Here is a 287,200-nt window from a genome sequence, read left to right as displayed (position 1 = left end):
ATGAAAGTAACACATAGACAGATGACTCTCTTCCATCATACCTGGATGGACCGAGTTAGATGAAAAGTTGCTAGCCAGGAAAACAAACAGGGGAAAGAAAAGAAAATGTAGGGATAGAAAAGAAAGTGCCAAGTCACCAAGGGCTTAGAAAAAGAAAATAGTCATCAGCTCACCAAAAACAAATGAAGGGCATGAACTCAAGATGCCAACAGAGTAGGGACAGTGGAGGCAGCAAACAAGAAAGAAAAATGGCCAAAGGAGGGTAATGAAGACCCAAAAAGCAAGGGAAAAAAAGAGGGCCATCCACGTTGGGTTCCAGTTGTAGTTGTTATGGGCTTGTTGCTGCTGCCTGTTGTGTGATCCCTGTTTTCCAGGGGCAAGGGGGTGAGAAGACTCAGAGGCAATGGCACAGGCTCTGAGAGATTCCAGTACAGAAGAAGAAGCTCTTTATTGTAAAAAGATCAGTGGGTTTTATGTGGTTAGGGAAATTAAGCTGCCACAGGAACATTTTTGGTTGGTTCTTTTGAAACTGTCAGTCAACTGTTGAAGTGTTGTGATTGGCTAGAAGTACGAGTCATTAGTTACCATGCTTTTGGTCCTCTAAGAGGTTGTTTGGGCCAATTTTGCTTATTCATTGTGAGTTTGCACGTGCTTGCTTGTGCTTGTGCTATTGCCCTGCCTCAGACAATGGCACTCATTATACTTTAATAGCATATTTAGATATTTTGGTAGTTTTTTGTTGTTGTTGTTGTTTTTTTTTTTTTTTTTTTTTTTTTTTTTTTTTTTTTTTTTTTTTTTGGTTTTTCGAGACAGGGTTTCTCTGTGGTTTTGGAGCCTGTCCTGGAACTAGCTCTTGTAGACCAGGCTGGTCTCGAACTCACAGAGATCCGCCTGCCTCTGCCTCCCAAGTGGATATTTTGGTAGTTATAAATTCCCAAGGTTATGGTACAAAAGTGGTATCATCTCCAAAGTTGCTTGCAGAGTGACTTTATCTCTAAGTATAAGTATGAAAAAGATATATATTACAGTATTAGAAAGATACTACAAACTTGTATGAAACATTATATACATGGATGTAGATAGACAAATAGAGATAGAGAGAGATAAATGATAAAGATACACAGATATATGCAAATATATTTATATGCCAGCCAAAAAAGAAAATGAAAGAAAGATAAAAACATTTAAAATGAGGTACAGAACTAAACAAAAACTCTCTAAAAAAAGATAAAACACAAATGCCTAACCAAAATTTAAGCAATCAATACCTTTAGTCATCTGAGAAAGGGAAATTAAAACTGCTTTAAGATTTCATCTAGAACCAGTCAGAATGACCAAGATCAACAAAAAAATGACAGTTCATGCTGGCAAGAATGTGGGAGAGGGGGAGCACTCATCCACTGCTACTAGGAATGCAAGCTTTTATAGCAACTATGGGAGTTCCTCAGGAAGATGGAAAGCAATACCTTAAGATTCAAATATACTCATTTTGGGCATGTATTGAAAGGATTCTATAACCTACCAGGGAAACATTGGCTCATCTATGGTATTGTTACTCTAATCATAATAGCCAGAAATTGAAAACTCCCTATCAACAGATGATTAGATAATAAAATTGTGGTGTAGTTACATAATGGAATATTATCCAGCCTTGAAAAAAAAACTAAATTATGAAATTCATAAATAGATAGAGCTAGAAAGTCATGTTGAGAGAGGTAACCCAGTCCCCAAAAAAGAAATATACTGTATTGTTTGCTTTTAAACCGGCTACATGTAGACCTGCCACTATATGTAAAACTACAGAGGTTTTGTATAGAGTAAGGGGTTGGGGGAGGAGCAGATCTCCGAAGGAAGAGGAAATACAATATATAGTTATGGAGAGTCAGTCGGAAGACTGAAGCAGAAATGAATGAGGAAGAGGTTGTGGAAAGAGGGAAATAAGTGATAGAATACAGGGAGAAACAAATCCAAGGGTCATTTGACTGGTTGTATGGAAACCCTCTATTATAGAAGTTTTTATTTTTATATGAAATAAATATAAGTGGAATTACCAAATGATTAAGGAGACTAAGCATCTTTTAGAACAAAGAGATGCTTCTCATGCCATGAACAAAGTACATCTAATTGAATTGTTCATCTAAGGGCCCAATGTAATCTCCCAAAACTCGGACTATTGCCAAGGCTATTGACTGTTACTCAATAAACAATGGTAAGCCCCTATTGCTGAAGACCACACTTATTTAACTTACTGAAAATGGAGAAGATGAGTGAGGGCCTACCCAGAGCCTTCACCCCTACTGACTAATATTCACCCTACTGACTGGTATTTAAAGGTACTTTAGAACCTATCAGAGGAGAAATATAACCACCACCTCAGCTATGCACTCTTAAACCTAGAGAGGTGACCTGCCTATGTGATACAGTGGAGCAACAGTAGCCCATATGTAGTAGCAACCAACCACTCTGATTGCATTTACAGCCACTTCCATACCTGACAGTGCTCAGCTAATCAAAAACCTAAAACTAGATAGGCCATGGGCCTAGGGAAAAATTAAATACTAAAGTTCTGCTAAAGGAACACAAGAATAAAATGACTCCTAATAACATTTTGCTATACCCCAAAGATCAATGTCTTGTTCACCCATCATCAGGAAAGCATTCTCTTGTAGTGGATGAAAACTAATACAGAGACCCAAAACAGGATACTGTGCAGAGAGAAAAGGACTTTGGAACACTCAGTCCTAAGTATGATAGGACTGAGAGACATCAAGGAACAGTGTCTGAGACACAACAGGAAGTTTGTATATATGAAGTTACAGACACTGTGGCAGCATGCACAGGGCTTAGGTTCAAGACACAGAATCTCAGTATGGAGAGAGGGAAGTTGGTTTGAGCTCCCATCCCTAACTGTAAAGCTATTTCCAACTAACAATTGCTCTCAAAGAAAAAAATTAGTGTTCTTCATTAGAATCTCACTGGATACATAAATCACAGTTAAGGGTGGGTTCCAATTGGGCTCAACTCCCAAAGTCCAGTCTAAGAGTGGGAGGAGTGAGAAGATGAACTAAGAGATCAACACCATAATGATGATACCCACTGAAACAGCTTACCTAAGCTAATGAAAGTCTTCCAACTTTGGCCTGACAGCAAGTGAGTAAAGTACTGGACCAAACTAGGCCCTCTTTATGTGGGTGACAGTTGTATGGCTGGGGCAGACTGTGGGGTCACTGGCAGTGAAAGCAGAATTTATCCCTACTTCCTGCTCTGGTTTTTTTTTTTTTTTAAACAAATTCTCTCTGGAGGGATACCTTGCTTGGCCTACATATAGGACAGCCTTGGTCCTTCCTCAAAACAATGGGCTAGACTTTGTTGACTCCCCATGGGAAGCCTTAGGCACTCTAAAAAGAGGATAGAGAGATGTTCTGATTCCTCTTCAGGAAGACCCACAACACTTTCTGAGATGATGGGGAAGGCAGATATATGGCTCATTCGAACCTACTGGGATTTGGAATTTCCTCACCCTGTCTTACCAAACTTTGATTATGTTGGAGGACTCCACTGCCGACCTGCCAAACCTCTGCCAAGGGTAAATATTGTCCCATTTGTTTGCTTCTGTTTTCCTTGAATTGTCAGCAAGGATGATTATTTTTTATTCCTTCAGAATGCTCATCAAACTCAGAGAGTCATAGGAATTTAGATAAAGAAAGCTGTCTATAGAAACACCTGTATAACACCATAACAAGAGTGTGACTATCAGTTGGACTAAATTAATTCAGCAAGATTTTGTTTTAAAAATACTTTCTTATATTTGAGTGTAGAAAACACACAAATACTAAATGCAGAGAGAGTTCCAGAAGATGAGATGTATACAAAGCAATTAGAGAGAAAGTAGATGGAGTGTGAACGAAGAAAAACAGGTCACAATGGCTCTATTTACTTTCTTGATCAATCACACAAGTGAAAGCACACTCCTGCACATACATACATATACAGACATTTGCAGTAATGTATATAATAAAAAAATAACAGCATATAGTAAATTTCTTTCCAATAAAACTAACATCTGATAGAAAGAACACAAATGAAAAGATAATGGACAGTCTTAATGAAATTAGAAATAGATTTGTGGTCCATGAATTCTACTACTGAGTATACATGTAAAAGAAGTGAATGAAGGACCTTTATGAGATAGTAACGCAGGGATGCTCATAGCAGCACTATTCCTCTCTGAACATGGCGGACAGTGAAGGCTGATGAGAGGCCAAGGACAATGGCACTAGGTTTCGATCCTAATACATGAACTGGCTTTGTGGGAGCTTAGCCTGTTTGGATGCTCACCTTCCTGGACCTGGATGGAAGTGGGAGGACCTTGGTCTTCCTGTAGGGCAGGGAATTTGGACTGCTCTTCAGTATCGAGAGGGAGGGGGAATGGACTGGGGGGAGGAGAAGAGGAGTGGGGATAGGGGGAGGGGAGCGGGGGAGGGGGCAATATGTGGGAGGAGGGGGAGGGAAATGGGAAACGGGGAGCAGTTGGAAATTTTAATTAAAAAAGAATAAAAAAATAAAATAAAATAAAATAAAAAAGAATACATGGTGGTTTGAATAAGAATGACCCCATAAACTCATATTCTTGAATTTTTGGTTCTCAATTGGTGAATTGTTAAGGAAGGATTAGGAAGTGTGGCTTAGTTGGATGAAATATGTCACTGGAGGTAGGCTTTGAGATTTCAAAAGCACAAGCTATGCTTGACCTCTTTCTATCTGTCTGCTACTTATGGTACAGGTTTAGTTGTGGGTTACAATTCCAGTGCTGTGCCTGCCTGCCATGGTGTTCTCCACTATGATGGTCATAGACAAACCATCTGAAACTTTAAGCAAGCCCCCAATTAAATGCTTTCACTTAGAAATCGCCTTAATCCTGGTGTGTCTTCACAATAGAACAGTAATTATGACATAGAGAAGTTATGTGGGTATCACTGGAATGGTTAGTAAAAATCATATACAATAATTTTTGAATTTGTATTTTTCAAATACAAACAAAAATCACTAAAACTTAAAATACTAGGATATAGAGATACACGGTGTGAACTTAGTGTCAGTACACTTAATAAACTAGCCAATGAACAAGACAGAAATAAAATAAGACCTTATGAGAACTCCCTAAACTGGTCCAAATAATAGAAACAGAAAGCAGATATTTGGTGGCCAAGGGACTGGAAAAAGAAAAAAAGATTGAATTTAATATCAACTAATCTTGCCTTTCAAGATGAAAATGTTCCAGAACTGTTGTATGAGTGTGAATATGTGTAACACAAAGAGCTGTAACCTTACACTACTAAAACTTACATCTCATATGTGGATATAAATAGTTTTAAAGCACCCACTATTCTGATCATTTCTAATGCTGCTCAGTTTCTTCCTGCCAATGTTGGTATCAATTTTATGTAGGTTGATATCACCTTGGTGTTGCTGCTGTTTGCAATGGGCTGATATTTCATCAACAGGAAATAGAAGACTTCGTCCAGTCTTCTGGAGAACATGGTGTGGTGGTGTTTTCCCTGGGGTCCATGGTGGGTACCCTAACAGAAGAAAGGGCCAATGTGATTGCAGCAGGCCTTGCCCAGATTCCACAGAAGGTGAGAAACAGTGCCTCAGTGTGGCATCCTCACTGACATGGTCACATCCTGTTCAGGTGTGACTGTAGAAATCTCATGTGAAATTGAAGCTGTCATGCTAGATCTAGCTTGTCCCTGCCAAATATTGGGTGGTCGTTTTGAATAATAACTTTGTTATTAACATTGTGTTTAAAAAGAAAAACATTTAACAAGTGTTTGCACACTTGATGGTAGGAAGGTAGTATATGCACAAAACTGTGGCTTGTTACTTCCTCCATTTTCCTGGAGAATATCTGAAGATCATGCACACACTAAAGTATAACTATACAACACTTAAATTATAACCAGTAAGTGCATTGGCCCTGTAACAACAAAGAAGCACTCAAAATTTGCAGTTGTATGACTGGAGAAGTGCCTCATCCTTGAAGAACAAGCATTGCTCTCCCAGATGATATGAACTTATTTTGAGACGCCATATTTATCACCTCAAAACTGCCTATAATTGTATCTCCTTGAGATTCAATGCCCTTATCCAGCCTGTCATGACAGCCACACATATTTCCATGCATATGTACATACACACTTTCATAGGGCTTTTATTGCTATGAGGAGACACCATGACCACAGCAATGCTTATAGTTATATATAATTGAAAATTTCAAATATTTAATTGGGGCTACCTTGCCATTTCAGAGGTTTAGTTTCTTATCCTCATGGCCAGGGGCATGCAGGAAGACATGGTGCTGAAAAAGAAGCAGATTTCTACATTTTTATCCACAGGCAGCAGAAGGAGACTGGGTGCCACATTGGGCACAGGTTGAATATGTTAGTATACTAAGCCTGCCCCCACTGTGACACAATTCCTCTAACAAGGCTACGCTTCCTCTAAGAAGACCACACCTCCAAATAGTGCCGCTCCCTATAGGTCAAACATTGAAACACATGAATCCACAGGACCCATAACTATTCAAACCACCACACATGCACACACACATATACAGACACTCTAGTTTACACATGACTTAAAAGAAATCCTTCTCTTCAAAATGGAGTTGGTGCTACTCTGGTTTATTAATCTTTTATATCATTTTGTTTTTATTATTTAGATATTTGTCTTCTTTTTTCTATCTTTGATTTTTGGGGGGATTTTAGCAATTCTGAGACTCTGTTAAGTTGATACATGATAAGGTAGTAATGGCCTAATAAGCATCTCATTTCCAAAGACAGTACTTGAAAAAGAGAATGACTTACCAAGGTTGAAGAATTAAAACTAAACTCATAAAATACATGACATATAAAAAAAGAGACAGCTGTAAAGTATATTTCAGATTATCTTATTCTAGATGCTTTGCTAGAGTACCCACAGACATTATGCTCTTGATCCCATGTTGGGGGATTAATGGCAGGTCACGCCACATTGTTATAAAAATATTTTGATATTTAACCCTCATTTAGTGGGCAAGCAAAGGTAGATTCTCAGGATCCACAAATTGTTAGGTTACTTATAATCATGTGGTCTGGAAATAAACACAGGCTTACACAGTGTCATGCTACAAGGACCTAATCTAAAAAAGAATACCTATTATAAAATGATTTTAAGTAAATAACATGAATATCATTGACAAAGATTTATATTGAATTTCAAAAATAAAAATGCTGTAAATATATTGGAAAAAAATCAAGGTACATATTACTAACATTGGTGTATTATTGAACTGGAATTATAAGAACACATTTCTTATTTTTTTTTTAGTGTACATTGGTGTTTGGACTGAATATTTGTTTGTGTGAGGGTGTCTGGTCTTCTGTAACTGGAGTTACAGGAGACAGTCTTGAGCTACCACGTGGGTGCAGGGAATTGAATCTAGGTTCTCCGGAAGACCACTCAGTGCTCTTAACCACTGAACCATCTCTCCAGCCCTGACACACTTCTTAACTCCTGATTGATATTACGGGACATAACTTTGCCTAAGCTGCTGTTGACCAAACATTAAGGTGCCAGGTTGAAACTCGGATAAACATGAGACTAACTGCAGAACAGTGAGGAGAACTTACATCCTTGCTGTAGCAGTTCTTCACGGTTCCCATCATCCATCCTCACTGCCTGGCCATTAGGGACAGGCATTTATCTCTACTGATTCTTAATCTCTCCAAAAAAATAGCAGGAGTAACTTGACATTTGACCAAAGTAATAAGAGGCTAGCTTCATCTTAATAGGTTCTTTGGCGATTTGAAGGCAAGAAGCCAGACACCTTGGGCTCCAACACTCGGCTGTACAAATGGATCCCCCAGAATGACCTTCTCGGTAAGCATAGGGAGATGCCTGAGACATAGGAATGGCTGCTCAGGAGAGGGGTATGTCAACACTGATATCTTTATGACAACTATGATCTAGTCCTGGAAAAATAAATAAAGAACTTATGTGAATATGATGTACAGTAACATTGGAGATGGGAGAATCCATTATTATCTCTTCTGTAGTTTTCATTCAGATAAACTTAAGCCACTTCTTCATGTTTGTGTGTTCACCTCCTATTTCTAAACCTTTACATCTGCCCTTTCCTCTAGGGTAGCACAATTTCAAATGCCAGTGAAGATGGTATTCTTTCATTACTGACCCTTCATTTTTTTTTTTTTTTTTTTTTTTTTTTGGTTTTTCGAGACAGGGTTTCTCTGTGGTTTTGGAGCCTGTCCTGGAACTAGCTCTTGTAGACCAGGCTGGTCTCGAACTCACAGAGATCCGCCTGCCTCTGCCTCCCGAGTGCTGGGATTAAAGGCGTGCGCCACCATCGCCCGGCCTGACCCTTCATTTTGTAGCTCCCCAAAAACTCCACATTATGAGGCAGTCTTATATTGGATGAAGTATTGCTTGTCCAAAGCCTCATCCCATCAGTATGAGCAACAACGCCCTACCACATGGAAGGAACCATCACAAGCAGTGGCTTCACTGTCTCTTTAGGAGAACATTCTCTCCTGTGCTCGCACTTGCTGTTTACTCCACTTGGAAGGTGCACTTCCTTTTTGCCCATTGCAAAAATTATTTGACTTTCACACCCTACCTCCTCTATGTGGTTGGCCTTCAATAATCATCCATAGACTTGTGATGCTCCATATCTAAGCCATGAGAGGACTTCAGTTCCATTCCATGGGTATGATAATATTATTGAGAGAATATTTGCCTTTTCTGTGGCTTTTTTCCTCTCTCATTTTTCTTTCTCAGATTTATATTTAATGTTTGCCTTTTATTTCTCCCCTTGCTAGGTCATCCTAAAACCAGAGCTTTTATAACTCATGGTGGCACCAATGGCATTCATGAGGCAATCTACCACGGAATCCCTGTAATTGGCATTCCTTTGTTTGGAGACCAATTTGATAATGTTGTTCACATGAAGACCAAAGGAGCAGGTGTGAGACTGGACATTCTCACAATATCCAGTACAGATTTGCTCCATGCTGTGAAGACAGTCATTAACGACCCTTCGTGAGTACAGTGATTTTATTCAAGTTCGTACTAGTTGAGATAAATTCTTTCCAAAGGGACAGTAGAAGTCATCTGATCATTAGTCTCAGTTTAAAAACAACAACATCAATGAAACTCATTTAAGCACTGTATAATGAGCTTTTACTGTCAATCAAGACTGTTAAATATCCCTACAGACTTACTGTATTAGAAGTTAGTTTAGAATAATTTGATGATGGAAATAATTTCTAAGCAAGTTATCAATGACCTGTATCCCAGCCCTGAAGTCAGCTTGTGCAAAGTATACTCTATCCTCAAGAGTAGTCATTTTTAATTACTAATAGTGTTTTTATTGAAGTTTCAAAGAATTTTGACGGTTTCTTCTCAAGAGCATCAGTGTGATCAGTGTCCAACTATAAACCATCTCATTTACAGGGCTTGAAAGGGCTTATGGACATTTCCTCTGCTGGAAAGATTTCCTTCCCACAATGATTTCTCATTTCAGTTTTGGAAAGAATTTCACAGAAAATAGAAACTTCCAGGCAAACCTCCCAACATGTCCCAGTCAAAACCACACCGTACCTAGTGCTCCTCTGTGACATTTATTGAGTCTCGTGATGCTTTTCCTGAACCTTTCATAGGCTTGAAGAAAGTAAACTAATTGGCTTTTGATGTTGATGTCTTTAGCTATAAGGAGAATGCCATGCAGCTATCAAGAATCCACCACGACCAGCCAGTGAAGCCCCTGGACAGAGCTGTCTTCTGGATTGAGTACGTCATGCGCCACAAGGGAGCCAAGCACCTTCGTGTGGCAGCTCATGACCTCACCTGGTACCAGTACCACTCTCTGGACGTGCTTGGATTCCTACTTGCCTGTGTCGTGACTGTGATGTTCATCATCACAAAGTGTTGCCTCCTTTGCTGCCAGATGTTTGCTAAATCTGGAAAGAAGAGAAAAGGGAGTAGCTGAAGTGGGGAGGACTGACACATGGACCTCCTCCAGTGCATCACAGCAAGGGAGGATTTTCTTCATATCCCTTAGCCACAACTGACCTGGATACTGTCACTATTATTTCCTCATTTTGAAGTAGACTTGAGTTGTCAAAAGTTTCATTTACTCTTGCTTATAATGTACACATTCAAGACAAGACCACAATATTTGTAAGTTCCCACATCACTTAACTCATATTGCATTCCAAATCTGAAATGTCCCACACAAGCTCACAATTTGTTTTGTTGATTTTTTCATTCATTCAGAATTTCTTAGCTTGATTTTGTGAAATATTAAATTTATCTCCCATGATCACATTCCTACTTTCCACTGTATTTCTCCCAGTATGTCCCAATTGCAACATTATGTCCCCTTGTTTTATTTTTAATAACCCAATAAATCCAATTAGTGCTGTCTATAAAAGAATGAATGCTTTCCTGAGATAACATTGCTGGATCACGAGCAATATAGCAGTATACACCCAACCTCTGTAATAGAGATTCATCCCCTCCCAGAATCTATGACTCTCAATAGACCTTTATTTTGGTTGGAGTATTAGAAGTTCTTCCTCATTTATTATGGAATTTTGGCTTCCCGATCTATTGGAAGTCCTGTGCAGCTGACAGATTCTTGGAGTTTATGAATGCTATGGCCATGGCATGTCCAGAAAAAAATGCTCGCTAGCACTTCTCATCATTGGGTGCCTACATTCTTTCCTCATACTTCCGTAGTATACCTGGAGTCATGAAGCTGATCATTCTCAGTCCTTTGAGCAATTTTATGACTCTGAATTAATTGGTAAGCATTACAACAATTGCTTCTCAGACAAAGGCTGAGAACAATGCAGATCTCTGGCTATAGCTATTAACATAAAACTTTAGGAAAAAAAAATTGTCAACATGACCATTTAAGAAAATAGCAATAGTAGGTTCCAAGCTAGGATTTTTTTAACCTTTAACCAGGTTTATACTGCCAGGTTTCTTCCAGGAGAATGTGGCTCAAATTCAATTAGAAAATGTCACTCTATTTATCTTAGATTTATCAATCTAGATTTATCAGTCTATTTAGCTTCAGTTGCTAACTTGGCAAAGTCTTGAGTCATATCTGAGGAAAATTTGGCCTATTGGCAAGAATGGATTTTGATTCTTGATTGACACAACAATCCTTGTGGTCCTGTTCACAGCAAATTGAGCCAACCTGTTAAGGGAGGGACCATCCTTGTGATACTTCCCACAACAGGATGGGCCCTCCTTACACCATGATGGTCCAGGATCGAATAAGGAAGAGTCTGGGAGCCATAATGCTCTAACTTTATTTTGAGGTCATATCAGTTACTGCTCTGATATAGCCATGTGTTATCAGACCATCATCAGATATCATTTCTATTCCAGTTAGTAAAAATCCAGGAATCCTAAGTATAAGAAATAAAACAGCAAATGGCTCTCAGGTCATGGCATTGTGACATGTTGTGTCACTCATTTGCACTTTCAATGACAGCTGACACCCACCCTATATTATGTTCATCCTGGACAGAGACCATGTCTTCTTCTTCATATATCCCCACTTCATAGAACAATGTGATACTCAATTCTTTAATGGCTAGTTCTATAAACCAGGTATATACCATAAGGTTATCATGGGTAGGATCAAATTCTAAATTTAAAAACAACTCTGTCCTAATCTGATATCATAGCTGAGTCAGATATAACTTGATAATGTTATTCTAGAAATGGGATGAATGCTTCAAAGTGTAGTGGATTGCATTTATTAAGAAATATCAGGGCTTTCTATATCATGACTCTGATAATAAGACATAGATTACCTTTATGATGTAAAAAAGCTCCTATAATTGGTTCCTGAAGTTTTAATGGAAAAGAGGGAAAGCAATAGTTAGCACTATATAAAGAAGACAGCTGAGTAAACAACAAGAAGCCAAGTCTCCAGATAAGAGCAAGACAAGAGAAAAACTATATCTAGCCCATAATGAGGTTCCATATATTATAGATAAAAATGCTTTGTGTAGTGCAGAATCATGAAAAGAACTAACCTACTGCCACCCTAATCCCTGCAATAAAATATTCACACTTTCTGAAATTGACTCCTGCAGTGGTGAGCACTGGATTTCAAAACAGACAAGAGGACTTCGGTCCCAATGTAAGCTGAAGCTTACTGGAGCACTGGGTGAAATTAATTAGATTTTATCAACAACAAGAAGGAAATCCTTTAGGAGAAGCACATGCACTGAAACTAGGAACAATCTTACTACCAATGCAGAGCTGAGCCCTTCACTCATAAACTGTTCACATAATCAGATTTCAGAAGCAGCAGAAACCCTATTTAGTGAGAATGAGTGAACCCTGCGACAATATTCCTGTCACACCTGTAGAGTATACTGATCCTCAAAAGGGTGGGAAGTTAATTATGATCAGGTTGCCCAGGGAGCATCAGTAGTGGACAAAGACAGAAAAGAAGAGTAACTGCAGCTAATACAAAGTGTCCTACAAAAGAGAGATGAGAAAGCTGATCAATCAAGAGCCCTTGTTCCTTCCACACCCAGGGCAGACTGTGATCCCCTGTGTCTAAATCCCAGGGCAATACAACCAAGCTTATGCTAGGAATAAATGAAATAAGGAAGAGAGCTAAAGCTGCCCAAGCGAGTTCCCCATAGATTTGCAAACAGATTATGCCAAAGTCCCCAAAATCTACAGGCCCAAGCTATGAAGGCAGCACTGGACAAAAGAAATCTTTGCTTATAAGGATTAAAAGAACACTGGTTGTTCACAGGGAGAAAATTATAGGACAACAGAAGCAGACTCTGGCTCCTGCCAACACTTGGATTCAAAATAATCTTGAGTAGAAACCAAAGTTCACTTTGGATGAGATGAAGGGTAGTGTGCTCTTTCCAATGTTCACTTTAAACACCCTCTTTCTGCCTTGATTAGTATGTAATTCCAGTCTCTGTTTACTTGTGTTCTTGAGACAGACTCTCACTCTGTAGTTCTGGTTGTCCTCAAACCCTCTATGTAGGCCTTGCCAGCCTTGAACTTACAGAGATCCTCCTATATCTGCCTCCTGAGTGCCTGGATTAAAGGTGTGTGTCATATTGCCCAAAAATTTTAACTTTTTTTTAGTTATTTTATGTAGCCAAACAGCAGTGGCACACTCCTTTATCCCAGCACTATGGAGGCACATACAGGTGGATCTCTGTGAGCTACACAAGCTTGATCTACAGAGTGAGTTCCATGACAAGCAAGGCTATGCTACACAGAGAAACCCTGTCCGAAAAAAACCAAAAAGAAAAAATATTTTATGCAAAAAAATAAGGACTTTTTTGATTTTCTTTAAGGGATTTTCTTCCAATTTTTTATGTGTCTCTTCCCCAAATCCTTTAAGGGAATTTTTCATTTCTTCTTTAAGTGCCTCTGTCATCTTCATAAAGCAATTTTAAAGTTCATTTTCCTGTGTTTGGGCTGCATTGGAATGTTCAGGTCTTGCTGTTCTGGTGTTACCATAAGGCTGTTTTAGTTGTTGACTGTATTCTTACACCAGCATATACTCATCATCACTTCCAACTGGTATGGCCTGTTTCTGCGCTTGTTCTTCCAACTGTTGTGATTTGCCCCTGTGCCTATGCAGTCTGCTGTTTTTTTAACTGATGTGATTTGTGCCTGTGCCTAATTGTCTTCGGGTTGCAGAGGAGGGCCGGCCAAGGGGAGGTTGTTCAACTGCATGGGATTAGGTGATAGAGTGGATCTTGGAGGGACAGAGTCCAGGGGGATATAGGGAAGGGGGCGCAGCCTAGAGGAATGTCTCTTAGCTACTTGCAGGTTGGTGGAGACTGCATTAGAGCAGTGGAGTTTCACCAGAGGTGGGGGCAGGGCCCAGCTGCCTTGCTGGTGCTGGGATGGGAGCAGGAGAGAGATAGGATATGCCATGGGTGTAGTTGGGGTCTGGTCTTCAGGGCAGTCAAGCTGAGAGACCAATCCCACACCTGTTTTTCTAACTGGTATGGTTTGAGCCAGTACCTATGTAGTCTGCTGTGGTAACTAAGGAGGGTTGGCCATGGGGAGGATGCTCAGGTACATGGGGTTAGGCAGCAGAGTGGGTTTTGAGGAGGCAGAGTCCAGCGGGTGGCAAGGGCCAGGGTGTAGCCTGGAGGCAAAAAAAAAAAAATGTGCTGATATAACTGGATGTTAGCATATAAAAAAATGCAAACAGATCCATACCTATTGCCCTGCACAAAACTCAAGTCCAAGCGAATTAAGACCTCAACATAAATCCATTTACACTGAACCTGATAGACAAGAAAGTGGGAAGTAACCTTGAATGCATGGGCACGCACAATCACTTCCTGATTATAACCAGTAGCAGAGACACTGAGATCAGCATCTATTAAATGAGAACTTCTGAAACTGAAAAGTGTAGTAGGAGGCCACTTGTTTGTTCCCAGCCACCCAGCCCCAAAATAATCACACAGAAGCCATAGTATTTGCAATGCTGTCTGACCGATAGCTTCAGCATATTTCTGGCTAACGCATATCTTAAATTAACCCATCTCCATTTATCTGTATAGTGTCATGATGCTGTGGCTTATGGAGTAAAGTTCTGCCATCTGTCTCTGGTGGGACTACATGGCTTCTCATTGACTCTGCCTTCTTTCTCTCAGCATTCAGTATAGTTTTTACCTCCTAGTTCTACTCTGCCCTATCAACAGGCCAAGACAGTTTCTTTATTCATTAACCAATAAAAGCAACAAATATACAGAAGGACTTCCTATTTCAGAAAAGCTTCTGTAAGGCAAAGGATACTGCCAACAAGACAAAACAGCAGCCTACAGAATGGGAAAAGATTCTCACCAACCCCACATCTGACAGAGGTCTGACCTCCAAAATATATAAAGAACTCAAGAAACTACACATCAAAATAATAAGTAATTCCATTTTAAAATGGGATACAAATTTAAAAAGAATTCTAAACAGAAGAATCTTGAATGGCTGAGATAAAATTAAAGAATTGTTCAATATCCTTAGCTATCAGGGGAAAGCAAATCAAGATGACTCTGAGATACCATCTTATTCCTGTCAGAATAGCTAAAATCAAAAATGCTAATGACAATCTATGTTGGTGAGGACATAGAGTAAGGAACACTCCTTCACTACTGGTGGGAGTTCAAGCTTGTACAACCACTTCGTACTGATTTAGTATAGGGGTTTCTCAGAAAACTGGGAATCAATTTACCTCAAGAACTAGCATTGCCACTCTTGAGTGAGGTAACCCAGACCCAGAAAAACAAATACAGTATGTACTCACTCTTATGTGAATATTAGATATAATGCAAAGGATAATCGTGATAATTCACAGCCCCAGAGAAGCTAGGTAACAAGATGGACACACATGGATCTACCTGGGAAGAGGAAATATATGAGAAGTCCTGGGTAAATTGGGAGCATGGTAGGGGAGGAGTGGTAGAGGGGAGGGAATAGGGAGATGGAAACATGAGCAATCGGATGGTTGAGTTGGTGGTGGGATGGAGGTGGAGAGTAATGAAAAAGGTATGTTGTCAGAGGGGCCATTGTGGGGTTAAGGAGAAATCTGATGCCAGGGAAACTCCAAGGAACCCACAAGGGTGACCTCAACTAAGATTCCTAGAAAAGGTAAAGAGGGTGAATGAACTGGCCTTCTCCTGAAATCAGATGGGCAACTACCCTAATTGTCATCATAGAGCCTTCATCCAGTAACTTATGGGAAGAAGCATATGCAGAGATCCACAGCCAAGCACTGGGCTGGGCTCTGAGAGTTCAGTTGAAGAGAGGGAGAAGGGATTATATGAGCAAGGAGGGTCAAGATCATGGCAGGGAAACCTACGGACACAACAAACCTGAATTTGTTGGAGCTCACAAATTCTGGACCGACAGGTAGGAAGCTGGCATGGACTGATCTAGGCCCTCTGCATGTGGACACAGTTTTAAAGCTTGGTCTTTTATGAAGCACCTAACAGTGGAACCAGAACCTGTCCCTAATGCAGGAGCTATCTCTTTGGAACCTCTTTCCTATGGTGGGATGCCTTGCTTGGTCTTGATGCAAGAGGGATAAGCTTACTCCTGCCTCAACTTGATATGTTATACTTTGTTGACTCCCATAGTCTTACCGCTTCTGAATGGAGACAGGGGAGTAGTGGATTATGGGGTAGAAGGGAGGTGGGAGGTAAGAATGCAAGAAGAGGACAGAGAGGAAATTGTAATTCGTATTTAAAATAAATGAATATATTTTAATTATTTATAAATGAAAAAATAAAGCTGTAGCCAGGAACAGTGGCATATGCCTTTAATCCTAGCACTCTATGGTCAGAGGCAGGTTACTGGCACCCATATGGACAACTGAATCCATGTAAAACCTGAGAGCTTGGGAAGTAATTCTAGACAGAATAGAGTAGAGCATGGCTTCTTGGTAGCAGCAATTTCTCGGATCTGCTCTGCTTGCTAGAGGCAAGCATTCTCATTTAAGAGAGGGTTCCTGACTGAGCTTTAGCTGCAAAACCTTGCAGCTCCTTAAGAGGTCCTGCCATGAAACACTTAAATGGTATTGATAAGAGCTGACTGCATGCTTTTTGGTTTTCAGCGATAGAGGAAAAAAGCTGTGCTGTTTTAAAATGTTGGCTTGTATGCTCTGAGAACTCCTTCAGCCAATAACCTTTAAGATACTGGCCCCACATTGGGCACCAATTTTTGGCATACAAAAGAGTTCCACATTGGAATAGAGTATAACAATGATTCATTTACTTCAGGATAAACTCACAGAAAAGATAGTGAGCCAAAGTTCTCTGCATGCCCTAGAAACTGAAATCAAATCCAACAATCAAGAGGGTCAGTCATGCTTTTCATCTGCATTTACAGTACATGAGACCAAGCCCAAAATCAGCTCACAACTGCCTTCAAGCTCTGTGTTCCTTGATATTCTGTCCAACTCAAACCTTCTCCATATGTGGGCATGCTGCTCTTAAATAATTAAATTTGATAGTTATTCTAAGTCTCAGGTAATTAAGGTACTGATCTAGACCTGTCTTACTGCTACAACTGCAAAACCTGCTGGCCAATCAAGATTATTATACATACAACAATTTTCTTAAAAATTATATTGGAGGTAAGTTAATTTGATTAATAAATAAATAAGTAAATTTGAAAATTGTAAACCAACCCCAAGATAATTGCAGACAATATCACTATCCAGGAATTTAACAACCTTTTGGTTTCTACTATGAATGAAATTCTGTAAGAGATACATACCTACCTGGGACATATATTTTTGTGGTCATGGCAGATATTACTTTTGCTCTTCATATTATATCCTTAAAAAATGGTTTGATAACAGAGTTAAGAATAAGAAAAATTTAGGAATGATATAGTCTTTAGCTGAAAATATTCATACTATTGAAAATGATAACTGTAATTTGACAGGCAAAACTCTACCCATGTGAATTGGTTATGAAATGTTATAAACTGGCACTGAGAGATTATTCAAAAGGAATCATGCTGTTGAAATTGACAATCAAAATCTGTTAAAAAATTATGATAAGCTAGCAGATAGAATGTCCCTCTAGGAAGACAATCTACACACCATCTAAATATCTAAGGAGAAGAAGATATCATTAATGAAAAAAATTTAAACCTTGGAATCACTTATGCAGAATAAGAACCATAAATTAACTGATTTGATGAAATCATTAGAAATATTCACAAGTCAAGAGATCCAGGCTTTATAAATAGTGATAAAAATATTTGACTCAATTGAGGAACTTGTAAGAACTGAAAGCAAGGAAGGGAGGTACAGGCAAAGGAGTTATTAAGGCCAGTACCTCTCAGAGTCAGAGATGACTTACCAAGAGTTTTAGCTACTTATCCTGTTATCACCTCTGAAAAGCCAGCAAATACTTAATACCCAAATGGATATACAGAATGTAAATGGAAATGTTTAGGTATGAAAGATCTAAAAGATATTAAGCAAGCATAATATCTTATGGCATGCACCATTTGTTAGTGAATAGGTAAAGAAATGGGTTTCAAGCACTAGAGCTACTCCACATGATTGGCTTCAATTAGTCTCAGTGGTGATAGAATATAGTGTGGAGCGGTGGGCTGCGTTCCTACCCGGCTCGCAGCTAGCTTACCCAAAATAATTACACGGAAACTGTATTCTTTTAAACACTGCTTGGCCCATTAGCTTCAGCCTCTTACTGGCTAACTTTCAGATCTTAATTAACCCATTTCTATTAATATGTCTAGTACCACAAGGTGGTGGCTTACCAGGAAGGATCTTAACCTGCGTCTATCTTGGAGAGGAGAGCTATAGCATCTGCCTCACTTCCCTTCATCCCAGCATTCTGTTCTGTCTACTCAACCCACCTATGTTCTGACCAATCAGGCAAAGCAGTTTCTTTATTAATTAACCAATGAAAAAACAGATAGATAGAAGACCCACCTACGTCATTTCCCCTTTTTCTGTTTAAACAAAAAAGAAAGGCTTTCACACTTTAACATAGTAAAATTACATATAGCAAAACAGTTATAAAGCAAGAATTACAGTTACAATATTTAGATCTATTTTATCTTTTATCATAACAAAGGAAAAATATAACTATCTCTATATTCTTCAACTCCATCAAAGACTCCAGAAGGATATAATACTACTTAAGTAAACAAGAAATAAGCAACTTCCAAACTCTAGAAATGACAGAGACATCTCGCTGCCTAGACAATCATCCAAAGTTCCTCTGTACCGTTGGGGCATCCATCTTCAGCCTTCAGGCCCATATCCTGCAGACTTTTCCATGAAGCAGGAAATTTCAAAGGCAGTTCAGTCACTTTTTTCTGTGTCCTGCAGAATGTCTCACAGACTCTTTCATGAGTCAGGAACCCCAAAAGACCATCTCATGTAGTGGGAGAAGTGGGCTGTGTTCCTGCCGCCCAGTTCCCGGCCGCCTGACTAGCTTATGGCCCGAAATAACAACACATATATTGTATTCTTTTAAACACTGCCTGGCCCATTAGTTCTAGCCTCTTATTGGCTAATTCTCACATCTTGATTAACCCATTTCTAATAATCTGAGTAGCACCATGAGGTGGTGGCTTACTGGGAGAGATTCAGTATGTCTGACCTGGCAGCTGGCTCCATGAAGATCTGACCTCACTTCCCTTCTTACCAGCATTCTGTTCTGTCTACTCCACCTATCTAAATCCTGCTCTATCAAAAAGCCAAGGCAGTTTCTTTATTAATCAATGAGAGTAACACATAGATAGATCATCATTTCCTCCATCAAAACAGTTTTAAATTTTTCCTGCCTCTAAAAATCATCTGTCAGAGACTCTAGACCTTAGCCAAAGTTGCTTATGCCAACATTGCAAATGAGACTTTGGATAAATGCCAAGTGGGTGGTTGCCTCTATCTTTTCTTGCAATTTATGGAAATTGATTGATTGTGTTATCTTTTTTCATTTTACATATCAATCCCAGTTCCCACTCCCTCTCCTCCTACCATTCCCTCAAACTTTGCCCCACCACACCCTCTACATTCTCCTCAGAGAGGGTAAGGCACATTGCTTTGGGCAAGGTCCAAGGCCCTCCCTACTATATCTAGGCTGAGCAAGGTAGCCATCCAAAGAGATGGGTTCTCAAAAAGTCAGTACAAGCAGTAGGAAAAATCCTGATGCCACAGCATACAGAGAAGAATCCCACATCAGTTCTATGGTGATGTTTAAAATATTCATCAGTCTGACTACAGAGCAAGGCCAGTTTGGGCAACCTCTTCTTTATTGCTTATGGTCTTAGATGGGATAATCCGTGTGCATTCCTGGAAATTTCTGTAGTGCCAGGTTTCTTGCTAGCCCCATAATGGCTCCCTCAATCAAAATATCTCTTTCCTTGCTCTCATCTTTGTCCCTTCTCCATCTTGACCATCCCATTTCCTCAAGTTCTCCTTCCCCCTTCTCCCCTCCTCTTCCCTTATGTTCTCTCTCTCTCTCTGTCTCTCTCTCTCTCTCTCTCTCTCTCTCTCTTGCTCTTGCTCTCTTTCACACACACACACACACACACACACACACACACACACACACACCTATGCTTCCAATTTTGTCAGGTGTATCTTTATATGGTTTTTCCAGGAGGATCTGTATATGTTTTTCTTAGGGTTAACCTTGTTGCTTAGCTTCTCTAGGGTCATGAATTATAGGCTGGTCAACCTTTGTTATACAACTGGCACCCACTTATGAATGAACACATACCATGCTCATCTCTCTGGATATGAGTTACCTCCCTCAGGATGTTTTTTTTTTCTAGTTTCATCCATTTGCATGCAAATTTTAAGATGTCATTGTTTTTTACCACTGTGTAGTACTCTTTTGTGTAAATGTATCACATTTCCTTTCTCCATTGTTTGGTTGAGGGGCATCTAGGTTGTTTCCAGGTACTGGCTATTACAAATAATGCTACTATGAACAGTTGAACAAATATCCTTTTACTATGATTGAGCATCCTTTAGGTATATGCCCAAGAGTGTGTAGGGATATAGCCCCACCCATTGGGGGCATGTTTGTCTTGGGCTAATGTTTACTGATAAATCTGTCAGGCGTGATCCCAGCAGCCCTTTTTTTTTTTTTTTTTTTTTTGCTTTTTTTTGTTCTCCGTGGGAACCTGTGGTCCTGTAAGTCTATTTCCTTATTAAGGCTATATATATCTTTATAATCTGTCTGCATTCATTTACGCCATCGCATTTGGCTTCCAACGTCGGGCTATCTTGCCCCCGCCTCGGCGCAGGGGGGGGCGCAAGCTCCATCAAGAGTGGTATTGCTAGATACCTGAAATAGATTGATTCCCAGTTTTCGGAGAAACTACCATACAGATTTCCAGAGTGGTTGTACAAGTTTGCATTCCCACCAGCAGTAGAGGAGTGTTCCCCTTAATCTCCAGCTTAAACTATCATTGGTGTTTTTTGTTTGTTTGGTTGATTTGGTTTGGTTTGGTTTTGGTTTTTTGAGACAGGGTTTCTCTCTAGCTTTGGTGCCAGTCCTGGAACTAGCTCTTGTAGACCAGACTGGCCTCAAACTCCCAGAGATCTGCCTGCCTCTACCTCCCGAGTGCTGGGATTAAAGACATGCGCCACCACCGCCCGACCTCATTGGTGTTTTTTATCTTAGCCATTCTGACTGTTGTAAGATGGTGTCTGAGAGTCATTTTAATTTGTACTTCCTTGGTGGCTAAAGATGGTCTTCTTTTCCTTAAGTGTCTTTTGACCATTTGAGATTCTTCTGTTAAGAATTCTCTTTTATAGTGCTATACCCAATTATTTAATTGGATCATTTGTAATTTTGATGTCTAATTTTTTAAGTTCTTTATAAACATTAAAAATCAGTCCTCTAATGTGGAGTTGGTGAAGATCTTTTCTCATTCAGTAGGCTGCCTTTTTCTCTTATTGACAGTGTCCTTTGATTTACAGAAGCTTCTCAGTTTCAGGAGGTCATATTGATTTATTGTTGCCCTCAGTATCTGTGCTACTGGTGTTAAATTTAGGAAGCAGTCTCCTGTGCCCATACATTGAAGGCTACTCCCACTTTCTCTTCGATCAGGTTGACTGTGGTCAGATTTATATTGAGGTCTTGGTACTTGTTCTTATTGTACATAGTTTTGTATTACATTTAGAACTGTACTATACTAGCTCACTTTGGGTGTGGTCTCATGCACTATAAATGCAGATGAAAAACTTGTATTGCCCTCTTGACTGCTGGATTTGGTCTAGTTCCCAGTGTATGCAGAAGATTGTGGATAGCTACCCTTTCTCAGAGTTTATCCCCAAATAAATAAACCTTTGTTATACTTTAATCCTGGCTATTGTAAAACTCTTTTGTATGCCAACACCTGGAAATGATCTTCTATGTCAGATTCCTCCTGGGGCCTCTAACGTTATTAGACATTTCTTTTCCCAGCAGAAGGTCACCATGAAAATTCTAATTTTGACATTCATGCTTTCCATACTCTGGTAGTCAAGGAGGGAAGAAAAATTGTCTCATTAGAATATATTCATGCATGCATGCTGACTAGTTACAAGAAAGCAGATTCCTGGTTGGGCAGAGCTGGAACCAATGGAAAGACAAAAAGAAAAGGACTTCTCCCTAAAATAAAATTAGCTCTAAATTTAATTACAATGTTAATAATTTTGAAGTTATACTATGTGCCTCTGAACCATTTATTTAAAATTATTAAATAGTATGGTAAATAATTGCTGTTGCCAACATTTGTATGAAGACACACTGAACTGTGATATTTAAAAAATGTGACTCAACACTTATGTTTTTACTGCAAGTTCTTTATCAAGAGGAGAGAGAGAGGAATGGAGATCTTACTTTTCACTGTTATCCATTATAGATTCAAGTCACTGAGAACCAGGAGTCATTTCACATATACACATCTGCCTCTTGGTTTTTGCACTTTCATCCAGAGCTCTGATTGTCCCCGTGTATTTGCTTTGGTGGGGACAAGTTATACTTTAACTAGTTATTACTCTTTCTGTATCTGCAAGATCTGGAGGATCACCATTTGAGAGACAGCTCTAAATTTGAACAAGATGTCTGTAAAAATGAAGGCAGCATTATTCTTCCTACAGTTGAGTGGCTTCTTTGGATCTGGGAGTGCTGGGAAGGTGCTGGTGTGGCCAATGGAATACAGTCATTGGCTCAACTTAAGGACAATCCTAGATGAACTTGTGAAGAAGGGCCATGAAGTGACGGTTCTGATACCCTCAGTCTCTCTTTCTTATGAGGTTGGTGACACATCTGCTATTGAGTTTGAGACATATCCTGCGTCTTTATCCATGGCTGAATTGGAGGAACTTTACAAGGACTCACTCAATAAATACATTTATGAGCTGCCAAAGCAATCATTTTGGGGATACTTTTTATTATATCAGGAATTGGCTTGGGAAGATTCAAAATATTCTGAAAGTCTCTGCAAAGATGCAGTTTTTAACAAGGAACTCATGGCAAAACTACAAAATTCAAGCTTTGATGTCATAGTAGCAGATCCCTTCATGCCCTGCGGTGACCTGCTGGCTGAGATTCTCAAGATACCACTTGTGTACAGTCTCCGATTCTTCCCTGGCTCCACACAGGAGAAGTACAGTGGAGGACTGCCACTGCCTCCTTCCTATGTGCCTGTTGCTCAATCAGAATTGAGTGATCGAATGACATTCATGGAGAGAGTACAAAATCTGATCTATATGCTTTCTTTTGACTTTTGGTTCCAAATATTTAATGAGAAGAATTGGAATCAGCTTTACAGTGAAGTCTTGGGTAAGTGCCATGGTCAACTGGGATTGTTGCATTCAAAATTTGCTGTGTCATTCAAGGGGAACTTTAAACAACAGGATAGGCAGCAGGAGGATTCATCTCTCCTAAGTAAAATGGTGGAGCTGTGAAATTATCTGCCAAATTCAAACGATTATAGAAAAGCTTATGTCCCAATGTCAACTGCAAAGCCTTTTTTTATCACTTCCGTGGGACTCTTCAGAAAGGCACACACACAAAACAAATCTCCAAGAATTTCTCTAAGAAATAACAGATCAACAAATCATTTTATTTCATGTTTTAAAACAGTAGTTTGACCTGTGTGGTAGCATCATCATCATCATTATCATCATTATCATTACATTGCTGCCATTACTTGTGTCATTGTTAGGGAGCTTATGCTTTGTGTCACATATAATGTCAGATGTAAATAATTAATTTTTACTTCTACCTTTATTTCAATTGTTGTAAACAATTGTGAGACACCTCCAAACTCACTGACCATCAGAAAAGGTAGAAGTAGGCTCACATTTCTGGGTCTTCACAACATTCGTGATTATTACATAATCAATCATGAATCAAGAACAGCATGAGGACAAGGAACTCAGGTATAATCAAAAATTCCCTTTGAGGTTAACATGGGCTATACAGTGAGACCCTTTCTCAAAATGAAGTGCTGAAGAAGTATCTCCACAAATGTTTATACTGGGAGTGGCAGCACATGCCTGTAATCCCAGCAGTTGACATTTAGAGGAAGAGGATCTGGAGTTCAAGGTCAACTATGGCTACATAGTTACATAGGAACCACCATGGGCTCTATCAGAAAACCTCAAAACACAACAAAATAGCCCAAAATTCTCAGTTCACGTAAAGGAGTGCACATCAAGGTTCAGGCAGGACAAACTAGATGGCGAGTGGCAGGCAAAAGTGTTTTCCTGAGTATGACAAACAAGACTTATAAGTAATGGAATTGGTTATATTTAAATGGCATATCTAGATATTTGGTAATCATGAATTTCCAAGGTGTGTTACAGATGTGGGATCTTCTCCCATATCATCTGCACAGTGATTGAATATATGTGTTTGTGTATGTGTGTGTGTATACATATATATGTATAAGTATGAGAATGATATTACAAACTTACGTCAAACATACACTCAGATAGATAGATGATAGATAGATAGATAGATAGATAGATAGATAGATAGATAGATAGATAGATAGATAGATAGATAGATAGGTTTTGTGACCATTTGAGAGATAGATAGACAGATAGATAGATAGATAGATAGATAGATAGATAGATAGATAGATAGATAGATAGATAGATAGATGGATAGATAGTCAAATATGTCTTCTATCTCAATCACACTTATAAACAACTCTGGCTACATTATCAAAGTGCTCTGTTATACCCAAAGTCTGAAACTCTGAAATACCACCATGACACCAAATCTTGTGCAAAAGCAAAGAGTCTTTATTGTGAGTTAACTTGGGTCCCAAAGTCTATCTGGAGTGGTGGCAGCAGCAGTGACAGCAGCAACAGCAGCAAAAAGAGCAGAGCAGGAGAGGACCCTGAGCCAAGTGGGGAGGGGATTTTTATAAGGAGGAAAGCTTGGGGAATTTCAAGTCTACAGGTTTGTGATTGGCTGCCCCTTCCAGACTAAGGCCTTGTAAAGTCATGCCTCTAGACTGAAGATTACTACTTCCCTATTCACAGATTAATTGTTTTTTTCCTGCTCAGCAATTGGTTGATTTTATGACAGGGGCAGAGACGGCTCTGATTTCAGGGCCAAACTTTGTTTCTTTCTCTGATCCTTTTTTGTTTTTAGGCTCCAATTTTAGGGCCAGGGTAAGATTTTTTTTTTTAAGAGGTTCCGATTCTAGGGGCAAAATGTGTTCTTTTGGTTCTGATTTCAGACCTGAGGTGTTTTTCTCCAGTTCTGGGTTCATGGATAAAGTGTTTGTTTCTTTTGCTGACTCGGGTTTCAAATCCAGGGTGTGCTTCTTTTGCTGGCTCTGGGCTCAGAGCTGGGGTGCTCGTGGATTGTGCTAGCACTCTGGATCACAGACAAACTGGGTCCTGGATCTCTCACCTCCTGAAGACTACCTGACATCATCATTTTCACCTGACAATTTTGTTACCTGTCCTACCTTGACTGTTCTGGTTCCTTTACAGGAAGACCCACAACACTCTCTGAGATCATGAGGAAAGCAGATATATGGCTCATTCGAACCTACTGGGATTTGGAATTTCCTCACCCTTTTTTACCAAATTTTGATTATGTTGGAGGACTCCACTGCAAACCTGCCAAGCCTCTGCCAAAGGTAAATATTGTCCCGTCTGTTTGCTGCTGTTGTCTTTCAATTTTCAGAAAGAGTGAATATATTTTATTTCTTCAGAATGTCTATCAACTCAGAGAGTCATGGCAGTTTAGATAAAGAAAGAAGAAGCACCTTTATCTGTTCCATCACAAGAGTGTGACTACCATTAGGATTAAATTAATTTAGCACGATTTTGCTTCATAAAACCTTTTCATATATTTGACTGTAGAAAACACACATTAAATGCAGACAGAGTTCCAAAAGACAAGTCATATACAAAGTGATTTGAGACAAAATAGATGGAGTATGAACAAAGAAAAACTCATGTTCACAAGTCACGATGGCTCTATTTACTTTCTTGATCAATCACAAAAGTGAAAACAATCTCCGGCCAAAACATTCATACACATATATTTGCAGTAACAGACACAGTAACATAAATTGACAGCACATTGTAAATGTCTTTCCAATGAAATCAACATCTGTTAGAAAGAACACAAGTGAAAAGAGAATGGACAGTCTTTACCAAATTAGAAATAGATTTGTGGTCCATGAAGTTTGCTCCTGAGAATGTATATAGAAGAACTGAATGAAAAACCTTCACAAGATCGTAATACGAGGATGATCATAGCGGTGCTAGCCCTGAAGGGAAGGGTGCATGGTGGCTTGAATAAGAATGACGCAATAGGCTCATATACTTGAATGTTTGGTTCCCAATGGGTGAACTGTTTAGGAAGTACTAGGAGGTATGACTTAGTTGAAGAAATGTGTCACTGGAGGTAGGCTTTGAGGTTTCCAAAACCTAAAACATGCATGGCTCTTTCTATCTGTCAGTCATTTATGCTTCAAGATTAGTTCTGGGTTACAATTCCAGTGCCCTGCCTGCCTGCCTGCCTGCCATGGTGCTCCCCACCGTGATGCTCATAAACTAACTATCTGAAACTTTAAGCAAGCCCCCAATTAAATGTTTTCTTTTAGAAACTCTCTTAATCCTCACAACATTAGAACAATAACTAAGAAAGGGGAAAGTAACCTAAATATCACCAGAATTATTGAGCAAAATCATATGCTAGTTTTTGTATTTGAATTTTATAAATAGAAAAAAGAATCACTAAAATGGAAAATCTTAGGGTATAGGACACATGGTATGACCTTAATGACAGTATACTAAGTAAACTACCCAATAAACAGACATAAATAAAATAAGAAAACTTTATGCAAACTCCCTCGACTAATTAAAATAGTAGAAAAAAAGGCAGATGTTTGGTAACCAAGGGACTAGGTAGGGAGAAAGAGAATTTTGAATTTACTATTAACAAATCTTGCTTTTCAATATGAAAATGTTTCAGAACTGTTTGTGTGAATGTCAGTATATATAACACAAAGAGCTGTAACCTTACACTTAACTAAAACTGTAAATCTTATGTCTAGATGTGAATAGTTCTAAAACACTCACCACTGTGATCATTTCTAATGCTGCTCAGTTTCTTCCTTTGGATGTTGGTGTCAGTTTTTATGCAGGTTGTTTAGTGTTGCTGCTGTTTGTGATGGGCTGATATTTCATCAACAGGAAATAGAAGACTTCGTCCAGTCTTCCGGAGAACATGGTGTGGTAGTGTTTTCCCTGGGGTCCATGGTGGGTACCCTAACAGAAGAAAGAGCCAATATGATTGCAACAGGCCTTGCCCAGATTCCCCAGAAGGTGAGAAACAGTGTCTCATGTGGCATCCTCACTGAGATGGTCACATTCTGTTCAAGTGTGACTGCAGAAACCTCGTGTGAAATTGAAGCTGTCACGATAGCTCTAGCTCATCCCTGAGGTCACTTGTGACACAGAAATATAGGGGGGAAATGCCAAATATTAGGTGGTGGTTTTGAATAATAACCTTGTTATTAACATTGTGCTTAAAAAGAAAAACACTAAACAAATGTTTGCAAACTTGATGGTAGGGAAGGTATTATATGCACAAAACTGTGGCTTGTTACTTCCTTTATTTTCCTGGAGAATATCTGAAGATTATGCACACACTAAAGTATAACTATACAACATTTAAATTATAATCAGTAAGTGCACTGGCCCTGTAACAATAAGGAAGCACTCAAAATTTGCAGTTGTAGAACTGGAGAAGTGCCTCATCCTTGAAGAACATGCATTGCTCTCCCAGAGGACATGAACTTACTTTGAGATGCCATATTTATCAGCCCCCAACTGCCTATAACTGTATCTCCATGGGATTCAAGGCCCAGCCTGTCATGATACCCACACACATTTTCCATGCATATGTACATACACACTGTCTTAGTTAGGGTTTTTATTGCTGTGAGGAGACACCATAACCACAACAACTCTTATAGTTATATATCACATATAATTTCAAATATTTAAGTGGAGCTGGCTTACCATTTCAGAGTTCAGTTCATTATCCTCATGGCCAGGAGCATGCAGGAAGACATGATGCTGAAGAAGGAGCAGATTTCTACATTTTTATCCGCAGGTAGCAGAAGGAGACTGTGTGACACTTTGGGTACAGGTTGAGCATAGGAGTACACTAAGCCTTCCTCCACAGTGACACAATTCCTCCAACAAGGCTACAATTCTTCTAACAAGACCACACCTCCAAATAGCGCTACTCACAATAGGCCAAACATTGAAACATATGAATCCATAGGGACCATACCTTTTTAAACCATGACATATACACACTCATGCATAGAGACACACTAGCTTACACATAAATTTAAAAAACATCCTTATTTTTAAAATGACATTTGTGTTATTCTGGTTTATTTATCTTTTATCTCATTTCATTTTTATTAAATGCTTATTTGTTTTCTAAAGAGACAGAAAGAAAGGGTATGATGGATGAAAGGCAAAGGGCTGGGGAGGGAAAATATAATCAGAACTTATTGCTTGAAAAAAATCACCTTAATAAAACAAATTAGAAAAAGAAGTATAAATTTTTAAAGGGGTTTTCATAATAGTGAAATATTCCTTTGTAATCTTAACCAAATGTAACCAAATACAAATTAAACTGGGCTTATGTGTGGTAATGTTTTCCTTACTATTCAAAAGAATAGGTAGGATAGGATTTACCAACCCCAATTCCACCTGGGGACTGAAACTTTTAATGGTGAAATAGGGGGTAACTGGGGACTTGCTCTAGAGTGAGCACATGCTTAGATCAATGTCATGTTATAAGGACCTATTCTAAAATATACCTATGATAAAAGTGATTAAAAGTGAACTAACACAAATATCATTGACAAAGATTTATATTGAATTTGGAAAGTAAAACTGCTATAAATATATATTGGAAAAAAAGTCAAGGTACATATTAGTACCATTGGTAGACTGTTGAACTGGAATGACAATCATACATTCCTTTTTTTTTCTTTTTCTCTTATTTCTTTCTTTTATTCTTTATTATTATTTTTTTAAGAAAACAAACTGTCTTTTTTATTTTACATACCAGTCCCAGTTCCCACTCCCTCTCCTACTCCCATTTCTTCCACTTTCTCCCCACCACCCCAACACCCACTCCTTGGAAACAGTAGGGCACATTGCTTTGGGAAAGGTTCAAGGCCCTGCCTCATATATCTAGTCTGAACAAGATATCCACCCAAAGAGAATGGGTTCCCAAAAAGCAATTACAAACAGTAGGGGTAAATCCTTGTGTCTACTGCCAGTGGCCCCTCAGTTTGCCCCAGCCATGCAACTATTACCCACATTCAGAGGGTCTTGTTTCATTCTATGCTGGTTCGGTTGGTGAGTTCCCATTAGCTCAGGTAGACTGTTTCTATGTGTGTCCCCATCATGGACTTGACCTCTTTGTTCATATTCTCACTCCTCCCTCTCTTCAACTCAACTGGACTTTGGGAGCTCAGCCCAGTGCTCCACTGTGGGTCTCTGCCTCTGTTTCTATCAGTTGCTGGATGAAGGATCTATGGTGACATTTAAGATATTCATCAGTCCGACTACAGGGCATGGGCAGTTTGAGCACCCTCTTCTCTATTGCTACTGATCTTAGCTGGGATCATCCTTGTGGATTTCTGGGAACTTCTACAGTGCCAGGTTTCTTGCTAGCCCCACAATGGCTCCCTCAATCAAAATATCTCTTTCCTTGGTCTCATCTCTGTCCCTTCCTCCATCTCAACTATCCTGTTCCCTCAATTCTCCTCCCCCTCCAACTCCCTATTCATCTTCCTTTTCTTCTCTCCCTTCTTCTGCCACCCCAATTCTCCCAATTTAGACAGGCTATCTTGTCTATTTCTCTTTTCCAGGTGTATCGATATAAATGTTTTTCTTAGGGTTCACCTTGTTACATAGCTTCTCTAGGGTCATGGACTATAGCCTAGTTAACCTTTGCTTTACAGCTAGTATCCACTTATGAGTAAGCATATACCATGTTCATCTTTCTGGGTCTAGGTCACCTTACTCAGGATAGTTTTTCTAGTTCCATCTATTTGCATACAATTTTTTTAGTGAACATTAGTATTTGGCCTGCATGAATGTTTGTGAGAGGGTTTCAGATCCTCTGGAACTGGAGCTACAGAGAGACATCCCTGAGCTGCCATCTGGATGCTGGGAAATGAACATGGGTATTCTGGAAGACATTCTGTAAGTCTTGCTTGACATTACTAGAGAAAAAACTGGTATATAATAGTAACTTTGGTAGATTGTTGAACTAGAATTACATTCACACATTTCTTAACTCTTTATGATTCACATTACTAGACCTAACTTTGCCTAAGTTGTTGTTGACTAAATATTAAGGTGCCATGCTGAAATTTGGATAAGCATGAGACCAAATGAAGGACATTAAAGAGAACTTGCATCCTTGCTGTAGTAGTTCTTCATGGTTCCCATCATTCATCCTCACTGCCTGGCCATTAGGGACTGGGGTTTATCTGCATGATTCTTAATCTCTCCAAAAAACTAGCAGGAGTAACTTGACATTTGACCAAAGTAATAATAGGCTAGTTTCATCTTAACAGGTTCTTTGGCGATTTGAAGGCAAGAAGCCAGACACCTTGGGCTCCAACACACGGCTGTACAAATGGATTCCCCAGAATGACCTTCTCGGTAAGCATAGGGAGATGCCTGAGACATAGGAATGGCTGCTCAGTAAGGGGTATATCAACACTAATGCATTTCTGACAAATGTGAACTAGTCCTGGAGAAAATAAATAAAGAACTTATGTGAAGATGGTGTACAGTAACATTGGAGATGGGAGAATCCATTATTATCGCTTCTGTAGTTTTCATTCAGATAAACTTAAATCACTTCTTCATGTTTGTGTGTTCACCTCCTATTTCTAAACCTTTACATCTGCCCTTCCCTCTAGGGTAGCACAATTTCAAATGCCAGTGAAGATGGTATTCTTTCATTACTAACCCTTCATTTACTAGCTCCCCCAAAACTCCACATTATGAGGCAGTCCTATATTGGATGAAGTATTGCTTGTCCTAAACCTCATCTCATGAGGATTAGCAAAAGCCCCTTACCACATGGAAGGAACCTATCATGAGCAGTGGCTTCACTGTTCCTTTAGGAGAACATTCTCTCCTGAACCACTGCCTATGATTGCACTTGCTGTTTACTCCACTTGAAAGGAGTTCTCCCTTTCTGTTCACTGCAAAAATCATTCTACTTCCACACCTCACTACCTCTATGTGGCCTTCAATAATCATTCATGGACTTGTGATGCTCCATACTATAAGACATGAGAAGACTTCAATTCCATTCCATGGGTATGATGGTGTTGTCTAGCGAATATTTGCCCTTTCTGTGCCTTTTTCCTCTGCCTTTCATTTTCTTTCTCAGACTTATATTTAATATTTGCCCTTAATTTCTCCCCTTGCTAGGTCATCCTAAAACCAAAGCTTTTATAACTCATGGTGGCACAAATGGCATCTATGAGGCAATCTACCATGGGATCCCTGTGGTGGGCATTCCTTTGTTTGGAGACCAATTTGATAATGTTGTTCACATGAAGACCAAAGGAGCAGGGGTTCAAGTGGACTTTCTCACAATGTCCAGCACAGATTTGCTCCATGCTGTGAAGACAGTCATTAATGACCCTTCGTGAGTACAGTGATTTTGTTCAAGTTGGTACTAGTTTAGATAAATTGTATCCAATGGGACAGTAGAAGTTTGAAACAACAACAGTAATAGAAATATCATTCAGGCATTATCCAATGAGGTTTACTGTAAAACAAGACTGTAAACTATCCCTATAGACTTACTATATGTGAAGTTAGTTTAGAAAAATTTGATGATGGAAATAAATTATAAGCAAGTTATCAAAGACCTGCATCCTAGCCCTTAAGTCATCTTGTGCAAGGTATACTCCATTCTCACCAGTTGCCATTTTAACCACTAATAGTATTTTTATTGAGCTTCCGAAGAATATTGATACAATTTCTTCTCAAGAGCATCAATGTGATCATCATCAAACTTTATGAACCACTTACAGAAAAGGCTTGTCAATATTTGCTCTGCTGGAAAGATTTCCTTCCCACAATGATTTCTCATTTCAGTTTTGGAAAGAATTTCACAGAAAATACCAACCTCCAGGCAAACCTACAAACACGTCCCAGTCAAAACCACACTGTACCTAGTGCTTCTCTATGGCGTTTATTGAGTCTTGTGTTGCTTTCCCTGAAACTTTCATAGGCTTCAAGAAAGTAAACTAATCAGTTTTTTATATTGATGTCTTTAGCTATAAGGAGAACGCCATGCGGCTATCAAGAATCCACCATGACCAGCCAGTAAAGCCCCTGGACAGAGCCGTCTTCTGGATTGAGTACGTCATGCGTCACAGGGGAGCCAAGCACCTTCGTGTGGCAGCTCATGACCTCCCCTGGTACCAGTACCACTCTCTGGACGTGCTTGGATTCCTGCTTGCCTGTGTGGTGACTGTGGTGTTCATCATCACAAAGTGTTGCCTCTTTTGCTGCCAGAGATTTACTAAATCTGGAAAGAAGAAGAAAAGGGAGTAGCTGAAGTGGGGAGGACCTCATCCAGTGCATCACAGCAAGGGAGGATTTCCATCATATCCCTTAGTTACAATTGATCTGGACACTGTCACTCTTTTTGAAGTAGACTTGAGCTTTCAAAAATTCCATTTTTTCTCACTTATAGAGCACACATAGATGACAAGAGCACAGTTTTTAAGTCCCAACAACACCTAACTCAAATTATATTCCATATCTGAAATTGTGAGTTACACACTCACAGTTTGTTTGGTAGATTTTGTATATTTATTAATTTAGAATTTCTTACTTTGATTCAGTGAAATATTAAATTCATCTCTCATGATCACATTCCTACTTCCCACTAGTTCTCCTCTAATATGTCCCAATTCCAATTATGTCCTCTTATTTTATTTTTAATAACCCTGTAAGTCCAATTAGTACTGTCTATAGAAGCATGCATGCATTCACAGAGGGACATTGCTGGATCATGGGCAATGTACCATACACCCAACCCTCATAATAGTATTCAGTCCCTTCCAGAATTCATGACTGCCAATAGATCTTTATTTATGGGTGGAGTATTAGGAGCTCCTCCCCATTTATTGTGGAATTTTGCGCTCTTGATCTTATGCAAGTTCTGTTAGCTGACAGATTCATTGAGTTTATAAATGGTCATGGCATGTCCAGAAGAAAGCGTTCCATAGCACTTTTCATAATTGGATTCTTACATTCTTTCCCCATTTTGCTGCACTATTTCTTGAACCTTACCATGGGCCTGTTTATTTTTGGTTCTTTGAGCAATTTTAAGTCTCTGAATTGATTGTTCTCCATTACAAAAAAAAAAAAACTTCTCTGGAAAGTCTGAAAACAATCCAGTTCTCTGGCTATAGCTATTAACATAAACCTTTAGAAGGTAATTTGCTAACATGACCATGTAGAACAATAGCAAAATAGCAATAGTAGGTCCAAGCTATTATTTTTTTGACTTTTAACCAGGTTTATAGTGTCAGGATCCTTCCACTAGAGAAGGGCTCAAATCCAACTGGAAAAATGTAGTAGAAGGCTGTTTGTTTTTTTCTGGATGCTCAGCCCCAAAATAACCACACAGAAACTGTATTAATTAAATCACTGCTTGGCCCATTAGCTCTAGCTTCTTATTGGCTTTTACATCTTAATTTAACCCATTTCTATTAATCTGTGTATCATTCGTGAATTACCAGCAAAGTTTTGGCATGCCTGACTCTGGCGGCAGCTCCATGGCTTCACAATGACTCCATATTCTTTCTCCCATCATTCAGTTTAGTTTTTCCTGCCTACCCAAGTTCTGCTTTGTGCAGGCATAAGACAGTTCTTTATTAACCAACGTTATTCACAGCATACTAGGAGAATCCCACATCAAGAAAATATTTAGTTATCCACCTAGTTAGCTTCAGTGGCTAACTTGACAAAACCTAGAGTCATCTGAGGAAAGTCTGGTCTATTGGTAAGTCTGTTGGAATGGATTTTGATTCTCAATTGAGAGGACAATCCTTGTGGTCCCATCCACAACAGATTGAGCTGACATGATATTGGAGGGATCATCCATGGGCTCTTGTCCACAGTATGTTGAGCCCTCCTACATTATGATGGTCCTGAATCAAATAAGGAAATACTAATTAAGGGAGTCACACAACTCCAACTTTATTTGGAGGTCATACCAGTGTCTGTTCTGATATGACCATCTATTATCATACCACTATCATATTTCATTTGAATTCCAGTTGGTAAAAATCCAGGAATTCTAAACATCAGGAATAAAACAACAAATGGCACTCAGGTCATGGCATTGTGGCCTGTTGTATCACTTATTTGCACTTTCAGTGACAGCTTATACCCACCCTATATTACGTTCATCTTGGACAGAGTTCATGTCTTATTCTTCATATAGCCCCACTTCATAAAACAATGTGATACTCGTGAATAATTTTTTTTTTTTGATTTTTCGAGACAGGGTTTCTCCGTAGCTTTTGGTTCCTGTCCTGGAACTAGCTCTTGTAGACCAGGTTGCGTGAATAATTTTTTAAAGAATCTAAGATTCTAGTTCTTTAATCCAGGTATATACTATAAGGTTCTCATGGGTAGGGTCAAATTCTAAATGTAAAAACAAGACTATCCTAATCTGATATCCTAGCTGACTCAGATATAACTTGATAGTGCTGGTCTAGAAATGGGACAAATGCTTCAAGGTGTACTGTGATTTCTGTGTGCAGATGGCATGTATTTATTAAGAAAAATTTGGGATTTTTATCTCATGCCTCTGACAATAAGACATAGATTTCCTTTATGATGTAAAAGCTCCTATGATTAGCTTCTGACATTTTAATAGCAATACAAGCAAGCTGTTGCTAGGAATCAATGAAATAAGGAAGAGAGCTGAAACTGCCCAAGCGAGTTCCCCATAGATTTACAAACAGATTATGCCAAAATCTCCAAGTTACAAGCCTGGGCTATAAAGGCAGCACTGGCCAAAAGAAATCATTGCTTACAAGGGTTGAAAGAACACTGAATGTTCACAGGAAAAAAATTATAGGACAACAGAAGCAGACTCTGGCGCCTGCCAATACTCCCGATCAGAAACCAAAGTTCACATTAGATGAGATCAATCCAGTTCAGGGTGGTGTTCTCATTCCAAGGTTCACTTTAAACACTCTTTCTGCCTTGCTTATCTCTTAATTCAAGTCTCTGCATAGCTAGAATTTAAAGACATATTGCCCCATTAGTTTCCATACTGTAGTTTTTAATTTTATATATTTTATAGAATTTGCTTTATAATGAAATCCTAATATCTCTCCAAGCCTACTTGCTTGGGATTACGTTTTAGATTCCTATTTTTAAAACTTATTTGTTTACATATGCTGTATGAGTGTTTTCTCAGCATGTATACAAGTGTACCACATGCATGGTTGGTGCATTCAGAAGCTAGAAGATGGCATAGGTAACTCTGTGTCAGGAGTTGCAGATGTCCGTGAGACATGCGGGAGCTGGGAATCTAACTGGGTCCTCTGAAAAAGCAACCAGCCCTCTTAACTGCTGAGCCAATACTTCAGCACCAGTGTTTGATGAGAAAATTATGTTTGTTTATCATTTTATTTATTTTTTTTTAATTTTTTTTTTTTTTTTTTTTTTTTTTTTGATTTTCGAGACAGGGTTTCTCCATAGTTTTTGGTTCCTGTCCTGGAACTAGCTCTTGTAGACCAGGCTGGCCTCGAACTCACAGAGATCTGCCTGCCTCTGCCTCCAGAGTGCTGGGATTAAAGGCGTGCACCACCACCACCCAGCTCATTTTTATTTTTTATTTTCTTTTATCCTTTTCTTCCATTTGTTCTCCTTGTGAATATTATCTGTATTCTTGAGACACACTCTCATTATGCAGCTCCAGGCATTCTCAAATCCTCCAGGTAACCCAGGTTAGTCTTGAACTCATAGAGATCCTCTTGCATCTGCCGCTTGAATGCTGGGATTAAAGTTGTATGCCTTCTTGACTGGGTAACCTAAACTTTTTTTTTATCTTTATTTTCTAATTACTTTATGTAGTCAGACCCTGGTGGCACAACCCTTTAGTCCCAGCACTCTGGAGGCAGATACAAGGGAATCTCTGTAAGCTCAAGACCAGCTAGTAGTACAGAATGAATTCCATAACAGGCAAGGCTATACACATACACACACACACATACACACACAAAAAAAAAATTTTCAAAATTATTTCATGTAAAATTATAAATGAAGACAAAAACAAAAAAAGAAAAAAAAAAACAAAACATGGTGGCACATGCTTTTAACCCCAGCACTCCAGGGCCAAAGGCAAATGGATCTCTGACTTCCAAGCCAGCCTGGTCTACAGAGAGAGAGTTCTAGAACAGCCAGGGCTACATGAGCAACTCTGTCGCAAAGATAGATAGATAGATAGATAGATAGATAGATAGATAGATAGATAGATAGATAGATAATTTATGCACACATAAACATATGTATATATGTATGTATATCAAGGATTCCTATTCATTTTTATTGTTACAATGTTGGGAAATAAGCATTTCCTATTTGTTTCTTGATCTAGGTTTGCTTTTTATCTTTATTAAAAACAAAACTGTTGTATCAGTATATTATGTTCTTTGACACAGGTAATATATACAGTTTTTATGTACACATAATCATATTAAATTATATATTAGCAATAAATTATCCTTAATGTTTGGTGTTTATATTTATTACTTTTATTCTTTGTTATATTTTGTGTGTGAATGTTAAATTTATAGTGTAAGGATATGGAAATCTTTAAGAAACTTTCTTGATGAGGAGCTGGTTAAGGCACTGGGTTCAAGAACTTTGCAGCATAAAGAGTTAGCTGGCAACACGAACCTTTGCAAAAGTGCAAACCAACTGTCTCTAGCAGCTAGCCCCTGTTGACACCCAGTTTTGTGGTCTAGACAAGAGCAGTAAAAAATTGCTTGGGAGTAGGGCGAGGGGCATTCACAGAAGCAGAAGTAACTGCTTAAAGGAAAGAGTGTGCAGAAGGAGTCCAAACCCTGTACTCAGCAAAACTAACCACCTTGACCCTAAGTAAACCTGGCTTGTAGTTTTTGCCTATATATGTCAACCCCAAATGAGAAGCGGGAGCTCTTCCCATTGCACTGTGTCCTGTGTGGAGGCTTTGAGCTCCCAGCTTGCTGGTTTGAATTTTGCCTGCTGAATAAACCTTGCTTTTGCATTCTGGACTTGACTGAATTCCAATGGTGTCCCTCTGAGGGGGGGGGGGTCTCAACTTGGGCACAAATATAGAGCATATAAAAATATACAATTTTGTTGATATTTGACGAGGATAACAAAACTGTTCATGGCAAACTTGCAGTGTTTGTTTTTGTTTGTTTCTTTTACTTTTTCTTTTTTCTTATCAAAGCTCTTTAGAAAAATATGGCATTAAAAATTGAAACTGGACCTCTAACTCTTTTTTGGTATTTTTTATTTTTATTTTAAAAGGTTTTCTTACATAGCAACCACCATTCCATTATGATTAATGTCATTCAGACTCAGCCCAAAAAACAGCGCAAAAGGGCTTCACCTTCTTACCTGGTTATAATCAAGAGAGAGATAATAACAGGCAAGGGGAGACATCAGGAGACTGCTGTAGTGTGCTGTGGATTTCAACCCAAGCAGCTCCTTGGAAACAGCCTGCCACTTCTGCAGACTTTAAAGATCCTGAGCATTGGGCTCCCGTAGTTACATATCAAAAAGAAGTAAAGACAAACCAACACAAACACCTTATAGGCAACCTAGCAGCAGACAGGGCGGATCCCTATTTTCCAGATCCCCGCCCCAGCTTGCAAAACTCCCGCGAGGTCCTGCAAAAAGTTTCCGCCCAAGCTTCCTGCCTGGCCAGCTCCCGGACTCACTGCTGCACCCACTTTCATGCTCACCCAGGACTGGCCACGAGTTCCATCGGTGTCCCATTCTTCACTGCCCACTCAGGAGTGACTCTGTCATCTAGCCCACTTCGGGGCTCCCAGAGAACACAGGTCAGGATAAACTCTGTTCCGCACAAGAGCGTGAACCACTTCCCCTGTTCTTCTTCCAGCTCTCTAATTCCTCTTGGCTTTGATCTCTGAGGCAGAGCTCATAGTTCACCCGAGCTCAAGTTTGGTTTGTGCTGAGTGTAGCACAGCCCTGGAGCTCAAGCAGAGAGGCACTCAGTCTTTTTCTATTGATATCTTGCAAACAAGGGGTTATGCTCGTGGTGATGTCTGTAAAAGATTCGTGGACTCAGAAAAGGGTTCAGATCAAAATGTAGAAAGGAAAAAAAAAAGATGGGGCATGGATGTTAGTAAAAAGTATTGATTAGTTGTAAAAAGTGGGAATAAAGCTAACATCTATCAAATTAGAAATGAGGAAGTGTGGACTCACTGTTACAAAGTAGATTTAATATCACAAAACAGAACCTTCTCTACCTCCTATAACATGGCAGCACTTTAAAGTCTTAGAAGCATCAAAGCCAGTCACAAAGCACCAGGAATTTTATATCAGCTACGTGAAAACCTCAGAATAAGGAAACAAGGGTGTTACATGACTAAGGGGTCACAGCCTTTGTGTCTCAACAAGGCAGTTACATATACACACACACACACAGACACACACCTAAATATGCCAAACAAAGGAGTCAAATTAATTGTGAAATCTAGAAAAAAAAAGCAGACTTATTCATTGTGATCACTTTAGGAGGAGAGACAGCCACCCATAACCAACTCCATCTTTGAGATTCAGACAAGACATAAGTATAGCTAAAGAAGTCCAGCCGTTATGTGGTCTCTTGCCAAGTATTACCTTAGTTCCTAGGCTCTACAAAAGCCTTAGTTTACCTAGCATATAAATGGCCTTTGAAGACAGATTCTTCCTGGGTGCCCCCAAGACATCAGACATTTCTTCTCCCAGCAGAAGGTCACCAGAAAAATTCTAAGTTTGGGCATCCTTTCTTTCTGTACTCTGATAGTCACACAGGGAAGCAGAAGTGTCTCAGATTATATTTACCCCTGCCAGCATGACTAGTTACAAGAAAGCAGATTCCTGGTTGGGCAGAGCTGGAACCAATGGAAAAGCTTAAAGAACAGGATTTCTATGTAGGATAAAATCATCTCTAATTTTAAATACAGTGTTTATAATTATATTGAATAATGTATATTCTGAGGTTATGCTATAGACCTCTGAACCATTTATTTAAAATCATTAAATAATATGATAAATGATTTCTGTTGCCAACATTCATATGGAGACACCCTGAACTGTGATGTTTAAAAACTATAACTCATCAAATATTACTTTATTGCAAGTTCTTATCAAGGACGCTACACTAGAGGGAGAAAGAGGAGAGGGGAGATCTTACTTTCCTCTGTTCTCCAAGTATACTATACATTCAAAGTCACTGATAATCAGGAGTCATTTCAGATCTTCACATCTGCCTCCTGGACTTTGCACTTGTCATCTTGAGACTGTGAATATCTCATGTGTATTAGCTCTAGTCACACTTTAACTAATTATTACTCTTTATATATTTATAAGAGCTATACAATCATCGTTTGAGGAGCAACACTGATCCTAACCAAGATGTCTGTGAAAATGACAGCAGCCCTGCTCCTGCTACAGCTGAGTGTCTTCTTTGAATCTGGGAGTGCTGGGAAGGTGCTGGTGTGGCCAGTGGAATTCAGCCATTGGCTCAACTTAAGGACAATCCTGGATGAACTTGTGAAGAAGGGCCATGAAGTGACGGTTCTGATATCTTCAGCCTCCCTTTCTTATGAGGTTGGAGACACATCTGCTATTGAATTTGAGACATACCCTTCATCCACTTCCCTGGCTGATGTGGCAGCAATTTTCATGGAATCAATCAGGAAAAGTGTTTATGAGCTGCCAAAGCAATCATTTTGGGGATACTTTGTAATGTTGCAAGAAGTGGTTTGGAAAGATTCAAATTATTTTGAAAGTCTCTGCAAAGATGCAGTTTTTAACAAGGAACTCATGACAAAACTACAAAATTCAAGCTTTGATGTCATAGTAGCAGATCCCTTCATACCCTGTGGTGAACTGCTGGCTGAGATTCTCAAGATACCACTTGTGTACAGTCTCCGATTCTTCCCTGGCTCCACACAGGAGAAGTACAGTGGAGGACTGCCACTGCCTCCTTCCTATGTGCCCGTTGCTATGTCAGAATTGAGTGATCGAATGACATTCATGGAGAGGGTACAAAATCTGATCTATACGCTTTCTTTTGACTTTTGGTTCCAAAATTTTAACGAGAAGAGGTGGAACCAGTTTTACAGTGAAGTCTTGGGTAAGTGCCAGAGTCAACTGGGATTGTTGCATTCAGAATTTGCTGTGTCATTGAAGGGGAACTTGAAGCAACAGGATTGACAACAGGATTTCTCTCTCCTAGTAAAATGGTGAAAAGGCTATGAAATTATCTGCCAAAATCAAAGCGTTGTAGAAAACCTTAGGTCCCAATGTCAACTGCAGAGCCTTGTCTATGACTTACAAGGGACTCTTCAGAAAGGCACAAACACAGAAAACAAATCTTTGAGAATTTCTCTAAAAAGTAACAGATCAACAAGTTTTTTAACTTGTGGTTTTTTCTTCTTGCTTTTATTCTTATTTTTTTAATTTTTTATAATCTATGTATTTTTCTCTGCCCACCTCCCCTACTACCCTCTCCCATGATTCCCATGCTCCCAATTTACTCAGAATATCTTGTCTTTTTCTCCTTCCCATATAGATTAGGTCCATGTATGTCTCTCTTAGGGTTCTCTTTGTTGTTTAGTTTCTCCAGGATTGTGATTTATAGGCTGGTTATTCTTTGCTACATGTCTAAAAGCCACTATGGGTGTGTACATATTTATGTTTCTGGATCTCTTACCTTACTCAAGATGATGTTTTCTAGATCCATCTCATCTGCTAATCACTCATCTGCTAATTTCAAGATGTCATTTTTTTCGCTGTGTAGTACTCCATTGTGTAAAGGTACCACACTTTCCTTATCCATTCGTTGGTCGAGGGGCATTTAGGTTATTTCCAGGTTCCGGCTATGACAAATAATACTGCTATGAACATAGCTGAGCACATGTCTTTGTGGTATGATTGAACATCCTTTGGGTATATACCCAAAGTGGTATTGCTGGGTCTTGAGGTAGGTTGTTTCCTAATTTTCTGAGAAATGATCATACTGATATTTATAAGAGGCTGTACCAGCTTGCACTCCCACCAGCAATGGAGGAGTGTTCCCTTTACCCCACATCATCTTCAGCATAAGTTGTCATCATTGTTTCTCATCTTGTCTTTTCTTACAGGTGTAAGATGGAAGCTCAGAGTTATTTTGATGTGCATTTCTCTGATGGCTAAGGATGTTGAGCATTTCATTAATTGTCTTTCAGCCATTTTAGATTCATTTGTTGAAAGTTCTCTGTTTGGGTCTGTACTTTAATTTTTATTGGATTATTTGTTCTTTTGGTGAACAATTTCTTGAGTTCTTTGTATACTTTGGAGATCAGCCCTCTGTTCAACATGGGGTTGGTGAAGATCTTTTCCTATTCTGTGGGCTGCCATTCTGTTTTGTTGACTGTGTCCTTTGCTTTACAGAAGCTTCTCAGTTTCAGGGGGTCCCATTTATTAATTGTTTCAGTGTCTGTGCTGTTGGGGTTATATTTAGGAAGTGGTCTCCTATGCTTATGCATTGAAGTGTGCATCCCACTTTGTCTTTTATGAGGTTCAGTGTGGCTGGTTTTATGTTGAGCGCTTTGATCCATTTGGACTTGAGTTTTGTGCCTGGGGATATATATGAATCTACTTTCATTCTTCTGCATGTTGATATCCAGTTATTCCAGCACCATTTGTTGAATATCTTTCTTTATTCATTTTATATTTTTTTGCTTCTTTGTCAAAACTCGGTGCTGCTAGGTGTGTAGATTGATATCCGGGTCTTCTATTTGGTTCCATTGGTCTTCCTGTCTGTTTTATACCAATACCAGGCTATTTTCAGTAATGTAGCTCTGCAGTAGAGATTGAAGTCAGGGACTGTCATGCCTCCAGAAGTTCCTTTATTGTACAGGATAGTTTTGGCTATCCTGGGTTTTTTGCTTTTCCATATGAAGTTGAGCATTGTTCTTTCAAGATCTGTGAAAAATTTTGCTTGGATTTTGATGGGCATTGCATTGAGTCTGTAGATTGCTTTTGGTAAGATAGGCATTTTTGCAGTGTTAATTCTATCTACCCATGAGCATGGGAGATCTTTCATTTTCTGGTGTTTCTTCAATTTCTTTCTTCAAAGATTTAAAGTTCATGTCATATAGGTCTTCCACTTGTTTGGTTAGAGTTATTCCAAGATCTTTTATATTATTTGTGGCTATTGTGAAGGGTGATGTTTCTCAGTTTCTATCTTAGCTCATTTATCATCTGTGTAAAGGATTGCTACTGGTTTTTTTTCAAGTTAATCTTGTATACTGCTACATTACTGAAGGTGTTTATGATAACTCATGTTTTAAAACCATATGTTGTCTTGTGTGATGATATCATCATCATACCATTGCTAACATTACTATTATTAACATGAGTATGCATTGCACACTTGTCTCATAGGTGAGGAATTTGTGCTCTGTGTGTGTGTGTGTGTGTGTGTGTGTGTCAGATTCAAATTTAATGAGGTTGTCCTTCCAACTTTATTTGGATTGTCAATACCAATTCATGTGTTGAGACATGCATGGAGACTGAACTCAATTCATTGAGCTTTTGTTGTAAACTCTTTTACCGCCTAATTCATTTCACTAGTCACTAAAACAGTAGCTTTTAAAAAATCTCCATGTACTTATGATTTTCACATATACCTAGGGATTACTAAGTATTTCTAGCTTAGGGGTATGCATAGCTTTGAGAACTTTTTCCTCTACATACATTAGTTTTCTCATTTAATATTTGAAATATTTTTATATCACCTGCTAAATTTCTGCACAGCTATGATTATATTGACTATATATGAAGCACAGAAAATATATGAATTTGAGATTTGGAGAATTTATATTTATTTATTTATTTATTTGAAGGTTTGAAATTGTATTTAAAATGTATACCACTGAAGTATAGAAACAATGATTACTAATTACAGTGCTTTAAAATATATCTAATAACCAAACATCTATCTTTTCATGCTTTAAGACTTATTACCCTTATTATCTGCAAACAAACTTATACATGACTGATTATTACATAGTCAATCAAGAATCAAGAGCAGCATGAGGACAAAGAACACAGGAGTAGCTAAAATTTCCCTTTGAGCCAGGCGGTGGTGGCGCACGCCTTTAATCCCAGCACTCAGGAGGCAGAGGCAGGCGGATCTCTGTGAGTTCGAGGCCAGCCCGGTCTACAAGAGCTAGTTCCAGGACAGGAACCAAAAGCTACGGAGAAACCCTGTCTAAAAAAAATCAAAAAAAAAAAAATTCCCTTTAAGATGATCTTGGACAATACTGTGAGACTGTCTTAAAATAAAGTGATAAGCAGAAACCCATGAATTTTTACATTGGGTGTGGCAGCTCATACCTGTAATCCCAGCAGCAGCATTGTGGAGGAAGAGCATTTGGAGTTCAAAATCAACTATGGCTAACTAGTGACACAGGAGCCACCCTGGGCTCCACAAGAAAACCTCAAAACGCAACAAAACAGCCCAAAATTTTCAGTTCACTTAGAAGAGCGCACATTAAGGTTGAGGCAGCTAAACAGGGCAAACACAATGGAGACAAACAGGGAAAAGTGTTTCCCTGAGTATGAAAAACAGGATTCACAGGTGACAGAATTTATTATATTTAAAATGCTTATCTAGGTATTTGAAAATCATGAATTTCCAAAGTGTGTTACAGATGTGGTATCTCCTCCCACATCACTTCCACAATGTATTTGAGTTTATAAAGTATGAGAAACATATTACAAACTTGTATCAAACATTATACACACAAATAAAGATAAATAGATGATAGATATATATGTAATTATATGTTTCCTAGCCCAGCAATACACTTTTAAACAATCCCAGCTACATTATCAAAATAATTTCAGAAGACTACCTGGCATATTCATCTTCTCCTGACATTTTTGTCACCTGTCCTTCCTTGGCTGTCCTGATTCCTGTTCAGGAAAACCCACAACACTCGCTGAGATGATGGGGAAGGCAGACATATGGCTCATTCGAACTTACTGGGATCTAGAATTTCCTCACCCTGTCTTACCAAACTTTGAATTTGTTGGAGGACTCCACTGCAGACCTGCCAAGCCTCTACCAAAGGTAAGTATAGTCCCATTTGTTTGTTTTTTTTTTTTTTTTTTTTTTTGTATTTTCAGCAAGGGTGATTATCATTTATTCCATCAGAATATTCCTCAAACTCAGAGAGTCACCAGAATTAGATATGTAAGTGGCAAATAGAAATGCCTGTATCTATTCCATCACAAGAGTGTGACTATCATTTGGATTAAATTAATTCAGCAAGGTTCTGTTTTACATAAACATTTTCTTATATTTGAGTGTAAAAAGAAGGAACAAATACCTAATATAGAGAAAGGTTCACAAACCAACTCCTTTAGAAAGTGATTTGAGAAAAAATACATAGAGTGTCAGCAAAGAAAAGTTTATGTTCACATCACAATGGCTCTATTCACTTTCTTGACCAATCACACTAGTGAGAACACACCCCTAAACATACATACCTAAACATACGTTTTCAGGAACAGACACAGTAACATAAATTGATAGCACATAGTAAATTTCTTTCCAATGAAACTGACATCCATTAGAAAGAACACAAATAAAAAAATAATGGACAGTCTTAACAAAATTAGCAATAGATTGGTGATCCATGAGTTCTACTCCTGAGAATGTGTGTAAAAGAACTGAACAAAGGACTTCAGTGAGATAGTAATGCGAGGATGCTCTTGGCAGCACTATTCCTGAAGGGAAGCATGCATGGTGGTTTGAATAAGGATGATCCCATAGGCTCATATACTTGAAAGTTTAGTTCCCAATTGGTGAACTGTTTAGGAAGGATTAGGAAGTGTGGCTTAGTTGGAGAATTGTGTCACTGGATGTAGGCTTTGAGGTTTGAAAAGCACAAACTATGCTTGGCCTCTTTCTATCTGTCTGCCTCTTATACTACGGGTTTAGTGCAGAGTTACAGTTCTAGCACCGTGCCTGCCTGCCATGGTACTCCCCACCGTGATGCACACAGAAAACCATCTGAAACTTGAAACAAAACCCAATAAAATGCTTTCTTTTAGAATTTTCCTTAATCATGGCGTGTCCTCACAACATTAGAACAGTAACTAAGAAAGGGATAAACAACCTAGCTATCACTAGAATTATTGATAAAAATTATGTAATGTGCAAATAAAAACAATCACTAACTCATTAAAACCTAGGGTATAGAAACACATGCCATGACCTTAATAACAGTACACTAAGTAAGCTAGCCAATGATGAGACAGAAATAAAATAAGAAGACCTTATTAGAACTCCCTAAATTGGTCAAAATGATAGCAGATATTTGGTGGTCAACAGACTAGGAAGGGAGAAAGAGAACTTTGACTTAAATATCAACAAATCTTGCCTTTCAAGATGAAAAGAGCTGTTTGTGTGAGTGTGAGTATGTGTAACCCAGAGAGTTGTAACTTTACACTTGACTACAACTTACATCTTATATGTGGATGTGAATAGTTTTAAAGCACCCACCCCTCTGATCATTTCTAATGCTGCTCAGTTTCTTCCTGTGGATGTTGCTACAGTTTTATGCAGGTTGTTTAGTGTTGCTGCTGTTTGTGATGGGCTGATATTTCATCAACAGGTAATAGAAGACTTCGTCCAGTCTTCCGGAGAACATGGTGTGGTAGTGTTTTCTCTGGGGTCCATGGTGGGTACCCTAACAGACGAAAGAGCCAATGTGATTGCAGCAGGCCTTGCCCAGATTCCACAAAAGGTGAGAAACAGTTCCTCAGTGTGGCATCCTCACAGAAATGGTCACAGCCTGTTCAGGTGTGACTGTCGAAACCTCCTGTGAAATTGAAGCTGTCACGATAGCTCTAGCACTCTCTGAAGTCACTTGTGACACAGAAATACAGTAGACAAATGATGTTTTTGTTATTAATGCAGTGTTCAGAAAGAAAAACACTTAATAAGTATCTTTAGACTTTGTGGTAGGAAAGTACGATAAGAACAAAATTGTGAGGCCGGGCGGTGGTGGTGCACGCCTTTAATCCCAGCACTCGGGAGGCAGAGGCAAGAGGATCTCTGTGAGTTCGAGGCCAGCCTGGTATAGAAGAGCTAGTTCCAGGACAGGAACCAAAAAGCTACGAAGAAACCCTGTCTCGAAAATCAAAAAAAAAAAAAAGAACAAAATTGTGCCTTGTTATTTTGTCCATTACCTTGGAGGCTATTTGAGGACTTTCACACACCACCCTTTAATCAAGCCTGCTATTATTTTGTAAATAAGCAGGCATTCAAAACTGGCAGTTGCAGGACCTGAGAGGTGAATTATCTTTTAGAGCAGGTGTTGCTCATGCATATGACCTGAACTTAGTTCTGTGTCCCCTCTTCTGGCAGCATACAGCTGCCTATAACAGCATCCCACGGAACCCAAAGCATTCTTCTGTCCTCAGATGACACACAAACATACACACACATCAAACACATATGAACACACAGAAAGAAAGAGAGAGAAAGATTTAGTTACACATACATAAATATAATTCTCTATCTTAAAAATGGAATTATGCTATTGTGGTTTATTCATTTTTCTTTTATCTTATTTTATTATACATATTTCATGTCTATTTGTTTTCTAAGGGTTTCAAAAAGAGGTGTAGGGATGAATGTCTAAGAGCCGTGCAATGGGAATCCATAAATAAAATAAATTTTATGGATGAGAACATCTTTTTTCTATAAATGGAAAGTAGACAAAATAAATAAAATGCAAAATTTTAAAATGGAGTATGTATCATAGATTTACATTCCTGTGTAATCATGAACAAATGTGATCACCTGCATTGAAAATGGGCCTATGCTATATGTTTCCCCTGCTAATCCAAAACCTAGGTAGAACAGGATTTTCCAATGGCCAATTCCACCTTCAGGAACTGAGCTTGTTAATCCTGGTAAAGGGGGTAACTTGAGGACATGCTCTTGAAGTGATCATTTCTGTACACAGTCACTCTTCGGGGCCTAAACTAATTATGATTAACAGATTATATTAGCATACTCAAATATTATTGGCAAATAGTTATAGTGGATTTGAAAAATAAAAACTGATATAAATATATCCTGGAAAAGCAAAACCAGGTATATATTAGTAACTCTGATGGGTTGTTGAACTGGAATTACGTTCACACACTTCTTAACTACTGCTTCAAATGGCCAGACCAAGCTTTCCCAAAGTTGCTGTTGACTAAACCTTTGGTGCCATGCTGAAACTCGGATAAGCATGAGACTAACTGCAGGACCGTGAGGAGAACTTGCATCCTTGCTGTAGCAGTTCTTCACGGTTCCCATCATCCATCCTCACTGCCTGGCCCTTAGCGACTGGCGTTTATCTCCATTGATTCTTAATCTCTCCAAAAATCTAGCAGGAGTAACTTAACATTTGACCAAAGTAATAAGAAGCTAGCTTCATCTTAACAGGTCCTTTGGCGATATGAAGGCAAGAAGCCAGACACCTTGGGCTCCAACACTCGGCTGTACAAATGGATTCCCCAGAATGACCTTCTCGGTAAGCACCGGGAGACACCTGAGACATAGGAATGGCTGCTCAGGAGGGGATGTCCACACTAATGCATTTATGATAACTGTGATCTAGTCCTGAAGAAAAAGGATAAAGAATTGATGTAATTATTCTTCATCCATGAGAGTAACATTCAAGATGAGAGAATCTATTGTCACCACCACGCTAATTACTGTTCAGATACATTTAAGTCACTTCTAATTTCTCTCCACCTCCTATTTCTATGACTTAACATCTTCCTTTTCCCCTACTGTAGGGCAATTTGAAATGCCAGTGGGAATGGTATTCTTTCATTAAGAAGGCCTAATTTACCATGCTTCCCCCCAAAGACCCAACATGAAATGGTCCTAAACATGATGAAATATTGCCTGTCCTCAGTCTGATTCCATCAAAACAAGCACTTACCCCTACTGCTTGGAGCCAACCCATCTAGAGCAGGATTTGCACTGTTTTCTTAGGAGAACATTCTCTCCTGCACTTGCACATGCTGTTTGCTCCACTTGGAAGGAGCTCTGCCCTTCTTTGTCCATTGAACAAAATCTTTCTACTTTCCAAATTCCACATACTTTATGTGACCTGCACGTAATCCCTGTGGTCTTGCTATGCTCTGTGGTCAAAGAAATGGGAGGAATTCAGTTCTGTTCCACGAGTATGATAATGTTGTCTAGAGAATATTTTCCCTTTCTGTGCCTTTTTCCTCTGCCTCTCATTTTCTTTCTCAGACTTATATTTAATATTTGCCCTTAATTTCTCCTCTTGCTAGGTCACCCTAAAACCAGAGCCTTTATTACTCATGGTGGCACAAATGGCATCTATGAGGCGATCTACCATGGGATCCCTGTGGTGGGCATTCCTTTGTTTGGAGACCAGTTTGATAATGTTGTTCACATGAAGACCAAAGGAGCAGGGGTTCGAGTGGACTTTCTCTCAATGTCCAGCACAGATTTGCTCCATGCAGTGAAGACAGTCACTAATGACCCTTCGTGAGTACAGTGAATTTATTCAAGTGGGTACTTACTAGTCCGGATAAGTTCTTTCCAAGGTAACAGTAGCATTCTTCTGATCTTTAGTCTGAGTTTAAAAACAACAACAAAAAACTAACTTAACCACTATGGAATGAGCTTTTACTGTCAATCATAACTGCAAAGCATCCCTATAGACTAAGTATACAAGAAATTAGTTTAGACTAATTTGATTAAATGATGCTAAATGATAGGACACAATTTCCACAAATAGGATAAAATCAACAAACAGAATAATGAACCTAAAAAGTACTAAATATTACAAGTCAATGACTAAAATTTCTGAAGCTCATATTTTATGTTTAAATAATCCTTACTTATTGCCCAAAGTAGAATAATTATGAATATATATGCATATGTATACATATATATGTATAATATGTAGTGACCAAATAACTTATTTACCATTTCCATCTCCTTGAGCATTTATAATTTTGTTTTTGTCCGTGCTGAAAGTCTCCTCTTCCACATTCCACAGCTACAATAAGACATGTGACTTGTAGTTCAGTCACGGACTCACTGTAGAGCACTGTCCTGCTCGCCAGTGGCAGGACGTATATATTAGCTGACCTCTCTCTGTCTCCACTCACTGTCTCCCTTCCTAGACTCCAGTTACCACTTTGCTACTCTCTACTTCCATGAAATCAACTCTGTGGTTCCACACACTGATGAGAATGGACAGTGTTTTCATTTAGGGCTGAGTTTGTACAACTTAGTGTAATATCCTGTGATTACATTCTTATTACTGTAAAAAGAAGATTTCCTTCTTTATAATTGTAAATAATATTCACCTATACTTTTATACCACATTTTATTTATCCATCATTTCACTATGGGCACCTCAGTCAATTCCAGTTCCTAACTATCATGATCAGTGTTGCAAAAACCATGGGCCTTATGTTATAGTTTTGAAATATGTATTATTTAATTAAATAGATTCCCAATAGTAAGGAAGCTAAAACCAGGGTAATTAGTCAGAAAATCCATGCTGATTTAGTAGCTGCTGTTCTGAATTACACTCCAGCATTACTATTAGTAATTCCTCCACAGATTCCTACCATTGATCAATCTGTCGTCCTGACTTCAACAAGAAAATGGCATTATAAAGGCAGAGAATAGACTCACACATGTTTTCCTCTGACCTCCACCCATGTTGCATGGTTCATACCACACCCCCATGGCACACAGAAAAACAATTAGAATACATAACTATAAAAAAATAATTGAAAACTACCACATCCTCTGCATCGTTGTAATTACTATGATCGTGTCTCTACTAAGGAGGGCATTCAGATCCTCAAGCATTCTAGGCAAGCTATCAATGGGCTACATCTTATCTTGACTTGTGCAAAGTATGTCCCTTTTTGCCAGTTTACCCACTTTTCAACATTAGTGGTATTTTTATTGAGTTTTCAAAGACTTTCAAAGACACAATGCCTACACAAAAGCGTCAATGCAATCGTCTTCAGACTGTGTTGAGCCACCTACCTTGCAGTGCCTGAGACAGCTTACAAATATTTACTCTGCTAGAAAGATTTCCTGCCCAAAAGGGTTTCCCATTTCCGTTTTGCAAAGAATTTCTTGGAGAATACCAACTTCCAGGCAAACCTTCAAACGTGCCCCAGTCAAAACCACACTGTACCTAGTGCTCCTCTGTGGCATTTACTGAGTCTCATGATGCTTTCCAGGAATTTTCTTAGGCTTGAAGAACTTAAGTAAACTAGTTGGCTTTTGATACTGATGTCTTTAGATATAAGGAGAACGCCATGCGGCTATCAAGAATCCACCACGACCAGCCATTGAAGCCCCTGGACAGAGCTGTCTTCTGGATTGAGTACGTCATGCGCCACAAGGGAGCCAAGCACCTTCGTGTGGCAGCGCATGACCTCACCTGGTACCAGAACCACTCTCTGGACGTGCTTGGATTCCTGCTTGCCTATGTGGTGACTGTGATGTTCGTCATCACAAAGTGTTGCCTCTTTTGCTGCCAGAGATTTACTAAATCTGGAAAGAAGAAGAAAAGGGAGTAGCTGAAGTGGGGAGGACTGACACATGGACCTCCTCCAGTGCATCACAGCAAGGGAGGATGTGAGGGCAGGGTCCTTCATCCTGTGACGAGACAGCTTTTCAGTCTTATTCGTCAAATCTAGGGATTTTATATCTCCCAGAGAATTAATAAATTTTGCACTATATGTACAACAGGCCTGAAATTAAACTGAAAAATAAACCCAGTAAAATTAAAATATTCAACATGAGAACACATAGGAATTTTAGAAATTCATTTTTACAGTTTAAAAGTTATACCAAAAAAATACAATGGCTGAGGTGACAACTCCGAAAGTAAATCACTGGTCTGTCAAGACTTTCTCCTTTAGCTTGGATCCCGAGAACTCATATCAAAGCTATAACCAGTAGCACCTGTAGGCCCAGTGTAAGCAAGCCAGATGTGTGTCTGAGACAGAGTCGCAAACTTGCATGCCAACTAGCCTTTTGCTCAGCAAAAGATACCCTGCCTCATGAAGTGTGGAAGGTGAAAAATAGCACTGGTGGTTGTGCTCTGACATCCCATATGCCTGCCGTGATAGGTGTGCCCCCATCACAAATGAGCACACACATATAAAAATATACAATTACACACTTCAAACTCACTAACTCCCCCAGAGAATGAAGGTGTCTCAGAGGGTGTTTGTGGATGCAAGATCACCTAGAAGCCCACTATTGATATCAACATGGTTTTGCAAGTATTGAAGAAGTTTTCAATTTGCTTATTGCAGACTTTGTAGTAAAAATTTCTAGACAAAGTGTTCAGGATTGGAGCTGTGTAAAAATCCTGTTCCCACATTTGTCTTTGAGATACCAGTATGGGTGCTGGTCTCATACTGGGCACAAGCCTCTGAATAACCATTTTCTTAAAGGTCTACCAAGACAGTACTTGGAATGGGGAGATGGACTCAGCAGTTAGGAACACTAACTCCTCTTCTACAGGACCATCAGTAACACCAGTTTAATGGAGTTTGTCACCCTCTTCTGGCCTCTGTTGGACCTACATTCACATGGCTGTACATACAGACTCAACATACAGACACAAAAAGTAAAAATTAATATTGAAAAACTACTTGGTTTTGTGAAATGAATTTTGTTTCCACTTAACCCTTTAAAAGAATAATAAAATTGCCTCATTATCATAATTAATCTTTGGGAAATGATATAAGATTCTAAGTTTAGATATTACAATCAAAGCTCAAAAAAGGTATGTTTTCATTGTTGCAGTGTGTAGAAGTGCGTGTGTATATATCTACATCACTTCTAACAAACAATAGAATTTGCCTTTGTTCTTCATACTTATGCTGTGATTTCAATATTTCTATACGAGTTGTTTTGAAATAATGAATATGCACTGGGAAGATTGCTCACTGGTTAAGAGTCCTTGCTGTGCCAGAATTAGGAGTTAGATCAAATTTCCATCATGTGTGGAAACCTAGCATGTTTGTGTGAATGTCCATAAGTTCTAGAAAGGAGGCAGAGAGAGACACTTGGATCCGAGGACTTACTGGCCACCCAACCTAAGAGAAGTGGCAACCTTCATAGTCAATAAAATAGCCTGTCTTTAGTAAATAAGATAGGTAATCAATAAGTGAATGAGAGAGCAGGTAAGACACTGGGCATCCTCTGTCTTTGGCATATACATGAATTAGTGCACAAACATTCACATACACACACTACTCACATGCCTGTTCACATTACACACACACAAACACACAGAGACACGAGAAAGAGAGAGAGAGAGGGAGGGAGAGAGAGAGAGAGAGAGAATGATCAACACCTCATCAACTTTAGTTTTCAAAAGCATGTGTGATGGCCTATCTTTTGTCAACCCGAGTGCATTTGAAATCAACTAAAGCCCAAGCTATAGGACACACTTATGAGGGGTTTTCTTTTTTTTTAATATTTATTTATTTATTATGTATACAATATTCTGTCTGTATGCCTGAAGGCCAGAAGAGGGCGCTAGACCTCTTTACAGATGGTTGTGAGCCACCATGTGGTTGCTGGGAATTGAACTCAGGACCTTTGGAAGAGCAGGCAGTGGTCTTAACCACTGAGCCATCTCTCCAGCCCTGGGGTCTTCTTTTTTTAATTGTTTTTATTGAGCTATATAATTTTCTCCACTCCCTTCCACCTCCTCCACTTCTACCCTCTCCCATAATCACCACGCTCCCAATTTATTAAGAAGTTCTTATTTTTTCCTACTTCCCATGTAGATTAGATCCATGTATGTCTCTCTTAGAGTCTCATTTGTTCTCTAGGTTCTCTGGGGTTATAAATTGTAGGCTGGCTTTTCTTTGCTTTATGTCTAAAATCCACTTATGAGTGAGTACATATGATATTTGTATTTCTGAGTATGGGTTACCTCACTCAATTGGTGTTTTCTAGATTCATCCATTTGCCTGATAATTTTAAGATGTCATTCTTTTTTTTTCACTATGTAGTACTCCATTGTGAAAATATACCACATTTTTCTTAACCATTCTTTGGTCGAGGGGCACTTAGGTTGTTTCCAGTTTCTTTTATGACAAATAATCTGCTATGAGTACCTGTCCTTGTGGTATGATTGAGCATGTTTTGGGTATATACCCAAAAGTGGTATTGCTGGGTCTTGAGGTAGGTTGTTTCCTAATTATCTAAGAAATCACCATACTGATTTCCAAAGCAGCTGCACCAGTTTGCACTCCCACCAGCAATGCAGGAGTGCTCCCTTTACCCTACAACCTCTCTATGATAAGCTGTTATTAGTGTTTTTGATCTTGGCCATTCTGAAAGGTTTTTTTTGTTTTTTTTTAAATTTTTTTATTAATTAATTTATTTAATTATTAAAGATTTCTGCCTCTTCCCCGCCACCACCTCCCATTCCCTCCCCCTCCCCCAATCAAGTCTTCCTTCCTCCTCAGCCCAAAGAGCAAGCAGGTTTCTCTGCCCTGTGGGAGGTCCAAGGACCACCCACCTCCATCCAGGTCTATTAAGGTGAGCATCCAAACTACCTGGGCTCCCACAAAGCCATTACGTGCAATAGGATCAAGAACCCATTGCCATTGTTCTTCAGTTCTCAGTAGTCCTCATTGTCCATTATGTTCAGCGAGACCGGTTTTGTCCCATGCTTTTTCAGTCCCCGGCCAGCTGACCTTGGTGAGTTCCCGATAGAACATCCCCATTGCCTCAGTTTTAAGATGGAATCTCCCTGTTGTTTTGATTTGCATTTCTCTGATGGCTAAGGATGTTGAGTATTTCCTTAAGTGTCCTTTACTCATGTTAGATCATCTCTTGAGAGTTCTCTGTTTAGGTTTGTACCTATTTTTTATTGGATTGTTATTTTGGTGACCAGTTTCTTGAGTTCTTTGTATATTTGGAGATCAGCCCCGTCTGATGTGGGTTTGATGAAGATCTTTTCTCATTCTATAAACTGCTATTTGTTTGACTGTGTGTTTTGCTTTACGGAAGCTTTTCCATTTCAGGAGGTCCATTTATTAATTGCTGCTCTCAGTATTTGTACTTTTGGGGTTATATTTAGAAAGTGATCTCTTATGCCAATGCATTCAATTGTATTTCCTACTTTCTCCTCTATGAAAGTCAGTGTGGTTGGTTTTATGTTGAGGTCTCTGATCTATTTGGGCTTGAGTTTTATGCTTGGTGGTAGATATAAACCTATTTTCATTCTTCTATATGTTGATAGCCATTTATAACAGCACCTTCTGTTGAACATCTTTCTTTTTTCCATTTTATATTTTTTGCTTCTTTGTCAAAAGTCAGATAGTTCTTCATGTGGGGATTGATATCTTGCGCTTCAATTCAGTTCCATTGGCAATCCTGTCTGTTTTTGTGACAATACCAGGTTGTTTGCATTACTGTAACCCTGTAGTAGAGTTTGAAGACAGAGATTGTGATGCCTCCAGAAGTTTCTTTATTGTACATGATTGTTTTGTGTATACTGGGTTTTTTACTTTTCCATACAAAGTTATGCATTATTTTTGTAGGTCTGTGAAGAATTTTGCTTGGATTTTGATGGGTATTGCATTGAATCTCTACATTGCTTTTGGTAAGACAGCTGCTTTTACAATGTCAATTCTATCTACCTAAGAGCATGGGAGATCTTTCCAATTTCTGGTGTCTTCTTCAAATTCTTTTTTCAGAGATTTAAAGTTCTTATCATACAGGTCTTCCATTTATTTGGTCAGAGTTACTCCAAGATCTTTTATATTATTTGTGGCTATTTTGAAGGGTAATGTTAAATTTGTATCCTGCTACATTACTGAAGGTGCTTATAAGTTTAAGAGTTCTTGGTAGAATTTTTGGAATCACTTTTGTAAACTGTCATATCATTAGCAAATAGTGAGAGTTTGACTTCTTCTTTTCTGATTTATATTCCCTTGATCTACTGTTGTTGTCTTATTTCTCTAGCTAGAACCTCAAGTACTATGTTGAATAGATATGGAGATAGTGGACAACCTTGTCTTCTTCTTGATTTCAATGGGATTGCTTTGAGTTTCTCTCTATTTAGTTGGATGTTGAATTGCTGTGTATTGCATTTATTATGTTTAGATATGTTCCTTGTATCACTGTTCTCGCCAAGACCTTTATCGTGAAGGGTTGTAGTATTTTATCAAAGGTTTTTTTCTACGTCTAATGACATGATCATGTGGAGTTTTTTTAAATTTAGGTTGTTTATTTGTTGGATTACAATGACAGAGTTTCATATGTTGAACCATCCTGGCATCTCTAGGATTAATCCTACTTGATCATGATGGATGAATTTTCTGATGTGTTCTTGAATTCGATTTGCCAATATTTTATTGAGTATTTTTGCATCAATCTTCATGAGTAAGATTGGTCAGCAATTCTCATTCTTAGTAATGTCTCTATGTGGTTTGGAAATCAGGAGAATTGTATCCTCATTAAAAGAGTATGGCAATGTTTTTTTCTGTTTCTATTATGTAGACCAATTTGAGGAGTATTGTTGTTAATTCTTCTTTGAAACTCCTGTAGGCTTCAGAGCTGAAACCATTTGGCCCTGAAACCATTTTTTATCTAAGGGTGTCCTGGTGAGTGTGTTCTGGCAGGTGGTCCTACCTATAGTGGTTGGAATGTTAAGCATTTCCTTTGAATGCTCTATTCTTGGGTGGAGGTCAGGTAATATAAGCCTGTGGTTCATCCTGCAACCAGGCATTGCTTCAAGGTAAACTACTGAGACTCAGGCCTCTTAATAAATTTATTGATGGCTGAGTTTTACTCTGCCAGGTGATAATGGTTGCAAGTAAAGAATTTCCTTTGGGTGACCTGCCCATACTTAGCTTATCATGGCTGGCCCCCACAGTTGTAATGAACAACATGACTAAAAGTAACTCAGGGAGGTAAGGTTCTACTTTTCTTTCTAGATCTCTGCATAATCTATCACTGAGGTAAATCAAGGAAGAACCTGCTAGCCAGGAAGTGAAACAGGGGTCATAGAGGAATGCTTCTTACTGGCTTGCTCAGTCTGCTCCACCAGTTGCCCAGGGGTAACAGCACCCTCAGTGATCTGAGTAGTCCAAAATAAATCATCAACCAAGAAAATGCCCCACAGACAGTGCCTAGAGGCCACTCTCATGCAGTCGTTTCCTCAAATTAAGGATTCCTCTTTTCATATTTTCCTGGCCTGGGTGTCAAAGTGACAAAAAGATTCTAAAGGAATAAAAAGCATTTTCTGATAATGTGCCTCATTTGACAGCTAAGCTGTTAGACGTACTTTCTACCAAGCCTAACCACCTGAGATCAATCAACCCCTGGGACCAACATGCAGTAAGAAGTTAATTAAATCTCACATTAGCTTTCCCACCAAAAGAGTGCTATGATACATAACACACACACACACACACACCACTTTAAAAGTTTTTGAGGAGGTGGGCTCACAGTACCCCTAGTTATTCTTGTGGAATCCTTGAGCTATTCCTTCTAATCCATCTCCATTCCTTTGTGAATCCCCAAAATTTTACAGAACTACTCTCTACCTGGTACCCCACACATGCTTGACTGTGACCCAGCAACCTAGCTTTTTCCACCTCAATTCAGGAAGTGTCAGTAGCCTAGTCACTCCTCCTATCCTGTTTCCATCCTTTACAAACTCACTGCAATGCCTGACCTGAACCAGGTACCCTAGTTCTTCCTCTGTTGCTCTTTGTGAAGCCAGATCCCAAGTCCTTATTAAGAGAACTCAATCAGTTCCTTTCACCAATCCTTGCCTATCACTCACTGCAGGGAATCATGGAGTGAGCCGGTCTAGCTGTTTGAACAGCATGAATCATAGGTTTTTTAGGTTAAAATCCATGGCACTTGGGATACTGTGTTCCTTTCAGTTTCTGAAAAGTCAAGGCACTTCCCCATACATTAAAGCAGTCAGGCCACCTTGTGTTTCTCTGTGTTCTTTAGAAGTCAGCAAAGCATATAGAAATTTGACAGGACACAATTGTCCTTAGACATTAACACTGTATACCCTGTATTGTTTGCAAAAATCATTGTATCCTGGCAATGACCATAAAATTGAAATATTCCTATGTCAAATAATATCATTAGATGTACAAAATTAACTGATAAAGCCGCATTTGCAAGTCTTGTGTTGAATAAAGGATTTATACATTGTAAAATGAAATCTCATAGCTCTACATTACAGAAAAAGCACAAAACTAAAGGAAATAGATAAATTTATTGATATATACAATGCACCAAAATTAAATCAAGATCAGATAAGCAATTTAAACCAACCCATAACCCCTAATAAAATAAACATGGTAATTAGCTCTCCCAACCAAAAATCCCAGAGCTATATGGATTCTACTCAGAATTCTACCAGCCCATAGAGAAAGAGTTAATGCTAATACTTCTCAAATTATTACACAAAAGAGAAACTGAAGGAAAACTGCATGATTCATTTTAGTATGAGGCCACAATTACCCTGATACAAAACCACAGAAAGAAAAAAAAGAAAAAAAAAAGAAAAAAAGAAAAAAAAAAAAACCACAGAAAGACCCAAAAATCAGAGAGAATTAGAAAAAAATTTTCTTCTGAACATAGATGCAAAAATTTTCAACAAAAACTTATGAACATAACCCAATAACACATAATATAATAAATGATTAAAAACATACCACAGAAAATAAGAACTTAAATGGGACGGCACTCAAAGCATTTTCCCTAAAATAAGGACAAGGATGCCCTTCCCCCACCCCTCTCTTCATATCTACTACATACACTACTAAAAGTCTAAGCTGGATAACGGGGATACAAATTGGAAAGAAAGAAGTCAAACTAACTTTATTTGTAGATGATATGATTTTTATACTGAAGAGACACTAAAACTTCCACCTGGAACATTCTAGAGCTGATAATCACTTTCAGCAAAGTAGCAGGATAAGATATTAAGTCACAAAATTTAGTAGCCTTCTTATATTCAAATGACAAAGAGATTGAAAAGAATCAGGCTGGGTGGTGGTGGTGCACACCTTTAATCCCAACACTCAGGAGGCAGAGGCAGGTGGATCTCTGGGAGTTTTAGGACAGCCTGGTCTACAAGAGCTAGTTCCGGGACAGGCACCAAAGCTACAGAGAAACCCTGTCTCAAAAAAACCAAAAAAAAAAAAAAAAAAAAAGAAAGAAAGAAAAAAAAAGAAAAAAGAAAGAAAGAAAAGAAAAAGAAAAAAACCAGGAAAACAATGCCTTTCAGAATAGCCTCAAAAACTAAAAATCAAATGTATTATCTTGTGGTAACTAATCAAAAAAGTAAAAAACTTGTGTTTAAAAAAATAACTTTCGGACATCAAAAAAACTGAACATGAAATGATCTCCCATTATTATGGATCAATAGGAATAATATAAAGGAAATAACCATTCTACCAGTTATTCTAAAAATCCCCATCAAAACTCCAACACAATTCTTCACAGAATTTGAAAGAACAACTAATTTTTAACTTCATATGGAAACACAACAAAACAAAGAGAAAGAATATGTATTTGGATAAAAAGGAAGATGACAATCAGGGGAAGGTTTAGAGGAGAAGAAACGATAAACAGAATATATTATGTAAAAAAAAACCTTCTTTAAATAAAGAAAATATAAAATAAGATATAAGTTTAAAAACTGGAATGGGTGTTGTATCATATTCCTTTGTAATTTCAGCCAAATATGATCAAACACTTTTTTATTTAGATAATATTTTTTATGTATTTAAAAAACTCACTGCAGTTTTCATCATCCACATTTCAAAATGGGCCTATGCATGGTACTGCTTGCTCTGCTATTCAAAAAAAAAGAAGAAGAAGTAGGTAGGACAGGATTTACCAACCTCAATTCCAACTGGGGTCTTAGACTATGAATTCTGAAACAAGGGGTAACTTGGGAACTTGCTCTTGAAGTGACCATATGCCACAACACAAGGGTCTACTCTAGTAAAATACTGATGATAGAAGTGATTATATGTGAACTAAATCAAATACCAAGGGCAAGTACTTACAGTGAAATTGGAAAATAGAAACTGTTACAAATATATGTTGAAAAAACTGGTATATATTTGTAACTTTGATGGATTGATGAACTGGAATTACATTCACACTGTTCTTAACTCCTGTTTCACATTACTGCACATAACTTTCCCTAAGCTGCTGTTGACCAAACATTAAGGTGCCAGACTGAAACTCGGATAAGCGTGAGACTAACTGCAGGACCGTGAAGAGAACTTGCATCTTTGTGTAGCAGTTCTTCACGGTTCCCATCATCCATCCTCACTGCCTGGCCCTTAGGGACTGGCATTTATCTCCATTGATTCTTAATCTTTCCAGAAATCTAGCAGGAAGAACTTGACATTTGACCAAAGTAATAAGAAGCTAGCTTCATCTTAACAGGTTATTTGACAATTTGAAGGTGAGAAGCCAGACACCTTGTGCTCCAATACTTGGCTGTACAAATGGATTCCCCAGAATGACCTTCTCGACAAGCATCAAGAGATGCCTGAGACAATAAGGGGTATGTTAACATTAATGCATTTATGACAAATGTAATCTAGTCCTAAAGAAAATGGATAAAAATTGATGTGAATATGATGTACAGTAACATTGGAGATGGGAATATCCATTATTATCTCCTCTGTAATTTTCATTCAGATAAACTTAAGCTACTTCTTCATGTTTGTGTGTTCACCTCCTATTTCTAAACCTTTACACCTGCCCTTTCCTCTAGGGTAGCACAATTTCAAATGCCAGTGAGTGATGGAGGAAGGTCATTGGTTAATTAATAAAGAAACTGCTTGGCCCTCATAGGTTAGAACATAGGTGGGTGGAGTAAACAGAACAGAATGCTGGGAGGAAGAAGAAGTGAGCTCAGATGCAGGGCAGCTCCTCTCAGAGGCACACATGATGAAGCTCTGACCCAGGATGGATGTAGGCTAGAATCTTCCCGGTAAGCACACCTCAGTGCTACACACATTAATAGAAATGGGCCAGGCAGTGTTTAAATGAATACAGTTTGTGTGTTGTTATTTTGGGTCATAAGCTAGCCAGGTGGCTGGGAGCTGGGTGGCAGGAATGCAGCCCACAGCTCCCACAACAAGTGAGGATGGTATTCTTTCATTAATGACCCTTCATTTACTAGCACCTCGAAAACTTCACATCATGACGCAGTCCTATATTGGATGGAGTATTGCTTTTCTTAAGCTTCATCCCATCAGTGTGAGCAACTAGCCACCTACCACATGGAAGGAACCTATCATGTGCAGTGGCTTCACTGTTTCTTTAGGAGAACATTCTCTCCTGAATCATTGCCTGTGTTTGCATTTGGTGATTGCTCCACTTGGAAGGTGCTCTGCCTTTTTGTCCACTGCAAAAATCATTCTACTTCCACACTCCACCTTCTTTATGTGGCCTTCAATAAGCATCCATGGACTTGTGAAGCTCCATATCTAAGACATGAAAGGACTTCAGTTCCATTTCATCGGTATGATGATGTTGTCTAGAGAATAATTGCCCTTTCTGGGCCCTTTTCCTCTGCCTCTTTTCTTTCTCAGACTTATAGTTAATATTTGCCCTTAATTTATCTCCTTGCTAGGTCATACTAAAACCAGAGCTTGTATAACTCATGGTGGCACCAATGGCATCTATGAGGCAATCTACCATGGGATCCCTGTGGTTGGCATTCCTTTCTTTGGTGACCAGTTGCTGCTGGAGCTTTTTCTGCTCCTCAGCCAATAGTCTTTAAGATTCCATCCCACTGGGGCATGGTCTCTTATATTTTAAAAAGCAGCAGGAACTGAACAATCTCTGTCTTGCTTCCTGCTCCCTTTCTAGTGACTGGACTCTCTGTTTCCTGTTTGCTACGAGAGGAATGTTGTTTGGGACAGTAATCTGTAAACTTTTCCCCTCAAATAAATAACCATTTTTATTATTCCTAATTCTTAATTGGCACAGGATTGTTTTGAGGCTTCATCTGGAGCCCCTGGCTCTACTGCCTGCCATCAGCTCAGCTGGGCCTGAGCACTCCCTCAGCAGGCCGTGGCCTGCGCCTGGAGCCAAGTGTTTAATATAGAATCTCGCAGAGAGGCTTTTCTACAGATCAGCCACAATTCTTTTCCCTTTATGCCTTGGATTGGCTTCAAGTACCCAAGCAACCTACCATTTGCCTCCCACCAGGGTGCATTGCAGACATTTTGGTGAAACAAGAGCTTACCCTGTCTGAGCGAGCTGTTTTGTGGCACTCTAATGATTTATTTGCATTTGCCTATTTCATTGCCCTAGACATCCGCAGAGCACACAGTCTGTGATTTATCTTTTAGCATTCTGCTCTAAAATCAGAACTCAGACTGGCCACAGGTGAATTCACATGCACCACTATGCCCTGCTGGATTAGTTTTGTTGGTGGCCTACGCCACCAACCGGTAGGTTATGGTTATTGCACCTAATCCAGCTAATTGAACCACAGGTAAGATTTAATATCCTAAATATAGAGCATAAATTGCTAATTTAAAGGTCCAATATGTCAGACAATTTAACCATCCAAGGTTTCAATGGCCTCTTTACTTACACCATGTGTGAGGTTTTACAAGACTTAAATGATGTCCCTTCTATATCACTATTTTTTATTCTAGGGATTAGTCTTCTACTCAATATTTTTTCTTTAAAAAAAAATGGTTTGACTATCCTGAGTGAGGTAAGCCAGACCCAAAAAGAGGAACACGGGATGTACTCACTCATAATTGGTTTCTAGCCATGAATAAAGGACATTGAGCCTATAATTCGTGATCCTAAAGAAGCTAAATAAGAAGGTGAACCCAAAGAAAAACATATAGTCATCCTCCTGGATATTAACCTTCATCAGGCGATGAAAGGAAAAGGAGACAGAGACAGAGACCCACATTGGAGCACCGGACTGAACTCCCAAGGTCCAAATCAGGAGCAGAAGGAGAGAGAGCACGAGCAAGGAACTCAGGACCATGAGGGGTACACCCACATACTGAGACAATGGGGATGACCTATCAGGAACTCACAAAGGCCAGCTGGACTGGGTCTGAATAAGCATGGGATACAACTGGACTCGCTGAACATAGTGGACAATGAGGACTGCTGAGAAGTCAAGAACAATGGCACAGGGTTTTGATCCTACTGCACGTACTGGCTTTGTGGGAGCCTAGGCAGTTTGGATGCTCACCTTACTAGAGCTGGAATGAGGTGGGAGGTCCTTGGACTTCCCACAGGGCAGGGAACCCTGACTGCTCTTCGGGCTGATGAGGGAGGGGGACTTGATTGGGGGAGGGTGAGGGAAATGGGAGGAGGTGGTGGGGAGGAGGCAGAAATCTTTAATAAATAAAAAAAAGAAAAAAATGGTTTGACAATAGGGCTAGGAATGAGGCATTTTTAGAAATGGTACAGTCTTTTCAGAATGAAACCATATTTCTCAGAAAGAGGTTGGAAATTTGAAGAAGGTTATAGCTAATTGAACTGACAAGATTCAGTCAACTAAGATACTTTTGGAAATGGTACAGATGGATAGAAATTTATTTAAAGGAAAATTTAGCACTATAGAGAAGGAAGCAGCCGATTTGGCACATAAAACCCAATCAATGACAGTGGGTGCTGAAACATTATTTGAGAGAATTCGCACTGTTGAATGTCTTAATTGGACTCTGTCAAAGGGGTATGACAGATTGACTGACAGAATGTCTCTCCAGAAGAAAATACGCATGCTATAAAGATTATGTTCAAGGATGAGACATTATCTCTATTGGACAAACTTCATACCTTGGAATCCTCAATGAGGGCATTAGAGCAGAACACTGGACAGGAGATCAAGACATTACAAAAGCAGTGGTAAACAGATTTGAAAAGATTGAGGAAATTATCAAATTTGAAGACAAGGAACAAAAGGTAAAACTGCAAAATTTAACCTCGTCAGTGCATAAAAATATCTGGGATAGCTTTTCCCCAGAGCTCTGCCTGCCTTTCCAGTAGTAACATCAGAAAAAGCATCTGGGTCCAAGTACCCTCAGGTTGTTGAGGAATATACATGGGAGCCCATACATATGACTGATCTAAGAAAAATGAAATGAGCGATTGTAGCTTATGGACTACATTTGTCTTTGTTTGAGAAAATGTTTAAAATGTGGCAAAGTCATGCCTCAAGATTGGACTCAGTTAACCTTTGAAATGCTATTTAAAAGAGGAAGTGAAAATTTTAGAGCAACAATAAAAAGCAAATGGACTTAAGATTTTCCTAGATAAAATTCTAGGTAAAGGATTTTACTCTGATCCTCAGGATCAAGTTCTTTATGATGACCATAACTTGTCCCTATGTACCACAGGACAGAGAGTCAAATCATATCTTAGGGTTAAGCAGGGTCAGAGAGAACCTTTTAGTGACTTTTTGCAAAGACTAACTAGGGCTGTACAAATAGGAGTAAATGACCCAGAAGCTAGACGTATAATAATTGAATCTTTGTCTTATGAGAATGGCAACATTGAGTGCAAAGAGATCCTTGGGCCTTTAAAGATCAGATTAGCACCCATGGATGAATGGGTCTTGCATACAATGAATGTCGAGACACTTGACTATGGTACTGAAGCATTGGTAGGAGAAGCAATTTCCAGTGGTAAAGGATGACATCAGAATACTAGATGTTTTAATTGTGACATAATGTGACATCTGAAAAGGGATATAGACAATGAATTCCTAGATATAATGCCTCCTCTGGGAATGGCAGAAAAAGGAGGACTCAGCCTCCCGGTATATATAGCAGGTGTAGCAAAGGTCGACATTGGACCAATGAATGTAGGTCAATGACAGCTAGACAAGACAACCCAATAACATCAGGAAACACCGTGGGGGCCTCTGGCAGGCCCCCATGATGAATGTGGTCCAGTCATTCCCAGTTACTGTGGAGAATGTGTCTTGCCAGGAAAATTAAAAAATACAATGCCCTCTCTAAAAAGCAATACTGGTCTAAATGATGGGTTAAATGTGGAGGATGTGTCAAAAACTCCAGTAGAACAGAGGAAATATGGTATTTTGGCAGACTTCTATAAATGATCAAAGAACAAAGCTAAGAGTTTGCATAAATGGCATTTTTATTGAAGGCTTATTAGACACAGATGTGGATATAAGTATCATTACTCCAGAATCTTGGCATCCGAATTGGCCTCTTCAACAGGTAGATGTTCAGTTTCTAGGAATTGGAACCCTATCATGGGTAAAACTAAGCATAAGATGGATTGAATGCAGAGGGCCAGATGGGCAAATAGGAAGACTAAGGCCATTTATAGCCAATATTGCAGTGAATTTGTGGGGTCGTGACCTATTGCAGCAAAGGAATACCCAGATTAACATTCCTGCAGCCCCCAAAACTTATGTTTTAGAGGAAAATATTAGAAGATATTACAGATGATGTACACCAACCGCTTGGGCTGTACAAGAACACAAAGCAATTGATAAACCCTCAGAGATACCAACAACCCTACCTCTAAAATGGTTAGCTGAGAAGCCAATATGGGTTAAGCAGTGACCCCTAGCTGAGGAAAAGTTGCAGACTTTAGAATAGCTGGTACAAGAGCAACTAGATGCTCGACATATAGAATAATCTACCAGCCCTTGGAAATTTCCTGTATTTGTTGTTTTAAAAAATCTGAATAATGGAGAATGGTGATAGATCTTAGGGCTATCAACAAGATTATTCAGCCTATGGGCCCTCTACAATCTGGAATTCCTCTGCCTTCTCTGTTACCAAAGGATGGCCTCTCATAGTTATTGACTTAAAGGATTGTTTCTTCACTATACCTTTACAAGAAAATGATAAAGAAAAGTTTGCCTTTACAGTGCCTACTTATAATTCTCACTACTAGAAGATATCAATCGACCATCCTCCGACAGGGAATGCTCAATAAACCCACACTGTGCCAATACTTAGTCAGTCAGCCATTGGAAATAATACATAAGCAATTTCCTAGGTCTATAAATCTACCATTACATGGATGACATTTTGTTATCTGATTCAAATACAGATACTTAGAAAGAATGTTTGAAGAAGTAAACAAAGTCTTTCCTAAATGGGAATTACAAATTGTTTCTGAAAAGATTCAAAGAGGAGATACTGTTAATTACCTAGGTTACAAAATAAATAGGCTTACAGAAAATTAGAACACAAAAGGCACCAATTAGGAGAGACCAGTTGCAGACTCATAATGACTTTCAAAGATTATTAGGAGACATTTCCAGTCTACGAATGGCTGTTGGGATAACACCTGATCTAATAATTCATTTCAACAAAATTTTAGATGGTAATAAAGACTTGAATAGTCCCAGAGAATTACAAGCTGAAGCAGAAAAGGAATTGGTGATTGTTGGGGAGAAATTACAGGAGGCACATGTGGATAGGGTGAATCGAAATCTTGGTTGTATTTTAGTCATATTTCCTTCCAGAATTTCTCCTACGGGAATTTTAATGCAAAGGGATGATACTATCTTAGAATGGATCTTTTTACCACATAAACTAGGTAAAAAATTAAAAACTTATGTGGAAAAAGTTTCTGGAATTAATTATAAAAGGTAAATTGAGCCGGGTGGTGGTGGCACACGCCTTTAATCCCAGCACTTGGGAGGCAGAGGCAGGCGGATCTCTGTTAGTTCGAGACCAGCCTGGTCTACAGAGCTAGCTCCAGGACAGGCTCCAAAGCCAAAGAGAAACCCCATCTCGAAAAACCAAAGGGGGGGGGAAGGTAAATTGAGACTTTGTCAATTAACAAGTACAGACTTAGCAGAGATTATAGTGCCTTTTACTGCTGATGAAATGAAAAAGTTAAAAGAAGACAATGAACCCTGACAATAACCTTTAAGATACCAGCCTACTGGGACGTGGTCTCTTATCCTTTCAAAAGCTGCAAGAACTGGGAGATCTCTCTCTTGCTTCCGGCTCCCTTTCCCCTCAACGAGACTCTCTGTTTCCTGTATGTGACAAGAAGACTGTTGTTTGGGACAGAAATCTGTAATTTTTCCCCTCAAATAAATAACTCTTTTTATTAGCCCTAATTCTTAACTGGTGTGGAATTGTTTTGCAGCTTCTACCATGTGATAATGTTGTTCACATGAAGACCAAAGGAGCAGGGGTTCGACTGAACTTTCTCACAATATCCAGCACAGATTTGCTCCATGCTGTGAAGACAGTCATAAATGACCCTTCGTGAGTACAGTGATTTGTTCAGTTGGTACTAGTTTAGATAAGTTCTAGCCAAGGTAACAGTCAAATTCATCTAATTTTTGGTCTAAGTTTGAAAACAACAACAACAATATTAAGATCATTCAAACACTGTCCAATGAAATTTATGGTCAAACAAGACTGTAAACTATCCCCATAGACTTACTATATGTGAAGTTAATTTAGAAAAATTTGATGATGGAAATCATTTATAAGCAAGTTATCAAGGACCTGCATCCCAGCCCCAAAGTCATCTTGTGCAATGTATATTCCATTCTTACCCATTTTCATTTTAACCACTAATAGTGTTTTTATTGAGCATTCAAAGAATATTGATACAGTTTCTTCTCAAGAGCATCAGTGTGATCAGTGTCAAACTATATGAACCACCCCAAGTACAGTGGTAGAAAAGGCATATGAATATTTGCTCTGCTGGAAAGATTTCCTAGGTAAAATGGTTTCCCATTTCAGTTCTGGAAAAAATTTCACAGAAAAATACAAACTGCCATGCAAACCTACAAACATGTCCCAGTCAAAACCACACTATACCTAGTGTTCTTCTATTGCATTACTTAGTTTTGTGTTGCTTTCCCTGAACCTTTTCACAGGCTTGAAGCATATAAGACTAATTGGTTTTTTATATTGATGTCTTTAGCTATAAGGAGAATGCCATGCGTCTATCAAGAATACACCACAACTAGTCAGTGAAGCCCCTGGACAGAGCTGTTTTCTGGATTGAGTACGTCTTGCACCAAAAAGGGGCCAAGCACGTTTGTGTGGCAGCGCATGACCTCACCTGGTACCAGTACCACTCTCTGGACGTGCTTGGGTTCCTGCTTGCCTGAGTGGTGACTGTGATGTTAGTAATCACAAAGTGCTGGCTCTTTTGCTGCCAGACATTTGCTAAGTCTTGAAAGAAGCAGAAAAGGGAGTAGCTGAAGTCAGGAGGATTGACACATGGACCTCCTCCAATGTATCACAGCAAAGGAAGATTTCCTTTGTATCCCTTAGTAACAACTGATCTGGACACTGTCACTATTATTTCAGCATTTAGAAGTAGACCTGAGCATATAGAAGGGAATCCCACATCAAGAAAATATTTAGTATTCCATCTAGTTAGCTTCAGTTACTAACTTAACAAAGCCTAGTGTCATCTGAGGAATGTCTGGTTTATTGGTAAGTCTGTGGGAATGGATTTTAATTATTGATTGACAGGACAATCCTTGTGGTCCTGTCCACAGCAGATTGAGCTGACATGATGTAGAAAGAAACATCCTTGGGTTCTTGTCCACAGTACTTGGAGCCCTCTGACATTATGATGTCCCTGAATCAAAAAGAAATACCTGTTAGGAAGATTCTGGGAGTCACACAACTCCAACTTTATTTGGAGGTTATACCAGTGACTGTTCTGATATAACCATGTGTCATCATACCTCATTTCTATTCCAGTTAATAAAAATACAGGAATTCTAAACATCAGGAATAAAACAGCAAATGGCACTCCGATCATGGCATTGTGGGCCTGTTGTATCACTTATTTGCACTTTCAGTGACAGCTGACACCCACCCTATATTACGTTCATCCTGGACAGAGATCGTGTCTTCTTCTTCATATATCTCCACTTCATAGAACAATGTGATACTCAGTGAATAATTTTTTAATGAATATAAGAATCTAGTTCTTTAATCCAGGTATATACTATAAGGGTCTCATGGGTAAGATAAATTCTAAATGTAAAAACAAGACTATCCTAATCTGATATCATAGCTAACTCAGATATAACTTGATAGTGCTATTCTAGAAATGGGACAAATGCTTCAAGGTGTACTGTGATTTCTGTGTGTAGATGACATGCATTTATTAAGAAAAAATTGGGATTTCTATCTCATGACCCTGACAATAGACATAGATTACCTTTGTGATATAAAAGTTCCTATGATTAGCTCCCGACGTTTTTATAGCAATACAAGCAAGCTGATGCTAGGATTAAATGAAATTAGGAAGAGAGCTGAAACTGGCCAAGCAAGTTCCCCATGTATTTGCAAACAGATTATGCCAAAGTAACAAAGTTACAGGCCCAAGCTATAAAGGCAGCACTGGCCAAAAAGAAATCATTGCTTACAATGGTTAAAAGAACACTGATTGTTCACAGGGAGAAAATTATAGGACAACAGAAGCAGACTCTGGCTCCTGCCAACACTCCTGAGCTGAAACCAAAGTTCACATTAGATGAGATCAAGCCATTTTAACTGCAACCAGCCCTCTTAACTGCTGCGCCAATACTTCAGCACCAGTGTTTGATGAGAAAATTACGTTTCTTTGTTTATCATATTTATTTTTTATTTCCTTTTATCCTTTTTCTTTCATTTGTTCTCCTTGTGAATGATTATCTCCATTCTTGAGACACACTTTCATTATGCAGCTCCAGGCATTTGCAATCCCTCCAGATAACACGGGTTAGCTTTGAACTCATAGAGATCCTCTTGCATCTGCCACTTGAGTGCTGGGATTAAAGATGTATGCCTTCTTGCCTGGGTAACCTAAACTTCTTTTTTTATTTTTATTTTCTAATTACTTTGTGTAGCCAGACTGGTGGTACACCCCTTTAGTCCCAGTACTCTGGAGGCAGATACAAGGGAATCTCTGTTAGCTCAAACCAGCTAGCACTACAGAATGAATTCCATAACAGCCAAGGCTACACAGGAAAACCCTGTCTCCAAAAACCAAAAAGAAAAATTTATTTCACGAAAAAAAAATAAATGAAGAAAAAACAGAAAAAGAAAAGCAAAACAGTAGCCAGTCATGGTGGCACATGCTTTTAACCCCAGCACTCCAGGGCCAAAGGCATATGGATCTCTGACTTCCAAGCCAGCCTGGTCTACAGAGAGAGAGTTCTAGGACAGCCAGGGATACATGAGCAACTCTGTCTCAAAAATAGATATATGACAGATAGATAGATAGATAGATAGATAGATAGATAGATAGATAGATAGATAGATAGATAGATAGTAGATAGATAGATGATGGATGGATGGATAGATAATTCATTTTACACATATAATATACATATATACATATATATGTATATGTATGTATGTCTAGGATTCCTAATGTTGCGAAATAAACTCATTCAGGCAATAAGGAAAATTTTTGTTCTCATTGCAGTGGGCATACAGATTGCCCAAGCTGCAGAACTGTCACCCACATTCAGGTGTCTCTACCTCTTAAATGATCATATTCAAATGAATATACACAAATGATCAATTAAAGTGCTTTAAGAAGTAAAGTAAGAATTATAAATATAAGATATTAATAAAGGTGTGAAAATGTATTTGAAATTTGTTTTTCTGTTGACCTCAAATACAGAAGCAGCTAGGGTAAGTTTCATTAATAGGACTCATTAAAACGAAAACTTCTCTCATCAAAAAAAAATCATTAAAAGTACTGAAAAGATAAATCACAAACCTGGAGAATGATTTGAAAGTCATATACCAAAAAGAAAGAAGGAGGAAGAGGAGGAGGAAGAAAAGGAGGAGAAGGAGGAGGAAAAAGAGAAGGAGAGATGATCCAAGGATATGAATAGACATTAGCCATGAAATAACTGCAGGTGGCCAATACACATATAGTATTATGCTTAACGTCATTCAGACTCAGCCCAAAAAAACAAGATAATAACAGGCAAGCGGAGACATCAGGAGACTGCTGTACTGTGTGGTGAATGGCAACCCAAGCAGCTCCTTGGAAACAGTCTGCCACTTCCGCGGACTTTAAAGATACTACAGAGAAACCCTGTCTCGAAAACTCCAAAAAAAAAAAAAAAAAAAAAAAAAAAAAAAAAAAAAAAGATACTGAGCATTCTGCTCCAGGATAAAAGACAAGTAAGAACAAACCCACATAACCCACATGAACCCTTTACACGCAGCCAGGACAGTAACATAGCAGCAGGCAGGGTGGATCCCCATTTTCAGGTCCCCGCCCCAGCTTGTTAAACTCCCGCGAGGTCCTGCAAAAAGTTTCCGCCCAAGCTTCCTGCCTGGCCAGCTCCCGGACTCACTGCTGCACCCACTTTCATGCTCACCCCGGGACTGGCCACGAGTTCCATCGGTGTCCCGTTCTTCGCTGCCCACTCAGGAGCAACTCTGTCATCTAGCCCACTTCGGGGCTCCCAGAGAACACAGGTCAGGATAAACTCTGTTCTGCACAAGAACGTGAACTACTTTGCTTGTTTTTCTCCCATCTCTCTAAGTCCTCTTGCCTTTGATCTCTGAGGCAGAGCTCATAATTCACCGGAGTTCATGTTTTGTTTGTGCTGTGCTTAGCACAGCCCTGGAGCTTAAGCAGAGAGGCACTCAGTCTTTTTCTAATGATATCTTGCAAACAAGGGGTTATGCTTGTGGTGATGTCTGTAAAAGATTCGCGGACTTAGAAAAGGGTTTAGATCAAAATGTAAAAGAGGAAAAAAAGAGATGGGACATTAATATTAGTAAAAAGTATTGATTAGTAGTCAAAAGTGGGAATAAAGCTATCAAATTAGAAATGAGGAAGTGTGGACTCACTGTTACAAAACAGATTTAACATCACATAACAGAACCTTCTCTACCTCCTATAACATGACAGCACTTTAAAGCCTTACAAGCATCAAAGCCAGTCACAAAGCACCAGGAATTTTATATCAGCTACGTGAAAACCTCAGAATAAGAAAGCAAAGGTGCTACATGACTAAGGGGTCACAGCCTTTGTGTCTCAACAAAGCAGTTACACACACACACACACACTCACACACACACCTAAATAAGCCAAACAAAGGAGTCAAATTAATTGTGAAATCCAGAAAAAAAAAAAAAGCAGATTTATTCATTGTGATCACTTTAGGAGGAGAGACAGTCACCCATAACAAACTCCATCATTGAGATTCAGACAACACATAAGCATAGCTAAGCAGTACAGCTGTTATGTGGTCTCTTGCCCAATATTACCCTAGTTCTAGGCTCTACAAAAGCCTTAGATTATATAGCATGTAAATGGCCTTTGAAGACAGATTTCTCCTGGATGCCCCCAAGGCAGCAGACATTTCTTCTCCCAGCAGAAGGTCACCAGAAAAATTCTAAGTTTGGGCATCCTTTCTTTCCGTACTCTGATAGTCACACTGGGAAGCAGAAGTGTCTCAGATTATATTTACTCCTGCCATCATGACTGGTTATAAGAAAGAAGATTCCTGGTTGGCCAGAGCTTGAGCCAATGGAAAAGCTGAAAGAACAGGGTTTCTATCTAGGATAAAATCATCTCTAATTTTAAATACAGTGTTTATAATTATATTGAATAATGTATATTCTGAGGTTATGCTTTAGACCTCTGAACCATTTATTTGAAATCATTAAATAATATGATAAATGATTTCTGTTGCCAACATTCATGTGGAGACACCCTGAACTGTGATATTTAAAAACTGTGACTCAACAAATATTACTTTACTGCAAGTTCCTAGCAAGGATGCAACATTAGAGGGAGAAAGAGGAGAGGTGAGATCTTACTTTCCTCTGTTCTCCAAGTACACTATACAATCAAGGTCACTGAGAATCGGTAGTCATTTCAGATGTTCACATCTGCCTCCTGGATTTTGCACTTGTCATTCTGAGACTGTGACTGTCTCCTGTGTATTAGCTTTAGTGGGCACAAGTTATATTTTAACTATTACTCTTTCTATATTTGTAAGAGCTGCAAATCACCATTTGAAGAGCTACTCTGAGCTTCCCCAAGATGTCTGTGAAAATGACAGCAGCCCTGCTCCTGCTACAGCTGAGTGGCTTCTTTGAATCTGGGAGTGCTGGGAAGGTGCTAGTGTGGCCAATGGAATACAGCCATTGGCTCAACTTAAGGACAATCCTGGATGAACTTGTGAAGAAGGGTCATGAAGTGACGGTTCTGATACCCTCAGCCTCCCTTTCTTATGAGGTTGGAGACACATCTGCTATTGAATTTGAGACATACCCTTCATCCACTTCCCTGGCTGATGTGGCAGCAATTTTCATGGAATCAATCAGGAAATGTGTTTATGAGCTGCCAAAGAAATCATTTTGGGGATACTTTGTATTGTTGCAAGAAGTGGTTTGGGAAGATTCAAATTATTTTGAAAGTCTCTGCAAAGATGTAGTTTTTAACAAGGAACTCATGACAAAACTACAAAATTCAAGCTTTGATGTCATAGTAGCAGATCCCTTCGTGCCCTGCGGTGAACTGCTGGCTGAGATTCTCAAGATACCACTTGTGTACAGTCTCCGATTCTTCCCTGGCTCCACACAGGAGAAGTACAGTGGAGGACTGCCACTGCCTCCTTCCTATGTGCCCGTTGCTATGTCAGAATTGAGTGATCGAATGACATTCATGGAGAGGGTACAAAATCTTATCTATATGCTTTCTTTTGACTTTTGGTTCCAAAATTTTAACGAGAAGAGGTGGAATCAGTTTTACAGTGAAGTCTTGGGTAAGTGCCAGGGTCAACTGGGATTGTCACATTCAGAATTTGCTGTGTCATTGAAGGGGAACTTGAAGCAACAGGATTGACAACAGGATTTCTCTCTCCTAGTAAAATGGTGAAAAGGCTATGAAATTATCTGCCAAAATCAAAGCGTTGTAGAAAACCTTAGGTCCCAATGTCAACTGCAGAGCCTTGTCTATGACTTACAAGGGACTCTTCAGAAAGGCACAAACACAGAAAACAAATCTTTGAGAATTTCTCTAAAAAGTAACTGATCAACAAGTTTAACTCATGTTTTTTTCTTCGTTTTTTATTCTTATATTTCTCAATTTTTTATTGATCTATGTATTTTTCTCTGCTCACTTCCCCTACTACCCTCTCCCATGATTCCCATGCTCCCAATTTACTCAGAATATCTTGTCTTTTTCTCCTTCTCATGTAGATTAGATCCATGTATGTCTCTCTTAGGGTCCTCTGTGTTGTCCCAGAGGACCCTAAGAGAGACATACATGGATCTCTGGGATTGTGATTTATAGGCTGGTTATTCTTTGCTATATGTCTAAAAGCCACTATGAGTGTGTACATATTTATCTTTCTGGATCTCTTACCTTACTCAAGGTGATGTTTTCTAGATCCATTCACTCGTCCGCTAATATCAAGATGTCATTTATTTTTTTCTGCTGTGTAGTACTCCATTGTGTAAATGTACCACACTTTCCTTATCTATTCGTTGATCAAGGGGCATTTAGGTTATTTCCAGGCTCTGGCTATGACAAATAATACTGCTATGAACATAGCTGAGCACATGTCCTTGTGGTATGATTGAGCATCCTTTGGATATACACCCAAAGTGGTATTGCTGGGTCTTGAGGTAGGTTGTTTTCTAATTTTCTGAGAAATTGCCGTACTGATATGTATAAGAGGCTGTACCAGCTTGCACTCCCGTCAGCAATCGAGGAGTGTTCCCTTTACCCCACATGCTCTCCAGCATAAGTTGTCATCATTGTTTCTCATCTTGTCTTTTCTTACAGGTGTAAGATGGAAGCTCAGAGTTATTTTGATGTGCATTTCTCTGATGGCTAAGCATTTCTCTGATGGCTAAGCATTTCATTAATCATCTTTCATCCATTTTAGATTCATCTGTTGAAAGTTCTCTGTTTGGGTCTGTACCCCAATTTTTATTGGATTATTTGTTCTTTTGGTGAACAATTTCTTGAGTTCTTTGTATACTTTGGAGATCAGCTCTCTGTTTAACATGGGTTGGTGAAGATCTTTTCCCATTCTGTAGGCTGCCATTTTGTTTTGTTGACTGTGTCCTTTACAGAAGCTTCTCAGTTTCAGGGGTTCCCATTTATTAATTGTTTCTCTCAGTGTCTGTGCTGTTGGGGTTATATTTAGGAAGTGGTCTATTGTGCCAATGCATTGAAGTGTGCTTCCCAGTTTCTCTTCTGTGTGGTTCTGTGTGGTTGGTTTTTTTGTTAAGGTCTTTGATCCATTTGGACTTGAGTTTTGTGCATGGGGATATATATGGATCTATTTTCATTCTTCTGCATGTTGATATCCAGCTATGCCAGCACCATTTGTTGAATATCTTTCTTTTTTCCGTTTTATATTTTTTGCTTCTTTGTCAAGAGTCAAGTGCTCCTAGGTGTGTAGATTAATATCTGGGTCTTCTATTTGGTTCCATTGGTCCTCCTGTCTGTTTTTATACCAATACCAGGCTATTTTCAGTACTGTACCTCTGTAGTAGAGTTTGAAGTCAGGGATTGTGATGCCTCTAGAAGTTTCTTTATTGTACAGGATAGTTTTGGCTATCCTGGGTTTTTTGCTTTTCCATATGAAGTTGAGCATTGTTCTTTTAAGATCTGTAAAGAATTTTCCTTGGATTTTGATGGACATTGCATTGAATCTCTAGATTGCTTTTGGTAAGATAGCCATTTTTACAGTGTTAATTCTACCTACCCAAGAGCATGGGAGATCTTTCCATTTTCTTCTTCAATTTCTTTCTTCAAAGATTTAAAGTTCTTGTCATACAGGTCTTCCACTTGTTCGGTTAGAGTTACTCCAAGATCTTTTATATTATTTGTGGCTATTGTGAAGGGTGATGTTTCTCTGATTTCTTTCTTAGCCCATTTATCATCTGTGTAAAGGAGGACTACTGATTTTTTCGACTAAATCTCGTATCCTGCTACATTACTGAAGTTGTTCATGATAACTCATGTTTTAAAACCATAAGTTGTCTTGTGTGGTGACATCATCATCATCATTCTATTGATACCATTACTGTTATTAACATGAGTATGTGCATGCACTCTTGTCTCATGAGTGGGAAGTGTGTGCTCTGTGTAAGTGTGTATGTGTGTGTGTGTGAGTGTGTGTGTCACATATGTGGATGTCAGATTTAAATTTGATGAGGTTCTACTTCCACTTTTATTTGCATTTTCAATATCAATGCAGGAGACTTAACTCAATTCGTTGAGCTTTCATTGTAAATACTTTTACCACCTAATTCATTTCACTAGTCACTAAAACAATAGCTTTTAAAAAAAAACTCCATGTCCTCATGATTTGTACATATTGCCTAGGGACTACTAAGTATTTCTAGCTTAGGGGTTTGCATAGCTTTGAGAACTTTTCCCTTTATATACATTAGTTCTCTCATTTAATATTTGAAATATTTTTTTATTTCACCTGCTAAATTTCTGCACAGCTGTGAATACACTGACTATATACTAAGCACAGAAAACATATGAATTTAAGATTTGGAGAATTTATATTAATTTATTTGTTAGAAGGGTTGAAATTGTATTTAAAATGTATACCACTGAAGGGTAGGAACAATGACTACTAATTACAGTGTTTTAAAATATTTTTAATGACCAAACATCTCTCTTTCCATGATTTGACTTGTTACTTTTATTATCTGCAAACAAACTTATACAAGCCTAATTATTACATAGTCAATCACTAATCAAGAGCAGCATGAGGCAAGGAACAAAGGAGTAACTAAAAATTCCCTTTGAGATGATCTTGGACTATACAGTGAGACTCTGTCTTGAAATAAAGTGATAAGCAGAAACCCATGAATTTTTACACTTGGCATGGCAGCTCACACCTGTAATCCCAGCAGCAGCATTGTGGAGGAAGAGCATTTGGAGTTCAAGATCAACTATGGCTAAATAGTGATGCGAGAACCACACTGGGCTACACCAGAAAACCGCAAAACACAACAAAACAGCCCAAAAGTCTCAGTTCACTTAGAGGAGCGCACATCAAGGCTCAAGCTGCTAAACGGGGCAAACAGGATGGAGAGTAGCAGGGAACGGTGTTTCCCTGAGTGTGACAAACAGGATTCACAGGTGACAGAATTTATATACCTTAAATGGCTTATCTAGGTATAATCATGAATTTCCAAATTGTGTTACAGATGTGGGATCCCCACCCACGTCACTTCACAATGACTTTGAGTTTACATATATCTAAGCATAAGTATGAGAAACATATTGCAAGCTTGTATCAAACATTATACACACAGATATAGATAAATAGATGGATAGATAGATATAAAATTATATTTTTCTAGCCCAGCAATACACTTTTAAACAACCTCAGATACATTATCAAAATTATTTCCAGAAGGGCTGGAGAGATGGGTCAGTGGTTAAGAGCACTGCCTGCTCTTCCAGAGGTCCTGCATTCAATTCCCAGCAACCACATGGTGACTCACAACCATCTGTAAGGAGATCTGGTGCCCTCTTCTGGCATGTGGGTGAACATGGAGGCAGAATGTGTATACATAATAAATAAATCTTTTTAAAAAAAATTATTTCCAGAAGACTACCTGGCATACTCATCTTCTCCTGACATTTTTGTCACCTGTCTTACCTTGGCTATCTTGATTCTTCTTCAGGAAAACCCACAACACTCACTGAGATGATGGGGAAGGCAGACATATGGCTCATTCGAACCTACCTCACCCTGTCTTACCAAACTTTGATTTTGTTGGAGGACTCCACTGCAGACCTGCCAAGCCTCTGCCAAAGGTATAGATGCATTTGTTTGCTTCAGTTTTGTTTTGTTTTGTTTTTGCATTTTCAGCATGGGTGATTATCTTTTATTCCTTCAGAATGTTCTTCAAACTCAGAGAGTCACAAGAATTTAGATAAGTAAGTGGCCAGTAGAAATGCCTATATCTATTCCATCACAAGAGTGTGACTATCATTTGGATTAAATTAATTCAGCAAGGTTCTGTTTTAGATAAACAATTTCTTATATTTGAGTGTAAAAAGAGTGAAAAAATACCTAATATAGAGAAAGGTCCACAAACCAACTCCTTTAGAAAGTGATTTGAGAGAAAATACATGGAATGTCAACAAAGAAACATTTATTTTCACAAGTCACAATGGCTCTATTTACTTTCTTGACCAATCACACAAGTGAGAACACACCCCTGACCATATATGCATACCTACACATACATTTTCAGTAACATAAATTGACAATACATAGTAAATTTCTTTCCAATGAAACTGACATCTATTAGAAAGAACACAAATAAAAAGATAATGGACAGTCTTAACAAAATTAGCAATAGATTGGTGATCCATGAGTTCTACTCCTGAGAATGTGTGTAAAAGAACTGAACAAAGGACTTCAGTGAGATAGTAATGCAAGGATGCTCTTGGCAGCACTATTCCTGAAGGGAAGCAGGCATGGTAGTTTGAATAAGGATGATCCCATAGGCTCATATACTTGAAAGTTTAGTTCCCAATTGGTGAACTGTTTAGGAAGGATTAGGAAGTGTGGCTTAGTTGGAGAATTGTGTCACTGGTTGTAGGTTTTGAGGCTTCAAAAGCACAAACTATGCTTGGCCTCTTTCTATCTGTCTGCCTCTTATACTACGGGTTTAGTGCAGAGTTACAGTTCTAGCACCGTGCCTGCCTGCCATGGTACTCCCCACCGTGATGCACACAGAAAACCATCTGAAACTTGAAACAAAACCCAATAAAATGCTTTCTTTTAGAATTTTCCTTAATCATGGTGTGTCCTCACAACATTAGAACAGTAACTAAGAAAGGGATAAACAACCTAGATATCACTAGAATTATTGATAAAAATTATATAGTGTGCAAATAAAAACAATCGCTAACTCATTAAAACCTAGGGTATAGAAACACATGCTATGACCTTAATAACAGTACACTAGGTAAAGTAGCCAATGAGCAAAACAGAAATAAAATAAGAAGACCTTATGAGAACTCCCTAGATTGGTCAAAATAATAGAAACAGGAAGCAGGTATTTGGTGGCCGAAGGACTAGGAAGGGAGAAAGAAAACTTTGAATTAAATATTAACAAATCTTGCCTTTCAAGATGAAAAGAACTGTTTGTGTGAGTGTGAGTATGCATAACACAGAGAGCTGTAACCTTTACAATTGAATACAACTTACATCTTATATGTGGATGTGAATAGTTTTTAAGCACCCACCACTCTGATCATTTCTAATGCTATTCAGTTTCTTCCTGTGGATGTTGCTATCAGTTTTATGCAGGTTGTTTAGTGTTGCTGCTCCTCGTGATGGGCTGATATTTCATCAACAGGAAATAGAAGACTTCGTCCAGTCTTCCGGAGAACATGGTGTGGTGGTGTTTTCCCTGGGGTCCATGGTGGGTACCCTAACAGAAGAAAGGGCCAATGCGATTGCAGCAGGCCTTGCCCAGATTCCACAGAAGGTAAGAAACAGTGCCTCAGTGTGGCACCCCCACTGAGATGGTCACATCCTGTTCAGGTGTGAGAGCAGAAACCTCGTGTGAAATCGAAGCTGTCACGATAGCTTTAGCTACTCTCTGAAGTCACTTGTGACACAGAAATACAGAAGACAAATGATGTCTTTGCTATTAACACAGTGTTCAGAAAGAAAAACACTTAAGTGTCTTTAGACTTGGTGGTAGGAACGTATGATAAGAACACAACTGTGCCTTGTTACTTATTCCATTTCCTTGGAGGCTATTTGTGGATTTTCACACACCACCCTATACTAAAGCCTGCTATTTAATTGTAAATAAGCAGGCATTCAAAACTGGCAGTTGCAGGACCTGAGAGGTGAATTATCTTTTAGAGCACGTGTTGCTCACCCAGATGACCCGAACTTGGTTCTGTGCCTTCACTTCTGGCAGCATACAGCTGCCTATAACAGCATCCCACGGGACCCAAAGCATTCTTCTGTCCTGACACACAAACATACACACACATCCCACACAGAAAAAGAAAGAGAAAGAGAGATTAAGTTACACATAAATAAAATTAAATCTTTATCATAGAATTTGTGCTATTCTGGTTTTTTTTCCTTTTATCTTATTTTATTTTTCTTGTTTTGGTGCCTGTTTGGGTTTTTTTTTGTTTTTTGTTTTTTGGTTTTTTTTGGATCTAAGAAAAATTTTATTGTGTTATGAATTCAGACCAAAATAGACAAATACCACATGTTCTCTCTCACTGGCAGTTCCGAGATCCAAATCTTCAGCTATTAAGTTTCCTTAGCACCCCTCATCAAAGTAGCTTACTTTTGCAGAAAATGGAGAATTTCACAAATAACTACCACTGGGTACAATGCAGAGATCAACAGATCGTAGGGAAACCAGCCCAAGTGTTCCACAGACCTTAGTATCTATGGTTTAGGGAACATCACAAAAGAGGGCACGGAGTACCAGGAAGTCTGACACAGTTTCTCCCAGGAAGGGCTGAATACATCAGATCTGAACAATCAATAGATGTGGTAACACAGAAGGGGGAAATTCTCACAAGGCCACAACCCTGTATAAGGAGCTTCAAGCAACCAATGACTGCTGATTGAGGGAGAGTTAGCCTCTCCCAGGCATGAGTTCCCTAGTTGGTTGACCAATATAAAGTGACTATCTCTGAAAACACGTGAACACAAACACTAAGAACAGATTCAGCAGGTTGTAATTAAATATTTAGGCATACACATCTATATGTTATATATTATTCATAAATAAGTTTTATGTATGTGTGTGTGTGTGTATGTAACAATAATAATCAGGTAGAAGAGGTTATTCATTTGAAAGTAGCAGAAGATGTTAACTGAGTTAGAAGGAGAGACACGGGGGGGCGGGTTGGCTAGAGAAAGGGAAGTTAAGTGGAAAGTAATGCAATCAATTGCTTCCCTCTTCTTTCTACTTAACTAACCTAACTGAGATGGTTTCAATCTGAGCTGAGCAAACTCATGCTTTAGTGAGCCATGTACTATGTCTGCTTTCTAAGGTATTCCCTGATGTACTCTGTGATCTCTGAAATAGACTTCTTGTCTTGAATGGTATATGATTTTCTGAATTATATGCATACGTGTGCTAGAAAGTGATTATATAAATGTTCTGTGTCATTTTATATTTTTTACATAAATAATTTTTACATTTTATATATTTTAATTAAAGCCTGTTTGTTTTCTAAGGAGAGAAAGAAAAGATGAGGATTTCAAAGAGAGGGGTAGGGATGAAAATATGAGAGACGTGCAATGCAAATCCATAAATAGAATATATTTTATGGCTGAGAACGTCTTATTTCAATAAATGGAAACTAGACAAAAAAAATAAAATGTAAAATTTTTAAATGGGGTTTGTATCATAGCATTACATTCCTGGGTAATCATGGCCAAATGTGATCACCTGCATTGAAAATGGGCCTATGCTGTGATGTTTCCCCTGCTAATCCAAAACGTATATAGAACAGGATTTTCCAACTGCCAAGTCCACCTTCAGGAACTGGGCCTGTTAACGCTGGAAAAGGGGGTTAACTCGACGACATGCTCTTGAAGTGATCATGTACACAGTCACTCTTCAGGAGCTAAACTAATAATATACCTATGATTAAGGGATTATAAATGAACAAACTCAAACACTATTGGCAAATAGTTATGGTGAATTTGAAAAATAAAAACTGTTATAAATATATCCTGGAAGAGCAAAACCAGGTACATATGAGTAACTTTGATGAATTGGTTTATTTTTTTGTCCCCATCCCGCCCCTTTGATGAATTGTTGAACTGGAATTGCATTCATACATTTTAACGCCTGCTTCATATGACCAGACATAACATTGTCTAAGCTGCTGTTGAAAAAAATTTAAAGTGCCATGCTGAAACTCGGATAAGCATGAGACTAACTGCAGGACCGTGAGGAGAACTTGCATCCTTGCTGTAGCAGTTCTTCATGGTTCCCATCATCCATCCTCACTGCCTGGCCCTTAGGAACTAGCGTTTATCTCCATTGATTCTTAATCTCTCCAGAAATCTAGCAGGTGTAACTTGACATTTGACCAAATAAGATGCTAGCTTCGTCTTAACAGGTTATTTGGCGATTTGAAGGTAAGAAGCCAGACACCTTGGGCTCCAACACTCGGCTGTACAAATGGATCCCCCAGAATGACCTTCTCGGTAAGTATCAGGAGACACTTGAGACATAGGAATGGCTGCTCAGGAGGGGGATGTCCGCACTAATTCATTTATGACAACTGTGATCTAGTCCTGGGGAAAATGGATAAAGAACTGATGTAACTATTCTGTGTAGTAGCATTCGAGATGAGAGAATCTATTGCCACCGCCACGCTAATTACTGTTCAAATACATTTAAGTCACTTCTAATTTCTCTCCACCTCCTATTTCTATAACTTAACATTTTCCTTTTCCCCTACAGTAGGGCAATTTGAAATGCCAGTGACTATGGTATTCTTTTATTAAGAAGGCCTAATTTACTGTGCTTCCGACAAAGACCCCACAACATGAAATGTTCCTACATGTGATGAAATATTGCCTGTCCTCAGTCTGATTCCATCAAAACTAGCACTTACCCCTACTGCTTGGAGCCAACCCATCTAGAGCAGGAGTTGCACTGTTTTCTTAGGAGAACATTCTCTCCTGAACTTGCACATGATGTTTGCTCCACTTGGAAGGAGCTCTGCCCTTTTTTGTCCATTGAACAAAATCTTTCTACTTTCCAAATTCCATGTACTCTATGTGACCTTCACTTAATCCCTGTGGACTTGCTGTGCTGTGTGGTCAAAGAAATGGGAGGAATTCAGTTCTGTTCCATGAGTATGATAATGTTGTCTAGAGAATATTTTCCCTTTCTGTGCATTTTTCCTCTGCCTCTCATTTTCTTTCTCAGACTTATATTTAATATTTGCCCTTAATTTCTCTCCTTGCTAGGTCACCCTAAAACCAGAGCCTTTATTACTCATGGTGGCACCAATGGCATCTATGAGGCGATCTACCATGGGATCCCTGTGGTGGGCATTCCTTTGTTTGGAGACCAGTTTGATAATGTTGTTCACATGAAGACCAAAGGAGCAGGGGTTCGAGTGGACTTTCTCTCAATGTCCAGTGCAGATTTGTTCCATGCTGTGAAGAAAGTCACTAATGACCCTTCGTGAGTACAGTGAATTTATTCAAGATGGTTTTTGTCCAGATAAGTTTTCTCCAAGGTTACAGTAGCATTTTTCTGATCTTTAGTCTGAGTTTTAGAACAACAACATAAAACTCACTTAACCACTGTAAAATGAGCTTTTACTGTCAATAATAACTGCAAAGTATCCCTATAGACTAACTATACAAGAAATTAGTTTAGAATAACTTGATTATGTAAAACATTTTCTCTTGCTAAATGATAGGACACAATTTCCACAAACAGGATAAAATCAACAAACAGAATAATGAACCTAAAACGTACTAAATATTACAAGTCAATGACTAAAATATCTGAGACTCATATTCTTTGTTTAAATAATTCTCACTCATTTCCCAAAGTAGAATAATTATGAATGTACATATATGTGCATATGTGTATATAAATATACAATATGTAATAACCAGCTGGGCGGTGGTGGCACACGCCTTTAATCCCAGCACTTGGGAGGCAGAGGCAGGCGGATCTCTGTGAGTTCGAGACCAGCCTGGTCTAAAAGAGCTAGTTCCAGGACAGGCTCCAAAGCCACAGAGAAACCCTGTCTTGAAAAACCAAAAAAAAAAAAAAAAAAAAATATGTAATAACCAAATAACTTATTTACCATTTCCATCTCCTTGAGCATTTATAATTTTGTTTTTGTCCATGCTGAAAGTCTCCTCTTCCAAATTCCACAGCTACAATAAGACATGTGACTTGTAGTACAGTCACGGACTCACTGTAGAGCACTGTCCTGCTCGCCAGTGGCAGGACGTATATATTAGCTGACCTCTCTCTGTCTCCACTCACTGTCTCCTTTCCTAGACTCTGCTACTCTCTACTTCCATGAAATCAACTCTGTGGTTCCACACACATTTACGGCTGAGTTTGTATAACTTAGTGTAATATCCTGTGATTTCATCCTTATTACTGTAAAAATAAGATTTCCTTCTTTATAATTGTTAAATAATATTCAACTATGCTTTTATGCCTCATTTTATTTATCCATCATTTCACTATGGGCACTTCAGTCAATTCCAGTTTCTAACTATCATGATCAGTGATGCAAAAACCATGGGCCTTAGGTTATCATTTTGAAATATTATGTATTATTTCATTAAATAGATTCCTAATGGTAAGATAGCTAAAACCAGGGTAATTAGTCTGTAAATTCATGCTCTTTTAGTAGCTGCTGTGCTGAAATACACTCCAGAAATCACTTACATTAGAAATTCCTCCACAGACTCCTACCATTGATCAGTCTGTCGTCCTGAGTTCAACATACAAAAGTGGCATTGTAAAGGCAGAGAATAGACTCACACATGTTTTCCTCTGACCTCCACGCATGCTGCATGGTACATACCACACCTCCATGGCAAATGGAAAAACAATGAGAATACATAACTATAAAAAATAGTTGAAAATTACCACATCGTCTGCATCCTTGTAATTACTATGCTTGTGACTCTCTTAGAAGTACTGGGGGCGGGGGAATTCAGACTCTCAAGCATTCTAGGCAAGCTATCAATGGGCTACATCTTATCTCGTCTTGTGCAAAGTATGTCCCTTTTTGCCAGTTTACCCACTTTTCAACATTAGTGGTATTTTTATTGAGTTTTCAAAGACTTTCAAAGACACAATGCCTACACAAAAGCGTCAATGCAATCGTCTTCAGACTGTGTTGAGCCACCTACCTTGCAGTGCCTGAGACAGCTTATAAATATTTACTCTGCTAGAAAGATTTCCTGCCCAAAAGGGTTTCCCATTTCCGTTTTGCAAAGAATTTCTTGGAGAATACCAACTTCCAGGCAAAGCTTCAAACGTGCCCCAGTCAAAACCACACTGTACCTAGTGCTCCTCTGTGGCATTTACTGAGTCTCATGATGCTTTCCAGGAATTTTCTTAGGCTTGAAGAACTTAAGTAAACTAGTTGGCTTTTGATATTGATGTCTTTAGATATAAGGAGAACGCCATGCGGCTATCAAGAATCCACCACGACCAGCCAGTGAAGCCCCTGGACAGAGCTGTCTTCTGGATTGAGTACGTCATGCGCCACAAGGGAGCCAAGCACCTTCGTGTGGCAGCGCATGACCTCACCTGGTACCAGTACCACTCTCTGGACGTGCTTGGGTTCCTGCTTGCCTGTGTGGTGACTGTGGTGTTCGTCATCACAAAGTGTTGCCTCTTTTGCTGCCAGAGATTTACTAAATCTGGAAAGAAGAAGAAAAGGGAGTAGCTGAAGTGGGAGGACTGACACATGGACCTCCTCCAGTGCATCACAGCAAGGGAGGCTGTGAGGGCAGGGTCCTTCATCCTGTGACGAGACAGCTTTTCAGTTTCTTCATCAAATCTCAGGATTTTTTTTTCCCAGAGAATTAATAATTTTTGCACCATATGTACAACAGGCCTGAAATTAAACTGAAAAATAAACCCAGTAAAATTAAAATATTCAACATGAGAACACATAGGAATTTTAGAAATTCATTTTTACATATTAAAAGTTATGCCAAAAAATACAATTGCTGAGGTGACAACTCCGAAGGTAAATCACTGGTCTGTCAAGACTTTCTCCTTTAGCTTGGATTCCCAGAACCCATATCAAAGCTATAACTGGTAGCACCTGTAGGCCCAGTACAAGCAAGCTAAATGTGAGTCTGAGACAGAGTTTCAGACTTGCAGGCCTCATGAAGTGTGGAAGGTGAAAAATAGCACTGGTGGTTGTGCTCTGACACCCATATGCCTGCCGTGATAGGTGTGCCCTCATCACAAATGAGCACACACATATAAAAATATACAATTATACACTTCAAACTCACTAACTCCCCCAGAGAATGAAGGTGTCTCAGAGGTTGTTTGTGTATGCAAGATCACTAGGAAGCCCACTATTGATATCAACATGGTTTTGCAAGTATTGAAGAAGTTTTCATTTTGCTCATTGCAGACTTTGTAGTAAAATGTAGGCAAAGTGTTCAAGATTGTAAAAATCCTGGCCCCATATTCATCTTTGGGATACCGGTATTGGTGCTGGTCTCACACTGGGCACAAAGCCTCTGAATAACCTTTTCTTAAAGATCAACCAAGACAGTACTTGGAGTGGAGAGATGGGCTCAGCAGTTAGGAACACTAACTCCTCTTCTACAGGACCATCAGTAACACCAGTTTAATGGAGTTTGTCACCCTCTTCTGGACTCTGTTGGACCTACATTCACGTGGTGTGGCTGTACATGCAGACGCAACATACAGACACAAAAAATAAAAATTAATATTGAAAAACTACTTGGTTTTGTGAAATGAATTTTGTTTCCACTTAACCCTTTAAAAGAATAATAAAATTGTCTCATTATCATAATTAATCTTTGGGAACAGATGTAAGATTCTAAGTTTAAGTTTTGATATCACAAACAAAACTCAAAAAGGTATGTTTTCACTGTTGCAGTGTGTAGAAGTGCATGTGTATACGTCTATGTCCTTTTTAACAAACAGTATAATTTACCTTTATTCTTCATACTTATGCTGTGACTTCAATATTTCTATACGAGTTGTTTTGATATAATGAATATGCGCTGGGAAGATTGCTCACTGGTTAAGAGTCCTTGCTGTCCCAGAATTAGGAGTTAGATCAAATTTCCATCATGTGTGATCTTAATGTCTGCCTAACACTTGACCAGGACTTCCTGACTTTTATTGTTTCCACTGACGAGTAAGGTGTAATTCAGATACATATGCCTTTATATGTTACTTGGTGTCCTTCCTTTGCAACTCTTAATATTCTTTCTTTATTGTGTATGTTTAGTGTTTTGATTAGTTTTTGTTAGTTTTAATGTTTTCTTTAATCATAAGACTATTTCCTCTATTGTATCTTCAATACTTGAGATTCTCTCTTTCAGATTTTGTATTCCGCTATTTATGCTTGCTTTTGTGATTCCTGATTGATTTCCCATATTTTCTGTTTCCAGAATTCCCTCAGTTTGTGTTTTCTTTATTGTCTCTATTTAAATTTTCAAGTCTTGAACCTTTTCTTTCACCTGTTTAATTGTTTTTTTCTTGGTTTTCATTAAGGGATTTGTTAATTCTTCCAATTTTTTGTTTGTCTTTTCTTCCATTTCTTTAAGGGAATTTTTAATTTCTTCTTTAAGAATCTCATACATTCTCCTCGAGTTATTTTTAGCTCTTCTGCTTCATTTATATTAAGGTGTTAAAGTCTTGGTATTGATTATTCAAGTCTCCAATTGATAATGCTCTCAAAATAATTAATGTTCTCCATTATAATCTCACTGAATATATAAATCACACTTAAAGGTAGACCCCATGCCCAGAATTAAATGGCCATCCCCAAACAAATTCCATGATATTTTTGTAGAGTATTTTTTTTTTATTTTTAGTCTCAAAGTCTTGTTTGGGCAGTTTTTAAAAATATTATTTGTATTCTCCTTGTATATTATGGTTTCTGTTTTATATTTTTATGTGGAATACGTGCGTAATTTTTTGAGGGTGTTCACAGCAACCTTTCAGGGGGATGTGGTCTATCATACCATATTGGTCTAGAAGCAATCCATAGTTTCTCTTCTTTTGTGAAAACAAAATAAGAACCTTTATTCCCAAGCAACATGTCCTTAGACCCAAATTTGGAAGTCATGATGTGTAACATGAGGTCCTGCTTGCTGAGGTTTCTGTCCTGCTCATTTCCCATAGCCATTTAGCCCCCAAAGAATCATACAGAAGTCTACATTAGATATAAACTGATTGACCCATTAGCTCAGGTTTCATTTTAGCTCTTATAATATATACCAATCCATTATTCTAGTATATACTAGAATAAAAAGGTACACATGGCTGGGTACCTTTTTTGGCAGGGTAGGTCACATCTTGCTTCTTCCGTGGTCTGGGCAGGACTGTGGAAAGAGCTTCCTTCTTTCCAGAATACTCTTGTTCTCATTGTCCCACCTCTACTTCTTGTCTGGTTTTCCTGCCTATACTTTCTGCCTGGCTATTGGACAATCAGCATTTATTTAAAATATAATTGACAGAATATAGATGATTTCCTCACATCACTTGCCCCTTAAAAAAAAGAACATCCATTTTGGGGGAATGTAGGTGTAGTTCTCCAGGCTACTTCCTGCTGGTTGGAGGCACTGATAATCTTATGGGAACCTAAAGAAAATTTAGAATTATGATCAAGTCCTGACTGGAGTATACTGTGAGTCTTGATCATCTCAGGCAGCAGTCTTGAATCTGTTCTGGATGTAGAACTTTGATATCCGGGGCATCTGTTCCTACTGGAGATTTCTCAGGTAGTCTTCCTTGATCAAACCTGATTTTTCTTAACTCAGAATGAATCCATAGCCTCGCATTTCCTGTGGAAACAAAAGCAAAATCTCTTCTCCAAAGTAACATACTTGACTTCAATTTTGAAGTCAAGGTATTTTCAAAATACCTATCTTGGATTAATTCAGCAGCATTTATAAGTAAATATCTTTTAGCAGCTGTTGCTCCTTCCTCAGCATTCAAACAATTCAAAGAAAGCATAACAACATACAGTATCAAGATTCTCTGTGTATTTTTCATCTTTATGTGGCTTTATTTTAACCTCTATTTCTCTTATTTTTACTTTTAACTTTTGGCTTTTTGAGACAGGTTTTCTGTATCTTTGTCCTGGAATTCCCTCTATAGACCAGGCTGTCCTTGACCTCACAGAGATCCACCTGCCTCTGCCTCACAAGTGCTGGGATTAAAGGTGTGTGCTACCACACCTTGAACTCACAGAGATTTGTCTGCCTCCTAAGCTTTGGGATTGAAGGCGTGTACCACCACACCTAACTACTCTCTTTCTTTTTTATTTTAAGGACTTTAACCTTTAGCTTGCATATACTTTTAACACAGTGTAAACCATTTAGAGGTTTGGGGGGGGGGGTTGTTTGTTTTTGAATCTCTCTTTACTGTATATATCTCTCTATTTTTCTGACCACATGAGTCTTTAATTTGCTAAGCAATATGGAGAGGATTAAATCTGTGTCTTTGATGGCTAGATCAAGCCCATTTCTTAGCTTTCTGAGATTTCAGCATTGTGGCTGAGGTACTGGCCATAGCCATGTTTATTGCCACAACTCTAAGGTGTTTCAAGGTCCTTGCCAGCAAGCAAGCTGCAATAGTGTGTCCACAAACAACACTCAAATGTTCTCTCTGTAGCCAGACCTCCTGTCTCAAAAAGTCAGAGTTCGCACTTACAGGGCAGCCCAGAAAGCCAGCATTTTAAAACAGCGCAGCTTTTTACCCGTTACAGCTGAAAGCCAAAAAGCATGCAGTTGGATTTTCACCAATACTATGTAAGAGTTTTGTGGCAGGACCTCTTAAAAGGACTGCAAGGTTTTGCAGCTAAAGCTGAGTGAGGAAGCCTCTCTTAAATGAGAGCACTTGCTTGCCTCTAGCAAGCATAGCAGACCCGAGAAATTGCTGCTACCAAGAAGCCATACTTTACTTTATTCTTTTCTGCCCAGAATTACTTCCCAAGCTCTGTCAGGCTTTACATGGATGCAGCTGGCCATGTGGGTGCCATTTTGTAACATGAGGGCCTGCTTGTTGGGGTTTCTGTCCTGCCCATTTCCCATAGCCATTTAGCATCCAAAGAATCACACAGAAGTCTTCATTAGATATAAACTGATTGGCCCATTAGCTCAGGTTTCATTTTAGCTCTTATAATGTATACCAGCCCATTATTCTAGTATATGTTAGCCACATGGTTGGGTACCTTTTTTGGCAGGGTAGGTCACATCTTGCCTCTTCCGTGGTCTGGGCAGGACTGTGGAAAGAGCTTCCTTCTTTCCAGAATACTCCTGTTCTCACTGTCCCACCTCTACTTCCTGTCTATACTTTCTGCCTGGCTATTGGACAATCAGCATTTATTTAAAATATAATTGACAGAATATAGACAATTGTCCTGCACCAATGATTCCTTTAGTAGATATATTCTGGTTTAGCTTAGCAGCACATACAATAAAATTTCTCTCTGTGCTTAGCTCCTTACAGTCAAAAGATTCAAAGAAAACACAATAATATGCATAATCCAGACTCTCTGTGTATTCTCCATCGTGGCTTATTTTTCTTTACTCATTCTAATCTATGACTATCTGTACTCTGTCTCATTAAAGACTTTACCTTTTTTGAACCATTAACTTTATTTTACGACTCTCTATACTCTTTTCCTTCTCTCTTCCAAGCCTATGTACATTTATCCTACACTGTGACCCATTATTTTATGTCTGAATCTGTCTTATTGTGAATCTGTAATTCTTTACTGTCCAGGAGCACTTCTTAAAATGCTAAGCACTTCTTAAAAACAACTTTTTGCACCATTGGTAGGGGTAATATGGTACTACCTGTTTGCCTGCTCAGTGGAAAACTTAAGCTGTGCTATTAGTATGACATATACAATAGTTCCTGCTACCTCTGCACAGTCTAGTGTAGCAGAGCTGCTGGAATCTCTGAGCTGTGAACACTGCCCCAGTTCCAGGTACACTGCCTGTTCAAGCTGCCATCAAGCAAGCCGCATGCAGCATGCTGCCCACAAACACGATTCAAATGCTCTGTAGCCTGACTTTTGCCCAATATAGTCAGAGGTCGCACTGGCAGCCTGGCCCAGAAAGCCAGCATTTTAAAATGGCGCAGGTTTTTTTCTGCTGCTGCTGCTGAGTCAGAAAATCTCGCCTAATAAAGCTGTGGCACTCCGCCAGCAAACAGCAGAAAGCTATGTTAAACTCTGTATTCTCGTGTCCAGAATTTTTTAAGCTTTTTAAGTTTTATGTGGATATAGTCAACCACATTGGATCAAGGACCAGGCGGGTCAATGAGAACAGGAAAATTCTGGGAAGAAGGAAGACCTAGTCCACAGTCCTGACCCAGCCTTGGAAGAAGCAAAATGTGACTGCCTCACCAAATAAGGTACTGAGCCATGTGGCTAATATAGACAAGAATAATGGGTTAATATAAGTTATAGAGTTAATAAGAAGCCTGAGCTAATAGGTCAATCAGTTTATAACTAATGTAGACCTCTGTGTGACTTCTTTAGGGCTTAACGACTGCAGGGACTGGACAAGACAGAAAACTCAGACAACAAATATCACCATAGAACCTTTGTCTAACAACAGATGGAAACAGAGGCAAAGACCCACATTGGAGCACTGAACTGAGCTTCCAAGATCCAGTTGAAGAGTGGAAGGAGTGAAAATATGAGCAAGGAAGCCAAGACAATGAGGGGTTCATCCACTGAGACAGTTTGCCTGAGCTAATGGTAGCACACCAACACCAACTAGACTGAGAGTGAATGAACATGGAAACAAACTAGCTCCTCTGAGTATGGTTGACAGTTGGGGCAGACTGAGGGGCCACTGATAGTGACACTGGAATTTATCTCTACTGCATGTACTAGCTTCTTGGGATCCTATTCTCGTTGGATGTATACCTTGCCCAACCTAGATGTAGTAGGGAGGGCCTTGGAATTTCCACAGGGTGGGGTGCATTGCCCTCTCTTAGGATTGGAGGGAGTGGAGTGGGAGGGGGATGGAAAAGACTGGAAGGAGGAGAAGGAGTGGGAATTTGGATTGGTATTTTTTATTCAAAAAGTATTAAAGAAAAAGTTTAAAGAAAAAATTTCTATTAGAAATCTGTACCTGAAGGGAAATGGCCATTTTACAAATATTTTATTGCAACTATTCCCTAATAAAATCCATTTTCAAATAATAAAAAAATACTTTGGAAATATAAAAGCCAATCACAAAATATTACCCATATTTTAACACAATTTATATGATATCCTCAAGATAAGAAAACAATAACATAAGGAAGTAGATAAGCAGTTGACAAAGTCTGAATCAAGTGGAAAGGTTAAAATATAGTACATACTTCTGGGATATTGTACTTCTCTAAACTTTATTACAGTGGTTGATTCATACTTCAGAGATTATGCTGTGAACCTCTGGACTATAGATCTAAAATTGATGAGTTATGTGATACATGATTAACACATCATATACATTCACATGGGGAAAAGTCACTGAACTATGAAGAAAGAAAATATACCTCAGCAGTGTGGCTTTTATTTCAGGATTTACATCAACCTATATTTTTTGACAAATTTATTTTGACTTTCTCTGTCTCTGTCTCTCCTTTCTTTTCCTCTCTCTGTGTCTCTCCCTCTCTCTGTCTGTCTCTCTCTCTCTTTCTGTTTTTTTGAAACTAGATTTCAGATTTCTTAGTGTAGCTCTGGATGTCCTGGAACTCCTCTGTAGACCAGGTTGACATTCAACTCAGAAATCTGCCTGCCTCTGCTTCCCTAGTGATGGGATTAAAGGCATGTGCCACCACTGCCAGCACAAGTTTATTTTCACTATTCTAAGAAAAATGTTTTAAAATCTCTAGCATATCAAAGACAAATTACTCATTCAGGGTCACTGAGAATCTGTAGTCATTTCACATGATCACATCTGCCTTCTGGTTTTTGCACTTGGCATCCAGAGACTATGACTATCTCATTTCTATTTGCTTTGGTGGATACAAGTTATACTTTAACTAATGATTACTCTTTTCTTTATCTGTAAGAGTCGAGAAATCACCATTTGAAAGGCAACTCTGAACTTAACCAAGATGTCTATGAAAATGACAGTAGCCCTGCTCCTACTACAGCTGAGTAGCTTCTTTGGGTCTGGAAGTAGTGGGAAGGTGCTGGTGTGGCCAGTGGAATTCAGCCATTGGCTCAACCTAAGGATAATCCTAGAAGAGCTTGTGAAGAAGGGCCATGGAGTGACTGTTCTGAGACCTTCAGTTTACTTTTCTTATGAAGTTGGCAACACATTTGCTATGAATTTGAAACATATCCTGCATCATTTTCCATGACTGATGCTTAAGAATTTTTCAAAGAAGCCTTCAACAAACACATTTATGAGCTGCCAAAGCAATCATTTTTGGGATACGTTTTATGTTGAAAGAACTGTTTTTGTTCGAGTCAGAATATTTTGAGCATTTCTGCAAAGATGCAGTTTTAAACAAGGAACTAATGACAAAACTAAGTAATTCAAGCTTTGATGTCCTAGTAGCAGATCCATTCCTACCCTGTGGTGAACTGCTGGCTGAAATTTTTAAGATACCGATTCTTTCCTGGCTTCGTACAGTGGAGGACTGCCACTACCTCCTTCCTATGTGCCTGTTGCTTTGTCAGAATTGAGTGATCGAATGACATTCATGGAGAGGGTACAAAATCTAATCTATGTGCTTTCTTTTGACTTTTGGCTACAAATGTTTAATGAGAAGAGGTGGAATCAGTTTTACAGTGAAGTATTGGATAAGTGCAATGGTCATCTGGGATTGTTGTATTCAAAATTTGCTGTGTCATTGAAAGTAAACTTGAAACAACAGGATAGACAGTCATCAGTAAAAATGTAAAAAACCTGTGAAATTATCTGCCTAATTCAAAACTGTATAAAAGCCTATGTCCCAATGGTAAATTAGAAAGCCTTGTCTATGACTTGCCAAGACACTTACGAATGATACATACGCACCAAGCAATGCTTTGTGGGCTTTTTAAGCAAGTACATAGGCATTTACTATTTTATCTCATCTTTTTAGAACAGTTTTACCTGGAGTGAAATGTATCCTTATCATCATCACCATCATTAGTATCATTATTATCTATTTGTGCACTGACTGGGGGATTGTGTATCTAGGCACACAAGTGGAATTTGAGGACACCTTGGAGTCTATTCTCTTTACATGCTCACATATATTCTCAGGATGGAAGCATGCTTGCCACCTTGCATAGCAAATGCTTTAACCCTTTGGACCATCTGGCTGACCCCTAAAATAATTATTTTAAACTCATTCAATGTCCTCTCGAGCAACAGACATATAGATTGAAGATTAACAGACATTTCTACCATGGTTACCTATACAGCATGGAGAACTTATCACTTCTAAAATAATTAGTAATTTTATTTAAAATTTGAAAACTTTCTGACTTTACATAATGAGTTTTTTCACATTTGTGACACACACCATCTCTGTCTCAGACACAGCAAGTTTATGAATGAAAGATTATAGAGAATCCAAATTCAGTCACCAGGTGTCTAAAATTCTTCTCTTTTAAACTATTAATGGTGCCAGCAAATGGCTCACCAGGTAAAGGCACATCCTTCCAAAAATCTGAAGATCTTAAACCCATCCATGGGGCATAAGAAATGAAAGGACAAAATGACTTCCTACAAATGTCCTCCGGCCTGTGAGCTCTACACGCATAAACAGTGCATGCACATGCACATAAACACACACACACATTCTATTAAGTAAATACCTTTTTTTTTCTTGATACAAGAATGTCAACTTTATTGTGCTCAGAGGCAGCTTATAGGGCTCTGGCCATGCCCCAGCTCTCAGGACCTTTCAGTTGCGGGCCCACCACAAACCCCTCTCCTGCCATCAGGGTCTCGTGCTCAGAGCAGCTGCATGCACAGGTAAACACTAAAATGTTCAAGTGAGAGCATGGACATTGTTAGTTATAGAGTTTTAAATGTTTTCTTTTTTAAAGGAAAAATAGTAGGGGATAGAGGTCTCATTCCCTAATCTATGACTTACCTTTGCTTATTATTTACAAACGTAGGTATACATGCATTCAGTCATAATTTAAGAGTAGTAACAAGATAAGGGACACAGGGGTAATCAAACTTCTCTTGGAAGTCAACCAGGACAGTCCAGTGAGACTCTGTCTTAAAAAGAAATTCTGAAACAGAATCCCCACAGATGTTTACACTGGGCATGGCAGCACACATCTGTAATCCCAGCAGTTGAGATGTGAAGGAAGAGGATCTGGAGTTCAAGGTCAACTTTGCCTACACAGTGACACTGGAATCACCCTGTGCTCCATCAGAATATGTGTGTTGAAGCAAAACAAAACAGCACAAAATTCTCAATTCCCTTAGAGAACTACACATCAAGGTTCCAGCAGCTAAAATGGGTAAACCAGTTCTAAGGGGGCATTTCCCTGAGTATTATAAATGAGATTCATAGACAATGGCATTAATTATATTGAAACGGCATATCTAGATATCTGGTAATCATGAATTTCCAAGGTTGTTACACATATGTGTTATCTTTTCGAAAATCACACACACACTTGTAAACAACTCTGGCTACATTATCAAAAATATTTTCAGAAGACTACATGGCATGTCCATCTCTACCTGACAATTTTGTTCTACCTTCACTTTTCTGATTCCTCTTCAGGACGACCCACGACCCTCTCTGAGATGATGGGGAAGGCAGATATATGGCTCATTCGAACCTACTGGGATTTAGAATTTCCTCACCCTGTCTTACCAAACTTTGATTTTGTTGGAGGACTCCACTGCAGACCTGCGAAGCCTCTGCCAAAGGTAAAATAAATTCCTGCTTTCTTTCTTCTCTTTTCCTTGCATATTTAGCAAAAGTGACCATCTTTCATTCCTTCAGAATGTTTGTGGCAAACTCAGAGTGTCACAGAAATTTAGATAAAGAAACCTGCCAGTAGAAACACCAGCACTATTCCATCACACGAGTCTGGACTTCCTTTCTGAAGCCTTGTGGGACATCTAAGGACAGGGACAGAGTACTGGTCAACATAGAGACGACCTCAGTGATTCATGCAGAACAAAAGATAAGTGACAAGGCCCCCCACAAGAAAGTGCTGAGTACACAGAGACACAAAGTGTGCACAGACTCACCCAGAAACACCAACAATTCTACTCTGAAGACAGACAGCAAGCAAGCAACAATGTTACAATGAGGAAAGGCCAAGTTGCCCTGCAGTAAAAGTAAAGATGAGAGAGAGCACACAGTTTGGTCTAGTGAAGAAAACTCAGTATCTCTCTGGTCACATAAATCTTCCCTTAATTAGTGACTATAAATAAAATATATAAGTTCACACATTCGTTTAGGAATACTGTTTTAACTAGGCAAAGATGTGAGACTTGTTTATACTGTAGAATATTGTTTTAACTGTGCAAAGGTGTGTTACTTTTGTTTGTGCTGTATTTGTTTAATTATGTAAAGATGTGTTGTGTTTGTTTGACCTTCCCTGCCTGTGGCACCTGATCGGTCTAATAAAAAGCTGGGATGGCCAACAACTAAGCAGAGAAAGAGTAGACAGGGCTGACAGGCAGAGAGAATAAATAGGAGGAGAAGAATGAGAGAAGGAGGAGTTAATAAGGGACACCCACGGGACCAAAAGCCAGGCAGCTGTAGGCCAGCCAGACACAGCAACAGGAAGAAAACAAGAAAAGGTGAAAAATCTCCAAGGCAAGAGCTAGGGGATCACATGCTAGAATGAATTCAGACAATTCTTGACAAACATCCCATAGGAAAAGTAAGGGACAGAGTCAGGGAATAGCTCCTTCCCAGGGTTAAGGGAGGGAACAACTAAGACCTCAAACCAAGAAGGTCCATTTTCATCAAAGAACCTACAACTATAATAAGATTCTGCCCATCCATTAAAACTGAGATATCTAGGAAACTGGTCTTCTTTATCCCCCTGCATTCTAATTAAACTTTAAAAGGAGGGTAAGGTCATTAAAATACAAGACCTATCCTCACTAGCATCAGTAGATGATTCAGTTCACCCTCGCTGAGGAGTGGATGGGGGCGGGGCAGGTAAGTGGAAGGAATAGGAGTAAACTATGTGGGGCGTTTACCTATCTGAGAGACCTGAGTTACATGTGCGTGGCCGTGGTGATATCCAGGCTCAAGCTGCTGATTATGGCCATGTCTGGGTCCGTGATCCTTCCACAGATGGGGTCTGTGTTGATGTCTGCTGCTTGTGTTACCACAGGGACTCACGAGAACCATGTGTGAGCCACGTTGAAGAATGAGGGTCACGCTGAGCCACACTCTCCCTCACGGAGAGCTAATGGTCTCTCTCTTCACCATGGGCGTGACAAAACCTGAGGGGCTGGTCTAGCAGGCTGGTCAGAACAACGCAGCTCCACCCAGAAACATTCAGGGCTTTATGTGGACACCGACCAACATCTAACCCATGTATGATCTGCAGTGTGTGAAGGGACTGGTCCTGCAGGATCTCCATAACTCAATGCAACTGCAGAATACCCTGTTAAACTTAGCCCTTATGTGTCATGTGGAAGGAAAGAGACAACACTTTTAGGCTCCAAAGATTTTAATAAATCACCACATAAGCAGGTCACTGATTCATCAGGGCTGCAGGACAAGAACTCGGAGCCCTGTTTCTCCTGATAGCCCCAAGCAGGGGCAGATGTGATGTTGAAAAGCATAAAATTCACAAACATTTGTTGCCAAATTACGGTTACAATTTTCACCAATCAGGATTTAGAGATTAGGAGCTTCCTTGTTGTCTTCCATCATTGTCAACCGACATTCAATGCAAGTCTTTCAGTCCAACCAATCAGATTCATTTGTTCCGTCTGTGTTTAGGAACAGCCATAATATTTCTAAAGAACTAAAGATGCATACTAGTTCTGTGGTTGGGGGAGACTGGTCAGTCATAGGGGAGTTCTCAGCTCCCCTAGGGCTTGGGAACACAAACCTTATTTAAATCAAAACGGCAGTACTTAGGCCTAGGTACTTTTTGCTTTCTCCCTCCTGTCTGAGAGGAGTTTCAGTGAAGGTCCGATATTGATGGTGAAGCAGAAGCCAGACCATGGACCTGACCAACAACATATTAGACAATGAACATTTGCAGGTAAAGCTGTATGGAGAAAAGGATGTACTGATGATACGCAGACACTCCCAATACCACTACAATTGAAGAGGAGATGTAAAGGCAAAAGAAGAGAGAAGCAAAGTGCTTTTTTTCTTGATTGCATTATTTCGTTTTGTCTTTGTTTTTAATTAATATTCTTATTTGCATTTTTATTTTTATCTTATTTTTATAATTTCTTTGTTAGTTTTCCTTGGGGGGCACTACAAGGATGAAGGATGGATATGGAGGGACTGGGAAGTGAGTGGGATTGAGGTGCATGATGTGAAATTCCCCAAGGATCAATTCAAAAATTATGTTAATGAAAAAATTCAAAAAAAAAAAAGAAAAAAACACAAAAAGCTTCCCTGTTTACTGACATATCATTTCCAACCTTCAGGGATAGAAGTACAGTCTCAATTACAGGTTTGATACTATATATATTTAAGGCATGCAGGCCAGGAAAACAAGTAAGCTAACTGCAGATCTTCACACTTCCTCCTCTCCTCCAAATCCACTCTCCCTGTCTATCTCCAGCTCTGCAACCACCTGCTGCTGCAGCCTCCCCTCCAGCCACACCCCCATCTCCAGTGACTCACAAAGATCCTCTCTTACCTACCTTCCCTCAACTCATTCCTTTATCCCAGGCCCCAACTGCAGCAGGCACTCTGGGGGAACCTGCCAGGCAAGCTTGCCAGAGAAACAGCCCACCAAAAGGCAGGTGGGTGAGCTTCAGATCTTCCCTATCCCTCCTCTTTTTGAGATTTCATCTTAAGACAGTCAGAAAGTACAAGATCAACAAAACAAATTAAAGCTTATACTGAAAAGTGTGTGCAGTAAGGGGAATAATCTATTGCTGGTGGGAGTGAAAACTGGTACACACACTATAAAAATCAATGTGGTGATTCCTCAAGAAGATGGGAATTAATTTACTTTGGGATCCAGCTATACCACTCTTGGGCATATATCCAAATGACACTTTATCCAACCACAGAGACAATTAGTCAACCATGTTAATTGCTGCCCTATTCATAATATCCAAAAAAAATGAAAACAACCTAGATAACCCTCAACAGATAAATGGATAACCAAAATATACATTGGCACAATGGAAGATTACTCGGTTATTAAAAAAAAAAACCTAAATCACGAAATTTGCAGGTAAATGGAAGCTAGAAAAAAATTATTCTGAATGAAGTAACTTAGATCCTATAAGACCCAGTGGAGACAGAAGACCTTATGAAAAGAAAGCATTTTTTTTAAAGATTTCTGCCTCCTCCCCACCACTGCCTCCCATTTCCCTCCCCCTCCCCCAATCAAGTCCCCCTCCCTCATCAGCCCGAAGAGCAGTCAGGGTTCCCTGCCCTGTGGGAAGTCCAAGGACCTCCCACCTCCTTCCAGGTCTAGGATAACAGGATCTATGCACACATGAACTCACAGAGACTCGGGCAGCATACACAGGGCCTGCACAGGTCCAAGCCAATGGGGTCCTAGACCTGAAAGAAGTGAACACATGCCACCATTCCTAACCCAGAAGCAACTTCCAATTGATAACCACTTGCAAAAGAAAAGTTAGATCTCTCCAAGAGTGTTGGCTTCTCTTCCAGAGGACCCAGGTTCAATTTTCCCAACATCTACATGGTACCTCACAACTGTAATTCAAGCTCCAGGAATCAAATACCCTCTTCTGACACTGTGGACACTGCACACACATGGTGCACAGACATACATGTAGGCAAAACACCCATACACATTTTTTAAGAAAAAAAATTTAAAAAAATTCTTTGGATCCAAGCATGGGGGCAAACACCTATAATTCAGGCACTTGGGAGTCTGAGGAAAGAGAATCATGCGTTCATGACCACCTGGGTTATATAGTGAGACCCAATTCAACAGAACACTTCTAATGCAGTGCATAGCTCAGTATCAGAGTGCATGATTAACAAATATAAAGACTTGCATTCAATTTACAAGAACTGGCAAAAAATAACATTTCTTTCAGAAAAAGATAAAACATATAAAGTACAAAAGAAAACATCTGGCAGAATGCACAAATAAATAAATGTTGAATATTTATAGCCATGAAGTGTCTACCCTTTCAAAATAATGCTTAGTAAATTGTTATATGAAAATTCAGTAAAATGAACACATTGATTCCTAATAGCAAACTCAAAGATTTTATATCATATAATCAATTATAGTCCCATTTGCAATGCTTGCATGGACCAGGAATCTGATCTATTATTTGTTCATTTTGAGCTTGATTTAAGGTGCTTATTCCATATTTAACATATTAATAAATGTATTGCAATATATTAATTTCAATAGGTTTAACATATAAATTCTCACAATTTTCATGCTTTTATAATGGATTAGTTCCCTCAGAAGCCTTACTTCAAAATTTTTGTGTGAACATCAAGATATGGGATCAAAATTTTAATGATCCTCCCATCGAGTCATGTTGCCTTCCCTTCAACTTTGGCAAGCATTGCATTATGTCATCAATAAGACTGCAGAATGAATGACATGGCTTAATTTCTACAGATCCGGGATAAAAGGCAGCACAGTCTCTGTGCTCAGGCATCCATGGTTTAGGAATAAGTTGGGGTTGTGACACTTTGGGATTCACAATTCTCAGCATGCTGTGCATTATTCTCCTGTTCTGAAATCTTTTCTGGTGGTAGCATCATTCTTAACTGTGACCTGTATAGCCATAGGGCATAGACACAAGTCATCAACACTCTTGCATGGCCAGTGTTAGGCCATCTGGGGCTACATGGTGAATAAAACCTAGCTTTTTAAAAAAAAAAAGAATAAGAAAAAAAGAAAAAAATGAAATTATTACTAGTGATGGGAAAGGGCTGATGAGGAACAGGGAGACATAGATGACTGTCAAATTTTAGTCACAAACCCTAAATAAGTGTTGATATGTAAAGTATATCATGTGAATAATAGCTAATAATGCTGTGGACATTTAGTGAAATAATCAGCTTTGAGGAGTCTTCCAGGATGGGTTTGAACTCACAGAGGTACTGCTGTATCCTCCTCCAGAGTGCTGGGATTCGAAGCATGTACCGTCATGGCTGGCTGAGACACACACAAGAAAATTGGTCATATAAGATCATAGATATGGCCTGCCAGAAATCCAGGTAGGCTGCCTGCAGACCTTCTCTTCTCTCTCTCTTCCCCCAGATACAATCCCCCAGTCTCACCCCCAGCTCAGCTGCTGAACACCCCTGGCAACCTTCTCTGCCCTACCTCCCATCACCCATGAATCTCACAGATCTCCCCCCTCTAACCTTCCTCTCCCTACTTGTTACTTTGTCACAGACTCCAGCAGGTACCCCCTGATAACCCAAGGGCTGCTTCTCCCAGAGAGTCACAAGTAGGCTGAAAGTGGACCCACACATCTCCTACTGTTCCTAGATCCAACACCCCTGTCTCATCCCTGACTCTGTATCAGGACACCTGCTGTGGTCTCCTTTCCTCTCTGACCTCATCCCCAAGGAATCACAAAAACCTTCTTCAACCTTCCCACCCCCAACTCATCCCCATACCTCAGCCTCCAACACCAGAAAGCATTGTGACCATACCAGCTTAGGCCAGCTGGATGATGGAGCATGTGATCAAACCAGACTCCCTGAACGTGGCTGACAAGGAGGGTTGAGAAACCAAGGACAATGGCACTGGGTTCTGATCCTACCGCATGTACTGACTTTGTGGGAGCCTAGTCTGTTTGGATGCTCATCTTCTTAGTCCTGGATGGAGGGGGGAAGGACCTTGGACTTCCCACAGGGCAGGGAACCCTGACTGCTCTTTGGACTGGAGAGGGAGGGGAAGGAGGATGGGGAGAGTGGGAGGGAAATGGGAGGAGGGGAGGAGGTGGAAATTTTTAAAGAAAAAAAAAAAAGGCCAGGAAGACAGGCAACACACAACCATTCCACTCTCCAAAATTTCAGAGAAGGGACAGACACCAAGGAGCAAACCCTTCCCCAAACAAATCCAGAAATCAGCACATAGACCTGTAATTATGATGTGGGAGTGATTTCTTTATAAACTGTTGCTTTCATTGGTTAATTAATAAAGAAACTGCCTTGGGTGGGCGGAGTAAACAGAACAGAATGCTGGGAGAAAAAAAGCCGAGTCAAGCAGTCGCCATGATTCTCCCACCCGACACAGACGCAGGTTAGGATCTTACCGGTAAACTACCACCTTGTGGTGGTACACAGATTATTAAAAATGGGTTAATCTAGATTTGAGAGCTAACCAATAAGAGGCTAAAACTAATGGGCCAAGCAGTGTTTAAAAGAATACAGATTCCGTGTAATTATTTCGGATAAAGCTAGCCAGGTGGTGGGACGCAGCCCACAGCTCCTTACAACATAATCATCCAAAACCCACGAGCTTAGAAGCCAACATAAAAACACAATCAATAACAGCCTAAACAATATGTCCCAACTAGAGCCCGGCTATTGTGCCGTATCAGGTCCTGAATATTCCAACATAGCTGAAGCGCCGGAAAAGGACCTTAAAACCAACAATATGAAGATAATAGAGGTCATCAAAGAAAATAAATAGGTCCCTTCACAAAATCCAGAAAACAACAAAAAGTTGCACAAAAGGAAACTAATAAAAGTGCTAAAGTCCTAAAAATGGAAATACAATCAATAAAGAAAACACAAATGAAGACAATTCTAAAACCAAAAGAAGCTGCAAAGTCAAATTCCACCCACAGAATACAAGAGATGAAAAAAAGAGTCTGAAGTATTGAAAATACAATCGGAAGAAATGGATATATTGGTCAAAGAAAATGTTAAATCTAAAAAGAAAAAATTCTGAAACAAAACATCCAGGAAATTTGGGACACTATGAAGAGATGAAACCTAAAATAGGAATAAAAGGAGAAGACACCCAACTCAAAAGCCCAGAAAATATTTTCAACAAAATCATAGAAGAAAAATTTTCTAACCTTAAGAAGGAGATTGTCAGTCACACTACAAAAAGCAAACAGAACAAACTGACTAGACCAGAAAAGAAAATTCCCTCTCCACATAATCAAAACACTAAACTACAGAACAAAGAATATTAAAAGCTGCAAGGGGGAAAAAACCAAATAACATATAAAGGGAGACTTATTAGAATTACACTCGACTTCTCAAAAGAGAATCTAAAAGCCAGAAGGGCCTACACAGATCTGCTGCAGATTCTAAGAGACCACAGAAACCAGGCTTGACTATGATATCCAACAAAACTTTCATTCATTATAGGTGGAAAAATAAGACATTCCATGATAAAGTCAAATTTAAACAATATCTATCTACAAATCTAACCCTACAGAAGATGCTAGAAGGAAAACTCCAACCAAAGGAGGTTAACTACACCTATGAAAACATAAGAAATAAACTCACAGTAGCAAAATCAAAAGAAGGGCAGCACACAAACACTACCAACAATAAGAACAACAATAAAAAACAAAATAATGTGATAAAGGTCTTGGAGAAAGCAGGGATACAAGGAACATGCCTAAACACTAATAAAGGCAATATACAACAAGCCAACATCAAACTAAAAGAAACTCCCAGCGATTCCACTAAAATCAGGAACAAGACAAGGTTGTCCACTCTCTCCGTATCTATTCAATGTAGTCCCCATGAGGTCCTAGCTAGAGCAAAAAGACAACAAAAGATCAAGGGAATACAAATTGAAAAAGAAGTCAAACTCTGTTTGCTAATGATATGATAGTTTATATAAGTGATTCCAAAATTTCTATCAAGAAACATGTACGACTCATAAACACTTTCAGTAATGTAGCAGGATCCAAGATTAACAAAAAAAAAAAAAAAAATCAGGGCTGGAGAGATGGCTCAGCGGTTAAGAGCATTGCCTGCTCTTCCAAAGGTCCTGAGTTCAATTCCCAGCAACCACATGGTAGCTCATAGCCATCTGTAATGAAGTCTGGTGCCCTCTTCTGGCCTTCAGGTATACATACAGAAATATCACATACTAAATAAATAAAATCAGCAGCCCTCCTATACATAGATGATAAAAGAGCTGAGAAAGAAATCAGAGAAACAACACCCTTCACAATAGTCACAAATAGCATAAAATATCTTGGAGTAACTCTAACCAAACAAGTGGAAGACTTGTATGACAAGAATTTTAAATCTTTGAAGAAAGACATTGGAGAAGACACCAGAAAGTGGAAAGATCTCCCATGCTCTTGGGTAGGCAGAATTAACATAGTAAAAAATAGCAATCTTACCAAAAGCAATCTACAGATTCAATGCAATGTCCATCAAAATCCCAGCAAAATTCTTCAAAGACCTCAAAAAAACGGTACTCAACTTTATATGGAAAAGCAAAAAACCCAGGATAGCTAAAAGAATTCTGTACAATAAAATAACTTCTGGAGGAATTACAATTCCTGACTTCAAACTCTACTACAGAGCTACAGTACTGAAATACAGTACTGGTATTGGCATAAAAACAGACAGGAGGACCAATGGAAACAAATAGAAGACCCGGATATTAATCCAAACACCTGTTTGAAATTCTTATATATCTGGTCCGGGTCACTCTCCAAATAACTAAATGAGCTCAATGCATTAACTTCAAAAGTCTTGAAAATATTTGAGACACAAAATTTACTGTAATTATGGAATATAACAACTGAAAACGATCATACCTGTGGAGAAGTTACAAAGACTCTGCAGAATATAGATCAATGAACAGAACAGACTCAAAGTGGGCCTGGTTGTATATAGGAAGTGCATTGGGCAACCCCCCCCCCCGGATTGCTTAAATTAATATTGTATAAATATATTTCCACACTAAAATTTTGTAAAAATAGATTACTCTTCTATTGTTGTGACAAAAACACAGTGACCAAGGCAACATATAGTTATTTCAGGCTTATGGCTCCAAAGGGACAAGAAGTCCATCACCACCATGGCATAGGATCATGGCAGCAGACAGGCAGGCTTTGGAGCAGCAAAAGTTCTCATCTTAAGCCATAAGAAGTAGAAACTCAGTAAAATACTTACTCAAGTAAGGCTATACTTTCCAGTCCTCTCCAGTCACTGAATGGGGACCAACTAAGTGATGGAGATTTATGGGAGAACTCTCACTCAAACCACCACAGACAGGGTCGGGTACAGGGAAAGGTATTTAAAATCATTCATCTGGAGCTGGAGAAATGTTTCAGTAGCTAAGAGCACTTGTTCTTGCAGAGGACCTGGGTTTTCTTCACAGAACCTGTAACCTCTTCTTGGGGATTTGGTGCCCTCTTCTGCTGAGAACACTACATGCACATGATGCACATAGAATGGCAGGCAAAGCACTCCAAAAAATCCAAAAAAATTAAAATCACTCACGAGTGTTCAATTACAAATGATTCTGGGACAATTATTCAATGGGACCTCACAAGAACTAACATCAGAGTGAGTTATACCTTTAAATGTTCAAAATAAGTAAAGTCCTAAAAATATGAGCACTTTTTACAATCTTGAGATGAAAATAGTACAAAGCCAAAATTACAAATAATCTCCATTTTAGCTGCACCAAAAATGTAAGATTTTACACAGATTAAAAAAAAAAAAAAGACAGGGCTGGAGAGATGGCTCAGTGGTTAAGAGCATCGCCTGCTCTTCCAAAGGTCCTGAGTTCAATTCCTGGCAACCACATGGTGGCTCACAACCATCTGTAATGAGGTCTGGCACACCTACAGACATACAGACAGATACATAATAAATAAATAAATAAATATTTTAAAAAAAAAGACAAAATAGACTTGGCTATGGTTGTGCATGCTTTTAATCCCAGCACTGGAAAAGCAGAGGCAGATGGATCTTGGTCGACACAGAAAGGTCATGTAGTAAAACTTCACCTCACAAATAAGAAAGACAACCTATACAGAGTAGAAAACACTGACAACATGTATGTATATCCATATAGTAAAAAGATGAAATGATCAAATGGAATCAGAAAAAGAAACATGGTTAATAAACTTCTAAAGGGCAGCAGGGGACCTGGGTTCACTTCCCAGCGCTCAAATGTGACCTCATGATCATCTCCATAATGCACGACTCAGGATTTCTCTGCCTACCTAAGTTCTGCCATACCAGGCCCAAAGCAGTTCATTAACCGATGAAAGCAACACATGAACAGAAAAACCTCCTACTCCATTTTTGTCCCTACTTGCATTTCAGACACTGTTTTGGAAGGTGGTATTATCTTGTCAGAATATGTCATTGAGGCACAGCTCTCAGAGTTTAGAGCCACACCCTGCCGGTTCATTCTGCTTCCTGCTATTGTTATATGCCAGAATTTTCAATTTCTTCTAGTCCCTTACACAGTCAATAGAAATTAGGCATTTTCACTAATTCATAAGCCAACCGCTTGCCAATATATACTTCCATCCAAGGCAAGGACATAATTAACTAAATTCAGTTCACATTACTATTAAATGCCTCTTGAGAACTATTACTAAATGAAGCATCCTGTCTATATAATTTAAAGAAAAAGACAAATACCCCAGAATCCCACTTGGTCAAATTCAAATGAAACTGACCTCCATGATTGGGGTGGGGAGGGTAATAATGGATTCACATTTACAGTTTAAGAACCAAGACTTACGGAGACAATGCACAACAGTGACAATGATGTATATGTAATGTATACTTGAGCAACAGAGACTGCTTTTAAATGTATGTTAAATGTTCTCCCCCAAAAGATGGCAAAATAGAAAACAATGATTATTAACTAGAAGGATTGAACCATTGTACAATGGATAAATGATAAAGCAAATTTTTATCCACTAGAAAAGCTTTTAAGACAGGCAGGCACTCACCTTTAATCCCCAAATTTGAGTCAGAGGCAGGTGGATCTCAGATCTTATAGCCAGCCTGGTCTACAGATGAGTTCCAAGATAGTCAGGGTTACCTGGTTAGACCATGTCTCAGAAATAAAACCAACTTTTAGAATACACAAGGTTTTGTGGAAGTGGGTCTAGACAAGGTTTCAGTTCATAACCCAGGCTGTCTTGGAACTGCTGGCAATCCACTGCCTCAGGATTACTTTGTGTTAGGATTAGAAATGTGAGCCACCAGAAGTTAACACCCAATTACAAAGCATCTTTTAGATGAACTTTTAAGAAAAGCCATGACTAACGAAGCCTGAAGAAGTGTTAAAGCTTAAAATGATCAGGATGGACATCTACTCGTGATCTTAGGGAATGTCTAAATTCTATTTTTTACTATCAATGAAGAAGTAACTTCCGAGAGAACATGAAATGGGTAATTTTACTTTCTGAATCTGCTACCCAATTCTAATTAGAGATCAGAATTATATATAAATGTAGTCAGTCAATATTGAGCAACACAAAAGTGCTTATGTGCAGGGAGTATTCAATGTGATTTACAACCTATTTTAACATCAGGAACTAACTTTAATGTTGCCTACATGCTCTGTTCAACTACTGTAGACATTAGTACAATGTGTAACTTACTGACGGAATACAATACCTGAGTGTGTGTGTGTGGGGGGGGATCACCAAGTAAAAACAAAAAGATGCGAAAGTGAGATGGAGACTTGTGAGGAAAATGAGCAGCTGGACAAAAGGGAAGTGGAGGAATGAGAAAGAACAGAATGCATAGTGTAAACATAAAATTATCAAAGAATTAGTAATTAAAAATGAGTAACAAGACTTAACATCAACTAGTTCATTGAACATAATTCCAGAACTGCATGCAACCTGAGTTTCCTAAGAGTTAAATATTCTTGCAAGTCTATCATCCATGTGTGTATTTAATGAATCCACAGCCTGTACTCTGACATTGGTAACATAGAATTGACTGCACAGGAAGATATTTTAAAGGGGATAAAGTTATACTTTTAAATACTGAAGCTTCTGTGTTCTCTGCAGGCCTACAAGTAGAGACAAAACACAAAACTATGTGCTGATTTGTACAGACTCTTAAGTACAACACTGTCAAAAAGAAAACAGTAAAAATTCATTACCAATGTTTAGATAGTTAATTTCATTCAGGCCAAACTTCAGATTCAAGAAATTAAAATGCAAAAAAAATTTATAAATTTTTTTATGTGGTTTACTATGTTAGAGAACTGTTTGTTACAAAGGATGGACAAGCAATGTATGAAAATGTGAAAACACTAAAGACTAAACTGTAGAAAGCAATTCAACAGCAGCAGATGAAAAAAAAAGCCTAAAATACCAATCCAAAAATATCAGATGTATAAGTAACAAACTAAATTATCTATATAACCCACTCTATGCAATCTTATATACTAGAGAATATATTGTTATGCTTATGCACTATAAAACTAGCAATCAGACAAGGAATACAGCACATAAGTGTCAATCTTTACCAATTTATTTCATACAAAACAGTAGCAATGTAGAATGTGGGGTTATCTCCTGCTGCCACACACGCAAAATTGTGAACATTCCAAGCCGATGTACAGTTTAGAAGGAAGGCTAAACAATAGCATCAACCATGCTACTGAATATGGGAACTTTTTATTTAAAAAGATTAAAAATTAGATAGCAATGTCTTCTTAATATTGCTTTCATCATTGAAGACTAAAAAAAAGTGACTTTACAGGTTTAAAAAAAAGAGGGAAGAGGAGAAACCAAGAGGTTGCTACAACACTGCCATACAGTCAAACCATCATACTTCAATATTTGCATACTTGATAGCAGCATTATTTTTATACTGAACTGTGTGCAGCTACATGTAGAAACACAAAGCAAAATACTATGGCAGTTATTGATCAAGATCAAAAAGAAAGAAAACAAACAAAATAACTCCAGGATGAATACACTGTAAAAAGAACATTTATAGGATGAGTCAATATCTACATTCTCGGACTGTTCCATTCTGCCCCAGTAAAAGTGTCAGCTGTCAAATGTGCATTTTTGGCAGAACTGAGTTTTCCAGTTCTTATTCTACTGCATGCTTGGAATAAAGATGATAATAAATCCTTCTACACAATGAGCTTTAAGTAGACAGCTGAAAATAAATTTACTACTTGTAAACACACAAAAAAAATACAATATTTTTGTTTATCTTCAATCACTGCTTCCAAAAGCGCATTATCTTCGATAACGACCTCTCTCCCCTCGGTCTCTGTCCCGATCACATATTCGTTCCCTCTCTCTTTCTCGATCACGACCTCTGTCTCTCTCTCTGTCTCTTCTGTTATCTCTAGGGCGGTCTCGCTCTCGTTCCCGATCCCTTTCACGGGGTCTACTTCTCCGACCACTGACAACAGCTTGTGTGCGGCGAAGGAAATCATCCACCCTCATATCATAATCATGCTAGGAAAAAGGAGAAAACTGATCAGCAAAGCAAAACTTTGCATGGGATTTATGAGTCCTCACAGTTGTCTGTTAAAGAAGAAATTAGAAAATGTGACCATGATTTCAAAGAACTTAATTTTGACACTTATAGCACTAACTGGAATCCACAAATCTTCCTGTAACTTCCTATTCAACTTAAAAGACTTAGACTATAATGCTCTTACAACTTATTTACTAAAAAAAGTAATTTAAGGGATTTGATGAGATAAATTTTTGAAAAATCTGATGAACTCAAAATTTACTTCTGAACTGTAAGAAAATTTATTTCAGTAATACTGGGAGCCTATCCCACATAAAGCTAACAATGCCTTTTGAAGAATGAAAAGGATATAAAGGCGATAAAGCACAGGCAGAAGACTGTGGGACACTTTCAAAATTCAGTTTCAATGTATAGAAAGCCAGGTTTAGAACACAATTCTTTACTATACACAATGTATAGAAAGCCAGGTTTAGAACACAATTCTTTACTATACACAATGTATAGAAAGCCAGGTTTAGAACACAATTCTTTACTACCTTGCATATATAAGTAAAATGTGAATGTATTATATACAGATTATGTTTTAACTAATCTAATTATTACTAAATGAAGGTCCATAAAACAGAACTTATTTGCAAGAGCTAGTTAACTTCAGAAATCTTGGATTGCCTTTCTAGTCAAAGACTGTTACTGCTTTCCTTTTCATAAAGCTCACTATCAGCATGCACACAAGATTTCAAAATAATTTAGTTTTTACCATATGTAGTCCATGTACTATAACAAAAAAATAAGTCCTGTCAATAGCCTAGCAATATTTATAGAATATTAAAAGATTTAACTTAAAGGACTTTTTTGAATTAAAGAATAATCCATAAAAAAAACTCTCAAAGATAGGATATGAATTTACTGTTCTGACCAAAGTTCTGTAATATATATTCTTTATTTTTAACATTAAACTACCATTCAGTCACCAAACTTACATGTGTATGGAAATATCCTTCCAATCAAGTACCAGAAAACAATTTTCATTAAGTACACACACACACACAGAAAATTGGTTTTAATAAACAGCCCTACTGAGAGAACTACTTAGAATTTGTGTCACGTGGTTATTTTTAAATAAAACCGGGTAAAAAAAATATGATTTAAAAACTACCTTATAATTTATCATCTTACATGTAAATTTAGAAAAATTTATACCAGCAGTTTTGAATTATAAAGTCAGTAATTAAGATCCTAGTTTAGGAAGAATATCATAATTACATTTCTACAATGCTTAGACACACAGTGTTTCAACTCATGAAACAGGAAGCACAAGCCTATCTAAATATTACATAAGGACATGATCAACTGTTTTAATGAAAACAAGTTGCAAATTAATATTCAGATTCTGTACTAAGAATATAAATGGTTGATCATGGAAATCTAGCATACGCCCATATGTAAATTACCTACAGAAATTGTAAGTAGTTCCCTCAGACCTCTGCCTTTTTGTGCACTTACTACTCTTTTATCTCTGTATCTTGCTTCATGTGGTACAGGATGGTGTCCTGAGTAAGGGGGATGGGCTTGAGGAGGTGGAGCATGATGTTGGTAGTAAGGATGATGTGGAGGCTGTTCCATTCCTGGGTAAGGAGGCTAAAAAGAAAAGATCATCTACATAAAAATCTACCAAATACCCTTGTAGATAAACCCATTCAAACTCCGATTCCCAATTCACACCAATCTCAAACAATTAATTTCACCATTATTATTCACGTACATTGAAAAATATTAAGGTTCTCCCAAAACAGCCTTTCTATTTGTTAAAAAAAATAAAGTCCAGGAGCTTTTAAAAATGCCAATAAAAAAACTTTAAAAACCTTTTAAAAATTTTTCTAAGTGCCAATATAGGGGGGGCTAGAAAGACTCAGCAGGTAAAGGAGTAAGACACCTGCTGCCAGGCATGATGATCCGAGTTCAATCAATAGGACACATGTATGTGAATGGAATTCACAAGCCCAAAAGACACAAATAATATAATTTAAGGTGTTATCATAAAATTAATAAAGGGCACATGATAGATTTTAGTGTCAAATTCATCTTGATACTTCAGACTCAAAGAATTTCCAGTTAATCTGTATGTATAAGAAAGTGTAAAACTACCTTAAGTGAAACCAAAGACATATAAGGTCACATAACAGCATTTAAAAATAAAACAAGGAAGAAACACAGAGGTACTTCAGATACAAAGTTTTACTTCTTGGAAACTATTTCCAGGCATTCTTAACATGTTAGAATATACTTTAAGAAAAATATCAAAAAAAAAAAAAAAAAAGAAAAATATCAAAATTTCTTGAAGACAGAAAATTAAAACTCAAAATTTAATTCAGTCCTATTTTAAATGGAGCTAAATTGACTTGTTATCCCATTAGGCATAATAGAAACTTCACATGAATTTAGTGAATTTTATTTTCTGCACAATTCTAAATTGACACTATTTGACTGAAGGTTATTTAAGAGATGGATCTAACTGTTCATTTCACTTATCAACACATATGGCAAAGCAAACAGACATCTGTACACAAACTACTAGTCTATAATGGCCAGTAAATTTTATGAAGTAAACAGATGTTACTATGGAACTTGATCAGAATGTTAGAAAGATGAGAATAAATCTCATCACCTAGTTAAGAGCTTATACTAACCATTACCATGTTTTACATATATCTATAGTAAGCCAATATTAAGCCTATACTTAAGCATAAACAATCTTGTCTTTCATTTTAAGACATTATCACCAAAAACTTGTATGTTAAGTTTCTTAGTAGGTAATAGGAGTTACATTCTAAGTAAGCATTTGAAATTAAACACTGCAAAATGAAGTTAAAATAAAGAGTATTACAAAATAGAGTAATGAAGAAAATAGAGTAATACAAACCATTCCCTGCCAAGGCGGTGGTGGTCCCATGTTATGAAATTCCCTCACATAATCATTGTAGGACTAAAATAAAAGATGATAATGTTAACAATAAATTAAAATAGAGGGAATAGAAATCAAACCCTAGCTTCAAGTATGTAAAATTTAATGCTTACCCCATTTAAAAACACATCTCGGCGAACTCCTGAAAATCGTCTGTTGGGAATAAGATTAGTGAAACTAAATTCAGGTAATTCATAAACTAGTTCCAAGAATGTAATTCAAAGCTCAGCAAGAGTGAACCCAACTTACCTGTCAACTTCCTGGTATCGGGGATCCTTTAAATACCCTGTTCAAACATCAAATTTCATGTTTTTACTACAGCATTATAATTAAACCTTCCTTACCCTTGTTTCAATTCTTCCCATGAAAAAAATATACTTCAAAGGATGTTATTCATTCAACTACTAGAGGTTTTTCCATGTATCATGTGAGCTAAGGGCAGAGGACTACCCTGAGTGTACAGTCTGAACTGGTCTGAGGACATTGCAGCAGGATCTTTTTAAAGAATGTTTACCTTTCACCTTGTGAACTTATGGCTATGAGCTAAAGCATGAAGACTCAAAAAAGGACACAAAATTGCAAAAGCTGCAAAAATGAACATATATACTCCAAGAACCATGTAACAAAACAAAATCTACTCTATCCCCTGCTTCCATTAGGAAGGATGCAACAAACTAATATATAAAAATATCTGACTGGCCCTATTACTGGGGAAAGTATTTGTTTTAATAGAACACAATTACCTTCTTTAGGGAAAAAGCCATTTGTTACAAAATACTCATGTATAATACTAACCAAAATTAGTTTTACAGATGTGTCAGTGACAGTAATTGAAACATAACCCTTCTTTTATCCCAGCGAAGAGTAAACTTAACTGAAAATCGACACTTGGATGACAAGCCAAGTGTTTCCCATCACTCTCAAAAATAGTACCAGGTTCTTTATTTCTTTTTTAAAAAAAGTGTAATTTCTGTTTGATTTCCAATTAATGCTGCATACTATAGGAGAAACTACACATCATATGGAACAGAAAGCACAAAATAGTTCACTTTTTTCTGCATCTTACACATCAATTTCCATTTTGGCAAAGTCAGCAATTTCAGGTAACTAATAAATTATGATTTGCTGTAATAGAACAATCTAAGCATCATGGTAGGGGAAGAATTACTAATTAGAACTAGCAATAATTTCTTAAGGTTTAAAGTAGTCATGCCCTAAATATTTTTTATTTTTAAACCTACTGGAAGTTTTTTGTTGTTTTAATAATTTTAAGTCAAATAATCTTCAGGATTATAAAATATTAACCTGGTCTCTGGTGAAACTCAGGGGGATAGTCAATCCTTGGTTTCTTTCTGCTGTTATGAATATCATAATCTTCTGGTCGACGCCTACACAAATTAGACACATTAGAAATTAAACCAAAAACAGCTGGGAAAACAAACAGCAAAGCAAGAGTTTGACAGAGATGAGTACAAAGAATAGCCCAGGGCCTACTTTAAAAAATAAAAGACTCCATTAATTTTTGGAGAACAATTTACCTTAAAGTTCTTAATTCCTCAAAAGGAAACCTTATACACTGGAGTAGGTATCTCTGTAATCTCATACTATGAGACAACCCCCAAAATTTCCTAATTCAAGCCTGTAAACCGCATTTTAGTAGACTAAACATAGAAGCAATTCTTTAACAAATCAAATAGTTTCCCAAATATCACCATTCAGGTGAAAACAAAAGGAAAATCATACCAGCAATTATGTAACAGCTTATTCTAAAATTTATATAGCTCCAATCTAAACAAAATGAAGAATGCCTTAAATGATGCCTCTGCTTTACACAAAACTACACTTTTCATGATTATACAGAAAGTTTTAAATATAATAAAGCTATGTAACAGAAAAGCTTTGAAAATGTTAGTTATATGAAAAACTAATATCTCAGCAACATTTACTTTCTTTAATAACATTAGTAATTAAGGTATTTTTTCCAGACAATGCCTTATAGTAAAGTGGCTCTCATGAACTGTCATGTAAGAAGTTTTAACAGAGTTCGTAAAACTAGGTCAAAGTTTAACTTTTGAAGGGGCTGTTCTTCACTGTCTTTTATAAACCTTGATGGTTATACAATACATCATAAAAACATTTAATAATTTAGGATTTAATAAAAGCTAAACAAAAATAAAAACAAAAGCTCCAAAACATTTAGAAAATAACATATCCTTTTGCTATTAGTTTCAGATATAGTATAAAATATCTCAGCATCAAGTTTCTTTTAGCTATTTTTCTAAATACTGAATGTTTTCATTAAACTTTTCAACAAGTCACTTAAACTGCAAAGTTAAATCCAACAAATCCAAGTACCCCCCACAACAGAATAAAAACAATTGCATCTACAATAAATAGTACTAAGAAAATTAAAAGCTGGTTTATAAAACAAACATACCGCTTTCTTGTAGTTTGGGGAGTGCATTTACGACCGGTATAAAACATGATAGTAACAGTTCATATAGTAGTCCAACTACTGACTTTAAGTTGTAAGCCACATACATAAATGGAGGACCTGGCAGGCTTGAGAGAAGGTGTAGTGGTGTTTAAGTATAGTTTGCAGTCCATTGCAAAACTGAGGAAAAACTTCACTTGTATACACTGTATTGCACTGGAAACCTCTTAGCTTAAAACTTCAAAAGACATCTTGGTGATCAGTCCTTTTAGGCCAAAAGTAAGGGGCTCTGCCAGGTTTCCTCCTACCTACTCGACAAAGTCCTTTTTAAGCTCAAAGGAATGGGACTCCTGTTGGATTATCTGTACCTACCACAGGTAGTTTCCACCAAAGGAAACTTAATCAAAGGTTTCATCCCATCAACCACACATCCAATAGTCTTTAGCAGAATATTTTAGATTTAGCTGTATGCAAATCTATACAGGGGAAGGTGTTGGGTAGAAGGGCTTAAATCAGTTCTTTTCAAAGACTTCTCTCCAATTCTGTAACAAGTTAAACCCCCTTTTCCTGGAAAATGCTGTTTAGTTCATAAGGTAGTGATCAATAACCATGGCGATCCTCTAAAAAACACTTTAAGTCCACAGGTACTGCCAGCATCTGGAAAAGTTGTAAACAGACACAGCAACAGCCCTTCGTTTTGGTTTGTTGCCGGGTCTCCCAGGGCCACTTGATCCCCTTTGGAAAGAACCTATTGTTTTCAGAAGCTCAGCAGGATGTGTGAATTCACTGGGCACATGTTACAGAATATGTGGCAATGGGGTTAACACATCACGGTGACAAAATTGGAAACAGTCCCAATAATGCTCCTCTTGAGTATGAAATAACTTAAAACATTTTATCCTCTAATTGAGGCGGCATCTTCTCAAAAAATATTAGTGATCCTTTATAAAAGTCCCATATTGTGATAAGGCTTATCCAGAGACACACCTGAAAGAAAAGGCTTTTTATAAAGTATAAACAATTTTTGCAAATAAAGACTTCCTCCTCTTCCTCCTTTCTAACCTGTTCTGAGCAACAAAATGCCTACCTCATTTCACTTGCGTACTGTTTTATCAGAGTACTAGCTAGTCTAAAGTGGTCATCACTTGTTAGTAAATTATTTTTTCTGCATTAGGAAAGATCCCCATTTTCCGCTTGAAAAAAATGACTGAGACCAAGGTGACCATGTGAAATCCTCAATGAAGCCACAAACTAGTCCATGCAGCTTGATTTGAGGATTTTCTCTTTCTTCTTTACCGCAGAACAAACTTTTGACGAATCACATTCCTCCATCATGTTATCCCGATACATGTGCCTATTATCAGTCCAAAGAACGTTTCTAACCTTCCCACATCCCGGACTGGTTCTCGACGGGATGGACGTCCTCTTGATCGAGGCTGAGAGTGCATTCTTCTCTTGTGACGCATTTTATGAATGAGCTGATACAAGTCAATACTTTCATCAGGGGGAAACAGAAGACAAAGCTGGGTTCCACATTCAAGTTCAATTTCCTGGAATGTTAAAAGTAACAATTAACAGTAAAATAGAACCTTTCAAAAGACATATAGTATCCTCATGTACAAAACTGAACACTGACTTCAAAGACTTTTTTCTCAAGGAACTAAACACAAGATTCTAATATACTTAAAGGTTTATTTATATTTATTTATATAAAAACGCTTCCAAAGCCAGGCAGTGGTGGCACATGCTTTTAATCCCATCACTCTGAAGACAGATCTCTGTGAGTTCGAGGGCAGCCTGGTCTATAAGAGCTGGTTCCAGGACAGGCTCCAAAGCTACAGAAAAACCCAGTCTCAAAAAGAAAAACAAAAACAAAAATTACTTCTAAAGTGTTTAATGCATTTGAAGAATAGAAACTACAAGTATACAATCTCACCCACAAGTACAGCTGCTTAAAATTCTACTGCTCTCGATTTCATTCAATCCAAAGAAATATTTGTAAAAAACACAAAAATATAAGTCATTCATCTTAAAGAATACGTCTGAGAAATACCTACAGAGAGGCAGACTAACACGCTTACACAAAATTATTACTTTTAATTACCAACACTGTACTCACAAGGAACTCTAAGCATAAAAGGTTTGGGCTTACTTTTAAATCATTATAACACATGTTTAATTTGAAAACACTTGTGTGCATATGTGTACATATCTGTCTCTTCAGTGGTCATTTTCTATTCAGAAAAAAATTCAGCACATATACTAAAATCAAGAGTAGTATGCACCTTCCAAAAGGATGATGCTAACTCATGAAGCATTCCACATTTAAAAAACTTATAATGAAAACTACAAAAACTGGGTCACTTCTCTCATCACTCTCCCTTCAATTTTATCAAAGTACCATTTACATGAGTTCCAACATTAACAGACCATATTACTAGTCAATCAGAATCACAATACCTTGTTTTTCACAATTCACAGAAAGTTTTAGTGTCCTTCAATAAAGGTCTACAAATGGCTGAATAATGTAGCTTAAAAATTAAACAAACCTGTCCATCACGCCCAATCTTGACTGGCTTATGTTCATTCCAAGGGTTGGTGAGATGAGCTGATTTCGTGAAGGGCAATTCACGCCTAAATATAAAACAGTATGAATTATATTCTTTTGAAGAATATTTTGAAGATGCTGTACTACGGTGGTAGTCAATAATTAATTGAATGTATCAAAAATTTAAAGAATCATTTACACTGGCAGTATATATAATTCTCTACAGAAAGCACCTTCAAAACCTAGTTTTTTCTAAAAAACCTAATACAGATGATCCTTAAGAAGAATTACATCCTTTATGAAACCCAAAACTGTAAATACGTTTACTATGTTTAACCTAATAAACACAGCTTATCAACAAGGCACAATGAAGAGTCTGGGTTATTTATAAAATACAACAAGCATGAATCAGCTACAAAGGAAAAATAAAAGTGGAAAGCACTGAAAAGACCTCTACCACCTGTCTATAATGCGTACTATCAAATTAATGAACCTACAACACAAACCAAATTATTCAAAAGACACCCACAGTTGGTATGCTAAATGGCACACTACTATAAGCCCAACCTTTCTTTCGGATGTAGATGGCTCCATTAATACCTGACTTTGTTCAATACATTTTTTTTAAATTTTTCTTACAAGTTACCAGTCTAAAACATTTATGGGGGTAGGGGGGTGGAGAAGGTATAGAGAGATGGCTTAGCAGTTAGGAGCACTGATTCAATTCCTAGCACCCACATGGCAGCTCACGACTGTCTTTAACTCGGGTTCCAGGAGATTTGGTATCAATGCATAAAAAATAAAGTTTAAAAAAAAAAAAATCACAGACCTGAAAAGTTAACAGCTAACAAAATACAGTTATAGATTATTATTTTTATCACTGGGAGTATAATAGCACAATATATAAAATAAAGGACTCTGCCAAACCAGACGCATCATTTAGGGCTATGACTTTTTGTTACCATCAGTCATAATTAGACTAAAGAAACTGTACAATGCTGGATGATACTAGTTAATCTCAGCCAGGATGTAACAGACAACTGTGATACCACAGAGAAAACGAAATTTAGTTAGTGGATGTGATAAATAACAGCACTCATGATACATGTACCACACTACCTGTTCACAGTTACAGAATAGGCATCTATCTAGTCACTTTTTGAACAGATAAACAATGAAAAATAGTGCAGATATGACTGGTAATATATTATTGCAAAGACCAAGACTCTGTAGGAAACAAATTTAACAAAAGAATATAAAACAGTGAGGCCTTTTATGTGATATAATAGTGGCTTGGCTACTGATGATAGTTTAATTCTGGGTAGATGGCATTCTGAGCTCATTCCAGGTGGCAACATAGTCACTTAAACACGCCTTTCTTCCTTGTATACAAGCATTCACTCTATTCCAACTTTAATATGGCTACAAACTACCTGAATTATTAGGAATTCAAACTCAGAATGGGTTTCAGGACTCTAGAATATTTAGTATTTTTAATTCTCACAAGGTAATATAAATTCCATTTTGTAGAGAAAAGCAAAACTCAGTCTTCAAATGACTTACCTGAAAGATCAATTTAACAAGTATCCATAAAACACTGCGTACTCCAGAATTTTCATGAAATTACACTTTAATAAAATTGAGGTATTAAAAAAGTTTCACCCTAAGAAATTGTACCTAGGTACACCTAATAATTCAAGAAAGTAAAAACCTTTTTATCTTAAACTTTATATTAAGTCTAAGTAAGCTGGATTATTTGAGTATCCTTAAGAATTGCCATGCTAAACACAGTTTAAGTTTAGTTGCAAGTTAGCAAGATAGTAAGATAAAGTCAATGTAAAAAAGAAAATGTTACTATCAAAACAATTTACATCTCTTAAAATTAAGGAATTTACCAATTTGAGAATATAAAAATCAGTAAGTAACAATCTAACAGGATATATTATAAAATATAATTAACTTTGTGTTTTGTTCTCAAAAAATATATCACAATGACAAACTTTCGTATTATAATATTTCCTTTGGTCTTTACAATTATGCACTCGCAAAAAAAAAACAGTTTTTACCTATATCAACTAAAAAACAATCTATCAACAAATTTCATAATAGTGTATGTGTGTGCATAAGGTCAATTCTCTCCTTTCAAACTAGGTCCTCAGACTTCATACCATGTACCTTTGCCTGCAGAGCCATCTCACCAAAATTTAAAAGTTGGTATTATAACTTTACCAAATTATTTTTTTTAAAACTACATACATGTATACCAGGAAAGGAGGAGAAAGAGTCACCAGCATCAGCAATACTCTCATTCCAATGCACTGTAATTATATATTTTAAAATATATTTTTCTACATGTTATTGCATGTACACTTATTTTTGCAAAATGTTGTAATATAAGAAAGAAAACATACTTCACTCAATTTTATATTTATTTAACAAAATTTGATTGCCTTTCAGTTTTATAGTAAGTGATCATAAAATGATTTGTGGGCTGGAGAGATAGCCCAGTGTAAATAGACACTGGCGTTCAAGTTCCCAGCACCCATAGTTGTGGGTTCACTGCTACCTGCAACTCCAGCTTTAGGGGAAGTGATGCTCTTCTAGACTCCGTGTACGCCTACACTCACATGCAAACAGACACACTCATACACATAAAACGAGTAAGAGTCAGGTGTAGTGGTGCACGCTTTAATCCCAGCATTTGTAATGCAGAGGCAGAAGGTCTCTGTGAGTACAAGGATAGCCTGGTTTGGAGTAAGTTCCAGGATAGCTAGGGGTACATAAAAAGAACTATGACCTTAATCTCAAAATAACAAAAAACAAACAAAAAAGAAAAAATCTTTGAAACAAAAACTAAAATCTTAAAAAGAATTTGAATGGCATAATTTTGGGGCTTTGTAGTCAAAGGCAACCTAATACAATATTTCCAATTAGCTTCATGAAGTATTTCCTGGCTGGGCCATATTACTATTCTTATCCTTTTGGCTCTTCTTTTCATATCACTATCTATCTGGTTCTCATACAATCTCTTGAGGTATTTATTTCCCTCCCCATTTTGTTCCTTTTTTTTTTTAAAAAATATTTATTATGTATACAATATTCTTTCTGCGTGTATGCCTGAAGTCCAGAAGAGGGCACCAGACCTCATTACAGATGGTTGTGAGCCATCATGTGGTTGCTGGGAATTGAACTCAGGACCTCTGGAAGAGCAGGCAATGCTCTTAACCGCTAAGCCATCTCTCCAGCCCCCCATTTTGTTTCTTGAGTCTGGCCTTTAACTCAGTAATCCTGCCTCCGCTCACTCCCATGTGTCATAGCTGTTTGCCACCACGCTTAGTTTCATTATTTGTAACACTTCTAATGCCTTTCAATTCCAAAAGTCATCTTGTAAAGATCAGAAATCATCTCGTTCATTTCAGATATTTAATGTTGTGTGTACTAAACATATGAACATGCCATGAAATTCTCCCTTAATCAAACTATTACAGCATTTTAACACTATTCTCAACCAGTTGCCCATTCAAAACATGCCAAGTTCCTCTATACTAGTGTATGCAATTTACCTGCAAATCCAGTCAATTTTAAAGACGCCTCCAAGCATTTTAGCACTCATTCCTGCTGGAAGCACCCAGTGTATAGGAGATCCACCATGATGTGATTCTGAAGACAGTCTGGCAAAACCTAATGAACCACAGTATCACAAAGTAATTTAAGTGTTGATATAACTATTATTGTTGTATGTAAAAAATAAATAACTTTTATTCTTACCTTGAAATTTTCCACTTTCTCTGACAGAAAATATTAAGATAACACTCCTTGCAGATCTGAATGCAAGATTCAATTTCTTCTCATTTACAGGCAATGTGGACCACACACCCTATAAAAATAATAAAAAGGTCACACACTGAAATTAAATGCAAGTCCATTAACTATGAAGCTACTATGTTGTGCTTGAAATTTAAGAAAGCTCTAACAAAAAAGTCTTATTTATTGGACGTAAAAGTAATTGGAAACTACTTATCTGATATATAATATATATCAGATATTTATATTATATAAAAATATAAAATTAACAACTTTACAAAATCTTAACAAAGGGAATTGTCAGGAAAATCTTACAAACTAGAATTCTGTAGTATCAATGACTAGTTATCCTAAAATCAAAGTAATTTATTCTGGTAAGTATATTACTAAAAGCTTAATGGCAACTTCTGTCTTCCTCAACAGTGCAACTAATCACATAAATTTAAAAAAGAAAAAAAGTAAGGTGAAGACAAAGAAGCTCAATTTTCTTTAGCAATCTGTGGTCTTTTTATTCTTTTTTTAGCATGTCATTACCTCAGCTTAAAACAAGTAGGGTCATTCTCTCTGTAATGTTTTGTGTAATCATTGGTACAAGTCAGAAACACTATTAATACTGAAATATGCTTAGAAATGTGAACATTCTGATAATCAATTGAAAATATTATTCAATTTAAGAATTTGAAAATACAGTAACTGGCGTAAAGCATAAATGTAGTGTATTTCTTCAGTATCCTCTAGCAACTGATAATCTTTTTGGTAAAATCTCGGGTAGACCTTTAAAGCTACGTTTTTTTCTAAATCCAGATGATATTATAATGGCTGGATATAGGAATATTAACAGAAACACATCTATTACAGTATAAATGACACACTCTTCAACACTGCACTACGGTTTCTAGGGTGAGAAAAAGGTGAATTCATACCACTACCAGGTGTCCATACTGCCAGAAAGCAGATCTAGAGTGGCGACTGGGAAATTCAAAGCATCTTATGCTACTGGAGGTAGTTTTCATTCATCTTGGCACGTCAACATTTTAGAATTGAGACTGTTTCAATAAGGTTAATGCTAATACCTTGGCTTTGGCAAGAGACACATTCTCATGGTTGTTACTCTTTATGAGGAAAAATCTTGCATCCTGAAGGACATATTTGAGTTTACTGGTTTGATCTGAAAAAAAAAAACAAAAACAAAAAACAGAAATTCAGTTTCATTAACCACGGACTTATACAACTATACTAAACCCAGCTAACCTATAAAAACTCAGTCACCCAATCAGCCTAGAAAGCTCAGGCACAACAGAATAAAGTAAAGTAAAGGAGAGAGAACCAGCACTGTGCAGGGCAGCCTTACCCAGCGATGTTCCGGTATATCAGACCCACACTTAAGTATGACAATGTTTTTAAGTTCTAAACTATTATCAGATTCATCTAAAGATTGATGTAGACTATTACGCTGTTAAACATATGTCCAAATGTTTGGATATATTAATCATTATGTCTAGAAACTAAAATATCCCAAGCTGTTTAAAATTATTGTGAAAGGCAACAAAAAGGAGACACAAAGCACAGAATTTTCTGTTTTAGTTTATAATGCTTTCTCCCTTAACATGATATATCGGAACATGACCACATTAAACCAACTATTGATGGAGAACCAATAAGGTAAAATAATGACTTTATGAAGCATGCAATGAAAACAATTTCAAATTTAAATGATACCTTTTCGGACAGCACGAACGGAAGATGATAATTTCTCATGCTTCTTTTCTGAACCTGTATTTAGCCAAAGTACATTTGTTCAGATTGAGCTTTAATAGATGAAGACAAAATTTCTACAGTCTTGTCACATAAAATTCTCATTAAAGACAAAATTAATTCTTCCTGGCGCACCCACACACACAAAAAAATATTTCTCAATGTGTACGAGTGTTTTGTTTTTTTGGGTTGTTCGAATTTTTTTCTTTTGTTTTTCCTTTTTTTGGTATATTTGAACAGTTTCCCACTCAGAAAACTAGTCACTGAATCATCATCTTCCAAGAGAAAAAAAAAGTGAAAATTGAAAATTCCACTGAAGCAGTAACAGAACAGGATTAAAATAAGAAAAAAGCTTAGTTTCCTCTAGAATTATTACACTGAACATGCCAAAATTCAGTACTAATGGACAGCAACAATTCACACTAAACTACAACCTCCACACTTTCTTAAGCAGGTTATAATTAGTCATCTATAATCCTAAAATTAAATGGGATTACCTGCATATGACTCTGATGCAGAACTGCCACTTCTATCAAAAACAATGGGTGATATACCTCGAGCTCTCTTCCTTTCCTTCTTTTTCTCATCTAAAACAAAAAATCCAGACATGTTTTTAAAATATCACAATACAAAAAAGGCTCCAATAGGCATTTCAAATGAGAAGTTGTCCTCAATCTAGTGTTGTCATTCAACTCTTAAACATTAACCATGTTTCTTCATCTTCTCACTGCTTAACTTCCTCAGTCTCATTTAAAAAAATACTGCTAAGAAGTATGTTTGACCCTGTCATGCATCTCAATAAAAACATGAATATAAAAGAAGTCAGATACTTACTTAACTGCTTTATAAAAAAGTTTTCCGCAAGAGAGGGAAATTTGTAAAGCAAATACAATTTTCTTCAACTAAACTTAGTATTTTGTATGTACCATGAAGTGCTGTATTAAGTCCTGTTGCTTGTTGGAACTACACTAGTACCTTCCTCAGAAGTCTTACTGTGATGTATGCAAACACTAGAACACAAAGCTTTCTCACTGGAAAACACACACACATTAACATAAACAAAAACTGATTCCCCACCACATCGAGCTTAATTTGGAACGTGTGTTTGCTTGCCATTGTAATCATATAATAATAAACCCCTTCAACTGGTAGCTGGGAGACAAGAAATATAAGGATAAATTATCTTTAAAAAAACAACAAAGGTCTCTGTGAGTTCGAGGTTAGACTGGTTTACAACAGCTAGTTCCTGGACAGGCTCCAAAGCTACAGAGAAACCCTGCCTTGAAAAACAAAAACAATGGAAAGTTGAAAATGAAATGCAGTGGTCACACATACATTACCCTACTATATACTGTTACAGTTAACTTAAAAACTAAATTTTCTTCTCTCTGGATTCTTAGAGCATGCTCATTGTGTTTAGATATGGAAGCCTTGACCACACAAACAAAACAAAACAAAACAAACCCGGAACCAAGCAATGCTGAGGTCTCACAGTTCCTCAGTTGCAAGACACAACTTGCCTTCAATCTAAAGAGTACAATATTTATGCTCCATTCTTTCTGAGTAAATGAAGAAGGTATTTTACAGATTTGTTTTGTTGTATATTGAAAGCACTAGTACCCATCAGGATGCTGCAGATTGTCCATGGTACCTTTAATGTATTAAAGCAAGAACATCCTGGTAATTCTTAGGCAATGTTATGTTTATTTTCTTTAAAAATTATTACATTTTTTTCAAAGCTGTGGTATGTTTAAATTTTATTCCCTGAACATTTCAAGGGTAAAAACTTTACAAATTCCGAGTAAGAAAATCTCTTGTGGCTAAAATCCCTCACAGAGATAATAGAGGGAAAATACAAACAGGTACAGAAAATCTTGCCCAGCTGAATTTATAGTATAGCAAACCTGACATTAATAAAGAAATTTCCAGCATTTTATATAAATAACTTGTACTACCTTTAAGTACATGGAAGTTACTACTCTGGTCAAAAGTATAATAAAACTCTCCTAACACCAAAAAAGCTTTGGCCACTGAGTATAAATTAATAAAAATTCTGAGAAAAGGTTCAGCTAGAGAAATTGAAATGCAATCTTGCTAGAAAGCTAGTGATACTAAACTTAAGTGCTTAAAAACTGGCATATTCAAATCAAAAATTTCAAAGTAATATCATTTCTTTCAAGTAATATTTATAAAATTACCTAAGAAAAGTTACCTATGGATAGTGTCTTAAGTAAAAGCCACATAATTTTCAGTTCCAGGTATCTCTTTTATAATAATCTATTATTAAAAATTATGAATTTGTTGTAAAATGATAGGCTACCCTTTAAACTGAAAATATATTCTCCACAAAAATATAACATGAAGTAGTCTACTATACTACTAACAAATTCATGTAAAAACTTATTAAATTAAAAAAAATGTTTCAGGTTCTAAACATTTCCACAAAACCCATTATTTGATTCAATACCCAAAAACATACAATCCTGCAAAAAAAAAAAAAAAAAAAATTCCTCTAGTCCTATGGGTGGTTTCACACATCTCCAAAATTGGTGATTCTTCACAATAGCAACATTTTTGGTTTTGCTTTTGAAACAGTCCAGGATAGATAGACTCAAACCCACCCACAATAATTTCTGCATTACCTTCCCAAGTGCCTAAGATTTCAGGCTTAGAGTACTACACACACCTTGCCAATTGATTTACACTTCCTATCCATTACAGAGTATAAAAAAATCAGCCCATTAGTAAAATAGAACTTCGTCAAACTTTTTACATCAAATCTAACTATTATCTATTCGGTTAAATACTTCTTTAAAGACTTCTCTCAACTGTATAAAAAGAAAGATAAATACTTAAATCCTCGAACCCACTACTCAAGTGAACACAAGGTTAAAAGCACTTCAGTTTCCAACTGCTACAAAGCAACTGGTCGATTACTGTCATTGCAATGACCTACTAATAGTAAAATTCTGTAATACAGATTATTTCAATTAGGTAGCTCATCTGATCTGATGTCATCCTGACAAGAAATACCCATGAAACTCTAAGTACCTCTTTTTGCTGTGACCCCCTGAACCTTCTTCAGCAAAGGGCACCTTGTTCTTGTGAGTAGGCTTATGTTTTATTCCATAGATTAAGTAGCATAAAGGGAGCTCTCTGCCCCATCTAACTTCAGAAGAGGTAGCTAGGGCCTCTTCTCTCCCTCCCCTCCTCCTCTCTCTGTCTCTCTCCCTATATCTCTCCCTCCCTCCCCTTACCCACTGAATAAACCATAGCCAAACCCTCAAAAAAGAAAAGTAGTATTAAAGAGGTAACCTCTTACCCAGTCTTTCTAACAAGATATTTATATTCTTTTTCATCACACATCAGCCTCACACCTCTACAGGCTCTCAGTCAAGTACTGAATAAAAAGAAAATCTTACATTTTGGGGAAAAAGAATGTACTTGTTTCTTTGGCTCTACTGTCACATGATAGAAATGTAGGGGCATTCTACCATGAAAATGCCGTAATAACTAGTGTAAAGATTCTATATGAATATACACCAATTGCATATATATCTGAAAAAGCTACTGTCAGTGATGAAAATATTAAGAACCTATAAAACTAAAGCCTGAAATACTTTCATAGAAACAAACTTGGACTCACACAAATTTATACTAAACTTATAGCCAGGAAATATCTTGAAATCTATAAATTTTACTTGAAATTATTGATGTTCAGGGAAATGTAACTAAAGATAAAAGGTAACAAAACCCCTTATCACCCCAAATCCCTCAAAACGGAAGGACAAGCTGTCGTATTTAAAAAAAAAAAAAAAAAAAAAAAAACCAAAGCACTACCTGAGCCATCCGTTCCTGACCCAGATCTGACAGATCCATCTGTGAAGGAAACAGACTCAGAACCAGAATCACTGGCCTCACTCCGGGTGTCATAATCATTTCCCTCTTCCTTCTGATCTCTCTCGTCCTGTTCATACTCTTCTTCCTCCTCCTCCTCCTCTTCTTCCTCTTCATCCTCCTCTTCCTCCTCCTCTGCATCTTCATCCACTTCCTCATCATCTTCTGCATCTTCGTCTCCCTCTTCATCTTCCTCGACATCTTCCTCCACTCCTTCCTCCTCATTCTCAGTATTGTTGCCCTGTTCATCAGAAGAACCACTGCTCCCCGTCTCATGGTCAGAGCCATATTCTTCAGAGTTTACTTCTTCCTTTGAAGATTGGCTGGATCTGCTTGCACGTCTATCAACTTCAAGTCCAATTCTCTGATGTTTAAAGAAAAAGGGAATCAGCAGTCATTAATAGACAAGGTCAAGACGAGTAAAGTTCTAAAGCCTCAAAAAGAACTGCTTTATTATCTGGAATAACATTTACTACCTCAGAACCATCTGGTGTAGGAGACTTGGCCCTTCTTTCAGAATCCCTTTTCCGTAGACAAGCTTTTTCTGCTTGAGTCTTGTAAGGTTCTCTAGAAGAACTACTTGACAGACGAATTTTCCGATCAGCATCTAGACGCTTGTTCCTTTCAGATCTTTGATATTCCTCATTTTTATATTCTGTAACCGACTTTCCTTTCGTACTAACTATTCTTTTATTATTGCTAACAGATGAGCTCAGTGGTTTAGAAATCAACTGCCTTGAATGGATGGAAGGCTTTTGTCGCTTGCTGTCAGTACATTCCATTCGTTCACTTTTTCTTTTTGATCCTTTAAAATACAATTTAAAAAGATTGATAAAAGTATTAGTGTTACTCTATTAATTTCACTGAGATTTACAAATAAATGTATATCAATCAGTTATAGGGAAAAAGTACAAAAATAAACAGAAAAATATCAATTCTTTAAAATACCTCCTAAAATATCTTAACTCCAGAACGAATTTAAACAAAACAGCTTTCCAACTACCGAACTAAAAGCCCATTATTTGAAAGGCTTTAAGTATTATTTTCTATGTGTTTTGGAACTGCATGTATTTGTGCACCAGTGTGTCTGGTGCCTGCAGACATCAGTAGCAGGTACTGGATCCTCTGTAATTGTGAATTGCCACGGGAGTAATGGAAACTGATCCCTGGTCCTCTGCTAAAGCAAGTGCTTGTAAATACCAAATTATCTTTCCAGACTTTGTTTTTTAAGTGTTTTTATTCATATGATTAGGGTCTGTTATGAAAAAGTTTACTGTGGGCTTTTAGTACTAAAAGCCAAGGAACAAGTACAAAAGCAGAGATTTTTCTTAAGAAACTGAATTGAGCTGGGCGCTGGTGGCACACGCCTTCAATCTCAAACACATGAGAGGCAGACTTGTCCAGATCTCTGAATCCAAGGTCAGCCTGGACAGGCTCCAAAACTACATAGAAACTGTCTGGGGGGGGGTTGAATACCCTACTTAAACTGTGAATTTTGACAAAAATCAGATTCTTACCTTTTTTCTCATTCTTATCCTGTTCACTCTCTGGATTGTAGAGTTCATCATCCTGTTCTGGTACTTCAGTCAAAATATCATCTAAAACATTAAGTTCCCCATCTGCAAACACATTTAAGAAATGGAAAAAAATCAGTATTATTAATCATTTACTTTTTAATACTTATAAAAAATCATTTATTTTGAGTAATTAAGAATGCTCATGGGGACTGGAACAATGGCTCAGAGGTTAAGAGCACTGGCTGCTTCTGCTTAACCTGAGGTCCAGAGTTCATTTCCCAGGCACATGATGGCTCACAAGCATCTATAACGAGATATGGTGGCCTCTTCTGGTGTATAGGCATACATGCCAAAACACTGTGTACATAATAAACAAATCTTTATTTATTAAAGGAAAAAAAAGTCCATAAGGGGTGGGGGAATTGTGGAGAGAGCAGATAGAAGAAAGGGAGAAGAAACTGAGACTGGTATGTAATATAAAAAGGCTGTTTTTAAAATTTTTTAAAAAAAATTGTTCATAACCTCCAAAGAGCTTTTACTTAAGGATCATTCCTATTAAACAATAATGGATATACATATAGTTCTCGTCTCTCGAACCAGAAGCATACCATTTAAGGTATGAAAAGATTGTACACACTAGTTGGCACAAGTAATCAAAGTTAGCATCACCAAAAGGACACAAATCACCATCACAAAAACTCCAAATATGGCTCACTTAGATCAGAATAGTAGTTTTGTGATATTAATATCCAAAGATGCATAATTTGAAGGTGTATTATGAAACACACACACACCAAAAAAAAAACCCACTTCAGCATACAGGAAATGAGACAAACATAGCCGTATCCAAGACTGAGTCTTAATTTTGTGATTATGATAACACGCTTAAGAAAATTAAGTACTTAAGGGTAAAGATACACCACACCCATTGCAAATAGTTCAAGAAAAAGAAAAAAATACAAGTCTGCAAGCATATACCCACAGATTCAATGAAGACAGATCAACCTGAAAGAAGAATGAATGCCAGAGAGAAACACAAATGTGACAAATGGTGAAGTTTACAGAATGCACTTGGAGTACACAGAGTACTACTTCAGTAAAGACTTTATTCATCTGAAATTGTCATTAAAATAGTTTTAAGAATAAAAACTACTGAGACTGTGCAGGGGATATTCAAACTCCAGACCAGCCTGAGCTACAAAGCAAAATTAATGTACTAAAAAACCCTAAATATCTGCAACCTGATAATAAAAGATTCGGTTGCTCAGAAAAGGCAACTCTATCTAAACTGGCATATTCCAGGCCCCAAAACTTAGAACAATTTTGCTGGCCAACCCTCCAACTACTCAGATTCAGAACCAGGGTTTTGACTTGGCCCACCAACATCCACCTGGCCTGGATGGAGCATGTGATGGGGACAGTACTAGTAGGATCGCCATAACACATAACAGGATATTCAAGGAGTCCCACATAGATAGAACCAGAGGCCTCGAAGCAGACCAATGACTTCTTTGCAATCAATACTTGCATGTAAAGACACACAGATAAAAAGATTTACTGTGTGACTTTGTGCCACACTAGTTTCCATGATGAGATTTTTTCCCTTATTTTTCCTCTTACATTTTATTTTACTTAGGGCAGGAGGTTGCTTGGGCAGATACAAAGGGTCAGAAAATGAATGGAATTGAGATTCATGATGTGAAAGACACAAAGAATAAAAAGTTAAAAAAATAACTTTGCAAATTTACAATAAAAAGAAACTATACAGTCATAAAACCTGATGAAACAATTATAGTAAACAACAAAGCCCATTTGAAGCAGTGAGGTTAATAAGAAAAAAAAAGGGCTGAAGATACCTGTAACAGTTAACACAAGCAATAAGAGAAGCAACGTTACACAGAAAACAAAAATGCTTTCCATTTATGAAAGATGAAAAAATTAAATCTGTTATTGGCATGACTGATTTCTCTGGGTGTTATGAATATTTATCTGTACTTCACCACTTTTCTAAAATGAAGAAATATGACTTATTTCTTCATTTACTCTTAGTGAAAATCAAAATATGCTGAATAAAAAGGAATATATCATCTCGATGTGTTTTCACATAAAGATCCTTCAAGATCAGAATGATGATGGCAAGTACTATTTTAGACACTACCTTTTAAAAAATAAATAAATGGGATAGGGGCTGGAGATTATGATTTCGTGGTTAAGAGCACATGTTGTTCTTGCAGGACTTGGATTGTTTCCAGAACCCACAAGGTGGCTCACAATCAATCTTAGCTCCAGTTCCAGGGGTTCCAACACCATCTTCTGGCCTTTGTGAGCATCCTGCACACCATGAGGTACACAGATATACAAAGCACTCATATACATAAAATTAACACAATAGTTTTCTAGAAATAAGCCAAATCTAGAAAGATGCTTAATAATTACCTGCTCAAAGCTCTTTTTTTTTTTTTTTTGGTTTTTCGAGACAGGGTTTCTCTGTGGTTTTGGAGCCCGTCCTGGAACGAGCTCTTGTAGACCAGGCTGGTCTCGAACTCACAGAGATCCGCCTGCCTCTGCCTCCCAAGTGCTGGGATTAAAGGCGTGCGCCACCACCGCCCGGCAAAACTCTTTTATCAGTTAAAAAAAGTGGCATCAACTAGTTTTGAAGGAATGAAATACATTCACAGAAAACAGTGAAAAACTATGAAAAATAGACTATTGAAAATAGACAAATCTTTTCATAAAATTAATTTTAATGAGAAATAACCCCCCAAACAATATAAAACCAAAAAAATACACAATTTAAATTTCAAAGGTACACCCACATCATAATTCCTTATAAAAAGCAATTTTACAGTGTAATGTTTTTAAAAATTTCAAATTCAGGTACTGACTGCTGTTTCAGATAATGTCTACAAATTCCAAGATAAATACTAACTATGCAATGCCTACTTAACATCTTATTGCTAAGATTTCAGCACCTTTACTATATGACCATATGAAATAAAGAAGGCAGAAAGAATTAGAAGCTCAGAGTTACAGTGGTGGCTCAGTGGCTAAAAGCACTTTTTCTTTTTGTTTGTTTTTGTTTTTTGGTTGTTCGAGACAGGGTTTCTCTGTAGCTTTTGGAGCCTGTCCTGGAACTAGCTCTTGTAGACCAGGTTGGCCTCGAACTCACAGAGATCCGCCTGCCTCTGCCTCCTGAGTGCTGGGATTCAAAATGTGAGCCACCACCGCCCAGCAAGCACTTCTTGCGGAAGACCAGCACTTGTTCCCAGAACCTACATGGCAGCTTACAACCATTCTTGACTCCAGTCACAGGGATGGATGTCCTGTTCTGACATCCACAGGCATCATGCAGAGTACATAGATTTCCACACACGCAAAAACACTACTATACATAAAATAAAACTTAAAAAAAAAATTAAAAAAAAGAAGCCAGAGGATTAAAGGCACTGGTGGCCATGTCTTTAATTCCAGCACTCAGGAGGCAGAGGCAGGTGGATCTCTGTGAATTCAAGGCCAGCCAGGTCTACAAAGCAAGTTTCCAAGGCTACCCAGAGAAACCCTATCTTGAAAAACCAAAAAGAAACGCTAGCCAAAAGTACTTACATAGTGCAGGTAAATATGAGTCAGGAGTTCAAGCTTCCAAAATCTACAATTACAAGAAAAGCAGGACACAACACGAATGCAAAGTATTTTTAAAAAGTAGTATGAATTTCAAATTAATTGTGCCCCAAATCTTGGCCTTGTATAGCCAGAAACATTTAAAATTCACTTAATCCAGAAAACCAATCTTCCTAGATAAGTACAGTTTTATTTGTACTATAGTCTGTAACAAGCTAAATACAGGCTTAGCAAAATTTGGCAGATAAGTAATGTAACCAGGAATTGTGATTCACAAAGCTTTTCTAACCCTTAATAAAATGTTTTGCTTTCCCTGATATAAATGACTACATTTTATCTTCTTTATCACTGAAACCACTAATGTATTAACTGAAATAAGACAGGAAACTAGCCGGGCGATGGTGGCGCACGCCTTTAATCCCAGCACTCGGGAGGCAGAGGCAGGCGGATCTCTGTGAGTTCGAGACCAGCCTGGTCTACAAGAGCTAGTTCCAGGACAGGCTCCAAAGCCACAGAGAAACCCTGTCTCGAAAAACCAAAAAAAAAAAAAAAAAAACAGGAAACTAGGAGATGAAGAAATTTAGATTATCTATTCTATGATAACTATGAATTGGGAAATCAAGTCTTTGAAATCTAATTTTCCCTACTTCTAGCCTGACACTATTTTTTTTTTTTTTTTTTGGTTTTTCGAGACAGGGTTTCTCTGTGGTTTGGAGCCTGTCCTGGAACTAGCTCTTGTAGACCAGGCTGGTCTCGAACTCACAGAGATCCGCCTGCCTCTGCCTCCCAAGTGCTGGGATTAAAGGCGTGCGCCACCACCGCCCGGCATAGCCTGACACTATTAACAAACATACAATTCAATTAAAAATTTGAAAGATACATGTGACATGAAAGAGGAAGAGATGGAGGAAGGGCTATGGGAAACAATGAGATAGGGAAGTTTTGAGGGGAGAATCTAACAAAACACACTCTTATTTGAAAATGTCATAATGATATCTAATATCTTGCATGCCGATCAAAAAGAAATACAAGAAAAAATTTTTTTTTCAATAAAAAAAATTGAACTTGAAAAAAAAAAAAGAAATACAAATAATCATTGAAGAAAGGAGACTTAAACATCTAATGAGTGTTTCAATCTACAAAACCTTTCCTTACCACAGTGAGATCTTAAACCTTGTCCCTCAGGCTCTATCATATTTAAAATCTGGTTCAGAGCATAAATCTATTCAGTAAATACACATAGCCCCAACTATCTGAAGATGCTATAAGACAGTAACAATCATTTTCCATTATTGCTCATGTTTTTGAGGCATCACCTGGGATCTACCAGAAATTTAGTCTGATTGACAGCGGAGGCTAGAAGGGTGTTAAGAATGCCTCAAATATTTTTGGCTGAGAAAACCCAAAATATCTAGGGCTTCTTGGGTCTTTTTCTACAGTCACTCTTCTTTATGGCCGCTCCAGCATGGGTTAGACCTCTCAGCATTATGTCCCAACACAGAAAAGTAGACAAAATGTAGCAAAACCATCTCAGTCATTTAGAGACAACCAATAAACGCCTACACAGGTTTGGAGAGATAAACAAAATTCTTTACTGTTGAGACAAATGTGAGTGGAAGATGTTTTCAAAACTAGTAAATACCCTTAATAGTAGGTAGTATATAATAATTCAAGCTGATTCCTCTGCGACTGGTTGTAAAAAGTATACTTTGTATACACTTCATTTTTCAACTTAAAATGAACTAGTTATAAAGGAAACAATGTCATGCTACTGTCCTTAAAGATCCTTGCCCTTAAATAATCATCTCTAATATTTAAGGATAAAAAATAATTATCTTCAATGTAATTAAAAAATTATTTAGGGCTGGAGAGATGGCTCAGAGGTTAAGAGCACTGGCTGCTCTTCCAGAGGACCAAGTTCAATTCGCAGCAACCACATGGTGGCTCAAAACCATCCTCTTCTGGTGTGCACACAGAACACTGCATATATAATAAATAAATTTTTAAAAATAAAGTTTTTTTTTTGGTCTTTCAAGACAAGGTTTCTCTGTAGCTTTGGTGCCTGTCCTGGAACTAGCTCTTGTAAACCAGGCTGGCCTCGAACTCACAGAGATCCTCCTGTCTCTGCCTCCCTGAGTGCTGGGATTAAAGGCATGTACCACCACCGCCCAGCTTAGGACAATTTTCTTTAAATAAACTTTACATCACTTTGCTTAGCATTATTGATATTCTTTACCACAGACTTTGAACTGTGGGTTTCAACCTATGAACCATGTGGGGTGGTGATACCTGACACCAGTAAAGAGTAATGCACAATAATCACAACTTAAAATGAAAATGAACCTCAAGTATTTCTCACAGTACTTACTATGTCACATCAATACTCTACCTTGGTTATGAACATACTACATGCATACTTTGCATTGTGTGTGCCATCCTACAACACAACTGAGGTCTTTTCGTCTGCACTCAAAAATTTACGCTTATAGAAATATATGGTTTTCTTTCTTGGGGAAAATGAAGATGATGTTTTCCTACAGTCATTCCTTAGCATGTAAATATCAAATGTACCTTTGGATTGTATTAGAATATCTGATTTTTAAAGCTGTTTTCTGACTTGCTGATTTGTATATCACAATTGTTAAGGGAAGCTTGGCTTGGGATTAGGATAACAATTTGTGAAATGACCCTAAACACATTTCTGCAGTACAGATTTATGCAAAATGGCATTAAGTGCTCAATCACTTCTAGTATCATTCACTCAGGATTAATTCTTCATGTAAAACTAAAAAGAATATAGCTTATCTGATTAGTATGCAAATTTGCTTGTCTTTAAGAGTAAAATTAAATTATCCATAAATATTTGACATATATCTATTTTGTATGTCTATACAGTCAGGGTCACATAAGAATTTGATCAAGGGTTCACTAGTGATAAAAGTTTAAGCCCCTTTCTACATACATATATAATATGTAAAGATTCAGTTACTTCATAGAACAACAGCCTTACCTAAGAATACTAACAATAAAAGGAACTTAAGTTGGTGAATACCAGCTTAAAAATTGTATGGCCATATAATTCATGTACTGTATAATCCTATTTTGTGTGGGATTAAAATAAACTTTTCAGTTTTTCCTTTGATGGCTACATAAAAAACTAGACCTAAAATCATTTTAAAGCATCTAAATCTGTTTCATAATTAAACTACCACAAAACTAATATTTTATTTCAAAATGTAAGCGATGCAACTAAAATTAGTTCAACAAAACAGATTTCATTCAAGAGTATTTCTATTTAGAACTAAGGTTCAAATCTACTCAAAGGCTGTATATTAAGAGTCAACAGAAGAACTAAGCTATTGGATGCTTTGTCTTTAAAAGGGCCGAATAATTGGATGGTAGTGGTACACCACCTTTAATTCCAGCACTCGGGATGCAGAGACCGGAGGATCTGTCTGAGTTCATGGCCAGCCTGGTCTACTAAAACTAGTTCCAGGAGAAGCTCCAAAGCTATGGAGAAACCCTGTCTCGAAAAAAGAAAAAAAAAAGGAGCCAAATATTTAACCTTAAAACTCATTTTAAAAAAAAGGACTATCGGTCACTGGGGGCCCATATTCTCACCTGAAAACAACCAGCTGTAGCAGTCTTGGCAACCTTCTGTTAAAACAGAGAAGTGACATGTCAAGGCCTTGCATGAGGTGCTCTGGGTTTAAGGTAATGAAACTATTATCTACTACTGTCTAAACACAGGTCATGCTAATTTATCTCTAAAAAGAATAGTGTTCCTTCTGTTAGCAGTACTTTATCTGCCTTATGCCAGTAAGAATATAAGCTGGCAACTTATCATGTATCAAAGAGGTTATATCCTGAGAGATGTGCAGCAATCCCTAGAAAGATTTTGTCATCCTGTAAACAACTTGCCCTCACAGACTAAGCTAACTACACTGTTTGGCAATATAATCTTGTGGGATCAAACCATGCAAACAATTCATTACTGACAGAGGGTATATGACAATACACTGTAAAAATACAGGGGCAAAAACAATTCTAAGCAATCACTGTAGACTGTTAACAAAATCGAAGTATTGTTATCACATCCTGCAAATTTTCATTCATATTGGCAAACCCAAATTTTACTTAGGACAGTGTTACTTTTAAATGCTGCCTCAATTTAAGGAAAAAAAATTTAAAAACAACTTAATTACCCCTCTTAAGGAAGACGATCTGCAAATGTCTTCTATTTACATTACTTTTCATATATGGAATGTTATGTTACTATTAACAAACTGAGTTTGAGGTAAAACTACAGATTTCTAGGTATAGGAGGCAAAACAAAACAGGAATCACTGTTCTTAGAGCCTTGTTTCCATCTCAGAGAGATATTAAATGCAACAAGGGAAGTAATTCTGCTTGTTGTGGGGTTTTACATAGAAATAAGAACAGGATTCTCAAGGTAGACTAGCCTTAGATGGCTATGTTTTGTACAAAGAATTCTGAAATAAAAAGAATTTAAGCGACTTAACTAAAATCTTAACTCTACATAAAAAGGTCATAAACCTTAACTGAGCAATCATCTATCTGAGACACACAACTCGAGCACATTAGACTGTAGGTCAAACAACACATGATACTACTTATTTCAAGGTTCATAATCAGATTAAGAAAATGTTAAATGCACATTTTCAAGCCCAGGCAAGGAAATTCACCTCTCTTTTTTCTTCCGTTCACTTAACAGTTTGGGGGAGGTAAAACAGGATGTCTGGAAATCTCACCTTTTGTTATCATGCAAAGTACATTTCCTTACATTAGGATAATCCCTCAGCTATTTCAGTTATTAAAAACTACCATCCTAAACTGGGTGGTGCTGGTGGTGGCACATGCCTTAATCCCAGCACCCGGAAGGCAGAGGCAGGCGGATCTCTTTGGGTTTGAGACAAGCCTGTTCTACAACAGCTAGTTCCAGGACAGGCACCAAAGCTACACAGAGAAAAACCAACACCACAAAACAAAACAAAAAAACCACCCTTCTGATTGTTTCAGTGTTTTGCCTGTATGTATGTATGTGCACCATGAGGCCTGGTGGAGGTCAGGCATTGGAATCTGGAAATGGACAGTTGTAAACTTATATGTGGGTTCTCGGAACCAAACTAGAGTATTCCCAAGAGCAACCAAGTATACTTAGCTGCTGAGCCATCCTTCCAGCCTGCAAACTATCATTCTTTTAATGATGTCCAGAGACTTGGAGAAACCTCCCCTCAATATTTCCCACCCTCCATACCATCAATTGACACCTAAAGATAGTATATTAATTTTCCACTTACTTCTGCTATGGGTAAACCAAAACAAGACCCAAAATGGGACAGGGGGGTGTATACCAAACACAAACTGTTTTACAAAGCCTTTCCTCAGATAATTAGTTCACAATACTGCTGACCACAACATGTATACAAGTGGATGTATATCTACGTACACAGTTAGTTGTGTGTATGTATGTGTATAGCTAAAAACTCAGCTCTCAACTTTACATTGTTCATGTTCAGTTATTCATGAAGTTCAACCATGTAAATATTTAAGGCACAAGGACACAATTACTTTAAACGACACTTATAAACTTGCCCTCCTTAAAACTGCAGTCTGGAAATGTAGAAAATTACTTGCAAAAATGAAAGCTCATATTCATTTTGGGTTAACTATTTTTTGTAGACTATACTATAGGAGCTCAAATAAAATTCATGCAAAATTTTACTTTAACAGCATGCATTTCTTCATCCTACAGAAAAATAAAGAGCTAGGGATGTGATTCAGTAGTAGAGCACTTGCTTGATACACAGTGGGCACTTTGTTTCCCAGCATCCACAACAAAACAAAACCCCCCACAAAACAGTCAACTCTGATTATTTCAATTTACTGTTTGGACAAACTGTCAACCTGGTAATTTGTCCAGGTAGCAAGGATTTATGATGAATTATGGAATTAATGTGTTTATTACAAAGGCCAATTTTAAGAATTCCTAAGACTCTCTTTAAAATTCATTCTGGGATTAACACACAGGAGTTGCAATTTTCTGCCAACTGAGACTTGTTTTTGATCAAGGGTTTCCAAAACGTAGGGATTTATTAAAAACTTAAGTTTTGGCAAGACAAGACTAGAGGGCACAGTTTTATAACGTACTGTAAAATATGTAACAATATTTAAGTTTTAAGTAACTATTTCCAATAATTCTAAGCACTGATGAAAAGTAATACCACTACTTCTCAATAATACTTTATGTGTTTGGACTGCACCTTCCCTAGTAAGTACATTTCTAAAACCAAATGATCATTACTTTTATTCACTTTGCATTACTGTATATTATTCATTTTTCTAAGGTATGTCCACTTTAAGAGGCAATACACTGACAACTGAATCTTTGTCACTGTTGTGTTTGGTTCACTTTGCCTAACTTGAGAGCTACTGGAACCCCATACTTTTAAGTCAGAAATTTCATCGTGACAACTAAAGTTTGAATGAATCTTTAACTGTTGATAATTGTTGATAAGATGACGTTAAGATCTTTTTTAAACTGACTTCACTATAATTTTAAAAAAAAATTCCTTTATTTGCTAACAGGATTCTTTGTTCACATTCCTTGAGGATGTCGCAGGGGCAATTCTGGGGTGGTAGTTTAAGGTTAGAAAATAAAACTGCAATTTGTAGAAGAATTGCTTAAGCAGGAAGAGCTGCCAGACACCTTTAATCCCAGCACTCAGGGTGCAGAGGCAGGCAAATCTCTGAGTTCAAGGCCAGCCTGGTCTACAGAGCAAGTTCCATAACAGTCTGGTGCTAAGGAGAGACCCTGTCTCAAAAAAAAAAAAAAAAAAAAAAAAAAAGCAAATAACAAAGGCATTATCTCACATATACTCTCACTCATTCCACTTCCAACGCTCGTCTTTATGCCAAGGCAATTCACTGAAGCATACCTACTGACGCTGATCAGAAAAACCCAAAAAGCTTGATCTAAGTGAACAAATCTCCATCTCATATTAATGAGCCACACAGAGGCTTGAGGAGTATAGGGCAGCAATTGTGCTTTATTTGATTTTCATCATACTAACTATTCCAAGACTGGCATGGTAGCTCAAGAGCTGAGAAATAGCTCAGGCCAGCATCCAATCCAGACCGCTCTCCAGCGAACGTCCTAATCTGGAGCCTACAGCAGCATCTGTGGTCTCTGGAAAGTCAGAATTTCAAAAGAAATGGCATTTTATCAACACAAGTTCTTCCAATTTATCTCTCCAAGTAATCTGCACCTATGTATTCCTGGCTGTACCTTTTTAAAGGGTATGTGCACCGCATTTCTTTCTGGGAGATGAGCTGACAGGATTTGGGGCTGGGGGGGGCATTTTATTTTCTTCTAGCATCTTCCTTTCTAAAGTAAGCGCTCAAGGAATACAACACAGTTCTTTGTTTACCTAAGAAAACAGAAGTTACTTCCAGGTATTTCTCGAAACCCATAATCCACCCGTATCATTTAAACTGACCTAACCATTAGTCTACCAACGCTACCTATGACATTATTTTCGAATAAGTCGATCAGAAAGACAGTTCAGAAAAGACGCATGACATCCGCATAATCCTCCCAGGAAGGAGCGTGGGGGCAGGCCCTCTCCCAACCGCTCCCGGGACGGCTACAAGCTGAGTCCCAAGTGAGGTCCGGGCCGAAGTGTGAGGCCCCACGAGGGGAGGACGCCAGGCCCGGCCAGGCCTCTCGACCGCCCGCTCGACACCAGGCCCGCACCTCCAGCCCCGCCCGCACGCCCTCCCGCACGGCGCGGGTCCCCGGTGCCCTCGCCGGCCGCCCGGGGTCCCCATCCTCCGCGCTCACCTTTCTCCTCCCGGCTGTCGGCCGCCATGGCTGCCCTCCGGCTTCCGCCGCCGCCACCGCCGGGACGCGAGTCGCGCGGGCGCCGCAGCCGCGGCCGCAGGCGCACGAGTCCGTCCGTCAGTCCGTCCGTCCGGCGGGCCGCGCGCTCCGGCCTGACCTGCGCCACTCAGCTCCTTCCGCGCACCCGGCCTCCCGGCCTCTTCTTCTCCGCCTTCCCGCCTTCCGCGCTGGCCTCGGGCGGCCTGGCCTTCAGCCTTCCAGTTGGGACTCGGCCACCACGGCGACGAGGGGGAGGGGAGAGAACAGATGGCGACGGCGGGCGGCGCTAAAATGGAGCCTGCTTCCAGACTGAAACAATCCCGCTCCCGAAATGCCTTGCGCTGTTTACGCTCCGTGCCTCGCGCGGAACGTCACAGCGCTGAGGAGGGCGGGCAAAGCGGGACGTCCGGGGCGTGGCCTCGGGCCGTCAGGGGGCGTGGCCTCGGCACGTCGTCCCGCCCCGCGCTGCCTGACGGACCCCGGAACCTCCCTCCTTCCAGGGGCCGAAAGGCACGTGATTTGCAGACTTTGCTGCTGTGCTTCCTACACCCAGGGGTGCAGATCTCCCACCTGAAACGTTTGGTAGGCCTAGGATGATTAATGTGAGACAGAATCTGAGGCTGTTACGTAATGTGCTTTTCATTTATTCATTTAGTCGTGTCTACTGGTCCTCCTTAAATCTTGTTCTAGGCACAGGGATTAATACTATCTTTAGAGCCGGGCGGTGGTGGCGTACGCCTTTAATCCCAGCACTTGGGAGGCAGAGGCACGCGGATCTCTGTGAGTTCGAGACCAGCCTGGTCTACAAGAGCTGGTTCCAGGACAGGCTCCAAAACCACAGAGAAACCCTGTCTCGAAAAAACAAAAACAAACAAACAAACAAAAAAGACTATCTTTAGGATAAGCGCTCTACCCTGAAGGAATACTAACTTTATCATCAAGATGGCCAAGGCTTGAGTAAAGAACTTGAAAGTTTTGATGAATGGGGTGGTGGTGGCGCACGCCTTTAATCCCAGCACTGGGAGGGAGGCAGAAATTGGCGGATCTCTGTGCATTTGATGCTAGTCTGGTCTACAGAGTTAGTTCTAGGACAGCTAGGGCTGTTACATAGAGAGACCCTGTTTTTGAAAAATCAAGAGAGAGAGAGAGAGAGAGAGAGAGAGAGAGAGAGAGAGAGAGAGAGAGAGAGAGAGAAAATAAAATTGTGATAAACTTTGTGAAAGAAACAAGGTTATATAGTAATGAGACACATTTTTAAAGAGAAAGGCTAGCGCAGAGGCCTTCCTGGTGAAGTTAGGTAAGGAGGCTCTAAAATAGGCGCAGTTGTCTTCCAAACAGGACATATGAAGGCTTTAAGAGGATCCAAGGAACAGAGATGAAAGAGAAGTATTGAGACAATTTCTGAGAAACAAGTCACAGCTTAGAAGTATCGGTAGCCCAGCCTGGCAGCAGTGGCACACGCCTTTAAAGACCAGCACTCCAAGCCGGGAGGTGGTGGTGGTGCACCCAGCTCTCAGGGTGGCAGAATCAGGTGGATCTCTGAGTTCGAGGCCAGCCTGGTCTACAAGAGCTAGTTCCAGGATAGGCTCCAAAGCTACGGAGAAACCCTATCTCGAAAAACCAAAAAAAAAAAAAAAAAAAAAGAAAGAAAAGGAAAGAAAGAAAGAAAGAAATTACGTATAGTAATTAAAATAACAAGTTAGGTATGGCAGTACACACCTTTAATCCCAGCCCTCAGGAGGTAGAGGCAGGCAGATCTCTTGAGGCCAGCCTGGTTTACATAAGGAGTTCCAGGGTAGCCAGGGCTACAACAGGGAAGCCCTATCTTTAAAAAAAAAAATAGTAAGCCGGGCGGTGGTGGCGCACGCCTTTAATCCCAGCACTCGGGAGGCAGAGGCAGGCGGATCTCTGTGAGTTCGAGACCAGCCTGGTCTACAGACCTAGTTCCAGGACAGGCTCCAAAACCACAGAGAAACCCTGTCTCGAAAAACCCAAAAAAAAAAAAAAAAATAGTAATAATAACAACAACAGTAGAAAATCAGATGCCAGGTACCTCCTGCTATAACTACATCAATCTGTGGTGACTGTATTGTTACAAGATTTATGAGGCGGGCTGGAGAGATGGCTCAGCGGTTAAGAGCATTGCTTGCTCTTCCAAAGGTCCTGAGTTCAATTCCCAGCAACCACATGGTGGCTCAAAACCATCTGTAATGAGGTCTAGTGTTCTCTTCTGGCCTTCAGGCATACACGCAGAAAAAATATTGTATACATAATAAATAAATAAATATTAAAAAAAAAAAAGATTTATGAGGCACAGTTCAGTGTATCTTGGAGGGGCTGTGTAACAGTTTCTTCTGAGATTGTAATATTCTACCCAGCAGGGACACTCCTTAAGTAGGAAAGTAAACAACTCAAAATGGCTTCTAAAGTCCCTAAAGCTAATCATGAGGCCCCTCTTTGCCAGAGTGAGCAATAAAAGTTGAGACTCACTCTCAGACATATGTAATACACACATGGTCATACATGGTCATACATGGTCATTTCATGGACCAGGGACAAAATGCTATAATTTATTTGGGTGTGAAATACCCTTTATGGGCTCCTCTTGGAACATTTGTTCCCGAGCCTGTGATCTTGTGAAGGCCATGAAGGAAAACAGGGTGTCTAAGTCTGGCGGTGGTGGGGTGAACATCTTTAATCCTAGCACTTGGGAGGCAGAGGCAGGCAAATCTCTGAGTTCGAGGCCAGCCTGGTCTACAACGCGAATTCCAGAACAGGCACCAAAGCTACACAGAGAAACCCTGTCTCAAAAAACAAAAACAAATGAAAAACAAAACAAATCCATGGTGTCTATCTCATAGATTGGTTACTAAGAGCAGGTCTCTGCTTCTGGTCTAGCTTTCTATTTCTTGGTCTGCCAAAATTTGACAAGCTGTCATCACATATTTCAGCTTCCACAGAGCTGCTCCTCTCCCATTCTTTCTGCATCAAGATGGGCTGAAATCTCTCTGAAAAAAGACAATCCAAATAAAATTTTCCTTCTACTGTTTCAAATATTTTTTTTGTTGTTGTTGTTCACAACAATCCAAAAGTAACTTACAAACTAGTCCTTAGTCCATCCTTCCTCCCCTTTCCATTTTATGTTGGTAACTTCCTAGCTGGCTCCTTTCTGCTGGACCCATATTGTCATGCCTGAAACTACCAGAAAAGTCTTTCTAAAATGCTAAACCTACTTTTCTCTCTAATAAGCAGGTTAGCTCCCTAGTTTTCATAGTTAAACCTTAAACAGACTTTGCTCATTTTAATACTGCTTTTTACTCTTATCTCCTACTTAAATGATCTAGGTGAATTAAGTTTGTCTCCCCATTCTCTGTTCAACACACCTTATTGTTTTCTGAATTTACAGATTTGCTCACAGATCTCTCCCTAGAATTCTATTTTTCCTGTTATCATTAACTGTCATTTCCACTAGCTAGCCTTTTCCCATGTACTGACAGGTTTAAGATTATGTGTATTAAGCCAGGTGGCACATATCTTTAATACTAGCAGAGGCAGGTGAATTTCCATAAGTGTGAGGCCTGCGTCTACAAAGTGATTTCCAGGATAACCAGGGCTATTACACAGAGAAAACCTATCTCTACCCCCTACCCCCAATATTATGTGTATCTGTGTGTCTGCATTTGTGTGTGAGAGGGTGGGGTTCCAGGTTTCTATTACATGATATATACACACTGACTCGAGTTGACTGGATTAGAGTGAAGCTCCTAAGACTACAGGAAAAGCTTTATCAACAGGAATACCTAGTATTGTGTGATTCAGTCTCTCTCTCTCTCTCTCTCTCTCTCTCTCTTTCTCTCTCTCAAGATTTATTTATTCTGTATACAGCATTCTGTATACTTGCAGGCCGGAAGAGGGCACCAGATCTCATTTTGGATGGTTGTGAACCACCATGTGGTTACTGGAAATTGAACTCACAACCTTTGGAAGAGCTGTCAGTGCTCTTAACCTCTGAGACATCTCTCCAGCCCTTTCAATCTCCTTTTTAAGGTGTGTTTCAATAACAGTACGATAAACAGATCTGAGAAAAATGGTAAAGGGGAAGTGCCAGTGGCCATGTCAGAGGGCCAGCAGAAGGCAGTTGAGCTTCAGGGGTTGTCCCACCAGGCAGCAAGGCAGTAATCGGTGAATTTCGGATAGGCAAGGAAGGCCCCAGGGCTTCAGCTGCAGAATGCCTCTTGCTGTTCCTGTGCCTTTCCATGTTTGCTTCTGTTATTTGTCTCTGATATCTGGCATGGTGTGAATGGGTGTGGAGAGATCCTCACTGCCCCTGCTGTAGTGTAATTATCTCATGGAAATATCCCATTCTACTGGGCATTTTTACCTGCAGATTATGATGAAGATGATTTCTTTCTAAGCTGTACTATTTAACTGAAGTAATGATTTTATATAATAACTGTGTTCGTTTAAATAGAATTTTGATGATTAAGGATTTCTAACAAATGTAGTAAGGGATCATGATAGAGGTTAGTTTAGTGGAAAAATTAATATAGGAAAAGGTAGGATATAGTGTTGCCCCTGCCCCTGATAAAACAGGGTCTGCAGCAGATAGAAAATAGGAACAAGGAAGTGTCACCTAGCTAGGACTTATAAATTTCTCTGGAGGAGCCTTACAGACTATGGTTTAGGTTAGTGATTAAGGAAAACAATCAAGTCCCAGGAGTTAAGTCAAGTTCTTTTTGATACTGCGAAATGTGTTTGCGGGTTTTGGTGTGCATCATAGGTAAACAAAGCTTTAAATAATGACTTCATGTAACTAGGAAACAAAGAATTGGATGGTTAGTTAAGGTAATTGGATTGGACTCTGAAATATGAAAAGTAAAGCTAATAACCTGTTTTTCTAGCAATTATAAAAACTCCTGCATATGTAAACAGTTACGGCTGAGAGGCTCCCGATCTATGAGACATCTAAAAGATAAATGTTTAACTGTAAGTGGGTTCTTGGGGATAATTTGGTTTTCACCTGTAATACATAAAATACTTAATCATGTAAGGGAAATGGGAAACATACTGCTTTCTACCTGTAGTCACTGTACTCATTCAGTTCAAAATAGAATGCAATCACACTGTAATTTTTATATTGCTTGGGTTTTCTCGGGTATATAAGCTGCAAGGCGAAAAACAAAGAGACACATCCGGGAAAAACAAAGGGAAACATCCGGGTAGAAGAACAGAACAGGAAGAGAAGAACAACCAACGAAAAGCATAATAAAATGAAGAACTAAGCTTTGACCCTCAGAAAAGTCCTGGTGTGTCTGTCTATCCAGTAGTTCACCTGCCCTGCATCTCCTCTTCAGTTTCTCTGACCTGAAGGTTTGCCATTCATCAACATTCCAGGTGAGATCCTGGGACATGTTGGAGATGTGTGTTTCCCTTTTTCACTGACCCCAGAGAATAAGTTTTTCCCTGTTCCCTGGCCCCAGAGAACTAAGTTTTACTCCCGCAGAAAAGTCGATTGAATGGTCAGTCTGCTGACTCTGTGGCTCCCCTTCAACCCTTGAGCTGCTGATAGCTGGTCCTCACAGCAGCACAGAAGCCATGAATAAGGAAAAAGGAATCCAGCCCAGGCATAGTGGCACACACGTTTGATCCCAGCACTCAGGAGGCAGAGACAGGCAGATCTCTGTGAGTTCAAGGCCAACTTGATCAACAGGACTATTACACAGAGAAACCCTGTCTTAAAAAAAGAAGAAGAAAAGGAGAGGAAAGTGCTGTTATTAACAAAAGGCATGGCAGAAGTAAATAAAAGCTACTACCAGTCAGAGGGGCACAAACCTTTAATCCTAGTAGTTAAAAGGCGGATAGGCCCATCTCTGTGAATTCAAGGCCAGCCTGGTATACTTAGTTTTAGGCTAGTCAGCACTACATAGTGATACCATAGTCTCAAAAAGAAAAAGGCTATTGTTAAAATGATAGGTTAATTTTCCATTTTTCTTTTATTTTTGAGATTATAATTGCATTATTTCTTCCATTTCCTCCTTCCAAACCCCTCCTCTCTCATTCAAATTCATGTCTTTTTTCATTAATAGTTGTTACATGCATCTCCGCATATGTCTGTATATATATATATATATATATATATATATATATATATATATATATGTTTCTAAATATAGCCTTTTCCATCTGTACAATATCACTCATTTGCCTATTTTCAAAGCTGACTATTTAGTTCTGGACAAACAATTGGTGTGCTCTTTACTGGAGAAGACTTTTGCTCCTGCTTTCACAGTTGCTCAGTGGCCTACAATCCTCTGTGTAGAGCTGATAGCTCATGCACTTTTCCTGTCCACTTCGGCATGTCTATTATTGTTGTCCTTTTTCAGCACACGTTTAGGCAATGGTGTCGGTGACAGTTTCTGAGTGTAGCTTCTGATATTACTAGGAGATACAGTCTTACAACAAACTCCCTGCTCCTCTGGCTCTGATAACCTTCCTACCCCCTCTTATTCCACCCAGTTTCCTGAGCCTTCTGTGTGGGACTATTTTGTAGATGATCCACTAATGACAGACTAATTTCATAACGTGAGAGAAGATGGCCACTTCTAAAATATGATTACTCAGTAAACAAAACGTTTGTGGTGCTTAGCTAATGCTATGAAGCAGATAGCAAGCTAGCTTGCTGTTGTTGATAAAAGAGTTAAATGTGCTTCCTGACTGTGATATTTTCTTTTATTTAGTTTAATTGATTTTAATTTTAATAATTCAATGTGGTAACTCTGTTTTTTACACTAAAATTACACACAGACACACACACACATGTATGTGTGCGCATACGCACATACATGCAGTATGCTGCCAGAAACCAATGCCTACTCTGTAGTCCTTGCTCTCTTCTTCTCTCAGAGACACTGTCTTCTGTAGCTACTTACATATATGACTATCTAAACTGACTCCTGTCTTTCCAAATTTTCAATCATCTCTGGTAAGCAATAATTATAATGGCCAACCTCTTTGTTAAACTGATTGTCTTGAGAAAAGCCCAAGTTACTAAGTTACTATCTTTAGGTGGATTTGTGAAGTTATTTCTAGATAGGATTAATTTAGGAGGGAAGGCCTATTCTGAATGTGAGCAACACCATTGTATAGGCTAGGGGCCTGGATAGACTAAATAGGAAAATGAAAAAGCCATCATTATGACTGGCTGAGTTTAGGGGCAATTTCTTTACTGTTGTGGTTATCACATTATCCTCACACTGGGAAGTTTCCCAGTTTGAAATTGGGCAGAAACAACAATTTTTCTGGGTGTAGCAGTGCCTGCCGTTAGTCTCAGCACTTGGGAGACAAAGGCAGGTGTATCTATGAGTTAAAAGCCACCCTGGTCTACATAGTGAGTTCCAGGACAGCCAGAAGTACATAGTGATACCCAGTCTACAGGGTTAGGTGTGGGGGATGACTGGCTGGGTTTATAACTCAAGAACATTTGAAACTGCATACAAATAGAACAGAAAAATAGATACAAGGAAATGCAAATCTTAGTTGTCTTAAAGCATTCAAATTTTCCTGGGGCCTGACTACATTTTATATCTCTTAGAATTAGGTAGACAACCTTACCTTGTTATAATAACTTCCCCTTATGTTGCAAATAAGATGTTTTTTGCTCTTAATAAACCAAAAGAGAAACATGAAGCAAAAAACTGTGACATAAAAACTAGTATAATAGTATAATACAAACTTGAGATGTGTTCATTTGATCTTCAGGTACAGTGCAGATAAAGAATTCTGCACTGCTGGTAGATAATGATTAAAGATAATGATTTGAACACTGTTTTGAAAAAAAAATCCAAGTAAATACATCCTCTTGTGATATAGTTGTGGATTTACCTGCCTGTCATTATAAACAAGGGAACTCAGGAATCAGATTATCTACTATATAGATTCATTGTGCAAATTTATCTAGTATATATCTCATCTGACAAGAAACAATAGTAAATGATCAAAAATGGTGGTTGTGATAACAGTCCTTAATATTATTATATTCTCCCAATTTTTAGATACAGGAAAGTAAGTAGTGGTTTGAGAATGGTTCCCATAAACTCACAGGTTTGAATACTTGTTCCCTAGATATTGGTGGACCTGTTTGGGGAGGATTAGGAGATGTGGTCTAGTCAGAAGAGGTGTGGTCTGCACCTAGGCCTTGAGGTTTCAAAAGGCTTATACCATCCCCAGCATATGTCTCTCTGCCACCTATGTTGTGGGATATTTGATCACACTGTGTGAAAGATGTATCTCTCTCTTTTGTGGCCTGCCTAAGGCACCTTCTGATTGGTTTAATAAAGAGCAGAATGACCAGTTAGTTAGGCAGGAGAGGATAGGTGGGATTTCTGGGAGAGATAGGAACTCTGGAAGATAATCTGGCATGAGATTTGCCAGTGATACACATAGTATGGAGTAGCAGTAATGAGCCACATAGCAAAATATAGATTAATATAAATGTGTTAAATTATAAGAGCTAGTCGGGAATAAGCCTAAGCTTACCTACACTGGGGTTTTTCTTAAACTTTATTAAGGTGTCCTTTAACTTTCTTCCTGAGTTGGTTCTTAAATTCTTTTATTAATGAGAGCAAGAACTCAAGAGAGGGCTCTTAATTTCACTTGTAACATGAGACACCCAAAATTTGACTCCCCAAATTTTCTGATAACAGTGCTTTCTCAGGATTACTGACCTTACTATATAGGACCCAGTCATGACAAGCTCAATAGAGTTTCAGTTTATCCTAAAGCAATACTTGACTCCAAGAAAGACCACCCAAGCACCACCCAGGGGAATCCTCACCCAGCCTCTGCTATAATTAAAACAAAACAAAACAAACAAAAAAAAAAAACCACCAGCACTCGGGAGGCAGAGGCAGGCGAATCTCTGTGAGTTCAAGTCCAGCCTGGTCTACAAGAGCTAGTTCCAGGACAGGCTCCAAAACCACAGAGAAACCCTGTCTCGAAAAACCAAAAAAAAAAAAAAGCTGCCCCAACTGAGCTCGAAGCTCTCTGACCATGCCTTTAAACACACATAGAGTTGAAGTTCGAACTTGAATAAGAATAAAGGCTCTTTGCTTTTATATACAGGACTTGGTTTCCTTCTTTTTTGGTGGGACTCTGCGATCTGGGCATAACACCTTGTTTTAAAAAAAAGCAAGAATGTTCTTTATTTGTATAAAGCATTAAAATCCCTCAACAGTCTCCACTCACTTTCAACAAACTCTTCACTGTATTCTCTTGACGAGTTGCCCGACTGTAAGAATTACCTGTCAACCACAAGTGCTCAACTAAGACAAAGTGCTTAGAGCAGGAGAAAGGAGAGACCAACAGTTACTTTTCAGGCTACAGCAGCGGTGGCCTCACTGCTAGATTCCTGAGCACCATTCCATTTACTTTAAGGTTCAGAGGTATTTCAGTTCCTTTTTAAAAGACAGGATATTAGGATTAAGGAACCTCAGGAACTTGTACTTTGGGTTATTACGTAGGTTATCAAAGTTCCTAGACTGGAAAACTAAGTAAGTAAAAGAAGGAGAAAGTAAGAGTAGGAAGCAGAGGCAGGAGAGAGATGGAGAGGGAAAAGGCTTTGACTAGGGGACATAAAATGTGGAACTTGTGAGTTCAGGGAGTGAAAAGCAGCAGCCACAAGTCTGAGAGATGAACTACAAGTATGAGAAGAGAATGGCTGGGATTTTAGACCTCCAGGAGGTGGCACTAAATCCTTTGAGAGTAAGCCACCTGTTTTTAAGATATTGGCACTCTTGTTTGCCAGATTTCAGTCAACACGGAGCGTTTTAGAGTGCCATGTCACAGGAGTTCAAACACCCCAGCAGACTGAACATCTACAGACAATAAAGAAGGGCTACAAGCTAATTAAATCTAGAAAACAAAACACCAGACAAGTAATGTTACCATCCAGCGAAGAGAGTTCCTTATTCTCCCACACCTTTTGAGACATTTCCTAAAGCACAGTCATTCTGATCATTAATATCCTTTGCCAAATACTGTGCAATCAAACAGGGTGACCATGATTAAAGTGTTTCCCCTCCCAACTTTCACTGCCTCTGTGTGAAGAAGCAATAGAAGTTATTGCTGGGGTGGGGTGGGGGGGCAGATCAGAAATGAGATCAAAAGCAAGCTAGCCATATACTTAAGTACCTTACTGATATCAAACTAATCAGTCTCATACTAAAATGTCATAACCTTGATACTGGTTCAACAAAACAGGCTTCTGTCCCCCAGATGCTGAGTCTGAGAAGTGTTGGTTTTGATCATTTCGGTCAGTGCTTACTTTGATCTCAGGCACCCCAGCTTAAGACTGCCCTCCTGTACATGGAAAAACTTCACATAAACAAGTATCAGTGGTCACTTCTACGGTGCCAGTCCATCCATTCTCAAGACTCGGTTGTCTTCTTCATTCTGTTATTTCTTCTTCTTCTTCTTTTTTATTTATTTTATTTTATTTTTGGTTTTTCGAGACAGGGTTTCTCTGTGGCTTTGGAGCCTGTCCTGGAACTAGCTCTTGTAGACCAGGCTGGCCTCAAACTCACAGTGATCCACCTGCCTCTGCCTCCCGAGTGCTGGGATTAAAGGCGTGTACCACCATTGTCCGGCTATTCTGTTATTTCTTTCTTTTTTTTTTTTTTTTTTTTTTGGTTTTTCGAGACAGGGTTTCTCTGTGGTTTTGGAGCCTGTCCTGGAACTAGCTCTTGTAGACCAGGCTGGTCTCGAACTCACAGAGATCCACCTGCCTCTGCCTCCCAAGTGCTGGGATTAAAGGCGTGCGCCACCACCGCCCGGCTTATTCTGTTATTTCTTTATCAGTTTTCTTCATCCTCATTGTCTTCCTCCCTGTTCTTCTCCTGCTTTTCTGAATCTGTTCTTCTGTCTTTGTCCTTTTTGGCGGGTGGGGGGAGGAGGGGGCTTTCTTGCGTTTCTGCCCCCACCTGTATGCTTCTAAAGCTTTCAGTGGTGTAACGAACCGAAATGCTGTTACTCACTTCTGTGACCAACAGCACACCACTGGCTTTGAGAATCTTGCTTGCACTTCCCCTTCCTACAGAAGGGAGACTCTGAAAGAGGTTCAGGGGAAGGGGGATTGCTCCTTGGAGATGTTGACACCATCTGGGGGGCACGGCCTTGATAATTCTGGGTATTGGGAAGATTTGGGTCCTCTGTCTCTCCCCCCCCACCCCCACCCATTGCTGCCTACAGGGCCTGGGCCCAAGCCTCTTCTGCCTTAGGCCTTCTCTTTAGATAGCTCTGACCTTACCTTCTTTGATATTCATTGCATTATCTCTTTTACAAAGGTGTCCACAAACTGCTGTGATTAACTCTTAAGCCTTGTGTAATAGAAGGAGGAAGAAGAAAGGAGAAGGAAGTAACCAGCACAAAACAAAACAAAAAAACAGTTTCCACCTACTCACTGGCACAAGACTATTTCTTTTTCAGTTCTGAATGCTATGAGGTCACTCAATTAATTGTTTCAAGGGAAAAAAAAATATATGCCACCCTCCCACTTTCCTCCCCAAAATAGGTGGAACAATTGAAACCATGAAGAATATAGGACTTAATATTTTTGTAAAGATTTGAGCCATTCTTGGTTGCCTTTGAAAGCACACAAAAACAATTGCTTTTTGAGGAGAATTAGACAATATAAACATAGAATCATGCTTATGCCAAGGTGGAAATTATTTTTAAGAATGCTGTTTTAGCACCAGAAGATACAGACTCCTTAAGAATAAAATAGATACAGCATAAATAGTGCTTGATAAGTTATAAATCATTAAATTACTGAATCAATTAAAACTTGGAGTCTTTACTACACCGGGTGGGAGCGGTGCACACCTTTAATTATAGCATGTGGAAGGTGGTGGTGGTGGTAGGGGGGGGGATGCATGAGTTCAAGGCTAGCTTGATCTACAGAGTTCCAGGACAGCCAGGGCTACAACAGAGAAACCCTGTCTCGAAACAAACTTGGGAGTATAGTCTGTATTACTAACCAATCATTCTATAGTGTGACTTTTGATATGCCATAGTGTATAGTACAGGTACATGTTGGGTATGGTACAGTGGCAGGTCATTCTTTGAACAAAAATACAGATATGTTACTGGGTTGTTGGATGTCTGACAAGTTATTTGGAATAGTCCCAGCAGCTGTGTAATCTTCTAGAAAGAACCCCTTCTTCCCAGAATCACAGTAGGCGGTTCAAAAATCAGAGCCCAAACTGCCCAGGCAAAGGTCAAACTAGAGACTAATGTACATTAATGTACATAACAAAGCAATCAGACTGCAGCTTCACGTGGTCAAACAGTGCCACCCTCGGCATCTGATTGGTGAAGGTAACCCAACCCTCGAGCGCATCTGGGAAATGTAGTTTTAACTTTACACCCTCCAAAGCCAGAAAAGAAAAGTGGGTTGTAAACAGAATATGGAATGTGGAGACTTCTTCCTGTAATTCCAGCTCTGCAGAGACCATCCTACGGAATTACTGGAAATTCAAGGCCTGCTTGATTTACAAAATCAGACTCTGTTTTTATAACAATTGCAAGATTCTTCTTGAAAACACCTTTAAGTTTATGCTCCATTATTCCACCCCTTTTCCATACTGACAGCCATGATTAGGTTGTTAGGATTTTCAGAAGGGAGAATGGTATCCTTAAAAATCTTTGAAACCAGGTGGTGGTAGTGGATGCCTTTAGTTCAGCTCTCAGGAGACAGAGGCAGGCGGATCCACAGAGTGAGTTCCTGCACAGTCAGAGCTACAGAGAAACCTGTCTATGACAACAACAACAACAATTTTTTTTTTGAGAGGCCTGTGAGATGGCTCAGCTGTAAAGACACTTTCCCCCAAGTCTGACCACCTGAAATGATCTCTACACCCCACATGCTGGAAGGAGAGGACATTGGTGGAAGAAAAGGTCAAGTTGCTCTTTGACCTCCACTTGCATGGTAGTAAACAGTCACCCCCTCCCTATTAATAAATATATGTAAAACAAAATAAAAGTTTTGAGCTTCTTTTGCTAGTGAAGTGAACATTTAAAATTTCACTCACCACCAGTGATCAATGATGAAACTTTAAGCCTGCCTATTTCTCTTTCTCCCTCTCCTCTCCCTCTCATTTCTCACACGCTCTCCCCATGGTTTCTCCATGTAGCTCTGGCTGTCTTGGAACTCACTATAGAGACCAGGCTTGCATTGAACTCACAGAGAGCCTCCCGACTCTGCCTCCAGAGTGTGAACATGGCACTAACCACAGCTCATTAATTACTAAAGCTAAGGATTTGTTTGTTTGTTCGTTTGTTGTATTATGTTTTGGAGACAATGTTGCCCCTGGCTGTCTTCTAGTTTACTATGCAGCCAAGGATATAGGCTATGAATTCCTAATCCCCTTGCCTCTACCCCCATGAAGGCGTAAGTCACAAACAATCACACACAACATAATTCAGTTTGGAATTATGATTAATAGGGTGGTATTTATTTAAAGGGGAAAAAACTTACAGATCACCGTCCCAGACAAACAGCCCTCTGTGCAATCAGGAAGGAGTCTAGTCCCCGGAAACGGAGTAGGAAGCAAAGAGAGCGAGGAGGGAAGTGGCCGCTTTTTAAAAGAGAGAGACCACGCCCCAGTGGGCTGGTATCTCAGCGGCTACTGGCTGGAGGAGCAGAAGGACCTCCCACAACACCCCCCAAATACTATACTTATGGCTGAGTCACCACCCCTGATGTATATAGTGCTGGGAAGAACCCAGGGCTTTGTGCATGCTATTCAAGTCCTCTGCTAGTTGAGCCACATCTAAAGGCTCTGCCTATTTCTCTCATATTTGTAAACAGTTTGTTCATAGATGATCTAATATGGTAGAAAACAGGCCCATTTTATTCATGTGTATCATTATTAGTGAAGTAGGTTTCTATGATTTAGACACCCCTTGGTGTAACCCTGTGTTCATAGGTAGTGCTTCTTTTTAGGTTTTTCAAGCGAATACAAAGGAAACTTTCTTCCCTGTAATGTTCTTCAAATTAATCTTAAACATGGGAGGTTTTAACTTAAAAGCAGATTATATGCTTGCTTATAATGCAACAGTTAAATGGAGGTACAAATGACTATGTAGCAGTGTAATGTTATGGTATCTAGGGATTTCCTAAACATGTCCATGCTGTGTCTAGCTCACAGCAAGAGCAATGGAAGGAAGGACTTGTATCTGGTCAGCTCTCTCTCTCTCTCTCTCTGGAAAGGACAACAGGTCTAAATATTCAGAGCTGTCATGCCACCCATCAATCTGCCAGCAGGTTAACTGCCCTTTCCTGATGAACTGAGGCCAGTTAAGGCTCCATGGAAACCTCAGGCTGCCACGAATGCACTTCCTGGATCTGTTTCTCCTAGCAGGAAGAAAGTAAAGCACTCAGCTTGAAATGATAAACTGTTACTGTAATTTCTGGTGCTAAAAGCCTCTCCTTTCCTTCCCACATTTGTACAAGGAGAATTAGAGTTGGCATGGGGAAAAGGCTTATTTTGTTCATATTTAATATCTGGCATGGAAATAAACTTGTTCTGTATTCACCTTTGAATCTGGAATTAATCAACAGATTAAGAAGAAAACTTGCTCACTAACGTTACACTTGACCACCTATATTTGGAGGCTAGCTTCACCACCTAGTGGCAAGAAAGGCTACTTGAAAGTAAACCCTTCAAAAATAGTCTCAGGTTTGGCACCTACATATTTTAAAAAAATTCAGCAAATATTCTAAGACCAGGTAAATGTCACTTTTATTTTGTTAAACCATAATTTAAAAACTTTCTATGTAAAATAATATGTGGATGTGAATTTTCCATGGTGTTAACTAATGGAAAGAAAATAATTTCTTTGCTGGCCCATGAACAAACTATTCTAGAGAGCTCTTAAATTAGTGTCCTAGCTGTCTGGTTGGCTCCGTTGTTTAGAGGGTGGTGCAAACATAGATCATCATTAAACCTTTTGTGATCTCAAAAAAAAAAATGTTTCTTTAATCCAGGCATAGTGGTGTACACCTTTAATCCCAGAAGATCTCTGTGAGTTCAAGACCAGTTTGGTCTACATAGAGAATTTTAGGACAGCCAGGGCTTCTTAGACACTATCTCAACAGCCTTCCTCCACTGTTTCTTTAAATCATAAAAAATGCCGAACTGTATTTTAATAGTTGAAAAGAGGAGATTTAGAAATTGTGTTGCCAACCAATTTGAATCAAGATCAGAACTGGATCAGTCAGGTGGTATTGGGTACAAGAACTCTGTAGCCTGATGTCGATCAAAGTATGATGGCTTGTGTAACTTGGGTGGTTAGCTGACAGTCAGTCCCACATTAGGCTGTGGGCTAATATTCAGCCTTTGAGCAGAAAGTAACTGTAGTGATTTCTCAAGTGTTCTATTCACATTCTATTCAAATTAACTACAGTTCATGCTGTATTGGCTACTAAGTCACTGGGATATTACTCTAGATCTTATGTGAATATGTGTTCACAAGAAAGAAATCACAAAATATGTGAGGAATGTAGGTATGGTATAAGAAAAAAGCAAATGGAGAAATCTTTTAAAGAATAAAACAAATGAACAATGTAGTGGCATCTCATTTATATTTGAATAAATAAAGATTGCCTGAAGATCAGAGAGTAAAACAGCCACATTGGTCAGCCTTACAGACCAGATAGTGGTAACACACATCTTTAATCCCAGTAGCCGCACCTAGTTTGCTATAGAAACCGGGTGGTGCACGCCTTTAATCCCAGCCCTAGAGAGGATGATAAAACGCAAGGAAACAGCTCTCAATCCCAATCTCATTCTGAGATTCTTGGAGGTAAGGTTGCTATTTCAGACTGAGGTAGAGGTAAGAGTCAGTGACTGGCTGTTTAGCCTTTCTTTCTTTCTTTCTTTCTTTCTTTCTTTCTTTCTTTCTTTCTTTTTCTTTCTTTTCTTTTCTCTTTTTTTTTTTTTTTTTTTTTTTGATTTTTCGAGACAAGGTTTCTCTGTAGCTTTGGTGCCTGTCCCAGAACTAGCTCTTGTAGACCAGGCTGGCCTCGAACTCCCAGATATCCGCCTGCCTCTGCCTCTCGAGGGCTGGGATTAAAGGCGTACGCCACCACCGCCTGGCCTGTTTAGCCTTTCTGACCTTCAGGTTGGACCCCAATTCTCTCTCTGAGTTTTTATTAATCATGCTTTAAAACAAAAAAAGATTTTTAATATCGTAGTGTGGTGGTTGAATGAGAATGTCTCTTTCTATAGGCTCATATTTGAATGTTTGGTCCCTAGTTAGGAGGTGTGGCCTTGTTGGAGGACCTATGACATTATGACTGGGGTTTGAAGTTTCAAAGACATCCAACTTTTCAGAATTCATTGTGTTTTCTGTCATTAAGTAGCTTAATCCTAAGAGGCTAGGGAGATGGTTTAGTTAGTAAAGAGTTTATCATGCAAATTTGGGGGCCTCATCCACAATGCCTACGTAAAAATCAGGTGTGGTTTCTGTCTGTAATCCCAGTACTTAGAGGGAAGATAGGACAGAATACAGGCAGATCTTGGACTCAAGCTGAATCTGTGAGCTTCAGGTTTGGTGAGAGAGCCTGTCTCAAAGCAAGTAAGAGAAGCAATTGAGGAAGACATCTAATGTCAACTTCTAGACTCACCCTCACCTCTGTGTACACACACACACATACACACACACACACACACACACACACACACAGAGTCGGGGTGGTGGGGGAGGGGGGAGAGTAAATACAAATGGAGAAAAGCTGAAGAGGAATTCCAGTTTTCAACATTGGCCCCAAGGCTTTGAAAAAGAGCACCATAAAGTTCTGGTTCATGTATGCATTGTACAATGTTATCAGAAAGTTTTAGTCATTTATCACAAAGTTGGATGACTGTAACTAATAAAGCCTACTGATATTTTCAAATGGTTAGTAGAGAGGATTCTGAATGTTCTCAGCCCGCAGAAACAATATATGTGTAAAATGATGGATATGCTAATTATTGGATTATTATTATTTTTTTTTTTAGGTGACTATGCCTTCTCTCCTCTAGACATTTGTGTCCCTACTGTGGAGGAGAAAACCTGTCTCTGTCAGTTTGGTTGCCAGAAAGTTTTCATATAAAAAGGTTAGAGTTAAAATTCCAAACTATACACATCTGCTCATGCGTACGCTACAACTGTTTTCTTTTTATCTTGAGGCTTAAAAAATAACTACACACACAGCCAACAATGATTTCTCAACTACTTCTGTAAGTGAGATTAGTTTAAGCAATTCCTAGAGAATTCATGTGGGTGGCCACAGTCACTAATTGCATTGCCTTTTTGTTTTGATTTTGAGACAGTGTGGACGCATGCCTGGGAAATTTTGAAATTAGATATTGCCCTACACTATGCTATTTTTCTGCTCAGTTATAATATTGTATGGGACAATGACTTTTCCAATGTGTCTTCCCCTGAGTGATTCTATTTGAAGGCAAATACAGAGGCAGAATGATAGTTTTGTTTGTGAAGTTAACAGCCACCACCTGCCTATCACAGACAATAAGTCTGTAAGTAACTTCTTCCTGACTGCAATAAATTACCACCTATGAGCTGATTGATGTGGATTTGAAGCATGGGCATATCTAAAACATCAGAAGACAAAATGAAACATACCTATCTGATAGTTGTCATAAATGAGACATCTATAGTACTCTGTGTTCCAGGACTCTGGGATCACCATGAGAAAGGGATAGAAAAATTGTAACAGCCAGAGGTTGGAGATGTTCAGTGTAAAACAATGTCTTTTGGATGTGACAAGACTTCTGCCCTAATAGACTTACAGTAGGTCTGGTTGCCTGTATGAGACCTGAACAAGATGAAGGCAGTCAACATTCTAGCATGGAAAGGGGAAGGGCTTATGAGACCCTTTTCCTAGTTGAAGAGTTATGGAGGGAGAGTTGGTGAATTTTAGGGAAGAAAGAGTCCATTTTATTTAAGGGTATGTCCCTTGGTAGGTTAACCAAGCGACATTGGATGGCCCTAAAACCCATGATTATATGGACAGCACAAATGCAACTTAGTGGGTTATCTGAAACTGAAACTAAAACTGTATGCTGTGAATACCATTAGTTAAAAAAGAAACTGCCTTGGCCTTTGAATTTACGTAGGCTGGGAAAACTAAACTGAAATCTGAGAGAAAGGAGGCAGAGCCAGGGAGAAGCTGCTGCCAGAGACAGACATGCTGAAACTTTGCTGGTAGACTATGACCTCATGGTGATGCACAGAATGATGGAGATGGGTTAACTTAACATGTAAGAGTTAGCAAATAAGGCCGGGCGGTGGTGGTGCACGCCTTTAATCCCAGCACTCGGGAGGCAGAGGCAGGCGGATCTCTGTGAGTTCGAGACCAGCCTGGTCTACAAGAGCTAGTTCCAGGACAGGCTCCAAAGCTACAGAGAAACCCTGTCTCGAAAAACCAAAAAAAAAAGAGTTAGCAAATAAGAAGCTAGAGCAAATAGGCTAGGCCAAGCGGTGATTTAAATAACATAAGGTTTCTGTGAGATTATTTCGGAGCTGAGTAGCTGGGAAACAATCAAGCAGCTTCTTACAACATAATGGCATAGGGTATACATTACCAATCTAAAACAAAAGAAGAGATCATGATGAGGAAATACTGGACCAAAGCAAGACCAAACACCAGCTGGGCAAACTCTAAACTCTGCATCTCCATGTCTGATGTCAAAATGTTCTTCAGATCTCTACTTCACTTAAGCTTTGCTGACTGCAACAAACTATTTTATACTTACTTCTATTTAGTCTTAAAGATATCATAGAAGGATTTCTCTTCAAATATCTCAAGACTTTCAGAGAGAGTTCATTCAAGCTTCATAGAAAATATGTATTCTCTTTTATTTTGTATTTTTTTTTTTTTTTCGGTTTTTGAGACAGGGTTTCTCTGTGGCTTTGGAGCCTGTCCTGGAACTAGCTCTTATAGACCAGGCTGGTCTCAAACTCATATGTCACAGCAGAAGAGAATCCAGATCATATATTAACCAAAGGAAAACCATAAATTCTTCTTTCAGCAATTATTTTTGATGCATAAAATACTGTGACATGGGGCTGGAGAGATGGCTGCTTTTACAGAAGTCCCCAGTTCGAGTCCCAGCAACCACATGGTTGACTCACAACCATCTGTGGTGAGTTCTGATACTCTCTTCTGTCATAAAGACATACATGCACATAGAGCACTCATATACATAAAATAATATAATATACTGTGATGTAGCTCTCTGGTCACAAGTCTTTGTTGTGTTATACAAAAAAAACTAGTTTGTGATCTGTTTTCATTTGATGTAGAAAAGCAAATAGTTCTTTTTTTTTCACAATCAGGTGTGTATTTCACATAAACAATATACTATTTAAGTGCTATTTTTAAAGTTTTAAGTTTCACATGTTTTGTTATATATATATATATACATTTTAAATACCAATTACAGTTCCCCCTCCATCCCTTCCTCCTATTCCTCTCTACTTCCTCCAACCCACTCCCATCCACTTCTCAGAAAGGGTAAGCCCTCCCCATGGGAATTCAACAAGGCCTGGTACATTCTGTTGAGGCAGGACCAAGCCCCTCCCCTCCACATAAAGGCTGGAATGGGCTTCAAAAAACTAGCTCATGCACCAGGGATAGATAGATCCTGGTCCCACAAAGAGACAAGGCTACAGACCTGTCGCCCACATGTGGAAAGCCTACTTCGGTCTAGAGTCCATGAACTCCCACAATTTCCAGTCTCTGTGGGTTTCCCGGTCACCCAACCCCTCTGTCCCTCTGGTCGTTTAAACCGTCCTCTCTTTCTTTGACTGGATTCCCAAAGCTTGACCTGGTGCTTGGATGTGGATCTCTGCATCTGCTTCCATCAGTTACTGGATGAAGGGTCTATGATGACAGGATAGTCACCAATCTGATTACAGGGGAAGGCCAGTTCGGGCACCCTCTCCAAAATTGGTAGTGGGGTCTCGCTTGGGGTCATCCTTGTGGATTCCGGGGAATTTCCATAGCGTCAGGTTTATTCCTAGCCTGTAATGATCCCCTCTATCGAGATATCTCTTTCATTGCTCCTCCGTACATCCCTCCCTCAACTGGACCATCCTGTTCCCTCAGGTTCTCATCTCAATCCTCTCCCCCTGAGAGTTCATCCAGAAGATCTCATCTGCTTCCGGGGTGATCCACGTGTCCCTCTTAGGGTCCTCCTTGTTACCTAGCTTCTCTGCAACTGTGGATTTTGGTCTGGTTATCCTTTGCTTTACAGGTAGTAACCACCTATGAGTGAGTACATACTGTGTTTGTCTTTCTGGGTGGGGCTACCAAACTCAGGAGGATTTTTTTCTTGTTCTGTCTATTTGCCGAGAAGATGGTTCTGTAACACTTTTCCCCACAGAGTTCTCTAGTTGCTTACGTGCTCTACTAGGCTTCTGTACAGCACACACCAGGGTTTTTGTCATTACTGTCTTCATGTCACTCAGCGCGTCATGCTCAATGAGAGCTTGCATATCCACAAGTGGATATGTCAGGGCTGTTTGGCAATCAACCTGTTAGGAAATATTTCTATAGTGATTTTTGAAAAAAGGTCAAGATAAAAATTATTATTACTGGTCCTTTTCCAGGGACAATAAGAAGATACCTTAAATGTTTTAATATTCAAGATAATTCAAATAAATTTAGAGGACAGGCATGAGAGGTTGCTGGTTTCTTTTTCTAGACAGGAATGAACTGTTCTCTTAGCTTCTAGCTGGGCAGATTTACTAGAAAAGGACATTTTGCCATTGATTTAAACAATACTCAGTCATCCTCTGCCTTTAACATTATAATGAAAGAATCTGGCTAACACTGTCTTAGTTGTTATTATCCACACTTAGTTTTGTCTGTTAATCCTCCTTAATCTCCAGATGGGAGGCAGGTAACCTCCACCCTCTCCAGATTCCAGGTACAGCAGCTAGTTTGGCAAAGGTAGTAATCTCTTCAGGCCTATATACTAGACCATATAAGTTATATAAGAGCATAAGCAGACTATAGTGATAACAAACTAAAAGTTATTTTCATTTTTCCAGTGTCTCCACAATTTCTTTATGTATATTCTCTAAATTATGCATATTCATTTGGTACATGTGAAAAGATAAAAAAAGGAAAAACAAAGTGAAAATTATTGACAGTTAAAAGAAAGTCAGATGCCACAGTATTTAGAAAATTAAAAAGAGAAGAAATTTTGTTTAAGAGAAGGAATTTTGGTGAGTCCATTATGACCAGCAAGGAAGGGCAGCCAGCAGTTGAAACAAAAAGCAGAGAGAGAGAAAACTAGAGGCAGAGCAAGGTTATAAACTCTTAGAGACCACATTAATGGTGTACTTGCTCTAGCAAGGTTCCACTTTCTGCCCAAACAGTGCTATGGAGAACCAAGTTCAAATATCTGAACGTGTAGGGGACAGTTCTCACTCAAATCTCGAGGATTAGGAATTCATTTTTATATAAGTTTTTGGGGGACACATGTATTTAGACACTGGCTGAAACTATGACATAAAGGACCAGGATGGGTAGGAATCACCCCTCCATCTCCTCTTGTTGACAAACCTATGTCCCCTTTCAGGAAAGTCAGAATCCCTGACATGTTAAGGGTTCTTGTTATTGATTAAAGGAGTCTCCAGAAGATTGTATACATTCCAAAGAAAAATAATTGTGAAATATCATTACATCAATGTTTTAGAAATCTTCCCTTTATTTCCTTTTGTCTTCTCATGTCTCCCTCGGGAAAAAAACTTTTTTCTTTCTTTTTTTTGCTGTTGTTGGTTTTTTTGAGACAGGGTTTCTCTGTGGGACAGTCCTGACTGTCCTGAAACTCACTCTGTATACCAGGCTGGCCTCGAACTCAAAAAGATCCATGTGCCTCTGCTTCCTGAGTGCTGGGATTAAAGGTATGTGCCACCACCACCAGACTTTTTTTCTTTTCTTTGTTTAAAATAATGTCAAGGATAGTCTAAGTACATAGGTGTACCTTTAAAAACCATACTAATCCTAACTGAGTGGAACATATATTTTTGTTCCTTCAGTATGAATGTAGATGGAACTTAATATATGCATGTTTTAGGGTATTTATGTCATTTATATTGAATCAAAGCACAAGACCACAGTGCCAGGCACCTACAATAAAGAATTCTTCAGGAATAAATATTGTCACATGAATTAATGTATAAACCAATAGCTTACAGTGTTCTGGGTTATATCTTTACTTTTTTTTAAAATTATTTATTTATTTATTTATTTATTAAAGATTTCTGCCTTCTCCCTGCCACCACCTCCCATTTCCCTCCCCCTCCCCCATCAAGTTCCCCTCCCTCATCATCCCTAAGAGTAATCCGGGTTCCCTGCCCTGTGGGAAGTCCAAGGACCACCCACCTCCATCCAGGTCTAGTAAGGTGAGCATCCAAACTGCCTAGGCTCCCACAAAGCCAGTACGTGCAGTAGGATCAAAAACCCATTGCCATTGTTCTTGAGTTCTCAGTAGTCCTCATTGTCCATTATGTTCAGCAAGTCCGGTTTTATCCCATGCTTTTTCAGACCCAGGCCAGCTGGCCTTGGTGAGTTCCTGATAGAACATCCCCATTGTCTCAGTGTGTGGGTGCACCCCTCGCGGTCCTGAGTTCCTTGCTCGTGCTCTGTCTCCTGCTCTTGATTTGGACCTTGAGATTTCAGTCTGGTGCTCCAATGTGGGTCTTTGTCTCTGTCTCCTTTCATCGCCTAAATGTTTTTCTTTGGGTTCACCTTCTTAATTAGCTTCTCTAGGATCACGCATAATAGGCTCAATGTCCCCTATTCATGGCTAGAAACCAAATATGAGTGAGTACATCCCATGTTCCTCTTTTTGGGTCTGGCTCACCTCACTCAGGATAGTGTTTTCTATTTCCGTCCATTTGCCTGCAAAATTCAGGAAGTCATCGTTTTTTACTGCTGAGTAATACTCTAATATGTATATATTCCATACTTTCTTCATCCATTCTTCCATTGAAGGGCATCTAGGTTGTTTCCAGGTTCTGGCTATTACAAACAATGCTGCTATGAATATATCTTTACTTTTAACTAATTGATTTAATTTCATCATTATTGAGAAAATGATAAGGAGCACAGCTTGATTGTTGACCTCATTGCAGACATCTAATCATAAACTGCACAGACTTGAAAGAAGGTAAATCCCTACTCCAAATCAGACCCTCATGACAAAAAGAATTTTGATTGTACACAGTGTCTGAGATTCGTTACATTATTTGGTGACATAAAAGTGAAATCTTCCAAATTTCAGATAGTCTCCACAAGTGCCAGGGAAGGAGTACAGGCAGAAAATTTCATTTGTGCCATGGGTGGTGGTGTGTGCCTTTAATCCTAGCACTCAGGAGACAGAGGCAGACAGATGCCATGGATGGTGGTGTGTGCCTTTAATCCTAGCACTCAGGAGGCAGAGGCAGGCAGAACTCAAAGTTCAAGACTAGCCTGGTCTATAGAGTGAGTTCCAGGACAGTCAATGCTACAAAGAGGAACCCTGTCTTAAAAACCAAATAGAAAAGAAAAAAATTCACTTGCTAATACTTTATAATATTACTGATTTAAGGAACTTTATATAAGAGTTCACACTTCAATAAGTGTGTATATCTGATTAAAATTGATGTTCAGATTAGTCAATATTTTCAGAGACGTACAAAGATGTTGCTGCTTTACTAATAAACATTTATATATCAAATATGGTTCTTCTTTGATTACACTTTGAACTTTTAGTATCAGATTCAAAATTAATATTAACAAACTAGAGAAAAAATTGCTCTATCTCTTCAGTGTGTAGGAGGCTAGTAGATCCCAAAGAAATGACAATGTCATATTTTATTACAGGAAACATCAAACAAAGATGGAAAAGTGGGGGCAATGCTGTTGTTTACATTGTGCTGTCATTGTAATTGCTTCATGATTTATACAGACTTTCATTCAGAGACTCCCTCATACTATGCAGTTACTCATTTGGAACACGTAGGTCTAAAGATCGGTCAAGTTAATGTTGAACCAGAACTAGATTTTTTTCCCCTTAACCTCAGCCTAAATTTTTATTTGTTTATATTTATATGCTTGTTATTCTGGTGGACACTGAAGCTGCAGCACATGTGTGGAGGTCGGAGAGCAGCTCTGTGGGGATCTGTCCTTTCCTTCTACCTTCATGACTTCTGTTTGCTTAGCTTGTGTGGCAAGCAGCTTTACAGCCCACTGAGACATTTCATCGGCTCTAAAACCAGATTCTTAATCCCCCATGCAAGTAATTCCTGTGCTCTCTCATTGAATCATCATTGGTCTCACCCTCTCCTCCCATTGTTTCAGAAGAAAGCCCTTCCTACCATGAGTAATATGAGGAAGGTGGTACAGTAACAGCCGGCAGATGATACAGTGTGCGGGAGAACAATAGTCAACACCAGCAGACTAACTAGCAATACTGTGTTCATGAACTGAGCTAATGTTGAGAAGTCACAATTTAATATTAAAATATGAGAACCAGGAACAATCAAATAAATCAGAACAGAAAACATGAATGGAAAGAAGAATGTAATTCAAATGATGGCCAAGACGGGGAGATGCCAGGGTAAAATAAACATGGACAGGAAAGAAGTCTTTTTAACAGTGATGCTATGGACCATGAATGACAACCAGAAACACATCAACGTTGATGGAGACTGAGACTGCAGGGCTGCGATTTGAAGTTCCCGGCACTGACAGAACCAGAGTCTGATAAATGCCGTAGTATCCACTCAGTGTCCATTAAAGTACTTTGCTTCTTGCACTGTCTTTCTCTCTGTAGAAGCCAATACTTTCTCAACACTTTCTACAAGGTCTCTGCCTTGTAGTCACCCATCTTCAGAAACTGGGGAACAACCTGGCAATGCTTTATGAAGTTGAAAAGTCCCAAGCCCCACTCCCAGTTGGGTATCTCAGTATTTTCCTTTAAAATTTGCTTTATTGATTTATTTGTGTTCATAAAATACTATGAAGAACATGCAAAATTAGTGATCTATTGACATTGCTTGCAATTATGTTTCAGAACCATATACAATGGATTCTTTTGGGAAATAACCAAACATATGGAAGACTTTCACCCTTCCTGTGTTTTCCATCTGACAGCCTTCTAATCTCTCTGATATTACACACCTGGGCTCATAAGGATTTGCTAGGCCAGTGGTGGGTTCTCACATTCTAATGCTGTGACCCTTTAGTTCCTCATGTTGTAATGACCCCAAGCATAAAATGATTTCATTGCTACTTCATAATTGTAATTTTGCTACTGTTATGAATTGTAGTGTAAATATCTGATATCTGAGCTATCTGATATATGACCCTGAGATAGGGTCTTGACACCCAAGAAGGTTGGGATCCACTGCTCTAGAAAACCCTGAGTGCCATAATTCAGGGGTTTGATGATGACTACCACCTCCTTAGCTTATTTAGTTCCCCCCATATAAAAGATACCCAGCCCCTCCACATCTATCTAGTAAGATGTTTCAATTTATGTTAAAATTAACTCCCAGTCTTAAACTATATAGCATAGCAAGTCCTTTTAATGTAAAAACAAGAGCATAAATTTATTGTCACCTATTCTACAATTCACAGGTTTGTGTTCTATACAATTCCATTATACATATATCCCTAGTACCCATATGGATTGTACCTGGGACAGCAAATGAAAGAGTAAGATTGAGACTAAGTGGAGGACTAGAGAGATGGCTCAAGGGTTAAGAGCACAGTTGCTCTTTCAGAGGACTTAGGTTTGATTCCCAGCACCCACATGGTGGCTCACAGCCACCAGATCTATGGAAGATCTGATGCCTTCTTCTGACCTCCATGGGCACCAGGAACACAAATGGTGCTCAGACGTATACAAGCAGACCAAACACCCCATATATTTAAAATAAAAATATATAAAATGGAAAAGAGGTTAAAAGTTCTGTATATAACAAAGTGTAATGCACACCTCAGCATATAAAGTGTATGTGTGCTTTATACCGTAATGTACACTTTATAGATTGTAAAACTACATCAGTGCCTTAACTGTTTGCCTTAGTGACTGCTGCTTCAACACACAAGGTAATGCCTAGTGAAAACAAGTGTGAGAGAGGATCCAGAAAACTATGAAGAGATGGTCAAGGGCTGTTCTTTCAGAACTTGCGGGCATGTGTCTCTTCAGCCTCACCACCCTTTTACTACAAAGTAAAAGTATGCTTCACTATAAAAAGCCCATTTACTTACTAATTACTAGCACCTGTTTGTTACTAAATTATTTGGAAGGTTTTTCATGGGACTGCCTGAGAGGTGTTTAGGAGTTTTGTTGTAGCCAGGATTTTCCTGGCAGTCTCCTCACCCTTTTGACCAATGGGTTACCACCTTTATTGCTGTTATAGATTGCCAGATTTATACTCCGCCTTTTACTTCAGCTGGAGCATCTCCTTCAGCAGCTACATGAGGATGTTTCCTTTATAATTCTCCATAACACAATTGGTTCCAACTAGGATGTGGGCAAGGCCTCGGATTCCTAGGAGTTGCTAACTCAAATGGAAATGACTTAAGAAAGGTAGCCTTTAAAGTCAGGACGTGACCCCACCATGCAGGAGAACTTTTAGTACATTCTCCATTAAAATTGAGACACTGCTATTAAAGACCAGCCGATTATTGATGTGTGGGAACAAGGACTTAGTTTTCCCATTTATGATTTTGCAGGAGAATTCTTAAGAGAAATTTTATTTTTCAACACTGGCAACTGATTCCTGTTTTCTGTTTTGTTTGTATTGTAATAGATAAACTAAATTTTGTTGTTATTATTTTTTTGAGATAGGGTTTCTCTGTGTATCTCTGATTGTCATGAAACTCACTCTGTACACCAGGCTGGCCTCGAACTTACAGAGATCTACCTGCTTCTGCCTCCCTGAGTACTGGAATTAAAGAAACTAAATATTTCTATGAACTTCCATGGAACTGTAAGGCACCAACTTATGACCACTGGCTAATAACTGCTACCAGAGGCACTACTTACTACTCCTAGAACTCATTACTCAACTGAATTTCTTATTCCTTGATTGGCACCCAGGAGACTTCAGTATAGCTTATGCCAATACAACACACATACACAGTCATACCCAGAGAGCACTTGAATGAAAATTATATTTTTACCAGAGGAACACCAATATTTTCTCTATTGTTGGTATTTGGCTCACAAAATACTCCAAAAATGTCATTGGCTCACCTGGATTAGTTTTTAACATTTTCTGTAGATGAGAAAGTTATATTATGGTCCCCATGTTGCTATTTCAATTCAAATACCGTTTGCTTTTGTGAGCAAACGTTCCCAGGGAGAAGCTGCACCTTCAAATGGGAACTCGAGCAATGCTGTTGAACTGTTTAAAGTGATTGGGGCAAATGTAGAACGTTGCAAATGCAAAGTCAAATTACCTTGGTTCATCTTTAGTTGACGTCATGGCCATTTGTTGCCCTACTCTGTACCTGACCTAACAGCCTAGTGACCTCTAAGTGAATCACTTGGAATGTACATACAGAGCACCAGTTTCCCATTGGAATGTATTTACCTGAGTAGACCACTGCCTTCCACCAACCCAAAAGCTAAGTGTGTTATCAGACAGGATCTGAGCCCAATAACATAGATGTCCCCATTCTGCTATAACCCGCCTTTCTGATATTTTCACCAATGTACTAGAAAAGTGTCTGTATTTATGACTTTCTTTGATCTATAACTATGAAAATCTTATGAAACTACTTTTATGTTGGAATGTAGAATTTGGGGTGACCTAACTCTCCGTTCCTCAGTCATGCTCACTCATATTTGGCAGAATAACTATCTCTTACCGTCTTTGAGGTGCGTGTTGTATTTTTGCATTGGCATTTTCAGTCTTGCCCTCAGGATGTGACAAAGGAAAGCTGCACTGTGTGTATGTCTGTAACTCTTACCCTCTCCTGGAAGTAACTGGATCCACAAGAATGAAATTGGCAAGGGGAAGAAGGCAGTGATGTAGAATGGTGGCTTCCAGATGCGACCTGACTTTTGCACTCTTGAGTCCTTTTCAGCTGTGACTTCCTGCACAAGGTCTAGGTAAGGATGAGCCCATTCACAGGCTCTCATGGAGCGAGGAGAAACTCAGGAGGTCTTCCCCCTCTGTGAGGATTTCTTCTAGACTCGCCATTGATGGGGAGAAAGAAACATTTTCTTATGTGGTTTAGCCACTGGTAAGGTGCCCATGCTCCTGTAAACAAACCACCACCCATGTTCCTGCCACCAACCGGAAGGAACCTCATTGGGTCATCAAAAAAGAAATAAAAATACAAAGACAGAAAGGCACAAGGAGGGCTATTTTTAAAGAAGAAGGGACCAGTGAGAGTGACAGAAGGACAACAGAAAGTAAAAGAAATGAATATGACCAAAATAGATCATATATGTGTATGGAAACATCAGACGGAAGCATTTTATGTATAATTAGTAAATGCTAACCCCCCAACTGATAAAAACTACTAAGAGTCGGGCAGTGGTGGCGCACGCCTTTAATCCCAGCACTCGGGAGGCAGAGGCAGGCGGAGTTCTGTGAGTTCGAGACCAGCCTGGTCTACAAGAGCTAGTTCTAGGACTGGCTCCAAAGCTACAGACAAAACCCTGTCTCGAAAAGCAAAAAAAAAAAAAAAACTACTAAGAATTTCCAGGCAGTGAGCAGGCTGAATCCACATTTAAGAGAAGTGTCCGTTGTTCAATGAAGGTTCATTGTACTGATAAACCATGTTTTTCAGAACATCTTATTTACTAATTAGAGCACCTTATTTTTAATTTTTATTTTTTAATTATTATTTTTATTTTACATGTATGAGTGTTTTGCCTGCACAAGCATGCCTGGTGTCCAGAGAGGCCAGAAGAGGGTGCCAGTTCTCCTGGAATAGGAATTCAGGATATTTATTAGACATCTGTGGGTACTAGAAATGGAACCCGAGTCTTCTGTAAAAAATAAATAAATAAATAGCAAGTGCCCCTAACTGCAGAGTCCACTCTCCAGCCCCATAAGTAAAAACATTGTAACCCAATGTCAGGCTCTGTAGTTGGTGTCTACTCTTGTCTGCTGGGGCCTTTGTGAGGAATAATGCTTTTTGTGTGTTAGTGGAAAGGGGCCATCCAATCTCCATACTAGTGTGCAGAAAAATAACATGGTACCTTCTTTCACGAAAAACTTACAGTTTGCTTTACCAGACAGAGCATTTGACTACAAAAGGAAATAATCACAGAGGGCTAATCTGTCAAGTAAGCCATCTGTAAAGCTGTTTTAAAGTAATTCTCAGTTCAACAAAATGAGACAATAATTTAACTCAGAAGCAAAATAAATTTGAGAAATGTACAAATCAGCAAGAAAGATGACTGGCCAGGCATAAGGCAGAAGCAATCAGAGTATCTGACATCACCAGGAAGAAACATGCACTGGGTAAATTAAGGCACCGTTAGGCCTCTACAGTTGCCAGGTAACTTAGCATGTAGATACCCACTGTGGAGGAAGAGATGTATCAGGTATATTAAAGTGGCATAATTAGTGCCTATGATTTTATGCTTACTAAAACATATGCTGATATTTTGGTTTTCCTGGTAGATTTGTCTACCAAGAAAAAAATGTATTGGATAATCTGAAAATTACAGTCCATTATACTAAATCGACAATATTTATCATTTCATATTGACATACAAGCTTTCTGGTTTTATACTTTATTTGCACAAAATATGTTTTGTAATTGTGTGCTATAGTGAATGCATTGAGAGACCTATTCATATGTTATATACTTGTATTTCTTATGATTAAGTGAATTCATTGTGTCTACTAGCAGTTCTTGCATGAAGGAGAAAAATATGTATATTTATTGATAATCTACTGTTATTTTGTTCTTTAAGTATAATATGTCATCTGTTTTGAACAATAATCCTGGAGAAAAAAAATACAATCCTGTTTTTAAAAGTAGAAATAAGCCTAGGCATGTTTAATGAAACTTGCCCTGAGCCACATAAGGAACAAATTGCAGTGTTAGCATTTAATTCCAAGTCTAGATGACTTTACTCTGATTTCTTACAGAATACTGCAGCCTTAAGCTCTACAAGAACACTGTGTCAGATATGCTACTAAAGCTTTAAATCAGCCTTCACCCAGATTTAAGTGGTGTTGAATGAACCAGATTGGGAGAGGCCCTGACTCGGGCTTGGAAAAAAAAAGTGAGGCTGGCAAAAGCATGGGCTTTGTGATGGAAATCAGGCTGGATATAAAGAGATTTGAATTTAAAATATCGGAGATCTTTCATGTGGGGGAAGAAGAAATGTGCAGGAGAGTGCTGCAACAGTAAGGGTGTTAACCAAAGGAGCGAGTGGAGCCCAGCTTCCGAAGACTCTATCTCTTCAGTGGAGAGAAAATAATGATTACGTTTAGTCCCAGGGGCCAATTGGCAGGAGGCCCAGGGGGGTGATTGGCAGGAGGCCCAGGCATAGGAGTAGTCACATGCTTCTGAAGCAAAGCTAAATGCAATTAAGTATTTAACGTTAAACTTGACTCAGGCTGAACTAGAAATCAAGACAGTCAAGTTCTCTGTCAGTGATATCCCAAAATTAAAGTTTCAGTCCCATAGTTCTGCTATTTATAGAATTAGGATTAAAAGTATTTGTGTGTATGTGTGTGTTTGTGTGGTTCAACATTATGCTCACGTTTCATTGTAAGCAGTGTGTAAAAAAGTCATGTGTCAATCTTTTTCTCATTTTTCTCTAACAAACCTAATCATTCTGACTAGTCCTGTCAAGAGTTTCCCTTTTCTACTGGCTTCTCAGAGATTTCATCATGTTCTGCTTGTCTTTAATTGTGTAAAATTCACTGCCTGTTTGTGAGGTTTTATGTCTTTATGTTATTCTAGAAGATTCTTTTGAAATATTTCTTCCCCAGCAGTCTCTCTTGCCTACTTAGAAAGTTAGGTCTGATGAGGAAACTTGTAACTGAAGACGATGGCCTATTTCTCTACCCCGCTGTGTGGAGACAGAGAGCCGTGCTGGTCCCGCAGAAGAGAGTGGAACAAGAGCTCTAGACACCTGGCACCTATGTTCGTGGTGCTCTATCAACCACCCTGCCCCGGCTTTTGGGTCCCTTTTTGCTTCTGGATCATCCCCTTCATCCGAGAGCATTTTTGTTCTTGATGTATACCTCCCAAGTGAGAGCCTTGCCATGAGAATTTATGGATTCTAACTTCTTTCTCATCAACTCCTGTGGTGTAAAGAACAACCGTTGTTCTAATTAGATAAATTGATAGTACTGACATTTTCTCTCCATCACTGTGTTTATTTTTATTTTAAACCACCCTTCCTTCCCCCTCCCTGTTTTTTCCTTCCTTCCTTCCTTCCTTCCTTCCTTCCTTCCTTCCTTCCTTTCTTCTTTCCTTCCTTCCTTCCTTCCTTCCTTCCTTCCTTCCTTCCTTCCTTCCTTCCTTCCTTCCTTCCTTCCTTCTTCCCTCTTTCTTTCTTTCTTTCTTTCTTTCTTTCTTTCTTTCTTTCTTTCTTTCTTTCTTTCTTTCTTTCTTTCTCTTCTTTTTTGAGACAGTGTTTCTCTGTGTAGTTCTGATTATCATGGAACTCACTCTGTAGACCAGGTTGGCTTTGAACTCACAGAGATCCACCTGCCTCTGCCTCCCAGAGTGTTGGGATTAAAGTAAAGGCATGTGTCACCACTGTCTGGCTAAACCAACCTTTCTTAAGTTTTGTAACCTTATTGTAGGAGAGGATCTTATCAGATGTCCACCATTTAATGATGAAGACTGCCCTGCATCTTTCTTTCATAAAGTGTGTGCTTTGTATTCAGTACTGTGGTCTAATAGTTAACCATTAAATTATTTGAAATAAACTCTTTCCTTTTAGGGAGCCTACCACCCAGCTCCCAAATAAATACATGCAGGCTTATTCTTACTTGTGAATGCCTGGCCTTAGCTTGACTTATTTCTAGCTAGCTTTTCTTAAATTATCCCATCTATCTTTTGCCTCTGGGCTTTTACCTTTCTCTATTCTTATACTTTCCTTTCCTTCATACTCCCTTACATTGTTGTGTAACTGGGTGCTTGGATCATGGCATTCTCCTCCCCTTTTCCTCTTCTTGTTCCCTTTTTCTCTTCTCTCTCTTCTCTATTTATTCTTTCTGCTTGGCAACCCTGCCTGTCCCTCTCCTGTTCAACCCTTTATTAGACCAATTGGGTGGTTTAGGTAGGCAAAGTAACACAGCTTCACATAGTTAAAGAAATGGAACATAAAAGAGTACAACACATTCTTACTTCATTAAACAAATATTCCACAGCATAAAAGAATGTAACACATATTTAGTATTCCATAATGCACAATTTTTTTTTAATGAAGTGATTTTGGGAGAGGTAGGAAACCCTGGTATGGAAACTGAGATTGCTGAATTCAAGTTGAATTTGCAAAGACAATGCAACTATCTAGAGAAAATCACCCAACACCTCTCCAGAAGTAGCCTTGAACATTGAAAGACAGAAGAAATATTTCCAGGAAGCAGAGTTCAAGGTGCATATTAACTCATCAAGATGTATATTAACTACTATTAAGATAGTAAACCAGCAGCATTTTATACACGGTGCCTGTTTCTGGTAAAGAAACTGCCCTTCTTAGTGAGATACCTTACTGCAATATTTTATTATAATTATTCTGACTTTGTTATCTCATTATTTACACCTCCAAAGCATTCTCTAGACTCTTCTCTGCCTAGAGTGTGACAAGCATGATCATCATCAATGAATTCATATGTTTTCTCATTTCCAGTGAGACAAGGGGAAGACCTAATAGGATACCAGAAAGAGGGCAGGACAACAACAGCAAGGTGTTTATCTTAAGGCTTACTCCTAGTAAAATTTCTCCTTGTGTTCTTCAACTGAGAGTCATCCCTCATCTTAAGCTGAAAGACGTTCTTTTTCATCATTTCTAGCCTAGGAGTAATACCTCAGCTGCTATTAAACACAAGGTTCTATGAACCTTGGCTTCCAGACTTGCATGTTTTAGTTTTTATATCCACACATTTGTAAATAATAATTTTGTGGATAATTCCTCCTTGAAAAATTTCTCTTTTGTTGTTCTTTGTATTTCTTGTTGGTACCTTGATAAAAAGACATGGAAATTGGTCATGTAACCAAACTATGGTATAGTGGAGCTTCCCATTAATATGTAACTGAGGTGTTTATGAATTCTACACAAGATGTAAACCGAAGGCCACTAAGCTCCTGACATTGTGAAAATCTGATGCATGTGATTTTACGTATTTCTCATTGGAGAAGACTTGTGTGTTTTTCTAGTTGATGGATGATTTTGGTGAAGATATTTCTGAATGTGTCTTTGGATGTGTGTTCATTAATTGAAGAGAAGATGGTGCTGAGTGTTAGTGATGGCTGTATTCTATGTGAATGTTTTGTTTTCATAAAATAATCTGGATTAGGACCCTTCTCAATTCAGGAGGACTATCTCACCATAATGAAAAGGCATATCAGAACACAAAACTGACTTGCTTTTTCATGAAATTTAAAATGTTACATGTTTTAGTATCCTGACAAAATATTGACCTTAAAAAGGTAATAATGGGTGCCAGGGGGATGAGTTAGCAATTAAGTGCACTTGGATTGTAGAAGACTCAATCTACATGGTAGCTCAAAGTCACTCATAAATCTGGTTCCTGGGGATCTGATACCTTCTTCCATCCCTCCACGGCACCAAGCATGCACATGGTGCACATATATATTTGCAAACACATCTACACTTTCACACACAAAAAAAATCTGAAAAATGAAGGACATGATACAAGTAGAATTCAGTTTTGAATACTCATTTCCAATATTTATGCTTTAACCATGTTTTTTTTTTCAGTATGATAAGGTATTTTATATGATTCTTCCTTAGGTAACTTAACACAGCTGAATTATTTCTTTTACATTTTCTCTATCATGGTGAGAATCCTTAATAACAGAACTACTATGATCAAAAGAATTTATTGTTTATTTTCTGTAGATAGTGTTAACTTTAATCTGGTAATGCAACATCCTCTTTGAAAGTCAGTCAAAGATAATTGACTACCATGACATACCAAAGTTATAACCTGTAAATGGAAGGTTTTCAAACCATCCTCTCCTTCTAATAGCCAGAGTTCCTGTTCCTTTGTGAGTTGTTACTTTCTTAACTTTCGGAGTGACACATCTATTTGTCAGGAAAACAATCATGACAAACTTCTCATGACTGGGACCTCCCTTTGTGTGGAACTCGGCTAGGAGGAACTTCTCATCATATCCTGCATCATGTCAAATTTGTTCTAGGATTAAATTATGGTAACCTTTTTTCTAGTTAAGCAATAGTATGTAAGATTGTGAACTCATAAGAATAAAGTTCTATATTGGTGTCAGACCTTCTTGGATAAAATGATTTCCAACAAATGGTTATCATCTTATTAATAATGATTTTTTAATTGAAAGTACAGATGTTCATCAATCTTCTGAGCAATGACTGTCCATACAGATGAATATACATAACATTGGTTTCATTAGACTAGAATGGAGTTGACAAACTCATGTCACATGGCATAGCTGTCATTACTTCATAGCTGTATAGTAGCATCTGTGAAACATGTTACTCATATGTTTGTGGTGATGTCCAAGTTAGCAAATTGTACTTCCAGTTGAATAAAAGCATATTACATGCAATTATGAACACTATACAGCATTTGTTATTACTTTATATATTTTAATATACTGGGTTTTTGTTATTATTTTAGGCTATATTTTTATAAATGTTTGCTGTAAACCATGTCGTTTCATGTCAGTAGTAGCCTCAAACATGTTTCACAAGGAGACCACACTGAGAGACTGACCTTGGTTTATTTATGTGTATATTAATGGTATAATATTTACACAATAACAAAACTGCCTAATGATATATTTCTGAGAGAAAAAAAGCCCTGCTGTGAGTAGATGTGTAAGTCTACTGGTACTGGAACTGTTCCCTTAATAGATCCACCATTAACATCTTTCATTCTAGGTCTGAACAAATGACTAAGTGGCTAAGAGCACTTGCTGCCCTTCCAGAGGTCCAGAGTTTGGTTCCTAGCACCCATGTCAGACAGCGTACAACAACCTGTAAGGACAGCCTCAGGAATCCAACTTTCTTTGTGGAGCATATATTTTTTTTCTCTTTCTCTGTCTCTCTCTCACACACAAACACACAAATTTTTTTAAAAAAAGTCTTTCATTATTTTGATATGAACATTGGAGTTGCTAGGGAGACACAGGTACATGGTTAAATACTACAAAGGGATTTAAAGGAGGCTACAGAATTGAATTTATTGACCTGAAAAGATGCTCATGATATGAAACCAAGGGCACCAAAAGAGTACACTACATAGATGTCAGACAACTTGGGTAACATGTAAGAATATCCAATTCAAAATGAATTAAGGTGAGTTGTCTCTTTTTATACAAATATAATTAACATAGTACAGGGGTAGGGTGGCTTTTGGGTTGGTTAACTTCGCGATGATGCAACAATGACATCAAGAAGCCAGGCTCTTTCTGTCTCTTTATTCTGTTACCTCCACTATCACTTTAACTTTAACTCAATGCTGGTTCCCCAAACAGTTACAACTTTGATTCCAGGTGCAATTGTGTGTCAGTACTTGGTTTCCCATTCGTATGAGGAAGGGGACAATGTTCAACTGATAATAGCTAAGGAAATATAATTCTACATTTGTCAGACTTACCTTGAGCTAAGGCTAATTTCAGAACTCAAACTATTGCCTACTGATGAAGAAAAAGGTAGGGTAAATTGATGTAGTCATACACAATCTAAAAAGCCTCTAGTATCCTATACTTATCAATGGATGTTCTAGGAAATGATGCTACAATGTACTATCTGATTTCTCAAATTTCATTTCTTATAGAAATTTTAGTGTCTATCCATCTTTATCTATGAATAGTGAGAAAACTAATGTTATATTTTAGTATCTACATGATATTTGTTTTTAAATTTATGCCTTTGTATATCAGCACACATTGTTTTCTTTCTTTAATTTTTTAGTATGAAATTAAAGAAAATGAAGGCAATAGTTAAATGAACCCATGATTACATGTCAGCAAACTTCAACAATTACCAAGTTTCTGGCAAATCTTGTCTTAAGTAGTTAATAGTAAGGAATAAATATTGAGTTTAGTTAGAAAGAAGCTAAGATCTAGTCTCTTGAAATAGTTTCTCATTTACAGAATATACCATAGTCCAAGTTAGTAACATTTACTTGAGGCTAGTCTAATGTTCTTCCTATCAGTACAAGGCCCTTTCCAAACTGTAGTTAGTATGTTTCTTGGGAGGTTTAACTTTGTTTAGTTTATCTGTGTCTTAAGACTTTGTACAGTGCAGCTAACCCAAACACCAGGGGAGATGGTGGTGCTTTAATGTATGAATCTGAGTGAAGGAGGAAATGAGAGGGCTTGCCGAAAGCACGGTTATTTTTGTGTCTGAAATATGTGGATTTTTCTGTTTTCCTGCAACATTAATAGAAATAGAACATTTCGGATACACTTACCACTGAGCAGATTTGATGTGGTTAGAAGACAGTCCATGTTAGGCTTGTAGCTTCTTGTCTTGTGAGGTATCCCAACGAATACTCCTGTGAGCACAAGATCCCCAGGTTAAGAGGCACAGCCTAGAACGGGCTTCCTACTTAACACTTTGACTTTCTTCCTTGCTTTTGAAGCTCCCCCTCCTCTATTCTCTTTGGGGACTTTGGGTTTAATTCAGTACTCTTGCTTTTTTACTCTGGATACCCTCTCACAGCATGATCCACTGCAGGACTGACTTTCACTTTCTTACCCCAAATCCACTTGGCCTACTCAGCCCTAGCTCAGTACCCTGCTAGATGATCTTAAACCCTGTAGTGATTTGAGTGAGATACCACACACCTGTCCTGACTTAGTCTTGGGCATGTGATCACTTGGTCTCAAGTGGCTGGTGCTGTTTTGGAGTTTTAGGAGGTCTGGCTTGTTGGATGAAGGATGCCACTGGGGATGGACTTTGAGAGTTTAAGGCCTGGCACCATTTCAAATTCCTCTTTCTTCTTCCTGATTGCAGTACAAGATGTGAGTTCTCAGTTGTTTCTGGTGCCACAGTTCCCTGCCATGTTGGATCCTTGACTTCTTGTAACCATAATCATAAATAAACTCTTCTTTCTATAAGTTGCCTGGCGATAGTGTTTTATCACAGCAATAGAAAATTAGTTAATACAGACCCAGAACCTCTAAGTGCCAATAATTCATTCATTTAAGAAATAATTGCTGGCTGCCAACTATGGTCTTGAGATTTGGAGAAGTCTTGGGGTTACTATGACTAGAAGGGACACAATCTCTGAGTCAAAGCAGAGGCTGTATTAAGAAGGACAGACGTTAAATCTAAAAGGCATTACAAAGATGACTGACAAGTACCACACTGTGTAAAGTCCTACTGTGTTTGATATGTAAAATGGGTTCCCTTTACAGATTTTTTTTCAGGAATATGGTGCTCTTATCAGAAGGGAAAAGGAAGGAGTGGCAATTCCCTCTTTGAATGAAAACTCTCTCTTGTTCAGTCATAAAATATGATTTCCCATAAGCAGAGTGATTACTAAAGTGGCATTTGAAGTGGGAACTTTTTATACTTCAGAGTTTGATGACTCGGACTTGTGGATTGGAAATACATATGTTCCTTTCATAAATCCATGGTGTTCTGTCAGGCAGAATCAATCTCTTCTTCAAGTCTTAGCCCCTTGCTTATGCAAACAAGTGGAAAATCCCTTTATGCCTTCTTGCTAAATTAAAACATTACCTATTCTTTCTCTTGCTTCAGAATCCTGTATAGTAAACACATTGGCCATTAAAATTTTATGGATTAAATTGTTTAAGTTTTATTTTATTTTCTTATTTAATTGATTGTTTTGATTACCTTATCATTGAAAGACCACTGTGGTATCAATATTCAAAAGACTTTGGTTTACTTTTTACTGTTCTGATTATCAATATGAGAATGAGGTGGTGATGGCATTTGTCTTGAAAGGTGAAATATAAGGAGGGACTCATTGCAAAATTCAGAAATAGACACACCTAACCACCGAGAAACACCTCTGAGGTGGTGACAGAGGACACACAGTTAATCAGCGCTGACTAATGGAGAGCAATGGGATGTCAGATGAAGAAAGGCCTGTGCTCACATATGTTACCCTTGTTATGGCATTCTGATGTGGATTCCCTCTGTATGCTGTGATTAACATTAATGAGTAAAGAAACTGCTTTGGGCCTATAGCAGAGCTGTAGGGGAACAGAGCTAGGTGGGGAAAACTAAAGTGACTGCTGGGAGAAAAGAGGCAGAGTTAGAGAGAAGCCATGGAGCCCTGCTGGAGCCAGACAAAACTTTAGCCTGTAAGCCACAGCCATGTGGCGATACACAGATTAATAGAAATGGGTTAAGTTAATATGTAAGAGTTAGCCAATAAGAAGCTAGAGCTAATGGGCCAAGCAGTGATTTAATTAATACAGTTTCTGTGTTATTATTTCGGGGCTAAACGACCAGGAACAAACTAGTGGCCTTCTCCTACAGCATTCAGCTCTGCATTCCAAGTTATTTCATTAAAAGAACCCTGGACCCTAGTCTAGGTTTTTTCCTCTTCTAACTTTAAGTACATATTGGGCATTAGAATTGCTACAAAATATGCTTCCTTTTATAAGACATTAGTCTTTAATAAATTGGCATGTGCCAGAATAAGGATGTAGATCAGTAGAAGAGTACTTGCTTATGTACTTATGTATGTATTTCCCCAGAACTGCTGGAAAAACATTTAATAAGACATCTTTTCATCACCCAAGGGGTGTTAGGTATGGGTTCCATTCATGGAGTAGGCCCTAAAGCAAATAAGATAATATTCCCTCACATTTTATGCCACCAATGCACTAGCATATCTTGCAGGCATGGCCCCACTGTAAATCAAAGGGTTTGTAGCTGGGTTGGTGTTTATGTTTTTCCTTTGATAGCTTGTGGAACATCTTCTGGTACCAAGAGCACTAGTCAGCAGTTGTGGAGTTGCTAGGTAGTCAACAGCTTGACTTCTAAGGGTTCCATGAGTTGTATAGGTGTTGTCTTCAGCAACAGGGCCTTTCTGTCAGTTTGTGAAGAACAACCTATAGCCTTGGCAAACAGACTGGGTTGTTTGGGGATTCTTGTGGGGCCCCTTTGGCCAAAAGCTCAATAAGACGTAACCCAGTTGGAGCTCTGTCTCCCTTGCTTTTGTGATTTCATATATGTACATATCATATTAATTCTCAGTCCTTCCCTCCAAGTAAATTCTTCTAAGTGTCATCCCTACCTCCCTATACTCCCTAAATTTGTTTTGCTTCCTATTCTTCCTCTTGTTTTCTTCCTCCTTGCTTTTTCCCATCTCCTCTTCCTCTCCCTCTTTCTCCTCCCTCTTCCTTCTCCTTCTTGTCTTCCTAGTCTTAATTTTTCCTCCTCCCCTCCTTTATTATCATCATCATCTTCTTCTAATTTATGCTCCCATATACTTCCAGCTGTGGAGTGCCCATCATTTTGGAGTGAGATCAGCATACTACAATAGATACCTTTACAGAAAAATCATTATCCTTTTCCCAAAAGCCATCAACTGTTCGTTGGTCATTGGCTAGGAGTGGAGGATCATAATATTAGAAAAAAAACTTTCAAACTATGCACTAAATCATTATTATTCTGAAATGTGTAATTCCTTTTTTTCAGAGCAAGATTTTATGCAAACTTTACACAAATAAATTTTAGAAAGAAAGCAAATAAGATTTTGTAGCATTGAATCTTGAATAGTCAATGCATCAAATAAAGACAGTAATTTACACATACTTGCTTTCTGGTTCGCCTATATTCAACACATTGTGGTCTTATATAGGTGAATTTCACTAAAGAAGACCATTATTACCCCTTGTGTTGGGTGCATACTAATGTTATTAAATATTAACCTCCTTCTTAATGCTTATGCTTAAACCTGACTGTGTATTTTGTCTTAATAAATCCTGTAATTTCCTTTATTTAATAAATCTGAACTTTTCCTCACAACTCTATGTTCTTGTAGGTATTTTTAAAATTAAAAGTTCTTTAAAAATGGAAGACAATTGATTTAGAAGTGATACATTCAGTATTACAATACAATTGTTAATAGCCTATGCTACAAATAAGAGTTTGGCTCTAACCACAGCTAATTCGTATGCCTAGATTAACTCCTATCTTCATTTTTTATTAGCAAAGATATAACAAAATAATAACACCTAGTATGTAAGATTATTGTAAAGATTAGGCTAACAAATACATGGAAAGTGATAGAAAGAAGGCGTGACAAGGTAAATGGTCCAAAGGTTACTTATTCCAACTTTACTAGAATGCAGAGCCTTGTTATTCAGTTATGCAGGTTATCTTATAGTGCCCCAGGAATAGATTGCATGGAAAGAAACATGTAACAAATAATTTTGTGTGTGTGTGTGTGTGTGATGCTGAGAACTGAAGTCATTTTATTGTATAGGTCAGGCAAGCATTCTATCATTGAGCTACAAATCAATCCTCAAAACAAGTATTTTCTTAGTGCATTTATGTCCAGTGCTGTTTAAATTCTGAAGGTAGACCCAAGAAAGAGTAGATGCAGTTTCTAGTTAGAAGGGACTACATTTCAATGAAGTAAACTATATGGATTACAGTAAATTATATACATATGTGTGTGTATTAATAACCTTATATATGAATATATATATATAAGTGAAGTTTTCCCCACTCTTCATGTATCTGTACACACACACACACACATATATATATATGAGGGGGAGGATAAATTCACTAATGGCAACACCTTTGCTTATCCAGACAGCTAATTCACTCACTAGTTTAACAATGTTGTTCATGAGTAACACACACCCCAATAAACTGCCCAATGAAAAGCATTGCTTTATTATTAGAGTGATACAACCTCAGGATAACTTTAAGGGCTTCCAGAAATTAATCAGATTATTATAGGCATCTGTGTTTTATCCAACATTAAAGAACTTGGTACAAGGTAGGGGATATTTTAGTGATAAAAATCATCCCTGACTAGTCACAGTGGCACTATACCTCTGAATCTTGTGGCACCAGTGGTCATTGTTGTAAAATTGCTAAGTGTATAGAAGGACAATGTAGTAATTTGTTGGCTGATAAAAATACCTGTGGTGAAGCTGCTAACTTGTTATGCAATGCAATATATCTACTACAGTCTTACAAGAGACTCTCCTGCACAGATATTCTCTTGACTCCGCTTTCACTCTTCCATAAATTGCGACAACCATAACTGATTCATGCCCAAGGTAAAGGTTTCTTCTATCCATGGCTTTGGATGCAGAGACAGAATGATTTCCAAAAAATGACAAAGAAAAGGTATTTGAATAAAAGATGAAACTTTTCTCTAAAAAACTTTTTGTCTTTCTTAGAGATACTTTTGAAAGGATTAATGTTGCTTTTATATCCTACAACTCTAAGAGTAACTATAAAAAAGGTCTGAATTTATGAATTCTCCCAGTAGAGACTTCCGGTCTCGTATTTTCATCTCTTTTCTTTTCCTTTCCTTTTTCAAGTTTCTACTAAATTATCATTAAATTTGATCTTCTATACTGATACAGCTTTGTATCTGAATGAGATGTGTGTCTGTGGAGGTCAGAGGTCAACATCAAATGTTCTCTTCCTCCATTGCTCTCCACCTTATTTTTTGAGACAGGGTCTCTCACTAAACCTGGAACTCATCAACTTATTTGACTGGATTTTCCTATTTCGCTGCTAAGGATTTTCCTGTCTCCTGCCAATCTCCATGGCATTGGGTTGACATGCACACAACACTACTCAGTTTCTATTGTGGTTATTAAAGTAGAATTCAGGACCCAGGCTGTATAGTTTCCACTTTTCCTAAGTTCTAGGACCCACATGTGGTGCAGACCCCTGCAGGCCCTGTGCACGCTGTCTCGGTCTCTATGAGTTCACATGTGTATTGGTCTTACTGTACTTAAAATGCTGTTTCCTTGGTGTCATGCACCCTGTACCCCTGCCCTCTGGCTTTTACACTCATTCTGCCTCCTTTTCGGCAGTGTTTCTTGGACCCAAATGGGAGAGAGTTGGAAAAAAAAAAAAGCACACACCTCTGAAGACACGAGGACAACTCGCCCAGTATGGAGGTTCCTTGTAATACTGCCAGAGTGGCTTCAATCTCATTCCTCATCAGGAATCCCGACTTCTTGCCCCGCTCACCTGAGCTCTGGGATAACTGGTCAAGTAGTACAATCAATCGGTGTCCTTTCCCTTCCATATATAATTTTAAGAGTCTATGTGTGCTACGAGAGATTTCTTTCTGTTAAAATTTCATAACTTGTAGAGTGAGAGACAAATAAAGAATTCCTTCACATTAGGCAAGAGTTTGAACACCACGAGAGCACAGAGGGGAGAGGCTAACCCACTTTATGGGCATCAGAGAAAGCTATTTGCAGATGATGTCTCAAACAAACGTAGAGATACTTACATTTTTGTTTACAAGAACACATAGACAAATATATTTTATTTATTTTCTGAAATAAATAAAATAGTGAGTTAGGCAGTGTGCCAGATTCGAATCAAATGAAAGAAATAGAGTGTCTGAAATGGGGATTGATATTTGTAAATGACCTGACTTTTCTAGAGCAACAATGACACATAGTTTTAAGATGTGAATGTTTTCTAATCTCTGTTGTGTTTCCAACACCTGGCTTATAGTTAATTCCAAAGGGAAAATTTCATTTATATGCTTGACTGAGTAGAAAATGTATCAGCTTAGTGTTTAAAAAGCACCGGTGTTAGTCCTTGTTGGGCAGTTCTCTTAACTTAATTAAACCTGGAAGCTTGAGGAAGCTGAGAAGGGTAACACCTAACCTTGCCTTTTTATACATTTAAATAACTGAACAGCCTAAAAACCCTGTTATGTTGCTATTTTAAAAGTAGCTCAAGATAGTAGTTTTGAAGCTCTTACTCCTCGAAAGTGCTTATGGATTATTCTTGTTGTTGCTCTCTATAAACAGTGTCTTTGTCGCGCTAGTCACACAAAGTCTCCGCACTAGCCAAGACTTGTCAGACTGGTTCTCTATGGATCATCAGTGACTTCTTTCTTCACCTCACTTTAGCCTACAAAGCCAGGGATGAGCCCAGCCGAGGCATAAGCTCAGTCACCGACCAGCCACCCCAGGTCTCAGATCTTGCTAGTCAGCGATGTATCGGTGAGTTCCTGGCTCCTTTCTACCCAGCAACTTGTAGTCTGCAGTGGTCTGAGGCACGCAAGGACTTGTGAGTCTCCAGCTGATGATATTTTGTATAGTTTTTACATGACATTATGCCAAGTAGGTTCTTGTCTTTCCCGTAGGAATGTTCCCTCTCTGTCTATTTGTTCATGCTCAGAGGAGTTGTCCAAAATGTCAAGGAGACAGTGATGTACTGCTATGCTTAGTTTGCTTGTTCTGGGGAAGAATAATTTTTTTTTAAAATTTAGGCTTTATTGGTATGAATTATGAGAGTATATACTTATTTCATAAAGTATGTACAAGAATGTAAAAGTGAGATCATGTTGGCTAAAGTTGTTTACTTCCCTAAGTTGTCTAAAATTGGAAAGTATAAAATATTTTGAAAGAATAAAAAGCAATTTAAGATGAATTCTTTGAATAGCTAAATTGTCATAACTAGATTTAAAAATCAATCCAATGAGAGATGTGGTAGTTCAGGGGTAGGGCTTTTATCTGACTAGTAAGAGACTCTGGGCTCAATACTCAGCACCGCACATACATCCAACTCCAGTATACCTTATCACAACAAACTTCTCTATTGCTTTATTTCAATATTAGAACCTAAATAGTAACAAAATTTTAGTCTACTAATTTAGATTCAAAATAATCTTAATTTAGTATTAAAATTTATTTTCTCAAACATATTTATGAATCTCTTTTGATTTATGTTTGATTAGTAAGTATCTTTAACACTTTGAGAAGGAAATATAAAAATTTCAGTGGAATCTGTGCCTTTGATGCACAAGGAAAAAGCTTGATTTTATCACTGGTAGAAATTCTATGTGTATTTCATGAGAAGTTGAATATTCCTTTAGTATCTCAAAGAGGCAACTAAGAGCTGCAGATCTTGTAAATATAGTGATGTCTTCCTTTTACAAGCATTTTAGTTACCAATGATGCTTTTTGTATCTTTTCTTCTTCCTCTCAATCACTGCAAGAACGTTGCTATAGAATACAGTACTTCATTGACTATAAGAACATTACTATAGAATATAGGGCTGGAGAGATGGCTCAGAGGTTAAGAGCACTGGCTGCTCTTCCAGAGGTTCTGAGTTCAATTCCCAGCACCCACATGGTGGCTTATAACCATCTGTAATGAGATCTGGTGTCCTCTTCTGGTGTGTGTATACATAATAGATATTTTTTTTTAAAAAAGAATATAGTAACTTCAAGAAAGTCTCTATCCAGTTCACCATACTTCTAGATCTTGCTTGTGTTAGATCTGACTGAATCTGAATTTGATTCTAAATGTGTAGAGACGCTGCAATGAAGCAAACATTACAGTGAATTCTGTTTCTACAATTTATCTCTAATTTAAAACCGAAGATGTGCTAATTTTCAAAAGTTCTATTTCAGGATTGATGAGTTTACCTCTCAAGTAAACAAACAAAAAATTCTAAACCAACTAACAATCAAAAAAATCTACCCAATTTGAAGGTTTTTAATGACTGATGAAGCAAACTTTGTGAGAATGGGGGCAATATTGGATGAGATAGCAAGGGAATGGGCTGAGATGGGAAGGGATTGGGTTTAGAGCACAAGCTTTCAACAGGATTACTATGAAGAAATAGGAAATGTGTTGATAATTTCTGTTTGAGGACTTTGCCTCATTTCTAGAGCATAGAAGAAACAGCTGGAGAGTTGTATTTACATTCACATTTATCGTTAGCCAAATTCTGAGAGCCTTCTTCCTATCCCACCTATATGAGAACTGCCCTTTAAGAAATTTAAGGGGAAGGAAATAATTTAGACTAGGTGAAGATTTTTCCTCTTAGCCTTTCTTTTCTTCAAATAGTTATGTCATATTATTCTCTGAGCATGAAGAGGTCAACACACAGATTTTATAAACACATATGAAAGAAGAAAGTCAAAGAAACCCTCATTGTAAAGTTATAGGAGAAGGCCTGGGAAGAGAAGATATTTCTTAAGTATTTTTATTTTCTTAAATCATTTACCAGTAACTGATGATAATGAAAACTAAAAGTAAGTGGATCAAACTTATAGGAACTAAACCTATGCTTTTTAAATAGCTGAAGGTGAATTGAGCAATATTCAAATGAAACAAAATAGACAGCTCATTTTCACTTACAAACTACTCAAAGGGTGGCCCATGTACTCCCTCCCATTAGAATCAATAAGCACTTAACAAAAGTAGAGTTATTTAGCCCCACGCCACAAAGCCTAATAAATTCGTGGTTGAACCACGAGTTAAACATTTTCCCCAATGAAATCTCAACTCCATCATGTTTAAGAAAACAACAATGTAGTGTAGACGTAAAGGAAGGAATATGTGAGGCTGGTAAGAAAAACAAAGCGTAAATGAGACAGTTGTTATTCAAAAGAAGTCACCCTGTGCTCTATTTAAATTGAAATAATTATGTGTTAATGAGAGGTGCTCTCTCCCTGCTCACCTTCCCCTTCAAAGGAGATGAGCACTTATTTATGCAGCACAGTGGTGATTACGAAAGAGAGGATAATTTCTGAAGGTATGGAAGCTAAGGGAAGGTGTTGCCATATTTGGGTGGTTTATGTCAAACAGGGAAGCAGGTCTTATTTTCATCTGCAAAATAGGTTTGTTTGCAGGAAAAACTTCATCATACAACTATGCCACACCCGGAAATTAGTCAGCAGTGATATTGAAAGGAATTTTTGATGACAGGTAGGTTCAGAGTTGCAACATGGCTGTGCTACAAGAGTTTAACATACGCTCATTTCTCTTTCAGCTAAGATCAGTCCAGTTCATAGAAAATGTTTTACTAAGTTTTCGTTGCGATGAGCCTTATGTGGATTCATATTGTGTATCTTGTAAAATGAGTAATTCCATTGAGCAATGCTCTCCTAAGTGATTATTGTTATCGCTCTTTTTAAAAGATAAGGTGGTGTGGTTCAAGTGGTCCGGGCTCCCTGTGGAATCTAGTACTTGCACTTGTAGTCTGAAGTGTAGGCCCTTTTACCCAGAACAGAGTGTTGTCACGGGTGGTAAACGAAGGCATTGGAGAGCTTTACCAAAATGGAAAAATCCCCCCATATATCTACATGGATAAACTATGTATGGATAAACCACACAGGTCAAGGGACAGATGGTATGTAAAGCCAACATGAAATTGTCTACACGTGTGCTGAGAATGAGAGGCTGGATTATAATTTTACTTCTATGTTTGGATTTCTACACATCTTCAAAGAGTCAACTATCTTACTTGTGTCTAAATTTTGCCTTCTATAAAATGAACATGTGACCTAATTTTCCTGCTGTCTTAACGGTGACCAGTGACTGTGAGCATAGCATTTATATTACATCAATGTCTGTACAAATGAGTTCATTGGTCAGAATTCACTGTATCTGTCTTTAACTCTGAAATGAGATTGGTTGTTTTAAAGCGAGAACAATTTGAAACATCAGCACTGAATTTTATACCCAGGTCTGATAGCATTCTAGTGTCAGTGGCTGTGGAGTAGTTCTCCTGAGATACTACGTGGAAAAATGGGTTCCATGACTGTTCAACGGCTCTATCAGTGTTAGGGTTCAGAAGAACTATATTAATAGTTTTACTCTCGTTGGGTGAGGTGACATTCAGAAAGCTGAGGCTGTAGGATTGTTTGGGTTCAAAAGTTCATGGACATCCTGGGCAATATAGGGAAACCTCAGCTAAACAAAACACAAGATAGAATTCATTCCAGCATATTTTTCTTTTTAGCTACTTGGTTAAAGATAATGGTTGGTAAATGAAAAGAATAATTTCTCAGGTCTGAGATCAGTAGACCAGGGATCAAGGAGGACTTCATTCTCTCTGAAGGCTGAGAATGAAGGTGGCTGCAGCATTAAGACATGGTGTCAGGACCTGGAAGCCCGACTTCTCTCCAACTACACATATGGCTTGCGTGGGAGGGTGAGTTCTCAGGGTTTTCAAATAGTAAGTCTGAGATGATAAACTAGTTTATGGGAAATCCAAAATACCACGGGAGCATCACTAAATTTTACCTTGCAATGTTTCATCTGAAGATGTCAGATGGCATGTGGTATTTTGAATCTGAATAAGTAAACACAGGAATTTTGCACTTTGTCTAAAGTTAAACCCTGAGTCAGAGCACAACAAAATAATAATTGCTATCATTTGAGTATACTGTGTAGCAACTATCATTCTAAAACATTACTTGTATTTAATCGTTATAACAACCTATAGTTATATTGTACCCATTCTATACATGGGGAAATAGAGGCTTAGAGACATATCATTTTTATTCAATTGGTAATAATGAAAGAACTGAAAACGAGCACATGTCTGTAAGACTCCAAAACCTATGCTTTAATCACAATGCTGATCATCCTTATTGGGCCTTTCTGTTCATTTATGTGAGCTCTCTAGGACCAGTTTTACTGTCTTACTGTGTTAAGAAATAGAATGTCTTACTGTGTTAGGAAATAGAAAAGTTATACTTTGAAAGAACGAATCAGTTATTCAATAAATGTTCTTTGAAATTAGCTCCTGCAACAGGAAGCATGAAAATTCCATTGTGCAAAGGGCACGGAACACGGCAAGATTAGATAATTTGCATATGGCTACAGGAATAGGTGAGTCAGTCAGTACTAGAGATAGAATCTGACCTCCCAGTGCACCTGTGCTGTGCACAGTTTAGGAGGAGAGACAGATTAGTGTGGGCTAACTACACAGCCCAAGCTATTGTTGTGACTAATACTATTAGAATGCGAATAAAAATAGATGACTTTCTTAAAAATTAACATTATTCATATGTTGTATACATGTTGATTTGAAATACCTACACATTATAAGACAGTTAAATTGGGAAAATGAGCATGCCCAGCACTTCATGTAGATTATTACTTTTAGTGAGAACAGGTAAAATCTAGCCTCAGTATTTTTCATGTATATGATTAAATTGTTAAGTTATTATTAAATGTAGTCACCATGTGGTAGCTCCCTTGACCTTCTTCCTTCTAGCTAAGTGGAAATCTGTTTTATAAAGCTAGACTGAATATTGAATGTTTGTCAGGCCACATGCCACAAAATGCAGAGGATACATGCAGGAGGAATAAAAACACTCGCTGGTAGATAAAGATTCCAACATGTGTTTTGCCATTTGTTGCCTTCTAGCAACCCCATGAAGCAGCTGATTTCCATACTAGATGGCAGTATATACAAGGAAACTAGAGATTAGTGGGGCTGAACCTCTCCAGTCAGTGAGTCAGTGAGGAGTGGAGCTGAAGGTTTACCATGCATGTTCTAACTCCAGCTCTGTATTTTACCGTCCTCCCTCCTGTCTCTGTCATCTTGTCATTCTTGGAGTCATAAGCCCTCCGTTGGCTAATCAGAGTTAATTTTCCTTGTCCTTTTAAAGATTTCGTTTATCTTTGCATCTCAGCTTTTCTAACCAAGAAAAATTCCAAAACAGTAAATTTAATATACATCCATGACTCTGTAAAACTGTCATTCAGGACATTACAGTAAGGCTGTTGTTAGGTGCTTCTTACCTTGTTGAGCACTGGTTCTGGGAATTCAGAGTTCTAACCCTTGCACTAAACTGTACACACCTTAGCTAGCAGGAGCTGTACGACTTCCGGGAGCCTAGCACTGTGTTAACCCTAAAATCAGTGCTTCTACAATTACTTTTTCAAATTTAATTGTTCTCTGCTTAAAGCTGGTCTCCAGTGCAAGAAAAGAATTGCCGTGGATGGATTAGGAACAGGTCTTGGAGGGTCCTCTCTTCTCCTTTCATAAACCCTCATGCACATGTGAGACCACTTGAAAAGAAAATTGATTTTGTATTATGGAAGAAATATAGACATTAGTTAATAATTATTGAGTATTTAATATTTGATTAGAAAGGTGCCAGAACCTCTACAAATGTTTCCATTTGATGTTGGAAGATTCTTATGAATTGGGTTATAGCATTGGTTCAGTTTGTTGATGGGGAAACATAGACTCAGGGAGGCATTCATCTTCCCTAGTGTCACCTAGTTAATGAAGGGTACTGTAAGGGACAAATCCAGGCTCTTCATAGCCAAAAAGTCCATGTCTTAATCTACCAGGTAAAGAATGGAAGCCATTAGCTTGAAGTTACAGAGCTTATAACAGGAGATTATTTTTATTTTTAATATATAGAATAGATTATTTTTATTTTCTTATTTTTTGCTTGTGAACCTAGCATTTAATGACTGGGCCATCTCTCCAGCCCTATGTTTATTTTCTTAAGATCTTTAAAATACGTGTGAGAGTTTAAAGGAAAATTTACAAGAGTATAGGGATTTCAAAGTAAAATGAACTGAGTCTAATGTATTAATCATCACATTGAATGTATATGGCCTAGACCAGTGTTTCTCAACCATCTTAATGCCGTGACCCTTTAATAGAGTTCCTCAAGTGGTGGTGATCCCCAGCCATAAAATTAACTTTGTTCCCACTTCTTAACTATAATTTTGCTACTGTTATGAATCATAATATAAATATCCGATATGCAGGATGATCTTAGGTGACCTCTGTGAAAGGGTTGTTTGACCTCTAAAGTGGTTGCAACCCACAGACTGAGAACCACTGGTCTAAATACTGAAAGACTGGGCTGAAGGGGAACTCAGCCAGTAAAGGCATGGTGTGAGTTTGATCTTCAGGGCACACACGATGGAAGGAGAGCTTTGATCTCTGGGAGTTGTCCTTTGATTTTCATACACATAGCATGTATGCCCTTCCCTGCAAAAAAAAGTGGATGTAATTTTAAAATGTAAACATGAATACACACTGAAAGAGATTTTTCAGGTGGGATTAAGTAAAAGAAGAGAAATAAGACCTATTTTCCTTCTAGAAGTAACCCACTCTAAATATAATACCATAGAAAAGTTAAACATACGATAAAAAACCCAAATATCAAGCAAACACTAATCAAAGATGTGTGTAAATATGTGTATTAATCTCAGAGAAAGTAGACTTTTGAATGAAGAACATGACTGAGGATAAAAGGCTAAATTGACCAAAAAGATAGCAGTCCAAAATATGTTTACTCCATCACAGAACAGAGGTTCAAATAAATAAAACACACAGTGCCATGGGTAAAATAGGCAAATCCAGAGTTCTTCCTGGATATGTCATCTCTTCCCCATCACTATGTGACAGAACAAATGGACAGAAACTCAGGTAATATACAGAGAACCTGAAAACAGTAAAACAATTTGACCTTGCTGACCTGTAGCAAACCCTCTACTCACAAAGGACAGAGTACAAATTCTCAAATGCCCAGGGTAAATTTACCATGATAGCCTCTATTCTGGGCATGAAACAAAGGAAAGTAAAATGCCCTAGAATCAGCAGTGGGCATGCTGGCTTAGAGAGAAATGTTGGGAAGGATGGCCCATGGCTGCAGTTATAGGAAAGGTGTTATCAGACTGAAGCCGTGACCACTGTTAGACCATGGCTAGGCAAGATAAGAGCAAGGGGGATTAATATTCAAAACCTTTACCTCTGAACATCTCCTGTAATGAGAAGATTCTAATTGGGACTTCAGTGTCTTGAAATGTTACTACTAAATTTATTATTTGTATTTCAGAAATTACACCGCTATTAAAAGTCATTATATAAAAATATTCTATCATCTCTTTTTCTTAGACAGAAACTTCCAGAAAGTTACTAACCATCTATCCTGAGGTTCTTTTCTCCTAAATATGACATAAAATGATAAATACTGTAAGTGATCTGCTCTGTGAATCGTAGTCGTATCAGATTTAACTTGGAACAGCAGGGTGAGGATAACTCTAGAGTATGTGAGAAATTTCGTTATGTTTAGTGTAAAACAAGTCTGGAGGCCAGCAGCTGTGTGAGGGGAAGAAGGTAATTAGATATCTAGACTCTTTTTACCATACTGCTCTACCCAAATTAGCATATAGTTTTTAAGGCATGAATTAATAAGGATACTTAATCTTCAATTAATTAATTAATATGTATTTTTGTTATGAAATATAAATCAAGATTCTAGCCACCACAGTAGATTCCATTGGTATCTACTTATTCATATGGTGAGTCTCTCTCTCTTTCTCTCTCTCTCCTTCTCCCTCCCTCTCCTCTCTTTTTGTGGTACTCAAAATTGAATCTAGGGCCTCAAACATTCTAAGCAAGAATTTGATAACTGAGATATGCCCCTGGCCTTCATTTTAGTTTTTAAAGTTTGAGAAGTGGTATCATTAAGTTCTTCAGACTAGCTTCTGAGTATTTAGAATTACAGGCATGTGCAACTAGACTTGGCTTTAAATGGTGGCTCATATCAATAAAGAACACATTTATTCTGCAGGTTGCCACGTTCCCTACTTAATTATCAGGATTTATTTATTAAAGAAAAAGACAAATCCTTGAGATAGGTTTTAGGAGTCTCTACCTACGACATAGGGGTGGAATCATTGTCGTAAAGAGGAGGCCGGGGGATACCTAGCTCTAAAGTTGGGAAGTTAATTCACAGCTATAGATTTGGTAGCTATGAGTTTGTAGATAAAAATTAAAGTCACGGATGTAGTTAAATATAACTATTGGGTTCTTCTGATTAGAACACTTTTCTTGTAATCTCAGGGCATTGATGTACATGGAAAAACTATTTTACTTTAATAAGAATTTGAGAATATTAATGTGTTATTACTAAAATGCTCATACTTTAAAGTATGACTGAGTGTGAAGTGATCTTCTTCACAAATCTTTCAATCTTTTTGGAATTTTAGTTTACGTATGTTACAGGTCACTGTTTGTGGCAAGACATTTATTAATTAGGTAAATCTAATTTATTTGAACAATCATATAAAGATAAATAGGGCCCATAATTTTCCAATTGCATGCTACTGTGAAGGTAGTTCAAATAAGGTTTCAGGATGCACCAGAGTTTAGACATTGTCTGGGGTATCCTTGGTGATGCGTTTTTCTGCTTCCCTGGGAAATGGTGCCTAGAGCACAGAGCATACATATCTTGTGTTCTACCTGGCAATCCCGGGGTTAAGCTTTATTCAGAGCATGGCTTAGAAAATTTTAAAACCAACTTGGAAAGCAAGTATTGAAAACTACAAGTATTTCACAGATTTGATGCTTAATTGATATTTATCCATGTAATATTTTCAGGGGCCTTTTATTTTAAATTAATGTAAAATGCAATTTATGATAGCTTAAAAATATTGACTAGTAGAGATTTGTTAAAAATGAAATGTAAAAGTTTCTTAACTTCCTTCTTATACCTGTTTCCTAAAAATAAAACTATTGATAAAATTAAGAAAAAAATGACTTGTAGTCTCTTAAGTCTCTTAACTTGCTGGAAATTATGTCAAATTTTCTGATATCAGAGTCAACAGAAAAACAGTACATTTGAAACATATAAAGACTGATTAATACATGGAACACTGCTTTTAATAATGCTAAACATTACTTCTGAATTATATGAGATTTTGAGCATTAAAAAGGCGATAAGGTAAATTTTTTTATTGCCATCGATTCTTTTTTTTTTTAATATTTATTTATTTATTTATTCTGTATACAATATTCTGTCTGTGTGTATGTCTGCAGGCCAGAAGAGGGCACCGGACCTCATTACAGATGGTTGTGAGCCATCATGTGGTTGCTGGGAATTGAACTCATAACCTTTGGAAGAGCAGGCAATGTTCTTAACCACTGAGCCATCTCTCCAGCCCCCTTTTTTTGTTTTTTTGAGACAGGGTTTCTCTGTGGTTTGGAGCCTATCCTGGAACTAGCTCTTGTAGACCAGGCTGGTCTCAAACTCACAGAGATCCGCCTGCCTCTGCCTTCCAAGTGCTGGTATTAAAGGCGTGCGCCACCACCGCCTGGCTTACCATCGGTTCTTAAGACATTAAAGCATATGACATCATATTACAAAAGGCTAGGATGCTTGAACTACTGTAATTTTGAATGTTAACTCAGATTTTTGTTCCAAGTAAGACTAAGACTCAGGTCACTTGTCTTCATGTTTATGGCCAGTTCACCTTGTTAGTCAAGCTCTCACAGGGGGACTAAAGTCAAAAGTCTTAATGCAGATTTTGTAGAAACATAGAAACATTACAGAAAGTGTTTGAATGTCTGAAGCTTTGTGTTAGTGGCGATAGGGAGGTCTCCAGCTCAGATTCCTCAACCTTCCTTTTATATACCCCTCCATATACAGTATCATAGGCAAGCCTGGTAATTCTTGCATTGCCCCATTTTCTGGGGTTCAGTTCCCCAGCTCTGGCTGCCATGGCATGCTTTGTTTGTCCTGCTGTAGCAAACTGTGGCTTTTAAAGGTCCCCCATGCCAGTTTATGATCCTGAACAGAAGTCTATGAGGAAAGTAAACATTAGTATTGAAGCTTACAGTGATCAACATATGTGCAATCCTATACCTAACTACTTAATGACATATTTTTAAATATTTGTGCCCTATTTATCCATAGTTATAAATTTCTAGAGGTTAGTCAAAGTGTCAACATGCATACCAATTTGTGTTAATCTAAGTATAACCTATAGAGCTGGCAAGTTTATAATGACATTGATAGTAGGGTCATATCAATCAGATCAAGTCCCCATTGTGGAGCCACTTTTGGTATTTGCATAAAACATCTATCAAAGTCTGATGCGATTACATGCAGTCTTGCCAGCATTACCATAGAGAAATATCACCTGAGTTTTGGGATTGGTTAAAAACAGAAATGATTATAATCTAGGGTTTGCCTAAGTTAATAATATATTGCAGGATTTTCTGTCAAAATATCTACTTAGAATTTATTTATCAAACAATATAATATTTTAGAGTCTACTGATATGTCTACTATTCCAATAATCTTTAGCTATTTTATAATATAACATTTCTAAAGCCATTACAATAGTAATTATGAAAGCCTGGTCAGATTTTTTTTTAATTTAAATTTTTTATTCTTTACCTACATCTTGACTGCAGTTTCCCGTACCTCCACTCCTCCCAGGACTCCCTATTCCCCCAAACTCCCCTCTTCCTCAGATCTACGCCTACTCTATTTCCCTTTTAAAAAAATGAGCAGGCCTCCTAGGGATATGAGTCGAACATGGCACAACAAATCCTAAAAAGACTAGGCACAAAGCCTCATCAAGGCTGGAAAAGGCAACCCAGCAGGAGGAAAAGGGTCCTAAGGGCAGGCAAAAGAGTCAGAGATAGTCCCCACTCCTGCTGTTAGGCGTCCCACAAGAACACCAAGCTATGCAGCCATAACATATGCAGAGGACCTAGCTTAGACCCATGCAGGATTCCTGTTGTTGCTTAGTCTCTGTGAGTCCCTATGAGCCCTGCTAAGTTGGTTCTGTGGGTCATGTTCTTGTGGTGTCCTTGCTGGTTGAATATTTTTAAAACTTGTTGCAATGCTTAATATCTGATTGATTTCATAAAGCCACCTTTCTGTCAAATTACTTTTAATGAACTATTACTGACACTGCCAGTACTGAGGAACATAATAAGAGTGTTATGTAGCTATTTTCATTCAGATGTTAATAATAGAGAATGAAGATAATTATATTACACAGCATGCTTTTTATGAAGGCCTAATAATGGTGTTGCTGAACAACTGCGGTGATTTTTCCTTTTGAATGCCAAAAAAGAAGATATCAGATCAGGATTTGCTTTTTTTCCTTTGTTGTTGTATGTTTCGTTTGGGGGATGTCTTCTAGAAAACTACCAGTGTTGTGGCATGACTCAAGGAAGTATCTGTATGCAGACATTTTTAGTACTATTTCCATTTATATTTTTACTTATATGTTTCCTTCTTCTTCCATCCACACGTTTAGTTTAGTAGCAACAGCAACACTCCCATCACACCACCACACATTCTCACATCACACACACACACACACATACACACACATACACACTTTTATAAGTCATCTTAAATCAGTTTGGTACAACATGGGAGACAAAAACATTTGTGATCAGAGCATTTATAGAGTAAATTACCCAACATAGGTTTTAAATTAATCCCCAGAACTGGAAATAAAAACAGTTTTCTTTTATTTGTATTGATACTGTAAAAATAAAATAGAAATAGTTGTTTGTCAACAAGTGGCATTCTTGCTTTATTAATTTTTTAATTTTTTTAAAAAACTATCTTTTATCATTTTACATACCAATTCCACTTCCCACTCTCTCCCCTCCTTCCATTCCCTCCACCTTCCCCCCTACCCTACCCCTGACATTTTTGCTTTAATTGCAGCTTTTTTATGGGAATTATGAATAAGTATCATTATAAGGCTTAAACATATAAATCAATCCACAGAATATGATGATGATGTGGTCTGTACATCAGTGAATAGAATAGAAATATGGTTTTTTTTGCAATTTTATAAGAATAATTTGCTTGAAATTCTTCTTAAAATATTAGGAATCACGGCTAGAAAGACAACTCAACAGTTTAGAGCATTTGTTGCTCTTGCAGGGAACTCAAGATCAGTTTTCCAGCTGCATCTCTAGGGATCTGATGCTCTGTCTGACCTCCATAGGCACCAGGCAAGCAAGTGGTACCCATGTATACAAGCAATACACTAATACATTTTTAAAAAGCTACAAAAACATACTACCCATCTTTGCTAGGGTTACTATTGCTGTGATGAAATACCATGACCAAAGGCAACTTGGGAAGGAAAGGGTTTATTTCACTCACAGTTCTCTGTAATAGGTCATCATCAAAGCAGTGGGGAAGGGAACTCAAGTAGAGCAAGAACCTGGAAGCAGGAGCTGATGCAGAGACCATGGAGGGGTGCTGCCTACTGGCTTGCTCCCCATGGTTTGCTCTGACTCCTTTCTTACAGATCCCAGGACCATCAGCCCAGGGATGGCACCACCCACAATGTCTGTGCCCTACCCCACCAATCACTAATTAGGAAAATGTGTTAGAGACAGTACTTATTGGAGGCATTTTGTCAGTCCAGATTCCTTCCTTTTACATAATTCTAGTTTGTGTAAAGTTGATATAAAATTAGTAAGCACACTACCTATGCCTATATATACTTTTTATTTTGTTTCTTTCTTGGATGATTATGTAATTTTGTTTTATAAATATTAGAGTAAAAATCACAGCGTCCTGACAATACATGGTTTATTCAAAATAAAATGCAGCCGAAGCATTTACATGGGTGGGAAACGCAAACACAAACCTGTAATCCAGTGGTTCTCAACCTTCCTAAAGCTGAGACTCTTTAATACAATTTCTCATTCTGTGGTCACCCCCAACCACAAAATTATTTTGTTACTACTTCATCACTATAATTTTGTTACTGTTATGAATCATAGTGGGAATATTTGATATGTAGGATATCTGATATGTGACCCGCAAAGAGGTCTCAACCTACATGTTGAGAATCACCATTGTAAACTAAGCTTGTGCCACACATGTAGTAAACACATTGTAAATGTTAATTGATGTATTGCTATTTTATTTTATTCCTGTTTTTTTTTTTTTATGTTGGTTTCTCTGTATGTACCTGACTCTATAGTACAGGCAAGTCTAAAACTTAGAGATCTGCCTATCTCTGTTTCCTGTGTGCTGAAATTAAAGGCATGCACCACTATGACAAGCCTGCTTTTTATTTTTTTAATTAAAAACTTAATGTGTGCAGTCATGGGTGTGCTCATGTGCACTCATGCATACTCATGCCCATGAGTGTGTGTCATTGGGGCCAGATGTCTACATCCGTTGTCTTCCTGTTGTACAATATTAGTTAAATATGTGTTCCATTTGTTTACACTGGGGGAAATTTGATTAATGGTGCAAAGATATGTTGCATTCTTTTTTGTTTTGTTTTGTTTTTGAGGAAATTTGTAATGCCTTAGATACATGATGTTAACACTTTGTGGTATTTTTTTTTCTTCTATTGTTCTGATATAACATGTATGTTATACTATATCTTATCTGTGTTTCTCACTCTGTGTACTTTGGTAGCAGTTTTATAGTAGAAAGAATATATAGTTGGAAAATCATGTGTTTTAAATACAAGTAGCAACATTCGCCATAAATCTTGATCACCATATGAAGTAGTTTATGAAAATGAGACTTTCTGGAACAGCAGTTTCTCTTAGCAAGGTCTGACTTGCCTTTCCTTGTCCTCAGTATCTCAAGTTGTTTCCTAGAACTAAGACAGACTCTGAGTTCATTGAGAAAGATCAAACACCATAGTATGGTACCAAAGAATGACTTTTTTGCAAGTTAGTTTAGTCAACTTTCTTTTGGTTCCTGAAGGATGAGCAATTCTTGAGCATGGGGTAGGAATGCATATAGAGAGGTGACGTTCAGGCTTAGCCCCATGAAGGTACAAAAACAAACAAACAAAACAAAACACAATAAAAATCTGTCAATATGATGTTTAGGATGAAAAGGTGAACCAGAGCAGAGAGTTTTAAAGTCATCTCCTAAACACATGAAAGCATTTTGTGGGATGAGCAAAGGATAGACCTCAGATGCTCTACACAGGAGGCAATAGGAAGAGCTTGCTAAGGGAAGAAGGATGGGGTGTAAGCAGGCTAAGTCATTGTCCATGACACTTGTAGAGAGTCTACTAGAACCGGGAGTGTTTCAGGGCCTAGGGAGCTGGGAGAGAAAACTGTTACCAAGCTGTGGGTCAGATACTGGGAATTTCTAGAACATGTTCATCGGCAGCAGAGTGGGAGACAGATTTGGCAGGACTACAGCAGGAAGAGATCATTAGTGTTGACTTGTGGGCTATCCATTGAACGGTCATTGCAAACTCTAGTTTGGGGGCCCATCCTGATGCATGACTTCCTTTTATGTGGTGCTTGAACTAAGAACAGTTTTCATGCTTTTAAGTGATTGAAAAATCAGCTCGTACAATATTTTGGCAATTAGAACATATTTAAAGATCGGTCTCTAGATATGAAAATGTACAAGGATACAGCTGAGCTCTGCATTGATTCTCTATTGTCTGTTGCTGCTTTACAGTACAGTTTCAGCACTGAGTACCTGTAGCAGAGAACCCACAGCCTAGAAAACAGCAACAGAAGGAGCTATGCCTTTAACAAAAGCTGGCCAGACTCTGGCGGAAGAGGCTGATGATCACTCATCAGGACCATCGAGTTATGAACATCATAATCATGCTTGTTAGAATAGTGGGGCTGGACTGAGCTGCTGAGATGTGGGAACTGACAACATCAGCACTACTTACCATCAGGGAGAAGGAACAAGAAATTTGAGAGCACTGTTGTTCTGAACACAGTGCTGACCTGTGCTAAGTGGGGGCTTGTTCTGACAAGCTCTCCTCAGAAGCACTGCACTCCCTCCTTATGTAATCATCCACAGCCTGTCAGCAGGCTTGCTTGCTGTTCTGTCTCTCACTCTCCCTCACATTTTGCTGTCACTGCCTTTCCTTTTATAGTTCTGTCCTAAAAATGACATACTAAGAATTGATGTTGATAACACAATGTTGGGTCTATTACTTAACTTCTAACAATTTAAGGCCAGTCAAATACATCTGTACCTTAATTCCTATATTTATTCAATTCTCACTAATTATACATTTCCCCAAATGAAAAGAAAAAAAAAAAACCAGGAAGCAATTTGGCAATTTGAAATTAATGAAGGCATTAGAATTCCAAAAGTCTTCCTGAGGGTGAATTGAGATGAATTAAGCTATCTTTTGGAGTGGCAAAGAAGTGTTTGGACATGGTATCTGATATAGGACATGCACATGGTACAGGAGCATCCACTAATGTGAGAAATAGATTTATTCCTCCATTTTATTGGTGCTTTTAGAACACTTTCTAACCATATCGACTTTGGAGCAGTTTAGTACTGAATGACTTGCTGAGAAAAAAGGTAGCTAAGAAATAACAACTTATACTTTAATAAAAAGAAAAAAGAAGCCAAGTTAATTGACATGGAAACAATGCTATAGATTGGGAAAGGAAAATACAAGGTTTCAAATGGCAAGTATCTTGGTAATGTGGGTATCAATATTACTATCAATAATTAAAATAAGTATGATAAATGCTACTTTTTTGTATACTTTTTTCACATGGGCATTCAATATAATAAAATTACAATACTTTTACCTCCCCAGAGCTCATCAGGTTAGGAGTGGATGTAATAATTCTTGTTTTTCATACAGAGACAACTTGAGAGAGTAACACATCTACCTGGATAAAGAAGCTGGTGGAAGCATATAGAAATACACTCTTATAATTGTTTGTCTAAATTGTCTTAACTGGATTCTCTCTGACTTTGCCCGATGATATCCCGCTTGCCTCCTAACACCAAAGAAAGCATGCCACTCAGATATTGAAGGGATCAAGAAAGGAAGCCAGAGTGGTACCTTGGCACAGTAGTGAAATGAAGTATATATATGCACACGCACTCACGCACGCACACACACACACACACACACACACAGAGACATACACATAACCACCCCCCCACACACACCAGACCTGATCTTCTTCAGTCAGTTTTAAATTCTCTATAAGTTCTCTTTATCATTTTTTATTTCTTTCTCTTCTCCATTTCATTCAAAAGCCTAATTTATTATTTAAGATACCTATCATAAAACCAAAACAGGCATGGATCCAAATGAAAGTTTTGTTCATTTCTTATTTTATTTCTGCTAATAATTCAGCACCTCCTATGTTTTTATTATTCATACACCATATAATTACCTTAAAATTAGAATGCAAAATACCTCTTATTCATATTCATCTTCACTTTTTTTATTAAGTGGATAATTGACCACTTTCTTGTTAATACAAGCAGATTTGCACTCATTAACTTAGTGATTGCTTTGCTTGGATTTCTTTCTGGATTAAAGAAGTCACTGTGAAACAAATACAACTCATCTCAGCATAGTAACCATGTAGGTTTTGCCATTATCTCCTGATTTGTGTACACATAAATTTATATTCTTCATCTGGCATGCACGACATTTTTTGAAAAACCTCCCTTCCCCGTATCAACCCCAAGTCTTGCTTACGTCTGCTATATGCATCTCCTGTCTTCTGCAACAGGTGAATAGCAAGCATTCAGAGATAAACGGGCAGGAATAAAGCTGAAGCGCTTCTTGGGCACAGTACACATGGAAAAAAAATAAGCACCTGATGAAAAAGTATTTTTATATTATAGTAATTACCATCCTAGGAACAGGTGTTTGGAACTCTGCTCAAGGGAGAACTGATGATCAAAGAGGTCAGAGAGGGAACACTGAAGTTTCCATGGTTACCATCCCATGGGAAAACCATAACAAGAAGGGCGGGAAACAACTAGGGTCCCTTGGGTCTAGACATTATACCTTATAACTGGCAGCTGGGACAGGCAGGGTCCTGTGAAGATGGTAACACAAATATTCCCTATTCCATGAACCAGGCACAAAGATGCAATGATAGTGATACAAAATCAATGTGACATTTCCTGGTGGTCCTACATACCAAGCAATGAGTCCTCTTTACTGCTATAAATAAAAAGTATTTATTGCAAAGTACTTTTCATGTTATGAGAAGCTTCCTGCTCTCACTGGGGTGCTACAGACAGGATGAGTGTCCTGTGCCTTATTGATAGGTGGCAAATCTTAGCATTTGAATGGTTTGAGCCTGAGTCAGAGGTGGTAATAAAAAGGCTGGAAGTACAATTCTCTTTAATGGGATTTGGTACCAGAACTTCCCCACCAGGTCACGACATTCTCTCCATCTTTCACGTATTGGATGAGTAGAATTTTAGAAAGAAAGAAGCCCATTCCACTCAATTTATAGACATGAGAAATAGCTAATTAAAAAAAAAATAGCAGCCAAATTCTTACCAAGCAGTGACTTTTTATTTTTTTTTTTTGTATTTGAATTCTCTTACCAACTGGAATATATAATCAGAATGACTGGTGGTTGAATTAATCAAACAGAAGTCTGGTTTACCTTCAGGTGTTAGGACTGAGCTTTGAGGGAAAGATGAAGTCACACAAAAAGAGCTCCCAAAACATGACAAAAGCTTATAGGTAAATATTAGCTCAGACACTAGGGTTTTTAGGAGGACTTCCATAATCCCTTCTCTGCACCCTCAAGGTTAGGCTTGGAACTGGATCATGAAATTGGAAGGCAAGTTGAATTAGATCTGCAGCATGTTATGCAGTTTAAGCTTTACCACATTTCATAAGCCATTGAAAATTCTACTGTCTAGAAACAAGCTTTAAATGGATAGTTCTATAGCACCTACTCTGTAGCTTGTATGCTGCTTGTGGGACTAGTCCAGAAGCCCCATGTATAAGCCAAGCACTCTTGTTATTATTTTACATATAGAACTATTTTTTAGTCCTTACAAATAATGTTTAGTCCCTATAATATAGGGTCCATTCCTATCATCTTTGTGCCATAAATAAAGAAAAGAAACAAATTACTTGCCCAAGGGCAGGCAGTCAGAACCAGGGTTTGTCTCAGCAGCTGGTAACCAAGACAGCGCACGACCATCTGAAAGCCCAGTGTTGCTAACTTGTCTAGAGTGTACCTGAGAAATGTACGGCCATGTAATCCATCTGTTTACTCCCTTCCTCAGGCCGCCTGTGGTGAGGGCCAGGAAGAGAACTCGTGTGGAGCCCTGGGTTATTGGCCTCATCTCTTTTTTATCCCTGATTGTCCTGGCTGTGTGCATTGGGCTCACCGTTCACTATGTCAGATACAGTAAGTATGAGATGCCATGGTATCATGTGACTTACTCACGTTATTTCCTCATGGAATTTCCTGTTTTGGTTTGCCTCGGGGTTGTTTCTTCATTGCTATGATTTATTTGCATAAGAACTCTTTGACTGCTTTGTTTTTCATTTTAATCTCCACAAACCAAGGAGGCTGCAGCCTTCCATCTTTAAGGGAACAGGGCTTCCCACTAAGAATAGAATGCTGCTTTCCTTAATAACTGGGAAGTGATAAAGGGGTCTTAAACAGGGGAAGACCACAGCTTAGCTAGAATACGATGTCTTGAGTTAGCTGAGGTCACAGGACAGTAACCTTGATTTAAAAAAAAATCTAGTTCATCAAAATCTTAATATTCCAATAAATGAATTAGACACTGAACTATGATGTAAAGCTAAACTCTGTTGTGCACTCAGTAAGTTGGAAAGATGTTCACAATGATGTGTTATTAAATAAGTGCCTGTGTTACTTAAAATCTTATTTCCGAATGTAATGATGACAGAGGACAAGATATGCTGAGCTTAATTATGAGGGGGTTCACTTTGTGGTAACCAGGTCTCTCACTGCCAGATGAACTGCTAGTTGCTGTTATGAAGAAGGTACCCAGGGGACTACAGAGCTATTTTTCCAGGATGTAAGAACCCTTCTGAAGTTTCCCTGTACTGTGCCTTGCATTTTAATTAGTTGACTCAACTATGACCTCTTAGATTAATATCTCCCTGAGTGACTAGATTATGTGCTGATATTGAAAGCTTTGAAACTATAGAAGCTAATCACTTGATTCTAATTTAATTGGGAATCTGAGGCAGGTGTTTCGCCTACAAAGAAAAAGTGATCTGTAATCTGTTTATCTTTTTTGTACAAAGTACAATCTCAATTTCCGGACCACGGTGGATACATCTCTTTTGGGTGGTTAAAAATAATGCTTAAAACAGATTTTCATTGAGGTGCTGTTTATACACATTTAGGTCTTTAAAGCTGGGGTATCTTTATTTTGGTAATAGAAATTTCTCTGGAACATTTTTAATACAAAAGAGTTGCTAAAATAACATTGCAACAGATCTGTTATGAACATACTGAGCTTCATTATGTTGTAAGTATTGTTATCTCTATGCATGTGTAAGGTTATGACTTTTTCAGTTTTATATTTCAAAAAGTTTGAATATTCCTGGCATATATTAAGTCCCTTATAAATGTTTATTTAATAGTGAGTGACAAAAACAAATGACGTGGTTTTTGGATTATCTGGTTTCATAAGAAACCCCTTGCAATGTTAGAGACTTAATCACTTTTGTCCTCCATCCCCTTTGCCTCTTCCTAAACCAAGTTGTGTAAGGTGATGGATCTTACTCACATGTGTACACTGAAAACCAGGTCATGTTTTCCTGCGTCATATTGTGTGGATGATCAGCTCAGAAACTGTAACACAGGACTTCCCACACACCACACCTGGATAAATAGTGATTCTTATATGTTACTGTTTTGTATGTGATGTGTGATTTACCATCTGGGGGTGGAAACTAACAACGGAGTAACTAAAACAATAAGCATTCTATAATTCACATGCCAAACTAAATAGATGTGTTACAGAGTAAAGAAATGTGACTAGATTTGGAAAAACAACATTTTGACCCTCACTTTATGAAACCAGGACAGCTTAGCATTGTTTGTACAATTCCTGTCCTGTGGCTTTGGGACTCTATTTACAATTTTCTGTACTGTGGATGTTAGGTGGATTTGTTAGTGAGAAACATCACTGTTAATTGTAGAGTTATAAGAGTATTTGAAAATTATCAACAAACTCATGTTCATTCATACTTTTAACATATGCAGTATTCACTTAAATTAAAAGAGATAGCATATAATGCTAGAAGTTGGAAACATTACTAAAGTTTAAGTTTACAGAGCAAAGAACAGTATTGATTATACAAATTGTTTCTGTGGTTGATCTATATAAGTGCTGATAGCTGACCATGTTTGCCTCTTTGAATGATCTAATCTATAATTTTAAAAAAGATATGCTTAAGCAAAAAAGGGAGCCTCTCATCCTTTTCTTGATAACATTACTATTTAATGTTTAATTGAGTACTGGCTACATCAGCATCAGCTTGAAACATTTAGAAATTCAAAATAATTTGCAATTATTTTATTTTGACAGGGATTCCCTTTTATTTATACATTATAGCTTCAGAAGACACATTGCAAGCTAAAGAATACAGCTATATAGATTGCTATAGTTAACCATGAGACAGATGTTTCAAAAGCAAACCAGAGCTGGAAATGTTTTAATGGGTAAGAGAGTTTGCTGTGAAATCACGAGTGCATGAGTTCCATTTCTTAGCAGGAGTGGTCATGTGTCTGCAACTCTCCTAGGAGCTTGCTGATTGGTCAATCCAACAGAAAGAGAGCTTCAGGTTCAGGGAGAGATCTTATTCTATTCTGCATTTTATTTTACCCTATTAGGTAGTGTGGCATGTTTATGGTGTGTGTGTGTGTCTATGTATGTCTGTGTATGTATGTGTCCGTGTTTCTTTGTCTCTGTGTACACACACACATGCACATACATAGGTGGAGGCCAGGGAATATGGGATGAATGTATCCCTCTAAATACACACACACACACACACACACACACAAACACATATCCCATAAATATACCATACTGCCAAATAAGGTAAAAAAATGCAGAATAGAATAGCAGTAGTTTATAAAGATAATTATGCAACTTTTCAATATTTCAGTAGCTTGAAAACTTTTCTTTCAAGCAAGTATATTTCAGGACTTGCCTGTTATTCCTGGCATTTTGGCCATTCAAGTCAAGTTTTGTGTGGAAGGATAAGTAACAAAAATACTCACTCTCTCTTGTCCCTCACTTAAGTTGAGATTGCTCAGAAATTTCTGAACTTTTATTGTCTCCAGCCTATGCTCTCTTTTCATACATCCTTTGCTGCTTGGGCCTGTTAAAGTGACCATCAATTTCTTTTTCTGTCCTGCCAAATCCTCTAGGTTTGGCCAAGGTATTAAGTTTACCAGGGTTTTTTTTTGAATTAATATTATATTAAAATTTCATAATTTTGGGGACCTGCAAGAAGGTTCATTACACAAAAGTGCTGGCCATGTACAACTGGCCATTAGATCCTGATCCTTGGAAGCCATGTAAAGGCGTACAGAAAGAGTTGACTCCACAAGTTGTCCTCCGAACTTCATACTCATGGCACTTATGCCACACATCCATGTGACATGCACACATAGAATTTTTTGTTTTATTTTTCAAGATAGGGTTTCTTTGTGTATCAGTCCTGGCTGCCCTGGAACTTCCTTTTAGACCAGGCTGGCCTTGAATTCACAGAGATCCACCTGCCTCTGCCTCCCTAGTGCTGGGATTAAAGCTTAAAGTAAAGGTGTGCACCATCACCACCCAGCAAATATCTCTCTCTCTCTCTCTCTCTCTCTCTCTCTCTCTCTCTCTCTCTCTCAATAGTTAATAGTTTTAATGAGTGGGTATTTGTTTTGTTTTGCTTTTTTCATTCTAGGAAGCTACCTGTCAAAGGAGTTTGTGCTTAGTTAGGCCTTGTCTTGAAATTTTGTCATGTATTTTCTGACTTTATCACATTATTTTTGTCAAGTTATTTACATTGCTGAGACTGGAAATCCCAAAATAAAGCTAGCACAGCCTTCTAAAGGAGTTATTGTAAGTTAAATGAGGTGTATGAACAGCCTAAGTGCCTACACCTGAGATGCTAGTGCTTGGGGTTAATTGCCTTTCCTGCTGGGGTTTAAGGGAAGAATGAAAAGAAAGAAAGGAAGAGGAAAGAACCTTGCTGTCTGACAATGGTTTTGTACCCTGTAAAGATTTGTCACTTGTACTGGTCTAATAAAATGCTGATTGGCTAGTAGTCAGGCAGTAATATAGCTGGGATGACCAGAATAGGAGAATTCTGGGAAGAGGAAAGGCTCAGTCTGCAGTCATCACCCGGACTTAGAAAAAGATGAGAATGCCACACTGATGAAAGTTACCAAGCCACATGGCTAACACAACCAAGAATTATGGGTTAATTTAAGATGGAAGAATTTGTTAATAATTCAGCTAATAGGCCAACCAGTTGTAAATGAATGTGGGCCTCTATATGTTTCTTTGGGACTGAATGGCTGTGGGAACGGGTGGTACAGAAACCTCTGTCAACAGAGTCTGAGCCTGAGTGAGGCATAGTCCATTTTCTTACAATAACCATTTTCAATGGTCTTAGGCTAATGTTATGGTTGTAATGCTTGATACAACATCTCTCACAGAAATGTGGTAGGCATTAATATGCATGGAAGGTAGACACAAGTCTTCAACTTATTGATGTGTAGAAGAAATCTGTACTACATTGACTCTGCAGGTTGTATGAATTGGCAGTAGAGATTGGACACCAGTGGCTGGGGAACAGACAAGACATCCCCTAAACCTAGAGGCAGAAAACGAGTTCTCTGACAGAGGAGTTCAGTGAACCTATCTAGTGTCTATGGAAGGTTCCACCAGGTGGGAATTCTAGCTCCCTAAATATCTGCTTTCTGGTGTTGGGTAGTGGTGGCGCACGCCTTTAATCCCAGCACTTGGAAGACAGAGGCAGGCGGATTTCTGTGAGTTTAAGGCCAGCCTGGTCTACAAGAGCTAGTTTCCAGGACAAAGCTACAGAGAAACTCTGTCTCAAAAAAACTTAAAAAAAAAATTCTCCCTACTCTCATTTCCATTTCCAGCAAAAACACATTTTTCTCACGCTAGAGTCCAGAATTGATGAGTAGTTAATGTATGGGGGCAGCGGCTACTTCTTTAATATAAAATAATTCAACCCTTGGAAGCTTCTAAACACAACCTGATGTGCTCATTCAGCTGGCATGACTGCACATCCTTTGGGCTAAACAGGGAATGGATAACGTGAGGAATTAACTCACAGTTCCTATGCGGTATTCGCTGGCCCTCTAGAGCACCAGGTGTTTCTCACAACTTTTACAGTCTATACGATACAGTCTGATAAGTATCTCCCTTTATTCTGAGATCACCCGGGAGCCTGGAACAGGATGATGGAGCTGATGACCGTCAGCATTCCTTCTTGTCTTAGTGTTTCAAGTAAGCACCAAGTGGAGTAATAATCACGCTTTATACATCTGATAAAGATTATGATGGGTTTTGCCTCTTCCCTTGTAGATCAAAGGAGGACCTACAATTACTACAGCACATTGCCGTTCACAAGTGATAAGCTATATGCTGAGTTTGGAAAAGAGGCTTCTAAAAATTTCACAGAAATGAGCCAGAGAATTGAAACTATGGTAAGTGACATCTTCTCCATGCTTATGACACTATGCTTTACTTGTAGACATCAAATGCGTCCATTTGGTGTATATAAGGCATTAGTATTCATCCAGGGGAGGATTCAATAGTTAAGAAAACAGAAAACCGGCAGCAGAGAAGAAAAGAACAAAGGCTTGAGTGATGAATTCCCATCACTATATTACCTAGACAACAATCTGGAAGTTTCTTGGCTAGTTAGATAATTTACGTATGATGTGATAGAAAGAGAATTGAAGAGAAACTCCTACCAGCTGATGTCAGTCAGTGGCATGTCAATGTGTGTCAGATCACCTTTCACTCCAGATAAATATCCTTGTATGTTAATTTAGGTATTAGGTTAATGTAATTTGCATACAGGTCTTTTAGTTTTAATATTCTGAATAGGGACAGAATGGGAATAACTTGCATTGGCCTGTTTTTGTTGGTACCGAGAAATACTTCAATAGTCTATTTTCTAGTGAATGGAGGTTTATTTTGGTTCATGGGTTGAAAAGTGCTGGGTCAACAGTTGCACTGATGATGGCCTACCCTTGTTGGCAGATTCTGCAGGGGGCTTTACCACAACACTAGACAAAAGACAGAGAGCGCATGAGTAGTGAGTCTCTTCTGCTCTCTCTTCTTCAGAGCCACCAGGATTCAGTCATGGGCTCTGCCCTAATAACCTATCTAGTCTGACACACCTCCCAAATGCCCCACCTTTAAACACTGGTTTTTCACTCTCTTACTACATTACAATGGGGATTAAATTGCAGTTGCATGAAGCCCTGAGAGGCGTTCCAACCATGTCTAAACCTTAGAGCAGCTGATACCCTTTCACAGAAGCTGTGCAGTCTCTTAGATCCTGTTTACTTCAGAGTGAGACATCTGCTCCATAGTGTTAGCACACATGTAAAGAAAGAAAGGGAACGGAGCTCAGAAAGTCAACATGCTACTGTATCTCTTGGGTTTGTTTGTTTGTTTGCTTGTTTTTGCCATTTGTCAAAGTAAATTTTCTAAGATCCAAATGGATTTCAATTTAAAGTAATATAGATATTTAGTAGTTTCCAAATCAATGATTTTGAAATTACTTGATAAAAATAAACCCTTAAGTAAAAACTTCCAACTGAATCACCAATACAAGGACATTTCCATACGATGGTCACAGTAACATCAGCGGAGGACAGATTCAGGAATCAAAGAAATAGATGAAGAGAAGAAAAAAGCTAACTCTTTCTGCAATTCCCCCATCTGTGCTCACTCTGTCTGGAGACTACTTATACAGTGAAAACAAGAAGGAACTGAAAGCTTTTCTTGCTCAAATCCTGAATTTTAAATTTTAAATTCATTTGAACTATTTACAGCAAGAAATAGCTTCATAAAAATACTGTCATCTTACTAGAGAAACTTCATAGCTGTGTTTGTTCAGAGCTCCAATCCATGGGGCTTTCTCAGAGTGTTTCCAGGGTCGAACTGGGCACCCAGTATGAGAGCACACTTCGTTACGGTCTTATACAACACTGATACACAGTCATTCCTCAAGCCGCTCTCACTTAGGGAGACTACTCCCTCCCTTCTCCAAAACTTCCAGTCCAGACAATTTCTTTCTCCTTTAACTTGTTTCACTCAGGCATTTTTGTCATAGTGATAGAAATCTGAAAAACTAAAATAAATGTTCCATTGTCCTTGTCTATCTGCTGTAAGAGTTCTTAACTCAGGAAGTGGAGGGCGAACTGTTTCAAGGAAACAGCAGATTAACTGTCTTTAATGTCCTTCTGAGCAGAAGGTATAGGTCTGCACTGGCCTCAATGTGGTTGTCATTCTGAACGCAGAGCTCAGCTCCCAACACTGGGTAAGATGCCAGAGAGGATTCTTCAGGTTCAGTACATTATGAATGGTCTGTGTTTTGTCTGCTTACTTGTTTTGTCTTGTATTTTAATTTGCTCCAGAGCACTGGATTAACTTGAAGAATTTAAAAAAAAATGCTTTTGTTGACGAGTTTCAAATGTCTTTAAACAGGTGAAAAATGCATTTTATAGATCTCCACTGAGGGGACAACTTGTCAAGGCCCACATTATCAAGTTCACGTATGTAGACCTAAGATGTTATTCTGGATTTAACTTAATGTGGAAACAATTTTTTAATGCTAAAAGTTTTAACTTGGTCAGTAATAAATATATTTTAAAATACTAATGATTTGCTGGGCAGTGGTGGCTCATGCCTTTAATCCCAGCGCTCGGGAGGCAGAGGCAGGCGGATCTCTGTGAGTTCGAGGCCAGCCTGGACTACAAGAGCTAGTTCCAGGACAGGAACCAAAAGCTATGGAGAAACGCTGTCTCGAAAAATCCAAAAAAAAAAAAAAAAAAAAATACTAATGATTTGATGTGATTCAATTTAACAAGCATTTATTCACCTTCTCTATGAAATCCATAGACTAAAGTGTACTTTAGTTTGTAATTTGAAAATTAACATGTGCAAGATGCCTGCTGAGGACAGGTATAATTAGTACCAATGATTGTGTGTGTGTATGTTGTGTGTGTGTGTGAACTAATCATCAGAATTGGGAAGTGAGTAACTAGCAATACCCTGGCAAATGAGATCTTTGTCTTCATGTCTTGTATTACCCACCTCCTATCCTAGTTAATTTAGCCTGTTTTCTTCTGTTCTACATTTTTATGCTCCAAACATTTGCCTAAGGGGATTTTGAAACTCTTATCGATTATTGCTAAGTAGCAAGGTCGGAACATAATTTCCTACTGTTGTTCTTTTGTGTTGGAGACAAGGTCTTGTGTTGTAGTACAGGTTTGCTTTGAACTACAATCTTTTTGCCTTAGTCTTCAGATTATAGGTGTGTAATTACCTGGCAAAACACAACATTTGAAATAAAATGCTACTATGGATCTTAAATAATGTATTCTAACGCATATCATTCATATTCTTCAAAAACGGGGTGAGAACTGTTTATAGTATTATTTAAATACCACTCTGAATTAATTCCCAGTCTGTGATTAGCTGATTATCTCTGAGGCATTAATTTGATGACTTTATCCTTAAAAATTGTATACCTGAGATAGTGTGCTTTTGGCTCTCTACGTCATAAATTTCCATTTTCATAAAGGGCACATCATCCACATGGCGTCTTATGCTTATTGGGATCTATTTCTATGTCCAGTTTGAGTGGTTTTCCTGATTTCTGTAACAATTTACCTGTTCCTTCACACCTGGCAAAAGGCTGCATGGTGAATTCCTTAACTCAAGAAGAATTAATCACACCACTAAGAAACCTGAGGTGCCATACAAGCCTCTTTCACCTGGGCCCCTTAGTTCATAAAATAACTAAACACCACCAGCTTAACTCTCTAGTCCTTTCCAGCTTGCCAGCTTCATCTTAGTGATCCTCCTGTTGCTTGTTCTTTCTTCCTTTGGGGCTGTAACATGAAGAAGCACAAGTTTAGGGGAAGCATGAACACTCAGAGAACCGATGAGTTAAGACACTAGTAGAACACAGGAGCAGAGAAGGCGAATCTGATTGATGGAAGTACAGGAAGCTGAGCTCAATGTTTAACTTTTAAGAAAACGAAGTGTTATATATAAAAAAAGCAAACCAAAGAACCATTCATAATAATTCCACTCACAAACTTGCTCCCTCCCTCAATTCTTTCTTTTCTTCCCCCCCTCTCTCCTTCCCTTCCTTATTTATGTTTTTTTTTTTTGAACAATAGTAAAGAATATGATGGAGTGTCAGCTCACATGCTGCTGATTTTTCGAATTCGCTCTACTGAGGATCCTGAAACTGTGCACCAAATAGTTGAACATGTTCTGCATGAAAAGCTGAAATATGCTACAGGACCCCCCAACGTTGATCCTGAATCGGTTGAAATTAAAAGTAGGTTGGTGTGCTGTGCTTATTACTCTTACATAATATAATTTTAAAATAGCTTTAAACATTCAGTTAAAATCTTTTTTCCTTTAATTTCTGAGGTTTTGACACTTGTAAGTTGTTTTGGAACTAAACAGCATTAATGAACCATTTTCATTTATGAAAGTTTTCTAAACATAAACCTCCCATGCAGGCTTTTGTTATCTCCCAAGAAGTGTCCTTATTGTGCCTTGTATGTTGGATTCAGAACCTAATTATCCATGGAAAAAGTGGCATTGGATATTCTTCTGCTGTTGTTGCTGCCATCGTATGTTCTGAGAGTATCATGCAGGGAAAGCTTTAATATACTTTCTCATAGCTACTTAAGATCATTTCCAGTGAACAACTGTAATTCACATATATTCATTTTTGTGTGTTTCACAACTGTAATTAGAGACATTGAAGTAGACATTTTTGTTTGTTTATATTTTCTGAGACTACAAATGACTATGCAATAATATTTTATAGTTCTTGTAAGGGCAGTTGCTCTCTTGGTTCATAACTCTATATCAATGGAGTTAGAAAAGCACATTATTTTTGCAAAACCAAAAATATTAAAAATTATTGTTACTGAGTATACACATTTTTTGTTGTTACTTCTTTAAACAACAGTTATCTGCCTCGAATTTATATTATCAGGTGCTATAGGTAATCTAGAGATATTTAAAGTGTTCAGCAAGATGTATATGTGTTACATGCAAACACTGAATCATTTCCGAATATGGCTGGTGTTTTGACATCTTTAGGAATCCTTACACTAATCTGCTCTAGATGCGGAAGGACAGTGTATTTCATTATTGTTGCAGCACAGTGAGAACTTTACACAAAGCTAAGCTGAGTTTTTCTAGTTCCCTTATTAATATGACACATCCTTTCAAAGCTTTCTGTCTTTGGCTCATTAATAAGAAAAGAAAGACTAGGTAGAAAAGGTCTACAGATTTCCCTATCCTTCATTCAGTATGATTATTTTCAGCTAAAACAATGAGCTAATAGACACAAAAAATTGAGCCACAAAATATGATAGGGTGTCATGTACATTTGTGCTTATTAGAATGCCATTGCTTTCTTCCTGAGTTCTACAAATTTCTTGTTCAGACACAAACATGCCCTTCTTTGCCGCCACTGCTCCCTCCATTCTTGTCACTGAGTTGAACACACTGTCTGCTTGTCTTGCTATCTTGCTATGTTGCCACGTGTTGTGTGTTCACCAGGATTCTGATTTCACAGAGCATCATGACTGATACTTGCAAGTGGCATGGTGAGACATCATAGACACACAAATTCCATATACTTTCTCTGTTCATACTGTGTTTGAATAGCACACTGGGCTTCCCTTTCAAAGCACATGTCACAAGACAAAATAACTAAGGATTTCAGGGGAGTAACAGAATGACATGAAAACAAAGCACAAAGCTATTCTTGGGATGGGAACAGATAAAACCTGCACTTTTAGGAAGGAGTTGGAGTAAAGAATAGATGATATGAACCAGATTATTAAAGTAGCTGAATTGCAACCGAGATTCAATAATCCATCTTCCTTATGTCTCCCATTTCCCCATGATGGCATGGTGAAGAAGGTAAAAAGGAAGACTATATTGGGGCTGAAGAGATGGCTCAGAGGTTAAGAGCATTGACTGCTCTTCCAGAGGACCCAGGTTCAATTCCCAGCACCCACATGGCAGCTCACAGCTGCCTGTAACTCCAGTTTCAGGGGCTCAGACACTATTACAGAGACATATATGGAGGCAAAACACAAATGCAAATGAAATAAAGATAAATAAATTTAAAAAAGAAGAATGTCTGTAATACAAACCTAAGTATCTCAAAAGCATTAAGTACCAGAAGAAAAACTAATAGATTAATATGATTTTTCCTTTAGAACACCTGTCTATGAGTTCAAAGAGAATCGTTTAAGTCAGGAAATGTGAGTGCTTAGGCTATTCTGTACCCTTTACTTGAGCAAGTGTTTGCATATGATTAGGTCCTGACTGCTGAGTGTTGCTGAGGTGAGGATCTAGCTGAACTGAGAGGAAAGTTGTGGGTGGTCTTGTATATCCAAAACCCTAGCAGAAAGGAAATTTAGAGAGGAGGAACACATTATTTTTAATTGTGCTCATGGAGCTGAGGATCGTGCTGCATGTAAGAACTATGCTATTTCATAGTAAAATATTCTGAAATGATGGCTAGTAAAACTATTATTGCACTTAAGGAATCAATATTATAGTTTATTTAATATTTTTCGAAGAGGGGCCATTTACTCCCAGGATCCTATTTTCTGGTTTAAAACTCACATTCTTTGGTTTTAACACAAAACTCATGAATCAGCATTATTGAGAAATGCAACAGTAATCTACATTGTAAACAGATTATCTGTATGTTTCTTTTCTACACCAGAGTTCCAGGTTCATTGTTCATGCCTCTTCTCATTTTTGAGTTAAAAAAAGAGGCAAGTCTGTGATAACGTAACCCAAGAATACTGTCTTAGAAATTTATCAGCTGTCTAGTGCTGAAAATCTCATACAGTAATATTCTGTTATGCTCACCCCTTCCTGTTCTCCATTTGTGTGTATTTCAGAAATCAACAAGACAGAAACCGACAACTTTCTCAACCATTGTAAGTTTAATGTATTCATTAAGACTGCATTCTCTGATTGCAGAAAGATAACATTCCGGGACAGGCTTTGTGCTGATAATGTAGACACAGGATGGATGGTTTGTATATAGTTAATGGCTCTTTATTTTGGCTCTGAGATATGGTAAGGAATAACAAAACCAGGAGAACTTCAGATTGGATGTACAGGTGCCTGTGTCCATGGGAACAGAAGAGAGTTGGACAACTGTTAAAGAAGAAGCAAAAATACTCTCTTTGCATGTGGTTAAATTCGTAGTTTTCAACATATAACATTGAGCCACATGCTGTTATTTTTCATCTAGAGACAAACTTAATGTCAAACTACTCTAAATAAAACTATCCTGATTCTTGGTATTTCTCATTTACAATAGTAATCATGGACTTGTAGAATATTTGATGAAATAAAATATGATGAAATTTTAAAGGTCTTGATTCTAGACCTAGTCCTTCATGCTCTCATATCAGACTAGTCACTGTAGCTCAAAGAATATATTTAAAAGTTACCCAACTGGTAAGAGGACACTCATCATTTTTTTTTTTTTTAAAGGAAGGAGGGATGGTGAGATGGCTTGGCAGATAAAGGTACTTGCTGCTAAGCCTGACAACCTGAATTCAATCCCTAGGACTCACATGGAGGAAGCAGGAGACCAAATGCTTCAGGCTCTCTGGCCAACACACACAATAGTAGATAATGCATGCATACACACTAATTAAATAAATGTAATTAAAAATTAAAATAAAATATTGGAATGTTGATTAGTTTATAAAGTTTGCTAAGCCTAGAACCAAAATATAATCAGATTTTCTAACTGACATATATTCTTGCCATTAATAATGATTAGAGACCTGGGATGTGCTGGTTCTGTGTTAGCCACAAGTAATGCAAAATGGGTAACATATGCCTGCCCAAAGCAGCTTACACTCTGATATTACTAAGTGCTTGATTCATGACCACATAATTCTACAGCAGTTTTCACCCAAGGGCTTTGATATTGCACAAGATATCATGCCCCACTCTGGCCTCTCCATCATATAAGAGAATGTTACCGACATCTAGTCTGTCTCAATCAGGAGCCCTACCAGGGATAGTCACTCATAACTAAAACTTTTATGACTCTAAGCATCTGTGGTACCCAGGCTGAGAAAAAAAAACCTCCATTGTAAGCAATGCAGAGGAATAATAAGAACAAATAAATAATAACAACAACAAAGATAGAATAATAACAACAAAACCACTTGTATACACATATGCAAATGCTATCATTCGTCTTGTCATGAAGGAAGCATGAAAGAAGTTACAATTAATTTAGTTTGGAAGCAGAGAAATTGTCACTTCAAAACAAATAATGTAGGATTTAGATCTCACAAAATGGATAGGAGTTGACTAAATAAAATGTTATTATTTACATATTGTTAAAAACTTGAGAAAATGTTTGATCTCTTGGATCACACAGAAAAAGAATATTGGGATGCTTAAACAACTGCTAATTACTTTTTCCTGTCTACTCTGCAGGTTGTGGGACACGGCGGAATAAATCGACAGCACAGACTAGCCTCAGGATCATTGGCGGGACACAAGCAGAGGAGGGAGAATGGCCATGGCAAAGTAGCCTGCAGCTCGATGGGTTCCATCGCTGTGGAGCAACTTTGATCAACAACACATGGCTCGTGAGTGCCGCTCACTGCTTTCGAACGTAAGTCCTGAGCTTAGAGGATGGAGCAGAAGAGAAGGACATGGGGCTTTACATTATATATTCACGAAATAAGTCATGAATCTTTAGAGAAGTAGGTCTGGCACAAATCAAAAACAACACTGTTTATCACAAAACAGTGGGAATCTCAGAATACTTAGTAGGAAATTTTACAGTCTCTGGAAATGAAAATGGTGCCAGCCGTTGTTGTGGTGTAGTTACTTACTGAGAAATTTATGATAGTTTGTCAAAGAGCATAGGACCTTTAAGCCACATTTGAATTTTGAGCAGGTTATCAAAGATAAGAACTGATGGTCACTAAGTATCTTAATAAGTACCAGAGTTGGGCAGATGGTAGTTTTTATCCCTATGACGAAGTTCCAAGAAGAAAGATAAGGAAGTGTGACACAAGTTTTAAGTAGCAAATTTTATAATTGAAGCTGGGCTGTGGAGGCACATGACTTTAATCCCAGCACTCAGAGAGGCAGAGGCAGGTTGATCTCTGTGAGTTTGAGGCCAGTTTGGTCTAGAGTAAGTTCCAGGACAATCAAAGATACACAGAGAAATCCTGTCTCAAAAACAAACAAACAAACAAAAGCAACAAAAATAACCCAAAACAACAACAACAAAAAAACAAACCCCCAAATTTTTGTAATTAAATAGTTAATTTATTTTAGAAGGAATGTTGACTTTTCAAAATTACATCAAAATATTGACAATACCCACAGTAGTAATGCTTTTTAAAGTTATACGTAATCTCTGAGGATCTCAGAACATATATCCTTGCAGCAAGAGGATGTCGGGCATGTAGAACGCATTTCCTTTCATGTGTTGCTTGTAGCCACTTACAGCAAGGGCATCTGGATCTGCACTGGGTACCATGATGCTTGGTGTGACATCTAACCTAGGAAAAACACTCTTGTGCCTCTTGCACCTGACTTGAACCCAGAGCTCAGTTTTGTGATGGGACAGCGTTTATTCCTTTTAATATAAACTATAACTTAAAAAAATAAAATTTTATACTGATACCTGTAGATCAAAAATTCCTTACAAAGTATTACACTGATATCAAGGTAAGCTAGAATTTATTATTGTTACTATTTTTCGGTAGGTACAAGGATCCGTCGAGTTGGACTGCTTCCTTTGGGGCAACAATACAACCTCCAAAACTGAGGACTGGCCTGCGGAGGATAATCGTCCATGAAAAATACAAATACCCATCTCATGACTATGACATTGCGCTCGCTGAGCTTTCTAGGCCGGTCCCCTGCACAAATGCAGTGCACAAGGTTTGTCTCCCGGATGCAAACTATGAGTTCCAGCCTGGTCAGCAGATGTTTGTGACAGGATTTGGAGCAATACAAGATGATGGTGAGCATCTGGAGGGAAAACAAATCAAGTCATAGTGACCTAATTTGGAGTTGCAAGGCATTTACAAAAATGAGAGTTATGACAAAGGGTGTTCATTGTTCACTGGATTCAGGCAAAAGCAGGCTTTAAGTCACTTAGAAGATGCATGCATTCTTTCTGACCTTCAGCTTCTATTTACTACTGTTACTGTGAAGGTGCTGTAAGTTATGGAATGGAGCAAATGTGCCTTCTGGACACTGAATGAATTCCTTTTTCTTTAATGAGTGTATGTACCTGCAAGGTGTGTGTCTGTGTGGAGGGGGTCGTATGTTTGTACGCTTGGTGTGTTCTCTGATGTGAGTGTGTGTATAGGTCAGAGGATGATATCAGAATGTTTTACCCATCCTTCTTTATCCACCTTATTTATTTAGTGACAACATGTCTTTTTAAAAAATTCTTCTCTTGTACATTACATCCTGACGGGTTTCCCCTCGCTTCACCATCCTGCCCCCACCTACCTTGCCTCTCCCCCAGATTCACTTCTCCATTTTCCTCAAAAAAACAAAACAACAACAACAACAACAAAAACAAAACAAAACAAAACAAAACAAAAACCCAAGATTTCTCAGGGATAGAAACTGAATAGAAACTGAACATGAAATTACAAATTGCATTAGGACTAGGCACAATAGACGCAAGTCCTCATACAAAGGCTGGATGAGGTGACAGTTGGAGGGAAAGGGTTCCGAAGAGCAGCTAAGAGAGCCAGAGACAGCCCCGCTCCCACTGTTGGGAGTCCCGCAAGAACACCACACTATGCAACCATAACATATATGCAGAAGACTCCCTGATTGTCACTTCAGTCTCTGTGAGCGCCTATGAGCCCCGCTCAGTTGATTCTGTGCATTGTGTTCTCATGGTGTCCTCGACTACTCTGGCTCCTACAATCCTTCCTTCCCCTCTTATGCAGGGTCTCTGAGCTCCTCCTAGTGTTTGGCTGTGGGTCTCTGCATCCACTCCCATCAGTTGCTGGATGATGCCTGTTTGATGAAAATTGGGGTAGGTGCCAATCCATGAGTATAGCAGACTATTATTAGGAATTATTTCATTGACTTTTCTTTGTCAGTTGTGTTTGGTTCTATTCTTGATCTCTGAGTTGTCCAGCCTCTTGTTCCTGGCCATTCAGCCAATGGTAGTGTGGGTTTCCTCTTGTGGCATGGGCCTCAAGTTCAAACAGTCATTGGTTGGCCACTTCCCCAGGTTCTGTGCCACTATTACCCCTGCACATCTTGCAGGACACATTGTACTGTGAGGGTTTTTGTTGATGGGTCGATGTCCTAGTCCCACTGCTGGAAGTCTTGCCTGAGTATAGAAGATGGTGAGTTCAGGCTCTGTAACTCTCATTACTCCTGCCTACCTATTGGATGTTCAGCTGCTTATTAGACCAATCAAATGTTTTAGGCAGGAAAAGTAACAAAGCTTTATAGAATTAAACGAATGCAATACATCTTTGCATTATTAAACAAATATACCACAGCATAAACAAAAGCAACTCATCTTAGACTAATACTCCACAACAGCTAGATCTTGAGGTATATTGATCCTTGTTTTCTGAGGAACCAACTACTATTTTGATTTCCGTAGTAGCTATACAAGTTTGCACTACTACCAGCAATGTAGACAATGTTCCACTTGCTCCACATTCTTGCCAGCATGAGCTGTCACTTGTGTTTTTGATAGGATGTCTTACTGAACCTAGAGCTAGCTGTTTCAACTATACTGGCGGATTCTGCCCATCCCTGCCTCCCCAGCACTGGGGTTTCAGGCATGTGATACCACACTAGGATTTTGCTACTGAATTTCCTACTAGACAGTTAGCCCTGTGAGAATATAGGGATTGTTGATATACCTAATTGTGAAGATTAAGAAATTATATAGTTCTTCTCCTCAACCAAAATCTTATGGTGTTTCAACAACTTAAAGCATTTTCTTTGGCGCTGAAAATTTCATCTAAACTAGGCAGAAGGAGTTCCTTAAAGTATTACTGTTCTTAACACAACTCACCCCACTTGCATATTGCCATCTTATTTAATAATTAGAGCAGAGTTTTTTTTTCAGGTTTACAAAATAGTCCTATTTATAAAGATGACTGTCCTTTCTCAGGATTTTCACAGAATCACCTTCGGCAAGTTCAGGTGGATTACATAGATACCCAAACCTGCAATCAACCTCAATCTTACAATGGTGCCATCACGCCTAGGATGTTGTGTGCTGGCTTCTTAAAAGGAGAGAAAGATGCATGCCAGGTATGGACTTGCCTACTAGTGTACTGGACGGTGATTTGTGCACCTTCCATTTTGAAGTAACTATGGATCCACAGGGAGCTGCATAGATTTCACAGAAGGTCATATGTTCCCTCTCAAACAGGTTGTGCTACACGGTATTTTATTTTGTGTGTGTATGGTGTGTGGGAATGCATGTAGCACAATGTACATATGGAGGGCAGAGGACAACTATAAGGGACAGGTTTTTTCCTTCCATATGCATGCTTCAGGACTGCATGCTGATGAATGCTTTTATCCTCTGAGCCTTCGTGCCTCCAGTGTACTCATTACCCAGTTTCCTTCAGTGCTTACAGTCACATGACTATAATAAAACTGTAGATAGATAAAGTTATATAAAATCTGGAGAACAGACAGTGGTACAAAAATATGTGTCTAGGTATATGATATTTTGTTGCCTAAGATAGACTTACGGAATTGTCATTGCAGTCAAGATGGAGTCTATTCCATTACTCTAAAGATCTATATTGGGTAATAAGCTCTTGCCCTTTCCTGCAGTCTCTAATATCACAAAACTGCTATTTTTATCTATCTCTATAATCCTATTATTTTCAGAATGTTAAGAAAGATCACACAACTATTTATTTATAGAAAAGCAATCATAATTACTCCAGCTTGTTTGTGTAAATATGTTTATGTGATATATACCTTACTACAGTTTACTGCTATTGACATTTTATTCATTTCAATGGGGTATAGAATAGAAAACATACTTTTTAAAAATCTCTACCATTCGTTTTTATTAAATATTGATAAGTATAAACATTTAAATTTCTTCTCCTGTTGTCCCTCATTTCTAAGCATAAGTTAGGTATTCAAGTAGAGAAGAAAAATCTGTTTACTCAAAGATTTTCGTGTCTCTTTCCTTCCTAAGATTCCCTTTCTGTTTTAGGAACTTACTGTAACCATATTTTTTATGGAGGTCTATTGATGACAGTATTATTATTATTATTATCTGTCAGACCCTTTATTTTCCCATCATATCTGCAGGATAATTTTGCCAGATATAGAGTTTGAGACTGATAATTCTCTTTGGACCCTTGAATCATGGCCCCCTTGAGAGATGAACAGAATCTACAGCAAGCAGATTTGCTGTACATGACTATGATGTCTCTCTTGTCGTCAATGATTTTCTTTTGTCTTTACAGAAGTTTGATTTTCTGTCTTAGCATGTATTTCCTTGGCTTTATTCATCTTGAAGTTTGCTCAGTTCTTCTCAATCTACAGGTTTATGTCCTTTGCTAGCCTGGGAATTTTCAGCTGTGATTTCTTCTCATTCCTTTTTGAGTAACTTTTCCCTTCCCTTTCATCTGGGATTTTAATGTTACATTGCTGATTATAGTCTCAGAGGTTCATGAGTTGGTCTTCATTGTTGTTTCCACTTTACTTTTCTCTGTTATTTGCTTAGGTGAATTCTTTGATTCTGATTCTAGTCCCTATTTCCTTGCTGTCCTTCTTCCACAAAGCTCTTCCAATGAATTGTGTTTTAAATTTTGGTTATTGGATTACTAAGTTCTACGGTTTGCATTTTATTGTCATTTGTGTCTAGGCATTTTTTGCTGAAATTTTCTTTACTTCTTTACTTATTTATCAATCATTCACCTGAAACACTGAGATATTACCAGAGTTATGAATGACTGTGAACAAGCATTTAGTTGCTTATATCCAGGTCCTCTGCAAGAGCAGAAGTGCTTGCTGAACTATCTGTTAGCCTGGAAAAAAAAAGAGTTTTGTTTTTTTATTTTCTTGAGATCTTTAAACTTAAATTTTTAATTGCACCTGTTCAGAGGTTGGCAACTTGGTGGCTTTTCCAGCTTCAAACAATCAGAGCATGAAATGCAATTTGCTGCTGTACTACTCCTCGGGCCTGGAGTTAGTCTACTTGCTTTCTTCACCTTACATTTCACAGTTTTGTTTTATTTCTAGAATCTGTAGTTGATTGTTTGCTTTAGGCAAATTTAAGATAGGATACCTGAATGCTACCCTAGTTTGAATTACAGACATCTCTGAGTTTACACCTTGCTGGTAGACCACAAGCCTTGTGGTAAAATACAAAATAATGTAAATACCTGTTCAAACAAACCATCTTAAAAAATTAGCTGTCATTGCTTTAATGACTTCCCCAAAGACACATCTTCCAAATTAAACTCTTGCCGAAATTTAATCTCAAATGTCCACAGACTTCAAAGTCATTTCCATTCAAACTGTTAGTTTAGGCTGTTAGTCTCCTAGTTAGATTTAATTTCCATCTCAGACTCAGTAAGACTGTGAAAGCTATTTTTAAAAACTTATTTTTATTATTTTTATTCTGTGTATATGTGTGTCTGTCTGTCTGTGCAGGTGAGTGTAGCTGCCTGTGGAGGCCAGAAGGGTTGGATCTCCCTGGAGCTGGAGTTATGGGCATTTGTGATCAGGTTGTTGCGAGTAACAGAAACCAAACTTGAGTCCTCTGAAGAGCAATACACTCTTTTAGTAGCTGAACCATTTCTCCAGCCTCAAATGTTAAGGTCTCTGTGGATTTCCAAAGCTCATGTCTGTGCTTCTTATCAGCAATAGACTATCCAGGACTTTCTGGTGAGTTAGGCCATATTAACAAGAAGGTGGCCTGAAGAAGGAGTGATCTGGTCAGATGCATCAGCTAAGTCCACAGAACTAGCTCTTCCACTAAACAAACTTTCTGTTTGTGTTTGGAAACTTGGGGCCAAATCAGCTCTCCTGGCAGCAGAATGCCTTTCTGTGGGTAGCTGCGCGGCTCTGTATTTCAACACTCTGAGGTGTAGTTTTGTTTTTCCTTTTTGGGAACCCACCAGCCAGCTCCCAAGTAAATACACAGAGACTTATTCTCACTTATGAATACCCAGCCTTAGCCTGACTTATTTCTAGAGAGCTTTTCTAGCTTAAATAATCCTGTTTCTCTTTAACTATGTTTATTCTCTCTATATCTTTCCTTCTTACTCCACTTACTCCATGGCTGGCTGTGTGGCTTTGTGGCTGGCAATCCCCTCCTTATCCTTTTCTCAGTCCTCTTTTCCTTTTTTCCTCTTTTCCTTTTTTTTTTTTTTTTTTGGATTTCTTCTTTTTATTCTCTCTGCCTGGCACCCCTCCTATTCTTCTGCCTAGCTATTGGCCATTCAGTCAATAGCTGTTTTAGGTGTTTTAACCAGTCAGGTGTTTTAGACACGCAAATTAACAGCTTTACAGAGTTAAACAAACACAACTTTAAAAAAAATGCAACACATCTTTTCATCATTAAGGAAATATTGCATAACATAAACAGATGTAACATATCTTAAACTAATATTCCACAACACTGAGGACTTGAAAACCACCATGTTTGTTATAGTTTATCTTGGGTCAATAACAAATTCTGCCTTTGTGATCTGAAATAAGCAGTTTATCCTTTTTCCTTAGGGTGACTCTGGAGGACCACTGGTTGCTCCAGATGCTAGAGATATCTGGTACCTTGCTGGAATAGTGAGCTGGGGAGATGAATGTGGCCAACCCAATAAGCCTGGTGTTTATACTAGAGTGACTGCTTTCCGGGACTGGATTGCTTCCAACACTGGTATCTAAAGCAGAAGACCCAGTGGGATGAGATGGATGTTCTTAGATAGAAGTTCTGTAGGCCGTTCTTAGAGTCACACAAATGCAGAAGCAGCTTACAACCAGGAGGTCCTGAACCATCATCACACTGAACAATCTGAAGCGTCTATTTCCCCTCCAGCTTTATGGTCAGGAGGACGTGAACTGTCACACTGAAAATCTGAAGTGTGTGTTTCCTTCCCACCTCTGTCCTCACACAAGCATCTTGCTGCTGCCAGATGGACTCTGCCAACCTGCACTCATTTATTTTCTACAAGTTTTCTGTTGCCAAAATTTTGATTTCCTCTGAAAAGTGCTCAGGCATATATACAACTTGAAGTGACCCTTACTTAATTTCACCAGCTTCTCTCATATCAGGAAATTTCTACTTTTCAACTGCAAGATAAGGAAGGAAATAACGTGGAAAAAGAAAAAAAAATACATTTTTAATGTACAGAAAAATATTAGGGATTTTTAAAATAGAATGTGGGACATGATCACATTCATAGTGAAAGACCAGGATTTTTAAAATAGAATGTGGGACATGATCACATTTATAGTGAAAGACCAGCAAGCAGTTGTAGCAACAGACTGCTCAAAATTCCATGTTGGAGAAGAAGATGAAACAGAGAAACTAATGTATAGTTTAATTTTCTTCCTAAATACCTAGCAAGAGCAACATGAGAATGATTGTTTCCTGTGACTACAATAATCATACAAACTCTTTGTAATGTGCTTGCTATGAACAAACCAAAGAAAACAATATTCATTTGCAGTTGACATGCAGAGGCCGTCTATATACAATCAGCAATGAAATAAATAAATCAATTGTTTGACATTATAGCATGAAAATTAATGAAGGAATGAAGGATGTGTAGACTCTTACTAATAAATCTACTGAAAATTCTTTAAAGGGTTGAAGGTAAATGGTAAGTTTATTTCAAAATAATAAGGCATACCTTATGTGGTAAAATAGTCATATGGTTGAGTAGAACTAAAAAGTCTCAGTCTAAACTAACAACTGTGGTGGGATTATCCCTAACCCTTTCCAATATTCAGGTTCAGATACTGCTGTGTAATAGTGGCCGTATGATTGCAGCTAAGAACTGTTTTCCACTTTGAGATGATGGCAGATGCGCTTCCTCTGCTGTCAGTTTCAGCCTGGGCATGAAAAGTGGGCTTGTAACATCCGTGGTGCTGAGATGCCACTCCTCCTGGAAGCTGCCCCTACATTGTGCTAAGTTAGTGCCTGCTTCAACACAAGACTGAAGAGAAGAAGCCAGATGTTGGCCTCCTTTGTGATTTCAGTTTGATGAATTGTTACTGAGCCATTAGATATTCTAGATCCAAATGATACAGACCATAATGAAATTAGGACTGATGCCATGGTCTATGACGTGTTCATGGTAAGGTTTTACCAAAGCATTCAGGAACCATCGCCTCATTCTATACAGACTATAAATAGTAGAACAGATCACATAGTGCCATAGGATAGCCATTGTAAAAAATCCAATGTTACCACGAAAAATGCTGACTTCTATTAACTCAAGTAATATGCAAATTATCAACTGATAAAATTTAGGTATCTATTCTTTTGTTTGTTTGTTTTTGTTTTTTGTTTGTTTTTTGAGACAGGGTTTCTCTGTAGTTTTGAAGCCTGTCCTGGAACTAGCTCTTGAAGACCAGGCTTGCCTTGAACTCACAGAGATCCATCAGTCTCTGCCTCCCGAGTGCTGGGATTAAAGGCGTGTGCCGCTATGGCTCAGTTTAGTTACTTGTCTAAAATAAGAAATGAAAACTGACATGAATTGTCAATTTTTTTTTTTTTTTTTTTTTTGGTTTTTCGAGACAAGGTTTCTCTGTGGTTTTGGAGCCTGTCCTGGGACTAGCTCTTGTAGACCAGGCTGGTCTCGAACTCACAGAGATCCATCCGCCTGCCTCTGCCTCCCAAGCGCTGGGATTAAAGGCGTGTGCCACCACCGCCCGGCCGAATTGTCAATGTTTAATATTCTGAATTATTGTTGTTCTATTTAATACACTTTTGTGTGGAAAGATGAGAAAATGTTGAACTTTAGAGCTATTTAAGACTATTAAAGTTAGATTGGTTTCAAAGACCTGTTAAAAAGAGATGCAGGTAGACCCTCTGAAAGTGACTGACAACTGGGGCCGAGTGAGAAGCCAATGATAATGGCACTGGGATTTGTCTCTACTGCATGTACTGGCTTTTTGGGATCCGAGTCTATTTGGATGCATACCTTCCTAAGCCCGGATGGAGGGGGGAGGGCCTTGGACTTCCCACAGAGCAGGGTACCCCTGTCCTCTCTTAGGACTGGAGGAGGAGGGAGTGGGGGAGTAGGAGAGAAATGGGAGGAGGGGAGAAAGTAGAAATTTTGAATGGTATTATACATAAAACAATAAAAAAAAATTTTAAAAAGAGATGCATGTGGCTGGAGAGATGCTCAGAGGTTAAGGACTCATACTGTTCTTCCAGAGGACAGACAGTTGGTTCCCAGCACTCATACTGGACAGCTCTCAATAGCTGCCAGGGCATCCAACACCTCTGGAATCCATGGGCATCTTCCCTCATCACCAACACAGACATACACACATAGAGAGAGCAGGAGAAACAGGCCTTAGAGAAGAGAGTGCCAATTGGTTATCTAATAATCAAATGGTCGGTCATTAAAACACACAGAAGAGTAGTATTATACAGGCTAAGCAGATAAGCAGATTGCACGTATGTATGCAGAAATACCTCTCTCTCTCTCTCTCTCTATATATATATATATATATATATATATAACAAAAATTGTTGATAAAAGACAATGAATTTTAAAAGAAAGCAAGAAAGTATAAATAGAAGGGCTTAGAGGAAGGAAAAGGAAGACATAACTAAAAAATAAAATTAAAGATCTTTTTAAAGCAGTTTGCCAAAATATACTTTTGGTTTGAGCCTCTAGGTGGCACCCTACAGCTGTGGGAATGCCATCTGAATATAAAAAACACTTGTGTCTTCAAGACACAGCCAAAGCAAAAGTCAAAATTCTGTAGCTTGGTCTCAAAAACCACAAAATAAAGTTTATGTTTGAAAACATTTATAGTTGAATTCATGTTAATTTAAGTCATCTATTAGTATTTTGCAGATTTCTGGAGTTTGGTTTCCAAACTAAAAGTTAATGTTGTATGATTTGAAAATCTATCTCTATAAACTAACTTTTAAAGATTTAAATTAAAGATAAATTTTAGAGGTTTAAGTTTTATGATAGTGTTATGTTCCTTAGATAAATATATGTAGCTTTTCCTTATACAAAGGGAGAGATTTGTGTCACAACAAGAATATAACAGTCATTCAAATGTTATATGAGGTGGTCAGTACAGTTCTTAAAATAGTAACTTTTTTAAAAAAATTGATTTTATTGCGCTATACATTTTTCTCTGTTCTCCTCCCTGCCTCTCCCCTCCCCTTCAACTCTCTCCTATTGAAAAATAATATGAGGTTGGTTTTTTTTTTTTTTTGAGGTTGGTTTTACTGTTCTTCAGGATATCAGTGTATCAGTGTTAACCATAATTGAGGAGGTTAAGGAGTGGTGCTTGCAATATTTATTAATTATATAGAAAAGGCATTTGTCTTCCATATCTTTTATCCCATACTATCGTCAAGTTTACTCTATGAAATACTCTTTCAATATGTGTTTTTAATGGCTCTTCTATTTATTTCGTCATGCAGAAAACAGGGCTTTATTATGCGGTCATGTGCCACATAGCAATGTTTTCATTCGTGACACACCATGTATAGGATGGTGCTCCCATGAGATTATAATAGTGCTAAGAAGTTTCTCTCTCATTCTGCTGTTGTAACCATCATAATGCTGCAGTGCACCGCACTCTGGGCACATTTGTAGTTACCCAGGTGTGAACACTACACTGTGTCATATGAAAGTATGAGCTAGCACTTAATAATCATAATGAATGACCATAATAATAGTTCATGTATTTACTAGTCTGTAATTTTGTGGTTAATTAAGGATGTACTTCTACATTAAAAAAGTTTACTGTGGAACCTTGTGTCATGTTATGCCACCATCAGCACTGCATACCTTAGGTTGAAAAATTGACCTCTCTTGTCTAGTTTTGCACAGGTGATGTGATGCTCATTGATTTTGACGATACAGTCTGATAATCCTTATCTCAGAATGCATCCCATCAGCAAACAACGCGTGCCTGTATTTACATTTGGATTTTTAAAACTGATCATAAAGTTTATACTAACTATACAACTGAAGCCAGTTATTTAATTTGAGCCTAAATAACTCGTCTGTAAGGAAAAGAATACTTATTCACACAGTTTCATTTTTAACTCTTAAAATCGATTCTTTGTGGATTTCACATCATGTATCCTGATCCCACTCATCTCCCATCCCTTCCATCTTCTGCCCTTGCAACCTCCTCCCCAAACCAAACCAAATTTAGAAGTAAAACCAGAATGAAAGGAAAGAAAACATAACAACAACAAAAATCTTGGTATGGAAGCTGTAGTGTGGCCCAGTGAGTCACACCATACACCCTTTAGTCTGCACATCTTTACTCGTAAGTATTCATTGCAATGTCTGGTTCAAGGCCTCTGTCTTCTGCTACGCTATTGATCCTGGGCCCTCACTGGGATTCCTCTTGGATACCCTGTTGTTGCCTTGTGTCATGGAGATCCTGTAGTTTCGGATTTGCAGGTCTGGTTCCTTCATGTGCTCCAGATGTTCATAGATGTGGTGGATGTTGGGGTGGGCTAATTTTCAGGCCTAGTTCTGAGTCTGGGTGGTAGGTGGGTGGGTCAGCCCACCAGTATTCTCTCATTGTCACTACCCTGGCAAGCTCTCCAGCACTACTCCAGCTAGCTGACCCAAGGCAGCAGACAGCAAGGCGTGAGGCCAGTTCTGCTCCCATACCCTCAGGTCTAGTTCACCTGCACCCACACCACCAGGGCCAGCTCTACTGTTTTTTCCAGGTGAGGTACAGGGCCCACTCTCCTGAGTGCTGCAGCTGATGAGGGGCGGGGCCTGTTCTTCCCAGTGCTGATGCCAACGAGGGGTCAACTCTGTGCAATCCTATCACTGCTTTTGGTAGTTACAAGAGCCACAGACATCAACACAGACCAAAGATGCAGCAGGGCAACAGACTCTTGGCCACAGCCCATGTTTGGATGACAACATGACCCCAGGTGGCAGTACAGGCCACTCGAATGAGTATGACTGCTATAGGGCCTCAGCCCTCAGACACTAATATGCCCTAGGTGGCCCCTACCTTCTTTTCCCTCATTAGTTTCTCCCTCCCTTCTATCCCTCCTGCATTCACTCCTCCTCTGTCTCCATTCAGATGGGGTAAAGCGTCCATTGGGAATCAACAAAGCATGGCATTATCAAGTTGAGGCAGGACCAAGCTTTTTGTCCTGCATCAAAGCTGAACAAGGAATCCCATCATAGGAGTAGGTTTCAAAGTGGCAATTCATGCTTCAGAGACAGGTAGGCTCTGGTTCCACTGCTAGACCCCTCCCCACCAAAGACCAAGCTACACAACTGTCACCCAGACGCAGAGGGCCTAGGTCAATTTCATACCAGCTCCCTAGCTGTCCGTCCAGAGTCCATGAACTCCCACAAGCTCAGGTTAGCTGTTTCTGTGGGTTTCCTGTCATGATTTTGACCTCCTCACACACACTCTGTCCAACCTCTCTTCAAGTGGACTCCTGGAATTTGGCCCAGTGCTTGGCTATGGTTCTCTGTGGCTGCTCCCATCAGGTGTTGGAAGACGGTTTTATGATGACAATTCGGATAGCCACCAATCTGATTACCGGGGAAGGCCAGTTTAGACACCCTCCCCACTATTGCTAGGAGTCTTAGCTGGGGTCATCCTTGTGGATTCCTGGAGGTTTCTCTGGCACAAGGTTTCTCCCTAGCCTCATATTGGCCCCCTCTACCTAGACTTCTCTTTTATTACTTTCCCCTCTGTCTTGTCCCCAACTCAACCATCCTGATCCCTCAGGTTCCCATGTCCCAATCCCCTCCTCTTTCTCCCCTTTACTCCCCTACCCCCAGTTTACCCAGAACATCTCATCTATTTCCTCTTCCCAGGGAGACCGACCCATCCCTCTTAGGATGTTTTCATTTCTATGTAAGAGAAATCTCTATCTCAAGTTGCAGTATTCCATTCTTTATCAGTTAATGTCCTTAATTTAATCAAATACCCCCTTCAAAACTAGGACTTGAATTTTTAATCCTAATTCAGCCACTTTAGTTGAAGGACATAGAAAAATCAGTCCTGAATTGATGAGGAATTTTCTTTGCTAGCTAACTTTCATAGTATTAGATGGTGTTATGTGGGCAGCTGAGAAGAAAAGGCATCAGTGGGTCCCACATGCCACATTACCAGGCACACACATCCTGACATGATTATGAAGCAATACTGGCATCATTATTATGTAAAGTTAATGATGTAGCCAATTGCTCTCTTCACTATATTTGAGGCTTTTCCACAAGAGGAAAATCATGAGTAGTACTGTAAACATGATCTAAAAACATGCCATAGGGAGTTATTTTATAATGGGGGGAATATCTCTACCACATGCTATCAAATAAAAACCCTAGTAGCTGAAAAGAATTACCTTTTTGGAATTATTTGTCTATAGCATACCCCAGGACCTCAAACACTATAGGCTGTTGCTATTGCTTTTAATTACCCCCCAGAACTTGATGGTAAGATCCTATTGTGAAGACCCTATTGCTGAAGACAGTATATTCTTCAGTTGTAAACATAGAGAACCCAAGCTGGTACTCTCCTGGAAGCTTCTTAACTGGTTAGATATCATAGTGCTGGGAGGTGCAATGCATGCCACTGGAAGGAGAAATAATCATTACTTTTGCTTGTACATTAAACCCTGAGACTGTGTTGGCAAGATACACTAACCACTACAATAGTGGTGCAATTGCTTTGGGAATAACCAAACACTTTTAAAATCAATTTTGGCCCAACTTCATGGAATGAAATCCATACCCGAATTTCTACTGGGGTCAAGAACATGAAGGTCATAGGCCTTAGTGGAGAACTACTACTATTATTCCACTAAATTGAGAGTAACAAAGGAACTTTTAACCACTGACCACCATACCATAGAGTAGTGTGCCTCTCTACCCTTATCAGAGAATCATTTTCTTGAGGTATATATCAATACACAGACTCACGACTGGCCAACATACAAAGAACAAGAAACGATGGTGTTTTTCATTTTAAATAGGGTATTTGTGTGTATCATTCCCCTTACCTGAAGACTCAGGGCTTATCCAGGAAGAGGTGTAAGAGCCAGGGAGGGGGGATGACTACAAGGAAACTACTTAACATACACAGCAGGGCATTTGCACATGTGAACTCACTTAGCTGTGAGAACATGCATTAGACTTCTGCAAGCACAAGTCAGGCAAAATCAGAGTGTGGAGAGAAAGAGGCTGTCATGAAGTCCCATGAAGCTTCTGGAAGACTGAGGGAGTAAGTTTTCTTTAAAGGTGTCACCCTTAGAGGTTGTCCACACTCCAGGATAAGCTCCTCATGCAAGAGTATTTGCAACACCACTTGAACTCTGGGTGTTTTCTTTCCTTCCTTCCTTCCTTCCTTCCTTCCTTCCTTCCTTCCTTCCTTCCTTCCTTCCTTCTTTCCTTCCTTCCTTCCTTGCTCCTCTTTCCTTCCTTCCTTTTTTTTTTTTTTGAGGTTTACCTCATTGCATAGTCTTGGCTAGTCTGAAACTTGCCATATAGACCAGGCTGGTTCAGACTCACAGAGATCTGCCTGCCTCGGCCTTTCAAGTGCTTGGATTAAATGATTTACCATTTTAACAATAGGTTTTGGGGAAAGAAAAAACCTAACCCATAGCTAGGGAAGTTACAGGTCCCAGAGAAGAACCGAACCCACTGATGATGTTTTTCTAAATAGGAATGTTGTTAAATTTTTTATAAATATTTATGTGTATCCACACATCTGTGCTGCTCCCAGTCTTGAGTAGAGAAGCTTCTTATTTCACTAGGCACTAGCTAATGAAGAGACGCCTCACTATACGAAGTGATAAAAATAAGTGAGTGTGAGAATTGAGCTGGAGAAGGATATCTAAATCTACTTCTCACCCAAGGCTCAAGGAGCACTGCAGAAGAGAAGGTGAGAAAATGTAAAATTGAGAAGATGTGGAAGAGCGTTGTGAACTGCTTTCCATTGTAGGTGACATAGCATCGCTCACATGAGTTCACAGCACCTGTGGCTATCTACATAAGACCTGCATGATAGCAATACAGTTAAAAATTATAGCATTTGCCTCTGGTGATATTTCATTGTAATCTAACAGGTAAAGATTTCCGGAATATCAGAGGTGGAGCTAGCCACTAGTTAACCATAGAAGCCGGGCAGTGATGGCACACACCCTTAATCCCAGCCACCGTGAGACAAAGGCAGATGGATTTCTGTGAGTTCCAGATCAGCCTGCGCTACACAAGATTAACTTAGTCTAAAAGAGACAGAGAGTCAAGAGACAGGAAAAAATATGGCTGGGTAGAGAGAGGAATATAAGGTGGGAGGAACAGGACTTAAGGCATTCAGTCTGAAGACTTGAAGAGATAGGATACCCCATTCAGTCTGAGGATTTTGTAGATGTAAAAACTAGTGGCTGACTGTTCTGCTTCTCTGATCTTTCAGCTTTCACCCCCTAGTATCTGACTCCAGGTTTTTATTACTAAGACCAATTAGAATCCATGCAACAATTCATGTAGCTGAAGTCACACCTGCAAATATGTAATGGTGTGGGAGGTCCTTCTGTCTATGTGTTGTTTTTATTGGTTAATGAATAAAGAAACTTCCTTGGCCTGTTGATAGGGCAGAACTTAGGTAGGCAGGAAAAACTAAACTGAATGCTGGGAGGATGAAGGGCAGAGTCAGAAAGATGCCATGGAGCCACTGGAGATAGACGTGCTTGAACTTTGCTGATAGGCCATGACCTTGTGATGCACAGATTAATGGAGATGGGTTAAATTAAGATGTTAAGAGTTAGCCAATAAAAAGCTAGAGCTAATGAGCCAACCAGTGATATATATCTCTATCTCTATCTATCTATCTATCTATCTATCTATCTATCTATCTATCTATCTATCTATCTCGTGGATATTTTACCAAGCAGTGTTTTAATTAGTACAATTTTTGTGTTGATTATTTCAATACTGGGCAGCCAGGACGAACAAGTAGCTCCTTGTAATGTAATAGGTTTCCTGTAACACGATGATAGGTTTTCTGTAAAGTGATAATAGGTTTCTCTGCAGACACAGTAAGCCAGATCAAGCCGAATTAAAAAAGTAAAAGAACAGCAACTCCCAGGTGAGTTCTCTAGATCAAGAGATTGAGACACAAATCACATGCCTGAACTAAAGCAGGGGCTTATATAGGTTGTAGGCAATAGGTGATGATGTGTCTGCCATAAGCTGTGTTTGTGCCCAAGTATGGTCAAAGCCGAATGCTTTAGGCAGGCACTTGGGATGCTGGCAGCTTCAGGGGATGAGCTGTCATAGCTGTCAAGAATGTGGAACTGGGTTTTTTGGTGTCTTCCCTTTTCTGGAGATTCCCTGAGTGGGTGTAGTTTGGAGAGAGAGAGAAAGACAGAGACAGAGAAGGAGAGAGAGACACACACACATGCAGAGATGGGGACAGAGACAGAGAGAGGGCTTTCTGGATCAAGCTGGAGTGAGCTGGAGGTTTGAACCAAACAATCATTTGCTGGGTGAGTTGCCCCAGGCCTCTCTTCATACCATCTAGGCTCAATCAGGAGCTGTACCTGTGTTTGTCATCTCTTGATGAGTCAACCAAGACTCTGGTGCTGCACCACCCTCCATGGCCAGACCTAGCGGGGATTCATACTCACATACTTTTGCTATTAGTGATTTTGCCACTCGTACCTTGGTCCCTGCTGCCTTTCCACCATCAACATTCAATCAATAAGAATCAACATCTTAAGCAGATCCATAACAAATAAGAAAATTGAAGCAGTAATAAAAGCCTTCCAATGTAAAAATTCCATCTATAAATCTAGATGCATTTACAGCAGGATTCTACCAGATTTTCACAGAACTACATTAAATATACTTGTCAAATTATTCCAAGAAATAGAAACAAAGAGTTTACTTCCAAACTCATTCTACGAAGCCACTATTACTCATGGGCCTAATTCAGGCAAATATGTAACAAATAGAGAAATGTTGTAGACTGGTTTCTGTCGATGTGATTGGCACCATGAACAAAGGCAACTTGGGGTGGAAAGAGTTAATTTGGCTCAGAAATTAGTCTATCATTAAGGAAAGCTACAACAGGAGCTTGAGCAGGAATCTGGAGACAGGAACTGAAACAGAGACCATGGAGGAGTGCTGCTTACTGGTTTGCTATCAGGCTCATATTAAATTACTTTACTAGTATACCCAGACTTATTTGCTCAGAGATGGCAGAGTTCATAGTAAGCTAAGCCCTCTTATCTCAATTAGAAATCCAGAAGATGCCACACAGACATATCAACAGGCCAAGTTGATGGAGGCAATTCCTTACCTGAGGTCTTTTCTTCTCAGGTGTGTCAAACTGACAGCCAATGTTAGCCATCACAAAATATCCCCATAAACATGGATGCAAAAATTCTCAATAAAACACATTCAAACTGAATACAAATATCCAAAGATCCATCATCACTTTCAAGTTGATTTTATTCAAAAATGAAGGTCAAACTATGTATGATGTGAACATACACCAGGAGAGTAAATACAAGTTTCTAGAATTAGAGGAAATCAAAAGGAAAAGTGGATGCATGTCATACACGTGAAGTAACTGATGCTTTTAAACAAGTGCCTGTGATCCCACCAACCCAAGGGCTGGGGCAGGATGAGCATAAGCTAGAGTCAAGACTGGTCTACAGAGAATATTATAGGCCAGGCCTGGGCTTCATAGTGAGAATTTGTCTCAAGAAAACCCAAACCAAACCAAACCAACAAAAACTCTAAAGAAGTTAATGAACAATAAACTCTAAATATCACTTTTATCACTTAAAGATAAGATTAGTGTGATATATATATGTATATATATATACACATATTCACAATTTTTTTCTTTGTTTTGTCTTACTTTTGTTTGTTGAAACAACGTTTCTCTTTTTAGCCCTGGCTATCCTGGAACTTGCTTTGCAGACCAGGCTGTCCTTGCACTCACAGAGATTCACTTACCTCTGCCTCCTAAATGTTGGGATTAAAGGCGTGCACCACCACCGGCCAGCTATATTCCCAAATCTTAATGACTAATGAGATAAAGTTTTGTTTACAGTTAATTTAGCCCAAAATATGTATGCCTGAATGGGTGGTAGCCTTTTATATAGTTATGGTTATGTTAGCGTTAGCAACTGTATTTATTGTTCCAACGTGTGTTCACTTCATATCTAGTTTTCTGCATACATTACTTGCAATAGCTACTTCCAAACTTATTTTATGAGAACAAAATAACCTCAATTATAAAATATAACAACAATGAGACAGAAGAAATATATTGTTCCCTTTCAGATGTATAGATACAAAAATGCTAAGCAATATATTAGCACATGAAACCCTATATCAAACGACCCATGAAGTAAGTTTCCATCAGGTTGGGGCTATTCAAGAAATACAAGGCTATTTTCACATTTAAATGTCACCTAAATTAGCATAGTAGTGTTGAAACTAAAGGTAGAAAAATATCAGGATTATTTTAATAAATACGAAAAGAATCAAAATTGAATTTTTATAATAAACTACATTTATCCCAAAAAGTCATTGCATGAAAAAGGGAAAATAATTTCTTTAATTTGATAAAACATTTTACTTTGTGAGAAATTAGCATTTTTATTGAAATCGCAGGTTTAAGAAGGATACCATTACCATTATGCTACTCAGTGCAATAGTGACCCAGACATGATGTAAGTATAATCCATCAAACGAAACAAAATGAGGAATAGAAAAAAAAAATGAGGACTAGAAATAGAGAAAAGGAAATAATAACACTGCTTTTATTTGAAAATGATAATCTCTGTTGGTAGTGATACTCTTGTGCTCTAAAATCCTTCCAAAACCATGGTCAAACTGGCTGGAGAAGTAGCCAGTGTGTTGTACTTGCTTGGCAGGCATAGAGTCTTGGGTTTTATTCCCCAATCCCCCAAAACCTGGTGTAGGAGTTCAAAGCTGTAACCCCAACACCGGGGTGGTAGTGGCAGTAGGATTGGAAATTCAAGCTCACCCTTGGATACGTAGGTAGTTGGAGGCTATCTTATAAAAAAAACATGAGGCCCTGTCTCAAATAAATGTGATGAAAAAGAAATTGATAAGATAGTAAATTATTTCCTGCATAGTCCTTTCTTGGCAACATTAAGAATTTAGTAATTATTCAAAAGTCAGTTTCTAGAATATGTGTATCACAGTTACTAGAGGGAAGGCTGAACTAATCATAAATCACTACAAAAAGGATTTCCTTTGTTACTTTTGACTGCAGAGAGCAACCCAAAAGGAAACCACTCTTAGATGAGCTGCATTTGATTCCTCATAGTTTCCAAAGTATTCAAAAGCAGCTACCAGAGAAGAGTCTCTCGTAAGCTGTAAAGTAGTAGTTATTTTTTTTCAGCACAGAATTCTACTAGATATTTATTTATTTATTATGTACACTGTGTTCGGCCTCCATGTATGCCTGCAGGCCAGAAGAGGGCACCAGATCTCATTACAGATGGTTGTGAGCCACCATATGGTTGCTGGGAATTGAACTCAGGACCTCCAGAAGAGCAGTCAGTGCTCTTAACCACTGAGCCTTCTCTTTAGCCCCAGTAGTAGTTATTTTTAAAGAAACCATTTTTACCATGTCAGCATCATCATCTAGGTTGTAAGACATTTAAGTCTAATAACTAATAACCGAGTTTCAGAAAGACTAAGCTACATACTACATTAGCAGGTTAATTCTACGTGGCATCTTACTTTATAGTCACTAGGAAAGTCATGTTATGAAGTGTTAATAGAATTGGAACACTCTACGGAAATATTGGCTGGGGTAGTCATTTCCCCTTTGAGGATGAGCCTAAACAGCAGAGCTCCACATGACAGCATCCACGGGGCGTGTCTGAAATAGGGAATTTCTTTGACGAGAGTTAACAAATAAGGCTGTGTCTGGGAAATGTCGATTAGCAAGTCATCAAAAGAGACAGGTAGAGGGAAGAAGGATTAGGCACAGAAAATATATAAAGAGGAAATAAAACTAGGTGGAGCTGCACAGCTATGGGTAAGGCAGTGTGGAAAAAGCAAAGCCAAGCAAACAAAAAACCTACCTGGTAAAACAAACAGTACCTGCCTGTGGTTAATTCTAATGAGAACAAACATCCACATATTCATAGGGAATAGCTAATCTATCAGGTATGTCCCAGCTACAGCTGAGATGGAGAACACACACTGAACAAATAATTGCAGTAGTTTTAAGTTTGAAGTGACACTTTGTGTGTGTTTGTGTGTTACATATCTTTCTTCAAATAGGCGACCACATGGCATTATACTTTTTTGAGATTTGAAAGATAATGCTTAAGCTGCATATAGTTTAGGTTAAGCATGGCTGTGGAAACCTAGCTACAACTAGCTGTTCTATCTTCATGGTGCTAAGCCAGTATATTTTGTGTTTCTTTTCCCCCTGATTGCTTGATTTTTATGCAAAAAAAACCCACTAAATAATCATCATCTGATAGAAGATAGATACTTGACATTTGTTAGAAAAATTTAACATCATTTAGTTAACAGAAAAGAGAGCCAACAATCATAGATTTATAGCATCAGGATTACTGAAGCTGACAGCACAGTGCTCCCTTCTGCATTTATTAAATCTGTAAATAATGTATGTAATAGGATACATTTAACTATGCATATACATCTTTATATATCTGTGCCCAAGATGCACTCATGATTTACAAAAATATAATAAAAGCACATCTAAATTTTATTTTATTTTATTTGGATTTTTCGAGACTGGGTTTCTCCGTAGCTTTTGGTTCCTGTCCTAGAACTAGCTCTTGTAGACCAGGCTGGCCTCGAACTCACAGAGATCCGCCTGTCTCTGCCTCCCGAGTGCTGGGATTAAAGGCGTGCGCCACCCCCGCCCAGCCTAATATTTTATAATGTACTTTTATTTTTTAAAATGCTGTCCTTCTTTTCTTTGGTCTCAGGAACCTGAGAACAGAAACCAGGCTTAATTTTTAATTTTTCCACAGTGATAGATTCATTAGCTGACAAAGTGTTAAATCTCTGTTTCTAAAGAGACCAAGCATTGGCGTATTTCTTCTTTGAAACATTTAAATCCTCTGTGTTCTAAAATAACAGGCTATTAATACATAAATTATAAATCATGTCTGAACTGAATGAAAGCCAGGAAGGTTTAGAATATCCAGCATCTAACCTGAACGGTCTTCCCTCTCAAAGACCTGGTGCAGCCTCCCAGTGACCTTGGCGTCCACAGATGGTGGCCCTTATGACAATCTTGGGAGTAACACTGGGCTCCTGATTTATTTTCTGACTTATTCCTTTAGTTCACAAAATTGAAAAGAAACACAAATATTGATTTTCTTTTAGGGAATTTTCTTATCTACTTACCATTTTACTCCACGAACATAGTTTTCTGTCAGTTGGCACCAAAGTCTACAAAGAACTTGAGTCTGAAGCCTCCTGATAGGCTGTGTTACCAAGTATAGCACTGTGAACAAGATTGCAGGGCTTGATGCCAACACTCAGTGGCAGAGCTTGTCCGGAGGGTTTGGGGTTGGCTGGTTGTATTGCTAAGTAAACAAGTTCAAGCTTTGGGGGCCACTATTCTCCTTGGCAGACACCTGCTTCTGATTATCAAGATAGTACTGGTAAGTAGCAAGGGAAAAACCACAAATGACTCTTCTCATGACCAGCTCTTTATGTGGGATCTGGGATTCAAACTCAGTTCTTCATGTTTGTAAGTCAGGCACTCTTGCCTACTGAGCCATCTACCCATCCCCCATCCTAAGAGTTTTCTGGGTTGGTAGGACAAGGGCAGGAACAGTCAAACTGTGCCTTTAGAAGTTTTCGGGTGTTTCTGAAGTTTAGATAGTGTTGCTGCCGCTGAGTTTAACATACTGCTTTACAGAGATAAACAAGCATCCATTCTATGTTAAAGTAGGACACTCTATTACAAACATTGGAATTGAGCTGGTCATCACGCACACTGACTGGTGTTGGGTCTGTAAATCTGAGTAACCTTAGCCACACTGTAAGACATAGAGGAAATTCCTATTCATCTTATCTGAACAATTGTTGCAGTCAGCTCAAGCTTCCACAACAAAGGACTACAGGTAGGAGTTTGAAGTTCAGTATCGAGAAACTATTCGAATTGCTTTCTGATGAATTCCCCTGGGTCACAGAAAGCGATTCATTAATTAATAATATAGTCTTTTTATTTTAAAAAATTTTGTTTTACCTTAATGATCAATTTATTTATTTTATATATGATATATTTATTTAAATTAAGTAATTTAATTTAATTTATTATATTATTTTAATATTTTATTACATTACACTATATTATAATTATAATTAATCATATAATATATAATTTACAATATTTTATAAATTATTATATTATTTATTAATAACAAATAATATAAATTAAATGTATTTTATGTAAATTATATATAATATATCATATATATGTACTACAGTATACATGTAACAGTCAGAGGACAATTTCCTTTCACTATGTGGGTTCTGGGGACATAATTCAGGTCCTCAGGTAGCTACAAGTGTTTTAAATTACTGAGGCATTTCTCTGGCTCATTGGTTCTAATTTCAATTATCTTAGCCACAATTTCTTTCTACAAGACTCTGTTTTCAAATACAATCACCCTACCATTTAGAGTTTCAAAATAAAGTTTGGAAGATCATGGGATTTATACTAATAATTAAGTTAAAAGCAATATGGTTTTCCAGAAATATAACCAGAGTAGTAAATCTGAACACAATGGTTCCTCTGAATCTGGGCATGGTATATTGTACTATTGGCAAATTTATCTGCCTCCATGTAAATATGCGGATTTAGCATTCGGTAATCCACGTTAATAGATTCTAGCCACTTTCTCTAAGTTATTTAAACTAAACAGACTAAAGCTGTAGAATACTATAAGCTCTTCAGTTTTCTGTTTTGCAATGTAATATTTATAATTAATAAAGATACTCTAGAGGGCTACAGTGAAATGCAGAGGCAGCACAGCCCGCTTCTGCCATAGTTGACTTTAGTTCTTTTGACATCATACACACGCTTTTTAGATGACTTAAGGTATCTTAGGCAGAATCTAGCTTTTGACTTTCATATGCACAGGCTGGTGTTAGAAAAAATATAGAAAATAATAAAAATACTTGGAACGGATTTATACCTGAGATAAAAATATTTGATTTTCGTCTCAATTTGTTTCCTATTGCTGTGATAAAGACCATGGCCAAAAACAACCTGGTGTGGGGTTTATTTGACTTACATTTTCATATCACAATGAATCATCAAAGCAAGTCCAGAGCAGAACTCAAGAGAGGAACCTGGAGCAGGAACTGGAGCAGAATCCATGCAGGACACCTAAGAATAGAACATTGCTTTGTTTTGTTTTATTGTTGTTGTTGTTGTTGTTTTGTAACCCACACATAGGATATGCCTTTCAGAAGTTATTTTCCAAAATAAACCCATGTCATTCTATCTAGTTACATCTTAAAATTGCATGACCAAGGTCCAGTTGAAAGGCAGAAGGAGGGAGAAGATGAGCAAGGAAGTCAGGACCACCGTGAGGGATTGGTCCACCAACTGAGGCAATGTGCCTGTTCTAATGGGAGCTCACCAAATCCAGCTGGACCCGGTCTGAATGAGCATGTTATCAAACTGGACTCTGATTGTGGCTGACAATGGGGGTTGACTGAGAGGCCATTGATAAAGGCACTGGGACTTGTTTTTACGGCATGTTCTGGCTTTTTGGGATTCTAGTCTATATGGATGCACAGCTCCCTAGGCCTGGATGTAGGGGGGAGGGCCTTGGACTTCCCACAGGGCAGGGTTCTCTTTCCTCCCTCAAGCAGGATGGGAGAGGGAGGAGGGGGTGTGGGGGAGTAGGAGGGGATTGGGAGGAGGGAAGGAAGTGTAAATATTTGAATGGAAAAAATTAAAAAAAAATTAAAAAACAAACTGCATGGAACCAAACTAGGCCCTCTGAATGTGGGTGTTAGCTGTGTCGCTTGGTCTGTTTGAGGGGCCTCTGACAGTGGGAGTAGGATCTATCCCTGGGGCCCATTCCCTATGGAGGGATGCCTTGTTCAGCCTAGATACAGGAGAAAGGGGCTTGCTTGGTCCTGCCTCAACTTGATGTGGCAGGCTTTGTTGATTCGCCATGGGAAGCCTTACCCTTTCTGAGGAGTGAATAGGGGGATTGGGTAGGGGGAAGGTGGGGGAGAGTTGGAGGATGGGAGGGAAGGGGAACTGTGGTTGGTATGTAAAATGAATAAAAACTTTAAGGAAAAAATATGTCAGTGTAATCCACCATATAAACAAACTGAAAGAAAATAAAGGCATAGAGCCTTAAACACCTCAACAGGCCCTGTAAATAAAAATCTTCAGTGGTAGAGCCAAGTTTTCATAAAAAAAAAAAAAACAAAAAAAAAAAAACACCTTAAAAAGCTTTGTTGCTGAGTACCAGGAGCCACTGATGATTTGACAATAGGAGACAGAACTAGAACCCTTCCTTCTTCCACTGTCCTTATACAGGCTTCCAGCAGAAGGTGGGGTCCATATTAAAGGTGTGCCTTCTACTCTCAAGGTCTAGATTAAAGGTGTGTGTCTTCCAACCCCAAGATCAGGATCAGAGGCACGTTGTCTTCTTGCCTCAAGATCTGGATCACAAGTGTGCCCTCTATTTTTGGATTATGGTTCATTCCAGATACAGTCAAGTTGACAATAATAGCCATTATGGGGAATTACATTTGCTGGGCAGTGGGGGAGCGAGATTTAATCCCAGCACTCAGGAGGGAGGCAGAGGTACATCGTGGCATGGGTAGGTCCGAAGACAATTTGCAAGGACAGTTTTCTCCTCTCACTACACGGGTCCTGGGAACTGAAGGAGATGAGCAGGTTTGGTGGAAAACTCCTTTGCCCTTGAGGCCTCTCACTGGCTCTTATTAATTTTAAAGTTATAAAAGATGCTGCAAGCTGTAACATTTTACAGTAATTGCTCAGCCATGTTTTCACGAGTGATTTATCAGAACCAAGGGATCTGGTAAAGGATAAACCAAAAGGAAAGGCTTTTTGGTGTTATTGCTTTGTGAATAAAGTGGCTGTCCTTTGCTGAAGATTTTTTGCTGTAGCTGACTCCCTTCCTGTTACATATTTGGGATTAATTCCCACAGTTCAGAAATGCTTAGTGAAAACAGTTTCCCACTGACCAGGCCTTGCTGCTCTCTCCTAGGTGAAACTCAGAGATCTGCCTTCCTGCAATTATCTTTATCAGCAGGCATTTGGTCAAAGTTTAGTGTCCAGGCAAAGAGCATCCCATCTAAGATAGTCACGGATCTCCAAGGACAGAATTACTACCTGCCCAAGCTGCTTTTCTGGTTTTACCCCACGACCAGAGTGACTGATAAGAGCAAAGGACATAACTAACAATTTAAAGGCCTGAGCCGCTTCTTCGTTTCTATGGCCTAGAACAGTAAGTCTAACTCTAGACCTAGGCCCGTAGAAACTACAGCATCTGGCGTATGTGCTATCTGATCAAGGGCCATCAGCTTCTGCCTGGTTACCTGGTATCTTCTATGCATACTGGGAGAAAAGAAAGGGCACACTGATTTAAACAGTCTGTGCTCTATTCATAACTTTACTGAAAATAAACTCCTTAGCTCTTTACTAACCACCTAAAGTGTAGTGTAGCAAACTAACCTTTCCCTCTAAAATTCCTTGATGATTTAATTCCTTTCTTAACTAACTTTTTCTATTAAGGAGTTCAGCAGATGTGTACTAGCCACTCTCATGGATCTGTGTGTACGTGAAAACCTTTATCTGATTTTCTATGGGTAAAAGAATTCCAGTCCTGGAACCTGTTAGGGCTGGGGAATTACTGGTTCTAAGGGTAGACATGACTTGGAACATTTACAAGGAGGAACGATGTGGAATTAAGGAACAATGAGGAACTAAGAACAATGTAGAACAAGGAGAACTAGTAATAGGTGGAACAATGAGAGATGATGGATTGAATAGAGAATAATAAAGAGACATGGACTGGCTATTCCTGTTGTGAGAAGATTTTTTTAACCTCTCAAATCTTTACCCTCAGATTTCTAGCCCCCCTTTAGCTATCCATGACATCTTTAATTGAACCCTGAAAGGGAGTCTTTAAGGCTTCCTATAAAAAGACATGCAGATGCAATGTTAATAACAGAAATATAAATAACAAAACAAATAAAAATAATCAGAAAAAGCTTGGTATAGAGACTCACATCTTTAATCCCAGCACTAGTGAGGCAGAGACAGGAGGATTTCTATGAGTTTGAGGCCAGCCTGGTCTACAAAGAGGGTTCCAGGACAGCCAAAACTACACAGGAAACACTGTCTCAAAACAGACAGAAAACCCTCAAAAACCACCGCCAACAACAAAAAGATGTGTTGACTAGGTAAACTTAGTAGGAGAGCAGCTGTGAGACAGCTGCAGTATTTAATATCTACAGGTGCCCAGAGCCTGCCATAGCTGCTCAGAAACCAGAGTACATGGCCAAGCTGAAGCCATCCTTTACAATCCGCATGGAGCTGGAGCAGCTTGCTGAGCTCCAGAGACCCTCTTTGTAAGCTCTGCGCAGAATGGACAGAAGTGGTGCTGTTTTGTCTTCTTCAATATTTGTAGCATCTCTGGGTCAGACACATCTTAAGAAATAAGAATTTAAGTTATTTATAGTGTTATCTTCAAGCCTTAAAGGCTAGAAATCTTTACCCCTCAACAGACTGAATGTATTTAAATGTGTCCTCTAGGAGAAATAACACCAAAGATTGAGTTGCCCACTTTGGGACTGTAGTAAATCGACCAATTCTGACGCAAAAAGTCAGGAACATAATTTTTCATGAAAATTATAGTAATCGTAATGTTTGCGATATTGTTCTCGTGCAGCTAGCTAAGGAATCTGTTTTACACAGTATGTTAGTAAGATTTGTCTTTCTGAAGCCAAAATGAAGCTCTCAGAAAATGGTACTGTTACAATTGCAGGATGGGGAGGCTTTATTTGAATGGTAAGTTTTCTTTCTTTTTTGTTAATCTGCGGGCATAAGGACAACTTTTAGAATGTGATGAGGAATTGTGTTGGTCTAGTAAAGTGGCAGTAGGAGATTTTCCTCCAAGATTTATGTGCACACTAACCCTAGGTAATTGGCGAGGTTTCCAATACCAAGCATGATTTCTTTCCTGGTGAGCAGGCCTTAAGTCCAACTAAACAGATCTCGGTTACCATCAAGTTAGGGGGGCCATTATTGCACCTTTATGGATATCTTGCCTTGTGGGCCATTATTGTGGTCCTTAGGTATCCTGTCTGTTAGGATGGATGGTTGATGCTTCCCTTCTTTGGAACTGTGTGTAGTAGTTTCGAGTACTGTGAAAGCTAGACCACAAAAAGGAGGCTTTTGGGTTACACCCAGGTTGAGTCTTTCAAGTCCTGCATCTGAAGTGTGCAGTGGCATTGATGGTAAGTTTATCAATCAACATAATAGCTTCGTGGAAATAGTAATCTTAACAAGATATCCATCACTTACCTCTCCTCCTTTGCATTAATGTATCAAAAAGTAATCAAGTGACTGGACATGAAGTACAATTTTTTATCTTTGAGATATTTTTGCAAATGGTATTTGGGAAAACATTGTGAGGTGTGAGGCAACCAATCATACTACAAATATGAAAGGGACTAATGTAGCCGGAGACTGGCCTGTGTCTGAACCACTGGAAGAACTTGATTTGTGCTACATATATTCTTTCTTGCAAGAAACTAGGCTAAAATCTGTGCAGTGTATAACATTTGTTGCCTTGAGTCCATCTCCAGTAATGCTACAAGTAGCTGTTTTGAAGATTATTGACAACAAAAACTGCAATGCCCCATATGCTTTTTCTGGCTTAGTGACTGATGCAATGCTGTGTGCTGGGTGCAGAGCAGGAATCCTTGAATAAACTAATCTTATGAAGAAAATGAACCCATTAAAATCAGACTATGATTTTTTTTATCCATCTTTTCCCATTCTGATCTATTTTCTTGTCCTCTACAATAAGCCCCACATGACAAAAGCTTTCAGATCTTTTCACGTAGTTTATTTTAAAACTTTTATAAATATTAGAACTGATTTGTAAAGGACAGGATTATTTCCTTTTTAAAAAGCTTTAATGGTACCATGCTATACTATTTTACTCGATTATTTCATATATAATATTTAAAATATATATGTCAAACAAAATATATTTATTCAGTTTACACACAGAGACAGAGACAGAGAAAAAGAGAAAGAGGAAGAGACAGAGAAGGAGAGGGAAAGGGAGAGAAAGAGGAGTCCATTCAAATAGGAAAGATATACTAAGCAGAAAAAAACTTGAAAAATTTGCAGAACTTTGCTTTTTGAAAAGCTGGGGGTGTTCTCTGAACTGAGTGTCAGGGATGATTCACAGAGGAGTAGGAAAGCAACACCTGTGGGAAGCTATTGCAGAATTCAGCAGGGAAGATCCAGTAGCTATGACATCAACACTACAGCTTCCTCATGTCCACAAACTGCTTCTCAGATCCAGGAAGATGGAAAGCAAGTTGTATGCATTGCTTCAGGAAACATCACATGCCAATGACCTATTATTAGAGCACCATAGCAGTCTCACTGCTACATAGAAAGGCCTCTTGGTTGCTCCATCTAAAAAGGAAGAAATTCAATTTGTATCCAAGATCCTAGTTGTAAGCAGTTATGGAATATGTAGGTTTTAGGTTCCCATTTCTGCTACACAAAAGGGGACCTTAGAATGGAGGATGAGTATGTTTACTCGTAAGACTCACTATAACCTCATTCCCTTTAATCTGAGTAATGTTCCTTGTATTGATGTAAAATGATTCATTTGGCCATTCTTTGTTGAATCATTTGTTTCCATTTTGCTATTAGGTATTTTGTAATAAGTTTCTTCTTGTATTTCTTTTTTTTTTTTCATTTTTTTTTGGTTTTTCGAGACAGGGTTTCTCTGTGGCTTTGGAGCCTGTCCTGGAACTAGCTCTGTAGACCAGGCTGGTCTCGAACTCACAGAGATCCGCCTGCCTCTGCCTCCTGAGTGCTGGGATTAAAGGCGTGTGCCACCATCGTCCGGCTTCTTCTTGTATTTCTATTTGAATATATATGGTAGGATAGATAATAACGTGGTTATACAGATCATTTTAAAGTTTAGTTCTGTGAACTGCCCTGAAAAGATAATGTTTCAATTCTAACTCCTCTTACCCAGATGTGAGAATGTATTTATTCATATTTTTACAGAATCTTTATTTGATTAAAATTTTGCTTTTTTTTTGTTGTTGTTGTATTTGGGGTGGGTAGGGACTGGGTCTTAGTCACGATGTTTCCTTTCAAAAGAGCCCTGGCTCTCTCTCTCTCTCCCACCTCCCATTTTTTCCTCTCTATCCTTTTCTCTCTCTGCTTCTCTGTCTCTGTCTCTGCCTCTCTCTCAGCTTCCTGTTCTCTTTTTTTATGTTCCCTTTTTCTTAATTAAAAAAAAAACCTCCACGTGAGCTTTGTCGCATCGTATCTTTCTCCCTCATGCTGCAATTTTTGTTTACAACATACTCTACAAATGATCACCCCACCCCATCTCAGTTCTCACTTTCTACTTGACCATCCATTTTATTTATTTTCTTTTAGCATGGCTACATATCTCATATTAAAGTATACATTTACTATTTTACATTTGTTGATCTTTCCCATTAGTGCATATGAGTATGAGAACAGGGCTTTCATCACACCCATTGATATATTACCACTTCTGGGAACAATATGAAAATCCAGGAAGTATGTAAAATATTTATTAAATTAATAAGCAGATAGAGAAGTATATTCTTTAGGACACCAAAAATTGCTACAATAATCAAGATATGTATACTACAAATACCTACATGACTCCCCAAGATTTATAGGAACTCGGTGTGCCACTCAAAGACTTAATATACATTCATCTAGCAAAACAACTCTCAGATGACTAATTAGTTCATTTCATTTTCTATGCAAAGAATCATAAACGTGAAATGCTGTTACTTTAAATCTACTCACCTGTAATTTCAGCCCTATGAAAATATTTGACTATTCCTATGAGACTCTATAAATTTAAAGTGCATTTCAAATGACTTATGTTCTCATAGGACTGTTTAATCTTAAAGGAGATAACTTAGAGTTGAGTCATTTGTCAGCATGCTCAGATAGACTTGCTAGTTTCTCTGGGGAGAGTTTCTGTGCTGAAAGGATGGATAGCTCCTGAGTCACATCACTGACTCACCAACCAGTGTGTGCTGGTGCTTTGGGGTGGGTCTTTGTGATGACCAAGGTATGCCCATTGTTTTTATTCTAAGTATTCTCCTCAAAGACAATCTTTGTTATTTCCTTGAAGCTGAAGATCCTCAGTCGTTACCACACCTGTTAAACAAGTTTCTCTTTAATGGCATTCTACTACTGTACCCACCCTTAAAATCTCAAGTATCCTCATAGCGAGCACATTTACCTGAGAACCACTATCAACACATACAGAGTTCAGAAATTTCCTTTGTATCAACACCAGCCATCACTGCATCAACACACTATGTATAGGTAAGTGATAATTTGCCTTCCTAAAACTCTGAAAAGGTAGAATTTCTTCTCAGTTGAATCCCACCTTAAGGACTGTGGCAAAATAATTGTGGTGCAGTGAAAGGAACAGCAGGTAGAGAAATTTTATCATTTGCAATATTTTCTGAGAGTTATCCATAGGTTATAGATTAGATGAAAAAACAATTACCAATCTGTTTTAGAACTTTGTGAATGTGACAATGAGTTCATACCAGCAGTTCTTGTGGTAAGATACATCTTATATTCCATATCATCCTGAAGTGTCTCTTATAAGATTTTCTGAAAGAGTGTGTGGTTGGATATTGGAAACTGGCTAACACTGGAATGTTTGAGATGGTACCTTGTTATTGTTAGCATTTATTTAATTAGTCATGCTAGATTATAGTTTGTAATTTCCTTGAGTTATGTGTGAAAGAGAACTTAGACGCAGAAAAAAATCTTAACAGAGGATACAAAATAATCAAGGCAGAATACGAATAGGAAATAAACTGTAAAGCCCTGTATCCTGTAATTATTTCAGTGGGTAAAATCAATGAGTAGAGAACTATTTCAATTTTTTTCCTTTCAAACAAAAGGCTAAATGAACACTAAGAAATTGTGTTGGGCAAAAATTTAACAGAAGTAAATTTTTTTATGTTTTTTTTTCCAGAATTTAAGTTATAAAGGCAAGATGAGATAGAAAATTTAAATGTCTCCATATTGTGCAGAGACCTGTTCTGAACAGTTCTCTAAACAAAACAAATCAAAAAGAAACATAAACATGAATCCCTAATTAAGAGATAATTAGAAAAATACTAATTTGTAAAAAGTTCATGGAAGACAGACAAACAAAGGGTGTGGAGGGAGACAAAAATCCCTTCAGTGGGAAACACTTTGGAGGAGCTGAGTTCTTGCAAGCTGACGTAATCTCTGAAAATCAACAATGTTTTGAGTCAGTCAGGAAACAGGCACATCTCTTAAAGATGTATACTTTTAAGGGGCACCAAGCATTCAGAATGGAAAATTCAAAAAACATATAAAAAGCTTATGGTAACTCAATCATGGTTAGACTGGAAACAAATACTTTACCTTGGAAAGAGAAATTCTAACTTTGTGCAACAGTCTCCCATTGATCCAGTTTCACAACCTCTACTCTCCCTGCATGTGGATGCTTGCTAACTTCCTATCCACAGCTGTGGTTCTTTAGTTAATCACCAACATGACATATCTGGCGTGTACTGGACATTTGTAAGTCCTTCATAATCCTTGTTTAAAAAACATATTTTTATCCTCAAATGATCTCCTCTAAACTTTATTTTCTGTTGACAGAGGTTTCTGTCCTGCCTGGTCCTGCAGCCGTTCAGTTCCAAAGAAACACACAGAGGCTTATATTAATTATAAACTGGTTGACCTATTAGCTCAGGTTGTCTTATTAACTTTCATATCTTACATATTAACCCATAATTGTTGTCTGTGTTAGCCACTTGGCTTGGTACCTTTTATCATTCTCATCTTGCTTCCTCTATGTCTAGGTGACAACTGCAGACTGACTTTTCCTTTTCCCAGAATTCTTCAGTTCTGGTCGCCCCACCTATACTTCCTGCCTGGCTGCTGGCCAATCAGCATTTTATTAAACCTATACAAGTGATCAATCTTTACAGGGTATAAGACCATTGTTCCACAGTAATTTCTACTCCCTTTAAAACTTATCCCCCTAATATTAATATAGTTTTCAAGTTGTGGCAAATATTTTTAATCAGTAATCTTTCTCAAATTCTTCATTTTCTTTCCCTTCTTGATATCATCACTCAGGCTCCCATTGTTCCATTCCTATGGATTTTGATAATTTCTATTCTGGCTGACCTTATCTGTCATTTTTCTCTTCTTTCAACTATGGTTATACATACATCCTCCTAGTGTTTTTCTTCCTAAGTACTAAGAACTTCCTATGTTCTCTTTTCTTTAATTTTTTATTATATTTTACTTATTTAGTATGTGTGTATGTGCATGTGTATATGTGCAGTCTTATATATGCATTTCATGATACATAAGTGAGTGGCCTTTTCCAACAGAAGATTAGAAAACAAAATGCAAGGTTGATTTCTTTCCTTCCACCATACAGGTTTCTGAAGTCAAACTTAAGTCCTGGGGCTCAGCAGCACTGAGCCATCTTGCTGATCTCCTTCCCCATTTTCTCCTATGTCTTTTAATACTTCTGCACCTGATCATGGGGGAGTTTATAGATGGCAAGAGAAAAGTAATACAGATTTGAAAAATTTGAATGTTTTCTGATATATTTTTCATGTCCTTCATTTGCAGACCAGTCATAGATTCCCACAAATCTTTCCCACGGTGGGTAATCATCCTTGGTGTGCTTGGCGTGCTGGCCGTCCTTGGAGTAACTATTGGACTCTTAGTTCACTTTCTGGCAGTAGGTTGGTATACAGTTGTATTAATTTCTTTTTGCTGTGATTTTATTTCAATTTCTGTAAGATACAAAGAAGTAATTGCAACCCATGAATAATCTCCATCTATAGCAGCAATGGGGACTGGTGTGGAAGGAACTTCTGTATATGTGTGGCTTTTATTGTTTAGTGAATAAAGAAGCTGCCTTGGCCTGTGATAGGGCAGAGTAGAGATAGGCAGGGAAAGCTAAACTGAATGCTGGGAAAAAGAGGGTGGAGTCACAGAGAAGCCAGGAAACTGCCAAGCCACCAGTCAGAACCCTGCCAGTAGGCCACAGTTTTTTGGTAAAATATAAAATAATAGAAATGGGTTGTGGGGAGCCCCATGTTGGTGCCAATTTGTAGTTAGCAGCTGCTTGTTTGTTCCCAGCTGCCCAGACCACAAAATAATCACACAGAAACTATATTATTTGCAATAATGTTTGGTCAATAGCTTAAGTGCATTTCTAGCTAGCTCTTACATCTAGAATCAATCTATTTTCATTATTTTATATTTTACTATGAGGCTTGTGGCCTACTAGCAAGGTTCTGGGTGGCAGTTTGAGTCTTTCTCCTCTGGCGGTTCCATGGCATCTCTGAGACTCTGCCTTCTTTCTCCCAGCATTCAGTTTAGTTTTCCCCGCCTAGCTCTACTCTGTCCTATCACAGGCCAAGGCAGCTTCTTTATTCATTAATCAATAAAAGCAACACATATACAGAAGGACTTCCCACACCAGGGGACCTTGGATCCTACAAGAAAGCATCTCTAGCATTTTCAAATGTTGTACTACAGAAACACTTCACATACACATAGGTACAAGAATGAATATAAATTTAGACACAGATGAGCAGATGACTGATAAACAAGCAAAAAATTATTTTATATGTGGTATATTTATGTTCCTTTGTAATTAAAGTATTATGGCATGTGAAGAAGAAAATTCAAGAGATATTGACATTTCAGCTACTTGTTTATTTAAAAAGGTAATATAGAAATTCTTCTAAATAAATTAAAACATTATGCATTTTTTATTAAAATAGAATTATATAACTTTACCCCTTCCCTTTCCACCCTTTAACCTCTCCTAGTCAGCTTTTCTCTAGCCCTTCCCATGTACCCTACTTTGATAGCCTCTTTTCTTTGATTATTATTGTTGTATACACGTGTGTGTGTGTGTACATAAATATATAAACACAACCTGCTGAGTCTATTTTTGTTGGTGGTATGTATATGGTTTCAGGATTGACCTTTGTATATTGAATAAACAACAAAAGAATTTAACCTTGGAAAGGCTAATTTTCCTTCTCCAGCTGTCATTATTTATGCTGCCTAGAGATGGAGGTCCATAAACTTTCTCCTCAATTAATATGTTCATTGATGCTGCCATTGTTCCAGTCTTGTTTATGCAGCCATTTTTCCTTTTATTGCAAATAAATCTTTCATACAATATATTCTGTTTATATTAAAAGAAATAGACATCTAATGAATACTAATAAAATGCAATAAATAAATAAATAAACAAGAAAAAGAGCCAAAGAAAAAGCAAAAAATAATATAGACAGATGCAGAGACACACATGCTCACACACAGAACCAGAAGTCATAATGTCTATATAAAGGCTCTGTAAGATTAAAAAGACTTAAACCTCGACTTAACACTGTGAGACAAGAAGTGTCCAAAGATGCTATTGAGTTCATTTTGTGTTTGCCATCTACCCCTGGGCATGAGCCTGCCCTTAAGAGTGCTGTTTCCCCAGTGATATTCCTGTGGAGAAAACTAAATTTTCATTTGCAAGTAATTATCAACTGGAGACAGCTTCTGGGTTAATGATGGAAGCAAGTGTCTGCTTCTCCTTACAGCTCTAGGACTCCATTGGATGTAGACCGGTGAAGATAAAATATGTGGTCATTCCTAAGACTGTTTCACAGCAAACTCTCTGATATTCTGGGCCTTACAACCTTTTCATACCCTATTCCATGATATTCTCTGAGGCATAGACTCAGAAACTCTGATGTAGATATATACATTCAGGCTGACCTTTCCATGGTCTGCTGATCTCTTCATTGTACTCAACTGTAGTTTTCTGTGATGGTTTCCATTTTTTGTAAAGAGATATTCTTTGATGGGGGCATCATAGCTATGCCTGTTTGATATCTGTAATTGCCTGTGTTGTATACTGTGTTCTATCTTAAGATTTGGAGCCAAGTACTGCAGATGAGAGAGAACATGTTACCTTTGTTCTTCTAGATCTGTCTGGGCTCCTTCACTCAATATATTTCCTAGCTCTATCCCTTTATCTGAACATTTCACAATCTCATTTTTTTTTTAACTGATAGCTGAATAGTATGCCACTGTGCACATACACCATGTTTTCATTATCCTTCCATCTGGGGGAGGTCAGTTAGGATTTTTTCCATTTCCTAGCTATTGTGAATACAGTGGTGGACACTGCTGAGCAAGTTCCTGTGGAGTAGGATGCCGAGTCCTTTGGGCATGTGCCAAGGAGTGGTCAAGCTTAGGCCATGTGGTAGATTTATTTTTAGTTTTTTTGAGACTTTTCCTTACTGATTTCCAGAGCTGCTGGGCCAATTTGCATTCCCATAAACATGGAAATGGGGATTCCTTTTCCTTTACAGCTTCACCAGCGTTTGTTATCAGATATTTTGTTGCTCTTTACCATTCTTACTGGGAATTGTCTTTTTTAAAAGAGCAAATGTCTTTTGATTTTATCTATATAATATATAAGATAGGATGTATATTCATTAGATTGGTATTTATGAAAATTGAGGAAGGGAATATGACCTATTGATTATAGGCCTTCAATTCAGATGATTGAGTTTTTATTGTTGGCTTTTTTTTTTTTTTTTTTTTTGGTTTTTTCGAGACAGGGTTTCCCTGTGGTTTTGGAGCCTGTCCTGGAACTAGCTCTTGTAGACCAGGCTGGTCTCGAACTCACAGAGATCCGCCTGCCTCTGCCTCCCGAGTGCTGGGATTAAAGGCGTGCGCCACCACCGCCCGGCTTGTTGGCTTTTCTTAATAGATTTATAACATTATGCAAATTATATAATTACAGTAAGACTATATTTATTTTGAAAAATTAGTGTGTTTCTTAACATTTTTCTGTAATATCATCTGGTAGTAATACTTAATGAATGGTAACATTAAAAATCTATAATTTGACAACTGGTTATTCTAAACAAAGCAATTACTGTATATATTTCTTTTTGTTTCAATTAAGATGCTCTCTAGGGCTAGGGAATTGCTCAGTGGGTAAGAAAATTGCCTCCCATTATGAGTACTGGGGTTGAGACTCCAGAACCCAAAGAAAGCCAGATCCAGTAGTGCACATCTGTAATTATAGTACTCATGTAAAAAGATGGGAGGTGGATACAGGAGGATCCATGGAACCTTGCAGGTCAGGTAACTAGGCATACACAGTAGCAAGCAAGAAAGACCCTGTCTCAAACAACATAGAAGTAAGGACTGATATCTGAGGTTGTCCTCTGACTTTCACACATATACAGTGGCACTTATGTGTCCCAACTCACAGACAGAAACATGCACACACATACATCACACACACAAATCATTCATGTGTGCATGAAGACACAAATAATAAAAAAAATTATTCTTCTTTGTATTTTCTCTATCATCCATCTATTTATCTACATCTACCTATCTATCTGCTTTTTATTACTGTTTTAAAAAAAACACTTTCTACAATAAATATTTTAACTACTTAGTCGTGCCAGAAATATTCACAAAGGGCTCTCAATATCTAATGAACACAATGCATCTTGCTATTCAATCTGTGTCTTAATTTGAAGTACTTTTAATTTAAATACTTCTTGGATCATTTTTATCTCACAGAAAACAAGATCTACTACTATCGAGGTAGCTTTAAAGTGCTGAATATTCCATATGACAGAAATTATGAGAGGGAGACATCACCAGAAAGTAACTACCTCAGTAAAATCCTCGAGACTAAAGTAAGCTAGATTTTCTTGTATGTGATAAATGTTTGAAGTATAAACATAGTATTGAAATTTGATGTTTAACTCTATGTTTTTCTGAACAGATGGTTGATGCCTTTCAAAATTCTAACATTTACAGACAATATATCAACTCTCAGATAATCACATTGATGTAAGTAACTATCATTAATCATCAGAAAAGAGATAAAGCCATCATAATATTATACTTCAAGAGCTCCAGATAAAAAGAATCTAAAATCTTCTGATATGTCACAGTTATTGCCAACAATGATAAGTATCAACATACCTATTGGCATAATTGTTAAATATAAAGCCAATGCAAACATTGAGCTTATATGGTTGAGGTTATTAGGCTTAAGGGAATATATTGATGTTTAAATTACATTAGACTTACCCTTCTCATTTACTAAGTATTTGTATCAACAAACCATTAGATGGCCTCTAAGTCAAATGTTTGATCCAAAATTGTTGGTTTTATTAATGAGTATCAGAAATACAGATTTTATAATTCTTCATTTTCAAGTCTTTCTACCTGAAAACCAGTCAAACATTGCTTGAAGTGTTCTTAGGGCTCTTTTTATGTGGGGTAGAAGAAATCACACCTATATCAGGCTTTGATGTCGCAAAAGGCTTGCACACACCATTTAAAAATCAGTGTTCCCTACATGTGGGCTTAGAATAGCCAAGAGTAGCAAGGGGAGCACTGGGACAGGCACTGGACAACCTGTGCCCCGATTTTATAACTGAATAGCCCCAGAGCCATAAGAGACTCACATTACCATTTGAACCTCTCTGTCTAATGAAATATCAAGAGTAATAACTTTCCTGTCTTCATAATAATAGCTCTAATGTAAAGTAATAGAGATGACAAAACAATAAATATAACAACAAGTATCTGTGACATTGCACTAATCAATACATACTAGTTAATATCATTTTTTGTGGTTAGTCTGTGATATAGCTCTCCTCAAATCTGCTTGATGAAAAGTTCAGTTTGATGATGAAATAGAAATAAAAGTACTTTAATGTCCAGTTTTACATCAATTCTTCCATGAATGTTTCTTTAATCTTTTAAGTAAAAATCACATGTATTTCCTCTAGGTATCCATGGCTAAGATAAACCTTACTGTTTCTGCATCAGTTCTTACAGGCCTCTCCACATATGCCTTTTCTATCATAAAAGTCATAAAAATTCCTTGAGGGTAGGAACTGTTCCTTAGTCATCACTCAATGGAATTCAGCAGATTTGTGCATTTATAGCAATCGCTCAATAAATGATTGATGAGTACATTGATAAGTCTCAGTTCTTCTGTGATCATCTTTCCTTGGTATCTTAGTCTAGTACTGTTTCTGAAAGATATATAAAATTGCAAGTCACCAAAATGCATAGCACAGCTGTATATATTGAGTGGACACACACATGTTGGCATGTGGCAGACTGAAAACTTCACCTGAAGTTATGTGACTGCACCAATCCATAAAGAGGGGGCAAAAATCAAGATCGGAAACATTAGAGGAGGAGGTGTTGGTTTTAACACTGTATGAAAGCTTTAAATTCTTTCCAGTCCTGACAGCAACAGCGTGACAGCCAATATATGGCTGGTGTTCAAGGATCCCAGGTCAAACAAGGAAAACACAAGAAGGAGAATTGAAAGCATATTACATCAGATGCTGGAGAACCAATCAGGATCCTTGACTACAGATCCAGGGTCACTGAAGCTCATGGGTACGCTGATCTATTGGATGAGAGCAGTGTCACTGTATCATTTTGTGCCTAGGATATACTGTAAACACCAACTACAAAGTTGATCTTTAGTATAATTTTAAAGGCATGCCATTTTAGATCAGAGCGATTTTCAGTCTTTCATTCATTTCCTAGTAATGCTACAATTTGTAGTTGCTTAGAACAAGGAAGGTTGGCTTTTAGTTCTACAGTAGATACTAACACACTTAGCAAACATTTTGAGTGATGGTGTGTTTTGCTTTTATTTTCTTGATGTATGAAAATTAACATTAGATTTATAATTTGATTCCTTGTTTATTTTTAGAAGTTGTATTTATATACTGACATGAATCAGATTCACTTATGAAACTTACTCTTTTTGAAAAAGAAGATAGTCCCAATTTTTGACATTGGATGGTATAGACTATAGCTCCAGTTAATGAAAATATAATTTCCCAAATGGAATTCTGGATGCTGAATTACTGTTGGATCCCTCTGGTCTGTAGAACATGTTATCTCCATTGCCCAATTTAAATTTACTGTGGACTTTTTGCTCTATTTCAGAAATCAATAAGGTTGATGCTGAGAAGATTATCAACAACCGTAAGTTCAAATCCCTTTCCAGTTAAATATGAGGTAATCAAAACCACACAATCAACATCACAACAGGGTGCAACAGTATTTTACATGTTATAATAACTTATTCAATCTTTAGAACACATCTAAAGTAGGGTATGATTACAATTGTATCTTCGAGATGATGGTATTGAAGCACAAAGATTGCCTGGATTCACCCAACTTGTAAAAGTAGCTTGTAAATGTAAATTCATCCAGCCAGCAGTAGAGTCCCAAAATTAACCATGACCTTGCCTTCCACAACTTACGTATTTTCTAAGGATTAGTGTCACTATGTGAGACTCCTGGGGCTGCTGGTGATTCCTGTATGGATGATTCTCTTCCTATCCTGTGCTGGATGGTCACAGTATCACATATAAGCAAACCAGAAGAGCTGAAAACCCAGCTCACCTTCTGCATTGTCATCAGATTAATATCTTCCTGTCTTCAATGAAACCAAACCAATTTGTTCTGAAGGCTGTGGGAGACGACCAAGAATGTCAGCAACCTACGACAGAATCAAGGGAGGCTCCACTGCTCAGAAAGGAGAATGGCCATGGCAAGCGAGTCTCAGAGTGAATGGCAGACACTACTGTGGGGCATCACTGATTGGTGCAAGGTTCCTGCTGACAGCGGCTCATTGCCTTCAAAAGTAAGTTCATGGTGTTCTCTAATGCTGGGGAAACCCAAAAATCCCGACAGTCCTTATCTTAGGCAAACTGTCTTCGATCCTCACTGGTGTTCAGGTTTGAAAAACAGATTGCAAGTAAGCCTAACTCATTTTTACCTACTTTTACCAGTAAAAATAGGAAGAGTCGTCATATTTTTATGGATTTATATGCCATTCATTTATATATATTTTATTTTCTTTCACAAGACTTATTTCTCATCACTTTATACTTCAGATCCCAAAAGACTTGCAGTTGCTAAAATATCACATCGTATCTCTTTTCTCCCTCTACACATCACACAGCTAACCAAGTCTTTTGGTCATTTAGGCAAATATGAATGAGTCTAAAATACTATTTTCTCTAATATTAGAAATTTCCTTCCTCTTAATCATGCAGGTTTATATCCCCCAGTTTATTGATCTCATTTATTATGGGCATAAATATTAAGCATTTATAATTACCAGTGTGTGTGTACAACTTGCATTTAATTTAAATTTCTTTAAGGTAAGGACTATATCCCCATATCTAATGTGCTGTGAAGAGATTCAAGCAAGAAGTTTTAAAAATGAATTTTAAAAAATCAGATTATATGGGGCTTGAGAGGTGGATCAGCAGTTGAGAGCACTTGCTAAGGACCTGAGTTGCATCCACACGGTCACTCCCAATTGCCCATAGCTATAGTTGCAGGGGATCCAATAACCTCTTCTCATCTCCAAGGTTTCCAGGTATGTTTGTGGTACACAGACATACATATAAGCAAAATATTCATACACATCAAAACAAATCAGAAAAAATGAAAAAAAAAATCAGCCTGCATCATTGCAATGGGCTATAATGCAAGGAAATATTAATGCCATAAAACAAATTGAAGATATAAAATTTCTACTATATACTATAAAATATAGTATTTGTGTGATTTAAAAATAAATACAAAAATATGTGTTCTTTGTTTCCTTAGAACAAAAAGTCCAGAAAACTTAACCGTTAGCTTTGGCACTAAAGTGACTCCACCGTATATGGAGCATCACGTTCAAGAAGTTATTATCCATGAAAACTATGTTAAGGGGGAGCATCATGATGATATTGCAGTTGTCGTGCTCACTGAGAACGTCGTATTCAAGAACGACGTCCATCGGGTTTGCCTTCCGGAAGCCACGCAGATTTTCCCAGCGGGGGAAGGGGTCGTTGTTACAGGCTGGGGAGCACTTTCGCACAACGGTGAGTCCATGGCAGCACACAGCCCAAGATATAGGGGCAATGTGAGCATCTAACAATCTAAGCACAGCGTGTTAGGCAACCTTTTATCTCTGGATGCACAATCCCTTCAGGCCGTCTCTCAGGGAATATTACACAGGATCTTATAGGCCGCTTTGGTTTGAAACATTCAAAGGCGACCACTTTAGGAGTAGAAACTCTCTGTCCTGTAGAAACCAATAGAAACGTTTCTGGACCAATGATGTAAGAAGAAAAAAAATTGACAACAGTTGAAAGATGTTTCTAGTGAATATTTTGAATATTTTTTTGTTAGTTTGAGAGAGAAAAGTGTGAGTGTGTGCGCGTGCACGCGTGTGTGTTTATCCTAACCAAAGGCAAGTGTCCAGGTTGGTCAGGTCTTTGGCATCTGTTTGCTGACCATGTTGACCATGCTGGCTTCCTCTAGGTGAATCCCCATTGCTACTTCAGAAAGCATCTGTTAAAATTATTGACACAAACACTTGCAATGCTGAAGAAGCGTACAATGGCAGGATAGAGGACACAATGCTCTGTGCTGGTTACATGGAAGGCAATATCGACGCTTGCCAGGTAAGACTGGAAATTATTCACAAGGACAACATAATGTATAAACAACTGCTATCATGCTCTGAAGAGCATCATTATGGAGATCATTCCGTTCTTCATTTAGTTGTGCTTTGATAGCCCTGTTGGTGACCCTCGAAGTGATGGTTTCCTATAGGCAGCACAAGTTTATAAATGTTCAACAAACACTGGTGATAGATTTTCTCCGGGTTGAGTTCTGTCCTAGGTCCTTCACGACATTAACTTAATTCTCACTGTAAACTGTATAATGTAAGAATTGTTAGTCTCATTTCATAGATAAGGAAATAGAGGTAGAGGGACATTAAATACCCTATATTGTCACAAAGCTACTAGGTGGTGGAATTGTGCACAATTTTGGTTGTCCTAAATCACAATACATCCTCTTAACCACAGATCATAAAAAAACAAGTCTCAGAGATATTTAAATATTGTCAGGCCATCCCCAAATTACTCTTATTTTCTTATTTCCCTCATGGCTAGAGCCATGTTTTTTTTCAGATACAAAACTTTGAATTTCAAGCATACTCAAATGAATTTCCTAAAAACTTTCTCCAGAACAAGTTTGTAACTACTCAGATCATACTTTTAAATTTTTGTATTCACAAAAGTAAGGCAGAGAATACACTTTGATCAGTATTAATTGAGGTAAAGGGTGTATAGGGATTTATATTACAGGACTCTCCATGATCTTGATGATGAATCAGTAATTCACACTTCATCTAGAACATAGTTGTATATAGCTAAACTGTCTGAGACGAACCTGTCAAAATGATAAATGTTCTTTGCTTTATTTAGGGTGACTCTGGAGGACCACTAGTTCACCCCAATTCTCGAGATATTTGGTACCTTGTTGGGATAGTGAGCTGGGGACATGAATGTGGCAGAATCAACAAGCCAGGGGTCTATATGAAAGTGACTGCCTACCGTGACTGGATTGCCTCCAAGACTGGTATCTAGTAGGAAATCAGCTACTAGTACTGAAAGCAGAGCATTGTTGCCTGATACTTGCGACTATTATTTAATGTTCATGTCTCTATTTTTTCCATTTTGTGTCTTTGCATGTGTGTATATGAGTATGTGTGCTCGTGTCTTCATGTGCACACTCATGTATGTGTACTCAAGTTGATCTTAAGAACCATCCTAGTAATTTCACCGTATTCAGTGGGACAGGCTGTTGGTCAAACCAAGAGCTGTTAGATACACTCTGTCTTACTAGTGAGGTTGCTTGTGGGATCCCTGCCTTGGTATTCCGGGGATGGAAGTACAGATAGGTATCTATGCTTACCAGGTATTTATGTGCATCCTGGGGATGCCAATTCCTGCCCTTAGGCTTCCATGGCAACTGCTTAATCCCTGAGCAAACCCTCAGCTCTCTTTCAAACATCATTATTTTATGTGTATGGATGCTTTTCCTGCACTGAATACATGCCTAGAGGTCAGAAGTGGGTGTTGTATCCTATGGGACTGGAGTTACAGATTTTTGTGAGTCATCCTGAAGGTGCTTGGAATTGAACCCTGGTCATCTAGAACAGCAGCCAGGGCTCCTAACCACGGAGCCACAGTCATCTAATCTTTCCCACGCTCTTTAAATGTGTACAATGGCTATTTTGAAAGAGTTGTAGCCCTAAGGGAATATTTATAAACCTTTAAGAAAACTCAACAAAACAAAATAAGAAATCTTGAGTCTGTTGGTCTGGGAAGCTGTTAGTCAAAAAGTACTCCCACCTAAATACTGGTAAAATGCTCTCTGTTTCCTGGCTTGTCAGCCTACATTATCGCTGTCTCACCATGACATTGGTTTATCATGTGGACTTGTAGAACTATGGGAGCATGTCCTTGATTGGTGATTTATCAGGCTGCATAATGAGAGACAAGTGTCTCCCAAAGATTGGGTTGGAAAATGCTGGATCTACTTTCATGTCAGAGCTTTGTGGAAGGCTGTGGTTGTGACCTTACCTAGTCTGAAAAGAAGGTATTGAATTACAGCCTCTTTTTTACTGAGACATTCACCACAATCATTGTATTTCACCACCAATAAAACCAGAGAGAAAAGGCAAATTTTAAGTTACAGATATTAAGTACAGAAATTCTTCAGCATAGATACAAATTTCTGGGGAAATTCTCTATGTGTAATATATTTTTAAACCATCCAATATCAATAAAAATGCATGCTATATCCTAATTAAAACAATTGAAAATGAAGACTTTTTTATTCATTAACAGTTCACTTGAGTGTGTGTCTACTTAGTAGTTCTATTATTAAGTAAACTAGTTTATCTTTCCTCTTGTGGAAGTGAGGGAGGGCAGTGTTTCTAGTCCCACTTGAAGGTGAGCACATTACGCTAGGAGGGACTTCTCCAGTCTTCAGGGCTTGGTAACGTGGTCATTCATTTTCCTGATGAATTTCAGCTCCTTATTTATCTAAGAAGTGACTCTTTAAAAAACTGCAGAGACGGGTGTCAGAGCCTCAGATTCCAGGACATACAGACATCAAAGACTGCTTCAGGCTCATCTCCAGAGCTGTTGATCCCCAGAGAGCTAGTCTTCCCAATGGGGTTAATCAGATTTAACATTCTAAATACATTCCAGGCATTCAGGTATTTCTTAGTCAATTCTAAAGAGTGATTTTTACAAGATTTTAAAATTTTACTTAAGATTCAGAACTTAGACTTGATTTAGAAGAGAAAAACTCTTCTCCCTCCCTCCCTTCTTTTCTCTTCTTTCTTTCTTTCTTTCTTTCTTTCTTTCTTTCTTTCTTTCTTGTTGAAATACTGGCTAAGCAAGTGCTTCTACTATGTTTGTATATTTCTGATCCTAAAAGAGAAAGTATTTTACTGATTTTTTTAATCCTAAATAGTGGTATTATGAATGTGCATTTTTTTTTTTTGGTACAGGATTGCAGGTGTGTGCCATCACACCCAGGATATAAATTTACTTTTAAGTGGTAATTTTCATTCTCATATGTCATACATAATTCCAGTTCCTTAAACTGTTCAAAGACCAGTTCTCTTAAAGTAGCTTTGGCATATAAATTTTCAAATGGTTATCTTGATATTTAGTGTATGTCATAATTATAACCACATCCTATTATTCACTGTCATTATAACACTGAATTAAACGACAATGTTTAAGAACTGTTGAGTTATTGCTGTGTTTCAAGGAACAGTTCTAAAGACCCTATCCCAGTTAACGCTCTGTCTATAAAGGAAGCTGTTGCCATAACTTTGCAGGTAAAATCTTCCCCAAAGGTACAAAATAATGCCCATCTTGTCCTATGCCAGTCACAGAATCCTGGTAAGGAAGCAGCTCTTACAAGAATGTTGAACAGTTCACACCTTTTGTGTATTTTTTTTTGTTTTGGTCTGATTTTTATTTTTGTTTGTTTGTTTGCTTGCTTGATTTCTTAAAAGAGTGAAAGTTTCTTATAGCTTTGGGTAATGCCTAATACTGTCGAGAAATCTATACTGGAAAATGACACCAACACCACCCCCCATGCCTGTGAAACATTGTATCTTTATCGTCTGTGTCCACATAGAAATGCCCCATGTCTGTGGAGTCTTAAATTAGTTTGTGTGGGAAGAGTCAGGCCACTGTGGGTAGCACCATTCCCTAGGCAAGGAGTCACAAACTATGTAGGAATAAATAAACACAAGGAGTATAGGTAAGCAAGTTAGCACATATTTATTCATTTTTCTGCGCTCTTGACTGTGGATGTGATGTGAACAGCTGTTTGAAGTTCCTGCCTGACTTTCCCACAATCCTTCACTGAAACTCTGTTCAGAGGATTCTAGGTGGTGTTTAAGTTAATGATTAAAGGTAGCCATCTCGCTGTTGTTCTGAAATGTTATATTCTCAGAATGCCTTGATACATTCAGACCCACTGATCATCTCAAGGATCTTGGAAAAACAATGTTTCTATATTCTCTGGGATTATGAGGACACTAAGAGAGACTTACATAGATCTAATCTACATGGGAAGTAGTAAAGGACAAGATCTCCAGAGTAAATTGGGAGCATGAGGACTTTGGGGGAGGGTTGAAGGGGGGAGGGGAAAGACAGGGAGGGGAGCAGAGAAAAATGTAGAGCTCAATAAAAATCAATTTTTTAAAAAAGAAAAAAACAATGTTTCTTTTAAGTTTTCTTAAAAAAAAACTATCTATTGACAGTAACCTGAATATTAAAAATGGAAAACATTTAAAAGTTCACTTAAACAGGACTGAAAAATACCACAGGGATTATGGATGTTTGAAAAGTCCCTTTTCTTAGATCTAACCTAGTTCCTTAGGACAAATCCCTGGCACTAAATTCATATTTCAAGTGTGGAAAGAACAAAATGTATCCACATAATAAACAGTAGGGAGCTCTGGGAACTAACCAAGATGATAAGTCATGAGAATCACAGCACATTTCCAGAACAAATCAGTCTAAAACGGATTTCACTGGGGGACGATGGTCAGTGTCTAGTATTAGTACTTTACTAAAGTAAGTAAGAAAGAGAAAGGAGAAGTAATGTGTCGAAAGGAGAAGCATTTACAGCTATTTTTATATTTGTGCCATTATTTCAACAAAAAAGCTACAGATTTGCCCTTTAGCATACCTCTCCTATATATAAATGTGAATTAGACTAGAAGGGAAGGAACATAGTTTATTTTTTATGGAGTTTATTTTGAAGCTTATCCTAGTGATATTATTATTAATGATTATTTTATCAGGCTATTAATTATTTTCTTCAGGCTGCTGTATTTTCCACAATGAGGATGGTTACTTTCTAACAAAAAAGTCTTTGGTATACAATGATATGAGTAAACGGCACACTTCTTAAGCCACAGTTCAGTTAGCAAGAGCTATTCCTGAAGTATGAACCATCCATACTGACTGGGTCAGGTGGATAGAATCACACATGAAACATGTTTGAACATTTTTTTTGTATCAAATGATCTGGGAAAAACTCTTTTATTCCACAGCAAGACAGAACTGAAAGACTGTAAAAATGTAAAAGAATCTCTATAATTTTAGTGTATGAAAGACCTGTTAGTATTTCTTGTTTTCTACAAATATATTAGTGAAATTGGTATTAATTGAGTTTTTATAAGATAGATTATATTTTAAGTTATAAAAATATAAGTGCTAGACAAATAAATGTGTTAGTTTGGGTTATTTTTTACATGTACAATCTCATGTTTGTTTAAGCATTAAACCTTTAATTATTCTGGCTCCAGGCTTCAGGCATCAGGTGTCTTTTTCTTGTAGAAGCTGAACACACCCAACTTTCATCATTTCCTACGCCAGAGGGCGCTGCAACCCAAGTATCAAGATTTAGGTCTTCTCTCTAGGAATGTCAAACTTATGTTCTAAACTTGAAAGCCATGATAATGAAGAGGAGTCACACGAAGGAACTAAACAGTCAAAGGGAAAATTTTCTTTCTGATCTGTATTTCTTTAAACAGGAACTGTGAACCAAAATGTTTTATGAACATTCTTATCAGTTTTAATCAAAGTCTATCTTTTATTAAAGATATTTCTAGCTCCTCCCACATTGTGTCCTGTTCTGTGATAAACAGAACATCAGGTAGTGAACTTGTATTCTTTTTAAATTTATTTACTTACTTACTTATTTAATGTGCATGGCGTTTTGCCTGCATTTATGCCTACATGCCATATGTATGCCCATGACCGTGGAAGTCAGAAGAGAGCATCAGATTCCCTGGGCCTGGAGTTACAGAGGTTATGAGCTGTCAGGAATTGAATTCAGATCCTCTGGAAGAATGGGAAATACTCTAACTACTGAGCCATTTAATTGTTTTCTAGTATCACAAGGGATTATCCTTGTGATAACTTCCCTGGGAGAACATGGGTTTAGATTTAAAATATTTTCAAAGGTTTATAGACATAGGAGGATTTTGTTCAATGTGGAGCTATAGGAAGGCTCTTTCCATTCTATATTTTTCAGGTTAAATCAGTTAAAGAGCAACAAAACCCTTAAGGAGTGCAGTCCTCCAGAAACTTCTATAAAATGAAAGTCCCGAGAATTCCACTGTTTGTCAGCCGTCACAACGACTTCTCTTGATTTTTAAAAATAGGATTTGCAGATTATGTCATGTATAAAAGCAAATTTAGAAAGGAAAGAAGCTGACCTGACCATTTTGTTTTGCTATCTTCCACTACTAAATGCTGAGTCAAACTCAAATAGTACTCTAAGGATGTTACTACATTTATTTTGTGTGTGTGTGTGTGTGTGTGTGTGCATACCACAATGTGCATATCAGAATCATAGAACAGAATTGGCTATCTTGTGTACAAACAGCCAAACATATACACATAAACAATAAATCAAAAAATTCAATAAAATGCTCATATCTGCCTTAGATCTCTGCACAATACCTTTGACCAAGTACACTTCAGTGTCCTCCATTAAAACTCTTGCCTCTGTGTTATCAGACTTCCAGGGGCCTTTCTGAGGGTTTGCTCTAGTCGCTGTTTTCCCACACTCTGTCGGCCATTTTGTTATCACGGCTACTTTGGGATTTCCAAACCCCGATTTTACCTCAATAAGCACAAGAAAAGTAAAGACGTGCTAACTCTCTCTTTCAGTTTTATTAGGGATTGCTTTTCTTTTTAGCTCCATCCCTTTCCTCTTTTGCCCCTTATGATTCGCAAGAGTGTTTCTGCCTATCCGCCCTCCAGTCCTCACTCTGCTGTTTAGTTGTGCCAACGGCCTTGGTGACGCTAGACCTGCCTTTTTCTAAATCTACTCAACTTCTCCTAGTTTCTGTTGGTAGTGGAGGCAGTGGCGGCAGTCCAAGAACTCAGTCAAATCACATCAGAGTAGAAAAGGTCACGTTTATTTAAATAGTACAGCACAAGAGGGCATTCGGCAGGGTGGTAACAGAACTCCCTGCTACAGGATAGCACACTGTGGCTCTTTTTGAGAACTACTTTTTCTTTTCGTTTGTGCTCTCACTAAGCAAGCAAGCGCAGTTCTGATGGCTGGATATTTGGCCCTTGAGTGCGATTATGTTTATGGGGAGCACCTTGGGGACATAAGGAGGTAGTTGATTTTGAATGTTCTCACTCAGTTATATCATTCGTACGGTACATTGCAGACTGAGTGAGGGTGAACTTAAAATCTCGGAGTATCCTAGAAACTGGTTTGACTTAAAAGGAGAAAGGGGTATTTGGGGTGTTTGGTTTTCATTTTTAAAAGAAATGATGTTATTAGGAATGTTTCCTGGACCAGGTTTATATGGAAAGTGAATCATAGGGACTTGTTCTCTTTTTTACTGGTTCAATCATGTCCCTTTTTTGCGCTAAGAATCACAAAAGGATAAAATTAGTGCCGAAATCTCGGTGGAGACCTCCAATTGCCGCGCACCGCGCCCCCGTGTCTGCACTCTGTGCGCTGGCACCCAATTCCCAAGCTTCGGGCAAGGGGCTGGAGGTTAAAATACACAAACACACACAAACAGAGAGACAGCGACACGGGTCATCCTTGAATTCCCCCAAAATGCCCCCTTTATTGTGTTCAGGGGCAGATTATATAGAGATAGCCACGCCCCAGCCAAACCCACCAGAAACCACTCACCTGCCATCAGGAACTCCTGAAGGTCTCCTGCTCAGAGCAGCTGTAGGCACTCAGACCAGGGGATTACAAGAAATTCAGGATCTGGAATCTCACTGCTCCCAACAATTAGTTCTCCTTCCCAAGTTGGTTCTCCTGAAACTGTTTATATTCCCTTTTAAAATTCCTTTCAAAACATGCTCCTTCAGAAGGAGTTTGTAGATGTGTGGTCTACCATTCAGAGGTAGATGATATAAAGGTGATCCTGAGCACACAGTTGGACTTTTGTAAGCAGTAAAGTTGAAGGGGTTGTTGGATGGTGTGGACGGGGAACAACATTTTACAACTAAATTTGTATTTAAAACTTAATTACCACATGTTTTTTTTTTATTTTGCATGTATCAAAATTAACAAATTTTATTACTGGGCCACGTCAAGAAGGATAAAGTATAAAACATAATCTTTTCCTACATCCTTTAAAAATATGAATTAAATTGTATGAAATAGTAATGGAAAGGGGGCAGAAAAGATTCAGAATGTACCTATTACAATATTTGGAAGTGAGAGCATATCAAGACTGATCGTATTTCTCAGCAATCTGGTATACTACATTAGAAGAATGGCTTAAAATATTGGCATTGTAGTTAGAATATGCTAGGGCTAGGATTCTGTTCCTGGGATTTAGAGATGCTATGAACTTAAGCAAGTGCTTTAAATTCCCCACTGCCCCATGTACTTGCTTAAGAAATTAGAATCATAATAGTTCTGTATTTTTATTTTCTTTTTATTAATTAATTTTATTCATTTATTTTACATACTAATTATAGTTCCCCCTCCCTTTTATTCTCCAATTCCCTACCCCCGTCTCCCCTCTGGCCCTCATCCACATCTCTGTTCCTATTCAGAAAGGGACAGGCCTGTCATGATTGTAAACAAAGCATGGCATATTAAGTCCTCAGTTTGCGTGAGCACATAGCTCAGTGACCAGCATGTAAATAAAGAAAACCTGCTGATCTCATGTTATAGAATGTAGGTGTGATGAAAAGAGACTCTGAAAATGTATAGAATTAGACAAGAGGAAGAACAGTTGTGAAGACATTGATCTGAAGGCACAGCTCCAGCTTGGAAGTCATTTAGAAGGAAGAGCTGTTATGCAGTTGCTGCCAGAGATCCTCAAATCCACCAGGACTCTAACACACGGTCAAAACTGAATATGTATTCCTACCACTTCTGAATAGGAATGGACGTTAAAATCTTAAAAAGTCGGTCACTTAAAGGAGCGAATCAGCTAAGAGTTATTTTAACTTCATTAGTGACTGCTATTCTTCAGGTCTCATTCTTATAGCCTCAGAGGATGCCTAAGCCTCTTCCTAATATAATCCTCCTGTTCTTGCTTCATAGCATCCAAAGCAACCTGATAGTATATTGTACAGTTATTTGCTTGCCCCTGTCTGTCTTTCTGAACATATAAGTTATTATGAGGGCAAAACATTTCCCAAATTTACGATCATTATTCCGGCACCAAGAAGAATACACAGACATGGAGGAATTTAATAAATATTTGCTGAAATAATAGTTTCAAAAGTATAAAAGAAGAAAAATGAACTTGTGTATGTGAAGCCATTTTCGGGTTCTCTGAATAGTAGTGTCTCTAAGCATTTAATGGCTTCAGAGTGATCACTTAGATCACTCTGCATAGAAAGAGAGATTCTTGGTAAATAAGGTGCCACAGAAGAATTGACCAAATTTCAGTGAGACCCATGAGAGGGAATAAAGGCTGCAGCTAAATATGTGAGAGATTGTTGCTTCTGCTATACAACTACACTGCATAGATTTCCATTCCAGTGCTCCAATTATAAAGACATCAATCAGAACTTCCTCTAACATTAAATAACCTATGACATATTAATTATTATCATTAGGCAATGTGTATTGCTATGTGGATGCCTATTCATCCACTACCAATTCATTTTGAAATTTTACACCTTCCTTAACCTACAAGACAAAAGCATCAAGATGTGAGATTATTTAAATGTATAATAGAAACAAGATCTATTTTTGTGTATCAATTAATAATCTAAGAGTATACTTAACACTTGAAGACATTTAAAGTGCCCAAAGCATTAAATTATAATGTTATATAGTCTGAATTTTTGCAATTTATGTCATTTTATTTAAACCATTACTATGTTAGGTCCTCTGCTTTTTATTATAAAAACTGCAGCTGGGTAGTGGTGGTGCACACATTTAATCTCAGCACTTGGAAAGCAGAGACAGGTGGATCTCTGTGTGTTCAAGGCCAGCCTGGTCTATAGAGTGAGTTCCAGGAGATGGATAGATAGATTAGATAGATAGATAGATAGATAGATAGATAGATAGATAGATAGATAGATACTAAAGACCCAAATCAATTAGATTGAACTAACGGTAAGGCAAAATCTGGGACTTCTGTGTCTGAATTTAATTTTCCCAAGAACTTGACAAGAATGGTTTAACTCAATTTTCTTTCTGTGAAACAAGTGCTAGTACTTGTTTGTGAACAAAATATGTTTTTTCTCTAAATCTGGCTTCTATTCTTTAAGCATAACATGTTGGCAAATTTATTATAGATATTTGGCAAAGAATACTCAATGCACAATTATATAAAACATAGTAGTGTCAAATAATGTTTATGAGATGACCTGTTTGTCCATATACTGTCTGGTTGATTACTACATCTGCCTTTTACAAATCAAATGCGATATTTTCAGTATTTGAACATTGTATGTGTAATCTCTTCCACCCACTATACTACCTCCTGTGGACAACACACAAAAATTAAAATCAAGAAGATATTTTTCACAGTTCTACTGGTGAGACAAGCTCTCTTGTAGCTCAGAATTCTGCTTCATTTTTATTTTCTTCTGCCTTTTAACAATTAACTATCAGTCTAAAAAGATTTATTTACCATAATTTGGAGATTTTGCAAATTGTTTTTATTATGATAAACATCTTTTTGACTCTATAAATGGACCCTGAGGCTAGTGAAACTTCAGATCACAGCCATCTTCTGCTGGATGTCTTAGTAAGAGAAGGAAAGAAAAATTTTTAAAAAATAAAAAAACCCTCTCATTTTATTAGCTATGCAATTCTTGGGAAAGACTGAGAAAGGAGAGCAGGAAAATCAGGGATAAAACGTATATACAAGGGTTATATCACCAACTTCACTGGACCTTGACATCAAGGTATTGGGTTTTCTTTGGAGACTATAAGAGATACTGTTTCTGAAAAGTCTGATCAGGGAGAAAGAGGCAGACACATTTATCTTCTTCCTTCTATAATTAGAAAAAAATCATCTCATGGTACATCGTCTATGACATAGTGCAGGTTTGCTCCAATAGGTCCATGTAGCAGCTATGAGGAAGCCAGACTTTCAACAGAGAAATCAACCACAGTGTCAAGCATGCTGCATGGAGCAAGCTCTTGGATGAAAGAAGGTCAGTGAGACTTGGCACCTATCCATGCAGAGTTTGCAGCTTCCCAGTCCCAGTTGGACAAGCCAATGAGTCTGTAGTATCTCAAAGGCAGCAGGAAGACTTCAGATGGGTTGTAAGAGTTGCAACAGAACAAATGAGACAACATACTCAGGTCTTGCTTGAGAACATCATAATGGCCCAAGAGCAGCAACTCAATAGAGCTGCTTGTTCAAGCTGATAGAGTACCAAGAAAGCAGGCCTACCACTATTAAGGCATCAGCAAGCACTCTTCCTGTATCTGAAACTCAAGCTTAAAGGTTTATCCTAGACAGAGACTGCACGTTTGTATCCCAGCTGCCATGACCCAAATAGTCACACAGAAACTATATTAATTACAACATTGTTCAACCAATAGCTTAGACGTCTTTCTAGCTAGCTCTTACATCTTAACTTAACCTATTTCTATCAATCCATGTATCGCAACTAGGTTGTGGCCTACCAGTAAGGTTCTGAGGCATCTTTAGCAGCTACATGGTATCTCTTGGACTCCACCTACTTTCTCTCTGTATCTCTGTTCAGATTTTCTGTTTGGCTTTATTCTACTAAGCCATTGAGAGATGGCATAGGAGGGTCTTCTTTCTATGTATTGCTTTCATTGGTTGAATAAAGAAATCTGCCTTGGCTTTTTGATAGGGCAGCCCTTAAATGACAGAACAGAATTCTGGGAGGAAGAAGGCACTGTGGCAGATGCCATGGCTCTCCTCTCCTAGATGGACACTGGTTAGACTCATGCCGGTAAGCCACAGTCAAGTGGCGATAAACATTAATGGAGATGGGTTAAACAAATATGTAAGAGTTAGCCAGTAAGAGGTTAGAACTAATGGGCCAGGCAGTGTTTTAATTAATACAGTTTCCGTGTGGTATTTCGGGGACTAAGCTAGCTGGGTACCAGGAACACAGCCCGCTCCTTTTACAACAGAAACAGTTTCTTTAATAACCAGTGGTAATAAAACATATTCATAGCATACAGAGGGGAATCCCACATCAGTGGTGGGAGTCCATCAGTGGTGGATACCAGCCTCTGAAATACAATGAGGAACATCCTATAGAAAGGAAAGTCATCCTCAAGAATCTAAGGAATATACAAAATTGGCTTCCATTAGTGAGACTCAGCAAGACTTTCTAGTCTAGTTCAATACAGAAGATAACAGCAGGGAATCCCGAGAGACAGTCTAAGAAATACTTGACCAGTACTTATTCCTCAAAAATGCAAGAGTTAATAAAAAAACCAAACTTGAGAAACTGTGCCAGCCAACAGGATGTTCAGTAAATGTGCTGACTGGGGTTTATAATGCTTCCTAGGGTGAATCCTTGCAAATGAATTGATATTGATATATGATAATTGAAGTTCAGACTTTATTTCCTTAGCTTTTAAAAATAAAATTGTCTCTAACAAAAGATTAACAAACAAGCAAACAGCAATAAGACAAAAAATAACCTAACCAAATAAAGCAAAAAGCATATTTAAAAAAACCCATGGAGCCTGTTTTGCATTGGCCAATTATTCCTGGACATGAGAACAAGAGGGAGGGAAGGAAGGAAGGGAGGAGGGAGATAGGGATGTTGTGTACATGGCAAGGTGGGTAGGGAGATAGAAAGGGTCTGGGAGAAGCTGAGGGAGGAGATACATGATCAAAATAGATTTCATGAAAACTTAATGAATATTTTTAAAGTAATAAAAATAAATTTTAAAAATCATAAAATATAAATGAAATCACCATTTATTCATTGCCAATTCTATGCATGAATACAAATTATTTTAATCATCCCCCTACCACCTCCCTCCTACTCATCCCAGGATCCATTAAGCTGTCTCCTTCCCAAATTCTTTATGTTCTTTTACAAAAATGTTATTGTTACTAGTCCACTGAGCACATGTACTGTCAAGAAGACAGTATTTAATCATCCCCCCCATTCTGCAGCTCTTATATTCTTTATGTCCTCTCTTTCATGATGGTCCCCTTGTCTTGGATGAGATGAGGTTGATACAGATAACTCATCTATGGTTGAGCATCAGTCACTCCCCATATCAGAATCCCAGCTGGAGTACTGATTGCTTGATGACCCTAGTAATGTTTCATGAAAATCTTCTGTATTCCTACCTACAGAGTTCTCAACAAAGATCTAATGTGCTCATCTACATAAACCATTTGAATTATTTGGCTGTATTAAGTCTTCCAGAGATGCTATCTTAAATGTAACCAGTCCCCAAATCCATTAGGCCCCGAGACCCTATCACAACTGATGCCATGACTAAAGTATCATTCATGCCTTGAAACCCTGCCCATAGGCAGCAACACCTACCAAAATAAAAACAAAGACCTAACCATTCAAAGTCTATACTTCTGAGAAAGTCCCTGAAATTACTAACCTTGGTTTTTGGCTTCTGTAATTTTGTTTTTGGCTAACTGTTCTTGCTATCTGAGGTAGGTTAACCAAGCATGTCCTTTGGGGCTTAACACCCACCCCACAAAAGATTTGTCACTACACTTGGGTTCCAAACACCAAGTGTAGTTGCCTGCCAGCTAATAAAGACTTTCTATTGGCTTGAACCCATGTCTGAGTGGTCTTCTCTGGTGGATACTCCTAATATTATATGGTTTAAATTTTTTAATTTATTTTATATTTGGGGTATGAGTAGTAAAGAAGTCATGTAAATTTGCAAGCTTTAACAGTGATTATCTCTACTGTGTGACTGTGGATTTCGTTTTTCTCAAATATATATCATTGAGATAGCCTCTTGCTATGGAGTCCAAGCTGACCTTGGCTAAAGATTTTCTTGCCTCTGCCTACCAATGGCTGGGATTGTAGTTTGAGTTATTATATAAGCACTTTAAAAGTAAAACTTGTGTAATAACATTATTTAATACAAGAAAAAAATGTCTATGTATTTATTTTTGGAAACATAAGGCATACTACTTTTCTTATTTCAGGCACACACATGTGAACACAAACATTGACTAACGTTAATACAAATATAGAAAAATAGACTCATAGGCAAACCACACACTCTGGAGTAAAATCTCAAGATTTTTCAAGTAAAAATATGTAACATTCAGGTAAACTTGAATTACACTAAAAAAAAATTCACTTAATCCTTCCCTAATATCTTTGAAAATAAGTGTCTGGCTTTAAATTTGGACATTATAGTTAGCGAGATGGGGTATCAGAAATATCACATGGGACTAGAACTAAAATCTATTTACCTGAAATTCAAATCCAGTTGGGAATGTTATATTTTAACTGATAAATCTTCTTATCTCTATTCGTACATAATTTACCCCAAATTCTCTCCCCTATTCTAACCTGATCTATGTATAACCAATGTTGAGTTAGGAGGATTGTGTGTTTGAGGCCATCCTGATATACATATATATATATATATATATATATTAAATTTGGGGACATTTTAGGCTGTATATAAATTTTATGTTTCAACTCTGTCCTTCTCCCTCCATCCCTCTTTCTCCCCTCTCTCCAACTCTGACACACACACACACAGACACACAAATACAGAGCTATACATGCGACATGTGTGTATCTTGATATTTTAAAGAGAAGTTATACTCATTGGTCTGTTACCATAAACACATGAATGTAGACAATAGTAGCCCAACACCCTCCACAGAATAAAACTAAATATTAAAAGATTCAAAGATATTTTTTGGTCAGCCTCCATCTCCAAACGTTTGTCCTGTCAAATAAACACAAAGCCACGCAGTCAGGAAGAGTTCCTTCTCTGCCATCATAACTCCTTTCCAATATCATACTGACCCATCACCTCCATTCCTGTGGTCGGCAGTATTTTTTAAGAGAGTAAGAAAACATAACTGAGACAGCACATGCAGATAGAGTAAATATGTCTGAATCAGAGTGACAAATCCTGTTCTTCTTGTCCCCTGGGTCTTGGCTGCATCCTCAAGTGCTATGAGTCAGGAGTCACAAGCCTTCCTCAGCCTTGCTAAGACACAGACAAGAGTTTTTGGGTAAATGCTATACGGATATATGGCACTGATAAAGACCTTGCCTTTCTCTGGAGTGCAACTCTCACTAGGATGGTTACTCTATTCCCTTTCTTTTTGCTTCTCTATTTATCACAGGGACTCAGCCTATTTGTGTTTTAGGAACTGTCTTGAAATTTACTATTCCTGTTCATATTGTTTAGTTCTATTCCTTTTAAGTTGGTGAAATAGCTTCCATTTTGAGTCCTGCTCTATTTCTCAATCTCTTCTCTTTATGTGGACAGAATTTCCTTTTAGAAAAGAGACTCATTTGAATTCTGGAAGCTTAGTTTTCAGAAAATGGCAGTGAGTCCAAGACTAACTTAATCCTCTCTGTCTAGAATCCACATATCTAGAGAAGCATCAATTATCAGCTGCTTCCTAATCATCTTTATGTTTGTAGATTTGAAGGACATAATGGCATCTCCTGGTATTCCACAGCCCTTGTTCAAATTATGGAGAAAATACTTGTTAGAAACTACACAGGAAAGCATTCTCCCCAGATTATAAACTAAAATTATGTAACAGAAAAAACATTCTAATTTAAGATCTTGGCTGTATATCATTCTATATGGTGTTGAATTTCTTCATTAGTTTCTCTGAAAAATAGTTTTTTCATATTTTAAAGGGAGATAATCATAACACTGAGTGCTCTGGCATGAACTAGTTTTGATATAATGTGATATATGACATAAACCAATAGTCAGTTTTCATCTACTTGTAATAGTCTCTTAATTAAGAAATACAAGATCTAAGTTGCTAAAAGTATTTTTCTTATTTAAATGTATCTGTGAGTTTCGGCTCTCTCAATAGTTTGAATATGCTCAACCTAATTTCTCAATGAGAAAAGGAGGGAAGTGATGACCTGTCTTTCAGCTATTCTGATAAGACTGTATGTCATAAAGAATTTCATCACAAGGAACTGTTGTGAAGTTCTCGAAGAATCTCTCAGTGTTACCTAAGGTCATGATTTGGGAAAAACTCAAAGTGTCAGTCTCGTATTTTGTTTTTCTTGCCTTTTTCTTTCTTGCGAACTAATTGAACACACTTAGACTATAGTACTATATTCCATATTATGATCTGAAAATATATTTCTTATGCACACATTACTAAATGGGGACTTATTGCTTTGTAAGCTTTATAATAGGCACAATTGCTTTTTAATAGTGAATGATGAAGGGTAGTTATCATGAGTGGTAGAATAAGATATTCAAATTAATATTCTCTGCTTTCTATAGATCTATTTATTGGGAATCATTAGGAGTATAATGATGTAAAATGATAACTATAATTGAACATACATCCCTAGAGGCACATAGAGTTCAGATGAAGGTGCTCATCTTATGCCACAGACAGGATAGGGTAATAAAAAAATGGAAAGGAAAGCACAAGTGACCAGATCTAGTACTTCTAAATTCTCCAGGAGATTCAACTCAGATGGTTCTTTGTCAAGATGTACAATGTCATGCGAAATATAGAATAATGGCATATATGTAATAAGATGCTATTTATAAATAAAATTAATACACTTTTTATATTTTTTTATGTATCAGCAACCCTTATTGTTCTAAGTATATTGATCTTTACAATGAAAATTTTGTAAAAGAATGATAGAAATTTAAAATTATTTATTCATTTTTATTATTTATGTGAGTGCATATGTGCATATGGGTACATATATCTGTGTTTGCAAATAAGGTTGTGTGAATGTGGGTGTGTGCATTTGTGTGTGTATGTATATGTGTGTAAGTACATGTGTGTGAATGTGCATACAGTACTAATAGAAGCCAGGAGAGAGTCCTGGATTCCCTGGATAAGAAATTACAGGTGGTTGTGAGACACTCAACTCAGTGTTGGGAGCCAAACATTGATTTTCTTGAAGAATAGCCAGTACTCTTCATGACCAAATCATCTCTCTGTAAATACAGCTTTTAAAATCTCAAATAAAGTTAACTTTTATTTGAGGAATAAAGAAATTTTAATACCTAAGCTTTGTCAATCCAAAAATAAAGACTTATAAACAATGTCATTTTTTTTCATGTGTAGTCTGTCATGATTATTGAATTGTTACCATAGTTATAAAAGGACATTTCTTCTTCAAAACAGAATTACTATCTTGTGGAAGATAAATCTGTGTTGGAAAAGGACGACATAGGCCTTCCTTCCACTCCAGTGCTGTGTGAGGAGAAAGAGAAAAGCGGAAGTTAACACGGGAAGTAAGGTGCCTCTTCAGGCTTTCTCTTGAGGTGGAATTCCAAACGAGTGAGAGAAAAGTAAAAAATGATTTCGCAGAGCCCAAGAACACTGGAGATGTGATAAGTGAGGAGAGCTGTTCTATCTAGGTGAAGCTCTACACATCCAGCATTGCCAAGCATGCTGTGGAGATAATGTAGCACATCCAATGGGGGAAGAAAGCAGGACAGAGAAAGTGTGCAGCCTGATCCCATGTGTGAACGTGGTGTGTGCATATGTGTATGTATGTACAGTTACAAGGGGGGAAGTTGTTCCTTTGTAAGTCAGGAGAAAACCATGGGTTGCTTAGAGGGCTCAGAAACTGATGGAAACCTAAGTTTAAACTGTATAAAGAAAGAAGAGACTCTCAAGAGAAACAAATGGTCAAGACTGAATCATGGTGAGCACCAGCATGGTACTCCTAACCCAGATAGGTATCCATAGCACTTCAGTGTTGACAAGTCCAAGGACCAGGCCAGAGATGCAGAAAGATGAAGTGTATGTCCTATGACTCTGAGACCCTTACTAACAAGGGCCTTACAAACAATATTTGACCATGGATCAGTGTACTGTCTTGGAGAAGAGAACAGAGGGATCAAAAAAATCAATAGAACATCATAAGCAAATGGGCCTGTTTCTGAACAGAATCACAGAGACCAACCCTAAGGTAAACTGAACTTTGAATCCATGGAACTACTCAAGTCAATTGGAGAGTGAAACACTGGAAGTCTAAGAGAAAGACATATGTCTTTACTTCATATTACATGTCACACAAGGAAAAACAACAGCAGGAGAAAGATAAAGCCTATGATGGAAAAAGATAAACAGCCATATTTCTTTTCATGTATTAGTGTAGTAAGCACACATTGTCTCTACAAGATCTCCCCAAACAGAAATATGAAGAATATAAGAAACTGTCTACAACTGAATCTCAACATGTGGTCGCTTCCTCCACCTCCATCTCTTCTTTACCATATTTATGGGATATCAAGTGAATGTTGGAATTAATAACAATCTGAAAAGAAATAAAAGGTAACAGTAAGTTTTCATATCACATGATATTTCACAAACATAATCATTTCCTACTGGACAAATTTGAACTATGGAAGAAATAAATAGAAAGAACCAACCAGAACACCGCTTTATAAGGGAGAAATCACAATAATTTTGTCCTATCACTATTTAAATTTTCTCTTAACTTTTTATAAATATCAAAATAATATTAATAATATTATTTGGCTTTAAGCTACTTTCTAATAAATTTCATTTTCCAAAACACAACTTCTTATATAGGATATTTATATATTTTTTAAAAAAGTGATTAGTATCTATTTACTTAGGGTAAATTATTAAGTGTTCTAGAAACTGTTCACTAGGTTAATGAGTTAACATTACTGAAAAACACAGAAAACCAAAGTTCAAAATGATTCAAGAAACATCAAAATAGTATGTTCAAACTTTCATCTGTAAGTTCTATAAATATAGTAAAGTTACAAAATTCAATATAAATAAATATTTATCAAAGGCTTTAACCCAATAAGAATATTTATTGAGTGGCCTAATAAACATATAATCATGACAATTACTTTGAAGAATTTGGAGAGGATCCAATTTTCAGCAAATGTAAACCAAGGAGGTTCTTTTCCCTGAACTTTGAAAATGATCTTCCCTTCATTTCTGTTATGGGAAATAAGTGGAGAACTATGGTTTTGCCATCAATGTCATCTTCATTATAAGAGTTTTCTTTTTGAAAAAAATAAATTCAAAGTTAGAAGAAAAGGTATAAGACTACTAACAGAACTTTGTTTTTTTCATATTATTTGTATACATAGAGGTCCTTTTTCCGCCCTATGACGATATCAACCTATTACAGAGAAAACATCAAAGTCAAGAATGTTTCTGTAGCACTCTCTCCTGATTTGCATGCCCTACTGTATTCTTCCTAACAAAAACACCAGGATTATGTGTTATAGACAGGAGGACTTCTGCTATCTTCCATCAACCTTTATGACTGTCATAATTTTGTAATCTAGAAGTCAATTATTTTGCATGGTGTCTCTCAATTTCATCCTTTGAGATTTTGGACATAAACTTCACAAAAATCATCCCACCATCTTTTCTTTACACCCTAAGGCACTATTCATCTTGCCCCATTTCTGGGGTTAATGATTTGTATCAGTTTTTAAAGAAGGTAGCCTTCCACATTTCTCCTTTATAACATTTAAAGGTTGACAAGTATTTTTTTGTGTGTCCTGTATTGAGTCTATTTGAGTAATCAGTTATCTCCAGACATCTAATTTGCTTTCTGTAGCACTCAATAATGCTGTGTATCTAAAGCAACCCTGGTTAAATGGATGCTAGGATTTGGTTTTTCTAATTGTACCATTCTCTTTGCACCTTTTCCCATTTCTTTATTCAGTTGTTACTTATATCAATATTCCCTTTTGGTTCCCAGTTTTATAAAATAGATAGCAATATGGTATTATTGTTTACATTAATACAGAAATTATTCGGTGATCATCCCTTTATGACAAAAGCGTTTTTGACAAATCGCCTAATTGTTTCCATAGCAGAAAAAAATGTTCCAGGTTCATTTGTAATTTCCGATTCATCCTTAGAATGAACTTTATCTCCAAAGAACTCTGGTGGAAAGAAATGTTAAAAAAAAAAAACCAAATGTTACATGCTGTGGTTCTCTGGCTCTAAACCCCTCTCCGTGAATTGAACTAAATAATGCACAACTAGCCATATATATAGCATTATGTATGCATACACATGTTTATTTCTATCTTCTGTGTAGACTGCAGACTCTAGGCTGCCTCATGTATATAGCTACTGTTATTAGCACCAAGTACTTAATGCATTTTGGAGTGAATTGTGTGAGATGGAAGGAAGACAATAAACAATGAAAGGAGGAAGACCAGGCTTTACAGAGATTTAAGTCACCTTTAAAGTTTAGAAGTCTTTGGGGAGAGTCTGTCTTTTTACCGCCAGCATGTGAAACTGCTTTTTTCTCCATCACTGAGATAACCTCTTGCAGAGATTCTCCACCCACATGACAGGAGATTCTCTTGCCATGGCCAATGACAAAGAAAAGTGTAATTTCCTGAAACTGGGAAGCATGAGGGAAAAGCAGTTGTGTGACTTCCAGAGACAATAATTAATTATTAAATTAGTGTCATGAAGTACAAGGTACAATTTGAAACACAAGTGAAAATGTTGTGTGAGATTTAGCTATGCAAGCCTAGAGCCCGGGGAGACATCAGGATTGAAAATGGCTGTCTGATAATCACAAACATACAGATGACACTTTAAACAAGGAAAGTGGGTTGGACAAAATGTGACAAAGCAGATACAAGAAAACCATAGCCAGAAAATTTGCAAGATTTCATAGGAGGGCAGAGGTGAAGGATTGTCAAAGATCTTCAAGGGCTGCACCATAATAAAAAATTTGGGGTGTCTTATGACTCATCTCTTTCATCTTTCAAGTACTAGCTAAATCATCACTACAAGAGAGACACTGATGACATAGTACACCATACTTTAAGATTATCTTCATTGGTAATTAGCTAAATTTAAAGTCAGGGTCTAGTCATAATCTTTTTCCCTTGGGATATTGGTTTAAATGCCCTTTTGAAGTAGATGCCAGATCAAATTCATTTAATTTATGTGAAGCAAATATCGTCTCAAGCCTACAAGTTGTTGGAGCTCATGGTGGTCCGTGCCATGCCACAGACTGAACTGTCTATAAAGGAAGAAACTTATTGCTCATTGTTATACATAGATGCCCAGTGGCAAAGAGTATGGCTGCAGGTAGATTTTCTATGCTCCAGTGGATGGCTCTACACCATGCACATATGGGACAGCACTAATTGAACTTAGTGAGTTACTAAGAAGGTACAAAAGACATGAAGTTGAGGAGGAGCCATAGTGGGATGATACGAGGCAGTTTTATAGGGAAGAAGGGAATGGATTTGATTAGGCTTCATTGTATGCATATATTAAATTCTCAAGAATAAAGAAAATTTATAAAAAATAAAATGTAGCCAATATCAAGTGCTGCATCTCATAGATTTCTTGTTGATTCTCTTTGGGAACATAAGGGCATATAAAAAGAGAACAAAAATATTTCCAGAGATAAATACACTTTGTCTAACTTTGATCAGTTTTGCTTTTGATGAGCTTCAGGACTGGACACATTATATAACCCATATAAAATGAGTACAATGTTTTCGTTGTATGTTTTCAAGTTGTAAAACCTGATAGGTTATTTTCTATTCTGGATCCATGTGGCAAAGAGCCACAAGTAATGACAGTGGGATGTACAAGTTACTAGACGGGTTATTTTCTGTTCTGGATCCATCTGGCAAAGGGCCACAAGTACTGACAGTGGTACTTCAGGTTACTAGATGAATGTCTCAGTTGAGCAGCTGTTGTTTGTATCGTGCCTTTTGATTGGCTAAGGAAACATGACATGTGACTAGCTTCCAGGCAAGGGCCTTTTTGATTGACCTTGTAGTCCATGGCTGAGTCAGAGGTAAAGGGTTAAGTCTTAGGAACAGGAGGGTGAGTGTATGTCTTTCATCTGTTTTGTATCTCGGCAAGAAGATTCCAGAGTTTTCATCTCAGCATCATTTTCAAGAACAGCCAACCAAAGAAACACATGCTATGTAAGGAAGGAACAATTCAAAGTCAAGAGGTATGGAAAACAATGCATGGATTAATACATATTCTAAAATTTGCTTGTGTTTTCTGTCTTATGTGTATTAGTGTCTATGGGTGTGATTTTTAGAAATTCTTAGAATTACTTTTGTTCAAATATTTTTTCTACTGAAACATTAAGTGAGTGAGTGTATGTTTAAAAATTGTCAAATTTACTTTGAATAAATTTGGAAGTATATGGAAAGTTTGTGATGATACTTAAACTGTTTAAAGTGTTTAATCTGGTTCTTCTCAAACTTGAGGAGCCCCAAGACTCTCATGAATTGCTGAAATCAAAAAGCATTTCACAAAAATGTTATTCTTTGTCTTTACTGGGGTAGCAAAAGCAACAATGAATAAGAACACTGATACTGTGTCAGAATCAGAACAGGGACATCAAACAAACAAACAAACAAACAAACAAATAAAAACAAAATCAGCTTGCCTGAGGACTGACTGCTATGCACAGAGCAGTCAGATTGTCAATTTATTAATAATGGACCACAGGTTCAGACCTGGAAAACAAAATGAAAAGCATGGGTTGAGTCTTCTGGTATAAACTGAAGCACAATAAGTAAACAAAGGAAAACTGACATGGTATGACTATTTAGACTTGCATTTGTATAAGACAATTTATTTAAAGTCAGTGAAGAAAGTGTCCCATTTTAATTAGTGATAAAACTCAAACTCTGAAACAAAAATTAGAAAATTTAAAACTTTCTGAATTTGACTGTTCCTCAACACAGAATTTTATATGATAAATTTGGTGCTAATATTAAGTAATAGTTTTCATATGATGAAATATGTCAATATTTAGGTATGCTTGTACCCCTAAGTGAATATTATAAAACTGTGCATAGTAAAGGATCCAACCAGGTGCACAGAACCAGTGAGTTTTAGGGTAATAAAGTAGAAAACCATATTCTATGCCACCAATAACTGTTAAGAAATGATTATGTTTCAAATTATGGGGAGAACCAAAGAATACCTATAATTTGAAAATGGGATCCATTCATTTTTGGAAAACTTAATTTTCAAAAAATAAAAGAGAAATTCATAAACAGTTTATTAGCATAATTTAAAAATAAATTGGTCCTGTAATTTCCTTGTTTAGAATCCTAATATAGTGAATGTTGATGGTTCATGTAAGTCTTTGCTTCTCAATAAATTATATAAAAATTAGTAGTATTAATACCAAAGTGCGTGAAAAAGTTGGACTTAATTTTACAAAAGAAAAGTCAGCCATAAAATAATCATATAATGATAGGGTGGTGATTTGTTACTCTTACAGCTAGATTAAAAAAAATATATAAGCCCACAAGAGTACTACTATTCTTTTTCACTCTGTGACTCAGCCCATCTGGTATTCAGCAACCCAGTGATGTACCTGATGACTATGCAGACCAGTAGCTTCAAAGGCTATAATGCTGTGTGCCAGGGTTGCATTCTCTCTGTAATGAATGTTGATGTCTCTCTACAGGCACTGTACATTTTAGTCATTTCCATAATTGTACTAACCTGTAACAATATGTATTCTCTGGGTAGCAGAGTTTTGACCCGAGTAAGAGCAGTGCTGTGCTTTTCCTAGATCAGTTTATCACTGAAGTATAATTATTTTAGAATAGAAAAAGATTTCAGGAACAATGTAGTGTTGACTTGCTCATGTCAAAGATGGAATAAGAGACCTAGAGGCAGATAGATAACACAGTGTGTTTCATGCTAACTCAGGGATTGTTGAGTTTCCTCTGCAAAAGCTCTTTCAACTGTATTGTCCGTCATTCTCTATTGATCCACACACTGGTGTGTACAGTGTTCAATTGTGAGGACAAATTTTGAAGGATTATCTACAACATATACACAAATCTAAAACAAATCTTTGAAACTTTTGCCTACTTTTTCAGAATGCCAAGAGGGTTTCATCTTATTAAATCAATGTTTTTTTTTTTTTTTTTTTTTTTTTTTTTTTTTGCGTTAGAGATTGGCAAATATGATGTTGAAAGTCAAATTGGAAAGCTTAGTTTAGGTTTCCATTATTTTGCTTCCCTCATTGATAGATATATCTGGACAATAAAAGGACTGTTGGTGATATCGCAGTCCTGATTTCAAGTTGTACTGCAATACATCAGAAATCCACAATGGAAAACAGAGAGCATCTTCAACAAATGATGCTGCTCTAACTGGATGTCTGCATGTAGAAGAATGCAAATAGATCCATAAACATCACCCTGCACAAAACTCAACTCCAAGTGGATCAAAGACTTCAACATAAAGCCACATACACATATACATATATTTGTAATGTTTATTTAGATAATATTGCCATTTCATCTGGTGACTCAAAGGGATGACAAACAAAGCAGTAGGTGGATATTTTGTATGAAAACATTCTGAAATTTGTACCAAAAGGAAGATATGAGTTTTATACTCAGTGGAATTCTTAGATTCCTTTTTGTTTTCTGCCATTATTTTCCATTCAATTTATTTTTCTTTTTACTATTTTACACTACTCACCTATTTTCCTTTTTTAAAGCTAATATGAACATTACATTAAAATATTATAGTGTTTAAATGATATATATTACTCCCTTTCACATATAGAATAACATTTGAGTTTGAATTAATATGTCCCCTTTGTAACATTTCTTATGAAAAAGCAACTACTGGCAAAATGATTAAGTTTAGTAGTTTTTATGTTGTATGAAGTCACTTTGAAATGTTTAACCAGCTTGACAGCTTTCTCATAATCAAATGTCCATGTGGAAAATCACAAATCCTGCAAATAATATTCTTTCTCATCAGTTCTTCAGTCAATGAATGTGTTCTTGCGCTCTGTGCCATATTATAGCATCGTTAAGAAACATAAACTGTTAAAAACAGAAGTCAGTGTCAACACAACCTATTAAAAAAAGAAGACCACATATTTATCTATGATTATTCCATATTGTCCCTATGGAAATAAGTTTAGCTTCATTTCATTTGACATGAAATGTTTGTATGACTATGCAGAACCAAGACCAACTAATTCATCCTCCTTCAAACCATTGCCTAAGGTTAGATGACAAACTTTTAGTTGCTTGTAATAACATTTGGGAAATGATAATCATTGTTCATGTCTTCAACTGGTATCTATCCTAAGTCAAAGTCTAGATAAGAGAGAATAATTTGTAGTACTTGATATGTGTCATGAAGTTTAAACCTCTCATCTTGCTGTTAATTGGGCATAACTATAGCTTTCAAAAGGAAATCCTGACCAGCAGAAGTTGCGTCATTGCCTGGTTTCATTCATAAGTTACGGGCACAGAGTAACACCTGCAGTGACAGGCACTCTGAATTATGCATAGACAGTGAGAGAGATAACCAAAGAATTACTACACTCACAGGAGACAAAGGAAACAAAAAGCAAGGTTTGGAAAAGGATAGAGATAAATAAGCTTTAATGTTCTGTGTGTTTGGAATTGACAATGAAAGTGGCCAGAATTCAATGAGAGAAGTGAATGGGTTGTTGATAGAGTAGGAGTCAAGGAGGGCTTGAGAGATGGTAACTCAGGGCAGTGTTAGGCATGGAGAAGGAAACTCAGAAGAACAACCATGGAGCATCACTGGGTGATTTTACTCCTCAACATGCCTTTTAGCTTCTGTGTTCAACTATCTCTGCTTCTTATGTCTCCTCTATCAAAGGAGACAAAGCTTCAGTTTCTTCCCTCACCAAAGAGGCTGGTTGATTTCTGATTGGAATTAAAACTCGTTGACAACGGCCCATGGCAACAACCTAATTCATCCTACAGGTCCTTCTTTATGATTTCCATTTGGGTGACTAAGTACCATATCAGAACAGTGTTTTTCAAACTCAATATCACAAACTAGTAGTGCTAAATATGACTGTTTTATGAAATATATATTTGTATCTTAGACACCGTGCTGTGCCGTGGAGTGTATTTTTATGTTGGAACATAGCACTAAAAGCTGGTCTAACAGGATGGTTCCACAGGTAAAGTCACTTGCCACCAAGTCTGATGGCTTATGTTAATCCCTGGAACCCACATAGTGGGAGGAGAGAACTGACTTCTACAAGCTGTACTCTGACCTCCACACACACATGTGTGGTGTGCACATAAAGGTGATAAGGATTTTTTGTTTGTTTTATTTTTAAAATTGTTCTAAGATATTTCCGAAAGCTTGCAGGGACCAGAAAACGTCCACTTTCTGTAAGGACAAATTTTGAACACTGATGTGGGAGACAGCATGTTTGTGGATGTCAATGGGAGCAGTTCACCTCCAGTAGGGAGGAATACTTTATCAGCGATGCTGCTTAGCATTGTTGGTGTATAAAGATAGTTGCCACACCAACTTTAATTGGTTTCTTTATTTTTTTAATTCTTTAAAGATTATATATACCCTGATTTCCTGTATATAGAACAGTCTGCTTGTATTACACCTGGTACTAATCTTATATTTACATGAACACACACATACATATATACGCATCCATATATTTATATGTGTACATATATCCATATATCCGTATTAACGTAAATGCATATATTTATATCCATAAAGCATCACAGTGCTTTATAGCAGCAATACATGTCCCATGTTATTTTATACCAGAGTTGATTTCTTTAATCAATTCCGAATATTTAGATAAGCCACTACAAAATCTTTAGCAGGTTAGTAATAAAACAAGAAAAGTATTTAGAAGAAAGGACTATCCTGGCTTTGTTTTAAGCCTAATTTTTAATCTTATTCCTGGATTCCTCAGTAAAAAAGAATAATAATTACTGAAATAGTTATAAAGAGATAACAATTTAATTTAATTTGTAGAAAGTTATGTTTTTACTTCCTAGGTCATGGTAAAAATGAAGGGGCTGATCCTTCCCCAGGCTTTAGACCTTACACTCAGGGTAACTATGAACAACAGTGTGAAAGCAGAACACTCAGCCACTTACAGACAAACACATCCCACATTGGGTCTGAAATTCATACTGGATGAAAAACAAAAATTAAAAGATCTAGTTTCTCTTCTTTGGGGTTTTTAAGTTGTGTTCAAGAGACAAATTAAGAATACCATAGGATAACACCAGCGACAGAAGTTCATTAAGACTCAAATTCTGTGTCTTTTTTTATAGATGACAGAATAGTCTACCAGAAGAGTGGGTTAGAGTTTTGGAGGAATATATTGTCATTGCTAAATTACTGCTACTGCTGCAAGGATTTTTGAGTGATTGATTTGGGGATAATATTTCAAATTAGCCTTCATTCATTACTTCATTTGTTACCCAAGCTATTCCAAAGACAGATGATATTTTCATCTTATATGGGTGAAGAAACACCAAGGCACAGAAAGACCAAGTGCCTTAGTAGGCAGAACAAGATTAATGGCAGAACAATGACTTGAATCAAAGTGTGTGTGCAGCCAATGACCTCACTTAAACTGCTCCCCAAGCTGTTGGAGTTTTAAGGTAAGAAGTGGTGATTAAGCTGTGGTTTTACAGACACGTATTTAAATGAGGCAAAATAATAGAGAGAACACCCCAAGAGAATGGAGACTGATAACAGAAAATAATTACAAGGTTAAAATGTGTATTACATGATTGAAGCATGACAAAGTATGCTAAGACTTGAAAGTTCATGGTGACTGTATCTTGGGAAATGGGTTGGGAAGAATATGCTTTTCAGAGGACTTTGAATTCTGTTCAGGCATGTATTGTCAGATTATTGTTGCTGGAACAAAATACTTGACAGAAGCAACATAAAGGAAAAGGATTTACTTTAGGTCATGGTTTTAGAGGTCATGATTTTAGAGACCATGGCCCCATGTGTTTTGGCAGAACATTATGGTGGGAGCAGCCTGTGGTGGAAGAGCTTTTTCACTTCATGGAAGACAGGAAGCGAAGAGAAAGAGAAAGGGCCCCGGGAAGATAACCATTACACTCATGACTTACTTTTACCACAGATTCCAGGGCATCAAAAATACTACCATCAGTCAGAGACCAAGTTATAATATCCAAGCCCCTAGCAAAAGGTTTTTATTCAAGCCAAACCAACCAAATTCTTGATAAGGTAGAAAATAAGGATTCATGAAAATATCTTAAAGAGGCAAGTGGATCTCTGTGAGTTTGAGACCAACCTAGTCTACAAAACAAGTTCCAAGACATCCAGAGCTGTTACACAGAGAAACCCTGTCTCAATAAAAACCAATTAATAAATAAAATTATACATATATCTAGTCTCTTCTTATTCCCTCCCCCACTCCCTCTGCTCCCCGCAATCCACTCCTCCTGTTTTTGTTCAGAAAGTGCAGGCTCCCCTGGGTATTAACAAAGTATGGGATATTAAGTTGTGGCAGGACTGAGCACCTCCACTTGTATTAAGGCTGGGAAAGGCAACCCAATATGAGGGATAGGTTCCCAAAAGCCAATATATATACTAAAGAATGTTCTTGTTGTTTTTGAGAATTTCATATGAGGTACCTTAGCCTTATTCACTGTCCCTCCTACTCCTTCCATGCCCACTCTACCTACACATCCCTAATCACCCTATTTGACTTTTTTTCCCCACCTCTCTCATTGTTTTGCCCAACTGTTCTTGAGAACAGAGCTATCAAGGCTTATGTCATTAAAGACAGCTGTTTTTAATACTCTGGTGTTAGCGCATGTGCAAGCTTACAGGCACTTGATTTTGGATTAGCATGAGTTGTATTGGAAGGAGAAAAGCACACTGGTCATGGTGTTGAGCTTTAATACTGCTTTAAAATTATGAACTAGTTTGGAAAGAAACTGAGCAAAATGATACAAAGGGATGATTGTCAAACTTTTGGCTGGATGCAAAGAATGAAACTGAACTGTGAATCAAGCATGCGCTATGAATTTTGAAAGCTGGTAACTGAAACTAAGTGTCGTGTCACTGACTAAGACAGAAAAGGCATGAAGGGGCAAAGACTGCATTTTTTAATCACAGTATGGCGACATATTTAAGATGTAAACCTTTGTACCATGCCAGGCACAGTGTCAGGTATTAAAAGATGATTAAAATTGATTTGAAATACAGTTGAACAAGACTGTGGCAAGATAATGGAACAAAGACCACTAGGTATCTGTAAGACTAAAATCACAGGTGAGAGGAGATAAAAATTTGGGGGTTGCCCGAGTAGAAGAATATTCTACAGAGTCCTGAGAATGTATTCAATTGTGAAAGATTGAACTGAAAAAGAAATACTCAGATACCTTAGTACAGAAACATATACCTCAAGGGGTTGAAGACACAGCTGACAGAATAGCCAAGGACTCCAGGAGAGTAAGAGGATCTCCAGTCTTTGAGGTGTTAGAGGATTGAATCAAAATGCATGAAAGCTATTTGCCAACTGCAAACTTTAAGTGATACACAATATCAATTGTGGCTATGAGCGTTTTGTTGTTTTTAAAGCAGAGCACATTGAAGCATCTGAGAAATAGAATTGGGAAGAATTCCAGGTTGGAAGTAGCAATGTAGTTTGATGTTTCTTGAAAGAAGAAAATTTCCAGAAACAATGTCCATTACTGTCCCATAAGTTACTGGTTACATTCACTCTTTTAATTAATATCCAATATCTGTCCGAAGTAGATATGAAGTGCCTGCTTTTATGTCTCAGAAAAAGGAAAATTTCAGAATTTGACTTGTTTTTTTTTTCCAGTTCTTAAAAGGAGTCAAGGACCAGAGCTTACTCTAAAAAGTGTATATATTTGTTCCAAAAGAATGTCCCACTAACCATATACCAGTGATTTGTAATCCAAAAATTAAAGAAAGGTGTAAA

The 287,200-nt window shown here is 38.1% G+C and overlaps 5 protein-coding genes and 3 pseudogenes across 10 annotated transcripts; 7 read left to right on the top strand and 1 right to left on the bottom strand.

Moving 5' to 3' along the window:
* The first annotated feature begins 22,675 nt into the window (after positions 1 to 22,675).
* Positions 22,676 to 32,722, top strand: LOC130875627 (UDP-glucuronosyltransferase 2B31-like). 3 transcript variants are annotated; one of them, XM_057771661.1, is made up of 7 exons: positions 22,676 to 22,989; positions 23,341 to 23,399; positions 25,574 to 25,722; positions 27,290 to 27,421; positions 30,715 to 30,802; positions 31,586 to 31,805; positions 32,443 to 32,722. In XM_057771661.1, exons 1-7 carry the CDS (start codon positions 22,676 to 22,678, stop codon positions 32,720 to 32,722), a joined length of 1,242 nt encoding a protein of 413 aa, XP_057627644.1. The 3 variants fall into 3 exon arrangements, with proteins under 3 accessions (XP_057627644.1, XP_057627643.1, XP_057627642.1); XM_057771660.1 differs by lacking the exon at positions 23,341 to 23,399 and having other exon boundaries at positions 22,676 to 23,147; XM_057771659.1 differs by having other exon boundaries at positions 22,676 to 23,399.
* A 5,402-nt stretch (positions 32,723 to 38,124) lies between these two features.
* On the top strand, positions 38,125 to 51,828 carry LOC130875626 (UDP-glucuronosyltransferase 2B31-like). The gene is made up of 7 exons (XM_057771658.1): positions 38,125 to 38,250; positions 39,785 to 40,553; positions 44,392 to 44,540; positions 46,090 to 46,221; positions 47,919 to 48,006; positions 48,782 to 49,001; positions 50,791 to 51,828. The coding sequence occupies exons 2-7, from the start codon at positions 39,830 to 39,832 to the stop codon at positions 51,068 to 51,070; spliced, it is 1,593 nt and encodes a 530-aa protein (XP_057627641.1). The 5' UTR covers positions 38,125 to 38,250; positions 39,785 to 39,829; the 3' UTR covers positions 51,071 to 51,828.
* A 5,373-nt stretch (positions 51,829 to 57,201) lies between these two features.
* LOC130876367 (UDP-glucuronosyltransferase 2B31-like) lies at positions 57,202 to 67,704 on the top strand (annotated as a pseudogene).
* Positions 67,705 to 70,838: 3,134 nt separating this feature from the next.
* Positions 70,839 to 85,952, top strand: LOC130875625 (UDP-glucuronosyltransferase 2B31-like; annotated as a pseudogene).
* A 6,398-nt stretch (positions 85,953 to 92,350) lies between these two features.
* Positions 92,351 to 96,580, top strand: LOC130876366 (UDP-glucuronosyltransferase 2B31-like; annotated as a pseudogene).
* An 11,228-nt stretch (positions 96,581 to 107,808) lies between these two features.
* On the bottom strand, positions 107,809 to 139,554 carry Ythdc1 (YTH N6-methyladenosine RNA binding protein C1). 4 transcript variants are annotated; one of them, XM_057771863.1, is made up of 17 exons: positions 139,199 to 139,554; positions 127,717 to 127,818; positions 126,676 to 127,004; positions 126,143 to 126,563; positions 122,800 to 122,889; positions 122,267 to 122,320; positions 121,621 to 121,715; positions 120,512 to 120,620; positions 120,307 to 120,424; positions 116,745 to 116,829; positions 115,579 to 115,745; positions 113,067 to 113,149; positions 112,011 to 112,047; positions 111,875 to 111,938; positions 111,720 to 111,782; positions 110,303 to 110,437; positions 107,809 to 108,777 (listed from the first exon to the last, which is right to left on the bottom strand). In XM_057771863.1, the coding sequence occupies exons 1-17, from the start codon at positions 139,224 to 139,226 to the stop codon at positions 108,553 to 108,555; spliced, it is 2,205 nt and encodes a 734-aa protein (XP_057627846.1). In that variant the 5' UTR covers positions 139,227 to 139,554; the 3' UTR covers positions 107,809 to 108,552. The 4 variants fall into 4 exon arrangements, with proteins under 4 accessions (XP_057627846.1, XP_057627847.1, XP_057627848.1 ...); XM_057771864.1 differs by having other exon boundaries at positions 111,875 to 111,914; XM_057771865.1 differs by lacking the exon at positions 122,267 to 122,320.
* Positions 139,529 to 222,203, top strand: LOC130876365 (transmembrane protease serine 11E). Its single transcript, XM_057772881.1, has 11 exons — positions 139,529 to 139,819; positions 182,501 to 182,745; positions 201,255 to 201,379; positions 206,577 to 206,698; positions 208,716 to 208,783; positions 210,419 to 210,582; positions 213,191 to 213,229; positions 214,761 to 214,941; positions 216,050 to 216,309; positions 218,452 to 218,594; positions 222,042 to 222,203. The coding sequence occupies exons 1-11, from the start codon at positions 139,529 to 139,531 to the stop codon at positions 222,201 to 222,203; spliced, it is 1,800 nt and encodes a 599-aa protein (XP_057628864.1).
* A 26,236-nt stretch (positions 222,204 to 248,439) lies between these two features.
* Positions 248,440 to 258,361, top strand: LOC130876364 (transmembrane protease serine 11B-like protein). The gene is made up of 9 exons (XM_057772879.1): positions 248,440 to 248,572; positions 252,453 to 252,571; positions 252,661 to 252,728; positions 254,143 to 254,303; positions 254,865 to 254,903; positions 255,393 to 255,567; positions 256,545 to 256,804; positions 257,247 to 257,389; positions 258,200 to 258,361. The coding sequence occupies exons 1-9, from the start codon at positions 248,440 to 248,442 to the stop codon at positions 258,359 to 258,361; spliced, it is 1,260 nt and encodes a 419-aa protein (XP_057628862.1).
* The last annotated feature ends 28,839 nt before the right edge of the window (positions 258,362 to 287,200 follow it).

The sequence above is a fragment of the Chionomys nivalis genome, chromosome 6 (genome assembly GCF_950005125.1).
Source record: "Chionomys nivalis chromosome 6, mChiNiv1.1, whole genome shotgun sequence".
Classification (NCBI taxonomy): Eukaryota; Metazoa; Chordata; class Mammalia; order Rodentia; family Cricetidae; genus Chionomys; species Chionomys nivalis.
The sequence above is the reverse complement of the archived record's forward strand: the minus strand, read 5'-3'. Positions and strand labels throughout refer to the sequence as shown.

Bases quoted from the DNA above. Each gene is read 5' to 3' on its own strand.
- LOC130876365 (XM_057772881.1), top strand. From the start codon at position 139,529: ATGGAGCCTGCTTCCAGACTGAAACAATCCCGCTCCCGAAATGCCTTG. The intron at 201,380-206,576 runs GTAAGTATGAGA...CTTCCCTTGTAG, and splicing joins CGTTCACTATGTCAGATACA to ATCAAAGGAGGACCTACAAT. The intron at 213,230-214,760 runs GTAAGTTTAATG...TCTACTCTGCAG, and splicing joins CGACAACTTTCTCAACCATT to GTTGTGGGACACGGCGGAAT.
- LOC130876364 (XM_057772879.1), top strand. From the start codon at position 248,440: ATGTCCTTCATTTGCAGACCAGTCATAGATTCCCACAAATCTTTCCCA. The intron at 248,573-252,452 runs GTTGGTATACAG...TTTATCTCACAG, and splicing joins AGTTCACTTTCTGGCAGTAG to AAAACAAGATCTACTACTAT. The intron at 257,390-258,199 runs GTAAGACTGGAA...TGCTTTATTTAG, and splicing joins GCAATATCGACGCTTGCCAG to GGTGACTCTGGAGGACCACT.
- Ythdc1 (XM_057771863.1), bottom strand. From the start codon at position 139,226: ATGGCGGCCGACAGCCGGGAGGAGAAAG. The intron at 126,564-126,675 runs GTAGTAAATGTT...TTTAAACATCAG, and splicing joins CTACACCAGATGGTTCTGAG to AGAATTGGACTTGAAGTTGA. The intron at 113,150-115,578 runs GTTAGAAACGTT...TAATTTGTGTAG, and splicing joins CCAGTCCGGGATGTGGGAAG to GCGTCGACCAGAAGATTATG.
- LOC130875626 (XM_057771658.1), top strand. From the start codon at position 39,830: ATGTCTGTGAAAATGACAGCAGCCCTGCTCCTGCTACAGCTGAGTGTC. The intron at 44,541-46,089 runs GTAAGTATAGTC...TTTCATCAACAG, and splicing joins CTGCCAAGCCTCTACCAAAG to GTAATAGAAGACTTCGTCCA. The intron at 46,222-47,918 runs GTGAGAAACAGT...TCATCTTAACAG, and splicing joins TTGCCCAGATTCCACAAAAG to GTCCTTTGGCGATATGAAGG.
- LOC130875627 (XM_057771659.1), top strand. From the start codon at position 22,676: ATGTCTGTAAAAATGAAGGCAGCATTATTCTTCCTACAGTTGAGTGGC. The intron at 25,723-27,289 runs GTAAATATTGTC...TTTCATCAACAG, and splicing joins CTGCCAAGCCTCTGCCAAAG to GAAATAGAAGACTTCGTCCA. The intron at 27,422-30,714 runs GTGAGAAACAGT...TCATCTTAACAG, and splicing joins TTGCCCAGATTCCCCAGAAG to GTTCTTTGGCGATTTGAAGG.